At 34.6% G+C, this 277,186-nt stretch overlaps 10 protein-coding genes and 2 long non-coding RNA genes across 41 annotated transcripts in view; 8 read left to right on the top strand and 4 right to left on the bottom strand.

Annotated features, from left to right (window-relative positions):
* The window catches only part of LOC139819447 (uncharacterized), a 164,537-nt gene extending 102,720 nt beyond the window's left edge, over positions 1 to 61,817 (top strand). Inside the window, exon 3 of the long non-coding RNA XR_011733733.1 lies at positions 60,505 to 61,817. This is a non-coding gene — a long non-coding RNA (uncharacterized lncRNA). The remainder of the gene's footprint in view (positions 1 to 60,504) is intronic.
* Positions 61,818 to 70,808: 8,991 nt separating this feature from the next.
* Positions 70,809 to 72,752, top strand: LOC139819655 (lipase member H-A). Its single transcript, XM_071789172.1, has 6 exons — positions 70,809 to 70,890; positions 70,964 to 71,018; positions 71,089 to 71,237; positions 71,318 to 71,560; positions 71,934 to 72,134; positions 72,577 to 72,752. The coding sequence occupies exons 1-6, from the start codon at positions 70,809 to 70,811 to the stop codon at positions 72,750 to 72,752; spliced, it is 906 nt and encodes a 301-aa protein (XP_071645273.1).
* Positions 72,753 to 78,957: 6,205 nt separating this feature from the next.
* Positions 78,958 to 85,705, bottom strand: LOC139818825 (uncharacterized). 4 transcript variants are annotated; one of them, XM_071787810.1, is made up of 13 exons: positions 85,630 to 85,705; positions 85,301 to 85,548; positions 84,457 to 84,723; positions 84,095 to 84,328; positions 83,757 to 83,984; positions 83,553 to 83,645; positions 82,687 to 82,914; positions 82,341 to 82,574; positions 81,979 to 82,230; positions 81,663 to 81,890; positions 81,323 to 81,550; positions 80,971 to 81,210; positions 78,958 to 80,807 (listed from the first exon to the last, which is right to left on the bottom strand). In XM_071787810.1, the coding sequence occupies exons 2-13, from the start codon at positions 85,482 to 85,484 to the stop codon at positions 79,324 to 79,326; spliced, it is 3,900 nt and encodes a 1,299-aa protein (XP_071643911.1). In that variant the 5' UTR covers positions 85,485 to 85,548; positions 85,630 to 85,705; the 3' UTR covers positions 78,958 to 79,323. The 4 variants fall into 4 exon arrangements, with proteins under 4 accessions (XP_071643911.1, XP_071643910.1, XP_071643912.1 ...); XM_071787809.1 differs by having other exon boundaries at positions 85,301 to 85,551; XM_071787811.1 differs by lacking the exon at positions 83,757 to 83,984 and having other exon boundaries at positions 85,301 to 85,551.
* Positions 85,706 to 105,376: 19,671 nt separating this feature from the next.
* Positions 105,377 to 184,116, top strand: LOC139818588 (dynein axonemal heavy chain 1). The gene is made up of 58 exons (XM_071787347.1): positions 105,377 to 105,615; positions 106,603 to 106,932; positions 107,504 to 107,633; positions 107,689 to 107,865; positions 107,940 to 108,287; positions 108,757 to 108,972; positions 109,172 to 109,431; positions 109,556 to 110,024; positions 110,454 to 110,778; positions 110,890 to 111,021; positions 111,133 to 111,453; positions 112,356 to 112,533; positions 112,611 to 112,743; positions 113,215 to 113,763; positions 114,332 to 114,558; positions 116,067 to 116,309; positions 116,427 to 116,540; positions 116,879 to 117,134; positions 117,505 to 117,667; positions 118,423 to 118,533; positions 120,018 to 120,109; positions 152,109 to 152,263; positions 153,849 to 154,088; positions 154,670 to 154,748; positions 155,071 to 155,284; positions 155,786 to 155,948; positions 156,274 to 156,392; positions 156,972 to 157,177; positions 157,247 to 157,409; positions 158,632 to 158,792; positions 160,741 to 160,956; positions 161,581 to 161,805; positions 162,201 to 162,363; positions 162,566 to 162,735; positions 163,594 to 163,802; positions 165,401 to 165,503; positions 167,072 to 167,200; positions 167,268 to 167,388; positions 168,356 to 168,486; positions 169,514 to 169,619; positions 170,893 to 171,047; positions 171,379 to 171,558; positions 171,937 to 172,327; positions 173,583 to 173,854; positions 174,833 to 175,143; positions 175,729 to 175,954; positions 176,235 to 176,430; positions 176,806 to 176,999; positions 177,726 to 177,880; positions 178,762 to 179,128; positions 180,068 to 180,247; positions 180,480 to 180,731; positions 181,101 to 181,253; positions 181,849 to 182,117; positions 182,478 to 182,704; positions 182,805 to 182,986; positions 183,357 to 183,480; positions 183,657 to 184,116. The coding sequence occupies exons 1-58, from the start codon at positions 105,377 to 105,379 to the stop codon at positions 183,872 to 183,874; spliced, it is 12,138 nt and encodes a 4,045-aa protein (XP_071643448.1). The 3' UTR covers positions 183,875 to 184,116.
* On the bottom strand, positions 121,697 to 149,928 carry LOC139818590 (uncharacterized). Of its 7 annotated transcripts, none has more exons than XM_071787355.1 (7): positions 149,709 to 149,927; positions 148,953 to 149,289; positions 145,515 to 146,847; positions 127,699 to 127,900; positions 127,169 to 127,277; positions 126,189 to 126,410; positions 121,697 to 126,101 (listed from the first exon to the last, which is right to left on the bottom strand). In XM_071787355.1, exons 3-7 carry the CDS (start codon positions 146,382 to 146,384, stop codon positions 126,083 to 126,085), a joined length of 1,422 nt encoding a protein of 473 aa, XP_071643456.1. In that variant the 5' UTR covers positions 146,385 to 146,847; positions 148,953 to 149,289; positions 149,709 to 149,927; the 3' UTR covers positions 121,697 to 126,082. The 7 variants fall into 7 exon arrangements, with proteins under 7 accessions (XP_071643456.1, XP_071643454.1, XP_071643453.1 ...); XM_071787353.1 differs by having other exon boundaries at positions 148,953 to 149,369; XM_071787352.1 differs by having other exon boundaries at positions 148,953 to 149,397.
* Positions 132,411 to 135,282, top strand: LOC139818589 (cytochrome P450 9e2-like). The gene has a single exon (XM_071787349.1). The coding sequence runs from the start codon at positions 132,679 to 132,681 to the stop codon at positions 134,230 to 134,232; it is 1,554 nt and encodes a 517-aa protein (XP_071643450.1). The 5' UTR covers positions 132,411 to 132,678; the 3' UTR covers positions 134,233 to 135,282.
* Positions 184,117 to 189,216: 5,100 nt separating the features above from the next.
* LOC139819430 (rabphilin-3A) lies at positions 189,217 to 202,887 on the top strand. 7 transcript variants are annotated; one of them, XM_071788754.1, is made up of 11 exons: positions 189,217 to 189,619; positions 192,922 to 193,029; positions 193,265 to 193,422; positions 196,757 to 196,898; positions 198,006 to 198,524; positions 199,513 to 200,069; positions 200,136 to 200,323; positions 200,865 to 201,124; positions 201,202 to 201,348; positions 201,448 to 201,478; positions 201,621 to 201,903. In XM_071788754.1, exons 2-11 carry the CDS (start codon positions 192,985 to 192,987, stop codon positions 201,770 to 201,772), a joined length of 2,199 nt encoding a protein of 732 aa, XP_071644855.1. In that variant the 5' UTR covers positions 189,217 to 189,619; positions 192,922 to 192,984; the 3' UTR covers positions 201,773 to 201,903. The 7 variants fall into 7 exon arrangements, with proteins under 7 accessions (XP_071644855.1, XP_071644856.1, XP_071644849.1 ...); XM_071788748.1 differs by lacking the exon at positions 201,448 to 201,478 and adding an exon at positions 202,524 to 202,887 and having other exon boundaries at positions 189,218 to 189,619; positions 201,621 to 202,041; XM_071788749.1 differs by lacking the exon at positions 201,448 to 201,478 and adding an exon at positions 202,524 to 202,887 and having other exon boundaries at positions 189,218 to 189,619; positions 192,925 to 193,029; positions 201,621 to 202,041.
* On the bottom strand, positions 202,188 to 205,748 carry Eif2bepsilon (eukaryotic translation initiation factor 2B subunit epsilon). Its single transcript, XM_071788756.1, has 2 exons — positions 204,687 to 205,748; positions 202,188 to 204,255 (listed from the first exon to the last, which is right to left on the bottom strand). Exons 1-2 carry the CDS (start codon positions 205,374 to 205,376, stop codon positions 203,020 to 203,022), a joined length of 1,926 nt encoding a protein of 641 aa, XP_071644857.1. The 5' UTR covers positions 205,377 to 205,748; the 3' UTR covers positions 202,188 to 203,019.
* A 2,072-nt stretch (positions 205,749 to 207,820) lies between these two features.
* Positions 207,821 to 213,559, bottom strand: Egh (beta-1,4-mannosyltransferase egh). 6 transcript variants are annotated; one of them, XM_071788759.1, is made up of 3 exons: positions 213,459 to 213,559; positions 211,384 to 212,192; positions 207,821 to 210,707 (listed from the first exon to the last, which is right to left on the bottom strand). In XM_071788759.1, exons 2-3 carry the CDS (start codon positions 212,185 to 212,187, stop codon positions 210,135 to 210,137), a joined length of 1,377 nt encoding a protein of 458 aa, XP_071644860.1. In that variant the 5' UTR covers positions 212,188 to 212,192; positions 213,459 to 213,559; the 3' UTR covers positions 207,821 to 210,134. The 6 variants fall into 6 exon arrangements, with proteins under 6 accessions (XP_071644860.1, XP_071644859.1, XP_071644863.1 ...); XM_071788758.1 differs by lacking the exon at positions 213,459 to 213,559 and adding an exon at positions 213,163 to 213,452; XM_071788762.1 differs by lacking the exon at positions 213,459 to 213,559 and adding an exon at positions 212,628 to 213,148.
* Positions 213,560 to 213,799: 240 nt separating this feature from the next.
* On the top strand, positions 213,800 to 217,319 carry Riok2 (RIO kinase 2). Its single transcript, XM_071788757.1, has 6 exons — positions 213,800 to 214,002; positions 214,159 to 214,300; positions 214,661 to 215,039; positions 215,119 to 215,403; positions 215,515 to 216,200; positions 216,533 to 217,319. Exons 1-5 carry the CDS (start codon positions 213,937 to 213,939, stop codon positions 216,179 to 216,181), a joined length of 1,539 nt encoding a protein of 512 aa, XP_071644858.1. The 5' UTR covers positions 213,800 to 213,936; the 3' UTR covers positions 216,182 to 216,200; positions 216,533 to 217,319.
* Positions 217,320 to 217,634: 315 nt separating this feature from the next.
* LOC139819434 (sorbitol dehydrogenase) lies at positions 217,635 to 231,565 on the top strand. Of its 6 annotated transcripts, XM_071788765.1 has the most exons (11): positions 217,635 to 217,768; positions 218,043 to 218,104; positions 219,788 to 219,821; positions 220,500 to 220,660; positions 220,958 to 221,121; positions 221,305 to 221,489; positions 221,822 to 221,878; positions 222,637 to 222,815; positions 222,909 to 223,030; positions 223,271 to 223,458; positions 223,538 to 225,433. In XM_071788765.1, the coding sequence occupies exons 2-10, from the start codon at positions 218,051 to 218,053 to the stop codon at positions 223,422 to 223,424; spliced, it is 1,110 nt and encodes a 369-aa protein (XP_071644866.1). In that variant the 5' UTR covers positions 217,635 to 217,768; positions 218,043 to 218,050; the 3' UTR covers positions 223,425 to 223,458; positions 223,538 to 225,433. The 6 variants fall into 6 exon arrangements, with proteins under 6 accessions (XP_071644866.1, XP_071644867.1, XP_071644868.1 ...); XM_071788768.1 differs by lacking the exon at positions 217,635 to 217,768 and adding an exon at positions 217,787 to 217,962 and having other exon boundaries at positions 223,271 to 225,433; XM_071788766.1 differs by lacking the exons at positions 219,788 to 219,821; positions 220,500 to 220,660; positions 220,958 to 221,121; ... (4 more) ...; positions 223,271 to 223,458; positions 223,538 to 225,433 and adding exons at positions 227,095 to 227,128; positions 227,739 to 227,899; positions 228,183 to 228,346; ... (2 more) ...; positions 230,396 to 230,517; positions 230,758 to 231,565.
* A 744-nt stretch (positions 231,566 to 232,309) lies between these two features.
* Positions 232,310 to 239,208, top strand: LOC139818833 (uncharacterized). 5 transcript variants are annotated; one of them, XR_011733527.1, is made up of 6 exons: positions 232,931 to 233,334; positions 233,765 to 234,064; positions 234,165 to 234,279; positions 234,369 to 234,458; positions 234,662 to 234,713; positions 238,850 to 239,208. It is a non-coding gene; the product is annotated as an uncharacterized lncRNA (long non-coding RNA). The 5 variants fall into 5 exon arrangements; XR_011733524.1 differs by lacking the exons at positions 232,931 to 233,334; positions 234,662 to 234,713 and adding an exon at positions 232,310 to 232,603; XR_011733525.1 differs by lacking the exon at positions 234,662 to 234,713 and having other exon boundaries at positions 232,933 to 233,369.
* Positions 239,209 to 277,186: the final 37,978 nt, after the last annotated feature.

A 277,186-nucleotide genomic window follows, 5' to 3' on the forward strand; every position in this document is an offset into this window, starting at 1 on the left:
AATTCGTTGATTATGACACGTCTTTCTTACAATCACGCACGATGAGCGTCACGTCGCGTCGCTATGTATGGTCGCACGCTCGGCGATGTAATGGAACGTCGAGCAGTTCAAGATAAACGGACTAATTGTGCGCTGGTTTTGCTTGGCGCGCGCCGCGCTGACGTTCTCGCCGGCGATGCGTATAAAAATCACTTTACGCTTGTCGGCCACCAAAAGGGAAAGGTTGTCGCGCGCTTTCTCAGCGTGCCAACATCGAGATTAGCTCTTATCGCGGAGCACCTAATTAACAACCTGCTTGATGCATGAGATACAAAATTACCTTCATATTATTGCTAGCTCGAGTCACGCAAGTGTTCACTACATTGAGATATATTTGTATACAGTAGATTTGTATACTAAAGTTAATTCGACAATATAAAAGTGCAATGTAAATGTAAAATATAAAGGCCATTTTAATATATTTAATATATTTTGCTCAATCTTTTCCGAGAATATTTATAATAAAAAGTCTTTTAAATATGGAATAATAAAAATAGCGAGAAATTATCTTATGTTCGGAAGTTTCTTGTACATGTGATAATTATTGATTAAACATGTAAAACACTATCTGATTTTATAACGGTGAAATATCCCGGAAGCATAATCGCGAACTTATCAGACAATTAGATGCATGCTTAGGTATATAATTGAGAACGATCGTATAAAGTAAGCATGTCTAAACTGAGCATAATCATATGAAACAACCGTTAGCGGTTGATAAAATTATGATCGCTGTGGGCTGGAATATACATTATTAGACTCGATAATTAACCGTTTATGACCTTTGGGGAGGTATATGGCAAACATATCGGTAGGTAAAGGAAAACCCACGAATGAATCGTTTTGATGGGCGTTTCGACAAACACTTTGAATGCCAGATTACAAAAGATCGAATCGCACGTGATACGAAATATCATCGCCTCAGAATAACAGCAACTCAATGACGTGCAAATTACATTTACAGTTAGCCTCTCAGTACAATTCACGAAAAATTCATCTTAATTTGATCTCCGGCCGGGTGGCCACTATCTTAATTGATCTTCGATAACCAGGCCAAACGCCATGTAGATTTCGTTGTTTCTGATATCATTGCTATATGTAATTGATATTATTCGTGGGCGTGCGAATGACCAGCAACCTTACGCTTCCCGTAATAAAAATTCGATATTACCAATAACGATTCATTGAAACAAGGCAAAGAATAAATACTTTCAACATTTAAAATAATTGTTTTGACAAATAAAATTAAAAGTATTGCAAAATGCTTCTATTTGTTTTTAGTTTGTTTCTTACTAAGAAAAAATATTTCAAAAATATATGAACAATAAAAAATAAAGATTGTTTTAAAACGTTTAAAGAAAATATTTATTTTTTTAGTGTTAGATTTAAAAAATCGATAGATTTAATAATTTATATTAATAACAGATTAGTAATAATCTATATTATAATTGTATACAATACTATATAAATATATAAATACTTTAAAACAAAGCACTTATATATTTAAAACAAAGACTGTACAATAGTGAAAACTAAACATTGGTTGAGCGGGAAATGCTTGCATTTTTTTTTAGCTTGAAAAATATCTCAATTTCTGGCTGAGAAACATTTTGCTTCACTTCTATCTGTTTGACCCAATGAGTATACGCGTATTTGCTGGTCAAGCACACTCCACAGCTCGTCGCCAATTAGAGCGAGAGATTTCTCGGAGAGTTAGCGCGACGTCGGCGTAAACGGCGTCGTCTACGAATGTATTTAGATCGTGGTGAGCCTAACCCAGAGGGGCTCCCCCAGTCCAGATTTATTATTCAGCGGAACGTAGGCAGATCGCCCACCACCGCAGCCGCCGGACCCCGGCTTCCCACGCATCTCTCATTCGCCGATACCTATTTAGTCCTATCGGGGGTTGCCTCGGGTTAGACTGGCTTGCCGCGCGAGTTCGGACCCGTTGCGCCATTAAAACGGCGAGTTAAATGTAAGCAATGCGCCCGCGCGTTCGCTCGCTAACTCTCGTGGCGAGACGTTGTTGGAGTACGTCTATTATCTGGGCTCGTCTAGGCGCATATTGAAAATCAAGTTTGCTATCATATGATTTTCATAATAGCTTTTGTTCTTTTCCGAAAAAAATAATAAAAAATTCTTTATATAACTATTCAAATATATAAAAAATATAAAGGAAGAGTAGAAGTTCTAGAGAATTTTATCTTTTAATTAATTCAATCTTTGTTTTAATCAAAATTTAATTTGCGGTCTAATTTCCATATTTTATTGCGAATTAAAAATTTACGACAGTTGCCTAAGAAGAAGAAAAATTTGCAACGGCATTTCTATTTAACGAAAATTTTATTCATCAATTTGAATTTGATTCTAAACAACCTGTTGCTCTAACATAATAAGATGGTAAATTTAACATGTTCTCAGACGTGTGACAAGATTCTGTTTGGATGCCCGACGAACGCGTATGCTATGTATGTGTGTAACATACCGCTAGATGTGCTCGACAAGGATCGAAAAGCGGCGCTAACTCAGCAGGTTAACCCACACGATCGGCCGATCGCGTCATCTTCTTATATCTTCGATGACGTCACGCACGCGCCCGCGTCGCGGCGCAGACGGGTTAAAGACCTCGGTATCAGCTCGCGGACCGCCCTGCTCTCGATTAATCCGGCAACGAGAATTAATTTCACGTTGGCATGACACGCGAGGCCCTCCTTTTGGCGAAAATGGGCCGCGCGCGAACCTACCTACTTTCGCTTCGTGACCGAGCGTGTAACGAGAGAATTAAATTCCCCCCTTGCTTTTGTCAGTAAATGGCTATTTGAAATTCGTAACGTGTTATTATCCGGTGCAAATGTTACGTACGTATACATCAAAGTCACGATGTCTATACCGTGTTTAGGTAAATTATATTCATTTCGTGTAATTATTACAAAAGACGGACGCTAGTGGGTAGGGGTTGAATGCGTTATTATACCTGAAATACAACGATATATGCGTCGAGTAATAATAACACGCTCGCAATCGCAATCTGCTCTACCGCGTTCGTATTCGTATTCGCCACGTGCAATAATTCCACGTGACAAGTGTAATTTGCATATAATTTGTGGAGTCCCATCCGAAGATCGTTTACGACATGCCACCACCTTCGTTTCGCCTCTCGCGGTGATCAGAGGAAAGAGAAGTTTCCACTAGAGAGAAAGAGAGAACACTTCTGCAGATCTTTATTAGGCAAATCGCGCGGTACCGTTAAACGCGTTGCGGATTACTCACTATGTAATCTTTATCCAACGCGATTTTAAACGTTATGCGTCTTAACGGAACATTAACTTCTCGTTTCCACATGACGAACCTCCGCTGCTAACCGGACTGATACTGGCGGCAATCGCGCCCCGATAATTACGATTCAGCGCCAGTTGACGGAATAATCTGTCAGTGTCGATAATTGTAATGATTACACGTCGCCTTACGCAAACAACCCTGTCATCTTTGAATTCCTTTTTTTTTGCCGGCGTCACCGGACGTGTTACTCTTTTCTCTCGGTCCCGGTCGCGTTTCTCCGACGCGTGATTCGCGACGACGCCTCGAGCGGCGATAGAATAATTAGTAAATAAAGAGCCAAGACACGCACAAAACACAAACACACACATACATATATACGTCGTGGCAAGGCATGCAACGAGCAGGAGCATGTTGCGAGGCGAGGCTCGCATGATACATGATGTCTTCGATGAGCGGCCTCCTCGTTATCTCATCGCTGTGACACATTTCAGTGTCATTTACATAACAATTAAACCCTTGGAGATGTGCATGTCGTAAACTTGTTTCTCTGAATAATTTTCAATAACGCGTTAATCGCAATGTACGCTGATCGCGATGCACAAGGAACACGCGAGCTATAGCTCTGGAACACGAACGGGCTCGAAGACCGAGCGATTTGCACGATTGTTATGTAACATGAGCGCGTCGTGATAGATAACGGAGAAAAATTGTTAGTGCCGATCCTGCCATCGCTCCGGAGTCCGGACTACGGAACGCGGCGGTGGCGGCGTGCGAAGAGAACCGCCCGTAGGATATAAATGCAGCGCGCTGCCCGGCACCCCGAAGGGACAGGGATAAAAATCCTGGCGCGCACGAGAGCGCCGGCCGCTGCGCTTCGTCGTGCGAGCGCGATTTACGCCCACAGCGATGCGAAGCCGCGCGACCGCCCTGGCCGGCGATAATTAGCGCGTGTGACGGAACGATCCGTCATCATCGATAATTATGACGATTACGCGAGAGAGAGAGAGAGAGAGAGAGAGAGAGAGAGAGAGAGAGGGGAAGAGAGAGAGAGAGAGAGAGAGAGAGAGAGAGAGAGAGAGAGAGAGAGAGAGAGAGAGAGAGAGAGAGAGAGAGAGAGAGAGAGAGAGAGAGAGAGAGAGAGAGAGAGAGAGAGAGAGAGAGAGGAGAGAGAGAGAGAGAGAGAGAGAGAGAGAGAGAGAGAGAGAGAGAGAGAGAGAGAGAGAGAGAGAGGAGAAAGGGGAGAGAGAGAGAGAGAGAGAAAGAGAGAAAGGGGGAGAAGCATGCGGCATCATCGGCATCGCGTGCGTTAATGCGTCCGGCCGCCGTGCCGCGCCGTCCGATTGGTGCGCCCGTCGGGCTTAATTGAGGCTAAGCTACGAAACGTCGATTAACGATCGCAATAACCGGGCGCCGCGACAAGCGTCTTAAATCAACGGCGACCGACAACGGCGGCGGATACGAACGATGATAGTCCCGGCGCGGCGTTGCGCGCGCGCGAGAGCGATCCTTTATCTGTGTCGCGCTCGCTCATGCAGCTCGTCCGTCGCGACGTAGCGCTGCACATTTGCGTGCCGCGTGCATCCATTTCTGCGGCCGGCTCTCTTTTTTTCCTCCTTTTGTGTATCTCCATCTCTCTCTATCTCTTTCTCTCTCGTTCGTTCGCTCTTTCCGCCGGCGCAGAAGCGACCGAGCGCGCGACGTTATTGCTGTAATTTCGTCCGGCTGGATTTCCTATCTCGTACGTACCGAGAATTGATGTTGCATTAATCAAAGTACCCCTCCGATGATAACGCCAACTCGATTCGTCGTTGTCGTTGTCGTAGTCTTCGTTGTTGTCGTCGTTTGTGACTGTCCAAGGCGATTGGCCGGCTACGCATGCTCCGCCGAGCAACAGTGGTCACGAGATTATAGTAATTTACCCACTGTTTAAACGCGATACGAGCTATAAGTGAAAGAGACTCGTTTATTCTCGAGATAATTAAAAAGAAAATGGACAGTAATTAATCCCTGTATTTCGTTCGCCTAAGTCTTTTCCAACCTCCAGCCATTTCTCGAATTTATTAAGATCCAAATCAATTAACAAACTGTTACACTATAATCGTTGGTGTTTTTAAGTCACTGAATAAATATTGTTACGTTCGCACGGAGTCAGCTCTTAAGTTCAAGCCGAATCGAGCTGCTTTTAAGAAAGAAGTCGCGAAACTTTTTTCCGGAATTTAAACAACAGGTTCCGTTGTTTAATGGAAATGCCTTAGAGAACAAATGTGTTGACGATTGCCGCGCTATATTTCTATCTTTAATAAACCAGTTCTTTCCGAGAGCTAGTATGTTCATATTTCCGCGAGTCGGGAGTGCGCGAGCGAGCCGTGAGCGTAACACACAACATACATTAATAATAAACATATACATTAACGTATACATATATAATATATATTGTAATAACGTTAACAAATATATTAGTTAAAAATTTTTTATTCTCTTTTTTTGGGTTTGTTTAGTTAGTTATTTACCAATTTACCTTATGCTAAAACAATTTCATGCAGAATTATTAGATTGCTTAAAAAAATTATTTTATATCGTTATGTGTGTCAGCTGCATGTCAGCAAGTAAAAACCTCAGTAATGAATAGCTTCTCAATGTACTGAAAAGCTAAATAAAAAAGACTGATTGTGATTATTCTGCACATCGGCCACGCAATTTATTGCTTAAATTCTTTTTAATCTCATCGACTAATGTATGTTATAATTAATGAGTAATAACGAAGGCCACGATTGAGATATATCTCGCCTGCGCACTCTCTCGCGTTCCCTCATTCATTATTATGTAATTTCACGTTAAGACATCGCGTCCTTGCCGCTTCCCCCCGCGACGGTCTGCCACGATCATAGGCATGTTAATCTCGTTGCTCACAGCGCGTGAGTAATTAAACGTGAACGAGGGGAGAAAACATTTTCTCGATGATAACGAACGTAAATTACAAGGACGAGCGAAAATCACGGGCAATGGTCGAGGGTCGCTCTCTTCTTGTGAGAAGCGGAATCGAAGTCTATTTCGTCATTTCGCAGGGTATACTTGAATACGTTAATTGAAACGACGACGCAAAAAAAAATGTAAGCATCACTGAAATGTTCGAAAATCAATGATTGCGATATTAAGGTTACATATTTAATTTATAAAATATTTTTGTAAATAGAATGTGTGTAATCCTTTCTGTATCTTTATCAAATAAAAAACTATTATTTGTAATACTTGTGATGTTCCTTGAACAAAATAATATAATATATTATATAGAAGTATAATATTTTTTATAGTTTTTATAGTTATATAAATGTCTTCCTATATATATTTTCCATATTTGGCACTGTTAATTGTGCTGTACAGTTGCTGAATGAAATAAATCGAACTATAGAGAGACTGGTTCAGTACACATCGCATTAATATTGCCATATGTTTAAGTCACGTAATGCTCTCATAGACCACACGAAGTAAAGGCGGATACCTTTGTAGGTAGACAACAGAATGGCTCGTTCGATACACCTGCAGCGATCGAATTAATGCATTCGAGAGTACGCAGCCTATGCACACGAATATTGTGACACTAGGTTTAATCTCGTTACGCAGCTGGTGTGTACACGTGAAAACGACTCTGTGCGTTCATGCGAATCAGCGTAACGCGCTACCGTGAATTTTATAGAGCATTAATTGCGCCAAATCGTGGCGATTTATAATCGCAGTAATCAACTGAAAGAATTTGTTTTAATTAGTGATAAAGAGATACTTCCCTTCACTTTACTTCATTTATTCGTGTTTTGTTTTTTAATAAGTTAAAACCGCGATTTCCCAAGAATTTTCATCCTCGTGAAATTGGAATATTTTTAAAACTATTATTGTTGATCATATTTTATTAACTTTTTTAGACATACGCATATATTTATTTGAAATATTTGTTACACGCATCAATACTTTTAGCAACATTTTTAACTCTGACCAATAGCCAGAAAAAATTTCGTATTACTCGTCATTTTCTTTTTGGTAAAAACCAACGACAGAAGAGAGACTGACAGAATTATTTGTATGACACACAAAAGAGCGCTTTCACTCGATCGATTCGTATTATAACTGGCCCGAATTGCAAAATGCCTGTCGTGAGGAACCTTTAAGTAAAAAGGTTAATAGCACGTGTGTGGGACGTATTTTCGTTATTGAGTTATTTGTTCGAATACCCGACAACGTACAATCATGATGACCGCATTTCGCTTGTTGAAATGCGTCCAATTTAACCGATAAGTTTTTATATGGGTCTCGCGTGGGAGGTACGATTATGCACATTTGAGACAGTCGTCATTTCGCTGTTACCACAATTTCACCAGAGATTCAGTCATATGACTTTACACTTTAACTTTATACTTAGCTTTTATAGCTGTCCTAAATAAATTCTTTTTCTATAATTCTTAAGTAGCAATTTTCTAATTTTGTTACCAATTTTGTTTAAATGATAAATTAAAATTGTATATTCGTAAAATATAATTAATGAAATAAACTGCGTAAAAAATAGTTGAAAGACAGTATTAATCTGAACACACATCCATAAAATCGCGTAAATTCAAGCGGATTGGGCGCCATGGAAATTCATCGAGCGACAGGTATATTAAGCTATCTAAGCGAAATTATCAGAACACAAAAAATTTTATATGGAATTAATTTGCTAATTATTTGCTATTTTTTGCTTTTAAAAGTAATTTCTTTGCTCCAGCTATAGCTATAGCTATAGCGTTCTGATAATTTGGCTTAGATAGCTTAATATACCTTCGAGCGACGCGTTTCGCCACTTTGAGATACACGGAGTGTCACTCTGGCTCGCATAGAATACCAAGGCCGTTAGATCACGACCACGTTTGGTCTCCGATTTTATTTCGGGCTGTTTTGCGCCTTGACTGCGTTTCTCGTCCGCGTTATGCTAATTCGAACAGCCGATATAGTATTAAATCAAGACGCCAGAATCGCGCATATTCAGCGTGGCATACAAAACACATGTATATACACGCACATACACACATAAATAACGTTTCGAACAAATGGAAAGAGAGGGGAAAAAGAGCGACCGAAGAACTGTATTTATCGTTTTGCTTATTTTTTATTCGACACCGACGAGATTCCGGGAATTAGACGCACGCGGAACGATCGTTTCTTTGAGAAACCAGTTACGTATCGCGGTTACATGCGTTCTGTTCCTATTGCGAGAAAAGAGATGCGGCTATTAAGCAGCTCCGATCTCCCGCGGTTAATCTTGGACCATTTCGGGTGAACGCGTTCTTCGGTGCGTCTTTTCTCTCGATTATCGCCGATCGCTATCTAATGACTCCCGATAAAGAGAACGATATAGGTAAAGAAACGAAAAGGTAGAAGAGATCGCGGTGAGCGAAGAATCTCCTCTCACGCAGGGATTGCAAGATGGATTTTGGTTTTTATTGAATCATTAAACGGAGATCTTAGCTATTAGTATCATCGTCGTATATCCACAAACGTAAATAATAATCAGGTAATATTATTCAGAAGAACGATATTCACCTTTGTTAGAATCGTACGACCGTATTTTAGCGCAACTACTATTCTATCCATTATTTATTATCTTTAAGTCTTTAAGTCATTAAATCTTTTACTATTCACACTAAGCTAGATAAATACATGTAAATATAATATCCAACCGAGGATTAATAGCCATCTTAGGATTAATAGTCTACGAAGAATTTCGATTAATGCCAGCAGTCGAGAAATATAATTTACTTAGAGAAATATAATTTTTTAAAAATTATAATTTAGAATTTATATATATATATATATATATATATATATAGGTATTTAAGAAAACAGATAATAAAAAATGTTGTACTATTTAATGAATAAACTGAGAGAGAGAGAGAGAGAGAGAGAGAGAGAGATGTTTTTGCGTTATTTTTGAAACTGAAATTATTGCTGACGATTGAGGCTCTTAGTGTCTTTTTTAAATAAACATGTCAATCTTAATTTTGTAATTGCAGTTTTTATTAAAAGAACAATTTGATTTTTGGACTCACATTGATTCTTATTTATTTCGTGTGGGTCTGTACTCGGGGTCCTCACACCGTTATCGCATCGTGCGATCTAACGGCTGGTAATAAAACAGGGAAAGGGGTAAGAGGAATATACGGCAAGGCTAGACAGATCGCAAGAAAGAGTCTCCGCGAGAGAGGAGAGGATCTTCTTCCGAGCGAAATGTCAAGAAGCAGACGGTTAATTCTCAGCATTTACTGAGGCAGCAGTCTGACCTAACTATTCATTAGACGGGAGTGCAGGTTGTGTTCTCTTCTCCTCCGTCGCTCGACTGCAAGAGAGGACTCGAGGAAGAGAGAGAGAGGGCGGGGAGGGAGAGATTGTGCAACTCCGGCTCGATTCACTTATCACGTGCTCCACAGAAACAAGACCCCGATCGAGGTACGAACGTGTTATAGCGAACGGACGTGGCAAGGGGCATTTACTCCGATCACCTTTTCGGCAACGTGAAAGGGTCTCTGACAACCGACAAAGGTCAGTCGACTTCACTGACCGACACAGTTGTAATTTTGATCAAGATTCGATTGCTATGCAAAAGCAGTCCGAACGCGATTCGGAGGATTAACAATCTCGACGTCGTATTCAAAAGTCAGATCTTTTAGGAAATAAATTTACTACCATATCAAAGATTACGTTAAAAATTTTACAAAGTTGGTCTTAATTAATCGTAGTTCTTGAAACCACGATTATTTTATTTTCTATTTTCGAGTCATCAAGACACACTAACGTTCACTGTTGACATTAATTCAAGTTAAATAAAACTGGATACGTCCTTACTGAATTCGTAATAATATGTAGGATTAACACAGAATGGTACAGAAAATATAAAAGAGAATCTACTTCGCGAGATCTAAACGAATCTCAGTTATCCGTTTTATGATCTCGTCGTCGGTAATTTTATTCACGAAGAATGTCGACGGCTGAGAGGGAAGATGATAATGAACGATAGATTGGCGGAATCAAAGGTGGAGATACAGGTCGACTTTCACTCCACCGGCGCCGATCGTTATCGTTTATATCATCGATAATAATCTGCGCCTCGCGTAACTTCCGGCAAATTCCAGGCCTCGCTGTATTTTAACACGTTTTATGGCCTTTATCAGTGAAAATAGATATTGGATAAATAATTTTGTCTGCCTGTTTTCTTCATAAAGAATGCAAAAGAGAAAGACAGAGAGAGAACTTGCGAGTATGGTTAATTTAATTTCAGATCGTTGTTCAACGTAACGTTCAAGAAAGAGAGTTTTATGGCTCGATAAATAGACGAAGCACAATTTATGGATTTAGCAATATACCTACGCAGTAAATTTGTACACATTATAGATCTGTAGATCCAGTAATATTTGCATATGTAGACATACAAATTCATGGATTCAACAATTTACATACCTAAAAATTTATGGACCAATTGATAAGTCAGGTAATCAATTGATCAGACTTTTTCTCAGTAATAAATACGAAAATATTTAATATTGAAAAGTATAACATGACATCATGAATTATATTTCAGAACAAGTAGATAGAAAATAGAATTTCATTTCGATAGATTTGTCATTCACAATTAATTAAACGTTCAAACATTATAATGTGTATTATTCTTTTCTAGAAAAAGTCAGAAAAAGTTCAATATAATTTCTTGTATATAATATAGTTATAGTATATGAAAATGTTTTTTCATTCAATAAACTTATAGAATTAGATATGCAATTGAACTATTTCCAATTAACCCATAATAGTTGATAAAACGGTTCGTGCATTAGACAGAGATAAAAAGGTTCCTGCCGGTGTTCTTCCTGTACCGTTTGCATGACTGCTCGTCGTTTGTTCGTCCATTTTTCCGTTTCGCCGCCTGAACGAGCGAGAGAGGAGGACGAGCCATTCTGCACTTCGTTTCCTTCTCGTATCTCCTGCTTACTCGAGCGTTAATTTAATTAATAGTTGAGAGCCCTTCCACATTCCAACGAGAGTACGCGGTCGTCACGGTGCCTGAGAATACTTATCGTCTCGACGTTCGCTACTTTCCCGGTTCTCGGATTAATGTCGTGCGTAACCTTGCTAAATTATCGCTGTCGTTAACAGAAATTATGGTCGAAACAGACTATTTTTATCATTAGTACAATTGTGAATTCTGAATCGTACAATATTTCGTAATTAAAAGAGTCTTTCTTATCAAAACAAGTGGTACAAGTACATCTAAACAAATAGAAATAGGTATCCTAATCGAGAGAATAGAGTCTATTATCTATAATAAAAATCTAAAATTATAATATGTATATGCACGTATAATAAAGAAAAAATTTAATGCAGGAGCAGACCGTTACGAAAGTCTACTGCACGAGTGAACTAGTTTCGTAATTGTCGACAGAAGAATTATCGCCATCTGCGTAATCTAAAAACAGTCCTGAGAAAACTAGCGATCTACAACAGCGGAGTGTCGCATTTGTGTTTCCCGCGAGCTACTGTTGCGTGTCGATCGCGGCTGATTTTCGGATAAGTAGCCGCGGCAACGAACGGTTTACCAAAAGCGGTTCTCACACGTCACTGCGGACAGTGACGCAACTCGCCCGCTTGTTCGACTTTCATTCTTTTTTTGCACACGCTCACGTACAATCGCGATTCCGTTAACGAGGACCGCAATTAATAACTTCTTACGCGGAAGTCATCGTCGGCTTACGCGTCTCTCTTTCCGCCGTATCGCGTTCTCCGTCTTCCGTTAGCTGTTACGCGATGAAACGGCGATCTGCGCCGTGGAATTGGAGCTACGGAAGTTCCCTCCGTAGCGTGCCGGTTCCCCATTCACCCACACGTCACTCGACAATAGCGAGCGTATGTTAATAGCGGCGAGAGAGCGAAAAGGAATCAGCGAGGGCGTAGACTACAGTCCCGCTAGAATACTTCATTTTTACCGAGCTGCAGATCGTTCAGCAACGATACGATAAAGTATAATAATATACATATGATGTAGTCGAAATACTTAGGAGACGGTTACCGAGAATAACGGATATATACGTGGAAACAGATAGAAGGTAACCGAGAATAAACAACGGAACATGTTGACGAGACTCGATCAAACCGAAGAAGATGATAGCCTCCTTTCCCCGAGAGAGGTGGGTTGTAGCCGGTATAGAAATGCGAATTCGAAGACGGCAGTCGTTTCACGAGGAAAGATTAATTACATTTAAATATACATACATTTTATTCTGACATTCCTACACATGGGATAAAATAACGAAAATATATGCGCATCAGAATCATATGGTTTTCTAGCCTATTAATTTTAATTAGGTTTTTAGAATTATTTTGTTTCCTATATATATATTGCTTGAAATCAGTTTGTTTTGTAATAATATATATACCCCGAAATAAATTCTCCACGTAATCGAGCGTACGCGCAATCAAGGCGTCTTTCATTACGATCCGAATAACGCACGAATAAAACGTTTCGTGCTTTTGCGTGTCGGCTACGATCTGTTCTGGAGCAAAACAGACCCGCACTCTAATCCGCGCACTACCGTTTCCGCTTGATCTTACTTACCGCACGCGTATACGCGTACATATCCGCTCGCATTCATTTGTGAAATGCATCACGACGTTTCTTCACGCATATATCCTCACCCCCGAGGCCTGTAATTTGGCAGGCCCAAAGCGACAGATCTATAATCATTTCACGCTCTTCACATATCCGGTATACAATCGCGAATGCATAACGGGACGTTAGGACGCAGACAGTAGTAATAGCCCCCGTAGCGATGCACTAATTTCTCATTTCCAAGTCAGATATAAATAATGCTCATGAGAGAAATATTTTACGGATATTGATACTGAACGAATAAAATTATTCAATTAAATCTGCAGGTAAGAAAGCCGTAAAAGATGTATTGACGCGAAACTGCATTTGTATTCACTCACTTATTACTCATATTCGTATTTTGTACAAAAGATATTAATTGTTACGTTTTGTATCTAGTTTCAAACCTTCTTTTAGAATGATAGAAATAATAATATCTCTATTGTTGTCTGCAATTAAAATTTTATTAAATCTTAAATCTCTAATCTTATTTTTGAATAATTAGAGGTAACATTATCTCTGATATTATTCAAAAATAAGATTTTTTAAAACTAGATACTTGCCCGATTAAGTTACTTATTTTGGTATTCTCTATAATGTAAAATATTTTATTAATATGCTGTATGTTTTCTCTAATATAAACACTTTGAATAATATCGGTTTAAGACGTTCCTGCCTGTTTAAATCGGTATTCAGACGTCTCGACGAGGCATTGTCCATTGATCATATACCGGGGCGATGCCTTCAAATCTGCACTCACAGGCGCCGATTCTTTTTGCGCGATTATTCCCGCACAGCGATTCGGACTCGGAGGTATATGCGGCTTGCATCATAAACGCTTCTTGCCACCACTATTTCACCGGCATAGAATTAATGACGGTTAATCTTCGACTCGTTCTGCCACCGCGCCTGCCGTAATTATCGTGCGCCACATATACCACGTATACCGTTTTGGCTCAGCGTGCGAGCGGGTTTGGCGATCGGTATGTTAATGACGTGCGCCGGTGGTCCAGCCTTACTTTCTTTCGAATAACCCTTTCGCGTGTGCTTATACGGGCCATACGCGCAAGAGAACGCGCGTCGGTACGCACGTGTGTACATGAAAAATCGAAGCCGCTCGTAAAATTAAAGTCGCATCGGCCGCGGCCGAGATCGCGAATAAATCACATAGATTTACGGAGAAGTCAGGCTCGTATTATTTTTTTCCCAGAAAACACACCGTCCCGTGTCCTCTAGCTACCGCCCAACCCCTCCCGGCTATTATTTAGAATGATCGATGCCATCGTAATGGATGAAATAAGCAACGCTTCCTCGAACGGTCTGGCGGTCGAGATCCGATCGAAAAGAACGCGCTACGACGATAAATGTCCTCCTCTCGCGGAAATTAACCGTTTATACTGTGTGCATCGCCTACGCGTAGCACCTGTTTATGTTAGAATAGCGGTACTATCTTATAGGTGACTGCGAAAAAATCGATAGAGGAATTGAATACTATTTAAGGCAATGTAAATCGCAATTTTGCATATCGTTGTTTAAAGTAAAAGCAACGTGACGAAACTAGCGATTTGTTATTAACTGTTGCAAAATAGATTTGACATTTTACATAATTTACATATTTTGTAAAATGTCTTAGGCTACATGTAATTAAATATACTGGTAACATTGTGCTCGAAATTAAAATTCTGTTAAAATCCGCGATATATATGTAATAAAGATTCAATTTTAATTTGATATGTTATTACGTGTTGTAAAAAAAAAAATAGCAATTGCGAAGCCATGAATAATATCGCTATTACAGAAAGAAGCTGCTTAGAAAACTTGACCAAGCCACAAGAAAAGATTGCCCTTATTACGTTTGAGCAAAAGTGAGTAAAAAGAAGAATTAAAGGGAGGGAGCCGTTCCCAGTTAATAAATGGATCTAAACAGCGTACTCCTCAGCTCCCACGGCGGTGGCATGACAAATAGCGGCCACAGTCCATCTGCCACCGCGGCTAAGTTTGTTTCACGTATGCTGACCCCTCGGCTGACCCGGGGTATACCTCGCGTTGCCGTTCCACGGAGCCGTCCCCTCATGCCGCGGCGCGACGGCGCAAGGCGCGGACTATTTCACGCCAGCCACGTAGCGCAGAAGTGCATTCGTGCGCGCATGAAGGTTGTACAGTGTACAGTCCGTAGAAACGTAGTCACATGCCTGGCCGGCAGCACAGGCCGGCAGGTATGCGACATTGAGCCAAGGCCACCGTAGACTGCACCGGCAAACGGACGTTTATAAGCGCGGCGCATACAACCGAGCCGGGGGTACGCGCACATCCTCCCAGGGCACGCGTAGACACGCAGCGTTTTCTCATGTGCGTGCGTGCGTGCGTAGCTCGTATAGGTATGTACGTACGCGCGAGCGTCCGCGAGAGCGTATATGCGTGCGCCTGCGGGCGAGTCTCGTGCCCCGCAGGTGAATTCGCACATAAGTAGGTACGCGAGGGAATCGTTCCGGGTAGTTGCGTGAGCGTGCACGGATGCGTGTGAAGTCTTTTTAACACCGTTTAACTCGCTACCGAGAGTCGTGAACTCGATGAAAAACAGTTCTGATTTTCAATAGAGTTGAAGCGGCCGGGCCTCTCGACTCCCCCCTCCTATCTCTCTCTCTCTCACTCATGAGTGGCGTTACGTTTCAGAAATTACATACGTTTTGGTATGTGAAGGGGCCCGACCAGTGAACGGGTTGCGTGAGCAATGACGATTGCGCAGGATCTTTCAAATACTAGGGAACCCGATGAAAAATGTTTATTTTTTTAGTGGAATGATAATGACACATCTCGGCACTTGCTACGTTTTAAAGAACGTCTGCATATGATAAAGTATATAGACAAAGAATTATACTTTTATACTGAAATATAGAATGACGTAATAACAATATTACATATTAATATATTATATTAATAAACGTAATGTGTACAAATTTTACTGAAAACAAAGAATGCTTATTCTGGTTTTAGAGAAAGCATATTATCGCACCATGATATAAATAATTTAAACATTAATTGATTAATTATGCTAAATAAAACTAAATAATAGCAACAATAAATTAGCAATAAAATGTAGAAAATATTCTTTGATAATAACTAGTTAAGTTGTAAAATTGGTAGGCATAATTTGGATAATTATAATCAAAATGAATAATCATGAATATATTAATCGGTGATTGTTATCATCGGTTAAACGTACCATGTTATCAATATTGATATTTATAATTGCTAATCGCAATTTACAAGAATAAAAGATGATAGATTTGCAAATTACATGCCATTACATCTTACTTTTGCATATTATAGGTACGTTCATCGAGTAGTAAAATCCGATGAATGCTCTCTCTCGGCATGTCTGTGCATGTTCGGCTTTCTCTACTGCAATTTCTCCTTCCTTGCCTGCGGTAGTTCTTCTCGCTAAACGAGTTCGCCCTTCGCGGAACTAGGAACGATGCTCCTAAATTGGTCACCATAGTGATGTATAGGTTCGACCAGATTGGTCGTATCTGCCAAACTCATCTCTCTCTTTCCCCTCCTCCCTGCTTGAATTCTAATGATCGTACGTTGATGTCGGCTCGGCCAATTTAAAGAAGCCAGAGATCTTCTCTAGCTAAATCTGTTTCGGCAATTTAGACTGCACAAATCACGATTATTGCAGTACATTGCATAGAGTGTCTTTCTATTATCTGACGACCTCAATATTATGCAATATTTCTAGTTTCAGCTACATTGATGTAACCAATGCATTTTATGCCGACTAATCGTCGGCTTCTTGATCGCAGTATAAGTAACAAGAAACTTGGCACTATACGAAAAATGTTGCCGTCTCGTCTGTGCTTCGAATAAAAAAATTTACATATATTTACATATATCCAATAAATTTCTCAGTTTGTACTTTCTCAAATGGAACTGTTAGCCTTTAAAAAATTGAGTTTACGATCACGCGCAAGTATCGCGGGCGCGATTAAGCGTCATAAAGCTGCCGGTGTCTGAGAGTTCATAATTCGGCTGATAAATCAATCGTGCGCCTCGATCGGTTCGCCGAATGCAGGAGCGAAAGAGTTACGACGGCGTATCGTGGAATCTACGGGCACTCTCTCGGAATTCATGGAGAAAACTAGAATAGCCCGAAGGGCCAGACGCAGGGGCCCTATTATAGGCACCTATGCCGCCACTTAAAGCCCTGAACCATGGACCGGATGGGAGAACCACCGGTACTAACCAACGGCTGCAACCGTTTTCGAGCACTTTTTGTGTCTAGGGCTGGACCGTAACGTTCCCTCGGATGCTTCGTCCCTCGTTAGTTCGTGCGAGGTCTCGTTAGAATTCACAATAGACCGCACGGGAACGCTCTCTCCTCGGTGTCTTGCAAAAAATCTTTCCGACAACTAGGACTTTATAGTGTTTTACACATAAAACGAACCGGCGCGGCGCGCAAAACGTACTCCTGTTAAGATTAATTTCCTATCGTTATATAATTCTTTTGTGCCTGTCTATACAAATAAAAATATCTTGTTTCCTTGCTAAGTACTCGATCTCAATCATTGATTTAATCACACAATCGAGCTCGATTCAATAATTAAATTTTATTTATTTTTCCTTCTCCTGTTATTTAAAAAGGAGTACAATAGGATTTGCACGGTTTAACTAAATTACACACATACCTATGTTAGTATAAAATATTCTAATTTAATAAAAAAAGATATATGTATATAATATTTTGCAATTTATAAAGAAAGATTTTATGTATGTTTAGGTGTATAAAATAAAGAGTTCAAACTATAAAACTATTTGTAGGTTCACATTTTCTGTCACTAATGCTTGAGTAATCAAGATGCCGACGATTAGCTTTGATCATCTGATTGTTTAGTTCTTAGTTGATGATAGCCGACAATTTTTCGAGTCTACCTGATTTATAGACAGATAGGCAACGCGGCAGAGTTCGGGTATTAAATTAGTACCCCAAAACACAATCATCAATCATAGTTAACTTTTTGACTGTCTTAATCGTTCTCGAGAAATTATAAATGGCGAATTTCGCGAACTGTGTGAATCGATTGGCCGCGGCCGGAAATAATCTCACATATTTTAGGCCTTTAGCGGCGATATTCCTAAAACGGACACGTTATGTGTTCAAAGAGAAACCGTATATCATCTCAACAAGAAAAATCGAGATTCCTTATAATAGGGCGCGGCATGATAATTTAGGAAATTAACGAGGTATCCCAATAAATCCAATGATTGACGATTCCATTTAAATCCTTGGTGAGAAAGGCAAGGAAAGCCGAACGGCGGGATTAATCCTTTCCACGAGGGTCTTTTCGAGTATCAATAGCTAATAATCCCACCAACAATTCGCCATTAAGCTAAATCAAGTGCAAAAAGTAAAAAGAAAATCGGAGAAGGATATAAATTCGCGAGAATCTTTCGACTAAATTTTGCAAAGCCTAAATTTTTGTTGTTTTTTCACAAAGAGCTTTAGCGGATAAAATATTTCATTTTATTAAAAAAAAAAAACTTAATTCCCTAAAACTTATTTAAAAAATTAATGTTAAAATTATAGAATTTATATTTATATTTAAATAAATTTTTTATTCGACATAACTGTGGTCATTCTTATTAATTGTAATCGTCATGACGTTGTGACCATGCGTTTTAATCCTTCTTGATCGATTTTTGTTAAGTCGTTTTTGTTAAATAAATTCTGTTATATAAATTTTTTTCTACATAAGCAACTTAAGCCAATACTATTGTCAAGCCATTAATTCTTTCTTATAGACCTTTGTTACCGATTTCTATTTAAAAATAGCTATTTTTATAATAAAGAATATAATATAAGTCGAACAATTAATCGATAATTTTCCTCTTTTTACGTTTGCTAAATTCTATAAATCGCAGAACAACCTAAAATTGCAGGATCTTTTCGTTACAAAATAAATGCCTTCTCTCTGAACAGTTACTTATTTCCGAGAAGATTCTTCCGAATCGTGAATCGGGTCTGCGGCTTTCGCGTTTCGAGAAAGCGCGATGAACCGCACGCGGGTACAGACTTCCTCGATACAACACGGCGCGATGCACATTTCCGCGAAACCGAGAACCGACATGCGACGGCATCGGATCGAGAACCACGTTCGTGCACCGTAATCAGGGACACGCGCTCGCGAGCCAGGGACTTGCCTTTAACCCGGCGGGTTAAGTATAGTTTTGCCCAACCCCGTTCACCTCCTTCGCTCGCTGCGAGAGAGCGGCCGGCGCCCATTGAATGATAGAAACGAGACCGCGGCATGAACAAGTCGCGGCCTTTCTCGGAAGTGGCGCGACCTTGGCCGGATACGTCCGGTGAAACGGTCGCATCGGATATTACGCGCCGCGCACGTTGCACGCACATCGTGCACCGCGGTCGACCTTGACTTCCGCGAGATTTCTACTGCGGCATGCCGGGGCAGTTTTTCCAGGTCTCTAATGAGCACACTCGGGAAAAAATTACGTTCGCACCAGTCTCCGCGGTATCGAAAAGTCTCCATCGAGCTTGAGTTTTTTTTTTATACGAAAGATACGGTGCATGGCGAAATGCGCGGCAACCGGGCGACAAAAAATCATGGCAAACTTCGGCGTCGACTATTCTCCAGCAATCTTCAGCCTTCGGCTGAAATTAGTACTTGCGAATTTGTTCTTGCCACTTAAGAGCATCTATTTGATCGCGGCATTATCACCAGTATCACTGATTGAAAATACAAAGCTTTCTGCCATCTCAGTAATCATGAAAATAATTGGAAATATTATATAATCACAAATTGCGAAAAAATAAATTAAAATACATTTTAGTTAACTCAATCAGCAATATTAGTCTAAAATAAATTAATGCATTATTCCTCAGATATTTTAATATTGTTTAAGAAATTACTATCTTAAAAGTAATTTCGAAAGATTCAATATTTTAATCATTTCACTTCTTATCATTTTTGTTCACCCACGGAACGATTGTCACTTGTACTTGTCAGTACAGGATGAGCATAGTATTACGCTCTATTTGCTTTTATCTCTTTCTATGCGTACTTATAAAGCAACGAGCTTAACGACGCTCTTTTCCTAGAGACAAACCGTTCGTTCTGGAAGTACAATTCGCGCGAGACTCGAACAAGCCGGGTATCCCCATTGTTAATTGCATGGAAGCAATTAGACTGAGTAAGCTACTAATCTAAGGCATCCGTCACTCGTGCGCATTACGCTTTCAAAGGTTTAGAATTTCAACTACACATAATGATCGATCGTTAACCAACGGATGCAAAGATGTAAATACTTGCGAGCTATTCAGTGAAGATCGCATGCACGAGAATAATTACCGGTCAATTCTAAACTATGTCAGTATTTTAACGAGGTTGTACTTGATTAAATCTTTTATTATAATTAGGTAACAAATTTGTGTAAAACAATATGCGCAGAGTTATATGTGTTCAGAGTTACATATATTTTTTGACTGCATGTAACTTTTTTAACTCAATCTTCATTTTCTGTGGAAGTTGCAACAAAGTCACAAAGTTCTTTTGCGATGAAAATAAATGTGCTTTAAATAAAAATAAATAATGTTACATCCTGTTCAAATATTACTTTACATTCTATCTTTATATTCTAATTATATTTGAATATCACAATAATATAATTAGTAATATTTGGATATTATAATATTTTATGATAAAATTATATAAGAGCTTCTAGTCGAGTAGATAAGATACATTATAAAAATTAATTAATTCCCTGAAATCAAATCACTATGCTCAATAAATAATAATAATTGCGTAAGAATAGATCAATAATTAGTAAACATTTCGGTAAACATTCTCATTCAATTAATATTGTCTAACTATCGTTGAGCCGAGCGTGAGCATGCTGTGCGCGTGGGTCGAGTAAAAAGTAGGTGAAGGGTCGTTCCCCCCCAAGGAGTAGCGGGCGATTAAGCAACGCGTTTAACGAGGGTCAGGTGTGCCGGGACAATTATTATTACGGCGGCACAGTGTTTGACTGAGCAACATCAACGTGTGTATGTATATCGTTAGTCTATTATGCATCATTGTGCATAACCATGCACACGCGGGCACGCCAATACGTCCTACCCACTTGATTGGGTCCGATCGGATCGCAGGTTGCGACAGGTACTGCGCACAAAATAGTTATCCGGTCATTCCAATATAATTGTGGATTATAAATAGATCTAAGCGCCAAGTTCTCTCTCTAAATACGACTGCAAGTTCATTGACGATTCCGTACCGTTCTGATACTACCATATCGATTCAAGCCAATTACACCGATACACAAATAAAAATCATTCGTGTATCGTTGAGACGCGTACAAGCGCGCGGAATGCGCGTTTCATTACGCGTCGTTTACGTCTGTTTCCGCGCGGAATTACGCAATCGTTACGCGTCCGTGCAGGCATGCAGCACGATGTGCATGCAATCAGTTATTAATATCGGCGCAATTGCGAGCGCACAGGCCGAGATGCCGTGGTCTCCCCCGTATTTTAAGGGGGTTAATACAACTGTATCGTTTATCAACGACAACCACAAATACGCCGAATGAAATACGGTCGGAGTAATAGCCGCCGTAAAAACCCCGAATGCCCCGTGGGCCCGATCGATAACGCCCACACACACGTGAGCGTCCGGCATACGGCCCCGCAACTTTCATTCCCCCGAGAGAGAGAAAGACTGAGTGGACCGATAATTCGTGCAAAAACCTCAGACCATAATTAAATCTATCTCGCATATCGGTGACTTTAGATTTCACGTCTGTTCTCGTGGCAATATTCTTGAGCGAGTGGTTTCACTTCGCAGATGTCCTTAGTCAAAATCAATTTGACGAAAATGCAATCTAGATGCATATAATTTCACCTTGTACTTTGAGTGCATCAAGGCCGTCGAATATTTTTAAAAGTCAACATAATTATAATTAAAGGCTTAATAGATATTTATGTATCATAGTAATTTGATATAATAACAGAACCATGTTGTTATAAAAAGTTTGTAAGACAGATTCTCTTCTTTAGTTTTTACTAAATTTATGAATTATATATAATAATTTAGATTTTGATAATAAATTCTCTATTTTGAGTATTTTAATGTATTCTTTTTTATAAACTTTGTAGAATATATATTATGGAAAAAATCCGAAAATTATGCCAAGTATTTCACATAAAATATATACGCGCGATATAAGGAATGTAAAACGTAATTATATAAATATAAGCGTACATTTTCCTACCGAGCTCTTCAATTATCAAACTTCCGAAGGTAATGGCAATTGTACTTAATGCCCTCAACACTCGTCGTTAATTTTTTCGAAGCGATTCCTGCGGAATGACGTATCCGGAGTTAAAGCAAATTGACATTAAGAATCACGTGTAACGATAGCAACAAGGACATGCACCGACGTCATCCTATATTACGACACTTCCTCCGCGCGCGTATACATCAGGAACACCTTGGTCGATATCAAGTACAATGGACAAAAAAAATTATATAAGACGGGGCAGGGTAAACGAGCCATTGTCTTCTTTGTTGACCTTTCGTAGACGGAAAAAATTGCACGCAACTATTGCACTCGAGGATATGCCATCAGAGAAACCGCAATGTCATGTCACTCGCTGGACTGCGAATTCAGCAGTCCTAGTTGAAATGCTTGAAAACGTAAAATTATAATTATCTCGTTCGAAGTTGACTAATGAGAGAAAGAGAGAGAGAGAGAGAGAGAGAGAGAGAGAGAGAGAAATCAGAAAAGCGAGTTCAAAAGCTATTAAATACAACATTTAATTCTATAAACAGTATAAACCAGAAGCGTAATGGATGTTCGATATTATCATTTCACGATAAATATGCAACGATCATAATTCCAGCATGGATATTAAACGTCGATATAACTTTAGATGATCAATGCTTTTTTTCTCTTGACACGCATCATAAAATTATTAATTAAGAATAAATTGTATGATGTCGCGTAAATTTACAACTTGATAAATCCGAGACATTCTTTCTTATTTTTATCCGTGTGTCGCTTGGCCAGTTCTCGGCCGTCCTTCAAAGTGATCGTCTGAAAGTTTCGTTAATACGATTACTCCATCAAGGACAAATTCTGGAAATCAGGCACTTTGTATTCCTGTTGAGTATATCGCGCCAACGTCGAAACAAAAATGCCGAATGACCTCGGTGCGATGTGATTAAAAGTAATGGTAGTTAAAGGGCGTTTGCTGTTCATGGTTAGTATAATGGTTTCTCAATAGCTATTGTACACTATGGTGACATAATAAAAAAAATACAGACGCTAAAATACTAAAGTTTGTAGAGAAAACTTCTATACTATTAATAATTATAAAGAAAATTTGAATATATAGAGTACAATTATGCATGACATAACAAATTTAATTCTTAATAATTTATAATTTAGCTTAATAATTATATTATATGGAGTAATGAATATCTAATGTTACTTATATGTGTTACATACAAAGATAAATATCTAAGAAAATAAGAAAATATGTATAATGTTTTGGGTTTATTATCATGGGTATATTATTATTGTTTACTGATGGTAAACATTAAAATAATTTATTTCAGGCATATAAAACTCTGACCAAAATTGTGAATTACATTGACGTGACATTACTATTAAACTAAAAATAGATGGACGCTTTTCCGAAATTAAGAATCAGTTAAAGTCTTAATTAAATGTGTTCAGTGTAAAGAAAAGAAGCTTATTGCTCTGAAGTTATTCTGATAATTGAGCATTTTCCCATGAATTCTTCAAAATTCATGGGGAAAATGCGATTTTTAATTAAGATTAGATGTATAAGAATAGATTTGCGAGACTAGTTTAATTATTTTTTTGCCGTAAACTGCGAACAATGTGACGAAGTCGAATGAATGCGTCTTGTGGATGGCATTGTGCATTAAAATTCGGCCAACTTTGAGCCGTTGAAACGGTACTGTTTTAATTCACTGTGCCGGAAGTGACGACGTCAGCGAGGCATGGCATGAAGACGATCCAGGACGAGTAAAGAGCAGAATGAAACTTACGAATCTGCACGCGGTGAAACTGCTGAAAACAACCAAATGTACCGTTCGTGGGAACGCGGAACACCTCGCAATTCGTAATGAGCGGGCACGCTACGTTGATCTGACCTAATCACGAAGTGAAAAACCGCTGTAGCACAGATAAATTACAAAAGGTCATATACTTCTTACGAACAACTTTTAGAACATTCGTCAAATTAAAGTAAACTGATACATTTATAAAATTATATCCTATACATATATTAATGTCGTATTTCAGGCCTCGTTCTCAAGATTACAACATGTAGCACCTCGAAGAGGTGCAATTATACATGTTGTAATTTTTTCGAACGAGGCCCTTCATATAATTTTGATCGAACTTCACTTACAGGTAAGTTCGTTTGATCTTCAATTATTAAAGCAATTTTGTCTTTATTACGTATCATTACTTAATATTCCAGACGCTGAAATTTCACGATTGTAGTATGAAAAATAATACACAATTATTGCAATTATGCAAATATTTTCGTGCATTTACGCGGTAAATTAATTTAGTATTTTTACGAAAAAGTATTGATTTAGCGACAACTCTTGCATCTATCGATATATTAGTTATAAGCGATTCCTAAGCGATTCAACATTTCAAAAGCGACAATTTCTCGAAGCGATCACGATCTTGACCAGTGCAGAATAAACGGAACGGAACTCTCACCTGTCATCTATAAAGATTTTTGCACGCTTACGTGTATTTAGGACACGTATGTTATGTATCATGCCGCGTTCTTCTCGTGCAATATAACTTTCATAAGATAAAGAAATCCGCGTATATTTATACGTATATATAAATTGTTAAATCCCGCTACGCGCGCGGACGAAGCGAAACGGAAGCGAGATAGAACCGCAGACAAAGGCCTTACGTTATCCGCACGCGTCGCTCGGCTCCGGACTGCAGCTCGACATACATAAATGCATGAGGAATGCGCGCGTGTCGTAGACTAAGCTTCGCCACGTTACTGATTTTAATAAATCCGCTCCCATATGCCTTATTTATCCACAGACAGCTTTAGATCTCTGCTCTCTTCTTTAAATTAATAAAAAAAAAATTAAATAGTAAACCCGTTCTCTATACTTACAATTAGGTGTTCTTAAAATTTTTATAAATTTTTAATTTAATGACCCTCTAAAAAGGACTTACAATTTCCTCTTTCTCTCTCTTTACAAGAAAATAAAAATCACATGTTCTCAGGATTCAATTTGCAGGGATTAACGTTTATGAGAATGAATCATGGTGAGTAATGCTCAGTCTTCTTTTCGCTTGCATCACGCTATACATATTTCTACAGGGAGGGGCGTTTAATTCTTTAAACTTCTTTTTCCCCCGTTTTAATCCACCCATTTATTATACATATTCTCCTTCAAAGCTATATACGATAAAAATCGTGCCTGACCTAAGGCTCCTTACACGCATACTCGCCATACTTCCTACACACATCGATCGCGAGGTAATCTATCCAAGTCGAAATACCGTCGACGAAATCGAGAGGAGAAGTTCTCACGTTACTCTCGACTCGCGCGTATATACGCGTTTACCCGCCTCCGCATTTATGTGCGTGCGTGTGCCGTTTACGCGGCCCACGGCACGCATACATACCCACAAATACGTACGTGTGCACGCGTACACACGTGCACGCGCGCGCGCGCGCGCGCGCCCTTTTCCCATCTTTTCGTACATATGTACGTATCCATGAATGTTCCCAAGCGGCGCGCGCTTTTTCCGCGGTTGCGCAACGCGGCGCATCTCGCGCGAGCTCTTCCTGAATGCATCTGACGTAACTCTTATATATCCGCGCACGTTTGCCCGCTCGGTGCATCGCATGTACGTAATACACCGCACCGCCGAGAAGGATCCTCTCCACCGAAGGATCATCCGGATAACTGTGCACGCCCCGTAGACACGACGAGGACCGCGCGCGCGCTCTCTCTCTCTTTCTCCGGCATCCCCCTTCTCTCCTCCTTTCTTGTTCTCTTTTTCTCGTCAGATGCTGAACTCGAAACGATTATCAGCGGCCGCGATCTCGATAACACGTCGCTCGGAGCCGACTATCGCGGAGTAATTCGGAACGCGCTGAGGTGATCCTTGGGATTCTTCCTGGATGTACGGCGCATTTTTGCGCGGCGCGGTCTGTGTGTTTATGAATCCCCCGGGGGATGCACTTTCGCGCGTTGCGCTGTTACTCGTCGCTAAATGTATTCTTTCGCAATTATTACATATTCTTATAATAAATTTTAAAATAAATCCTTTTTATAATAGAAAACTAATTTTAATTTATAATTATTTCGTCTTAACAATTATGAATTGGAATAATCAAAATAAAAACTTTTCTATTTTAAAGTAAGTGTTGGGATATAAAAATAACTGCTCACTTTTTCTTATTATAATTTGTACAATAATTGTTAAAATAAACTCTTTCTCGCCTTTCCTTTTTTTCAAAATCCCATTTATTCACTCGAAAATTAATCCATGAATTAGGGCCATTCATCATTTATCATTTTTAACCAAAATAAGTCGCACCGGAAGTTGCTCTACAATCGCGTATCACCTACGACGTAATCTCGTATAAATGTTAGAATTATGTATCGCGAAAATCGAGGCATGTTCGACGTTGATTTGATATTCGTAGATTAGCGAGCCCGGTATACACGTACATGTACATCGCTTGGAAAAAATTGATGTACTTCCCCATTTTTTCCGCCGAGAGTGCGCGCAATAAATCGTCGGCCGCGTACCGGAACGTTAGATCTAATATTGATGATTAATCGCCGCTTGGGACCGTGCGGCTCTCTCGGAAGAGAATGTTCCGTTCCATCAAAATAGAGGAGCGCCCCGGCATCTAGTTAACGTTATCGTCGCAATCATAACGTTCGACATTGTAACGTTGATCGTTGCGCTCCGTCGCATTTTTCTCCCTTCGCGCCTCGGTTAAATAGATAAATACGAGAAGGCCAGTTGCGGATTTATCAAGCGTGGTGCAAACGCATAGACTCTCGATAGATAAAATTAACAATTTAAGAAATGCATAAATGCATCGTATAAAAGATAGTCCAACAGCGTTTTCAAGTAACTCACTTATAATAAAATAAGTATATTTACACAGAAACAGAATAAAATAATCATGAACGTCGCAGAAGTATAAAGACTAAAACAAATAAAGTAAAATGATGGGTATAATAAGTTTTTTTTTATATTCTGTAGCATTTTATTCATTTGGTGTGTTAAACGGGAAGTCCTAAAATGAGGATTTTATGGTATTATTGAGAAATCTGAAGAAGGTACTTCGACTGGAAAGAGGCAGAGAATTTATCGCAATGCTCATTCCGAATAATCTGCCAGGCATTGTCAGATCCGCGAGATCGATCATAACGAGCGCTTCCTTATTGCGGAGGGCTGTCCGTCCGCCGACATGTATAAGTCGGAGTTTGCATACCTGACCGATAGGGAAGATCGTTTCTGTCGGAAGGGCGTGGGCATACCGCGTTGCACTGTACCGCGCAGTTCGAAGACGGACTTTTTTTTCCTCTCTTATTCCTGACAGGAAATGAAAACACAGTTAGCCGTTGACGAGGCACTCGCGTGTGTACGCATCTAGGTGGTTATAGAAATTGAATCGGTCATTGCAGAAAGGGAATATGACAAACAAGATTTTACGACAAGAACGAAAAAGATATTGCAATTTTATTTGACGAAAACTTTAACAAATAAAATGCAATGTGAATATGTTTTTCTTTTATTTAACTAACAATAAATGATACCGTAGATACCGTAGATACTTTTCGAAGAAAAAATTAATCTTTCTTTCTTAAATATATATTTTTTTAAACAATGATACTTATTAATCTCTCTCTCTTTCTCTCTCTCTCTCTTAAAGAGTTATGAGATGATAAAGTAGTCTTTTTCACACGCATCTCGCTTTCTTTACCCTTCCCTGGACTTCGCAAGATTCAATTTCTCAGCTACGTCAGGCTTTTCGCTTTTCGCGGTCCGTTAGCGGTGTAATGAGAATGAGTGAGTCTATATTTACGGAACATCCTGTACGCGCATTTGCTGTCCGATACCTGCCCGCAGTGCCGAGAGTTGCGTAATCCATCATACGCGGTGCGTTATGTAACTACGTGCTAGATCAGAGCGCTGGAATGCGCACGGTGAAAATGCAAATGTGCATTAATCGTTGAGATCTCGATATCAGGATCAAGGACCGTGATGTGATCGTTTGATCCATGAACTCTAGTCGTATGGATGAACTCTGAACATTATTTAGATCCGCTTATATGCGATACGCAAGAATGTCGATTACATTACATGGTATTACTATTCTAACATATATCATCGACACCTTTCCTCTCATTAAATTCTCTTTTTTTTTCATCAAAATAATAAATGTCTCTGATATTAGAAAAGCAAATATGTTTTTAAAAATATATACGAGAATTTAAAATATTAATAATTCATAAATTAATGAGCGAGATACGTTTTCTTACATAAATTTCAGCAAGTCACAAATTCATCATTGGTCCTGCGAATTATTACTAGAAGCATTCCTATATAGCAATAATTCTATAGTGATAGATATCGTCAATATTTCACCACTTGTATCTATTCAAATTCTTCGTAAAAAAATATGTGACGTATAAATTCCTGGACCGGTAAGTTCTCACCAACTCTCTCGACGAATAGATTTCGCAAGAACCTCTGCACGGCGGAGTTCGATCGTTAACGAATCACGGGATTTGCAGAAGTTAGAAGAAGGCTTCGCCTGATCAAGAGAAATATAGCGGATTACAATCATCGAAATTACAATCACGCATGTCTTGATAATGTTCCTGAGCGAAATGAAAAAAGCCGGAGTTGACGCGGGTATAACATTAACTCAATACATCATCGTACACTGAAAGAAAAGATTTTCCAATCTTTTCTTTCAGTGTAGTCGAAATCTCTTTCTAAGAAAAGATGCAAATAGAATTGAAGACTTTCCCCGACAAAAATGATATATATCAGAAAAGTTGTTGCAGGTATACATACATTGTTTATAAATCGTATTGTATAAATATCGTATTTCCTCCTTTTGTTCTCATTGCTAAAAAAATTAAATGCAGAAAACTGTTATTACCTTGAAAGTTATTTTTTAACTTTGCTTTGACTATTGTAATTATATGATCGAATTGTTAAAGCTATTTATACCAATATATGTACATCTAACTCATGAATCAATCTTTGTCTTTGTTAGAAATCTGAAAAAGTCATTCCCCATCAGATAAGAATAGTTTAGATTTAATTGAATTTCAATATCTCCTATTTCTATGACATATTAAAAAATAAATAAACAATAAAATGCCGTACGATTAGATCATACGACATTTGCGTTATTGCACGGATGTGCTCGCACGTGCATTCAAGATGCATTCGGTGTTCGCTAAGAATACATACATGCCATCGGTATTTGCCACGTTTGGCTGACATTCGCACCTGACATTATCCGCGATGATCTGCTCGGGCAGATGATTCGGAATCGAGACCGCGCATCAATATCTGTGTCTAATGTTTCATTTAATCGTGAGTCATCTTTATTCCAGGATTCGAGCAGTTAAATTACGATCAGCGATGATGGTAGGACCGGTTTGAAGTACGGCAGTTATGATCAGCGAAAGAATGGATTTAAAAAAGACTCGGTTGAAATTTTAAAATAAGATATTTGCTATTAAAGTTGCTCTAAATTTTTTTCATGATCCTTTGTACTTTTGATAATAAAATATAACATGTTCTAGTATAAGTATCCAATCGAAATCGAGTGACTGTAAATAAGAATTTTTAATAAATATAAATCTATCGAGAAATCTATATTTTTCCTTTGTATGAAATATTGGAAGTTAAAATCGAGAGATGCAAAAGTCCATTTTTTGACACATTATGAGTTATTCAAGATAATCTTTCCAAGTTATAAAGCCTTTCAATATTATAAACAGTTTTCTTTTTATTATTACACGTGTAAAACAATTACTTTATTCACATAATGATAATAGAATGAAATATATGTAAGGAAACTTTATTTATCTTACAACTACAAAATATTCTGAGAACTATTGCAATACGCTTCAATCGTAAATTAGCTACTCGTGATATCAAGCCATTTGTATGCTACTTTGAAATGGAACTACTCTAGTTAGTCTTATTCTTCACTCGCGCGTATTGTCGCCGGCCGGAAAGGGCGAGCGAGGGAGAGCGAGAGAGACCGGTTTAGGAAAAGCTCGTTCATTGACGAAGTGCTCATAAATACGTCGAAGCGTCGAGCACAAGCCCCGGATGGTAGCTAACGTGTCTACCGCGCAATAACCGCTGTAAGCCGCGAGTATGTAGTCGACGGACGACGACGACGGGCGACGAGGAATGGTGGCAGTACGCGTGCTATTGCGCGAGCTACACGATGCAGGCTACCAAACCGGAAATGCATCGTTGAGGAATACTGTACGAGCGGCCAGAGGCCATACCACACACCGCACACGACACCAAACGCCTTAAGGCGTATTTGCACGGTTTGCTTTTGATGAGATAACAAATTTGTTTTTACACATGACTGAGCACGAAATAATAACAAGAATAGTTCTACATGTTTCGTTATATCTTTTACAAACGATACTTAATTTTTTAGAACGTTTTACACGTTATTTTATATTTTATACAGTTACTCCGGAACGCGGATAAAGTTATTCTGGATAATCGTAAAAAATTAAACGTATATATTTGCCTCTGAGCGTAAGTTGTTATGATCATATCACACCTGAACGTTTTTGTATGCAGATGCTGTTTGCACATATCAATCTTTGCTCTTGCGTTTCATGAATGATTCATCGACAGTTGTTTTCAAAATTGAATCATGTAAATTCTGTCACTCTTTCTGCCTCGTTTCTATGCACGACTCTGGCACTAGCGAGTTAGTACAATCACGTCACAGCTTAATAACGAAGCTGAAAATGTGTCTACTTCTTCGTTCTTTTGAAGAATTTCAGAGCAAAGTGTACTAAGTCTACATTCTTTTAAGATCCATTTTAAATATTAGCTGTGACACCATTGTGTGACATCAACTTGATGGTGCTAAGATGTTTATAAAGACTAATTTATGTGTTATTCATTTTCAGAAATCGTCTGTGGTGAATCATTCGAAAGAGACAAAAGAATAAGATAAATGTGTTAGAAATGTTCATTTAAAGATTATTCAAATCGACAATAATTTCTGAGCTAACATTTCTTAATCAATTAAATGATTTTAATTAATAGATAATAAATACAAAAACATATTTATGTAGGCAATATTTTTTATGGTTATTCTGGATAAATACATTTTCAAGAAGAAATTAAAAATTAACATTCAAAGAACAAAATCTCTAACTCTTACTTTTACTTTGTTCACTCGACGCAAATGACCATATTTACGGAAATCGTGTTTACACGATTTGCGTTACTTTCGCTCGGAATGATTCATCCAGGATGTTCGTCAAAAACGAACCGTAGAAATTCGCCTTTGCGATCGCGGCGCATCTCACAACCGACGAAGTCGCGTTGGTCGCGCGAACGTTATGATACACTCGCGTCTAATGCGCGCACGATGTACACCGCACCCACGTGCTACAGGATACGAGAATTGAAAGCGTCACTTCATTATGTCGCGGTGTGAACGCCTATCCACCGACCAGCCGCGTATAGTAATCGCGGGAAAGTCGACGCGCGATAATTGGTCATTCGCCAGATGACAAGAGTAATGAAGTCTCTCTCTCGTCGTCGTATCGCCGACGTTTAGCCCTAGCCGAGCAATTTGCGCGGTCTACATTCTGACCGTCGACTACCATGACGGGGTCAGATCCCAGACCAACGCGGATAGTTGAGTCACTGAACACCGCGCGCGCCGTGTGGCTGCCGCCCAACCCACAATTTGCAATATTTCATTTAAACGAGGAAAATGTGGGTTTGGCAGGTATAATCGTGTCCGGGTATAATGATATCGCTCTGGGCCCCTGAAATATTAGTTCGTAATATTAGATCGTAGATCGAGTATCGGTGGTGCCGCACCACATCTATGGTCATTTATTTCTGAAGGAACCAGAATCAGAATCATCCCCCTAATGTCTTCATAATTTTATGTATGTTATTTTCTCTCCTATCCATATACAGAGAATCAATAAAACATATGTACACAGAACCAATAAAAAATAATCTTGACGTTGCTAGTAATTAAAAATCACCCGAATATAATCCTTTAACTTCTTTTTTTCAGCGCAGATAGAATAAAATATAGTAAATCTGTCTTGGGGTCTTATATTTTTATATTTTATTTATCACGTATAAAAATGTGTGTATGCAAGCGTGTTTAAATTTATGTGTATTAGTGATGTAGCTAGGAGCTCGGGTCCATAGATTCGCTAATTGTAAGCTCAAATGACCGCGAATTAATTATATTTGTGGAGTAACTGTTGAGTGTGTGTGTTAAGAACTGTTTAACAGCATCAATTATACTGTTAACATTACGAATGAAATCGAGTCAGATTCTTTTTAAAAAACAATACCAGACTGCTAATCACCGTTCAAAGAATTAATCATAGAATATTGCGATTGAATACTAATATTTGAGAAGCGAGAGACAACAGTATAATTGCAATCGTGTTAAATCGAGTCGTAAGATATGCTCGCCTTTATTGAATTAAAATCGCAGCCGAATGGCAACTGGAGCGAAGTATATCCGTTTATTCTATTGAAAGTACGACTATATATAGTTGCTGATAGTTTCCTGGCATAGATCACTCGATTGGAAAAATCGGGTCGCAACACAGAGGCAGGGCCGAATGCGATATTAAGCGTCCAATACGCGAGCTCTCGTCAATCATAAATTCTCGTTCTAATTAAATTAAGTTTTTTTTTCCCGACGGGCCCGTCGACAACATAGCTGCAATAACTGTTTAAAATGTGGTTTATGACTCGCCATTCCTCACGAGATCCCGTATCTGCGACAATTATTATTTCAACGTTAACGAGGCGGCATATACTTCTTACGTGGCCAGCAGTAAAGTGGAACGATTAGCGAGATACGGGGAAAATCGACGAGTCCCTCCCGATAGATACTGATGCGTACCCGATAATTGCAGATCTGCCGAGGTGTAAACTACGATTTTAAAGGCATGTACGTCTAGTTCAGGGGCGTCGACGTTATCTTGAATCTCGCGAACCGTCGCCGGAAGGCAAACCGTCATCGCCGGAAATGACGCGATTTCTTCGAAACATTTTTCACAGATTTATGTAGCGATAGGTGAGATACAACAGGTAAATGGTTAGCTTCGTCTTGGCGCCGTTTGATCAGCTCAACGATTGACAGTTTAATAATAGAATGTCAACTTTTCGTATAATACCATTTACTAATCGATTTATTAAAAATTCCTTCTTTATGTTCTTAATACTTTTTTATGTTTTATGTCTATCTTTAGCTAAACATTTTTTTTAAATAATTTATAATTAACATAAAAAATTAATAAGGAGAACCATTTCTATATATATATATATAATGGAGAACAAATTTTTAAGATTTATTTCAAAATTATTGCAATATGTCGAAGAAACATTAGCGAAAATGATCTTGTCAGCGATAATATAATCGTTAGAGCGCGAGTATATCGAAGAAATATTATCAGTGATAGTCTTGTCACCGGTAATGTCACGTGGTTAATTGATATGCCGCCTATATCGAAGAAATGTTACACCGGCACGATATTGCACGGTTGTTCACCAATAAAATTTGTAGTGTACTAGTTATTGTCTTTCGATACTACTATCTATTACTACACATGTACACTCCCACGTATCATGTTAATTTCCGCGCCGTCAAACTCCACGGAACAGCCCCCTGTTCCCTTTAAGGCGATAGATCAGTCGGCAGGTCGGGGTCTCCTGCGTAGCACGCGAATTACCTGAGGCCAGATGAGCGCTTAACCTGCGGGAGATCGAGGGGGGCCTTAAAGAGCGATGGATCATTGCTACGAGCATTGCCGCTACGCTTCTATTTCAGATATCCGTCGTCGAAAATCTAACGTTTTCATAAACCGCCAAGAGAAATAATTAAGATAAATAATAGCGCAACACTTTTCAGCTAGCAATTCCAATAAATCTTTTACTAGACCTACGTCGAGTTGGACTTGATATAATGCTTCGGGGTATCGTATAATTTTTTAGATATTCGAATTAATGCGCGATTATACTCGCCAAATAATATTTTTGTAATTTTCATAAACTGCTCCAAATAATACAAATTCTTTAATTTACATTAGACCTTTCAAATAAAATTGAAAACAAAATATTTGATCTTCCCTCATGTGTAAGAAATAATTAGGATCACAAAAAGTTAATATTATCCCATAATTTGAAAGTAAGAAGACATATGCTATGTATCTGTACATCCCATATAATATTCTCTTCGTATTTCTCTACAAAATACTGCTAGTCCAGAATTTTGTAATGTCTAACATCACTTTTGGCCTTCGGAAAATGGCCTCGATTTCCACTCGAATACATCGTCGATAACATCTTCTCGGGGATACTTTGAATGGCGTTCGGCTCGATACTTAAATTGCGTTACGGAATCGATTAGCTGCCACGCAGGCCGCGTACACGATCGAAGCCGTGGAATCCCATAGGGAAGCCGGTCGGCACACGGCCATTCGGTCGCGATTACAACGAGTTTATTGCGAGCGGATGCCGATTATTTACAACACGCCGCGCGCGTTCGCGTGTAGGAAGTTACACGGATACAAGTCCCGCGAGGGATCGGGGCCCCGTGCTTTCGATCATCGACATCGTGCCGGTATGAGCGATCGAAGCTAGGGACGGGGCACGACGTAGTAGAGCGGGCCCCGTAGCCGGTAACAGGAGTCCCCGAGCCTCTGCTCCGTTCACTCTTAAGGGGGGGAGGGGAGGATAACTGGGTAAGGGCACGATACCATTAAATAAATGACTTTCTCATTTTTGTCATTAACGCTAATCGATTTTGCCCACGGAGACGGAATTGAAAGTAATCGACGGGGTTATACTTAGTAACGAGTCTCGAGGTTTATACGCAACGCACACGATCGCTAATAAAGTTATTTGCTTTTTCCATCGCCGTGCTTATCGCCGTGCTTATCGAGCTCAAATAATAGAACTCCATCAAACCTAATTCTACTGTAGCTACTAAAATCGTCTCAAAAAAATGTTTTTGCTGGCGATGATTCTTCTGATCATAGTCAATCTACCCTCGATCAACATATCAAAATTAATAATGTTTTTTTTAATCGATGCCTTTTTGGCAAAAAATTTCAGACACATAAATTAACAACGACACCTTTCTTCTCGTACAAGAATATTACAAGATTTTTAATTGTTAAAAAGTGATAAAGTGTAAGATTTATGAAGGGAGCTTGATTTACGAGAACAGTAACAACAGTGTAATATTATTGTACTCTTTGATCAGATAAGGGGGAAGAGACAAAAAGGGGGGCAAGAGAGGGGACTATTCACGACGTAAGTAACGAAATATGATAGTCGCGCGGAGAATAAATCTCTTGCTATCATAAGAAAGCGCAAGAAATCACGCATTCGTGGAGGGTCGGAAAGTGTGACGAATGGTCAGCGAGAGTAAAAAGCTAGCAGCAGAAAGAGAGGATGGGAACACGAACTTGGCAATCAAGCTATGCTCGACAATTATTGTTGTTTTCGCCATTAGGGGAGATCGTTGTAACATGCGCACCTAGTCCTGCAAATTGTACGAGTCGTTGGAATTGCCAAGAGTGAGCCTCACCGACCAATTACAATCCGCAGTTATACCGGCTAATTATGTGTAACGAGATATACCATCGCGTTATCACGCGAGTCAAATTCATCACGAAAGCTTAGCTATATAATTCCAATTTGATAAAATTATTTTTGCATTATAATTTTTAATAGAATTTTTCTCTCAAATTTTTAAGACAATGTTTTTTATATAAGTATTCCCTTCTTATGCAATTTATTTTAATTAAATAAAGTACAAATTTTGACGCATTAAAAATTATAGAATTATTTGTTTTCAGTTTATCGTTCCTGAAATAATTTAATTAAAATAAATTGGTATAAGAAAGGAACTTGCTATGATTATATAAGGAGAAACTTGAGAAAATTTTTAGACGAAGATTATATTTCTGAATTAAAAATTAAATTCTTGAGTAAATATCTTCTCATAGTCTTGCACGTATGAATGGATCGTTTTTCAAAGATAGATAATACCATCTGTTTATGAGATATACAAGTTTCCGAGAGGTACTGCGCAAACAAAATATCATGCGTTAATGCGCGTTAATTGCGATGACGAATGAGCGAGTGCATCGACGTCGCTGCCCAACGTCCAGCCGAGTGCAGCAGGAAGTGCATCGGGCAAGAGTAATGGTGGCATTGCACCTCGGCGCAACAACACCAACAACGCGGACCACAACGGGAGCGCCTCTCTGTATCGCTTTCTTCGTCTCCCGGACGCTCTCGAATCCACACGCCCGTATATTATAATGCTATAGCATCCGACGCTGGTATTCGATGCAGATGCGACGTTGCGCCGTATCTTCTGTCGAACTTGACGAATCTGACGGCACCTGCGTTCGCTTCTTGCGAGACCTCTGATAGCATAAATCCGTGCGGTATTTCGGGAGCAGTGGCGTAATGAGACGTGTACTTGGAGCGCATGATGTTTAAAATATCGCATAACACACGACGAAAGAGTACATTTCGCGACAGGAAATACGCATGTACACACATACATATCTTTTTCTTCTTTTTTTTATGAGCAATATGTATTTAAAAAAGAGCGAAAATTGTAATAAACATCTATTTTGATAGATTCGGCAAATTCCACTCTTATATCCTCCGTCATTTCTTTAAACGTTCGCATTAAACTTTCATATTTTCTATCTCCAAATGCTTCGGCAGAGAATTATTGATGAAGGAAGCTATTTACAGTTCTAATAAATCAATGAATCATGATTGGGGTTCAAGGTGGGCATTTGCACATTTGCAGATGTACTTCCAAAATTTTCTCTTCTCCTTTCGTTACGCCTCTGCTCCGCCCGAACGGCGCGGCGTATCCGGAACAGGTATCACCGGCTGGAAACCCGGCACGTCGTAAAGCGTACACGATGCGCAGGCCGTTGACTGATACGATGGAGACCCCCGTCTAAGGATCATTTTGTAAAAGCCAATAACTCATCGCGGTGAAAGCACCGTGTAAATTCTGCGGTCGCGCCTGCGATCGTTTTCGTGGGACTTTATTCCCGCCACGCGGAGCGGAGTATCGGGCGATAAGCGCGTCCGCGCTCGTTAGCATTACGACGGGCTCGCGGAAAGGGGAATATCCGCGACGATCTGACGCGCTGTCGTGGCTTTACGCGATATAAATGTCTTTTTTTTTACTCCCTTTTCGTAAATTTTCGCTGCAGCTTTGCCTCGTATAGTATCTCGCGGGAAGCGTGGGTGAGAATAAAACGTGGGGGGTTTTGGGATACTCTCGTCAGAGAGGATATATTTTACAAATGGATGTCATGAGGGTAAAAATAATTATAAATATTGGTTACATTGGTTATCTGCTTGCATAGGTTTTTTCGATTAAATAGATAATATAATAAAGAAATCGGTGGATAACGTTTAAAGTTTCTTTTATATTATATCTAGGATCTCCAATATCAATCAAAAATTAATTAAATGCCAAATCCCCTAAAAGTATAATTTTTTCTTATGATTCTTCCATTGAACGTACTCGTATAATGTTTAGAAAGCTATATTAGAATATTTAATTTTTAATGATTTGTATCTTTACGCCATCGTTTTATTCATTGAGATACACCACACAGACAACGCAATTCATCTTATTTATTAATTCTAGTCATTGACTATTAAAAAGAGATCAGAGTTCTATTTATTACAGAGATAAATTCTTATTGAATGATGAATTGATTTCTGATATTTTTTGTAAAAAAATTATCAGATTAGATTTGAGAATCAATCTTGAAGGCATAATTTTTCAATTAATAACATATCTTAGCAAGAAACATTTGTAAGTTGCAAATTCATCTCTATAGCGCGAATCAGACTTTTTCTGTGCTAGTCACGATAATCTCGTTACCTGTGAACAACCAATACCTGATAATTTCCTATAAACACGAGCCTATTCAAGTCTGTTGCGTAATGTCACAAAACAACACGTCTCTTTCTCTCTTTCTGTTGGTCAAGGTGCACAAAAAGAACATCCTTTTTAAAGGTTGAGTGGGCGTTGGCTGTAATTTCGTGGACACCCCGTAACCGCAGCGGAGGATAAGGAACTCATGTACGTAAGTACGTGTACAACAGGTAGGACCGGCCTTGGTCCAATGACCTCGCGAAAGATCGACCAGTGGCCAACCTCTCAGTTCGTACGTACGTTCGGTGCTCCCCCTCGACGTGACCGTCGAACGGGGAACATCATCGCGCGAACGAGCAAGGTCGTTGACACCGTGCGCCTTCTTCCCCGTTTCTCGATTCGCGCCACTCGTGTAACCGCGGCCCGGTATTTAACGCGTATGAGGCGCATAATAACCACGATGCGCGACCTCAGCAGAGAAAACCGCTTGCTCTCCGATAAAGATCGTCAACGGGGGGTCCTGTTCACCGGCGCCGCAAAAATCACGGGAATCTTACAGGATTTTTCGCGACGCGCATAAAAAATCGCGAGCAAACTCCAAAAGTTCTGCTCAAAATGTTCTGTACGAGTTCTGTCATCATCGTTATAATTTCCTATTATAAGCGCACGAAATATAATATGACTATAGACACTTTCTTAATACACAAAAATGTGATATTTGATTGTTTAAATAAAACAGAGATTTTGATAAGAAATAATAAATTGTATTCATATATCATTGGAATGCGTAACTTAAGTTATATAGAATATCAAAATTCTCTTATCTTTATATTCATAAAAAGTAAACAAGATTATTGCGAGTGGTTTAATTAAAAATCCAAATAGCTGGCCTTATTTTAAATGCTTCTTTCGCCTAAGATCGAACGAGTTTTTTCACGTCGATCGGGAACAGCTGCGATGATTTTTGCGGATATTCGATAATGCTCGCGCATCACTCGTACGGTTCACTCGGTGTCGATGAACGAGACGATAATGGGCACCGAAGAAGAAATATGGGTTCGAGGAAGTGTTCGGTAATGGACTCGGTAATCCGTGGATCGATCGGCCCATTGACTGCGGCTTATTTCTACGGACGGTCATTACAGAAATATTATGCCGTGTCAATAATACCTTACCGCGGCGTTTCGAGACTGTAACGGACTTGAAGAGCAGATCGGCGTGCCATTGTACACGGCCGGCAATCATTTTCGGAGGCATCGGAAACTTCACGCTCACATAATTTCACCTTAACGGCTATTCCGGGATGTACGAAAATTTAATTTAATACGTAGTCGACATAATTCGGTTGGATTTCAAGTCCGCAACTCCGCTTAACGGTAGAGTTCGCGATTTCGCTTAATTGCGAACACAATATACAATATAATAGATTTTACTAGAGAAATCGCTGTTTCTGTTTTAATAAAGCAACGATTTTATTCTAATTCACTAAACAATAATATATCTCAATTATAGAAATTTTTAAATTTTATTTCGACTTTCGATTTTTGTTTGTCAATCTTTGTTCGTCAGTGTTGATGGAAACAGGTAATTACAAAAAATACTTGAGATAAAAAGAACTAAAATACTTTATTGTGACTATATCATTTCATACTAGATTATTTATCTGCGAGTGGAATATAAGCTTAACCGGGATTTATCCAGCTTTCCATTGTAAGAATCTTTCGCTAGGCGACAGGCAAAGTATTCTCGTGCTTGAGTCACTTAAAGTTGCATCTTGTTATAAGGCTTCACTAGCGTAGAAGAAAAGAGAGGAAGTAGAAAGGCGAAAAGAAACAACGCGAGGGTATATAGAGGAAGAGATGAGGGCGAACAGCGCGTTACGCGAAACTATAATATTCTAATTAATGCCTTTATGTAAATAGAGTTAAGTCCGTACAGGACGGTACGGTGCTCGTTATCTGGAACACATATTATCCTCTGTGCCTTAGGGGTGTGTGCGTGTCAGTACACGTACACGCGTTCCTCGGCTGCACTTCCTGCAGTATTAATTGTGGCACGAGCTTCGAGACCACCGTGGCTGTGCGAGCGTTTGCACTCTGCACGGAAAATCTGATCGTCATCAACGACAAACAATTTCATTTCTCGGATTGCACGCAAATCCTTTAATATACAATTTTGAAATATTTATATGTATAAATTTTAATCAGCCAAATGAACCAAATTTATTGAATTATATTGATTTGAGTTTTATATAAATAAATAAACATTATACATGCAACATATCATTGCATTATCTTTTTTATGATACCTATACTGACATCCTAAAATTACCTTTTAACGCATCATTTTGCGTCACTTCAAATTATCGTTTGCTAAAAGACAATTAATTATCCTTAGACATAGATTGATTCAACAAGTCTACAAGCATGATGAAAAGCGGCTAACATGACATCCCCGTCAACGATTATTTGTTCTGTCGTCAACCTTGCACTTATCTGAGATCATCAGAAATCTTCGTGAGCGAGCGTTTCTTAACGCAACGTGCCTGTCATTTCCATATTAATGTCTGCGCAAACAGCGGCAAATATAAATTAATATATACCAAGTATACAATGCGGCCCACGCATTTCACAAGTTTGTGTTCATGCAACTGGCTGACCGACAAGGACTTAACCCCTTTGACTCGATGTCAAAAGACATTTCGGTCTTCAATAATCGTTTCCTGAATCCGATTTCTTCTCATATGTGACAAAAATTTCTTTTAAATGTAGGTATAAAAATTTTAAATAAATGGATAATTAACTAAAAACTCTCGAAGTCAACCTTTTCCTTGTTACTTATTAAAATTTTTAAGGATACGTTGGATGTAAAGATCGCTTTTAAAATCAAGCCATTATAAAAAATTATTAAAAATCAATATTATTAAAATTAAAAGTTCTACAAATGTTCTACAAATTGCGCGCAATATTACTATGACACATTGGTCATGATTAATTAAAATCAAATATTATATTAAAACAAATCGTAAACAATTTTCCATAAGTGAAATGTGAAAATGACCGCTAGCTTCTTGCGTTCAATTAATAGTGGATTAATCTTAATAGAGGTTTACTTTATGCTAACCAAATTTGTCATATAAAAAGATATTTTCAATTTCTAATTTAATTTCTAATTTCTAATGGCATTCCGAATAAATTACGTAAAATAATGTTCTAATGACTATACGTTCGCGATGAACCGGTTGTTGCAAGGTGGTTAAAGCAAAGCGCAAGCAGGGCGCACAACTGTGTATTGGACGGCCACGACCGCGAAGATGTCTCGTCGATCTTTTTAATGTGCCGCCGGCGGTAAGTTTGCGCGGAGGAGAAAGCTGAGCCCTCGTGGACGCGGACGGACGCTCCGGCGAACTTCGGATTCTCTGCACGACGAAGAATTACGTAACCCGTCTCGTTCCTGGCGGGCTGAAATTCTCATCGTGCCCGCCATCCTTCATTTGACGTTCGCGAGACGATAACTGCGCGTGCTCGCATAAATCAATTTAGGCTATCGAATGTCGTCGTCTAATGTTGCGCGAAAATACCTCGCGAGCGTTCAAAATGTAGCTAAAGGAATGTTATAAGATGATATTTCATGAAACGATCGTGAGAAAAGAAAGTAACTCCTGATCTATAGCCGAGATTCATGCAGTAAGTATTCTGAGAAATTAAATGAAAAGTCGATCATAAATCGTCTCTAAGCGTGATTGATAATTCGAACATTATATAATTTGAAGATGAGTATTGAAAGGTCAATCAAAATAATTTAACTGGTTTTAGAACACTATCTATTAGCATTACGATCTTTTGCGTAATTATAACCCATTACAAATTGCGACTAAAGGACTTGCTTTTCCGTCACATGATAATTATTAGCGTTAAAAAGAAGATAGAGCGTATGAATTCTCGATCTTGCGAGTTGATAAAGATTAGCGCCAATCTAGCGACAAGTCGTTACGTTATTACACGAAATATCACGATTTCTTTTACATCATTAGTCTGACCGATTGTATAACACCTCAGCGGCACTGGTCGAAACTCCTTTCCAATTTAAATAGCCTGCACGTTATAAATTCATCCGGCGATTACATCGGAGTCGCTCGATTATTTAACCGGCGCCGAAAAGTACAGCCGCCGAAATGAGAAAACTCGCAACTTTCTCGAAGTGCAAGTTTTCTCTCTCGAACGGCATAAATCAAATTACATGCGGGCACACATTAATCTGTATATTAATCTAACAATTGATATAAATAAGATGTTAAATAATAAGATCTTTTAATAATTAATAAGCTAGAAGAAAAATTTAAGCAACACAAATATTATTTTATATTATTCCAATAATAATTTTAAAAATGTGTTTGTTGAATCTTATTCTGTATATTTATATATAGATCCTACTTTAATGCATAGAGACACTTTAATACATAAGTATTATTGAAATTCAACGTGCCACTTATGAAAGCTACATTCTCTTCAGTCTGCTATATTTTATGCGAGTGATTATTATGACATTTCCGCGACGTCAAGAAATCATAGACGTTTGTTCGTCCTTCCTGGTTGTATTGTCCACATTATTAACTCTTTCGCCGTATTCGTTGTACTATGTTGACACATGTAATGACGGACATTAACGAGCATGTCACTCGTCGCAAGGCGTCTAAATAGCAGCCGAGTCAATCATGCAATATTAACCGTTGCGTATCGGGAAAAACACGATCGGTACAAAATAACGAAGACGCGAAATTTCCTCGATTGCGATTTTCTCTCGTCGCCGTGACATAATTGCACCGCGTAACGGAATGATGAATTTCTTTTTGATGGAGATTTTTAAAAGCATGCATGCATACGTGAAAGGAAAGTTACGAATAAATTGTTACGTCGCTCGCTGCCGCGTGAATCCCAACAATTTCCGGTATCTTTGGTGTCGAATATGAAAAAAAGATATAAGACGGCCGAAGTTCTTGACTCTCTCGAGTGTCTTGATGGCCTAACTGCTCTGTAACTGCTCAATTATCTCACAATGTGAAACAACTTCGAAAGTTTACACGGAGTGCTTCTTAAGGTAAAATTTCTAAAAGTCTCGTTCAATTCCGCCCGCGAAAACAGACCGCACAACCCGACTTTCCCGCGAATTTCGATTGAATTAATGTACAAAGAACCTAGGACATTCCTGGCGGGAGTCTAAAGTCGAGCGGCGATCCCTCCTAGACGACCACGGCGAACGCCGGTAGTTCCGGCGAGCCCCGGCTGGTAATTAACTTTGCTCTTAACTTTCCTGACCTTCTTCCACCGACAAGACTGCCCCTCCCCCTTCAGCCCGGCTGTATTGGGGCCTGACTTCCTCTCCTCGTTCTCAGGATCGCTCGGGTCCTGGCAGGTATATTTGCCGCATCGCGTCCCCGTGCCGCATTCCAGAGCCCTGGATACATCCCGCATTGCATCGCACGAGTGCGTCGGCCCCGTGTGTTCTCCAGAGCGCGAGCGCACACACGCGTATGGAAAGGATTTCTTCCGGGACCGCGGCCCCGGAAATCGAAGGTATCGCGCTCGCACGGGGCGTGGCCATTAATTCCATCGAATCCCGGTATATAAATAAGATTAAAGCGCGTATCGCGTTTAGCACGAGAATCGAGCATTTAACTCGCTCGATTCTGCTTAGCGTCGTCGCGCTAAAAGCATATTCACGCGGCTTAGTTTGAGAATCGATCTCAAGTAAAATTAATGATGACATGAGTAAAAATCCGTTAACTTATATGCTCGCAGACAAATAATATAACACTGGATGTGTTCTTCGCGCTTAATTACGTTGTAATTATTTTACGAAAATTCTTTTGATTGTTAACGTATTTTATGTCCGATCTTTTCGAGAAGACACAAATGTCCATGAAAGCACATTGTGCATTACATCAACAGTTATGATCTACAATCATTCATTTTTTTTAACTGTAAGTGATTCATTTCGGACGGTCATTAAAAGCGAGACGTATAAATTCGCCTTAAGACTCGTGGTGGACACATCTTTCTGGTATTTCAGATGACCCCGTCGCTGCTATTAATTACGTCGCATGAATACGAGTGACTTTGCGCTGGAAACTGGAGCCGCTATTGTAATCCGCTGCGGGGATTCTCGCGCTATGAATTGCCTACGATGTCGGGAGAGGGCAGGGTTTTGAAGAGGGTCGCGGTAAGCGTCATTTAAATTATGAAATTAATGCGATCGCGCGGCGAACGTAGTCTTCGTGCCGCGTAATCGTGCATTAAATTGTGCGCCTTTTGTTCATGACACTGCCAGAATTTCTCGCACAATGTTGCGAATGCTATAATCATTTTTAAGAGACCTATTAAAGTATTTTTATTACCCTTTTATTATTCTGGCAATCCTTTCGGGAAATGTAAAGTCAGTTTTTTTATTTATTTTACAATTTAAATATATTTACTTATTATTTGCTATTATTCTTTTTTAAAATTAATATTTATATTAAAGATAATAATCGCAAATATATAATTTTTGATTCATAATAGATATTATAATAAAGTTAATTTCCTGTTAAAGCGTAAAAACAAGAGATTACACCAATGTGCTCTATTTATGTGTCTACAAAGAAGAAGTGTGCGCAATCCGTGCGACAGACCAGGACCAAAAAATTACACGAGCAGCGTTCGTACGAAACGTTTCGTTGACCACGAGACGGAGCTTAGCAATTAAGCAAATGCGCCACGGGGACGGCATTTAATTAATTAGGCACTTCGGTCAATTAACCGAGAAGCGTTTAGTTGGTATACTTCGCCGCAGGAGCGACATTCCGGAGTACACGCAAACTTCATATGAGAGAAATGAGAAACGCGAAATCTTCCGCGTAATCATTTCCACACAATGACGACGCAAGATGCCTCTTCTCGTCTCGTAATGCCAAACAAGATCAAATATTGAAAACAGTGTAATAGAATTTATTTATATATACATATATAGTGTTTAATTTTTTCTCTCTTGATAGAGTGAGACATAGGCAAATAAAAAAATTACCCAATTTGGTTCAATTCAATACGCAGAATTTCAAGAAAGTTATTTGTAATAGTAAGTAATTTTTTAACAAGTGTCCTAACTTAACTTCTTTCACTAAAGAATCTTTATTGTAATATTTCGTAAAACACATTATGTACAAAATACAAAAGTGTTATTTCAACTTTTGCATGTTTATCATCCGCCACCATCAACATGCGGCCACATGTGACGATCCTGCACTAAAACATAAATGTGTTTTACGAAATATTGCAATAATGATTCTTTATTGAAAAAAGTTAGGACATTTGTTAAAAAATTACTTACACAATGCATGCGTTATGACATAGATTAAAAAAAATAGTTTTGTGAGCAGTTTATACTCCAGATTGTAATAATAGCGTAATTCACAGCGTTAATTATATAATATTTGTGAAATAATAACGTAAGATTATCTGACATGTATATTAATTCGACATATGTAATATTGCCCGATAACAATTAACTTCTTCATCGTAACAACCAAATCCATAATATGGCAAACGATTTATAATTAAGCCAATATATCTGCTGGTACAATAAAATAAAACAGATGGTTAAATTATATAATATATGGTGCTTTTCGCATAAATTATTTTGATAATTCTTAAAAAAAAAAAACTAAAATAAAAAATTTGGTATTTGTACATTAAAGAAATTATATAAATAAATATGTTACACTCATTCGTTAAATACATATTATGTCAGATAATTCCGTTAAGACATACATATATTGAATTTCATAGTAGAATAACTCTCGATATATATTGCAAATACCGTAGCGCAATTTATAGCGACAGTTATGTACCAGCATTTTATTTTATTACACTCGCTACATTAATCATAACAGCCGCTATTACCGTTATTATCATCGAGATAATAGATTTAACGCAAGATGTTTACAGGAAGCGTTAATTGAATATCGCAAATAAAAGATTCTCGGCGATTTACGATTGTAAGTAATAAGATATGTGTTCAGCGCAAGTAAGCGTAAGTAAGTAATGAGATTATGAGATGTGTGCTCAGAAACCGCACGCGGAACCGCAGACCACATCGAAGGTGTATCATCTTCAGCGAGGGGCCGCATTGCACGCGCGTGCCCGAGAGGGAGAGAAACGCGCGGCGTTAAACTTTCACCCTGCCGGGTTTCGCGTGGTAGTCGTGTCTCCGCGGCGTGTACACCACAATAGTTAACCTTATGACTTCGCGCGCCGAGAGGTCTCTTCCCCCTTTCTCTTTGTATACGGGAGAGGGCCCTTCTTCTCGTCGTCGCCTGCACGCGCCCGTATGGGGCGTCGCGTCGCGCCGAGGCCCGGGGCGAACACGCGCGCATCGACCTATCAATCATATAGCGATATTCACCTCCGTGACGTGCAACCTGGAAGTGGGCGTACAGTACGTAGTCGTCGCCACCTTCAACCTTCGACACGTGTTTGTGCGACCACTGCCGTTCCCGCGGGATGAAACGATCGTTTTCGCCGTGCAATTCGCGACCGACCTTTTGTTTCGACCTTAGCCACCAATGGGTATTCAATTTTCATGTTATCCGAAAGAGACGATATGTATACGCACACTTTTAGATAAAAGAAATACATAGGTAGAATATGAATAGAGTATTAGAGAATTAACTGAAAACTATATATTAATCTCTCTCTTTTGGCGACTGTAGTATCTTTTAATAACGCATCTAGTATTTACAGTAGAAAGAAACTGTTGTAAAGACCAATTTCGACAATAGGAAGATAATTTTATCGACTTTATCGACACGAGAGGCGAGACTGATCGACCAGTACGAATCGGGAATTCTGGTTTACCGTGTCACGAAGTTCGCGGATGCGAGAAACGGGCCATCGTCCTCGAGATGAAACCTCGAATATCGAAGTGGATGTGGTTTTCAACGACCACGGCGACCTTTAACCTTATCGACAGCGCTGCCGTTTCTATGTTTTTACACGGACGACGATGCATGAGGCAGCGAATGGTTCACTTTTCGTCGAGAAGAGGAAAGACCCTCGACCTTAGACTGCGCGAGATAACTCGCATACGAAATTGTTACGCCGACACGTTCCACTTCCTCAATCTTTCCTCGCTAAAGCCTGATCTACAATGTGCTCTTTGCTTCCTGTTTTTTGCTCTTAACCTGTTTGCGACTATCCCGTATTTCGCAATTGCGTCGCGTAACGCGATGTTTTTTGTTCTCTGTCGCCTAAGATAAAAATTGACGAACTTCAGAAGAGACAAGAAACATCACGTTACGCGACGGAATTGCGAAATATGAGATAGTCGCAAAGAGGTTAAGAGCAAAAAACAGAAAGCAAAGAGCACATTGTAGATCAGGCTTAAACTTCGACGGTGATCTCCGCGATACCGTGAATAAAGCTTGTTTTCCGTTTCCGCTTTCCGCGGCGATTACTAACGCGAGGAAAATTATTTTTGAGATAGCAATAACTTTTTAATTTCGAAGGTTTAGTTACTCCTAAATGTGTTGAAATATACTGAACTAAATATACAAAAAATCATGCATATAAGTCAGAATTTACTTTACTTCTTATTTAAATATATCTCGATTAAGTTGAATATAAATTTGGCACACAAATAATAAACAGAAAATCATGTTTATTAATGTATTTAAACTATTTTAATAAAATAAATTCTACTTAAGATGCTAATGTAGTATAAATCTACAAAAATATTAACGTTCTTTCATCAGCTCGTCGTAAAAGATATATAATGTACGCGGGATTATTGACGCAGCAGGACGACTGCATAAACTGTTCAAAAGGAGATATTTTACGCACGATGTAACCTTGAGCTCCGATGCTTGTCGAAATGATTGCCAATTTCAAAGAAACCAACATCATGTTAACATCAGTTATTTTAAACGGAAGCAAAAGCATTTAACCTTCAATCTTCTTGCTTCGAAATAATTTGTACAAGATTGCAAACTCTTTTCTCTCTCTTTTCTTTTTTGATGGCTTCTTTTACAATATTAAAATAATATTTCAAAAGATTTTGATTACTTTTTGGAGTAACTAAATTAGCGCAGAGTATATGGAATAAAAATAATAAAATAAAATGTAAATTGAAATCATAAGGATTGAGACATGATATTGTTTGTTCTCTCTCTCTCTCTCTCTCTCTCTCTCTCTCTCTCTCTCTCTCTCTCTCTCTCTCTCTCTCTCTCCCTCTCCCTCTCTCTCTCTCTCTCTCCCTCTCCCTCCCTCTCCCTCACCCTCTCTCTCTCTCTCTCTCTCCTTTCAACGGAGAAATCTGTTCCATGCAATAATGTATATTTCAGCTATTCGATAAACTTACAACGCGGAGACACACACATGCACAGCCTACATTCTCAGCTTTCTTTCATCGTGGTGGTCCATCTATAGCTGGCCTTTGAGGCTACGACATTTCTCGATAATTCAAGCGGTACATTCGGAGCAGTGTAATAAACACGCATCTTCGTGCTTTACTCGTCGTGGACCGCATGTTTTTCTCGTCTTTGTCGCCGGTCGCTGCGTCCCACCGCAAAAAGTCATTAGGAACTGGTTTAGAGTTTCCAGTTAAGTCATCAGGGCAACATTTTAGAGCCGTCAATAGCGCCGATGCGGCAGTCGCTCAGTAATTTACAGCCGTTTCAATACCCGCGCGCCTAGAGTAGTCAGAAGCGTATGATCGTTTTTATGCCGTTGCGATTCTAAATTACATACCGTAAGCGAGAATCGCGCGAAATGCCCGCGGAACTCGCAAAAACTCATCCCGTCTCGCTTTGCAGCGGTGTGATTACATAAGCTCACAGCGAGACACGAGATGATATGTGTCGCGATGATATGTCAATAATTAAATACATACATATACGGATTATATAATTCTTCACTCAAAATTTGAATTCCATTTCTCCTTTCATTAACTTCTTTTCATGTTTTACAAAAAAATCAAAATTATACCTAAAATCATACGTCTCAAACTGTTGTCTTGTCTCACATTTTTATCTTTTCTATTTTTCGTTTTAATCAATTAATTTTTATATCATTATTTCTATTGCTCGTAATTCTATTATATAGTAACATAATTGTTATTAGATTAATCAATATGTTACTTAACATTTAATTATATTGATTAATGCTAGTTAGGTGTTATGTACAGATTTGATTTCTACAATCATAAATTAATATTTTTAAATATCTCAAATTATTCATATGCCTGTTTTTTTCCATTTTATTTTTATCTGTTCAGTAGTCCTGTTCCAACGTCAGAAAGACCCGCCGCGCGCCGCTTTGATTTTCATTCCCAATAACGCGGCATGGTGCACTGTCGGGCGAAAGCGTAACGAGCGCACGTTGGCGCTATAAAACGTCCTCCGTGTGGGATGGTGCAAGGACGTCGTTATGGAGTAAAGCCGCGTACACACCTACGGATGACCGTGGCTAAGCTAAGTCCTAAGTAGCTTACGAGCGTCTCGATGTCACAGAAATATCCGTCGGAGGCGTCCGCCTCCTTGTCCGTTCGCTGCACTCCCTACGCGCGAATTTTCTTTCTCTTACTCTCTATCCTCCTCTCTTTTCACCTCTCTCTTTCTCTCTTTCTCGTTCTCTTTCTCTCTTTTCCTATCTATCATCTCACCGCCAACGACACACACGATCCGTTAGAGCGACAGTGCCCACGCTGAAATGCCTTCATGAAGAGCGGCTAATTGTGAGGCGGTTGATAAACTCGTTTATCGCCACGGCGACATGCGCGATGCACTTCTTCGAGATGCGATCGGCATTATAATGCACTTTGCAATTCCTCTCGATCGAATCGAATAATAATATTTGTGCACTTCATCTTCTTGTGGGCTTACATGGAAATGGCATTAAACCTGATAGGTAGATGCCAGGAAAGAAATATTACCTATTAATACTTCTTCACTGATAACATTTCACGTAAAATGTGCTTAGTATATCCTAAAGATTTTGATTTACAGTTAATAAAAAATTTCAAATATCACGCTGCTTGCGTGCAATGGTGCTATAAAATTCATAATTTATTTTTAATATTAGATTTAGCGCCTTTTCCAAGATTTAATATTTTTATGCAAATTACGAACGTCTCGTTTTAGTGTTATTAATCTTGTAAATAATTAATAGATATTACAATGTGTTATGTATATAGAACACGCATAAAACGCTCTAATTAAGGGTGATATCAAAGTTAACACTTTGAAAAATATAAAAATGACACATTGGAGATGAAAGTGATAGTAGCATCAAAAGTGGACCGTCGGCAGATAGAAATTCCTTGCTTCTACCTTGCCCGGCTGCACCTCCTTTCATCCTCCCTTTCACCTTCTCCGCATTATCGTCGCTACATGAAACGAGACCCACGCGTATGCGTTGCGAAAACGCGTCGGCGAAGGCTGCCCAGATCGATTTCGCAGGTACAATGCGCCTGTCTTTCCAATAGCCTTGCATGCATACATGCTCGTCGCTGTGCCGAATAACGCGATAATTCTTCACCGGTGAGAATGTAGCCGAAAATAATAAATCGCTTGAGCTAAAAATACTACACGATGAAGAGTATATACGTTCTCCATTACAGAAGACGGACATTTTTAGGTCATACAATAGCACCGATCGTTAACGTAAGACTATCACTTCGATATAAAATACTACTTTGATACATGTGCTTCGCTACAGTAACATTACTTCTTTTCAACCCTTTAAGGGTCAAATGTCTAAAAATCCCTTCTTAGTAAGTGCTTGCGTCATGGAAGGAATATATATTCTCCAAATTTCATGTTTCTAGGTTTAGGGGTTTGGGCTGGGCGTTGATGAGTCAGTTGGAACATTGAATTATATATACATATATATATATAGATTTCACATCCCGATAAAACGACAAATTGAGTCTACAATCGGTCCTCTGTGTCTCTTCGATTTCTTACTGTTAATTGTGATTCTTGGACAATCAAGATAATTTTCTTTTTAGGAAAATGAGCGCTCAAGCGCTTTTGCATTTAAATCTTTCAGGCGATCCTAGATCACCAGCGCGTGATTAGATGCCGGACTGAATCGGTTGAATCGTCCCGATGATTGAAATCGAGAACAAAACGTAGCGGACGCGCAAGCGCTTTGGGAATTGAGATGAATACAGCGCGAGCAAGATTGATTCCCTTCATTAAGTCGCGGGCTCCGCGCGCACAATTAAACGCGCATTACAAACGGGATGCGAAACGCACGCGAACGTCGGGGCAAGTACGCCCTAACAAGAATGAGCATTCCGCGCGCGGAGGTCCCTCTATTACTGCGTTTGAAATCGTAATGCTCGACGACGCGCATTAAAAACGCGTTATCTCCCCGTTTCTTCCTTCCCTCTCCTGCTCTCTCACTCTCGCGAGATACTCCACTGCCCTTCATCGAAGAAAATGCACTCCCGTCGCACTGTCTCAAGGACTTTTCGCCGTGTTACATATACCAAATATAGACAAATGTAGATCGAACAGACCATGATGAGTAAAGTACTAATCATATAGCACAAATCACGTTAAATTTTTAATTTTTATTCCCGCATTCAACATAATCGTATAACGATGTATTAAAGAAACAAAAGTTCAAGAATTAAGGACAAAAAATAATCTATAAACTTTCTTGTTCAGAAATTAAAAAATTAATTTAAATTTATAGATAACTAAGATTTGCTCTCTTAAATTTTCAAAATGTATGTTAGTCTTGAAATTTTTAAATACATGTTAAATTATTTTCGCAATTTTTCATGTAAAAAAGATTGAGAGACTATAATTAAAAAAATAAAAAAATTTGGTCTATAGGAATATATGATAATAATAATTTACAGCGCAGTTAGTCCGAATTCCTCGCTCTTCTAAAGATATGGTCAATTACAGAACAAAAGGGAAGAAATGAAATGGATGCAATGACTCGTCGAGTTATCACGCGACACCCCCCGCATCGCCACGAACGAACGACATATAATTTTAATCGGCCGACCGAAAGCTCCTCTCGCAAACGACTCGCCTTCGTTGGGTGGTCCTATTGTGCGCGACCGGACAGACCAAAGTGGATTTTAAACGTCCGGCCGGGCATAAAGAAGCGCAGAAATTTACGTTTGCTTGTTGCTCGCGCGCACGCGGAAAGAATGCGACGGTACAACAGTTCATAAGGTTCCGGTCACACAACGACGGAATCTTCCTTCTTCAAGAATCTCCCGGCATTAGCTCTTTTTCCGCGCGCTCTCTGTTTTTACGAGTACCTACCGATGACACTCGTTTGCGCGGGATGCACAAACGACAGCGCGGTACAACGGAGGGAGGCCGGGGAAACGTCCCTTCGCTCCGATACCGGGAAACGCGGCTAATAATTCCAACCGTCTCCCGGCCGCCGCCGCCGCCACCGACGCGGCCGTCGTCTCATTACGCGGTTATCATTATTTCAGCAAATGGACCTCCTACCTGCCCCGCTCGCTCGGATACCCGTTCCGCAGGCGATTCTTTTCACTCATCTTTCTGTCCTGAAAGCCGACGCAATGTGACGCGCGGGAGTCGCTTTTTGTCCCTTCGCGAACCGCAACCAGCGAACGTGATCTTCCCAACCGTGCGATTTACACGCACGAATTTTACGTCAAACCGAGGAGACTATTAAATTTAGAGAAGAGATGACTAAGGAGGAAAGGTGATGTCTATAATCTACCTACCCATAAATCAAAAACTCCAGATATCTAAAATATAAATATCGAATTGCAAAAACATAAATGCTGGTGCTCGAAAATAGATGTGAAATAAAAGATTTTCACGTACTTGAGTAGAATTTTTATAAATTATAAGTTTTATAAGTAAAAATATAATTCTAGAGATTTAAATTATGTTACATGTTATGTGAAAGATTACCATCTTTTCAAGATAATTTAATTCTACAATATATATTTAGCCTCACATTTATATCTACCTTTATTTTAAAGTTAATAAAATATGCTGATGCTTGTTTGGATATGCAGATCTTTATCATGCAAGATAATCTTGTCATATTTCCTATTAATGTACACTTATTACAGCATTGCGGGATTCAGTAAAGAAGCTGTCTTTAAAATTAAAATCAGATTCTTTAAAGCAACCTGTATAAAGACGTGCAATTACACTACGTCTCAACGACATTGACATGGGCGGCACTTTGATTATTAAAATGTAACAGCACGCGAGTACTCATCAAGGAAATTCCTGTCTTGACGTAGACATATAATTAATTATGATCGTTTGATGACTGCCTGTTCATATTATCGGTTTGTAGTTAAGGATGTGCAGTTCTCCAACTCGTCGCTAATCATAAATTAAAACGCAAATGGATTTTTAATTCGGCCACTATTAACATTAATTCAACATTTCGTGCTGACTCATAGTTGATCCGCATCATTCGTTTTCATAGAATTCTATATACAAAAATATTCTTAGTACACCGAGCTGGAAAAAAATATTGCAATGCATTTTTACGTTATCAGGAAAGTAAACAGACATTCTTGTTTGATGAGAAATTTTTCTGCTTAAATAACGCTGTTTCTCGAACGGAAGATCACCGTGCAAAGGAAGAAGAAAAAAAAAGAAAAAGGACGATTCTGTCCAGGTAACGTGAATAGACCTTTCCTCAACTTATTGCTTGTATTCCGAACCGGGCAGGGATTCCGGGGACCCCTCGCGTCTGAAATTCGCCTTGGTAAAAACAACGGCGGGGCGTTAATATAGACGTTGAAAGCTATATCGATTCTGAGAAGCTCGCGTGACGACTTCCGCTCCTTGGCAATTTGCGTTCGCCACCCCGTCGTCGTCGTCGTCAGCTATATAGAAATACGCACACCAGACGCTGATGACAGGTCGGGACCTTTTCGCTCGTAAATTCGCTTAGCGGTCACTTAATCTCCGCACGTTTCCGAGCTATTAAAAAGATATTGGCGCCTCGTAGAGACTCAGTGCCGAATCCGGCATCATGAGTCGTTACGACGAACCGTTGTCGGGATATTACTTTTTCAGAAGCGAGGAGGTACCATGAGCGTCGCGATGCGGGTGGCGAGAAAGCAGTGTTGCGACTCTCACCGCGAAAGAATAAAGAAAATTAAACAAGTGTAATTAGGTAAACTCTTCAAACGCGACCCATCGCACTGTTTCGTGATATCCCGCGATATAAATTGTTATGCAATGATCTTATTTTTTAATTATTCTGTTGAAATATATATCGAACAACATGAGTTCAACTTGTACTCGAAATTTCTTTTATATAGCAAAAAAATGAAAATTGCAGCATATAACATCTCAATGATAAATTTCTTAAAAAAATAATTTATTAGAATTTTTGTAAATGTCTAAGAAATATTTCCTCGAATCAATACATATCTTTAGAAATAATTTTATCAGATTCAACAAAAGTAAAATTTCACTTGCATCACGCAAGAAAACGAAAATTTAAACGGAAGGTACTATCCCCATTGTATTTTTATAAAACAATATATTGTTTATAAATTTAATAATAAAGTTAACACAACTTTATATATATAATAAAATTAATTCCCGTTGACACAATTACAGATTATACTAGCTTTTTTAGAAAAATTCTTGTCGGCGCCCATGGCGTTGACTCGTTCGAAACAGCACGCGTACGCAGAACACCGATTGTTGGAGCTTTTATGGCTCGTAAATCTATTCTGTCGCTACGCGATCTTTCGATCCCTTTCTTTGCTCCAGCAGAACTAATAGCGACCTGCGTAAGTTTGGCGCCGGATCGTCCATCATACGACCCGATCTTTATAAATACGGAAATGTTACAAAGTATTCTCAATAAAAGATTATATCTCACCTTTGGCTAATTTTGATCGGCTTAGTTTTTTACTATGAGTATAGCCACGATATATAAAGATAAAGTCAACAACACACACACAATTTGTTATATTTTCCTATACTTTATAAAACGTCTACGTCTATACTGAGACCGAAATGCATGTTATTATACGGTCGTTGAAGATTAAGTACAGAAAAAGGGAACACAAGGATAATAACTTTTTATGATACTCGATGTATGTAGGTACGGAGAAAAATATCGTGTGCGCATATACGTATACATACACGTACACACAGAGAGAAACTCAATGGTAATAGGAACCTGTCAATAACGCTCGATATAACGCTCACTGCGTGAGACTGCGCTTTTTTTCAGACACCGCAAATAACATACGCGTGCATGTCAAATTTGAAGAGCTAATAGAAAAGGCGGAAAAGGAAAGGTAATTATAGGATATTCTATGTACGTAAGCCTATAAATTATAGAATGACAAGTAGGTAACGACACCATGGAGTTGTCGGACAGCTTGTACTTTCTGTCTCTGTTAAGAAGTTATCCTTTTCCGCGCCAGTCACGTTACAATTTATAATATGATTCACTGTATCAATCACGTTAAGTGAGAAGACGTGAGAACTAATATTCTATTTTCCTCTATCTTTTTTCTAACGTTATGTAATCTTATTAAATTACTTTTTAAATTAATAATTTTACTTTTTTAATTAATAATCTTATTACTAATGTAATAAATGTATTACTAATGTAATAAAATTATAGTTTTTAGAAACTGTAATTGTAAGAAGCGATTTATAGAAGAATCAAGTTTAACTAACTTTTTTTGGCACTATTTAAATCCTTTTCTGCTTTCAAAAGAAAACAGAATATAAATTATAGAAAAGAAATATTATTACTAGAAAAAGAACAGAGATAAAAAAAAATAGAAAATGTTGAGCGCTTTTGGAAAAAAAAACTTGTCATGTCTGACCATCATGTCTGTATTCACTTAGCGACCCAGCCGCAGGAACGAAGTCTTCCGTGTCGGGCTTGTGAGCGAGACGAAAGCGACGCTTTCACGGTTAACTTCGGCGCGTCGAGACAATGTCGCTTGGCAGTAGCCGTAAGTTTAACGGTGGTCAGTCGGTCGAGAGAGAGAAAGAAAGAAAGACAGAAAAAAAGAAGAACCGGGTCATCACGTTTTCCTTGGTAGCGATGGTGGCGGCGGCGACCCCGTCCGTCCTTCTCATCTTCGAAGCTTCGAAATGTACTCGCATTTGCCGACGGTTTACACTGTTCGTCGCGGTTACACTTGCTCTCGAGGTTGCTACCAGCAACAGCGAAAGATTGGTAACGGTCACCGCCGCTCCGCTCTGCTCGGATGCTCCTTTTTCGCCGCCCGCTCCTCCATTCGTCGCCTCACGACTCCGGATAACCTTTACTTAGCGTACACTTCCACGGGGAGGCAAAAACACGGCCGGGCGGGCGATGACTCTCAAACATCAGAGGCCCGGCGCCCGCCTCGCGGGAGCGTCGTCTTCCTTTCCCGCGAGATCGTTTCTTTTTCTCTCCCTAGCAATCGCTACCCGACCGGGTCAAGAGAAAAGAGCCAAAATAAAATGTAAAAAAATGAGGGGAAAGAAAATAAATTAACTTTTATGACTTCCCCCGCAGGAACGCATTAAACAAGGAGGCATTTGCCTTATTTTACACAGTACGTATTTATAGATAAAATTAACAAATAATAACATAAATTTGAACAAATAGTTTTCCCTCTCCTTTTGTCTGTGTAATAAAATAATTTTGTAAAGTTTCTTGGAGATAAACTTTAAATTTAACTTGAGACTTAAACTGGAGTTGAAGTCTAAACCATTACTGTCCATTTCTACCATTATAGATTAACTTTAATCTCTGCTTAACTTACTTTTTATTCTTTTCTGATTTTTAAAACTAGAAAAAGATAAAAAAATCAATTAAACAGAGATTAAAGTTAATCTATATTGGTAGAGATGGACATAAGAAAGTCTTGTCAAGATAGCATCGAGAAATATCAATTTATATAATTAAAGCATATGTTAATGATGGAAAGTGCAATTATTTCTTCAAGAAACACGTACTTATAGCAATGGCTGATCAATATTTCTTAACATTTATTCGTAGGATTCAATCTAAATTTATTGAAAATCCGTTAGAAGCTTATTAAAAAATCTCTATAAAGATATTAACATATGTATGTTTCAGTAAAAGGAGTGTTGCGCTCCCCCACATCTCATGTTCGAACACGTTTAACAAAATAACATACACAAATTTGACTTTGTCGACACGTGTGTCTCGTATCTTATAAAGGATACTTTTTCGCGCTTGGGAATTCATTTAATGATGCTTCAGAGTTCAGATAATAAGTTTGTCGTTCGCACGCGAACAGTGTCCAAATGTCATAAATCAGTGTACCCTAATAAAAGTCGTTGCATATGTGTTAGATGTTAGCTCTAAACATGGCAATATATCTTATAAGAATTGTTAAATTTTGTACACTGTAAAAAAAAAGCCTAATAGTTCTTCATTTAAATGTAACATTTTAAGCCTCTCTAGCAATTACATATATATAAGCAATTTTTATATCATTAAACTCTTAAAAATTATTGCATGAATTACGTTCATATTTATCTTCACAGTCCCAGTTTTTTACATTTCCCGTCCTACAAATAACGCATTCTAAAAGAATTACGTTAAAACACATAGCTTTAAATCTTATTCATTTTCGTGAACTCTTAATCAAATATTTCACAATATTACAACATAATTTCAAATATAATCTCTTAATTTTTTGCCAATTTTAGCATTAACTGCTGATGATGTCGAAATATTGGCTCTATTTCTATCAAATATCTTTATTATTCCAATAGGGCTTATCAAGTTCGCGCATGTGTTAATGGAGATTAAAATGAGCACATATTTGCACTCGATCAACGTGCGAACAAAGAAAGGTGCGAGCGGGGATATTCGAAGGAACGTAAAATCGCGGAGGAGAATGAGCGGAAAACGGAGGCGGAGATGAAGGAGGAATAGGGTTCCTCCTTCGGGGCCTACCGTCACGAGAATCGCCGCTAATAGCCGCTTAAACGTGAAAGTAGTAAAGCCACAAGTGGTACGTGACTCCTCGTGCAGACCTAAGAGGCCTATCCTAGCTGAAGGGCTACCCGACACTCCCGACAGTCGGTAGTCGTAAAAATTCCTCAAGAACGCGGCGAAACAGAAGATCCTCAGACTTTCAGTTCTCCCGCCTCTCTCTCTCTTTCTCTCTCCCCCGTCCGTACAACCTCCGCCTATTCCGCCTCTTTGTCCCTCATTCCGTCGCTTCGTCGAGAGAACTTTTCTGCCGCGCCGCCGCTTTTCTTTCCCTCCCACAGAGCGCGGTTCTTTTTTCCAGCTCCGCTGGCCGAGAGAACGAGCCGAACGGTGCATCGTGGCGCATCGCAGTACAGAGTAAACGTACGTAAGGCGACGTAACGCCACGTAACGAACATAATTACGCGCGCCAGTCCTTCGTACACGATAACCTGTTAATCCCTACCACGGCTTTTCTCGGCCAGGAGAGCACATATCGGCCAGCTCTTTTACGCGAGTAAAAGTTCTCTCTCCCTCTCGTTTTCGTCTCCCTCTCTTCTCTCTCTCTCTCTCTCTTTCTCTCTCTTCACCAACGGATCGTGTTTAAAGTGGAGTCTGCTGGTTTTACAGGTTGTAAAATCAGTCTAACGCGTCGTTAAATTACGGGGCTGCTCCGGGACTGGGCGACTGGGAAAAAGAATGGACCGTGAGACGCCGCCGATTAAACGTTCGGCCGCGCGCTACACACTTGTCCTTAAAGCTGTTGTGAGCTGAGAGCTCGTTCATTCTTACGTTGATTTCACGTGTAGGATTGTTCGATGAGCTCTTCGTTACGCGGCCACTCGTATCTCGTGAAAGTCAAATGCAGCTCGCAAACGAATCCGCGTCTTATGCAAGTCTATAAAACTAGTCATTCTAAGTAGTTATGGTAAACAATGGTCAGACAAATTTAAAAACTTTACGCAACTCTACCTATGCTATCTTATGCTCGAACGTATTATTTATTTAAATCGCATAAGTTAAATACCAAAGAACTTATAATAGACTATGATTAATTAAATTTTTATTTGATCGGAATAATTGTTTGAGAGAAAAATAATCTAAGAAACAAAAGTAAAGACAACCGTATTGAATTTTCTTGAAGTATTTTAGTTCTGATATATATACATCAAAATCTTGTGTGTATGTGTGTAAATATAAAATTTATGACGTACGCAAAATACTACGTAAAGAAACAAATAAAATCAATTTCTAAAATTTATTATTTGGATCTAATTTTAATAATGCACGTTGCGACGTAAGGATATCCGTGTCGGATTCTGCAAAATCGTAAAACTCATAAAAATGAACAACCAAGTTTCCTATTACGACGTCCGCGGTCGACGTAGTGCCGGACACGCTTCGCTATACAGCCTAACTTTATCTCCCTGTTGGATCGTATAAGGTCAGATCTGCTTTGTATCCTTCGTTGATCACCCACGCCTATATACCCACAGCCATTGTTCGGCGTAAGAAGGTTGTTTCGAGCGAACAGGTTCGCATTAAGGCGAAGAATCCGATGTTTCCTGGAAACCACTTGACGATGTGACGCGCGGGCTTTCGAATCGCGATGCTCACGCTATTCGGTGGAGTGTCTTTTGCTGCGTACCGAGATTCGAGATTAGCCATATGGGATAAAAGCCCCGCTCGATTCGCTGATTGCCCATCTGTTGTGAGCGCAATCCAGTTAGAAATAAATACCGTCCGCGTGAATCTACGATCTCATTCAGAATTTTGCTGTCAAATTTATCGAAGGTGTTGATGTTGTTCCAATTCAGAACAACATTTTCCTCAAACAAATCCTTATGTGTGTGTGTGTGTGTGTGTGTGTGTGTGTGTGTGTGTGTATATATATATATATTTTTTTATATAGTTTAATAATTTATCTACGAGTAAAACTACATGTTGATTGTAGTGTGTTTAAAATAAATACACGTTTTACGTAATTTATTTAAAATAAATGTACCTACATAATACAATTTCTATCATAAACATTTGAAATGGAAATCTATAAAGAATGCATACGCATTAATTATAAATTTACGAAATAAAAAAATATTATGGAAAAGTAATAATTCATAATTTTAAAATATCATCAACAAAAGTATCATCCAATGCCATGTAAAAATATAACAGATATTTTTCTTCTTTTGCATTTTAAAATAAATTTTTCTTATTTCGATATAGAATATGATTTTTATATGAGAAGAAATAATATAGTTTGCTATATATTTCAGCATTTAAGCAAGAGAAAAAAAATGGAAAAACGGCAGTCAACAGAAAAAAGGTGGGAAGAGAATCCTTACGACAAGGATTGCTTTCTGCTGAACGGAGGCTACAGCGTCTGTATTCGCTCTACGACAAAATGGGATCCGCGCCAAGAATGCAAAGCGATTAGAAGGATGCACACCGGCGCTTTTTGCGGCATTACTAAACCTACACTCCTTACAACGACAACAAGCGAGGCAAAGAAATATCCGCACCGACAAAGTCGCCGAGTTTACCCAGTCGAGCGAGGAAACGCGGCGATTCTTCGTCGTCATCCTTATTACCTTCCGTTGACGATGATGGTTTTGCGGTTGCCGATTCAGACTGGCGACTCATCATCGAAAGTGAGAGCGAGCGTTGCATTTCGATGCTAATTGCGCTTCAGATTTAAATGAGCGAATAAATGATCAATGAAAGTGGTTCACAAGCACAAATTGAGCAGATTGGTTCAATAACGGGAGCTCGAGTTGAACGAAATATCCCGTAGAACTGTGGCAAAATTCTTACGAAATGTCTTTTAAAATTCTTATAGTATTTCACAATTCTCATTACGAAACATTAATACGAAAGATGTAACTTACAATAGTTTTCCAGTTTTCATTAGTTTCAGAATTTTATTATATCGCAATTATAATTTAATAAATCAAATTTTTAAATAAAATTAAAAGAAAACGATTTTCACGCACAATTATTCAAACTAATTATCAATTTTGTTTTTACAAGCAAGCCTTATCCTTGATATCATAAATTGCGTCGAATACGTATGTAATTTTGAGGTTGAGGTCATTTGCACAGATCGTGTGCGCTGAATTAGCACTGCTGCGGTAACAGTACCGCAAAGATGTCATCGGATTACTACTTGCTTAAACATACCTACAGCACGTAACATCATGACAATTATGTTATTAACTATGTCTGTTTCATCAATAGTTTATAACATGTTTCGTCAGCAACGAGCACATGCATATTTCAAACGAATACATTGTTAAATGTCTAACATATTGCAAAAGATATGCATTTTATACAATTTATATATTTCAAAGTATTCGATAATGATTTATGTATTTTTTCAGAATTAATATTTGAAATACGCGTTTGGGTATTAGATTTTAAAAAATAGAAATTGCTGATGAAATATTATACTGTAACAAATTCTTTAGTGAATTAGATGCGATAGATTTTTATAACGATAAGTTTTTAACCGATACATACATCCTCATTTTTATGCTGCACAAGATTAATTTCATTTTAATGTATATACGTTATCATTGAATCCTTTATGTAACCGACACTTTCTTACACGAAAATAAAAATACTTTATACATAATACCTATTACTCTCCTTTTTTTAGAGTAACAATTCCTACTTCGATGAAATTTTTGAAATCGTGTGTTTAATTCTCTTTCCCACAGTCTAATCGTCCTTGTTTCCATTCGAAAGTACGAACATATATTGTGCCATCCTAAAAGCAGAAAGCGTAGAAAGGTAACCGAAAAGAACAGAATTCAAAGACCGTAGGTCACTGTTGCAGGTTAACGATCCTTGGAGAGAACCGCGGCAAATCGCTACAGTAAATCGCTATCGGAGCCGTTGTAAAGGATACCCCGTGTTAACTTATCCCGATAGGCCGCGGAACGCGTTCAGTGTTAGAGCGGCTGGAATGGCACGCAGCAAGGGGCAACATGAGCTGCAGGAAGCAAGATTAGGGCCGGTGCACCTGCGCCCGGCGCTGGTATAATCGTACATTAAGTGCCTCTAATCCGATAAGAAATTGACTGACAAATCGCCCTACTCCGGCGCTCCCAGACACACGCACGTGTACGCGTACACATGTATACGCGAATGCCGCTATACGAGCCGGCTGAAAGAGAGAGTAAAACTTAATGTCAGCCGACGCTCCGTCATTCCCAAGGAACTCTCTTATACGTATTAACTGCGAACCGACTGCGCGTTATTTTCTCGACCAGATCAAACGCGTTCGTTTGTATTAGAAAACTGGAAGTAATTTCTCGACATATAATTCCGCAAATGTAAAAAAAAAAAGAATTAAGAGATATGCGCCAACGTGCGTGTATTACATGATAAAGACATTCACCGTACTTAGTTTCGTACGAAGTTATAATTACGCAAATACTTAAAGCATTTTTCGTTTAACATATTGACTTATCATAACTTTTATTTAAGAATGGTATTTGAAAGGTTCGGACGCGTCACGTTTTGTTTCCTAAAGGCCGAAACGCAATTGAGCAATAACGTCTTCCAACTGGAGAAAGGAGGTATTTGATAAATACTAGTAGTGAAATAGATAGTCTGTAGAACAGTCGTTTCACAGCTACTCGTCGGGGAATACACCGAGGATGGTATAATAGACAGTATCAATATCTTAGATTGCGTAAGGAACATATTGCCGCAATCTCGGTGGTGAAGAGTGAATCCTACCTTGTTCACCAGCGTCAGTCGGGCGACGTCAACGTGCAAATTCGTCGTGTTACCACACTCGTGTTCACACTTCCTCACTGATCAATTCGAATGGTAGCCACCCCCTCGTTTACGCGCGAAACTCCACTGTCACTCTCGCCTAATGAGATGTACTCGCCGTTGCGAGCTCTCAACTCTTTCCCCGCCGCGCCGCGCCGCTCGCTTCGACTTGCGTGACCTATTCAACCAACTCCGTTTCTTCAGATCTACTTAATTATTATTATCGAGCAGGGCGCTAATAAAGTCAAAACAAAACGCGTATTTCTTTAATAAGTCTATTGACTGTTGGTCTCTTTTATAATTATATAAATTTTTGCGTGACATCTAAGTCAACATCGAAAAAGTCCATATCTTGATAATCAAGCACTTCTCCCTCCCTGTCTCCCCCGTCTCTCTTTTTATATTTCTCTCTACTCGTTCTCAGCAGCCTTCTCGTTCCCTTCTACTCGTGGGATCCTGCGATCGCGAGGAGAGCAAACCGGGATGACAATCAAGGTGTCACCTTGACGAGGCGCTACTATGAATTGTCGTGCGGTGGGAGTTCGTCAAGAGGGAGATCTCGCGATGGCTCGAGCCTATGGTCTCGGGAGAACTGACAACGGCCTCCGCTCACCGGAGTAAGGTACACCTTACTACTACTTTACCACTACAGCCACTAGTGCTACTTCTACTACTACTACTACTACTACTAATGCTAGTCGCGCGCGCGAGATTGCTCTCCCTCTTTCTGCAGTCTCGCCGACCCGTTCGCTCTCCGGCTAGGTGTATCCCTATCGCCCTCCGTGTCTCTTTCTCTCTTTGTCTCACACCGATACGCGGATGCATACTCTCCCCTTTCCTCTCTCTTTTTCCCTCTTTTGTTCGCTTCGTTTGCGCCAATCTACCTTCGTTTTCTCTCGGCACTACTCGACCGACCGACTGAACGTCCTTACCACACGCGAACGGCGCACCCACATGAGCTCGCCTCGGCCTCGTCGCTCGTGTTCGCACGCCGGCACCGGCGACGTGTGGAAGCCGGGGCACGCGTGTACGCGCATCCCGCGCGGCGTGTAAAGAACGCCGGGGATGCTGCAGTAGAGACTACTATGTCGTCAGCGTCTACCGCCGCCGCTGCCGCGGACCGTAAAGACGGCTCTCGTGGGACCAGCAGGTTGCACCGTGCCTTTTCACACCCTTTTTTCGCGCGTCGTGATGCCGTCGGTGATATCTATTGACGGCTAAACTTATAGTTATAATAGATTTTTTTGCACTTACACTTAGCTGAAAATGCATTGTGACAAATTTAGATAAACCGTCGGAGAAGATAAAGGTACCATTAAATGTAACTAGTTCATAAAATTTTAATAAATTTGGACTTTTCTGCAATTCTTACGTAGAACGCGTGGACATTTGATTTAACGAATGTTTTTTTGAGTTTAGTGCTAAGTAATGAAATAAGTTTAAAATGGATTTATGCCTCGACAAAAACATATTCTAAGGTGGTTTTATTGTGAAACTAATAAGATACAAAAATTAAATGCAGTCCGTTATAATGCACAGATTTTATCTATACAATCAATTTGTATATCTTTATATCGACGATAAATCAATATCAATGTAGAAGTTTTGACGAAAACTTGTTCTTGGTTTCTTAAGTTCTTGTAACGTTTAACTTAATAAAAAAAAGTTTTTACGCATATAAAAATCTGAACTTATTCTTCTTTTTCCTAAATTAAGTTTTGCTTCTATTTCTGCTCAAAATTATTCACTATTAATCACAAAAGAGTGTATATAAGAGTGTATGTGTCATGTGTAAATGTGTGAATGTTCGCAGAGTATTGAGCTCTGGTCCCTAGGTTTGCTAAGTCCAAATGATTACGCGGATCAGTTATTTCTGCGGAAACAATCCATTTTTTGTATATTTTATATATCAAATTTACTACAATGCGCTTGACAATTTTGTGATCTTGGATAGCTTTAAGCTCCTTGCACAATAGGCGCTAGCGATAGCGACAGCGACAAAGGTGCCAACAAAGCTGTAGCTTTGTCGGCAACTTTGTCGCTGTCGCTATCACTATCGGCTGTTGTGCAAGGGGCTTTACTGGCTCTAGAGTTATAATGATGTCGTACCCAACGTAATCAATTAAATGCAGTAAACTAACAATAAGCTGAATCCTAATTATTTTACATTGTTTAGTTCTCACGTTTATCACGGTTTGGTTAAAAATTTTCAGAACATAATATATTCCCAGCTAATCCCTCATTAATGCCGCAGCGAAAACGAAACGTGCGCATTCAGTAGCTTCAAACTGTAATGATACTTTCAACAAAAAGAAAAAACCACAGATCGTGCCGCCCGCGCCGGCGAAACCATAGTTGCAGACACACCTTGCGGTCGCGAGAATATCAGGGTGTGACGAGGATAAACGGTAGTCAGCGTATGCCTGTGTCTATTTTGAATAGTCATTACTATGATTGTGTGCTGCAACTGGTTAAGACGCTCAGTAGAGCATTAACCTATGCTGTCAATGCTTCGAAAAGAGGAGTAGAAAGAATCGCATACTTTTGACTTGTTTTTTTTTCGACAAAACACACTCAATTTAGAAAATGTGTAAAGTAAGCCTAATTTATCTGAAATAAAATGAGAAAAAGTACAGAATGTCCGTATTTTCTTATCACAATATCAGTAAATTCAAAAATAACAAATAATAAATTAAATTACAAACTCTTAATCTGCAGGTAATTTAATCTTGCAGTTAGATTTATATTATCGAAACTTAATTTCGCTAACGAAACTACAACTATTTCTTTATTATTGTGCAAAAATATCCAAAGTTAAGAATCATGTAACGTAGATAAATAAGTTTGCAATAAAGCGACTGCAAAAAATAGTTGAATAAAATCTCATAGTTTGCCATCCAGTACAGATTTCTTAAGACACGCTTCTTTGGCGAGACGCAAGGCACTCGTGATTACGCTGCTCATTATCGCAGCATCGCATCTGAGCGTAATCTTGAATATAATTGCGGACACCTGACGAGAGCAGTTTCAGCAAGGGCGATTGCGCACTTGGTGTGCCACGCGCTAAGAAAATTAAGTAAACTATATTATCGCTTGCGACGAAATAAATCGAAATGTCTAAATTTTAATTCTTCACGTGATTTTAATCGATTATACACTTATTATTGTATTTAATTTCATAAATTAGTCGTAAACGTTATTTACCAAAGTTATTGCATAAATTTTATTTCTTTCCGCGTTATAATTTAATTTCTTCATTATGTTTTACAACATAAACTAGTAATAATTACAGAAGAATCAATGGAAGTATTTCATTATATCCAGAGTTTTATAGGGAATGTTATTTATAACGTCCAGTTGATACTCAATGGATTAGAAATTATTATCAATGATATTAGAATAATAAAGCACGATACTGAGAGACATATATCTTGAATAGCGAAAGGAACAATGATTTAGCAGTGCACTGAGATCGACAAGCTCGAGTCGCCGTAGCAGTGATTCGAGAGCCAAGTCCATTACACGGTGTCCACGCTCGTGAGTTAGATTTAGGCGAATCTTGCAAATGAGCCTCCACCGTGCATTTGCCGTTTTATTTCCTGGGTCATAAATATGCTCGCGAGGTGAACGAAACGGTTGGATGAGAGTGAGCGAGGGAAAAAGAGAGAGAAAAGCATGGCACGCGGAGAAAAGGAGTCCCGCGAGAAGGGAAGAGAAAGAGGGAAGGGTTGGTCGAGGGGGACAGTGCAACATCGTATTTTCTGTTCGTTCATGCGGAATCGGCATGTCGTAGATATCGTTCGCGACCTTACTCTCCCGGTGGCGGAGTCCGGGCTCGGCTTCGGTTAACGGTGTATCGTGTCGGTGCTGTTCGCTCTTCTCGATTCACGAGGTAAGGACGCGGCGCGGAGTCGTGGGCCTTTTACGGCGTGCACGCTAAATCGTCGGAATATGTACCAATAGGAAGGCGATGGCCGGTATAACAACGGCGAATGCCGCCGCAAACGCGCTGCAAAAGAAGCCGTTTATTACGCACCGCTGCGGCGATGGCAGCGACGATTGCATCTCGCGAATATGTGTATCGGCAAGGAGATACGCGCAACACGACGCAACGCCGGCGGGAGGGCGAGTAAGTGAGAATTGCACGCGGTGCGACTTATCATCGAGGGTGCGCTTTCGCGTTCGCCGCGACAACCCGTTAGTATTACTCTTCCAATTTTCCTCGAATTATAAGTATAATATGCGAACACAAAATATAATATGAAATATAATAAGCATACACTGTACTGTCAAAATACCTTTTGAGTAAGCTTTCTACATCAAAACTTATTTTACTATAAACAGTGTAAACTTACAGTTTCTTAAAATAGTCTAAGTATATGTTGCTTTATTTATCGCATTTGATCGATCGAGATTATTTAAAGCAAATAGCACTTCCCCTAAAATATTTATTATAGATTACTGTTTAATAATATCTGATGTATATAATAAAAATCGTACAAATTACATATCTATAAAACATATAGACTCGTTTCTCGTGACAATACCCACCGCGATCCCACCGGTGAAATTATCGATTTGCGACAACCTGAGAACGACGTGTTCACCATAATTTTCGATATTATTCCAAAGAGAGACAGAGTGAGAGAGAAAGAGAGTCGTGCCGCGTAATCTCCATAGAGAAAAGAAACCCGCGCACGATGGGAGCGCGCGGCGTTCCCTGAATGGTGCAATAAAATTAGGCTACCATACATAATGCGTCCCGAGGCGCGCCACCGACAGACGGGACTCCCATACCTTCGCATTATCCCCGCGGTAATTCTCGGGTACGCGAAACGCATTAGTCATTTTCGCGTAGGGTGGAGAACCCGCGCGGGGAGCAGGAGAATGAAGAAAAGGAGGAGAAGGAGGAGAAAGAGCAAAAAAAAGAAGAGAAGGAGGAGGGGGAGGAGTAGGGAACTGACTTATATTCATCCACCTAATCCCCCTCTGATGATCAAAGATCCCCGACTGTTGGCGGCACCGTGGACGCGGACAACAACGACCGCCGCCGCCGCCGCGTGCAGTTTCTTCTACGCTGCTGCCGCACCGCATCGCGCCGTGGGGTAATACAGAAACGATCCGTGCACTTCCGACGAGCGATTCACGTTTTCCGCGGCGCGGCTACTTGGGAGGCGAGCCGGTTGAATTAACTTAGCCTAACGCCTCGTTTGCTGTGGCTCTCCGCGTGCGCGCTTCTGCGGTTGCGTGCACGTATATGTATGCGCCTCGCATGCGTCTGGTCTGATGCGTTCCGCATATACGTGTATATACGATGCATACACGTCGCGTCGTACACACGCATACGCGCATGGAATACGCGTTGTTCGTCCCTCGCGGTGGCAGCGGCCGCGCGAGAGAAGCCCACTGGACAGGGGTAATAAAGCAACAAGACAATGACGGTGATTTACGCGGTCCTACGGCAAATGGGCTTACCCGTAAATTTTTGCACGGGCAGCACGCGCGTCGGCGCGAGAGAAAGGTGAAGAGACCCCGCGCGCGATTTATTAATCTCGTCCGTGCGACACGCACGTAGATGCGACTCAGACTCGGTTCAGCTTGACTGGACGCGGGGCGACGCGGCGAGGCCCAGGTGCTCTGGTGCTAAAGGATTATTTATTTATATAAAATACGCGGCGATATATCTATCGAGCTCTATACGAATGGAACTGGAAAATGCGATTAGAATATTTTTCATGTATAATGCTACAACAAATAATTTTCACAGGAATTTCTGTCTTATGTTTTGCGTAACGCAAATAATGCATTAATATAATGTTAGTTGAAACGGGTAGATAATTTTCTTTACTATTGATAGAAAAAGATTTTTTTGAGAGACAAAGACGTGTTAATGTCAAAGATAAAAGATTCTCGTTTGTGAGTAATAATGAAAAATAATGAAAAATCAAATATTTGCGCATATCGCAAATTCATAGAAGACTTTTTTCGCGATAATTGTGTGAGCGTAAATCATGGTAGTCACGGTTGCACGCTGTTCGCAGATGTTACTGGAAAGCCATCGATGATATAATCATAATGCAATTATAGCTTCGAAAAAATATATAGGTATCACAAAAATTGTAAACCGCATGTTAATTTAAATTTACCCACATATTGACCATGGCTTCGTAAAATATAATAAAGCACAATAAAGTGATTGTCACATGTACGCTGCATTCGTATGCAACAATTATGAATTGGCTAAATATTCATCTATCTGTGTATTCAAATATATGCATAAAAGATGTTTTATTGATATCACGTATTTTATTAAATTCGTTAACCAATTCTTAATGATTAAACAAAGAAACTTAATAAAATGATTGATATCAATAAAGTATCTTATATACATATATATGTGTATAAAAAATACCATTTAAATACGTAAGATGAATACATGATATATGATTCTATGAAAGTATAGAAGTGAGCACGTCAGTACTTAAAATATATATTCGTTACGTACTATTATTAATATACTCGGTATACCTAACATTCTAACATATAGGTCGACGATATTCGTTAAGCGTGCCAACGCCTACAGGAAGGTCGACGTACTCGTAAAGGAGACCAGATACGACAGAGTTAATTAACGTAATTGTTATAGTATATAACGGAAACACAACCAGTAATTCTTCCGTACGTCCGTGTAAGCTATTGCGAAAGATTTGTTTCAAAATTATTGTGTTGTAAAGTTGTAACAGATATCATCGCTCCTGCCAACGATTATATAGCGTGTCTGCAGGGTATTTAATTTTTTATTTTAATTCTAAACTCCAAAAATAGAATTAGATATAATCTGTTTCAATGTTAAAAATTTTAATGTTATTATAATTAACAAACTTGTATTTTTATATAATATTTTTAATGTAGATAGATTTTATTTTAATAATTTGTGTGTGTTTCTCAGGATTCTTTTAAATACAGAATACCATATTCTCTCAAAATTTTTGATTAAATATAAAATATGTAAACAATTTTAAAAATTGCAGAGGATTTAGGGGGTTAAATAATATTTTCTAATAGATAAACTGATTTATATGACTTATTTATCTATTTTTAAATCTGACATCTCTTTAGTGATTCTACTTGTTACTGCTTTAACATCACGTTAAGAGAAACTAATATTACAGGAGTAACGATCTGATAAAGTTCGTCAAACGTAACTACATGAGAAAAGGTAAAACGGAAAAAAATGATTGAAGAAAAATGAATGTCATTTGTCAGTAAATTACCGTAATGTGAGTATGGAAGCATAAATTGTTACAAAAAAAAATTGTATAATAACGAAGCCAAAGTAATATATGTTATATATATAATAAAATATATTTCTATACGTATATATTATATTAATGATAATGTCGATAAGTTAATATCGACTAAAATATATATTACATATTTGCTTCAGTTAAAAAAATTGACATTTACCTCGACATTTACTTATAATAATATTTATTGCTTATAGAATTGTATGATATTAAAAAATCCAACGTCAATATATACATATATTTATATTTTTTTATAGAAATGGAAAGTGAATTTATGCGGCACTGCAGGCGGCCATGTATACGCTTATGCAGCATAATTTGACTTATGTCGCAATTTCATTTATATGCAGGTGGCATGGATATATATTACGTTGGAATTGAGTTTCTGTGTAGAGTAGCGTATCGGCACGCCCCAGTCGAGGTCTGGATTAAAAACGTGTTTCTCTCTCACAGTTTGTAATAGAGTCTTTATTTCAGTTTCATTTAAAATGTTACCGTCAGTTGTATATCTGTATATTGCATTATTTTTTACGACAAGGATAATACACGGCCAATGTTCTTCGTGTTCTTGTAAATGTGTATTTTTCACGTATTTTTACAAACGTCGAGAGCGTATTAATACCGTGCGCATGTTATTTCTCAGGTGATCAACCGGATTTAGATTTCGCATCTGGTGTCAATTTACTCTATTACAAATGGTTTGTATCTATAGCTAAATGTCCAAATAATAATTAACAATAATAATTAGTGTAAATTCACGCTTTTCAGCAATATTGAAATTCCTGCAACAATCGTCTATCCCATCACAGTGCCACAGACGTTACTCAGTGTGTTGGATGATAATAAACGGACAATATTCTACGTTTATGGGTATTTGCAATTTCCAGAAGACTCAAATGTTCAGTTAATGATGGAAGGTATAGCGTTTATATGTTAGAACATTACAAAATCAACAAGAAGTAATGAGAATTAATGTACGTTTATAATTTTATATTAGCGCTTTGTTACGGAAGAACGGAAAACGTTGTGCTACTCGATTGGAGTAAATACTCTAATGGCACTTACGACAACGTTTTCAGAAATGCTGAAAAAGTAGGAAGTTTATTTGCACGAAGTATACAACTGCTTGTGGATAGCGGCCTGGATGTATCAAAAATTTACATCGTAGCGCACTCCTTGGGTGCTCACATTGCTGGTTTCGTCGGTAAATGCAACGTCTTCAATATATATCGAATCACAGGTATATAATTAAATTATTTTTAATGTGTGTGTTTTATTTCTATTTTTAATAAATTAATTTTTATTTCGAATTTTTATTATTTTATTACTTTAAAATTGTTTATTCTTAAATAACAATTATATCTTATGGCTGCGATATTCACTGCCAGTACTGAAAATCTGTAGTTTACGTCACATACATCTATAGATTTTTAGTACTGGCAGTGAATAACGAAACGCAGCCTGTTTTACCTTCACTTATCAATTATCACGTTAACGGGAAGTTGGCAAGAAATCTGTTAAGAAATTTATAATTTGTAGTTTCGTGTATATACGGTGCATTATAATATAATATTATTTTGAAACATTTCTAAGTATAAAATTATTGTTTGTAGCATTAGATCCAGCGAATCCTATTTTTTACCTTCCCGGATGTTACCTCACGCGTAACGATGCGGCGTGGGTCGATGTCATCCACACGGACATGGGTATATATGGCTCCCCGATATCTACGGGAACAGCGGACTATTACGTGAACGGTGGAACTCGTCCTCAACCTGATTGTAAATTGCTTGGACCCGCGTTAAGCCAAACTGGTAATAATAATGCAACTAAATATAGCATTGTCAACTTTTTGTAATATTGTAAAATAATACCAGCAAATTATTCATTGTTAAATATTCATTAATAGATATTAATAATATTTATTAATGAATATTTAACAATGAATAATTTGCTGGTATTATTTTACATTATTACACAAAGTTGACAATGCTATAATAAATAATAATATCTAGGTATTATTGGGCATGTTACAAGTAATTATTAATAGAATTAAGAAAATTGCAATTAATCTGAAAATTGGGAAAGTAGTTTATTGACTTGTATATTGAATATATTATAGTTATTTTTATTATTTCGATTGTTTGAAGAATTATATCGAACATTGTTTAAAATAATTATGTCAAATGTTTGATATAAAATTGCAAATAGGTAATTTACGTTTTATCCTAATTGATTTTGTTATATTGCTACCAGATCTCTGTAGTCATCAAAAATCAGTCGTGCTATATGCAAAATCGAAACGTCATCCTAATATCACATATGTTGCAAAGGAATGTCCCTCCTATCTTCACTACATATTAAATACTATATTAAATGATTGCAAGCAGGTTGGGCAGATCGGTATTGGATATACAGCAACAGACATGTAAGATGATACATAATATTTTATTTAATTATTTAGCATAAGTAATCGGATTAACTGTATGAATTGTTTTCATTTAGTAATAAGAAAATGTTAATTTTTAACATTTTTTTTTGCAGACGCGGGTCATTTTACCTTTCTACAAATTCAATATAATTCAGTTATGCCGTATTAGAAGGTTTGTTATAACGATATTAGCAAAGATTTGTAAAGAATGTAATAATGTGATAAATGTAATAAAATAGAGAATCTTAATTGTATGATTCTGTTGTATGTAATGAGTGTCCCAGATTTATCAGATTATTTTCCTTATTTTACAAATTATTTGATAATTATAAAGTCGCATCTTCTTAAAAAAGATTACATGTTAATTTATATTTGAATATACATATATAAAGCAACTACTATTTGCATCTGTTATTCAAATAAAGTCAATAGAAACGTATATCTTTTTATCTTGAATAGAGTTTAACATATATAAAATTTAAGAATCAGTGTTAAAAGTATTTCTGCTTGAAAATTTTTAATTGCAGCAAATGATAATTCTTTTAAATATTTTTTGAGGAGAGAGAGAGAGAGATCGACCCGAACAATTGGATAAAAAATAAGAAATAGTCAAATAGATAATAGAATAAGTAAAATATAATTTGCGAAATCTGTGACACTATGTCAATTTATAATGTTTGTTGAAAGAGTTGCAAATATAATATCGTGAGAAATTCGCACGTATGATTTGATAATTTTAATAATAAATTATTTTTCTTAATATTAATATCAATATTTTCGTCATCTTTGATGAAAGATGAACGATTTATGCAACCCATAAATCACCCCAAAGTTATCTGATTATTTTTAGAAAAAGAATGACTTTAATAATAAAAAATAAATTATTTATATATTAGACTATGTTTACACGGCGGCTTATAATCCGGTTTAATAACTACCGTATACTATCCGATCCAAAATTTTTCTTTTTTGATCATAATGATCACTTATTATAGATATGAGCCTTTTTTGATATTTAAACTACAACTTTTTTAGTACATAAATATCAAAAATTGATTCAAATGTTTAGAGTATCAAAATAGGTTCATATTTAAATGATCATTATAATCAAAAAAAGAAAAATTTTGGATCGGATAGTATACAGTAGTTATAAAACCGGATTATAAGCAGCAGTATAAACGTAGTCATATTAGAACGCATGCATGCGTCATAAAATAACATTATATCTACAAAAGAAAATGTGATTGTATTATTATCAATATGTTAAATACATTAATTTAAACAATAATTTAATTAATTCAAATAATAAATTAAATTAAACCGATTAAAATCTTGCAATTAAGTGCAAGTGCCAATCTTAGGCCAGACGCGGTCTTGCACTATATGTGTACCTTATTATATCTGTACATACTTGGTGCGAGACACTACCGTGTCGCTTGATATATACGGGACCGCGGCGCTAACTATTCTATTATCGGTGATAGCTATACTATCCCTTTTTATCACACCCACCTTCGAATTAAGCTTGAACACGATATTCTTTTCCGAGCATATATAGGTATGGCAGATTTATCGGACAATTACACGAGAATCCCATGACTTCCATTACAACCCGAACGCGTATTTCTCACATCCACGCGCTGGCTGTTATTACTTTTTTCAATATCTCGTCATTTGTTAAAGGATTATTGCCGACGCCTCGGTTCTGGATTTGTAGCTCGAGAGATCCGAATCTCAAGATTAAACGCCGATTCAAAACGCGTGAATGATTCTCCGGAATTTATTGTCCCAAATTTAGCATCGCTTATGGACAAATTTAATTGGGATTATTAATTTATTTTCCTTTCGTCTCAGAATATTCAAAGGTTTAATGTATCGCGCTTATGGGCATTTAATTTTCATTCTCGCGGATTTCTTAAAATTTCTAACATTTTCGACAATTTTTATGTTAAAAATGCTCTAGAGTTTATTTATTGTACAAAAAACGCTGGATATATATATGTATATTATACATATAAGTGTACATTTAAGTTTTAAGTTATACATATCTGCATAATACGATGTAATCGTGCTTATTATTTGTATAAATATGAAACAATAAAAAAAACTACTTTAATGTTTCACGCATCTCTATATATGCGTTATGTTTTCTATCTCTTTCTATATTCCTCCTCTTACGGTAATAATTGCATATCTGAGAAGCGAGATACTCTGGGCGGAGGACGTGCTTTCTTCTTACGATATTAATTTACGCAAATCTCGCCTTACGACGCCGTAGGTACGTCGAGAGAGATGAAAGCAACTTTAATGCTACAGCCGGCAATATAATGCATTCTAACACTTTATGTCACGTAACTCTGTTCTATAAAATGCAACGGAAATTTTCAGAACTTACTTCTCGCGTAAGAACAAGCGAGCCGAGCCGAAAGAGAGCGAAAAAGCTTTCATATATTTGCATCGACGAGCAGGGTGAAGTGGAAGTTCTATCATCGGCGGTAATCAGAAGCTGCACTTGCAGACGGCAAATATCGTAAATGTCAGACACCGGGAGGTATTAAGCGACTTATCAAAACATCAGGATTCCATACGCGTTTATATTTATTCATACATCCTACGCTTCTTTATTTCTCATGATTTTTACTTTACATAGCATTAAATTGTATCAGTTTATTATTTTCTACGTATCATAATGTACTGTCGAGTGTATTAGGTATAAAAAAAAAATTAACGTTAAAATTTTCGTAAAAATATTTCTATTTCATTCTCGATCGAATTGACGTTGTTCTTTCTTTTCTTTTTGCTAATAAATCCACAAGACACGTATGCTTTTTTATTTCTCATAACCTCTATTTTACAGAAAATTGATATATTAAATTGTGTCAGCTATGATTTTCGTATGTATCGTAACGTACTATCAAGTGTATTAATTATTAGAAAAATTTTTTATCAATATTTTTATTTCAAAGCGCCCTCGATCAAATTGATGTTCTTTCTTTGATTGCTACTAAATTCACTTACGTCTTTCTTTTTCTTTACTCCTCATAATCTGTACTTTAGAAAATTAATGTTAAATTGTATACCATTTACGATTTTGTAACGTACCGTACTGTCGAGTGTATTAGCAATCAGAAAAAATTTCGTAGCAATAATCCCACAAAGCGCTCTCGATGGAATTGACAACATTCTTTCTTTTTCTTGCTGATAAATCTGCAAGACAAGAGCGCGAAATGCGCGGCAATAAATTTGTTTATAAAAAATTTCGTAAGCAAAGCGAATAATATTCGGAGAACAAGCAACAGAGAATGTTTTATAATTTTTAAGTACGTTGGCGGCGATGGTGGCGATCATCGTTTTTTATGATATGCGCGATTATCGCGCTGCGGGAACGATCGCGAAGAAATTTTTACAATTTAACGTTAATTTTTTGTAAAGTAGAAATTATGAGAAATAAAGAAACACACGTAAGAATAAATTTGAAACATTTACGACGAATTACGTGAACGAGCGAATTATGTGCCCGTTCTTTAACGAAAGGCGGAATTTCGTGAAAGCACATTTCACATTTCAGCTTGTTCGCACTCTCGAATATTCATTCGTTTGTCGAAACAATTAAGTACGCTCTCTCGTTCGCGTTCGTTCGCGATCGCGACAAGAAGAGTGAGAACGCCAAATACGCGACCGTCGTTCTCTTCAATCAAGCAGATGATTATTAATTAATTCCCGCACTTAACGAAAGATTCACGCTATTTATTGCGAAGCGTCTTCTCGCGCAATTCACTAATTCGGAGTAATCGAAACGGAGGCAGAAGACGCGAATTCCGAGGTTATCGTCTCACAGCGACATGCGGGACAATGATTCTATTACGCGATTCGGATGTATCTCGCTTCGAATAATTTCTCATATATGTATAATTCACTCACCGATCGCGGAGCACTGCAGGAGACCCGCCAAATCACAGCCGGGAGGGTTATCCCACGAGGGTTATCGTCTGACTGCAACACGCGGGACAACGATTCTGTTAAACCAATTCGGATGTATCTCGCATCGAATAATTTCTCATATATGTATAATTCACTCACCGATCGCGGAGCACTGCAGGAGACCCGCCAAATCACAGCCGGGAGGGTGACACGTATACGACGTCCAGCACGGCACTCGATGTTTATCTCGTCCGGCGACGGCATCCCACTCGTTGCAGTCGACGCGAGAAGGAACGGAGTATTCGGCGTACATTCAGCACTTGCAACACACTGCTACCGGATCTCTTTTCGTTCACGAGAAAGAGGAATCACACGATCGACACCGTCTCGCACCGCACCGACCCGTGAACGCGTCGCGTATTATTTTCGTGCGCCTCACCGCCGCGCAGTCAGGTGAGCCGTCGTACGCGATTGGCTGCTCGCGAGTCGAGCCCCCGAGTTCCGGCCAATCACGTTCGACCGCTCTCAGCCGGCGGCGAGCGGCCGCGGCGGCGCGGCGTACCGGGTGACGTACTTGGGCACGACCCGCGCGACCGTTGTAACTTCGAAATAAACGTTCCTCCAAAGTCGACGCGCGGACGATTAATTTATCGGCGATCGACCTTGTCACTTGTTTTCGCCAACGCTCGACATACCGTCGCTTACGAAAGTTACTCCGCTATCATTTACTCGATGAATCTCGCACAGATATGAAGTGTCCGTGCGTCCGTCGCCGTGCTCCGTGCTCCGTGCTGTGTTTTTTGGTACGCGCTCGTTCCTGCGGTTGGCACACCTGCTCCTCGTTCCGCGGCAATACGCGTTCAACAAAATCCGCAAGTGTATCAATTGTGCATTAAGCGTTCGTCGGAAGGATGTGTCGTGCAAGTCGCTCGCTCGAGATGGAAATATCAAGGTGAAGGATACTTACGGCAATTGTGAGTGACGTGCAATTTCGCTGTGATATTCGCGGGCGATAATCGCTCGTCCCGTCACGTCTCGCTAGACTCGATGAATTAATGAAGCATTCATTTAATTTCGCGTCGCACTTTGAACGCTGTGCCGAAATTGTGAGAGTCGAACATGATGATGAACTTCGATTCTCTCTGAAGGAAGAAAGAGAGCCGAGCGATATTGCCAAACGTGCCATCGGAGTGATTTAAGCGAGATTTAAGTGTCGGAACGCCGCGATACATCGCCCCGTGAATACTCGACATTTTTATTCGTATATTTCGCGTCACCGTATTAATAATGCAATTTTACATTCGCGAGAGTTACGAGTTCGATATATACGTACTGCGCGTGCGACATTTAATTTTATTCGTGCATTTTTGATCAATCAACTAGCGAGTGTCTTTACTAACCGTCCACTCTTGACTCGCGTAGTATCGCGCCAAGTTGCCGGCATCGTCACATATCTTTCGTCGCCATTCACGCGGTAAACACGGAACGAATCGGGACAATCGGTGTCGCAATAACTGTCGCAACTTCTTCAAATTTGCACGATAAATCTATGGCTGGAAAGTGTTAAAATATTTTGGGTAATAATATCGGAACTGACACGCGCGGCTTCGGTTTTGCTTTCTGTGCGCGGCGCGCTCAATTTGTTCACGTGAAATCGCTGTGCGAGAACAAAAGTCATCGCGGTAGGCTGCGCAAAATCATTCCGTGCGACGCGCCGATAGGATCTCTTGACCGTTCATCGCGTGCAGTTACCTACCTCCCGCGCAATTAACTAACTTTTACTTTCAGTGATTCGCGCGGGTATCGAATATCGGGTGATAAATACTTGGTTAAGCGGGTACGTACTTGGCACGATTTTTTCTTTCGCAGGAATCGAAGCGACACGCGACCGGAGTCAATTGTTTATTTAAAATGAAGTAGAGTCTCGCGAACAGTCAACGTCGAGGGTGCATTCCGTTTCATGTACATGCATGATGCGCATAATGCATTTATTCTTGTTTAACATTTAGTAAACAACACGGATAAATGATACATTATGCGCATCATGCATACATGAAACGGAATGCACCCTTTCTCCTTAGGATGACTGTAACTTGATTAGCTTTAATTTATCGACAATTGATTGATTTATCGAACAATACCTGTGCTATATTTTGTTCACGTAAGTAGAAATTAATTTTATCATTCATTGCGTGATTTTATCATTCATTGCTAAATTATAATAATTCGAAGTCATTCCGCGGAAAAAAGTTATAAAGCTTTTTATTGCGAAGATAGTCTTATCATTAAATAAACCATTTAAGTCATTTATTTCTTAAAATTGTAAGTTTTGTAAAAAAAAAATCTTGTTATGTCACACATATATATAGATTTAAATAATTCTTCTAACTCTTAAATCTTCAATGTTTCAAAGTGACGCTTATACTTGTGTCAATTAAGATTACCGTTTCTGTGATCTTCTCTACATTTATAACTCTCTCTCTCTCTCTCTCTCTCTCTCTCTCTCTCTCTCTCTCTCTCTCTCTCCTATCTATTATTTTATTCTATTTCTTAATTTCTACATATTGATTAAAAAATACTATTATATCTTCTCATTTTACATGTATTTTATTACTTAAGCACTTACTTAAGAAAGCCTCTCAAATTTAATTTTAAATAATGTTTTCTTCAGCATTATATTCACATCTCAAAGTAACTTTTATCTGTGTCAATCTTGTTTGAAACTTAGCAAGTTCATTCATTATATCGTTATTCGACAGTTCATTCTTCTCGTAGACAACCTGCTTAGCATGTTTGACTATGTTAGGATCCATTTTCAAAGTGGACCAATCCATGGAATAGCCATCAACGTTATGCCTATCGCCATCATAAACAATCAGATTATCATCGTAAGGTTTGAAACTTATCTTACCGCATTTGAGGTAATGTGGAAAGAGAAGAACCTTTTTGGAAAAGAAATTAAAAGGATTCGACCACGTCCATTTAGAATTCCAGCAGAACGGTTTCCCGACTGTCATTTTTTCGAAACAAGCGACCAGGCGTACCCGGGAGATTAGTCCGATAATCTCGGCCTTATTCAGAATCTCGGCAATGTTGCTGATTGCCAAACCATTAAGCAAATTAAACAACACGATGACTATGTAAAAGATGAACAGCACGAACACAATGCGGCTCCAGACAGGATACACAGAAAAAGAAATGTCATTGGCGTCAAACTCGCCGGTGAACATAATGATGGTTTTGAAAAACGAAAGACCGGAATCAGAGAAACCGTCATTTCTCAAGAGTATGTTGAAAGCTATAGTGAATGCGAGGATCAGAATCAGATACGAGAAGAAAAAGCGAACGAAATTGGAGAAGACAGTTCGAAACATTTCGATACAAGACGGAAACAGATGATGGCTTATCAGAGTCATTAGCTCCCAGGTGGACAGCAGGATAACCATGACCCAGATCTGCCGTCCTGCGCCGCACAGCAGTGCAAAAGTCAGTAGAATTAGCAGAACTTGTGACCAGTTTTTCAAATCTGCCAAGTAGTGTTCGGGATGGGGGCAAAATTGCAAGATCTCTCGATAAGTGAAGAGCAGCAACATCCCCATGACAAAAAATGATAGATTGTTTTGCAATGTATTGGAACTATCTTTAGCTATTTGCTGTCTATTTCTACTTGATGTGTCGTAAGTCATGCTTAGTATGTAGGCGTTCACGAAGAAATAGAACATTGTGTAAAAAACAAAATTTGCGTAAAAAACATGCCGTATCATGTACCATTTAATGTAAAGAAAGGACGAGATTAACGGATGTCTCAACAAATGTTTCAGAGCGTCGTTATTGGCGATATACAAAATTACTCCCATTTCACAGGTCGCTCGCGAAATTTTCTGCTGTTCACCGAAATTTTCGTACGGCATCAAGCAACGATAGTCGAACTCGATCGTACAACCGTCCGTCCATTCTTTTCTCAATTGAATACAGTCATTAAAATAGCTGGACAATATGAATTCTGGAATATTCGCGATAACAATGTTGTTGAATTTGTTCACCTGACCGAGGTAACTGCCTTGCTTGAGAAGTAGAGTTGCAGCTTCGTACCAATTTCTCTCGAGAGCGTAATGCAACGGCGTATTGCCTAAACCTGCAAAATAAAAAATTTTGATACAGAATATCTGTACAAATTTTTCAAAAAGCGCCTAAAAGACGAAATCACATAATTCAAATATTTGTAAGATGTTTTCTAAGAAATGCTATTTCTTTTATTGTTTGTACTATTATACTTGTCGATATATGTATATAATCACCATCAACGGAACGAACATCCATGGTTTCCCTAAATCCCTTTCCCAGGATCAGCTTTATATACTCCAATTGATTGTCGATTTCTAGTGGCGATATTTCCAGTAGTCGGCAGACTTCCAGAATCATCTTACTTCGGGTTACTACGGTTACTTCGGGCCGTGGATTAAGTAGTTCACGAAAAATGATATCATGACCATACAAAAGGACCTCTTTTTTGATCATATTCAAATGTGCTAAAGCGCCTAAAAGACAAAATCATAATTCAGATATTTGTAAGAAATTTATGTTTCCTAAGAAATGCTATTTCTCTTATTGTTTGTACTATTATACTTGTCGATATATGTATATAATCACCATCAACGGAACGAACATCCATGGTTTTTCTAAATCCTTGTCCCAGGATTAGCTTTATATACTCCAACTGATTGTCGATTTCTAGCGGCGATATTTCCAGTAGTCGGCAAACTTCCAGAATCATCTTATCGGTTACTTCGGGTCGTGAGTTAAGTAGTTCACAAAAAATAATATCATGACCATACAAAAGGGTCTCTTCTTTGATCATTTTTAAATGTGCTAAAGCGCCTAAAAGACGAAATCATAATTCAGATATTTGTAAGAAATTTATGTTTTCTAAGAAATGCTGTTTCTTTTATTGTTTGTACTATTATACTTGTCGATATATGTATATAATCACCATCAACGGAACGAACATCCATGGTTTTCTTAAATCCCCGTCCCAGGATAAGGTTTATATACTCCAACTGATTGTCGATTTCTAGTGGTGATATTTCTAGTAGTCGACAGACTTCCAGAATCATCTTATTGGTTACTTCGGGCCATGAGTTACGTAGTTTACGAAAAATAATATCATGACCATACAAAAAAGCCTCTTTTTTGATCATATTCAAATCTGCTAAAGCGCCTAAAAGGCGAAATCATAATACAAATAGTTGTAAGAAATTTATATTTTTTAAGAAATGCTATCTTTTTTATTGTTTGTACTATTATACTTGTCGATATATGTATATAATCAACGGAACGAACATCCACGGTTTCCCTAAATTCCTGTCCCAAGATCAGCTTTATATATTCCAACTGATTGTCGATTTCTAGCGGCGATATTTCCAGTAGTCGGCAGACTTCCAGAATCATCTTACCGGTTACTTCGGGTCGTGAGTTAAGTAGTTCACAAAAAATAATATCATGACCATACAAAAAGGCCTCTTTTTTTATCATTATTAAATGATCTAAAGACGAAATGCCTAAAAGACGAAATTATAATTCAGATATTTGTAAGAAATTTGTTTTCTAAGAAATGCTATTTCTTTTATCGTTTGTACTATTATACTTGTCGATATATGTATATAATCACCATCAACGAAACAAACATCCATGTTTTTCCTAAGTCCCCGTCCCAGGATCAGCTTTATATACTCCAACTGATTGTCGATTTCTAGCGGCGATATTTCCAGTAGTCGGCAGACTTCCAGAATCATCTTACCGGTTACTTCGGGTCGTGAGTTAAGTAGTTCACGAAAAATAATATCATGACCATATAAAAGGGCCTCTTTTTTTATCATATTCAAATGTGCTAAAGACGAAATGCCTAAAAGACGAAATCGTAATTCAAATATTAATAAAAAATTTATGTTTTCTAAGAAATGCTATTTCTTTTATTGTTTGTACTATTATACTTGTCGATATATGTATATAATTACCATCAACGGAACAAACATCCATGGTTTTCCTAAATCCCCGTCCCAGGATCAGCTTTATATACTCCAACTGATTATCGATATCTAGCGGCGATATTTCCAGTAGTCGGCAGACTTCCAGAATCATCTTACCGGTTACTTCGGGTCGTGAGTTAAGTAGTTCACGAAAAATGATATCATGACCATACAAAAGGGCCTCTTTTTTAATCATTTTCAAATGTGCTAAAGCGCCTAAAAAACGACATCATAATTCAGATATTTGTAAGAAATTTATTTTAGAGTCATTAGCTCCCAGGTGAACAGCAGGATAACCATGACTCCAATTTGCAGTCCTGTGCCACACAACAGTGCAAGAGTCAGTACAATTAGCAGAACTTGCGACCAGTTTTCCAAATCTACCAAAGTAGCGTTGAGGATAGGAGATAAATTGTAAAATCTCTCGGGAGGTGAAGAGCAGCAACATCTCCATGGCAAAAATCCACGATAGATTGTTTTAAAAAGTACATGCAAAAACCGTAGAAACTATCGTTAGCTACTTGTTGTCTATTTCTACTTGTGTCGTAAGTCATGCTTAGTATGTAGGCGTTCACGAAGAAATAGAACATTGTGTAAAAAATCGAAATTTGCGTACAAAACATGCCGTATCATGTACCATTTAATGTAGAGAAAGGACGAGATTAACGGATGTCTCAACAAATGTTTGAGAGTGTCGTTATACAAAATTACTTCCATTTTACAGGTCGCTCGCGAAATTTCCTGCTGTTCAGTGAAATTTTCGTGCGGCATCAAACAACGATAGTCGAACTCGACCGTACATTCGTTCTTTAATTGAATACAGTCATTAAAATAGACTTCCAGAATCATCTTACCGGTTACTTCGGGTCGTGAGTTAAGTAGTTCACGTAAAATGATATCATGACCATGGACCTCTTTTTTGATCATATTCAAATGTGCAAAAGGGCCTAAAAGACGAAATCATAATTCAGTTATTCGTAAGAAATTTATGTTTTCTAAGAAATGCTGTTTCTTTATTGTTTGTACTATTATACTTGTCGATACATGTATATAATCACCATTAACGGAACGAACATCCATGGTTTTCCTAAATCCCCGTCCCAAAATCAGCTTTATATACTCCAACTGATTGTCGATTTCTAATGGTGATATTTCTAGTAGTCGGCAGACTTCCAGAATCATCTTATTAGTTACTTCGGGCCATGAGTTATGTAGTTTACGAAAAATGATATCATGACCATACAAAAGGGTCTTTTTTTTTATCATATTCAAATCTGCTAAAGCGCCTAAAATACGAAATCATAATTCAAATATTTGTAAGAAATTTATATTTTTTAAGAAATGCTATCTTTTATTGTTTGTACTATTATACTTGTCGATATATGTATATAATCACCATCAACGGAACGAACATCCACGGTTTCCCTAAATTCCTGTCCCAAGATCAGCTTTATATACTCCAACTGATTGTCGATTTCTAGCGGCGATATTTCCAGTAGTCGGCAGACTTCCAGAATCATCTTACCGGTTACTTCGGGTCGTGAGTTAAGTAGTTCACAAAAAATAATATCATGACCATACAAAAGGGCTTCTTTTTTGATCATTATTAAATGATCTAAAGACGAAATGCCTAGAAGACGAAATCATAATTTAAATATTTGTAAAAAATTTATGTTTTTTAAGAAATGTTATTTTTTTTATTGTTTTTACTATTATACTTGTATAATTGTATACTTGTCGATATATGTATATAATCACCATCAACGGAACAAACATCCATGGTTTTCCTAAATCCTCGTTCCAGGATCAGCTTTATATACTCCAACTGATTGTCGATTTCTAGCGGCGATATCTCCAGTAGTCGGCAGACTTCCAGAATCATCTTACCGGTTACTTCGGGTCGTGAGTTAAGTAGTTCACGAAAAATAATATCATGACCATACAAAAGGGCCTCTTCTTTGATCATATACAAACGGACTGGGCTTTCAACACACCTCCTTAGAATGTTGCAAATGCCCAAGGAACCTCATCATAATAATAAATAAATTAATTAATAATATACATGTTAAACAAAGTATACAAAATTGATTTTGTTTACGTGTTGAATACATGTTTAGAATAACAAAATATTGGATCCGTATTTATTAGCTGATTTATTAAAGAAAACGAGTGAGATTGTCATAAATTGGGACACTGTCAATATAAATGGGACATGTACGTACTAATTTTGCAATAATTACATCGCATGGCTATATTTATAGCAATTCTTCGGCGACTCTGAGATATAAACATGGAATCCTTCTTTCATAACTTTTAGGCACTTAATCTCGTCACTATTGTTCAGATAATATTAAGAGTCTGCTCTTTTATTTGCAAGTCTTTAAAGAAATTTGAATAAAGTGACAGTAAATTCTTTACAATTTAATTTTTTTTAAGAACAATTATTTATATTTTTTGTAATCTATCAGGGCCAGAACATTTTATGTATATTATACGTACTTTTTTTTTAACGAAAATACTTCCCTCTTTGCTCATGCGTGCGCGGGTGCGAGCACACACATACACCTCACGCACACACATGCATACATAGTACTGCAATTACCTTGCGTATTTCGGACCTCGCATATTCGGACCAAGTTATCGAAAAAAGAAGAAAAGGAAGATGACGAAGAAGAAGCCGTCGACTGGTGAGTCCGTACTTCCAGATCAATTATTGAGTCCACATTACTTTCACTTATATTATGTTTCTTCTTATAAAAAGTAGAATTGCTTTCGTCGGACGACATCTTTCCTCACAGTAGAATCTTCAAATTTGTCTCCTTTTATGTCTCTTAATATTGGTACTTCTTTCTGCTGAAAATTACAGTTGAGAAATCTGTTAAAATGTTTTTCCGTCTTCTATATAGTTAATGTAATATTGTATGAAATAACTTTTTATTCAGCAGTAATTTTACGCAATCCTTTCACCACTTGTGTAAGACTCTGTGCGAATGATACGCAAGTTGAGCGTGAAAGCAAACAAATAAGCGATTGATAAGCGGAGATATGTGCGTAATAAATAAGAGAAAAAATATATATCACGTGAACTGCTGCTGCAGATTCCGCCTATCTTAATCTAATTTTGTCTTAAATTAAATCTTAATTAATTCAATATTGTTATCGAATTAATTTATTTCTGAAAATTATACATTTTACAATATATTACTTATTGTCTTAATATACTCAAAATGTACTTAATATAAATAAAATCTTGATTTTTCACTGCTTTCTTGGATATTATGTATGATCTTTTCTTCTGCCTCTATTTTTTAAGTGTAGGTTTGCACAGAAACACATATATATGTAGAAGAGATATGAAGCATTCGGTTCTCCGAAAATTTCGATAAGCGCACGAGAATAAATAGGCCAGCGTTGTGCGCCGCCCGTTCTGCTACGCACACGACTAACAATTAACAATAACAAATCAGCATTAAGAGAAGCACGCGTTTAGCAGTTTTGAATGGTGTGTATAAAATGTTGGATTACCTTTCGCCGTTGAATTACATGGATTATACACGCTTATTCGTACATTTTATTAACCCTCTAGCTGTATATGTGGGTCTACGGCGTCCGTGAGTAAATTAATTCATGAATTCTCGTTGTTCGGAACTTACCCGGGGCGAAGTACCAACACGAACACAATTCAGATTCCGGGCGGCTGTAATTCAGCATTTGCCAGTTGTGGCTGCGTTTCTTTTTACGCTTTCAGTACTAAAAGGCATCGCTCCATCTTTGTTTGATATTCGATGTGCAACGAAGACAGAAAGACGCTTAAGGGTCGACAGGAGTGACGGCCGAACTCAGGTGCACTTAGGTGCACTTTATGCACTAATAAGTGCACTTTAAACTGCACTTTAACTCCGTATTTTATTTACTATAAATTTTTAAAAGCCAAAATGGAAAATCCGGCTATGTACCGGGTTACGGCTGATAAGGTATATCGTATACCAATTATTCGACTACTGAGGCATGTGGTAATATTTATCGCAATAACCGGTTAATAATAGTTTGAAACGTCTTTCTCAGGCGACGTGAAATAAAAGAAAAGAAGAAAAACCTACGACACCCTTCACGGAATGGGAAAAATTCCAGGTTCGAATCCTGACTAAGGTAATGATTTGGTCTCAAGAATATGCTGTTGTACGTAATAGTACTCCGACTTTTTCAAATACTTGTGTATTGTATACATGGAAACTCTAAGGAGATGCCTACTGTTGTGATTTTTATCCACGATTATTTATAAATAATTATAATACAACGTTGTGTTTAAGTCATATATATTGACAGGGCAGGATATTATATGAGTCGTATATATTGATTACTGACCCGTTATGTGTTATTAATATAATTACTCTCCTCGTTATGCGCAATTTCTCAGCCGGTTGCTAAATCCGCAGTCGCATAAACACACTTGATGCTCTTAGCAAGAGATATCGTCACTAATCCTGGCCTAATGAGAGCCCTAACGGGGGACTTTGATTACTGGCGAGCGATGCGTATTAGAATCAAGTAAATCCATAAAATGTGTCACGGTGGCTGAACGACGTCCTTCTCTCAAAGAAAATTTACAGAGTGGAACAAAACGTATTCTTCGCGATTTTTGCGCGATTATGTTTTTATCGTTCTGTGCTTGATGTATGGCACGACGTGAAAATGCATTTAGAATTTAAACAAGTTCTTGTTGCTGCTTCTCGATTATTTAATCGATACATATGTAGTATACATATTTTAAGATTTTATTCAAGATTTTGTTATACATTTCAAGAGTCAAACTTTGGTCTTTAATTAATGAGCATTTTTATTGTTGCTGCATATCTATAAACTAGCATGAATGACAGATTTAGCCATGATATTATTATAGAATGCTATAAATACCGTAATACTGTAGTACGTACAGCACCGAATTATCAACGCAATAAAGGCAATAAAATTAATTTATTTTTATTTTTTAATTTAATTGTCAGCGTCGAAATTAGAAATTACTAATTTAAGCTTGTAGATTTATTGGCAGGAATAAGAAAATATGTATAACAGTACATATGTATAATAATTTAAAAATAGAAGAAAACTTCAATTTATAATAACACTATTTAAACTCAATTACGACAGTTATACGTACGAAGTTATACTGTACGAGGTATATTATATCAACGCGAAAAAGAAAAAACGTATTTACGTATGTAGGGGAGCAAAAGTATCGGTTTATAGGAATATTTTCCGACGTTGAAAACAAATAGCGCGTGTACCATCCTGTTTGCCGCGATTAAATCGTTTGTTGCCTTTGTTTCGGATTCATAAATGGCACTTCCGCCCATTTTTCCGCCGTTATTGTGCGCGCGGGGATCTGAGATCTGAGGGGAGCTATGGGCCAATTTGGTCGATTGACGCACGAATGGTCGATTATAATTTCATATCGAACGCTGGCCGTCATGAATAATAGATACAGATTGTTTCCATTCTCGATACTCGTCAGCCGAACCTTTCATCGCAAATGCTCGTTCGCATTCCGCAGATTTCTTACCCCAAAAGGTATCCCGTAAATATAAATGAGCGATTACGGTTTATGCAATTGAAGGCTTTTATGGAGTGGCTTATAAAACGAAATACATACACAAGTTAAAATCGTGGAATTGAAAATGCTCAGAAGGTCTATAACATTCTTACTATTAAAATAATCGACAGCCGATATTGCCTTGATTTAATTCTCCTTAAACGATCGCGATAGTGTTGAAAGAATCTTTGACGTAAAAATTTTTCGTCTTTGCCACTCGTTCGTTTTCAATCAATAAATTATTCGCTTGATACGGAAAACAAGCAGCACATAATTCGACTCTCTCTCTCTCTCTCTCTCTCTCTTTTTTTTTCTCACTTTTTTTCACTACACTTACGAACTTTTCTTTTCATATTCGTCTGGGCTGCCGCTTCGCGCCGATTCTCGCCGACAGCGTCGCGTGCAGCGGCACGTTAACTGCATCGTTGTAAAGCAGATTTCATTTAAAGAGGCACAACGGAGGCGGAAAGGCTGTAAGAAAAAGAAGAGATACACGGAGAACGCATGTGGCTCGGCTATGTAATTTTCATTCGCACTCGTGGCTACTCTTAACCGCGACTAGGGCCAAATAATGGAATACCTATACAGGGTGATTCATGATTAAGTCAGGGAACTACACATGCAAATCCCGGGTAAAGTTAAAGAAAATATTGATGAGTGCATAATTTTAAGTTCGAAGGAATTAAGTTATTTAAATATATATAAGTTTTCTCTGATATTAATTAAGATCTCTTTTCTTTCTTACTGACATCGAAGAGAACATATTTATTATCTCACAAAGATTTAGTAAAAATAATAATTAACTTTCAGATGGTTTTTAGTAGATCTTTTAATAATGGTAAATTTATAATAACATAGTTGTTAAACATGGCTGTTTAAAACATTGAAAATTTGGAATCTCTTAATTACCTTAATTTATATTCTTTTAATCAAAATAGGAGAAGAGATTTTCATAATTAAGAATGTGTTATATTTAATAAAACATCGTAGAAGATTTAAATGTTGTTTAACATTGGTTCAATAATCAAGAGATCTGAATTTTTATTTTTCGAACGTCTACTATCTTGATTTATTTTAATCCTAAACGATTAGCAAAATTGAACCGTTTTTTTTTTGCTTGTTTCTCCCTCGGTTTGTCATTTTTGGCTATCAGTTTTAAGTAAAAGTTTTCGATCCAATTGTGTATCGTCCTGTAGGAAAGTTTGACATAGAGTACCGGTGAATGGAGGCGGGACTGTTGCAAGTTGGGAGTCGCGGCCGGATATTCTTTTCGATTTTAGTATCATTGGCGGTAAATTAAAAGCCGGCCCTCAAAGGTCGAGATTGTTAGCGAGAGCGGTACGTTGTGCACGCAAACGAATTCTAAGTCGATGTAGTGCACGAACGAATACGCGCGAGATGCCCGCGGCGTCGTTATTCTCAACCATGCAACGTTAAATGCGGCTGACCGATCCTCGTGCCTTGTTAACCTCGAACTTTCATCTCTGTTTCCGTCAAATAAAATTAGATTTAGCGTAAATGTGCGGTTAAATAGAAATGACATTATTACCCTTGAACGCTGATATAAAACGAGAGAATGTTTTAAAGATGTCTTACTTAATTTTAATTTAATACTTTTTTACCTTTTCTTTATTTCTTATCGAATTTTATATACATATATAATTATTGTAAAGAATGAAGTATATTTTGCATATATAGAACCTAAAAAATTATTTTATCTTTAATAACTTTGTTCTCATTAAAATTATTTTAAATTATAAAATAATTACTCTACCACGCACGCACGTGTAAAATCCTAAATTTTTAGATTTGTTGTTTTTAATATATAAAAGAGATTGAATAGTTTGTTGATCACAAAAACAGAAAATTATATAGCAAAAATTGTCCGTGGCCTTGAGATAGAATATGACAGAATAAAATTGGGTTTTTTTTACATTGCACTCGTCTTGTAATGAAGATCGTGTCGAACATCTGTTACAATAAGCTCGATATATCACACGTTGAACGAAGATCATCCCTTCGTGATTTATTACACATTATATCTGAGCATTATTGGACTGCGCATCGCGCGGCTTCAACGCAGCGCCTTAAATGACGTCCATCAAGAAGCGATAATTAAAAAGAAGAAAGTTTAAATCGCTTGGACGTGCACGAGATCGGCCATCTGCTTCGCGCGATTAGAATAAGATTGGCGTAAGTCATGCTTACATGAAATTTTGCTATTGAAGCAAGGTCAAATCGAATTAAAGATTGTATTCGTAACTTTGCATCCATTTAATTTCTAGCAATTGAAAAGTCTAGCAAAAAAAAAAGTCAAACAAATTTTTGAGAAATTATTCTTTGAGCCCAGCAAAATCGTCATTTATTGTGTGTGATTTCTTATAAAATCTCTTATACTATATATTATATAACGTTAAATATCTTAATAATTAAATTTTAAAAAAAATTTTTATTTAAAAATCTACCTGAATATAAATGAGTAACGCAATAGTGATCTTTTATTTAAATTTTAAGATAAATATATAATTTTGTATAGTTTTTAGTTTATAAAACTACAGCTGCTTTCATATATTAATTAAAGAAATTTCTGCTCAAATTTAGCCGAAAAACTTCTCCTAAAAATTTTAAGATTAGACGATATTTCTTACAAACAACATTACAAACTTAAAGTATTTTTCAAATTCATTTAAATCTATTTATTTTTAAAGATTTTTTTTCAAAACTACATGTGTAATTTAAAATGCCCAACGTACTCATTTTTCATTCATGCGATTGTCATTGACATAATTGACAGGCTAGGAATATGAAAGAAAGAAAAAGAAAGTTCTTCATTGCGCTGCACACAACAATACATTTTGACTTTGATGCGCCTACCATTGCGACTTGAGAATTGAACAAGAGTCCGCTGCAATCGAGAAAGAGACTTGCCTCTTCTCTCCAGAGAGCATATTTCTTTGATTTCGATTTTTGTCCCGCCTTGCCACCCCTTTCACCTCTCTTTTCCCCTTACCCGTGAAGAGCTCAAGACCGGTTAATCCAGATTAACTTTGAGCTCGAGCACATGTACGCATACACGGCAGTGCGCGTATCGTATATATTGATAGATATATGAAGTGTAAAAGTTTCATGTGTGATGTCTAGACAGATTTGCTCAGCTTCCGCTGCTCGTGAAAAATCTTTTCTTACGGTCTCATAAACCTGTTTTGCGAAAACGCTTTAATCGCGTTATTCAAAGAGATTATTGATATATGAAAATTATATTTTGTTGCCAGAATTTTGAACTTGATAGCGATAGTCTAATACCATATGTCATCTACATCTGCACTCATACGCTGTTTTGATAATAAACGAATACAATTATCAAAAGGATAATGTTAAATTAAATTACTCTAAATTTTTCATATGCGAAAAGATTGTTATAAATATTATATTAGTCAATTTTGTAATGTATAATCTATACATATACATTATATATTTACCAATGATATATAAGTATGTATAATGTTAGTATAATTGCATTATATTATATATATATTATATATGTTTACTATAAAGCAATATTTTTTTCGATCGTTTTTGTCTAATTGCGCGATAGTTAAACATGAAGCAATTTTGTCTATGATATTTTAATTTTTGATGGAAATAACTTTCTATTACATTACTATATAATAATTATTAATGTTAATAAAATAAACACAAGCTACATAAGATAAATGTACCAATGCCTGGGCACGTAACCTATGTCTGGATATTTTTATTATTTTAAATCTTAAATAAGTTTTAATGCGAATTAAAATCAAAGAATAAAAAATAAACGTATTTTTCTTGTATTATATTTTTATCTTTGATTTTGGTTTTATAGTTATTTAAAATGATAAAGGTGTCCAGACATAGGTGTTCCGGCATTGATACATGTACCTTACATTTATTTATAAACGTCTTGCTTTCTTCATTTTATATAGATGTTTTATTACATACGCGTATAAAAAAAATTAAAAATTTCCGATTATGAACGATGTCCTCGGACGCAACTCTGTACGTCGCAAATTGGTTGTAAGCGTTGCGAGTTATCCACAGACGCATCAATTTCTATATATCCCTGACCCGAGTTTTGCACCAAATGACGAACATTGTAACACTCAATGCGCTTTAACGAGAATGCGTGTGCGATGCGCGACGGTTGGCCGGGAGGGTATAGGATACTTTACGTACAGGTCCTTGGAAGCTGGTAACGCGATTACGCGAGATCCCGGCGAGATCTGATCTCGACGACGGGATTAAAAGCAATCGCGAGGCGATCGAGAACCGCCATTGGGTAATAAATGCGGCACATAATGAACCGCCTTTATCTAGCGGACTCGTTGAAAGCCGCCGCCGTTCGTGAATGTAAATTTATTCTCCGTGCGTAACACTCTTGCCCCCAAGGATAGCGCAAGTACGGCGGAATCTCGTTTACATTGGACACACTACAATGTCCAGCCGCTGAATGAAACGTATTACTACTTTAAAATTTTGCTGCTCCATACCATAAATTTTTTGCAACAAAATGCAATGAAATCTAAATGATCATCGAAATACAGTGATTCACGAAATTATTGAAATGTACTACACGACATAATTACACAAGTTTATGAAATTTTTTTTTATTATTTTGAACAGACAAGGCGCTTTTTGTACTAGATGTTTGGATCCTGAAAACGATACCGCAAGCCAAATTTTATCAGCACGTCAGATTTTCGAGACATTTTTTATGAAACTTTTAAGATAACGTTAATCTCTCTTATATTAAAATTTCAAATATCGCAAAAAGGTCATTTTTCACTCATTAAAGCTCAATTATTTCGAAAACTTAACGTGCTGAGAAAATTTAGCTCGCGACATTGTTTCAGCATTCAAAAATCTATAAGAAACACCTTGTTTAGTTTAAAATAATTGTTGGCTGTGTAAACTTGTGTTATCTATAACTAATTGATTAGAAGAAATCAATCGATAAAAATGGCCTTTTAATATCAATATAATATATACATATAAACAAACAAATATTTATGATCTTGCTACAAATATTTTCTCCCACAAAATAAAAAATATTAGTACGATTTGATTAGTTTCAGGTCACTGTATATTACGGACAGATGAAGTAATAAGTCATTATTGAAAATGAAATTAAATGAATTATGGAATAACATTTTACGTATCAATCAATTAAATTTGTTGCATTATGGTTTCTTAATTTGCTATATTTTTTATCTTCCGATGTAAACAAGATAGACGTAGTTTACAGGATGTAATTTACATCCACAATTTGCGTGCTGTTATTGTTAACATAATAATTTAAATATGCTTTTGCTTTGATGAGAAATTAAGACGTACGAGTCTAAACACCAATCTAATCGTATTTTTTAATACATAGAAAATTCGTTAAACTTTCTTTATGTATGGTATCCGTGTTATAACAAACTTGCTGTACAGAAATAACAGACATGAATGCATAAAAGGACATGTGCATCTGTCAAGTACGTACCAGCAATGTCCCGAGTTTAAACGAGCCCTAGAAGCGCGCATAATTTAGTTGCACTGATATGCATTCATTCGCGAAACACACGCTACTTCTCATGGTGAAACAACGAGCCTGTTCAGGATCACCATCTAGAGATGAACGACGGAGCTCTCTCGAGCACTCGGTGGTCACCAAAACCTGTCCGACACTCCGAGTGACTTCGACATTTTTCACGGATCGTCTTCGATAGCGACCCACGCGTTCATCCAGTTCCTGAAGTGGACCTTTTCCAAGGTCAGTGACGTGTGGGCCGCTAGAGAAAGCACTGACAAAGTGCACTTATTTGTTGCGAAAGCACTTACGAACGTCGCGCACGTCGCATGACCTTTTTGATATTACTAAGGTCCACTTAGGTTACTAAGATCCAAAGTGAACCGTAAATGACAGTTTTTATTCTAATTCTATCACATATGTATTATAACGGTTTTATTTTTCTTTATCTTAAAAAGAAACCTGTTCAAAAAATAATAATTATAAATAAATGTGAATATTTTTATTAAGTATTCACTTTTTTTACTATTAGTTCGTTCAGATAATTTTTAAAAAGTAAATTAATTTTTTATACACCTCAAAATACTAAACAATTTAAACTATTTAAATTATCAGTCGAGTGTATAGATGGACACATGCGGACATCTTTCCTTCTCTCACTTTCAGACATTCTCTCTTTCACTCTCTACTTTTTTTAATCCACTTATATATAATTACTAATCCGAATAAATGCAAATCTAAAATAATTTTAAGAGTTTCCTGTCGTGCCATAAAATTAAAAGCGCTTACTGTGATAATAGTATTGAGATTTAAAAGTTATGAAATCAAAACATTAATTTCAAATGTTGCATAAGACAATTTATTTAACTCTTTGCCGTTAATTCTGAGTCATCTTATATATTGCCATTCCGGCATCAATTGATATTCTTTCGAGGCGATTGATTTTTTTATTTTTTTTTTTTAGTATTTTTGCGTTGCATCGGCGTAATTACTTAACCGGCAATAAGCTGATCAGCTGCCGGTATTTCCAATCCTCGATTGAAGATTGAACGCGCGTGGATAAATGATGACACGTCCATTCAATGGCGCGATTAAAGTATCTCTACGGCGTTAGCGCGTATGCTGTACAACTAAATATTTTTTCCATACAGAACGAACAATGTAAGTATTATAGATACGAACGCAAATTCAATCGTTTTATAGAACTTTATAATAAATATCCCTTTTTATAGAGAAATAGAATCATGTAATTATTTTATAAGAATATGTATTTCCCCGCTTTTAGCTCAAGTTTATTAGCAAATATAGCTTCAATCATGCTTTGATTATTCATATTTCACATAATTCGATTTATAGTTTTTAATGCGTCGTTCGAGCTCGCAGACTTCGTGCCGTTGATGTACGCAACAGTCATCTATACGCCGGTAAGTCAATTACAAACGTAGTCGGTAACTAGTCGATAACCCAGCTCATAGGGTAAAACGCTGGCATAGGAAATAATAAACTTATCTTATAATATATGTATGTATATATATACAGAGTCTAGGTTAAAAGTCTGGATACAGTCGAATATCTTGCAAACAAAGCATTTTAGAAAAAAAATGTTATTGGACTCTCATTTTTTTATTGCATATTCTTGTAGCTCTTATCAAGACGTATATATTCAAAACACTGTAATAAAGTTCACTTTTTCGTTTAGAATTTTCTGAGATATTTTAAATTTTATCATACATTTAATATAAAATATAAAATATCTCGTAAAGTATTCACTTTTCTATAACTTTACCTTGATACTTTTATACACAGAGAAATGAAAAGAATCAAATGTTGTAAAAAAAAATTATTATTATTATTTAAAAAAAATTTATTGCATCTTGTAGACACATTCAATTTTACAAAATTGCAAATGTAAAAGTTAATGTTATTATTATGCGATTTCTTTCATCATTGATCTAGGTAACAAATTTATTTCTTTTCATCTTAAAGAGAAAACTGAGAGAAATAACAAAATTATAAATAAATGTGCATGAATACTTCGTTTTTATTAGGCATTAACTTCATTTACTACAACCTAGACCGCTAGATAATTATTAAAAAGTAAATGGTGCCTTATATATGTATATCCCAAATGCTAAACTATTTAAATTATTAATTAATTACAGGCCTGTATTCATAGTCGGATCTTATTTCAAGACCATCTTAATGTCTTAAGATGCTAATACAGCTCTGTGATTGATTCGTTTTACATCTATAAGATTGTACTTAAGACGGTCTTAAATTTAAACGACTATGAAGACTGGTCATAGTATCGAATATATAGACGGATACCCGCGGACATCTTTCCTTCCATTGGTTATAACCAATAATCGATAATATTACAGTGTATAAGATGTAACTCTTGCAGTTTTGGACAGTGTTTCAAAATAACGGAATACTTCTCAGGTGTATCAATTTTCACACAAAAAACTAGCAACCGTTTTAAGTTCTTACACTGCGTTAGTACTTTCAAGTAGTGATCAGTGAGGACAATACGGCCGAAAGAATCTTCTTCCAGGCGTTGACAGAAAGAGAATAATCTGTACAAGCTATCATCATGTGTAATTGGATCATATTTCGTAAATCTCTAACAAAAATTATAAAATTATTATAGCACTTTTCAAGATGCTCGAAATACATGAGAAGCAAACAAATTTTGATAAAGTAAAAACAAAATTAAAGTTAAGGTACTCGTGTTTGAAAATAAAAATTAAATTTTAACAACATATATATATCACTATAAAATAATTAAATATTTTATACACAAAAACAGTTTTTAACTTTTTTAAAACTTTTGTTTCAACAGAGAAATGTTTTTTTTCTAAATCTGAAATATGCAAGCACGTGTTTTTAATACGTGTTCTTTTATCACCACGTGAGTGGTGGTTCGCTATACTTACACTTAACTCTCTGAGTGACTGAGATTTTTCAGAATGTATTTTTTATCTTATTTAACGTATCTTTTATCTCATTTTTTGATACATGTAATAGCGACTAACAATAAAAGTCGAACAAAAGAATACAGCGAATAAAAAAAATTATCGGAAATTTGACCCTAAATTAACTAAAATAATTAATCAGAAAAACTAAATTTCTATCAATTTCTATACTCACAGTTTATCAGCGAAGCAGGTTTAATTTTTTTTCCGTATAAAATGCGAAAGAGCAAAAGAAATGTTGAAACACGTGGTTGATGAGCGCACACTTCCGGGTTTACATCATAATGCTGCTGAGACCAGTGCAAGGGTGCATTCGGGGAGACGCTATTAACACTATAAACGCAAACGCTATGAACTTTGTTCGAGGAGTCAATAGCGCGACAGCGATAGCAAGCTCCCCGAACGCAGCTTAAGCGCCAATAGTATTTCGTGCCTCACCTCGAAATAATAGCAAAAATAGCGCGAGTGATGACGTCACGCTGCCTTTACAGTGACGTCATCATCGTATATCACAGCGCCACAAAGCGTCTCCTCTGAGCTGCGTTCGAAAACGTCACCCGAGTGCACACGAGTATACTCCTTTCTCTTTCTATCTCAGCGAGTTAGAAGGAGAAAGGAGTATACCCGTGTGTACCCGGGTGACGTTTCCGAACGCAGCCCGGACAGTTTTGGACGATAATTGTGCTAATAGCGTGCTCCCCGAATGCACCCCTCGAGATAACTTCGCTTGTGGAGGGGTAAAACAAGATGGAGTGTCTCTGTGCACTGGTCAGCATGCTCAGCACCAGCAATCTAGCCCTAAATCCCTAGGCTCTATCCCACTTTCGAAAACCAACGGCCGTGGGATAAACCCCTCCACGCCTAAAAGAAGTTGATATAGTAGGGAACATCAGGTAGAAATTTCAGAGCCCTAGCTCATTTACTCTCGAAACGGCAAACAGTCACTCGTTGATCAAATGGAAAAAACGTTGAAGGGATTAGGGCTAGTATTGTAGATGCATAAACTCAGATGGAAATGTGCGCTCATCAACGGCATGTTCCAACGTTGATCTTCTCTTAATTTCGCATTTTATACGGAAAAAAGCCAACCTGCTTCGCTGATAAACTGTGAGTATAGAACTCGATAGAAATTAGTTTCTTTGATTAATTTTTTTCAGTAAATTTTGAATCAAATTTCTGGTAATTGTCTTTATTCGCTGTATTCTTTTGTTCGACTTTTATTATCAGTCGCTATTACGTGTATCGAAAAATGAGATAAAAGATACGTTAAATAAGATAAAAAATACAGTAGTTTGAAAAATCTCTGTTACTTGAGAGGTTAAGCGTCCACGTGGCGGCAGAATAAGAACACAGCACACACGTGCTCACGATATTTGAAATTTAGAAAAGGACATTTCTCCATTAAAAAAATATTGAAAATTGTTTTTTTTTTTTAATATTGAATTGCTTAATAATGATATACATATGTTGTTAAACATTAATTTTTATTTTTAAACACCGAGCACACTATTATCTAATCTCAATTTCTTTTTTTACACGACAAATAATCAAGTGTTAGAGACCCTATAATAAGAGACTGACTATAAGATGATTGATTGGTCCGCCAGTTTTGTCAAAAGCAAGAGAAACAGAAAGAAAAAGCAATATGAATGTATCTCGCAGGCTTTTGACAAAACTGGGCTTAATGGCCTTATCATTAAGGTCTCTAGTCAAGTATGATATTTTCAGATTACATTTATAAACATTACGCATACATTGTGTATGTATATGTACATACAAAAATTGGTTTTTCCGAACTTTAACCCTAAATAACTCCCGAATGAGTCAACGTATCGACCTCTAACTTGCGCCAAAATTTTTCTTATTTTATGCCCTTTCAAAGGATATACTACAATACATATTCTATTTAAATAATTGAAGTGACCTTTACGTGACCTTCAAGCAACTATTCAAAGTCAAACTAATAACACCATCTTATGTGCCCCTCGAAACCGCACAACTTTTGTCCGAAACATTTTTGCTAAAAATGCTTCGTTGAAGAATTATCGAGGTGCGTTTTTTAAAATGGGACACCCTGTATATATACACATATATAAATCACGATATTTATAATAAATATATATAAATACATATATCTATTACATAAGAAATAAAAAAATGTTATAAAGAATATAAATTTAAAATCACAAATTAAAATATATGAAATAATTATTTATTATCAATTCATTCTGTTATAAAAACTGATAGAATAGTAAAGAAATTTTTTAGTTTAACTGACATACTTTAAATTTTATGTATGTACATAATATTTTATAATAGAAGTACAATTTGTTAATAAAAAAGTTAAAAAAGTAGTTTAGGTGAAAATTAATGTTTTCAGAAATAGATACCTTGTATATTATTCTCTACAGAAATATATATTACTCTCTGAAGAGAATAATATATTGTTCTGCAGAACAAGATTTGTTTTGTTAATTGAAATCTTTCTCTACAAGGGCTACATTCTAATATTCACTGCCAGTACCAAAAATCTATAATTTACATTACTTACATATGCAAATAAAAATGACAGTACTAGTAATGTGAATGGACGCAAGTTAAACTTAGATTATATAATCTTTATGCTATAATTATAAATACATGACATTTTATTTTTTTTAACATGTGTTAAAAACAAGAATTTTTTTCTATATGTATACATTTTTTTTAGAGAGAAAATATGACATCTTATTATCAACCATTATTCCGCGAGGATTGTAACCGATATCCCTATATCGGCAGAGTATCCGTAGAAGAGAAAAATAGTGTTGACTTTATCTATCAATTTGTGAAAAACAGATATACTTATATGAACCAGAATACTAGCATATATGTTACTGCTCCTGACATAATTGGACCACCCAAATTTTCAAACTATGGAGAACTGGTTCATGTACCATTTTTCATTGGAAGAAAATTGGTATGTGTATTTCCTGACATTATTTGTTATTGTCTTGTAGAAAGTAATCGCAATTTAAACTTATAAAAGTTTATAGTACTTGACACTTTTTGACTTTTCAATTCAGAGAACTTATAAAGATGTCGATATCTCAACATCTCCATGGCAAAACAAAGAACCTATGAGAGGGCTTGATTTTATATATTGCAGCGCGTATTCGAGTGATTCGAGTGATTCGAGTGATTCGAGTGATTCGAGTGATTCGAGTTACAAAAATGATTTTTTAGGTATGTAAGATTTGAATTAATAATACAGATATTGTTAAAGAAGATATGTTTTTACATGTTGAGAAGAGAGTATAATTATATTTTTCATTTTAGATATTGAGTTCCATGAAGCTGTATATCCAATCAAAGTGTCTATTTACGAAATATATAATCCTGGTAACGTAATTCAAATTTTGGCTCAAGATCCTCTTAATAAGTGGATTCAGTTGTGGAATGGCCCGTCTAAGACTATGCACCCGACATCAAGATTATTTTCCCCACCCTTATCGCATCCGTACAAGTTCAAAACCAAAATGCTTAGACTAGTATTTAAAAACAGTATTCCTGAATCTCACACAAAGCTAGATGCTGTGATGCTTATTGGTACATCAGATTTGATCCTTCCTAGAAATCCTAACAATAGTTTAAATGAGGTGTTAACACTAATTCACTCCATGTATTCTTCATATCATGAGGATAATAATTTAACAGCAGATTTAAGAAATGTGCATCTGGATATAGTCCATCTGCAAGAGAATTTTCGTAAATATTGCACTATTTCTAAAAGGTATTAAAATTGCTGACATTAAGTAATATTCAATATGTTTTTCTGTTAATTCTGTTAATAATGGAAATGTCGCGATGTTATTTGCAGCGATATGGAAACTTTTCAAGTCAAAATCTCTGATGGTGATGTGCAACCTCTTGGACTGAGATACTCGCGTTGTCTTTTATCAAAAAGATATTCAAATAATGAACAAAATATGAAACTCTCTTTGGATGAATCCAAAGCGTTATCACGTTGCAATTTGTCTGACCTACCTGTAAAGTATTCTAAGATGTCTATTTCTCATAATAACAATTATTGCAATGTTATCTCGTGTATTACAGGTTTATATTTTATCTTTGCAGGCTGAAATACTACTAAACATATTTAAAAACTTAGATTTGAGGACGTTATACCACATGAAATGTGTAGATAATAAACGCTTTAATAATTTAATAGAAGATCCTGAACTCTATACGCGATTGAACATACGATGTGCATGTCGCATTTTTATGCGTGATCAATTTTGTTACTTTACGCATAAATGTAGGCATTTGCAACAATTGGATCTTACAGCAAGCGCATTTGATGTTAGAGATTTCGTAAAATTTCTTGGTTATTGCGGCAGGCGTTTAACACACTTAAGATTAAATGAATGTCCATCTGTCAACGGTCAAGCCTTATATAAAATTTCAAAGATATGCAAAAATTTGAAACGTATGTATAAATATATATATATTAGGTTGGGGAAAAAGTGATCCATTATTTTTTCGCTAGATGGCTAGAGTGATATATATCACGTTATGTATTAATCGCATAAGTTATTCTATAACTGTTTTGTGATTGGTCGATTCAGTTGTGAGTTATAGCGCGTAAAAGATGGACGTCAACAAAGAGAAAATTCGGTATATTTTATAATTTTGCTTCGATAAAGGCAAAAATGCAAGCCAGGCGGCTGAAATTGTGAATGGTGTTTATGATTCCGATACTGTCACAACCAATCGCGCGCAATTTTGGTTTCGTCAATTCCGTTCCGGTAATTTCGATCCCTTATAGAAATTTAATACTGTAAGTGATTATTTGGCTAGTAATTAATTACTTATTTTGAGTATTAAAATAATTAAAAACAGTACTTTTAATACTCGAAATAAGTAATTAATCACTAGTCAAATAATCACTTACAGTATTAAATTTTTGTAAGGGATGTTAAAGATGCATCTCGCACAGGTAGGGACCAGGACTTCTATGATAGAGGCATCATGAAATTACCTTTGAAATGGCAACAAATTGTAGAACAAAACGGTGCATATTGATCTAAATTGAACAATCTTAGCTATGTTAAATAAAGCCTTGAAATAAACGAAAAAATAATGGATTACTTTTTCCCCAACCTAATATTATATATATATATATATATATATATATATATATATATATATATATATATATATATGATTGTCAAGATTATAGGTAAATTGCATGTGACTAATACATATTTTTTTAGAATTGGACCTAACTGACTGTCGTATAGACGACGAAGGATTTTCGTATCTCGAGAATCTGAAGGGTTTGGAACATTTAGATCTTTGTGATACAGTTATAGAAACTCAACGTCTTTGCAAAATACTGCAAAAAAATCAACGGATGCGTGAGTTATATTTTAATGGTATAAACATGCACATATACACAGTTGCAATCGAGTTGAAAAATTCGTGTCCGGACTTGGAAGTAATATATTTACAAGACGTAGAGATAGAGAACGTTACATCGCAGACTATTAACATTTTTGCTGACTGTAAGAATTTACGAAAGGTGTATCTTCCCCTGTAAGTGTGTGTTTTTTAATTATTTTTTTTAAATATATGCGACTGTATTTCTAATCGAAATTTGTGTTTGCTTTTTTTGCATTTTAAGCATCTTGAAAAAGTTACATTAATTTTCTTTTTTGCAATAAAAGAATTATATTAATTATATAATTTTTGTTACAGCCTTTTACCGTTATGGCCAACTTTCGGTCCTCCTATCACTGATAGCTTGCTCAGATTACTTTCTTCCTGTCAACGCTTGGAAGAAGTTTCTTTCGGCCGTACTGTCCTCACTGATGACATTTTGAAAGTACTAACGCAGTGCAAAAACTTAAAACGGTTGCAACTTTCTGATGTGAGAATTGCTAAACCTGAGAGTTATTCCGTTATTTTGGAACACTGTCCAAAACTGCAAGAGTTACATCTTATATACTGTAATATTAGCAATTATTTGGTTAACCAATGGAAGGAAAAATATCCGCATGTGTCCGTCTATACATACGGTTATGTCAATACATTATTCGATAATGATTCTGATTCTGATTCTGATTCTGATTCTGATTCTGATTCTGATTCTGATTCTGATACTGATACTGATACTGATACTGATACTGATACTGATACTGATACTGATGCTGATGCTGATGCTGATGCTGATGCTGATGCTGATGCTGATGCTGATGCTGATACTGATACTGATACTGATACTAATACTGATTTTGATTCTGATTCTCGGCACGTATTATGGAACTTTTTGGACTGGTTCACTTATTTCTTACAATTAGATTTCTATTGTCTTTTCTAGGGAAAACGGAATAATTCCGATCGGAATCCATTCCGAAAAGTTCCATGATACGTGCCCTGATTCTGATTCTGATTCTGATTTATTTTGAGACGAAAATCCTAATACCAAAATGCCGAGGCTATATAATAGTTTTTAAATGAGAAGTGTTTAAAGTTGATCAATAAAATTGTACGAAATTCGCGCGCTCAGTCATGTCACCTTGCACAGCAGTGAAGGTGTTTTCAAGCGCATCAATTCTATTCTTGAAACTGATACATATGTATATGTATACATACATACATAAAAAATTCGCTTGAAAACATCTTTACTACTATGTAATGTGACATGACTAAGCGCGCAAATTTCGAACAATTTGATTGATCAACTTTAAACACTTCTCATTTAAAGACTATTATAGCTTCAACATTTTGGTATTAGAAATTTTCGTCTTAAAATAATCTTAGGAATCTACTATTAACGGGTGGCATGCCAGGTCTGGAACATTCTGTATAATCAAATTAAAATAAAAACTGCCATTTATGGTCTGAGCTTAGATCTTAATAGCCTAATACTATTTCTATTTGTACACAAATTTTTTCCGATTTAGTAAACCGCGCGTCGATTCTTTGTCGTACTTAAAACACAGTTATTGTTAGAACATTAAAATTCTCTTCCTCCTCCTAATTAAATCGATTCGATTTATCTTTGATAAAACATCTAAATAACTGTAAATTTATTATAGGGGAGAGAGAGAAGTTAAAATAAAATAATTTAGCAAAGAAGTGTACTTGGTTTATATTGTTTCTTTAACCATTCACTTCATCCATGTTCTACTTTCCTATATTTTAATTATTGGATTGCATATTACTTCGACCTATCTTTCTGTTTTAATCTCCAATCTACATATATCTTTTTTCTTATATCTGCTTCTGAAAAAGAAGAGAAGAAGTTAAGAATTTTCCTCGATAATCAAAGAGCTAATAGGTATGATAAAAATTTCGTATACTATTTCGTTATATGTATAATTTCTTTTATTTTTTGAGGTTTTTAATTATTTATTTAAAATTTATTTATTTTTCGTGAAACACAAAATTAATTTAAATATAAATTTTTTTGTACAAAGTTATTTGAAAGTCATGTTATACCGTTAAAAATTTTTTAATGTGGTGTTATTAAATGTGGTATTATTAAATAGCGATATTGCATAGCGTTGTAAATGTTGTAACGATAGTAAAAAAAGCTAAATGGCGCGCGTGTATAGTACGCGCTTGTAGTGTTCTAATAATAGCTAAATATAATCCATTCGTTACATTTTAAATATTCTCCGACGAACTGGGGGCCTAATTACGTCGTATCTTTTCACGAAGTAAAAATACGAAAAGTGAGAGAATTCACTAGAATATCTACGATTTTATTGGTCGAAATCTAGTAAATCTATTCACTTTTCGTATTTTTATCTCGTGAAAAGATATGTAATAGGCCCCCAGTCTTTATCGCCTATTTTTTGCTTTGTTTCGTAATCTCAATATAATAATTCTTTTCTTTTTTTTTTCTCGAAATATACAACAAACTTCATAGAGAACGAGTATATGCATGTTAATAATGGTTAGAATTTAAAAAGTCAAATAATAAGCGTCTTTATTATAGATCGCACATTTATATTGTAAGCATTTTAAAATGGATTTTAAAGACGTCAAGGATATAAATACTCGATTCCCTAGAAGAAATTATTATTCAGATACTATTATAGGTGAGACTTCTATAGTTATCACATTTGAGATCAAAGCGTCCTTGATTCTAAAATATATCAATCATATGAAATAATTCGATCGACAAATCGCACAGGCACAAAACCAATTGGTTTACCTACTCCCCCGAGAAGAACCAACCTGGCATCGCAAATTCTCACCGAACGGCATAGCCCGATTGTAAAAGGCATTAAAATACAAAAAATGCAAGCTGTCCTTGGCGCAGCTGAGCGATGGATGACTTTCCCCGAAGATAAATCTATCGTACGCAAGTACATAATTATGCAAAAGCATAATTACGCTATTTGAATAAGATTTATTTTATTATCAGAGCTTGATGGAACAAATGCATATAAATTCTTAGCATGCAATTCAATTTTAAATGAAACTTATATCTAATATTCAATACTTTCCGAATCTTCTGTTTCTTTACGAATGCAGACGTTTCCGGCGGAAACCTTTTTACCAAAAGTACAAATGGCATATACTGTCGACCCAAACATTCCGCCACGCAACGTTGAAATGGAAAGAAGACGAAGAATATACAAAAATCTCAAGATAGAAGACATCTTAAAAGCAGAAGGTGTCAAGTCACACGACATGTTGCCGTTTGAGAAAATTCGCCCGCTACTTTCCTATGGAGAGAAATATGATTTGTATTCCAAGACAAGTTATTTGCCATTAGAACTGTTCGACGATGAGGAATACGATTGTAGGTGAGATTTTTGCTGTTTTACAATAACTATGCTCGAGTCTCGCGTAATACCACTTTAATTACAATTAAGAAATTGATTCAAAAATATTTAAATAAAACCCATAAATTAATAAAAATGTAATATATATATCTATATAATAACAAGAACAAGAATAGAAAGATAGATATAAAGAAGATAAAAATTCTGTAACCATAAAAACGTTGAATATAACATATTGAATATAAAAATAGATACTTTCATAATATCAAGAAAATTGGAAAGAAATTTAAAACATGAAATATGTGAAAGAAACTATTTCTATATATGCTATACTTTCTTAGAAAATAGATTATTTAATGATAAAAAAGCATTGCTTTTTAATTATTGTTTTTAATTTTTTATTTGCATACATCTGTATTATAATTATTTTAAAAATATTTTTGTCGTACAAAATGGTTGAAAGCAAAATATTTATAAAATACCTACGTAGAAAGTAATAAACTTATATATGTAGAAATAAGAGAGATTTTTTCACGCTATTATAGTGGCATTATACAATGTGAAATATATTACAGTAGTTCTAGAAAAGCACAAGAGAAGATCGTAGTTTAAATATAATTTCACATTCAATACGTTTCTAAGTTTTTAGTAATAAATTTATAATAGTTTTATACCAGAGAAAAAAATTTGATATACTCCAGCAAATATTGCATATTAAAGTAAGTTGCAACTTGAGTACCATGCCAAGTAGAGCTTCTACTTTAAAGGAGCGCCGACGAAACTTTTATACATCATAGATAACTTATATTTATTAAAAAATTAGAATTAAAATTTTGTTTTAAGATTACGATGTCTACGTTCTGTCTATATGAGCAATATATTTTTTATAATCAATTTATATACATAGTTATTATTGGTCAAAAGTATTTTTTGTTAATTGAATATAAAATACTGTCTTTGTAATTGTCTACAGTCTACATATAGTTTTTTTATTTTGCAATTTGACAGAACGGCAGAAGAATGGATAAATCTGGGCATCATCAATGGTGTTCGTTATCCGTTACCGGCTACAGTATTTGTCGAAAGGATTATAGATAAGAAATGGCTATTTGATCGTGATGATAATACACTGAATGATTTGTTTGGTTGGTTTCACGCTGCCGTTATGGATTACGATAATGAAAGGAATGTGTGGACTGTTCTCACTCTAGACGGTTTTAAGCGAACATTTCTTTTGCCTAGGATATACATCCTATTTTTTGGAGAAGATCCTAGAAAATTTGCCAAGAGGATAGCTGCTGCCATCAAACAAAGACAAATCGTAGAGACTAGTATTAGGTTAATTTATTAGATCAAAATACTTCGTAATCTTAATATTTTTTATTATGCACTATATATGACGAAAAAAATTAATTTGTGGAGGTAAAGTTATAGGAGAGTTTCCATATAGAAAGCAAAATAAGCTTATAAACACTAGAAATAATAATTGTATTTTTCATCCACTAGTTTTTGCTTTAAAAATCGACAAGAAAAAGACTATTACATTTTTTTTAAATATCTTCTATCCTCTAGTAATAGTTTAAAACGTTGTAATAATTAAAATAAAACTGTTATTAGTACCTTATTTCAATATTTTATTAAAGTGTAGTAACGTAAAATATTGTTAATGCGTGTACACTTAAAGTATCTATTTCACATAGCAAAGAGAGAATATAAATTTATCAATTTATAAGTATATGTATTCAAATTTTGTTACAAGACCTATAAAAAGAAAAACGTATTATGCATGAGAATAAATAATAAATTTCAGATTTTTTTATATTCTCTTTTAATTCTTTTGTATCCTTGTAATAATTCTAACAAAAATGCTTTGAATGTTTTTCGCAATAATTAAACTACATAATTATAGGTATCACTTTTATTTGGATTGCATGCTAGTAGAAGGTATGCCGACACTGGATGAAAGTCAACAGAAAGTTATAATCCTATCGGTCACGCGAGAAGGTTTCTTAAAATGTGAATCCAAACATCTTTCGAACGTATGTATACATCTTATTTATTTTTTTCAGTTACTAATTAATTTTTAATATTTAGTTAATGGACGAAATTATTTTGGAGTATCGCCGCGTTATGTGCGACCTTATGTGGAGATCTCTCATAAGGAGACAGCCGGAAACGTTTAATTTCATTATGTGGAATGGAATTGATGACATCCACGAGCTTAAGACACCAGAAATGGGAAAGTTATGCACCGAAATGAAAGACTTCGCGGTATTTACAAAGAATTACGTATACCTATTTGCGTTGATATGATAAAGAATACATTTAATCTCAATTTCTTGCAGGCAACCAAAAATATTTTTTATCGGATAATTTTATACGTTTTGCCGGAAGTATACGAGGCTATGGGATGCGTAGTCGTCGAATGCATCAACATATCGAATATGAATCTCTTTGTCTCGAATTACGGAAAATCTATGCACCTGTCGGAGTTCGAATCGCAACAGCAACACGAGACTGGTACAGTGATAAAATATCTGAAAGAAACGTGGTTGGAGAGGATTACACAGTCGGTCAGACTGTGTTTAAGAGATGTCGGCAAAGGATGGTTTGATCTCGAGCAAAAGAACCATGATATATATGATGTAATGAAATTAAAGCGATTTATGGATCTTATTGTACATCGAATGCAGGTAGGCAAAGTATTTGATTGCATTTAATACAATTGTTTTAGCTCTAATATGTACAATAAAATATGCGCTTAAGTGCAATTGTATGTTTATTTTAAGTTGTTAATATAGATCTAATTACGAATAATGTTACGATTAATAAAAAGAAATGAAAAAGATTTTTAAAATAAGTATTACAGACTATGTTAAGGAAAGCAAAGAAAAACATTTAGATATTGTAAGATAGAAAAAATCAATTCAAGCTCATGTTTGAAATTATAAACCAAATTATAAATAAATATAAATTTTATTAAAAAATAATTTAACTGACGAATTATATTGAATATAATGTATATCTATGATTTGTCTACAAATTATTGAATCTCATATCATCTACATATATGGTATAATCTCATTATAATCCATAAAAGTTTAACATCTTTTAAGTACCATTTGATATTTATTATATGGATTATTTTATTTATTGTTACAGTATGCACTTCGGGATCTCGTAAAGAAATCGATTGTCTTATATTTAGAAATACTGGAAACTCCAGCTCTTTGTACATTAAATGTGGATGAAAATTTTGTATGGGGCGATGATCTTGTAAACACACACTTTAAGTCTCCAATGAATCCTATCTTTAATATTGATATCGCCATGAATGATGAAACTGCTTATTATTTAACGGACCTTGAATCATTTGAGGTATGAATATAATACATATATTATTTTATGTTAATTTATAAAGTAAATCATTCATTTATAGATTCTTCATAACAATTAAGAAACGTTTAAAATATATAGTATGCACACATCCAAATTAATTAAATTTTACTGTTAATTCGATAAATTAATTTTATAATAAATTGTGTTCCTAAGTTTTAATAAGTTAATTTATTTCCAGGAAATTATCATAGCCATATTAGACAATTCTTTAAGCCAGTGTCATCTAATTAGACAAGTTCATCCTTTCTTGTTACCCTTCCTGAAATTTCCCAAAGATCTCTATCTTAGCTCGGTCGGCTTACTAGAAAATCAGGTTTGCGAAGTTCGAGAACGCTTGAGGATCGCTTATCAGAAATCTATAATATCCCTAAAAGCATACGCGAGCGAGTATCAGCAATATTTAGAAATTTACAAATTGGATGTCGAGAAATACGTGGAGTGAGTTCAGATCGCTTCAGGCAATATCAGAAAACTGTTTAATTGGATTTCTAAATTAGAAGAGAATGCAATTGATTAACAAAGCGGAAAAATATCAATTACTTTTGATCATCATTTTTTGCAGGGATTTTAAACAAGCAGATCACACCGCCGCGGAAGTTCGAGATGAAGTATCCTTCCACTTTAAGATGAAATCGATCCTCGAGCTCGCACTACCGAAAGACATTGTCATAGGACCCTTTAACGTGAATGTCCGTCCTCTCAGGGAATTTCTTATACAGAAACGACAGAACTGTTGCACGCAGTTACTTATTATGTTTACCGAAAGCTTTAGAAGGAAAATCGATACTGTTCTGTCTAATTACGTGCAGATCAGAACGAGGCTAAGGGTAACGCTACGTAATATTGAGCACTTGTTCGAAGAGCGGGAATGGATGGAGATTATACCACTAACGGTGAAAAATCTGAATGAAATCGTACAAAAGCTAAAGTATGAATACGATATTCTTGATCACTTCTGGTGGAATCTATCCGATGAGGACTTCGAAGCCAAATGGCAAGCTATCGGTTTTCCTCGGCAAGTGCAATTATCTGTAAGAATTTCCAATTATTTTACATAAAAACGCATTAATATGTAATCGATAAATAATCAAATAAATTAAATAATAAAAAAAATGTTTGTGAAAGTATATTACGTTAACATTTTCACACAAGTATCTGTAAAAGATTAGATTATTAAATGTACTATTAAAATTACTAAAGTATATCAGAGCACAGAATATTATTGTAGAGTACTATATTTAAAATTAATAATAAGAAAAGATTTTCTTAAAACTGATAAACTTTTAATGAATGTTTGCGCCAGTAAATAATTAATTTGATTTACAGTTATGTAATAATTAAAAATATTTTATCATATCTGTACTTTTTAAATAATTTAATAATATATTTTTTAAATTAAAATTATTACATTTATCAATTTTTAAGATTTAATTCCTTTCTTGCTTTCTTACTGTGTACAGATGGAAGAGGCAACGAATCGCTTTGCCAGTGAATATGAAAAATTTCATAAAGTACAAGTGCAGGAAGAGATTCTTTTATCGGAGAGGATTGACACACTCGTAGGAAACGTTACAAATGTGACACTGCAAACAGATATCAACAAAGTACACGAAATGGCTGTAGAAGTGAAGAGGATATGGAAAATAATGAAAGATTATCAAGAATCGGGTTTATTGCTGAACGAACGACAAAAATTATTCGGCATGGATGTTATACCATTTGAGCAATTAAATCAATTGATGAAAGATTTCGAACCGTATCAAACCTTATGGATCACTGCATCCGGTAACAAATAAAAACAAATAAAATTTTAAATTTTAAATTATAGCAATTTCAATAATTTAATATAACAAATTAAATAAAATATATGGCATTTTTATATATTTTCAAACGCAGATTGGTTAAAATGGCAGGAAATATGGTTAGAGAATCCTCTGATAAGTCTCGACGCGAGTCAAATAGAAAGTGTGACTACCGACATACACAATGCTATGTCGCATTGCATAAAAGTATTTCAAGAGAATCCAAGTAGGTTGATATTTCGCTTAGAATGTATTGACTTTTGAATATGTTATATGTAAGTTACAAAGAAAACGGACGGTGCAGAAAATTGTCGATGTATTTTTTCACGAATTATAGAGATGGCTGCTATAGCGTTCACTATAAGGGATCAAATCGATGCGTTCAAGCCCTATGTCGGCATAATACAAGCTTTACGAAATCCAGGAATGAAAAATCGACACTTTGAGAAACTTACTAAAGAAACTGGTATACCTATGGCACTCACGCCAACCTTGAATTTTAAGAGCTTACTTGTTTTCGATGTATTAAAACATGAGGAAACTATAAAGGCCGTCGCAGATACTGCGGCAAAAGAATTTTTGATAGAAAGTACACTAGATAAAATGATGACCGATTGGAAAACAATCACAATGGATGTTTTTCCTTATAAAAATACAGGTATGTATAAAACATTTACCTAATTTTATAGACCTTTAAATACATTTCAAACAAACTCAAATATCAAATAGCTTTCACATCTGTTGTATTTTTTTATATAAATTAGAAATATAACTCTTAATGTGTGATATAAATGATAAAAAAGTATTTTTTAGAAAATAGAAATTTAACATTAAGATCTTTGTTATCTGACATTTTAATAAAGATAGATGTTCGTTCGTCTCTGCGTTAACGCGAGCAGCGAAATGCAGGCGAACTTGAATGCCGGGCCACGCGCCGAATGGCCACGTCGAGATTCCGCGAGCGGATAGATAGGCTGACGGGATAAGGTGCAGGCGCGTCGGAATAAAGCTTGCCGATTAGAATCACAGTCGCTTTTTTTATTGCGTCGTCACTACAGCTATTCGCACTGGCGAGCAGAATTCAAGCTCAGCACTACTTGAGTTTAAAGACGATCGAGGGCACAAGGCGCGGAATAATTTCCGCGGCGAAATAAACGTAGTTCAGCCAAGTTTTTGTTTTACCCGAAAGGGTATAACGCAGCGATCACTTGCGTCGTTCTTCCTTAACAGGAAACTTTGGCGTAGCGAGCTTCGCTTTTTGAGATTGTACCGAGAAGTTTTGCGTGCGCTCCTCTCAGCCTTGCTTGAGTGATTGACTGTTACGCGCGTGATAATTCCGGTAGGTAAGTCGAGATTCGAAGGGCTTTCCGCGGTGTTTACGACGAATAAGCCGGATCTCAGAATAACTTGGTCGCTTCGCGACAATATAGGATTAATTAAACTAATAAGCATTAAATAGTTTAAATATTTCTTTTATATTTAAAATATTAAAATTAATATTAATATATTAAGAAACATAACTTAATACATTAGTCAATAATTTCTAAATTTTTTATTTAGATAAATATATTATAAAGGTTTCTGACGAGGTCATTACTCTCTTGGACGACGATATGCTTAAAACTCAACATCTTAGTTTTAGTCCTTTCAAAGCTGCTTTTGAGAGTCAAATCGATGAATGGGAAGCTAAATTGAGATTAATTCAGGAAGTGATTGCGCAGTGGATGAAAGTGCAAAAGTAACAATATTATATCTCGAGTTCTGTTCGCTATTGCATTAGAATATATTGTACGTATATTAAAATTGTATACACAGGCAATGGATGTATTTGGAACCAATATTCGCTTCTGAAGATGTTAATCGGCAGTTGCCGGTGGAATCACGTAAATTCAATACAATAGAGCGCAACTTGCAGCGAATTACAAAAAACGCTCGCGATTGTCCATACGTATGTAACACATTATGCAAATTTATTTTCACGTTTTGTGTACATTTTTCCATTTCGCCAATATGTTGAAGCATCAAAAATTCTAAACAAGACATTGATTTATCTCACATCTAAAAAATATTGATTAAATCAAAATACTAAATTAATATTTTTAATATATTATATATTGTTAATTTTAATTTATTAAAGTATAAAACGTGTGCCTATATGTTGTCTATTGGCTATATTCATCTTTCGAAAATAATGATATATTTTAAAAATGTAATTGCGTTGGCCAACAATTTGTTAGTTACTTCTTAATGCAATACATTTGTTGTTTGGAACATTTTATACGTGAAACTTAAATATCAGTAAGAGAGAGAGGGGGGGAGAGAACAGATACTTATAATAGATATATATATATAGATATGGATATAATAAATATTAAATATAGAAATGTTGATTTTAGACACTTTGTCGTACATAACGCAGGTAATTACAACATGCGCGGATAAGAACCTGTTTCTAAACTTGAAGGAATGTTTATTGCTCCTAGAAACTGTTGTGAAAGGTTTATCTGATTATCTGGAGACCAAACGAATGATCTTTCCGCGTTTCTTTTTCCTGAGCGACGATGAACTTCTGGAGATAATTGTTCAATCCAAGAACGTCGAAGCGATACAACCGCATTTAAAGAAGTGTTTCGAGAACATAAGAGAATTGAGATTTGAGAATCCAAATCTTAGGATAACGAGAATGTATTCTGCCGAGTACGAGGAGGTCGTACTGCGGCCGACGATCTATCCTGAGGGAAATGTGGAGAATTGGTTGGGACAAGTCGAAGATGCGATGCGCAATACTCTGCGAGAGATCATCGGCGAGGCTCTCGAAATAATAGAAACGATACCGCGCAAGGAATGGGTGTATATGTGGCCGGGCCAGGTAGTTCTTTGCGGAGGTCAAACACATTGGACTGCCCACGTGGAGGAAAGTATCACGAACAATACTCTGCTCGACTATTATAATTTGATGTTGTTGCAGGTATGTATTATGTGCTAATATTACATTAATATCTAATTAGATAAAGAGGGCTTGAGATATCTGTTTGCGGTTAACCACGTAATATTTTCATTTGTATGGGATAAATATCTGATTATTTCGTTTTTACTTTAGAATCTCGTAAACATTAAAACCCATTAGCATTAAAGTACTTCAAAGTCCAGAGCGTAAAAGAGTTTTTCCTTTTTCTTCCTTGTTTTTTCTTCCTCGCTCGTTCTTTTATATGGTAAAGTTTGTTAAGCAAATGCATCTCTCGACTTACACGACCTTTCTGATGTAGTGACATTTTCTTATGCGATAAAATGTTCAACAATTATTTAAAGGGTCAACTCGCTTCTTTGAAATTTTACGCTGCATATCATATTGTGCATAATTTTAATGAGCGTTAAATCGAAAAATTCTCTTGAAAAATAAAGAGGTACTGCGCGCGTATATATGTTCGTTTATACTTTATTGTATACATCAAAGAAAGTTTTACATTATTGATTCTTCTAAGAAGTAAAAAAATAAATTGCAAACAATCAGTACACGCTTGAGTAATATTTTATAGCTCGAAGAATTGCAAAAATTAATATGCGGTTCGCAAACTGAGGTACAGAGATTGATGCTGGAGGCTGTAATCACAATTGAAGTTCACGCCAAAGATGTTTTATATAAATTGATCGAAGAGAAAGTAACCAATGTCAATGATTTTGAATGGATTTCTCAATTACGATATTATTGGGTTGATAACAAGGATTTGAAAATTCGTGCGATAAACGCTGAATTTTCATACGAGTAAGTCTACCATGTATTCGATAAATTGTTGCCAAAATTATTAAAAAAACGGTTACAAACTGTTATGTTCGTAACTGTATTTAATAAAAAAAAATTTAAATATGTAATTAAAGAATTCAATGGAATAGAAGTTTTTAAGAGAAATAATTTAAGTTTATTAAATTTATTAACTTTTTTACTGTGTGAATTTTATAGTTTTATAACAGTATGCAATGCACTGAATTATTACACTAAAGTAGCTAATAAAATAATAAAGTTTTTAAGCATATTAAAACTTATACGCTTGTCCGAAATTGTTTACCTCTTTTATATTAGGCAGTTAAAACTTGTTCTACAGTTTAACAGCTACTCGTTGATTCTATGAAGCTGATGACACTCTAATTGCACTCCTAAATTCAATTTTAGGATCACTTTGAAGCTTATTTCGGGTATAAAAGGAGTACTGCAGCAAGCTCTCTTAGAAGCTTTCTAGAAAATAATGTCGTGCATGTTACTAGATAAGAAATTCCGCCTTGAAGCTATTACTTATATTAAATATTAGCTGTACAAAATATGTATTAAGCATTTTTTGTTTTTAAATTTTATTATATAAAAAAAAACAAGGGTATTGCTAAAGTAAAAATCTTTCTCGACAGGAATATTGCAAACAAATTCAATCGTATAGTCTCTATTTACACCTATTTATCACTTTAAAGTCATGCAAGAACTTGTATATTTACAATATAGTCGCTTAAATTATTGATTTCAAATATGAACCAATACATCTTGCACATTTTTGCGAATTCTACTTAAGTTGCAAATTTAATCTTTTTTTTCTTATAACGTATTTTGATTTTTTAAGATCAACAAGTTTTATCAATATTTATCAAATATATTTATAAATATATATTTTTAAATAAATGATTAATTATATAACTAAAGACCCTTGATATTAAAATTAATAAGTAACAAGGAAAAATGAGATTTGAGAGTCAAACGCGGTTAGTTGTGCGTGAGTTAATGCTATGTAACATTTAATTAATAATTTAATACAAATTATAAATTATACATTTTGGCTCAGATGACTCAAAGTAGAGCCGAAACGTACGATTTATAATTGGTATTAAATTATTAATTAAATGTTACATAGTATTAACTTACGCATGACTAACCGCGTTTGATTTTTAAAGCCCATTTTTCCTTGTTACTTATTAATTTAAATATATTTTTACTGTTTAAAATATATTTAATTAAAAGACGCAAAAACGTAATTAATGTATTGTAGCAGGTGCCTGTAACCCTTTCACAGAAGTCTTCCTTTATACCTTTGCTGTAGCTATATAGCTCTTACAAAGATGTATTAGTATTAATCAATTTATAATTCTATTTATAATTTATTTTCTAATCGATTAATATTTCCATGTCACTTACAGTTACTTATTGACTTTAAGTTATAATTTTGCCTTCAATAAAAATGTATCTCTGATAAACCCCACATTGTTGTATTATATTTTCTATATCTTTTGTAGATATGAATATTTAGGTAATAATGGAAGATTGGTAATTACACCATTGACTGATCGTTGCTACCTCACTCTTATCACTGCATTGCATCTAAAACTCGGCGGTGCACCATCTGGTCCGACAGGCACCGGGAAGACGGAAACCATTAAAGATCTCGCGAAAGCATTCGCGGTTCAGTGCGTGGTTTTTAATTGTTCCGAACAACTGAATTTTCGATCTATGGGCAAGTTTTTCAAAGGACTCGCCAGGTAAGCTATGAGCAATTTCATATCAATTAGCTATAACGCAAATTACATTAAGATCTTAAATCAATTAATTTCGTAGTAATCTCTTAATTAAATTCAACACTTTGCGATATTGCACAGCACCGGTGCGTGGGCGTGTTTCGACGAACTTAATCGAATCAATATTGAGGTTTTATCCGTCGTAGCACAGCAAATCATGACCATTCAAAGAGCACAACAATTACGAGCAAACAAGTAAGTAAACCGAAATGAAAGCTCGATGATTTTGAATAATTTAGGAATTGATAGTAGAATGTGGCTTTAACAATAGCTTCTTATTTTAGAAAAACATTAAACTCTCATGTAATTTTAACGGACATTTACCAAAAGCAGTTTAAATATTATTTAATTACAGAACCGTTTGATACGAAAATAAGACAAATAATTTATTAACTTAAAAATTTTTTCTTAAAAAATAAATTCTTAAATATAATATTAAATATTAATTTTGAGAAGTTTATAACTGTGTCACGTTTATTTCAGCTATAACTTCTCTAATTAATTTTACGTGTAAAATTTGCGTGAACTTGTAGATTTCTTTTTGAAGAAGTCGAACTTACGTTAAAGCAGTCCTGTGCTGTATTCATCACTATGAATCCTGGTTATGCTGGTCGAACGGAATTACCTGACAACTTGAAAGCACTTTTTCGGCCAGTGGCTATGACGGTGCCAAATTATGCTCTTATTGCTGAAATATCTTTGTTCTCGTATGTCTTTGTGGATGCCGGAAACCTTGCCAGAAAAATTACGACAACTTTTAAGCTGAGCTCGGAGCAACTAAACACACAAGTATTCTTATTTTTTCTTTTTTTCTTCTTTTATTTTTTTTCAGGAAAGAATAATAGAAAAAAAAATATTTTTTTATAAAAAAAATTATTTATGTACCTATTATTTAAAATTCTAGAATTTCTATATACTTTCCAATAATACGAATACTATACTATATCTATTTTATAGAACTGTGCTGAACATACATACAAAACATTTGTTAAAACATTTATATTTATAGATGATGTAGTTAGTTTGTCGCAAAAAATATCTCCACATTCAAAATTAAATTTAATATCATTAAGAAATATAACAGCTATGTACTAATTATGGTCTAAAATTAACTAACTTCGCAATTTTAATTAATTGTGTTTAAAATATAATATGACAGGATCATTACGACTTTGGTATGCGTGCAGTAAAGACTGTTATTGCGGCTGCTGGCAATTTGAAAAGAGAGCAAAAAGATCTTGCAGAGGATCAAATTTGCCTGCGTGTCTTGAAAAACGTAAATGTTCCCAAATTGTTGAAGGACGATTTGAAATTGTTTAATGGTAAGTTAATTTTAATTTTCAGAATTTTAAATAATACACAAATAATTTTTTAATTAAAAATGTGTTTTCAAATTAAATAGTTCTCTTTTTTTTCAAGTACACGCGCATGTGTATATACATACATACATATTACAATTTATTAATGTTGCCATTTGATTAAATTGCTAAATAAACAAACTTCTTTCTTATGATCGATATCTTCCTCTATAGACATTCTTAGTATATTGTGCACTAATTGTAAGGGGCGAAAGTAGCGTTTTTCAGACGAGTGTGAAGTTTGTCGCCCGAGCCCGAGTAATTATTTTTTTATTTATTAAAATTAATATATAATATAATCTATAATTTTTGCGTACGTTGTACGTTTCTCTCTCGCACGATGTTGGGGACTCGATGCTCAATTCCCTTTCCATTTATGGGAGCTTTCCAGCAAGCGACACAAGTCGACACAAACGTCGTTTTATCTTTCTTTTTTGGCAATGAGTAACAAAGACAAAACGACACTTGTGTCGACTTGTGTCACTTGCTGGAAAGCTCCCTATATATGTTCTAAGATTTGCCTGTTACTTTACTTTCTGCCCGCTATACGGGGCAGAAAGTACTAATTTTCCTCCCTAGGGAGGAAAGTAACAACTTTCCTCCCAGGCGTGAAATTGGCCACTTTCGCCCCTCTCTACAGGCATGGAAAGCCGGACTTTCCGTGGAGGTGTTGTGAAAAAAAATAAACTTATTTGCTCATTATTATTCTCTTTTTCTAGGCATTATATCAGACCTCTTCCCAGGACTCATTGAAAAACCAGTGGATTATGGGATCCTAGAAGCAACCATTCATAGATCTATTAAGCAAATGGGTTTAGAAGACGTCGATGGTGAGTTTTTTACTTATAATCTGCATTTATCATGCGTTTGCGTAAAAAAATTAAATTTTTGTTGCTCTCGTTTAGCTTGCGCTTAAAAAAATGTGACAAATTGCTTGTTAAGCTACAACAGCCGTTCTCTCTTTTGCGGTTAAAGGATTATTTGTCTTCTTTTTATACATTCGCTAAAAAAGTTTAATTAAAATACCGACATATTTCAATAAGCGCATGATAATAATATTTATTCTTGTTCTTTTATTCATTATATATTTTTAATTATATGCAAAATAAAAACATTTTAATATATATAATTTTATTAAATGTAAAGTTATGTAAAATGTATTAAATATTTATACAGAAAATATTTTCTGATATGTATGTGACAGTTATATTATGTAGCGATTATATTGTAATTATGCGCACGCACGCACACAAAAAATTAAATGAACATAATAAGTAACAGAAACTAATTAGAGATTCACATGAGCCAAAAATTTAACTACAACAAAAATATATATATCTCTCTCTTTCTTTCTTTGTCTCTCGTTGCAAAATAATATAAATTAAAACAACATTTGCCAATTATAACATTACGTAATTAATATTGAAAATTTTGTACAAAACGTTTTTAATTATTTTTGTTATCTATTTATGTCACTCGCAAATAGATATTAATTTTATTAGTGTATAATATACACGATATAAAAAAATAAAATATGTTATGTTTATATCATATTAATTTTGTAATATAAATAACTTAGTCTTACTTTGCATCACACACATTAAATAAATAAAATTGTTTATCAAAGTTTTATAAAATTATCTATAAATTATATTTATTCTTCATGGCTAAATTGTATATTTATCGAATAGCAATAGTTATATATGTATAGGGTAAACTCGGGTAAGATATAGCTATAGAGGAAAGATGACCAATCCATGTTTATTTGGTACTAGATGATGAGTTAAATTGATAGAACATGGATTGACCATCTTTCCTCTATGGATCTTCTTACCCGAGTTTACCTTATATATAGGTATAACTAAATCATAAATTTTATATTAATGTATACATATTTTTAATATTGAATTAAATTATTCTTTGAACTGTTAACTTAAAAATGTGCATATAGAGGAAAAAGAAAGAGTAATAAATTTTTATTACAAAGTAAGAATATACTTTTAATGATTTCTTGTGACACACACACACACACACACACATACATACACACACCCAATATTAAACATTTGATACATCTTCTTATCGCGCAAGAGAGAGCGTGTTCGTGCTAATATCTATACTTTGTGAAATTATGGAAATCATGAAAATAAACGCAATCTGCGAAACGTGTCTTTGCACTAAAGCATCCAATTTGAAAGCGCACGCTAAATGTGACGACGTGGATTGGATCGATACCGGTATTCAGCATGCAGCTTTCGCAACTCGTCCGAGCATGCCGAGCATAGAATCTATTGAGTTGTAACTCTAATTACAGACTTCGTGAGAAAGGTAGTGCAGCTGTACGAAATTACTTTGATGCGTAACGGATTGATGCTTGTGGGTCCAACAGCGTCGGGAAAAACTACGGTGAGTGATAAGCAATTTACGCGATAGACATTTTTTTGCTTTTACATGTATCAAGTTGAAAAGCTTTCTTCCAATTTTTTAACTGAACTTGTTAGTATTCAGATCGACTCATACGATACGCCTATACGTTCCAAGAATAATTTATTTCAAGTTATAATATATCAGACGAGCAATCTGTAAATCCAATCAGGTTAAATAATGCATTATTTTAAAAAAATTTTCTGAAAATTTAAGAGTGGCTTGAAGTTTTTTGGATTGTTTAAAAAAGTAGGATTTCTTCACTGTAGTTTGAGTACATACAATTTATTTTAATATTACAAATCTGAAAATTTTAATCTAAATCTTTAAATTTAATCTAAAATTTAAACTCTTTAGATTATTCAAAATGGAAAAAAGATAGAAAGATATTCGAATAATAGATAACTAAATTTCTATAAAACCTTAAGATAACGGGACAATTCTAAAGCCCACCGTTCGGGCATTTTTAAATATAATTTTAATTTTGCATACCTATATTTTACATAATAACAATAAAAATAACATAATAATTTTTTAATAATAAATTAATAATAAGAAAAGAAAGATATTTATTAATGCACAATACCTTTAAAAAGAAATATATTATTTTTATATGTGATGAGAGATTTGCATGTAATTATATTTTAACTGAGAAACAATTTTTTTTTACAAAATATTACGACAGAATTAAAAAGATTCATGTAATGCTTTTTTGGAACATTTTAATTAATATAAAATTTTTAACTAATTATTCCTTGCATGTAATAAAATTAATGAGCTATAAATTCTCATAAATTATATTACAAGTAATATAATTCTCTACAACGCCAATTTGCATTGGATACTTTAAATTATACTGTTTATTTATTATTTCAAAATTAAAAATTTTTTTAGAATTTTAATTAAAAATTTCGCGAATTTGATTTGTTTTGTTTTACATAATAAACGAGAACAATTTTCTAGATTATTATATATATTATATAAATTATGTTAAATGTAGAAACGCGCGATAGTCTTTATTACTATTTAATATCTTTTAATCATAAAGAATTCGATTACATTATGCAGACATTATGCATTTATAACGCAAAATTCCAAATAATGTTATTAGTGGTAACCGTTGCAATGTACGGCATGCCGCAGTACCTCTTGTAGGTAGATTAATATGTTTGCCAATATCAGATATTCCTTGCATATATATACGTATTACCTCAGAATGTACAATATACTTAAAATATAAGCTCGATTTGAAAAGAGCTCTATATACATTCTTTTACTGAATAAAGAAATAAAATACTTATTATAAAAAGATAAACTATATTCCCTTAAAGAGGATAGAAAAGAAATTACCTATATATACGAACAACTTATCTTCGAAAAGAAAATGCGGTGAGATTAATTTTGAATATCTAAAGTAGGAAGTACGAATAATAATTACTATTACCTTCAAGTCTTTTCGAAAAACAACATTAATTTATTTACATAACATATAAATAAATAACATATCATTAAAAGAATAATATACACATAAATATATAATATATAGTATAAAATATTTATTATATATATATATACGTAAATGTTAAATAGTTGATCCAACACTCACTTAAATTTGCCATATTTGTTTAGATTAACATAAAGAAACCATGTGTAAGTAAGTTTAGAATCACAAAGCTAATTCAAAAAGATTTCAATAGATAAGTATGTCGATTATATATCCAAGGTATAAATACTTAAAGATGGTATACTTAAACATTTACTATACAGGAATAATTATTATTTACAGCGCTTCAACTTTTTAATAAATTTAAGTAAACAAAACAGTATACTTAAACGGATAATATAATTATTTTCGCTGACATAATCACATATAATAATAAAATGCATAGGAATTAATGAGATTCCACTTATCAACTTTAGTTGGTACTCTTTAAAATTACATACACACGCAACACACATACAAATACATACATATATACATGTATGTTTTAATACGTATTTTTTTCTTCAAAACTTATACAGTATGCTATATACAGGAATGCAGAACACGTTTACCATATATCGTGTGTATACATAGATATATATATATTGTACTTAATGGATTTTTCACTCTATATTATCTTAATTAAATTCTATTCTTATTTTTAAAATGCATACGCTCTATAAGTAACAAATATGAAGCAGGAGCACGGTCGATATATTTTTATAAAAACGATACAGAAATTTATAGAATATTTGTTTATATTTACACGTTACATATCCCGTTATAAATTATTCGATATATAATCATTTAATGATATACAGAATATTAATATACATTAGACTGTGGCATCTGTTGGTCTGTGGTTTGATATTTAGTGACTTTTAAAGTCATTTTCTTGACGGCGATGATGTAATGTTACAATTGATTTATCCACTTTGACTTTTAGAATGTCTTTCAATAGATTTTTGCAGTCTAACGCAATATACGTTATAAACGTAAATAATTATCAAATTATAAAAAATGTTTTCAAATATCACAAGAGATAATAAAATTGATTAGCAGTTTCGTGATATGTATAATATATAAATTATACTATATAATTTATTTATAAAAAAATGCATAAAATATTTTTTTGATGTATAAAACAGATTTTTAACGGAGTTGAACAATCGAATTAATTAATTTGTATACAGTATTTCATAACTACATATATTTGTGACTTTAGTTTATAAATAATGTGAAAGAAATCTGCATATTATCCATACCATTCTGTTACATTTTTCAAGAAACGACACGTGTACGCCTTTATGTGCGTAAAAAGAACGCATAAAGTATTTGCCAGACACGTGTATCGGCGCAACCATTGAAAAGTATTATAATAGCAAGTTTCCATGACAAGGCTTTCACTCGACTGAATAGCAATAAAAAATGTGTTATTAAGAAAATGAAATTTCGTATATGTATTATAATTTAAATAAGCGATTATAATACTTTTTATCAGTATCCGTCTATTCTTGAATCATTAAACATGTATCTTTCTTTGATATGCTCCCTTTGCTTTTCCATAAATGTATGTGTGTATGAGTGAAGAAAAACTGAGAAATCAAAAGTATTAAAATATTTTAATATTTCTCTTCACACACGTGATAAAAAGTAACGAAACTACCTTATATAAACGATTGTCATATAAATTTTTTAGGAAGTTTATAAAAATACTTAAAAACGGATTATTATTAACAGTCGTATATTGATAACAAGTACAGATTATTTGATATAAACAAATAGATTTTATTATACGTGAAGCAAATAGTTTTATATTTTACATGTAATAAATATATGTTATGTGCAAAGCAGATTTCTGGCTTAATAGTACTCTGTTCGTTAGTATTGCATTAGGCACAAATCCGTAAAAGAAAACTCACGGAAAACTGGTTTATCCAGCATTTTAAGTGGAATTGCATGGTCCCAAAAGAATATCCTCTTCTATACGTTACGGGTGAAATACCGAAAATTTTTTTCCCAGTGATTTCCCCAGACGAGCTTCTAGTCAATCGATCTCTGTCCTAATTGCGCAAAAAAATAAAATCTATGTGAAAGAGACGTGATAACTCGATTTCTTTTACGTCTGAGTTACATACCAATACACATGCGCAACTTATGTTCGATGGTTTTTCTCTTGGCAAAAAGTATCAGTGTTTCTGGCAGCGTTTTTGATATTTTTTTTTGTTTCTCTTTAATTACTTAATTATTCTTATAGTAAATTAATTTAATGTGTTAAATTTCATCGTATAGATTTTTTTTATAAAACATTCGAAAAAATACCAAAATCCTCCCCAATTTATTAGAGTACTACTTTTTAAAGTAGCACTTTCGGAAAGCATTGATTTTCAAACTTTTAATTTATAATTTGTCTAAAATAAATGCTGGCTTTCTGTTAATGTCTGTATTAAAGAAAATTAAATATTACTTTGTCGTCACTGAAATTTTAGTTCGTCATTTTAAATGAGACTAAATAGAAAACTTCCAAAATCATCTTTTACTCTTTTATTTACTTCGATTACCATGCACTTAGAAATTTCCAGTAGGCAGATATAATTATATAGGATTGTATTAAAAAATAACAAAATCAATTTAATTCAGTGAAGAAATGTACTAATACTTGAACATTCTGACATTTATTCACTACCTGTATTGCAAAAATAAATTATCCTATATTATTTTTTTTACTTCTTGAAAAGATAAAAAATTTAAATGATGAATTCTACGATTATCTTTAAATTAGGTCCCATAATTTGAAAATAATTGCCATATTCCTTGATTATCAGTGATAATTCTCTTATTATAATATATTAATAATTCATATATTCACGTAGAACTGGTTCCATGAATATATGAATATTTCATTCTCTCTCTCTCTCTCTCTCTCTCTCTCTTTCTCTCTCTCTCTCTCTCTCTCTATTTATTTATACATATATAGAACATATATGTATATAGGGTAAGTTAAGGTAAGATGCCAGTAGGTCGAAGATGCCATTGTTAATATTTCGTTCATTATCCGGTAGATGGTAATATTTTCTAATCGTTGACGTGAGATTGTTCATATAATACATGCAAGCTTATTTATACACAAATACTGACGTATAATTTTTGTATTTTTATATTAGATTTTAGGTTTTTAAATATCGTGAATGTTACAATATATTCGATAAATGAATGTTTAAAACAAAAATTTTTCTGAAATTGTGTTTACTAATTATTAATGGTTAAACAGTTCAGTGTTAAAAAGAAATCTATGTTTTTGTAAATGTATTACACATCATTTATTGAGTGCTACATGTCTGTCATAGTACTTGCATCTTCCTCCATTACAGGCATCTTACCCAGGCATAGGGTTTTGCAGGGATAAACATATAATCAAATTACAACACTTTTCACACATGATATCTTTTAGGGTGGCTATTTTCAGCACTGCTATATATGAAAGCTTAAGTATCATTTTGCAAAAATTCCGAAACGGTTGGACTATTAACTTGTTCATATTTCTATAATATTTCTTAACTGTGACATCTTAAATTCCCTCGACTTACCCTATATATATACATATATATACATGTATCCCTCTTTTCTTTCAAGTAGAAAGTACATGACGTGAAAACAGAACATCGATCGTTTCTGATGCGATAATCAGAGGCTGCAAATGCAATTATAATGAAATTCAAGAATGAGACTCAAATTTATCTGTTTTTTTTTTTTACATATCGCAGTGTGTTTATTAATTCGAAAAAAATTTTTTTAAATCTAATAAAATTAAAACCTTGATATTATATTTATAAATATTTCAAAGCAATTTTGCTATCTTCTTATATTTCTGAACTTTTATGTTACAAACATAAATGGAAATAAATTTTAGTAAACGTTATATCTCACCGAATCTGTTATTCACATACAGAAACTGTGAATTTACATTACTATTATAGACATCACAGACGCGCGCTACGCGCGCGCTATTTATCTTTAATATTTCACTGTTATTATTACGCTATTAACCGTACTATTAACCACACAACTGTCAAAATATGCCATGAAGTAAGCGCAGAGAGAGAACCAATCGGCATCGCGAAAAAACGACAACAATACTTTGATAGATCATACAACTACATGCAAGATTCGTGAATCCTCTACGTCAGTCCAGTATTATATCGTTCCAAGTTTTACAACAACGTTTTCTTATTTTCTGACATATATATTTTGTTAAATCTGTCGTCTAGTCGTCGACGTCGAACTTAAAGTCACAGATGCGTAAAACACGTCTGGCGAAATGGTGTGCCCTTTCGAGGCGATTCAGGCAAACAGGATCATCTGGAATTTATCCTTGGATTTACGCCCACAAAAGCCTCGACGATTTGGGTTAAAACCTCGGTTGAAACCAGACACCGATAGGGGAGAATCATCGGCCAAGGAGCGCTGATGTTTCACGGGCTTACCGATTCCCTAATGCATGGTCACCATTAACCAACGATTTAATTTGATCTCTGTCGGATCTTTAAAAAGAACGAGATGCAAGCTATACATATGTACCTTTGTGGACTGCAGTGATACCGAGTCATACTCTTTAGGATCCTGCGCAGTATCTGCTCCAAACATCGACGGAACGTGATTCCGCACATTGCGTATAGGAGGAAATTGATGCTGAAGTTTGTATAATAGAGCAGCATGAAGAACTGCTGAAGACACCAGAGTGTCTCCGGTGTATTCTTCTTTGCCAAGGCGAAGAAGAACACACATAGACGAATCACGTAGCTGAAACAGAGCGAGAACTCGACTCGTATAATGCAATTTCCGTGCAAATTCGATTTCACCAAGAAATATTAACTATGTCATTTCCACTGTAAACTGCAATTTACATCTATTTCACAATTTATCTCCTTTGAAAAAAAAAATCGTAGACTTTTACTGCTTATTATGAAAGAATATACATATATATGTATATATTGTGACAAGATTCACTTTTCCTTCAAACTTGATAAAAAAATTTTAATTTTATAAAAAGGCATAAATATTTACACGCAGAACATCATCTCTAAAACTTTATTTTCTCACATTATTACTTTGATATAGTAAATATTAAATAATAAATGACACAATGAAATTCTACTATAAATTATATAAATTTGTTTAAATAAATTAAACTAAAAGCTCGAATGTATGTATATATTCCTATCATTAAACATATAAACTATATTACTCGAGTGTAAATTATTCGAGTAATGCAACAGTCTATATATAATGTTTCCATGATAATATTGAAAATATTTTCGCGCGGCGCGGAGGACAATTATAAACCTTCTACAACATGTATTAAAGAAACAATGTGTAATCTAATCCGATTACATAAATTTAATTATTTGTATGTGTTTATAAGCTATAAAGAAAGATTCAGTTTAGCAAATATCACAAGCACATGAAATTTACAGTTAGAAGTCCGAAACACAAAGTGGAAAAACAAATAGGAAAAGCGTAAAAAATAGAAATATATATAATATAACGAAGATGCTCACCTTGGTAGATTAAGCAATATAAAGACTGTGCTAATAAGCACGAGCATTTTAGTGATGCTCTCCTGATTGAATCTGGTCGATCCGAGATTCCGACAAGATGACCTAACGTCTGCGAAGTGAAAAACAGATTCTATGTAGCTTTTGCATCTACTCAGAGGCATAAAAGAATAAGAAGCTTATTTTATAGCTTGATGAAAATGTGTCTTTTTAATTTTAAACAGAAAACTTAAAAGTTTTATGAGATCCAACCCTCTATTTTTTATTATTGTGTAACATTTGAAACTTTTATTAAGTCATGCAGTTTATGATTTTAATAATGCCAGACCGCAGTTATAAAAATCGTGCAAAAGATAATGTTTCCAGGAGAAAACCGCTTTGTGAAAGAATCCATTTTGAATTCCGTAAAGAAAATATTGACAACGATTATAATTTCTTATCGCGAGAGCGCGCGATTCTTATCTTATACGATATACTATGTGAGAGATTTGTAAGAGAGGCTCGAATCTCATGTCGCAATAGACTTAACTTACGTATACACGGAGCTTCTATTTCGGTTATCTGACAGACGTTCCGCGGTGTCGACGGCGGAGCAGATGTAGGTTGATGCCGGGAATGGTTCTTGGACGAGTGAAACGATGATTGCTGGGAGGGTGGTCTTCGCGTTCCATTCGTGCCCACGAGCGAAACCAGGTTTATATTTCCACCGCCGCCGTTATTGCTGCTATTGGCACTCTGAAATTTTTGTAAAGTACTGCCTTCACTTCACTGATATCTATAAAACCTGTCAATCTTCGCTTTATTCGCTACGCAGCTGATTCGTTCACGCATGAACGTTGGTCACGAGGATATTACTTTGGAATTGTTTTTGTGTTTGAGACAAGATTTGTCGCATAATTTTCAGAAACAGCGACATGCGTGATAAACTCGAAGCATAACAAAATAGCACATCTATGAAATATTCAATTTTATTTATTGCATTATTAATACAAATATTTTTGTATATATGTAATATATTTTGTATATGTATATACCTTACTTGTATGTTACAAATTTGTTATAGCGTAAAAATATAATTTCATAATAAGAGAAAACAAGACTGCTATATGATACACAATCGAATAAGATACAAGCCGTTTTCGGTCTAAGCTTAGATCTTAGGCAGCTCAATATTAATTTTCCGTATATATGTATTAATACATATACATATGTATATTCCAACTTTTTACTGCGCGCCAATTACAGTCGGACTTGAAACACAGCTATCGTTGGAACATTAAAAACCCTTCCCTCCCCGGAATTAAATCGACGCGATTCTAAAAACTGCAAAGAATTTATTGCGAAAAATATTACCTCAGCCAGGCTTCGAACCTGGAACTTCACTCATTCCGTGAAGGGTGTCGTAGATTTGTCTCGTTTTCTCTTATTATTTATTTCACGTCGCCTGAAAAAAAACGTTTCAAACTATTATTAAACGGTTATTGCGAAATATTACCACATGCCTCAGTGGTCGAATTGGTCACCCTTCACGGAATGAGGGAAGTTCCAGGTTCGAATCCTGGCTGAGGTAATATTTTTCGCAATAAATTCTTTACAGTTTTTAGATAATTAAATTGCGACGATTTAATTCCGGGGAGGGAAGGGTTTTTAATGTTCCAATGATAGCTGTGTTTCAACTCCGACTGTGATCGGCGCGCAGTAATAAGTTGGAATATATATATGTATATGTATTATAATAAATAATACATAAGTACGAAAAATTAATATTGAGCTGCCTAAGATCTAAGCTTAAACCGAAAACGGCTTGTATCTTATTCAAGTGAATATCATTTCAATTTAATGCAAATAAAATATAATTTAATCAAAAAATATAAATTTTATATGGAATTTGCATTATAGATTTTTCAACTTACAGAAGCTTATAAAGAGTTATGTGAGATGTTTACAGAAAATTCTAATAACGTATGCAAATTCTAATAAATGTACTCACGGATATACACTTAGTTATCAGTTGTCACAAACATTTGAATATGAATAATGTCTTTTCATTCTTTTCAATACATCATCTTCTTCAGATATGCCAGTCATGATATAATTATATAATACATTGTGACAAATATACGCCTAATATTTGTTAATATATTTTGCTCATGAGCAATGTTAATATTATTTATATTACATCTTTAAATATAATATTACCTGTTTTACCTGTTCTTAAAAGTAATAAAGTACTTTTAATTAATGTTTGACGTAAAAAGAATGTGAATGTTTTGTTAACAGCAATCTTTTCATAAAAGAACACATATGTATTAATAATACTGTAAAAGATTGCAGATTGTGCAAAATTAGGATAAAGACAACTTTTTATATTTTTTTACATAAATAGCGTTAAAAGAAAAATTTTAAAATTATATCAGCTTTTTAATAAAACACCATATAATCTCCGACGACTCTAGTTTATTTTGTCCAAAAATGTTACAGAAGTTTAGGATTTTATACTTATCTAAAACGAATAATTAAATTAAGTTTCTTGCACTACATTACACATACAAATTCACATTTTGTTTTACATTAAAATCCTAACAAACAATATTTATATGGAGTAAAATTTTATATAAACATATACTATGCTTTGAATTATACACAGCAAGCTCCATAAGATGTGAGATAGTAACTGAAATAAACATGAACGAGCAATGCACAAAGTGCAGCGTAATGCATTCACAGACACATATAGTGACTAAACTGCATGCATGTAGAATTTTTGCATAAAACGCACCTAGTGCGCCTTTTAAAACGTGCTTCATAAACATGCATTCTCTTGTAAGTTACACAGTAAAGAAGGGATACTTTTTTTCACGTTTATCCAATTAATTTATAATAAACCGCTGATGATTTTTACTTCAACTCAATATATAACTTATCAAAACATATATTATGATAAAATTATTTTACTTTGGCTCATAAAATACAAAATCTTCATAGAATATCAACAAATTAATAAACGGCGATACGAGTCAGGCGCGGTACGTGGTGCGCAAGTAAAGAAATTAATAGTTACAGAAGTAATGAATTACAATGTATATAATATACATATACATATATTCCAACTTAATAAACTGCGCGCCGATTATTTGTCGGACTTGAAACACAGCTATCGTTGGAACATTAATACCCTTCCCTCCCCGGAATTAAATTGACGCGATTTAATTATTTTCAAAAAACTGTAAAGAATTTATTGCGAATATTTCATAGAATATTTACTAGAATATTTCATAGAATATTTATTTAAAAAAAACGAATGTAATATATGGTGCACCTATGTATTCCACAATTAATCCGTAAACTTGATTTTTATAATAGTTTGGTTTAAGTTGATTTTAATTTAAATTAAAATAACATGATCAATTTCGACAACTTTATTTATGTATTTTGAAATATTTTATTATATACTTAATAAATAGACAATAATAATAAATAATATTATTTACAAGAAAATATATATTTGACACAATTGATATATAAGGAGAATAGGCCATTCATTCAGCTAATATAAGTGAAAAGATCCAACAATTTATTGATATCCCGCATTCGTACAAAGTGTTAACCGGATTATTTAGAGGAATCCTTGGGGTGCCAATCATAGTAGTACACATATAAAGTGTGTCTATCCATTTTTCAAATCATCATTTTCATCATTATCACATTCAGTTGATAGAATGCTGTGTCCTTAATTGCGAACTTCCATTCACCTTCAATCTTCATCAATTTTCTTGTCAGAATAACTATTGAATAATTCTCAAAAGCTTCGATAACATGGAAATTATTCTCATTCATAGCTTGAAATTCTATATCAGCAAATACAAAAGTTAAAATTTTATTACATTATATCGATGTATCAAACGTTCGTTGTGGAAAACTACCATGTCAATTTTATTAGAATTTTAGCCATATATTCCAATTATATAATATCCTATAGAACTCGAAACTCACTCCGATTTGTAATCAAAATAATTCTATAAATATTTATTTCATGAATCTTTTTATCTTTATTAATTTTTTTTTAATTAATAAATACATAATTATGTAAATATATTTAAAGATATCTATATAAGATATATAGATATCTAAGATATATACTTTAATTCGAATTTTTCTCAAAGATTACGCAATTGATTAATCAAAAATTATTCTACACTTTTTTCTATTTTTATACAAAAAATTATCTGCTATTTCATTCTATTATGGTTTATTGTTGACGCCTTACACATCGTAAATAAAAAATCCATACATCATCGATTAACCTTCAACTCACTTAATTCTCGCAACTCACTTACTCAAGAGAACAAGTTTTAACACGCCAATAAAAGTGAATTCATGAAAGACGTAGTAAGTCAATAATAGTATCATCGTCCTCAAATTTTTAGTTAGAAGAATTTTTGCACTCAACGTCCTTATTTTTAATTCAAATCTGATTTATTAAAGCGTGTTTTTTTAGAGTTATCTATCTTTTTCTGTATATTACAAAGCGATAAAGAAAAGCCTGACAAAACAATTTCCATGAACAGATGAGCTCTGAAATAATAAATAAGAAATATTTATAATTATGCTTTGTAATTTGTAAATTAAAGAATAAATAATAAATCTATAAAAATTGATAAAAATTGTAGACTTGTATAACTAGAAAAGAAGACTGGATGTTTATATTATATGTGTCACATTGTTAAAAGAATTAATGTATTTTGGCTTTATTTCTAGATATATTACTTTTAAAATTTTGTGACATTATTATTATAAGAATAAGTGTAGTCAAAAAGAAGTAAATTTATAATTTGTGATAAAAATAACAATTATTAAATGTTATTTATACTTGTTGGATTAGTGTTTTTTCATTTATCAGTTACGATAAATTGAAAAAGATACAAAACATAATATGATAAAGAATATTGTGCTTTTATTATTTATATATTGAATCAAGTAAAAATAGGCAATAACAATTATAAATTATTAGTAGAACATATCGTATTCTCTCTATTGTTTTATTAGAAGTTTGTTGGACAATGATATTGATAAAATAGAAAGCCAATTGACCTCTAACCCAGCTTATTTGAAAAAACGAGCTTCGTATATTGATAAGAATATGTTTGCGAAGAAGTGCACCATCATTTCAAGAAGATAGTCAAAGTCAAGTGACTTTATGACATTCATATATCTGCGCACTCACTCAACGTTATATAATTTCATCGTGGCATACGTGCAGTAGCCAGTCATAAAATCTCACGCGTGGTGCGTGCATCTTACATCGCCAGATCTATCGAGTTAACCGTTTCCGATTAGACAGAAGTTCTAACGACAATTAACGAAGCTAGTACGATAATGTAATTTGTGCTTCTTCTTCTGGTGCCATTAATATTAACGACCAAGTGTGGAAAGCGTTTCAATCCGAAACTGCCAGACAATTAGAACTTAATCAGGAAAGTTTTTTTCTCGTATAACTAATTTGGAGATTCGCGATGGAGCCATCTACTTTGCTTCTGACTATTCTGGCAGCGAGTATTTGCTTATATTATTTTGTTCTAAGCAAGTTAACTTACTTCGAGCGACGGAAGGTCCCGCATCTGCGACCGATTCCACTGTTCGGCAACATGGCACCTTTCTTTTTTCAACGTATAGCCCATATGGAGCATATACAAAAGCTATACAATCTTTTCTCGAACGCAAAATACTTCGGCCTCTACGATTTTATGACCCCAATCTACGTCATCCGTGATCCAGATCTGATTGCCACGATTGCCATCAAGCAGTTCGACAACTTCTGTGATCATAACAACTTCGTGAACGAAACTCTTGATCCGATAGCCGCTAGAAATCTGTTTGGCCTGAAAGGGGATCACTGGCGCGAGATGCGAAAGCTTCTTAGCCCTAGTTTCACGTCCAGCAAGATGAAGATGATGTTCGGACTTATGACTCAGTGCGTCGAGAACTTCGTCGATTTTGTGGCAACGGAATCCGGGAAAACCGGCAAGACATATGATATGAAAGAATTACTGGGCAGATTCGCCAACGATACAGTGGCCACGTGTGCCTTCGGCATCAGCGTGGATTCTTTTAAGCATCCGAACAACGAGTTCGTCTTGCTTGCCAAGAAAGCAATGATTTTTGACAACTGGATGTCCTTCAAGTTCTTCATGCATAGAAATTTCACGCTACTTGCAAAACTCCTCAAGCTCAGAATGTTTGGCCCAAAGATAGAGAATTTTTTCAAAAATATCCTTTCCACCACTGTTAAGACCAGGGACGAGCAGGGAATTTTTCGTCCGGACATGATTCAGTTGATGATGGAGACCAGGAACAAAGGTAGCGGACCTAAGTTCGACATTGACGAAATGACCGCCCAGGCATTCGTTTTCTTTCTCGGCGGATTCGATAGTACCTCAACAACCATGAGTTTTATAGCTCATGAAGTCGCTGTCAATCCCGATGTTCAGAGGAAATTAAGGGAAGAAATTGATGATGTTGTCAGACAGACCAACGGTAAACCTACCTACGAGGCCATCAATCGAATGAAGTACTTAGACGCCGTGGTAAACGAGACTCTCAGAATATATCCGATAGCATCTTTCATAGACAGAAAATGTGTCAAAGAGACCGAATTGCCACCAGCGACTTCAGACGGCGAACCAGTCATAATAAAGCCTGGAGAAAACATATGGTTCCCAGCTTTCTCTCTGCATCGCGATCCACAGTATTATCCGCAGCCAAACAAATTTGATCCAGAAAGATTCCTTAACGATCAGGTGGACAATTCGGTCTATATACCATTTGGTGTCGGACCCAGAGTCTGCATAGGTAATAGATTCGCCCTAATGGAAGCAAAAATTATGATGTTCTATCTGCTTTGGCGTTGCGATATCGAACTCGATGTTAAAACCAGAAATCCTATTGTATTTACAAAGAAATCATTTGTCATGATGCCAGACGTTGGCTTTTGGTTGAAATTGCGAGCGAGACAATCAAAAACTCCTGTTACACAATTATCGAACGGACATGGAATTGAGGGACAGTGATGAAGCATATTTACAATTCATCAAGCATGGAATTATATACTTATATAAAGTTGCTCTTTCAAATTGTAGCAAGAATCCACTTTTCCTCAATTATATGTATATATAAAATAATTTAAAATTTTCAGCAAATTATTTTTTTAAAATACGTATCGTGACTTTAAAAAAGTTAGGTAAAAATTTCTCAATATTTAGTATGTTCTTATCCAATACAGCAATTGTAATATTATTAATATAGATATTCAATATTTTCATTTTTTTGTTTATACATAAATCAAGTAACTTTTAGTGATAATGAAAAAAATATTATGAATAGCTTATTATTCAACTTATTACATAACTTCACAAATGGTTATGTATAAAGTATTTGAAAAGAGTGGCAATATTTTTAATTAAATCTAATTTTTGTGATAAATATAAAATGATAGCTTTATAGGGAAAAAATATAAATTTTTCTTTAAAATATTTTAAAGAAAAATCATAATTTTCAATTACAATTCGAGACGAGATTTTAAATCATTATATCGGTAAAATTGTACGATATTGCTTCGACGATCTATAAAAGAAATAAAGTCAAAAAAACAAATAAAAATTATATAGATATAGAAAAAGAAAATTACTTTTCTCTTTTAATGTTTTTATATTTTTTAATATTGCATATGTATGTTTTTAGTTATATAAGTTTAATGAAGTATAACAAATTCAATCTTTTTCTAATACAAAATCTTGTAAATCATGTTTTTATTTTTTTCAATATAATAAATGTAATAATGTAATTGTGTGTATGTGTGTGTGTGTGTGTGTGTGTGTGTGTGTGTGTGTGTGTGTGCACGCGCGCGCGTGCGTGAGGAAAAATTAAGATCAAAATTGATTATAATGTTATACGCGTACAAAAGAATTGATATATACACGAGATCATTAAATTCATATATTCTAGGACAGTAGAATGTTTATACTTATCATTATCATTAACACAGCAATAAAATTGTTAATTAATCTATAAGGTTTGTTTTTGTCTGACCAGACCGAATAAATTTTTCGCAAATAACTAAATTCTTTGGCCGTTTTATATTATTTAACTAAACTCTTATTAAAACACAAATAGAAAAATTATAGTTTTTTATTTAAAGAAAGTGATCATTTCTTGACTTGATCGTTTTTTTATACCTTGCAATTGAATATAAAAATCAATTCTGTACATGCAAAACAATATAATATTAATCTACTCAATATGTTTATAAATCAAATACATTAGTTAACGAAGTACAAGCCAAGAAATATTATTAATATGTTATTAGAAAAATCTTCAATACTTTTTCTTATTTAACTCTGTTTTAATTTTATTATGTTTGAATAAATCTTATAATATTAGACATAAATATTTCCTTATTCTGTTCAAAAATATACAACAATGATGTTGTTGAAGTGAGATACATGTATTTTTAGTTAGTCTTTAACCCAACTCAATTTGTAAATGATAAACTTCATGTGTCAATAATAATAATCTTAAAACAGTAAGATAGCACAACTTATTAAAAGACTATCAAACTCTGATGCAATTTTACGACTTTCACATCTGCGCACTTGAAGTAGAATTAATCGATACAGAGTAGAGAAGCAATTTTTATATCTTGCACATTTTTAGATAACATATCAGAACGATAAGCTATCGTTTATTGATCGTGTAAGCGATCTAAGCTTTTAGATAAAAGAATAGAGAACTAATAAAATTAATGGTATTAATACATTTACTAGATTTATTCATAGTAGAATTAATAATCTTGTATATCTTTGTGTTACGTTACTGATATTAATTTATCAATCGAATATAAAAATCATTCGCGATCTCCAATCTGACTAAAATTTGAATCTGATTAGAATTTTCATGATGTTAAATAAAAGACATTCTTCATAAAAAGTTTTTTGATTAAAATGACAAGCGGGGAAATATAAGACTATTATTATACGAGAATGCTTATTAAATGAACATAAAACTGTGAAAATGTAAATAAACTATGTTCATAATTTTATAAGGTTCACTTTAAATATAAATTATATGTAAAGTTGATCTTGTAAATTACTTTTTTCGTCACATTTAATAGCCTCTATTTAAATATTTGAGGTAGAAAAAAAAAAGAAAGAAAGAGAGAGAGAGAGAGAGAGAGAGAGAGAATGTGTCAAAAATTAAAAGCATGGAAAAAAGTAATTGATAAAAATTTTACATTTATTTTATTCACTATAAGTATTTTCATAAAGAGTATAAGTATACTGTAGCGTTAATCGTTTTGATATTAGATGCAATAATTTTCATATCAAATTTTTATTTATATTCAGGTAACATTTTGAAGTTAACGGGCCATCTAATATGATTATTAAATTAATTATTATAATCAGTTTTTTTCTTCAAGAAACATTTTGTAATAGATCGTCTTAAAATGTCTTAAATCATGTATATTATACGGAATTTATTATTAATTTTGTTATTTGTATAAATGATTATACGCAGCATCTATCGAGTATCACTATATATATTTATAAAGAAAATTATTCTCACTCAGTATCACACATTATTTAATTATTATAATATCTCATCTTTTATTAATAAATAATATCATGGAGAGATACATCGCCTCTCATACAAATGCTTTGTACGGAAATTTCGAGCAGTCAGTAAAGCACAGCGGTAATAAATTCTATTCTGATGCATTATATATCCATGCAAAATGCATAGTCTAAGAGAAGACATGTTTGATGTATAACGCCCATTTATTTTCACAAATAGGAATGCATTTCATGTTTTTTATGAATATCGTTATACGATAAATTATCATATAAATATTCAATAAACTATCATACCTTTTATCTGTGCATTCAATAACAGCGGATTTAACTAAGCCTCGTGAATTTAAATACTTTAATTTATAATATTAAAATTTAAATTTAACAACAAATTGAAATGTTAAATATAAATATAAATAATTTATATAATATATTACATTAAATTTTAAATGTTACGTGAAAGATATACATATAAAAGAGTTATATAAAATTATGTATTTCTTTATTTTTGTATATATGCGAACGCTTGGATTAATCATCCAATAGTATGCATTTAATAATTATGCAAATATTAAATCTATTATAAACGAAAAAAATCTAATTCTAATAGTAAAGAAATTGGTTCTTTTATTTAATCAAAATTTAATACAGGCTTTTTCACAACAAAACTTTAATTTTTGCATCTCTTAATATTTTAATATTAAATATTTTGACACAATCATGTTTTGAAGTAAGATTCTTCTGAAATGAAATTTATACTTTGCGATAGTTTTGATCTTATCGATACCATTATAAGAGCCCGGAAAGTTTAATTGACTTTTTAAATCTTGTGATCTTATTATCATTATGCAAACAATTCGCCTAGTTCGTATCATAGGATACAGGTATGTGATAGGATACGCTAGGTATATGATACAAAAGTGTTTTAAAGTTATTTATCTGCAGAAAGTTTGAATTTTCTAAAAATTTTTTAATTAACAATATTATATAAATAATTTATTAAACATATGTTTAGTTTAATTTGTAAAGGCAAAGTAAATTGTACAAATTTATAAGAAAATATATTTTTTTTCTGAGACGATTTAAGATATTAGTTTTTCACAATCAAACATATTGTATTAAAAATTAAAAATGTATAAAAACTAAATGTGTTGATCTTTTATCAAACATTTGTTACAAAAAATTAGTTATTTATTTAGTTGCAAAATTTTTATCTGGAGAAAATCTTATGCAATAATATTAAAATAATTTTATATAAATATAAAATGGTTATATATGCAAATTATGTGTCATATGATCTATGCCGTTAATAATTATACACTGAACAGAAACGCGTAATATTCTCACAGTTGTATCACTATTGGTGTAAAATTAAATTATCGACACTTGGAATAATCATGTTGTGGTTGACGCAAATCGAACACATTCAAATCATAACACTCGAAACCGTTTCATGTCACAAAGAACACAATAGTGGACAATGTAACTTTACTTTTGAATTAAATGTTATTCCGTAAATAAATATTCAATTATAAGAAAGATTTTATAAGATAATAAAATATAATAAAATATAATTCTTTCATTTTATAAAATAATATTATGGGAATAAATGTTATATCTTGTATAATATCATGTTAATTATGTTAAAGTTATACCACTACAATTATTATAAATCTGAGATATATTTACCATAAATATAAGATAATTTTTATTTATTAGAAAAATTGATCAAAATATTGTATATATTGTACATACAAAACAGATTTTTTGTGGTATGATTAGTATGTTTAGTATTTTTCGTTAAGAAAAAGATTAAACTTTTTTTTTAAATAATTCTAATTTTTTTTAATAATTCCTATGTATCGTATACATTAATACATATAATATTATAGTAATTTTTTACCTTTATTGTATTATTTATTAGATGCTTACAGATTTATCGTCATTTCATTGTAAATAAACTTGCAATTGATTAATGACCAAAAATGTATTCACAATCTCAAGATATTACAAATAAAATTTTTTTTTAATTTACATCTTTTTTCTTTTAAGCAGGATGGATGGCTGAATATAAAATGCAGGAATAGTCAGTGTACATGTAGATTCAATGCTTCATCGATTATACATATTGAGAAATAAGATATTACCAATTAGTCTGACTGTATGCATTCTATTATATTATATGAGGTTGTGCTATTATGCTGAAAAAGATACAACAAATAATTCTTATCTGCAAATAATTATGTGCGATGTACAGATTAGTTTAAGTTTTTAAGTAATTCCTTTGAAGGTCTGTCGTTACTGATAGTCTGATCATTAAAAGTCTATTTTGTTTTACAAATGTCGGTTAAACCTTTGTTAAACTAAGTTGAGTTAATCTTTTTTGGCTCTAGAACTAAGATTAGGAGAAAGATAAACATAGTCAGTAAATTAATCTTGAAGTTAATAAATATTTGCAAAACTGGCAATAAGTTTGAAAGCTTTACGCACAAAATCAATCTGCGGCTAAATTAAAACTAAGAAAAAAGATTGTAAGAAACGGGTGGCAATCGACTTTATTTCAAATCTAAGATATTTTTAAAATACGATTGATAAAGAATATAAAAAGTTCATTGATCGGCTTGGAATATGCAAATAAATATTAAGTTAACAAAATATATTGAATGAATAATGTATGATACAATCTCATATTATTTTATTACGAGTATTGATTTTATTCATCAATAAAATCAACAAAAATATTATTTTATTGATATTCCTTGATCCCACTTTTCCACGGTTGTTAATTTATTAAAAATAAATAAATTTTTTCATTCGATCAAAAATATATTATTTTTAATCATTATTAATTTAAATAATAGTAATAATATAATAAACATTATATATATTAAATAAATATATAAAGAGAATATTCGAATGTTTGTATTCCGAAATATTGTTGATATATTCAACGATTGAATTTATTGTACATGGCAAAGTATATGTATGGCATTGTACATGAAAAGAGGGCAATCGCCGGAATTTTGTCCCGAATACCAGGATATAAATAATACGATGGTTCCGCTCGAAGCAGACTGTGCTCTTTTCTTCAATCCTTTGTTAAAAGAGCAATATTGAAAAGGCAATGTTGAAAGTCCATATCTGTTAAAATGTATCCAATCCTGCTTTCAATTTCTCAAAAAATATAAGACCCACTCGGAAGAGCACAGATAAAAAAGAATATGAAATATGTAAATTATTCTCATTCTCTCTTCAATTTTATTCTTACAGGGTCATTACGTCTTTTAAATTTTACAATATTTCTGCGTAAAATTATCCTAACATCAATGTTTCAAATTAAATTGTTTTATGCACTATAGTATTATTAAAATGAAAAAATATAAAAAATAAGAACTAATGAAAGCATGTAAGTACTGAAAGCATTAGAAAGCAAAACGTTTTAGTATCTAATTCTAATTTCCATCTTTCAATAAATATCACCTAAGAGATATAAACCTGATTACATTTTAATATACCGAGAAAATTGAATTTTCCTAGAAATCAAATTAATATGTAGCGTTTGCGTCATTACATCTTTATATTTTCAATTCTTGTTATTGCGATAATATAACAGCAGCTAATTAATAGATAATAAACAGCAGTACTACGATTAATATGATAATTACGATCAGTATTTCGCTCGATAAAAAATACAAGTTTGCTGACGAAATCTTTCTTAATAATGTTTAGCATTTAAATATCTGTAATTTATTTTCTTGCAACGTTGCAAATAGTGATTTGTTTAGACATTCCCCCAGAACATTTTCTTTCTTATTGCGTGTAAGTATTAGAGATACGAAGAATATTATGCGCATATTCTACTACATTTTATCATCTTGCTCGATATTTAACATTCCGTTTCATAATGTAAAACACGTAATCTTACAGATTATGGAGTTATGAATAAGCAAACACTTAAAACAAGAATGGGAACTCTGTAGTAACATGCAAATGCAAATGAGATTAAACACGAAATAATTATTATATTGTTGCATCCGAACTTCGTATCGCATTTCGCAGCATTCGCGATTCACAACACGATATTAAATTTTACGTCCAAGATCAATCGTATTTCGTAGTTGTTATGTTAAATATACATTAACATTTGCTTGTATAAAGCAAACGTTCGTAATGATAACAGCATATAATAGTAAACTATAACTGTATCAAAATATAATTATGCAGCCAATCACAATGCGATCATTCGGTTTGGTCGACTTAAATTGCTTCTCTTTTCTTTCGTTGATGATTCTTCGATTTACAGATCAATATTCTTATCGTCTTTGATATTGATTTTTCTTACATTAATGTACTTTTTTCTTTGTTAGATAAGATAAATCACAGTAGTGATTTCCCCGCGTTAAAAAAAAAGAAAAGATAAGATAAATCAAACTCTTATTTTTAAGCAGAGATGTAATAATTTAATATAAAATACTTATAAGCAGAATAATTTGAAAAAATGAATTGCATAATACAAACTAAATACTCAAAATAGCATTATACAAACAAAAAAAATTATTTTGTGCTTGTGTTTTTTTAAATCAAACTTAGTACAAAATATTACATACTAAATATGATTTTTGTAAAATTTACCTAGAAAAGTCACGGTGCGGTCTCGATTCGCGTGTACTTGGGGCGAAACACTATCGTGTCTCTTGATAAGAAAAATAATATACTTAAACACAACACAAAATATGTCATTACTTCTTTTAAAACTGGCCATAGAATTATGTAGAATTTTTCCATTATGTCATTATTTTTTATTACACACACGCAGATCGCCAATTGAATTTATTTTTTAATATTTACGAATTGCGTATATGAAATATAAAAAATTAAATTGTTAAGAAACCGATTTTTATCTCTATTAAAATAAATAAAATGTCATATTTTATTTTAATAAAAACGCACAAATAAGAACACACCGAAGGGTAAGATAAGAAAAATTTTCAATCACTTACAAGAAAAATAAGATAAAAATGTAAAAATATCTTTACGTTACACTCAAAACGATATAGTAAAACAATATCATAAACTTATTTCCAAATATATAAATTTACAAACCAAGTATCCGTAATAAACATATAAATCGATCTTATAATCAAATTAAAAATTAATGTTTTCATATAGTCAATAATTAATTTGCATGTTACATTTTTTTAATAAGTATGCATTGCCATCATAATCTTTTACTCGTCTAACTCGATAAAACGACGTTTTATCTCCTTAAAACTGTGCGCACTGTAAAATGAACTTTATCCCGCTTCTAATATTAATTTCCGGTAGAAAATGGTGACTTTAAAACTTATTTACTTTTATTCGAAGTGACAAATGACTTAGAATTCAATCCTTATCTTATGAAAGATGATAGTTTCAATATCTTCTGGATTGCGTCGAGAAATTCGTAATGTGATTGAGTACCTGAAGCGTACAGGTAAACATCAAAACATGGAAATCGATATTCGCACGTGTTTATTAGCAGCAACGGAGAATCTCTAATTCCCTAATCGTTAAGTTCCTAAGTTCCGTAATAAAAGTTAGTATTAAATGTTTCAAGATATTTCTTATATTCTTCCTTTTCCTTTAAAAGAAAATCTGTTAAACAAAAATGTATATAAATGACTATCAATATGCGGAATCAAATGGAAATTTCTTTATGTTTTAGAAACAATCTAAGGATGAAACAGATTCTTACAAAATAATTTTGCAGTGTCTTTTGCAACGAAATTTATGTCTTGAATCTGAATTATATATGTATTTATTTATTACATAATATATAATTCCATATCTACTTCTTTCGTATCATATGTACACAAAACGCGCTTGAAAAATAGCAATGAATGGAAAACATAAATTCTTCAATAACACATCTACTTTTCTCTGTTTGTTGTTTTAACAGTAAAAATTCTGAAATTATGTATGCTAAAATGAGTCGAATGAGGAGCTGAGTGTTGTTATTCTTTAAACATACCGAGAATTCCAAGCTATGTTTTACATTTAACATGAACAAAAATGCAAATGTTTCTGTTAAAATTAAATTACAAGAAAAAATGTTTCTAATTATCATTTTTGAACTTTTATACATGAAATAGCTTTCATTTCTTGATGTTTCTGGATAAATTCAAACAATGGAACAACGCGTACAGATGTAATGTATATTTGCTACAACAGACTTTAATTCAATCTAAATATACAGATGGTATTAATAGCAGAGTATTAAAATCAGAATGTAAAGTCAAAAGCACGAACATACTTATCTTAGCTTTAATTATATATCATACTATAAAGTTTAACTTACGATATAATCAAAGTGAAAGAATATTCCAAAATTATTTTAAAAGAATACGATGATTGAATCAACATTGAGGCATAAATATAAATATTTTTTATAGGAAACATATTTTTTTTGTAGTAGGTAAATATTTTTCATCACGCATATTTTTACTCATGCGAAGAAAAATTCTGAATATCTCTCAAACCTATCTTTGGATAAATATTTCTCAAAATATATTTTATGAATATGTTTCTCTCGCGTCGATTATAACTTCTAATTTGTAGAGGCGATATCCCGAGATATATACGTCGCGCAATCGTTTACGCCTCTCTATACACCCACTGATAGCGGTATCAATAGCCGTGCAAAAAGCAGATTCCACGCGATTCACGATATGTCGATAACATATACCAAGTCGCGATTATAAACAGCGAGCAGCAGGAAGCGGCAATGCACGCGCACGTCGATCCGTAAAGATGAATGGTGGCGGTTGGTTATGTAAGCTGTGGGGAGTATTTATACGTCGGTCCAAAATAGTCGACAAACCGCATTCGGAGGTGGCACGTTTCTCTGATAGCATATGGTTGTCGACACACTTTTTATCGGGGCGACAATATATCAAATCCTAATATAAAAAAATCTCACGTTTGATGAATTAAAGGGCATTGACACCATGATATTTAAATGTCTATCCACTCGCTTTAAAGAGATATGCGATGATTTATTATACAGTTTTATTTTTGCATTATATACATTCCATATCATATTTATCAATTCTATAATAAAGTGATTGATATGATAGTTCTCCTCATAATTGTCAGCCAAGGCGGATCCTGTTTATTTTTATTATAAACCGATTTGTGTGAACATGTTCTTTACATGTTTTTTACTTTTTCTATAGTAGCAGTACGCCTTTAAGGAATCGCATAAACAGGTAAACTATTTCCAGATCTGTTGATGTTTCGGATTACATATGCTTGCCTTGATGCTCTACTCATACGAACAGCATACATATACATGCGGTCGATCGCGGGGAACCCAATATTTCAATGTTTACTCATCGAGATTTATGACAACACATGTGTGTGGGAAGAAACACTCTTCTTAACTGATACCGCGAGTGCTATATCCCGAATTTCAAGGCCTCACATCTTCAACAGTAATCCAGGGAAAAGATATAATAAAAAATAACATCTGCATATATCTTAATATTTTCTGACAATGTGGAAGTCACGCAAAATTTTTTCTATTTTAGTAATGTCACACGTTAAATTTTCCAAAATTATGATAAGAGCACAATAATTATATATTATTCAATTATTCTGTAAACTAATTCAATGTATGTGTGTATATATATTATATATAATGTTGTAGATGTGAATTGTGTCATAATAAATCGTGCACGGACAAACACTTAACGGTATCAGTTAAGTGAAAGATATATGCGTATATATACGGACATGTGAGCATTACTCAAGTGGATAAAAGCTTTAAAGCAAAGAAAACATTATATAACACATCCCGAAGCGCGTTTTGCTAAACTTTAAATGTCGATATACATAATTATTATTCGAAATATAAATTCCAATGGAAATCCGCACGAATATAGAAAACGGGCTAACTAAGAACCAGGCGCGGTAAATAATGCGCAAAAGTTTTATTTTTATTTCTATTTTACATATCTTCCAACCTTGATTGCGCGCCGACTAAACAGAATAAAAAATTAAGTCGAATCGATTTAATTAAGTGTAGGGGGGGAGGGGATTTTACTACTCCAACCGGAACTGTGTTTCAAGTCTGACAAATTTAGTCGGCGCGCAGTCAAGGTTGGAAATATGTAAAATAGAAATAAAAATACAACTTTTGCGCATTATTTACCGCGCCTGGTTTTTAGTTTGCCCGTTTTCTATATTCGTACATAATTATTGTTTTAATATTTATTAGATATTTTTTAATAAAGCAAAATTATTACGCATATAATCTTCCTCAAGTTATCTTTCAATTTAAAAATTAATTAATTTCTGTTCTCTTTATATTTTTTCTCTTTATAGTCTATTAATATTAACATTTAAAAAATTTAATTTATGTAAATATTGTACAGATTTGAGGGAAAAATCAGTATACACGATTTATTTTTCGACATATAATTTTCTAACATAGAAATATATATATTATACATATAAGAAAAGCAAATATTTTAATTAATGTGTCCGACGGATTAAAATTTTTTACGATACAGAGCTACAATATTATAATATACAACATGAATTCACAACAAAATAACGTGATATAAAATAAAATCTCTTTATGTAAGAAAAGCGGCATAAAGACAACCCACATCTCCAATAGCATATATACAGATTAGTTGCATGCATGAGCAACATCAAAATACAATTTAGGGGAGGAAACTTACCGGGATTTGATTGAGATTGATATCAGATTTCTCCCTGTTGGGACAATTTGCAGTGTAACCGGGCTCCTGATTGAATCGCCTGTTGAACTTTAGGAGATTCCTCATAATCATGGTGTTCATCACGATGATGAGTACGAGCGGCACGATCAGACTCGCTATACTATCGATAATGCTAATAATCTGCATGGTCTCCAGGTACTCGATCTTTAGTTCGCACACCTCGTCGCCGCCCTGGTTCTTCACTACCCCGGCGGTGACGAAGGCGTACGAATGGCTAACCAAGGCGAGAATTGTTAGCACTAGGATGATCGTCTTTGCACGCGCCACGGTGCACATGTGCGGTCGGTGCAGCGGATACTGTACGGCGATGAATCTCTCCACGGTGAAGGCGACAATTAGCCAAACGCTGAGCGAACTGCAAACTGCGCTGACGTACACCAGAGTTTCGCACCAGCCGTTATTGTTAAAGACTTTCCATCCGATTGTACTGTTAAGCCACACGAGAAGCAGGGACATGAGGAAACTAAAATCGGTGGTGGCCAACGCCGCCAAATAGTAACTGGAGCTACGTAGCTTCAGATGCGTCTTGAGGAAAACCACGCACGACAACAGGTTGCCCACCAAGCCCAGCAAGATGATAGACGGTATGTAGTATATATGGCAAAAATCTAGAAGGAAGTAGAGCGAGTTGCAGAAGCTGTCCGATTCCTCTTCTATCTCGAAAATCGTTTCGAGGCTGTGATTTTGATGATCGTAGTACGTTACGTTCGACCAGGCCGTCGATCTTCGAAATCGCGACAGGCCGCCGATCGTCGCCGGTATATGGCGACATCCCAGAGTGTTACTCGACAGTTTTTGAAACGCGAACATGATTGCTCTCGATTGTGAGATTATATTGACAGAGACAATCTTTCCTCGATGCTTGTTGCTTCAAGAAACTGTTCAATCCGCAAAATCGGTCACGATGCACAAAGTGCATCAGCGAAAATTGCACGTTGCAATATTATTGTTTATTCTCCAGATTCGTTAGTGCGACATCGTTGATCAGGCCAGTATGGGTCACGAAGTACGGAATGCTGGAATCGAGAGTGCAACAGGCGAAATGATGATCCAACTGGAATTCCCAGTTCTTTCCCGGAACGCATAGCTCACGTTGATAAGGACGCGTGTACCTACGCATTTGATGGGGACTTGTCAAAGTCATAGATAGTATAGTCGTTGAACATGAACGACAGTGTCCTACGCAGAATTACGTTAAGTATTCGAATCATGCGTGATGAACATCATAATAAATTGTTCGACAGAAATTCCCTGTGCTTTCTCCAATGTCACACTGCGAAAATCAGTTAGCGATGAGTAACAAAAGATTGATAAAGTTTCTCTAAATTTACAGGCAATGAATACAAGTAATAGATTATAATATTCTAGAAAAACTCAGACTGAGAATTAGACGTTTAATTCGCATCGAAGTTTCGTACATATTTATTCAATAAATGTTCAAAAAAATGTATAATTAAATTGATGTAGAAAGCTCTGATATAAAATATCCAACGAGTAAAAAAGGAGCAGAGCTAATTAAAAATCAGGCACGGTAAACAGCGCGCAGATCGTTCCTTTGTTTTATAAAATGTTATTCATTTTGTACATTTTGTACGTTCTTAGTTTCAGACCACACCATTAAAAAATAACAATCGTGTGAGTCATGTATACGTCTATACGGTGACCCTCTAAAATGTTTATTTCAAACAAATGTCAGTTGTACCTCGTTGCTTGTGATTCATCTGGCTCTTTCCGATGGATGAGATCCGAACAAATCCTCCCGTTACGGCTGGAATCGAATGGAGCCTCTTTAACGCTTATTCGTCGTGAATTCCAAGAGAATCGCCGATAAACGTATACACGACTAACACGATTATTATTCGCTGAGGATGGTCCGAAACTAGAACCGAAAACGTACAGAATAAATAACATTTTACAAAAACGGAAAAATAATCTGCTCGCTGTTTACCGTGCTTGATTCTTATGATTAGTCCCGTTTCTCCTTTACCAGTTGAATATTCATAATTTAACTAAGAGACTATTTGATCGGACACATTCGATTGCAACGCGAACGCATTCCGTTGTGAACGAACGCGCTGCGTAATGGTTGGAAGTTTTCCAACGTTGCTGACACCGTCGGTATTGAGCGCAGGATTGCATTGCGTTTAAATGTTCGGACATTCGTTTTCGTTCACCGAATATTTTTTTCTGTCTAAACGTCTATTTGGGTGGCATAATAGTCGTTTGCGTTTTAAGTTTCATTCAATTCAATTACATTCGCAGCGACACGCAGCTGAACAACGCAGTTTCACGCGCATGCATTTCGCTTGATAGATTCAATTTGCGTTTAACCGCATATTTGATTTTTTATTTAACTTATTTTTCGCATTTCGTATAATAATTTCGTATTCATTTTGTTTCATTAAAGCGTGCGCTACTTTATTCAATTTCGCGAAAATCGCACATCGCATTTATATTCACGCCGCTAATTAAGCTCAACATATAATACTTTAAGTTATTCAATTGTATGTTAATGATAGCGCTTTGACGGTAAAATATAATTTTAACGCATTAATCCCGCATCCGTATTAATTTCATGTTACAACTCAAAAAGATGTAAATTCATCGGATGACTCGCAATTAGAGTAAAGCACCAAAAGCGACTATTGAAATGGATCTAAGTGCAAATGAATGGCTCTTCACGCATGCAAAACGTACTTCGTATAATATATTTTTCAAATAGAACCTTTATGCAATCCTCATAATGTGCCACATTAATAGGAACAAAAGCGCGTCGTTGGTTCTTAGTCGCAGTTTAATACAATTTCTCGCGTTTTCATTAACATAGAAAAAGAGGACGCGACGCATTAACACCACGCTTAATTGCTTTCTATAATTGATTTCTTAATTGAATTATCTTCTTTTCTCTACTTCATGTGCAATTGATTGTAAATCGATAACGCTTTAACGCACTAAAAAGCTGTTCTTGCAGCTTGTAATATATTTGATCGCGGGATAAACGCGGAAATGCGGTAGAGTTGATAAACAGCGTGCACGTTTCCGCAAGAATGCGATTTTATTCCATAGCTCACTTCGTTATTCGCTCAACCTTGACTCGAATAGATTCCGAATCTCTAGTATACAGTTTGACTCAACAATTGTAATTTGGGAGAATTCAACAATTCTACCGCCTTCAGACAGATGTCACGCATATTGAAAAGATGCTGCGATATTGATTTATATTCACAATGTTATTTCTCTTAAGTTATATTTACAATTTAATGTCCAATTATTAAATATTAAAATAATTTTTATATAAAACATATATTTTTATCTTTTTGAGTTTTTCAGATTATTATTGTGTTATCAAGCTACTGTTAAGTCAGCACGTTGACTTACCGTTTAATTTAATTATATAATCATAGATTCATATGACACCACTTAACACACGAAGCACACGTATCTCAATATTTCTCGAATGAAAAATATATTCCTTTTAATTTTAAGCAAAGCAGATATAATGTTATCAGCGGCACTTTTAATGTTATGTGTCACAGGAAATAAGATCCTTTATATCATTCACTTTTTCATACGCACTTTTATTATTAATTCTGTCTTTTCTCATCTTCTCGTTCGTCACACGCGTAGAAAATTCACAGACGGAGATTATATGTCCTCTTGATGTTGCAGTGTTGCACAGCATTATCGCATATACATTTAAGGACCGTCACTTTATCTGTCGATATTTTTTCATGATTTGATTGAAATTCCACAAAAGATCGTCCCGTTCTTTTCTGTCGACTCTTAATCTAATCGCTGAAACACCGATTTCTTTTTCTTGATACTAAAATTGCACGTTCTATCAAAATCTCGTCAAAAGAAATCCGATCTTTGAATTCTCCCGTGACTTTGATCGTGACTGGAAAATGCAATATACTCTGCAATTTTTATTTAAATTGAAAGAAGATTGCAAAAAACGCTCGAAAATGTACGCGTTATTTATCACTGAGAATTTTTTATCCGTTTTATCGATGCAATAAAATCAAGTTAATTTAAAGCCTGAATAAGAGAAATCTAAATTTTCGACAACCCGATAAAAATAGTTTGCATTTTTTTTATTTAAATTTATCCTACGCAAACGGAATAGCCAGAAACCTTTCGATTACTCCGTCCCATCGGTAGTTAAGCTTTAACGTGGAATGTGCGCTTTAGTGAGATAGGCTCCGAGTTTTTAAACGCGTTCCACCGAACTCCACGCGTGTGAAAAATTTAAATTTCGCAATTTTTATAATTAATTAAAACCGTCAAAATGTAGGAAATGTACGCGTCGTGCGTTGAGAAACGTCGTCGGGTAAACTGGGGGAGCGGACCACTGTGCGAACGCGTCTGTGCCAGCCAAAAAGTTTCGCCGCATGCGCTTTGTAGAGATCCTGCCGGCGCCGGCGTCTCGACGGACGCCGCTGACATCGACGTCGCCAGCATCGTTGGGTTTTGCACCGTTGTACGTGTCTCACGGCTTCGAGAGGACGATTGCGCTGGAAGGGCATATCGTGCTCTTTAACTTTAGACAGATCAATAGGAAGTCGTCGCATCTTGATTTTAATGAGACTTCCAAATCTTCGCATTCTTCGCAAAAGCGAAAAAGTAATTATTGGGAGATTTTCGATGTGCGAAGTAGTTTTAAATTGTAGGGAAAAAATAATTTATAAGTTCTACGTGAAAAAAATGAATTTTGAGATAGATCGGATTTTTTTATAAAGTTATAAAGAATTTTGCACCACCATTTACGTGAAATGTTTTCACGTCTATTGTACAAGGGTCGAAAAGGACCTATTTGAATAAATTCTTTGCTCAATGACAAGGCAGATATTTTATTGAATATAGCTTTGCCGAAAACTTCAATAGGTCTTGTACTATAAACCAATAAAATTCCACAGAATTTTAGGAAAAAACAGTAGATAATCTCAACTTTTATTTAACAGAATTTTAATTTATAATCACGTTAAATTTAAAGCTAAAATATTTAACATTAAAAAATTAAAAGAGAGATGTCATTTTTTTGTAGAATAATTTTTCTTGCTAAAATTAGATATTGGCGGTGTAGATTTGAAATAAAATCAAACCGCTATATTTTTCGCAATTCTAGATATCTTGCTACAGTGAACTTATCTTCTGCACATCATCAAATTTCTAATCGTTTCTATATGAACATGTATCAAATTTAACATTTATTAAATGTTAAATATATCTAATAATGAATGAGTTATCATTATTGCATTAGCAAACGTCAGCAGATTTTTTACAAACTTGGTAACTGGTAATGAGAAGTGCATTGAATCCACTTCGCTGACAACGTCAAATAAACTTTGAGATTCATAAGTGACAGATATTCAATGATTATCGAATCTTCTTTTAGAAAGAAAGAGCGCACATAAATGTATGTATCATCCTGATTTTATCGACTAATCCTCACGCCGGAAATAAAATTATGGAAATGACAACCTCTTCATATTCCGATTTTTGAATTCACGAAAACATGGCAATGTCGCGTATTTATCTAATTAAAATTTTTTTATCGGTTTTAAAAATGTTTTAAGAGTCTAATATTATAATGTGTTATCATAAAAAAAAAATTTTAAAAAATATAAAAATTTCAATGTGCTATTTATTTTAATATCTCTTGGTTCTCAAGGATAATATTTTAATCAATATATTTGTTAACGTACGTCTAACGTACGTATGCAACTTTATTTATATTTAGATGGTGTGATCTCAATCATTTTTGCAATCAGCCCTTACTGCGTTACTTTTCTAATTTGATGGCTTCGTTAGTAATGTAATTTTAGTGCTACGCCGCTGTTGAGCAACAACAGTTGGCTAGCTTCTGCACGCGCCACAACTACATTTAATTAATAAATTGTATTACATGTTATACGTTTAATAAAAAGATTAATATAGAATTAAATTTATACAAATAACGTGTAAAAGAAAGAAAACATTTCCGATTTTATACCACACTAAAAATTATCTTAAATTAAAATCTGCTATATTAAAATACATGTACAGTTTATACCTGATTCGTTTTGAGAAATATAATATATTGTAATATGATATATGATATTATGTTGGTTTCTGAACTGTTTACCGTAAGCGTAATGCGGAGATAGAGATGCAAACTTTATATATAACGCAATTCATATCGAATTTGGAATAGCTATGGTATAATAAACGTAGTATAAACTATTTTGTAGTTAATGTGTTGCTGAGGCTTCCTATTTCCGGATTGCATGCATTCAACCCATTTTGATTCACGTAGACATTTGTCTCACGATAAATGCTTTCGGTTTACAAATGCTCTAGCTTGGCTTACATCAGCTTTAGTTTCAGCTGTACAAAGACAAGAATACATTAATGGAGCTTTCTCAGATATGCATTAAACAAACTGCAAATTTTTATTATGCTTTTACGTTTGTTTTATATTTCTATGGAATAAAAATACAGCTTTTGAGAGAGAGACAGAAATAGTTATTAAATAATGTCTGGACTTTTTTTCAGTGTTACAAAGTCCTAAAGCAAACGTGTACAAGTTTGAAAGGTCAATTACAACCAAATGGCAAACCGTTTACAACAGTTATCACATATGCGTTGAATCCAAAGGCTGTAACAATGGGTCAACTGTATGGCGAATATAATTCCGATACACATGAATGGTTAGTAACATATTGGCGGTTCTACGTCAAAGAGTTAAAATTGCAAAATTATAGAATTTTAATTTAAACTTATTGTTAGCTGTTGCATGCTCGGTATTACGAGCTAAACTCACAACTTTTTGCAAGCTCTTAATCTTTAAAAATTTTTAAGATGTATGACATTAAATCTACAACATTTTCTATTTAAAACAAAATCTTTTTTATTAAAATTTGAAATGCAAATTTTATAAAACTGTGATTCGGTATATTTATGATAGTAGTATACTGACGAATTTGATACCTATATTTAATATAAAAAGTTACAAAGAACTTCCTACTAAACTTAATTTTTTTATTAACTTTTATTTAAATTCACTTAACTTCTATGTTTAAAGCACTTTATATTAACGTTAATTCAAATATTGATTGAAACTTGACAAAGATTAAATATTTATTTATTGTACGTATTTGTTGAAAGTATTACTATGCATTCACATACAGCGCATATAGCTACAGCTACTGCAGCACTCACGATCGATACTTTAACACAAATATAAACTTAAAATTAAAATTTCATTTCTTGTTTTTTTTTATATTTAGAATTTTAGAACAATATCCAAATATCTTGGTTATTTTCAAATATCATTAAACGTGTATGTAAAGTAAGAATTGATTTCGACATATATAATTATGTAAATTTTAAAAATTTTGTATTTGTAAACGATGACTCTTGTATGTGTCTATTTATAATATATACATATGTAGAAAAAGTTAATATATATTTCATATATATTTATATATTTGTCATTCAAATTTACATTACAGAAATATACACACACATACACTATATTTAAATTTATATTTCAACAATTTTCTTTTATTTCAAAGTAATATTTAAAAGTAACAAAACTAAGTTAAACAACATCTCGTAAATCTCGTAAATAATCTGTTACACTTAGTAGGACTTTTCACATAAGAGATAAGAATCTTTATTGCACACACCGAAGTTTCGAGTTTATTATTATAAATCAGACAAAATTTCTTACAATTAGTAAAAATCTCATCTTATCTTTTTTTTCTTATTTGAGTCTAGTCGAAAGAAATTTATCACAATTTTCGTTTCTATTATGCTTATTTAAAATAAAGAGAAGTAATAAGAGAAAAAAGAAGAGAAAAAGAAATTACCGGAGCCATCTGTTCGTCCATCGATAACCGTTAGCACGTTTGGTTTTTGTTCGCTTTGTGTTCTAAAAAATGATTTTATCGCAATTTTTTCGCAAAAATAAAAAGGAATCGTGAAGTTCGCAGGACGTAATAAATCGACAGCAATTTTATCAGAAATTTTGTAATTTCTTTTTTTGCTAAAGTTAAGTAATAAGATATTTGCTAATATACATTTATATAATAATCGAACTCACTTTAATTATTATACTAATTTAATAAATACATGTATAGAGATATTAAATATACAACTAGCTAATATATATATTTATATAACGGCCTATTTATAGTTATTAATATGCGGGCGTATGAAAGTATAACATCGATAGAGCAAAAACTTTTTAAAATAGAGATATTGAATGCACCGCGCACGTCCGATTTGTAGGACAGACGGAATATTGCCAACTTTAATACGAGCGGATATAGCAACGGCGGATTGTGATAAACGTTGGTATATTTTTGATGGACCAGTCGATCCAGTATGGATCGAAAATTTGAACACCGTCCTGGACGACAATAAAAAGCTTTGTCTAGCGTCGGGGGAAATAATGAAATTATTGCCGTCTCAAATTATGATATTTGAAGTATCAGATCTTCGAGTAGCTTCACCAGCTACAATTTCTAGGTAATGAAAAACTTTGAATAGTTTCTATCGCTATAGTAGAGAAACAAAGTAATATCAATAACAATATATTCAGAGCATTGCTACAAACATATTTACTTTTTTTTAACTTCTTTATTCTTAAGTGCTGAAATTAATATGTATTGTTGAAAACCACACACACACACACAGACAAGGATTTTTTTCTATTCTTGAAATATTCAGATTATAACTTCTTAATAAAATATGTTTTAATTTGAATTGATGATAAAGCTTATTAATGTTTAATAATGATAATAAAAATTAGTATAGCTTTTGTGTTCCACGTGATTTGAATACATATTAATTCTGATTACTAATGAGTACTAGAGAAATTATTTGACAGAATAAAATAACCATTAGTTATGAGATTATCGATAAAATACGTTGAGTAATTATATAAATTAAAATAAATGTAGATAAATATAATGTGAAAGCTTGATTGGAGATATTGAATAAAATATCATAAAAAACACTTTTCTAACTAAAATAATTACAAGTTGTATAAATTAAGTTATTAGTTAAGATTATTAAGATTGTACTTCTTTATTTTAATATTAAAATAGATGTGGTATGGTGTATATGGAACCAGAAAATTTAGGTCTACAACCTTTAATCGATTGTTGGATACGGTCATTACCAACGGTAAATTAACATTTCTTTCACACATTATTCTTTTATAATATATTAAAACATTAAAAGTAAACAAAAAAATATTAATTTTTTTAACAGATAATAATAGTATTTAAAGTTGTATAAGTTAAATTTTAGATTTTAAACTTTAAATTAATTTTTAATAATGTTTATAGTTCTAATATTTTCCAGTTCCCGAATTAATTGTCAGTTAGCAATAAATAAATATAATTATTTATTTTGCGCATATTGTAATTAATTTATATTATTATTACAAAAATTATATGTATCTTAAATGCAGTTACGTAAAGCAAATCTGAATAACTGTTTCTAGACAATGAAGGATTACATTGAAGAAATAATTGAGTTAACAACTCAACTGGTGCTTCCCGGTCTAAAGATTGTACGTCAGAATTTACGAGAGATCGTAAGAACCGTAGATTCTGCCATTGTTCAATCTTATATAAATCTAATGAACTTCAGAATTCGACCGATGACCGGACGTGAGGGAAAAACGCCATCAAGTGTTGCTTTTCAAAGAACTATATGTAAAGCTACATGCAATTTAATTGTAATATTGTACATGAGTGTCGCTAAACATTATAAGTTTAAAATACTAAACATCAAATTCAGAATAGTATAAGTTTTAAGTCGCTTTAAGAACATGCAATTGCCGCACGTGCACGGCAAAGTCAAGTTAATAGTTATTCAATAAATCTGACTATGTACTATTACAAGTACCATCAGTTCCTATTCATGAATTCTGTCTAACAGCTTGCAATATATATCAGAATCAGAATTAGAAATCGGAATCGGAACTCGAACTTGGACATTTCTCTTTACTAACGATAAGACTTCTAAATTAATTACTAAAGACGATGTAATCAACGCATCATTAATAGTGTTACTCAAACTATTATTATTATAAAGAATGAGGTTAATCAGCTAATTTTTACTATTTTTAAAAATTCAATTTTTAAAAATTCTATTGATTGCACACAGTCACAAAATTTCTGTTTGAGAATGGCATTACATACCTTATATTACAGCGGATTTGATATCACCATGGGCAGCTTTCGCCATTGTTTGGGGATTAGGTGCAACTTGCGATTACAAAAGCCGTTGCATATTCAGTGATTGGTTGAAAAAGGTACAAAAGGATGCAAAACATAAAATACCATTTCCAGAAGAAGGTCTTGTGTTCGATTATAGGTACAAATATAAAATGAGATAAGAAATATATAAGTAGATTGAGAGAAACAGAATTTATTTTTAAGCTGATATACTTTTCCTAAATATTATTTAAAATAATTATTGACGTATTCGATTGTCATAAATATAACAGAAAACTTATATTTTTGTTAACAAAAATGTTTTTCTTTTATACAAGAATATAGAACGCTTTTATTCACATGTAGTTTCTTGAATAATGCGAATTAGCAAAATATATAATCCTTTATGTCTTACGAAAAAAATTAAATGTTGTATATATACATGTACATATATACACATAAAAGTAATAGAACGTACTATTCAGATTACACGATGGTGGGTTCATTGATCAAATCGAGGGTCAGGAGCCAATTCTACCGAAGTGGTATAAATGGTTGGACGGAATTTCATCTATCAGAATAAAGCCAGAAACAAAATACATGGGTATGTTACAGATATTTCATTAGGTAAAGTTAAGTATTTAATTTTTGCAATATTATAGATGAAAAATTATATTTATTTCTTTATGCAAAATATAATTAACTAGCTCATTAATTACCTCATGTAATAACAAACAGTAATGCTGTTTTTAGTCATGTAAATAGATAATAAAGTTTTATTTTAATTCTTTAAAAGAATTTTTAATTTTAAATTTAGTCATAAAAGTATTTCAATAATAAAAAATAATGCCAAAATATATTTTTTAAAAATTTTTATTTAAAAACAATCAACTTGAAATTAATCACGAATATTTTATCGATAAAAGAAAATAAATAGCGGAAAATAATTTAGCGGTTGATAAAAAAAACGGTTATTAAAGCGGAAGCATTATAATAAGCATGAAGTATGGTTGTACAGATAGCAAAAAGAATAAATTAATTAATAAGTTTTACCTATAAATCTTGCCTTATAATTATTGTATTTATAATATTTTGTCTCATATATAACTTGTCAAAATATAAGTAGATATCATATTTATGTAATTCGAAATGTATTAATTCTTGAAAAATAATGTTTTTTCAGATATCATAATTCCAACTATGGACAACGTACGAAGCGCAACGTTAATCGAATATCTCCTCATTAATGAGACAAATGTACTTTGCGTGGGTGCAACCGGAAGCGGCAAGACTTCGACGGTGTCAGCAAAACTGTCACGTAACATGCCGAAGAAATACATTTGCGATTTTATGACGTTCTCAGCGCGAACCACGGCGGATGAGACACAGGTATAGCAGAAGATCCGAATTACGTATATTCTCGAACAGGAAATGAGATTAATATCTAATTTCGCACAGGATTTAATTGATGCAAAATTGGACAAGCGACGTAGAGGTATCTACGGGCCGCCGATCCTGAAAAAGCAAATTTTCTTCATCGACGACTTGAATATGCCTGTACTGGATACATATGGCGCTCAACCACCGATTGAATTAATTCGCCAATTTATGGATTTTAGCGGTGAGTGAAATTAACAAGATTTAATAACGGATAATAACTTACTCAATTAACTGAGTCAATACGCGAATCACTTAAAAAGTAATGAACTAAATGAACATGTCTCAATTATGAGGAAGTAGCACAAAAATTAAAAATAAAATACAGAAAGATGATTGCAAATATATTTACTTGCAATAAATTAATATGCGATCAATCTTTTAGATTATGTGTAACTGCCAATACATCTACAAAAAATACATAGAAAGCACTCACACTTTTCCAGCTTTTGACAAAAAGAGGAATTAACAATATTTTATATCCTACATTTTACAAATAATTTCAATATTTACAAATATTCCATAAATTGTACATTGGGGGAATAAAGATCAATGAAAAAGCTTTTCATGTCCATGTCGTAACATACGCAACTAAATATTTTTAATAGGTACTCGAGAGATTCGTGAATTTTGTATTTCCTATTTCATTATAAACTCTTTGTTTAAATATATAGACTCTTCGTAGTTAGATTGTTATGGATATAAGACAAATAAAATTAGCACTTCAATTAATGAGAACTTCACTCTTGATCTTGTGAAGGTACTCTCTTGAAAAGGCTTCACTTAAAAAGAAATCATCGTTAAAATGATCGTTAAAATATTATATACGACAGTCGGAGACGTAATGGCGTTTTAATGACGTAGTAATAACTGTTTTTGTAGAATACACATCCAAGAAAATAGAGAATACCCGCGTATAAAAATTTAACAGCACACGAAATAATAATTCCTGACGTTATGAAATGCTCCAATGCATTCTGAATTCGACGAATTTTAATAGCCTGTTTCTGCGAACATAATAGTCCCCAAGGCAATCATGCCATTGGAATTGAGCTCTTATGTGGGCGGAATTCAATATTGTGGATTCCAAATATACACATGGGAAGAAGTGTTAACATATTTTAGTCATAAAATATGAAACAAATTACATAAACATAATATTCTCCACAATAAAACTCTAGTAATATGTATTATCTAATTACCTCAATGATTATAATATTATCATCTGTTTATTTTACTAAAAGTTAAGCTTCAATAAATCAAAAAAATCCTCAAAATCCTTATTTCTCATTAATGTTTCCCTTGAGAGTTAAACGCTAATTACGAAAAATTACATCCTGCTTCTCTGAAAGGGTAAAATATAGCATGTGATTAACAATAAAAATTCAAGTCAAAATTTTTCCCAGGGTGGTATGACAAGACGGAAATCGGGTCCTTCAGACTGATCAAGGACGTGACTTTCGTCGCAGCTATGGGACCTCCTGGTGGGGGAAGGAACCCAATAACTGCCAGACTTTTACGGCATTTCCATATTATTGCATTCCCAGAAATGGAGAACGATGCACAAGTGAGTTTGCACGGTATTTGTAAAAAAAAACTGCACGTTAAATATGTTAACGCTAATTGCTCACATATATCGGTCTCTCAAGAGAGATCAGTTATTTTTGCCTGGAAATAAAAATGTGAAATTTACGCTAAAATCATAATTTTAGCGAAAATTTTACATTTTCAGCTTGACGAGTAGAGAAAAGTCTTGTTTGATTAGATAAAATTTTTACGCAAAATTTCAAACTGTAGATGTCAAAGAAAAAGTAAAAAAGTTCTCAGTGTTGGTTACGTAATCTTTTAAAATTTCGTGATTTTATATTACATTCGCTTTGAGCATAAAAAATATGAATGAAAGAGAGAGAGAGAGAGAGAGAGAGAGAGAGAGAAGATAAAAACTCTCTGAATTCTAAATGTCCACTTTAGATATATGTCGAATATATATCTAAAATCTAATATATCTAATATATCGAACATACATATACATATAAAATTTAATAGCGAATTCGATTGGATGCACTCAGCGCGCACTGGTGCATGCACATTAAAGCCGTTATACACAAATCAACGTAAAATGTATGTTTAATATAAACGGATTAAATCACAAAATCCTCAGTATTCTTTATTGTGCTATAAAATATGTATTGGGCATTTTGTCAGTCGAGATATTTGCATTTTAGTTTAAAAATTAAATCAATATACAACAGCTTTAATATGCACCAGTGCGCACTGAATGCATCCAATTGAATTCACTATAAGGTTTAAGTATTTTACAACATTAAAGGATAATATAACGATTGATATTAAAAAAAGTTACATTCTTAACGAAGAAGTATTTTACTCAAGAGTAAAAAAAGTAACTGAAAATTATCAGTATAGAATCAATTGTTAAAGACATCTTGTATACGTGGAAAAGCACAAGAGCAGTAAGACAATTTTACAAAGAAATTTCAGAGTCAGAAATTTCGTTGAGTAATATATAACGGAATTCGATGAAAGAAAGTTTCCGACGACGCAACATCTTTGTTACGCCCGGAACTGCACATACTTGACGCGTACGTTTCCTTCCACTACGTCGTCAGGTTTTCTTCCATCGAATTGACATCCACGCCCAGCCGCGTATAATCGTGAGTCGTAGGCAAGACAGAACACCGTGCGGCACCGTAGCTCACACTGTTTGCCCTGTTCCTCCATACCAGCCGTAATTAGACGTCGTAAATCGTGACCGTACCGACCATAATTTATCATAATCACCTCCTCGGTTAATATAATGGGGATCGTAATCAACCTCACCGACTCCACGCACCCGCGAGACCTTCTGGGCACGTTTCGACCAAGGTCGACAAGGCGGGTCTCGGTTTAAGTGCCACTGATTAAATATTCATGCCAAACACATTTATACCTCCTGCGAAGGATTTTCTCAATTATGATATATTCAGACGTGTTATCTAACATTAGATATTAATTAAAAATTATTATTAATGTTATATGCAATAAATTGGAACGGTGCGTAAATTTTAATTAAAATAGAATGCAATCATATTTTAATATAAGGGTATGGTTGGCACATTGGTTAGTATTATAGGCTGTCTCTCTTCCATGTTTTTTTTCTTTACTTTGAATTAAACTTCGGTATTAAAGTTAATTATTTTTTAGAGAAACTCTATACCTTCGCAAGTCTCTCTTTAACTTTCAAAATCAAAAATATTCTTATATCCTTAAATCACAATTTTGTTAAAGTAAATTTCAATTAAATTGCGTTATTATTAAAAAAGAACATATAAACACCAAAAGCCAGTTTTAATTACTTAAAAAATTTATTTAAACATTTAAACTTTAAATGCTACGCATTTAAGATTATTCTATGTATTTATGAAAGCTAAATATTAAATGTGTATATGTAAGATATTCTTGTATTTGAAATTAAAGATGAATTTATGGATCTAACTGATTTTACATATAATTTACAGTATCATATCTTTAAAACGATTCTTGATTCGTGGCTGTCAAACACACCAGAACTTTACAATCTGCTGGATGATGTAGTGAACTCCACTTTAAAAGTGTTTACAATTATACGCAGCGAAATGTTACCAATCCCCGATAAATCGCACTACACCTTCAATCTTCGAGATCTGAGCAAAGTGTTCCAAGGCATCCTTATGGCAGACGCAAGAAAAATACTAGTTAGTATAATTTTTTTATATTTCTAAGTTAAAAATTAGTTGTACTATGCTTAAATAAAAAATAATAACGCGCTTGTCGAGATAATAATGGACTTTTGGTACAATTGGAAAGAACGGTGCGAAAACTGAACATGTGTAAGTGATTAAAGTACGTGTATGGTCAGACAAACCTTCGACACACTGGCTCGTGCATGCGTGGCGCTTTTGGCATTGCACGAGCAGTTACATATCGTTATTATAAAATTGATGTAGGATGGAAAAGGATAAATCTGCTTGACAAAGCGAAAAAAAAAATATTATTCAAGTGGCTTCATGCGTGACAAAGCAGGTCTTTCTATATTTTATGTAAAATAAAACGATGGATGTTGCTTCCAATTCTATTGCTTTAAAAGAGAGATTATTTTAATCCGATTTAGTACTTTATTATTCATACGCTGTCGTGAAATTGAATGCTTTGTGCGCTTTATTGTGAAGCAAAAATACATGTTTACCGCGATTATATATACAGGAAATCAACATGTCTTTCGCATTTTCATACATTTTGTCAATAGAATTCTGTGGAAATTGCTTTATATACATATTATGTAAGACTTATATCACATTTGATTGATTTTTTTTACATAGATTCGCAAAAAGTTGTTATTACTTTGGTATCATGAGAATATTCGAGTCTTCAGCGATCGCTTAATTAATGACGAAGACAAAAAATGGTTTGATCAGCTCTTACGCAGTATGTTGAAGAATAAATTCAATTGTGACGCTGACGATATTATCGGAGAAAAACCGTTGTTTTATGGTGACTTCTGTGATCCTGCGGGAGAATATGAGCAGATAATAGATATCGAAAAAGTAATTTACTATTCTTCAAAATAAATAACATAATATTATTAATTTAATAACTAGTATTTAATATAACTGATAACATATAAATAATTTGTAAGTAAAACTTTTAGTAACAAGTAATAGTTAACAATTTGCAATAGTATCTAGTAATTGATAAGTCTATAGCAATAAATATTAATTCATAATTATATAAGAATTAATATAAAATTTAATAATTAATATTCTTAAATTTGTGTATGACCATTCCAACTGGATATTATAATACTTATAAATATTATATAGTTTAAAATGCAATCTTAATTTAGAAGTTAGATTTTTTTGAATATTTAACAGTTCTTTTGTAACAATAATTATAAATAAAGATATATCGCTTTATGTTAGTCTTTCTTATGTGTTTATAGATGAGGCGTATTCTACTCGATGTTTTAAACGATTATAATGATTTAACGACATCGCCGATGCAAATAGTACTTTTTGAAGATGCAATAAGTCATATTTGTAGAATCACACGGATACTTCGACAACCTGGAGGAAATGCCTTATTGCTTGGAATGAGTGGATCAGGCACGCTATAATTATTAGATCTTTAAAATGAAATAATAAAATAAAAAAATAATAAAATATTAAAATGTTTTATAATTAATAATATTTTTACATTATATATATCTCTTTTTTCTTATATATACATTTTTTTCTGTATAAGAACTTATATCGCATCTGATAAAAAACCGGAATACAAAGCAGAATACATTTTTATTCCTATTAGGACGTCGAAGTCTGACAAGGCTTTCATCGTACATCAAGGAATACAATTGTTACCAAATTGAAATCAGCAAAACTTATACGATTCGCGACTGGCGAGATGACATCAAGAACATAATACTGAAAGCGGGATTGCAGGATCAACCTATTGTCTTTTTGTTCTCTGACATGCAGGTAAAATACAGATCAGGAAACTTGGAGTATGCTTAAATAAAACATTTATAACTTTCTGAAAGTTCTATATTCACATTTGCGTTTATTTGTATTTTCTAAACAAATAACACTATAACTTTTAAAAGAACTAATAGTATTAACACGGATCTTGAAAAAAAGTTTTGTAATTTTAACGAAAAATTTCTTAAAGCAGATAATAGAGAAGCTGAATTTAGAAATAACAAATATTATTAACAAATTATATTATTATTACAATATTGATTATTTAATATTATTTAACGCTATCACGTATCATAATTATTTACTCTTGTAATTATAATATAATTTTTTTATTTTGACATCTTTTTCTAATTAAATTATAATATTAAACGTATTGAAATCTTGTCACGATTGATTATTATAGCTTATTACAATACAATATTATACGTTATTATATCACATATATAGAGAACTGCGCAATAAGTTAATCCCTCAGCCGTCAGCCTGAAATAAATTCGATTAGTGAAACCTTCTAGAGGCCTTATTACGTACTCCACACGGGAGTAACAGGAACATAAATTATAACTTATAGTAATATAATAAGCTTATTTATTTACATTAATTTTGGAAAATAAACGCTTTAAATATAAAAATATTTTATGCTTCGTATAGTTAAACCAAAGTTAGGATATTGATAATTATATGGTTTTGAAAGTGATATATTGAAGAGATAAATTATTATTTATAGTATGCTTATATTACACTAATTATAACTTAACAGCGCCTTTATAATAACTGTTTTTCAAACTGACATAAAATTCTGTTTTCATATATAAATCATGTCTCTAAGGTATTCCATGAAATTATATGTTCTTGTAGATAAAGAATGACTCTATGCTGGGGGATTTAAACAACATCCTAAATAGCGGAGATGTTCCCAACATGTATCAACCTGATGAAATAGATAAAATATATCAAGCAATGCGAACGCCAGCACGAGAGACGGGACTACAGATCAATAGAAGCAACCTTTTCTCCATTTATTTGAAGGCAGTCAGAAGCAACTTACACACTATCATTACAATGAGGTACTTTCATTGAAAAATTTAAAGCTTAATGTCATTTTAATTGTCATCGCTTGAAAATATTTGAAATAATCCTTTCGGACTTTCCATTATAAATTTCACAAATCGCACTTTTATAATCTATAAATAATTATATCAATTAGCAAGTTGAAAGAAATCGTTAATCGTGATATATAAGTGCTTCTAAAAAAATAACGAGATTAATGCGATAGGAAGTTTTTTGCAGAAGTAGAAAAACGTGACTTTTGTCCCTTATAGCTTCAGTAAAATGTTAGATATGTAATAACATCAAGTCACGCAAAACTGAATTATTATTTGTCACGATATAATAATAAACCCATGATAAAAAATTCTCCCACGAGATTTGCACGAATATGACGAGACGATTCTGATATGTTCAAATGTCACATAGTTTTTATTAATCTTATATCGCATCTCATCTATATATACATATACATATCAGTTATTTAAAATATATTTAAAATATATTGATTTATAAATTATAAACGTTAAAAGTAATTATTTTAAATATAATAATTTGTTAATTTATATTGCTGCTTAACTCAAAAGTAACGTTAATTTCTTGACGATAATATGATATATGAGAAATTATTTATATTCTCTCTAGCAAAACAACGGAGAAATAACTACATATAAAGTCATTTAATATTAATAGGTAAAATATGAAAATGACAGAACACTCAATAAGAAAATAATAGATTATTGATTGACAAACTTAATTTGTTTGCATAGACAGTACTTTATTTAATATCCATTGATTTCTCACGGGATACGCAAATAGCTCATGACTGACAGATTGATTAATATCAACATTGTCAATTTCATAAAAATTTTGTTTCACCCCCTTCTATGATCTTTCTATCAAAAATATCAAAATTATTTACTTTTTAAACTATATTTTTTATAATTTTGTGTTTGTTTTTATGTTTTAAAATAAAGGGAATTGCACAAAAATTTATATTATTCGTTATTCATCAATTCGAAAAGAAATAAATCTAAATAAACTTCTCGTTTGTTTATTTCATTTTATTTAATAAGCTTAATGAGGAGTAATGGAGTAATACCATATGTATAATTCTATATACATATGTATATTACATGTACGAAACTGTAATAATTAAACAGTATGTACCTATAAGAAGATTTACTAAACTAACATCTAGTCTAAGCATCTAGAATATAGGATTTAACAGTTAAAGGATTTAACAAGTTTTTCAACAAACTGTTTAAAGAGATTTGCTGAACTGTATATTTAGAATTTATTAGCAAAATTAAGAGACTTGCTAAACTCTGTATCTAGAATATATTAGCAAAATTAAATTTAAAATAAACATACTAAGTAAATAATTTATTATAAGAATGTTTATGGGAAAGTTCTAAAGCATTATATATGAGCTTATGTATTATATATATAAGCACAGAAACGGTTTAATTTACAAATTGATATAGAACATCTAATTTACTCTTTTATGTTGCTATTTGCATTACAAAATTTAATTATAAAAAACATCTACGAGTTAATCTATATCTCTAATCATAAATTTATATAATTAACCTAATATCACATTTCCAATATCCAGCCCGATTGGAGACACATTTCGCGCTCGTATCAGACAATTCCCGGCGCTAGTAAATTGCTGTACTATCGATTGGTTTTGCCCCTGGCCGGATGCTGCGCTTCAGGTTTGTATAATACAATAAAGTGTGACACAACTAAAAATATAATCTATCTCCGCAGTTCTTTATTACAAGTCTCTTTTAAGTAAAAATATAAAAATCAATATTATATCTGTCTCTAATATCAATTACATAACATGCATATTTTTTAGAAATATTATTTATATATTTAATGTAATTCTTATAAGTTTTAACATGTCGACATTCAGAAATTTTTAAAAAGTTTTATAATGTGAGAAACATACTACGTTGGTATTTTTTTTAATGTTCCGGTATTGCACATACTTGCATGTGAAAAATGCAGTGTACTAGTATGTTATTTATTTAACTTGCGCTTTCGTATTAGCAAAAGGCATTTTATAAATAAAATAACAGATGTACAAAACAATGAAACATAAAAATGTGAAACATCGCAAATATGCGTTATTTGAAGCTTTATTTCATCGGTAACATATATTTTCCATGAGATATATTAACTAATAAATTAAATAATAAACATGATTGTACTTAAATTATCATATTTATCCTACTATAATTACAACTTATGCTACGAGCATTTAGTTGTTTAATACAGAATAATAAGTAAAATAAACACCAATTCGCAATAAATACAGCTTTGTAAGCAATTTTAACTCAATCTAGTGATCGTTATCATAATCTTACAGACACTTGATCTTGATAGACACTTAATTAGCAACTTCAGATTTTAATAAGTTTGATAAGTCTAAAATAATTAAAATTTTTAATGGATAGATAACAAATGATTAAAAATGTCATTAAAAAGATACCATTATAGCTATTTGAATACAAAATCTAATGAATTTTTATTAATTTTGGCATAATCCATCAAATAATTTTCTTCTTAAATCTAATTAATAAAGATAAATTAAATATTTTATCAGATAAGCCTTAATATTAACTTGAATTTTTAAATATTATTAGAAAATTATTTCACAAAAAATATGCAATTTAATTTCAGCTGTTGTTTTTTCAATAATTTATAATTTTACATATAATTATTAATACTATATTGATTATGAAAACAAAAATAAATAAATAAGTAAATTGAATCTATTATAAACGTAAGCGATATTAATTATTAAAAATTATTTTAAAATTAAGAAATATTATTTCTTTAAAGAATTGTATGGAGAAAATTTGTTTACACATTTAGATACATATTCAGCATTTAACACTAAATGCTAACATTTAAATTCTGGAATTTACTTGTCTTGTATGCAAATCGTACCTCTTGTTGGACTGGAAGATGGCAATGCACATTTAATGCTGCAAATATGGTAAAAATTGATCTTAGCGTGCAACATTTAGTAACTTTGCAACATCACGAATTCGAAGCTCCGCTTCCGATCTGCTCCGGAAATCTTACAGTAAATTAAATTTTCAAATGTGAGCACGAGTTTAACATAAATTAATGTAGCGCAGAATCGTTCTATTAATCTTTCAAAACTTGTTAATGCTTTCGCAAGTTAATACAAATATTATACGAACGCCCAATGCGTTTAAACAACTGCACAAATAAGATTTGTTGAAAATTGCAATATATTTTTGCTTAGAGCATAGCAACGCATCTTCTGTCGGATATAAAAGACGAGTTGACCTCGGATAAAACATTGCAGTCTGTCGTAAAGATATGCCGGTACATGCACTCCAGTGTGATTGACGCTAGTGATCGCTTTTTGAAGGTAAATATGCAGTAATATTTTGCTAACATCTAAAATTGCAATTGTTGTATCAAATAATTTATTTCAGGAACTGGACCGTCATAATTATGTTACACCTACGTCATATATGGAGTTGCTGTCCAATTATCGCAACCTTCTGAAAAAAAAGAAAGATGAGCTAAGTTCTTCAATGATACGTTTTTCCACTGGTGAGTAAAGATAAAATTGATATGTATAAAATAATGTAATATAAAATTCACGGTTACATAATATTTTATAATATACTTTCTAATTCTTTTACAATTAAGGAAAATATTATAAACTATAAAGAAAAGTTGATAAAAAGAATATAGAAAAGATTCGATTGCCTTTATCCTAAAAATTTCTTTACATAATATGGCTTTAGTTAAAATATTTTGATTGAGATGTTAATGTGAAAATCCTTATTTTATTTATAATATACTCCTTATTTTCTCAGTATCTTATTGTTAGTACAACGAAGAACGGATTTCATAGGTCAAAGGTAAATGACCGCCGATAGTTTTCTAGTCTATAAATTTAACGCCGACTGTCTGACGGTAGCTCGTAATTCGTGGTAAATTTGGAATATCGATTTTGCCCTGTGTGCAGGTAGTATTATTCGTGTGCTTGAAGGCAGGAAATGAAATGTCTCAATTCTTAACGCTCTTGCAATATATATGTTTCAGTAACATTTTCAATGTATGTAATACCGATTCTGAATATACAATATATCCAAAAAATCATTCAGTCATTATTAATTCAATTAAACATATACTCATATATATTCGATTTTCCGTTAATATTTTGCGTTAATTTGTATTTATTGTATATGGGAGACAGATATAAATATCTTTTATCGTACATTTATTCGCCAATTATTTAAACATTTTATTTACAATGCTATTATAAAAAATATACAAGAAAATATCAAATTACTATAAACGGAAAAATTGCGCTCCTTTAAAAACTTAGTATTTTCTTCTCTTGATTAACATCCCGATGAAACGAGAACGCATCTATTTAAACTATACGAGCCCGTAATGAAAATTCACTGCCTCCAATTCATTTACAACAAGACGATGCAAATTAATTACTTCATCTGATCTACATAAATTAGCATACTCAGTCTTTGTAACGCATACCTTTCTCGAGCAGGATTAAATAAATTGGCGAACACAGAAGCAGAAGTGAAAAATATACAGAAAATACTGAAACACATGAAACCTGAATTAGAGAAAGCAGCAGAGGCTGTAGCAGGAACGATTCATGAGATTACTCGAGACACAGTAAGCACGTTTTAATCTCTGTCAAATAGTGCATCCTCATCATTCAAAAAAACGTTTTATTTCATATCTTTTACAAAAGATGTAACTTAGAAATTAGCAGACATTAGAGAATATTTAATTTGTTTTAATAACTAAAATGAATCTTTAATCCTAGGAGAGATTTAATCTTTTCGACGCATATTTGTGTTTTATAATTTTCTTTGATATCTTATAAATCTCTTAACAAAATATTTTACAGAAGATTTATAATAAGGACATGACTAATTGCCTTATAACGAGAGATTAATAAAATTATTATTGTTCAAAGCTTTTGTACGTTTTTATAGAATAATTATTTCTTTAGAACTTCATTAATTTAATTAATTAAAAGAGCTTTAAATAAAATCTTGTAACGTTTTAATAAAATGTAGGTGAGAGATTTCTTTGTAAGTTTCATATTTTGAGGCTAGACGTGTCTACAAAATATGATACGCAAATTAAAAATAAGAATAATTAAACGGAAATGTTGTGACGCTCTTCTATCTTTGAGAAGAAAAATATTATTGTAATAAAACAATTTTTTGTGCATTAAAATTTTTTTTTATTAAAATGTATAACTTAAATAAAAATCTAATTTTTTGAACAAGAGAAAGAGAGAGAAAGAGAGAGAGAGAGAGAGAGAGAGAGAAATAGAGATATATTATAATTTATTTTTATCTGAATCAGACAAAATACATATTAATTAAATCGTTTTTCTATATGTCAATCTGAATTAAAAGTTATCATTTCTGATTGCTAAAAATGGACAGACCTGAAATATTTATAATAATAAATTAATAATTTCAGGTTAATTTGCGGGAAAAACAATTTAATTAATCATGTACTCCTGCTCTTAGGCTTCTATTAGCTTAACATTATTATTTAATGATTGTGCTTCTAAAGACCCTTTACTGTTTTCATGTAAAAGATTTGATATAGCTGTTTTATGTTTTTCACAAAATACGTATTATGTAGTCAACATACAAAGCTTATAATCTGCTTCTTGTAGATTGAAGCAGAAAAGACCAAAACAGTGGCTATGCAACAAGAAGCGGCGGCATCAAAAATGAAGGAAGAGAATAAAGCGATCAGGGATGAAGCAGAGGCCGATTTGAGTACGTTTTATCCTTACAAAGAATAGTACAAGCCCTACTGCGCGAGAGCAGTATATAAATTGTGTTGTTTAAAGCTTTAGCAGTTTAGCAACACACGTGCATGCACATGCGGTAACAGAAATTTGTTACAAAATTAAGAAGAATAATGCAACAAGAGAATATTTATGTTAACTAATATTTCTGGAAAATTGAAGTCACAACTACATGTAGTCACATACATATATACCTAAATACCTCGTCCTAATTAGTAACTACTCAATACTTATTATACATTTGTATAATATAGGTAAATATTGCGTATGTCAAGTAAACCGCACTATTTTACTCGATACATATTGATCAGTTCTCTCATCATATTTTAGCACCTGTAGTAAGTTTGAATCTATTGAGAACGCAAATATATATCTATATATATATATATATATATATATATATATATATATATATATATATATATATTGAAAACAACATTCTTGTGGCAGAATATCACGAAAGTACTACGTGTTATTTAATTTGACGTTCCGCTTTCGGGAAAATATGGCGCTTTGTATACACGGGTTCAAATGTCAGAATTTTTCAACGGAGAATTTTACAATTAAAACAACACGGAGTTTATAAAACTCACGTTTACAATGTACAAATTTGTTCGTGTATGTACATCGTGTATCTGATTTCTACATGGCTTGTTTTATAAACGCAATAAACAAATAGAGTTATATATTCTCAAAAAATAAATTAATAAAACATTAATAAATATATATATATTAATATTGATAAATTATATATATTATATGTATATATATATAATAAATTATATATTATATATATATATATTATATATATATATATATATATATATATATATATTAATTTACATAATTACGAGAAGACTTTATTGGTTTTTAATATAAAAAATAAAACATTAGTAAAGCAGTACTTGTGAAAATATCAGCCAAGCTATTACTAAATTTAGTATTTTTTTTTTGCATTTTATATTACATCACATAAAATATAAATATGTTTAAAAACCACCAGATCTTTCTTAACAATTTAAAAATAAATATATTTTATTTTAGAAAAATATTATAAATTCTAAAATATTTAAATTATTTATTAGACAAATTAAATATATGTATTCTAAAAAAAAGTTTTCCTTACATAGAATACACTATAATATCTTACTCATGAAAGGATGTATTTTACACATAATATTTAAGAAAGGATTTTAAGCAAAACTTAATTACGTATGTCTATATTACATATGTACACACAGGTGAGGTAAAACCAATGCTCGAGGCTGCTGAAGCTAGTTTAAAGGCATTAAATAGGAACGACATTACGGAGATAAAAGCAATGAAGAGACCGCCAGTAGGAGTGCTGTTAGTGATTGAAGCAATGTGTATTGCGAATAACATAAAACCAAACAAGGTTTGCTCAGGCATATACACAATTATGTAAATTTTATAAAATAACAACTTTAATTCTAACAGAGCATTTTTTATATTGTAATATTTACGCAATTGTAATCATAAAATTTAAATCCAATAATTGTTGTTTTTTATTTATTTTTACAATTTATTTATACATATTTCACACAGCAACATATTATTTTAATATTTTTGTACTTTTTTATGCTTTCAATAAAATATCTCAATTTCAGATATAGTTTCAATTAATCTTTCATGAAAAAGTACAATACAGTTCTCAATTAGTTTTTAATAATAAACAAAAGTTTTATAAAGTGTATGATTGTTTTCAGCTTCCTGGGAAACTTCCCGGTGAAAAGATATTAGACTATTGGACTCCTGGAAGTCAAATGTTGGCAGATCCAATTTATTTTCTACACACAATCTCTCATTTCAAAAAGGAAGATATCACAGAGGAAATTATCAATAAATTAAAAGATTATATAGAAAATCCCAATTTTCAACCAGATAAAGTAAACATTTCTATAGTAATAAATTATATTTGTCTCACTATTTTTGCATCAATATATTTGTTTTATAAAGTTTAGATATAATATTTAAATAGATATATATGTACATATATATGTATATACACATTTATTTTATCAACATATATTAATTATTATTTTTAAATATTAATATTAATATTAATAATTAATAAACTCGAAACTAATATATATGTTTCAAAAATATTATAACATATTTAATTTAAAGTAAACTTTTAATATTATTATCTGTTAAAAATTTACTTTAATCAGAAAATATAATTTAATATAAGGTAAATTACATATAATTTTTTTAGTATTTGAAATTATAATAATAATATAATTATTAACTAACAATATCGAAAGGTACTTCAAGTTTCGAAGGCTTGCCATGCTCTGTGCTTATGGATCCACGCAATGTACAACTATTACTTCGTAAATAAAAAAGTTGCACCTAAAATGGCAGCTTTGGCAAAAGCAGAGGAAATTCTGACTGAAAACGAAATATTACTCGCAAGTGTTATGACGAGACTACAGGAGATACAAGAAGACATTGAAAATTTACAGGATCAGTTGAAGGCAGAGGAAGCAAAGAAAGCTGAATTAGAAAGACAGAAGAAACTTTGTGAGGAACAAATAACACGAGCCTTAAAACTGATTGTAGGCCTGTCAGATGAACAGAAACGATGGACCATAATGGTGAACAATATAAAAATATCTTTAAAGAATGCTGTTGGTGATATCCTTCTGTCATCAGGTACGTGTGCAACATTGAACAATTGCTTCACCTTTGCTTGCAAAAAATGAAAAAATGTCACTTTTTCATATATTTTAAAAGATAATTTTTTGCATTAATACGTTATTGTATAAATAAAATAACATTGTATAAAATAAGTTATACACTTACAATTTCTATACAATTAAGAAAAAACAGTTTAATAGTTTGGATACATAGTGCGCAACGATACAACCTTTTAATTTAATTTTTAATTGTCTGTCTAAAAAAGTAGATCAGTAAATTATTATATTTTAATTCATACAAAACAACAAACGAAATATATTACAGATAATTGAAGCAGTCGTCTGTTCATAATTTGCATTAACAGATTAACAGAATAATGATAAATTAAAAATAAATAGATTTCTGTCGAAGAAATAAAATTATGACATTAAACCATGTCAATATCAATGCAATAACTGCTTATTTAGAGATGTATGAAACATATCTGTCACTATAATTTGTAAACCAGTACATTAACAGAATGGACTTTTCAAATTCTGTATGATCCACTTTAATAGAATTGATACGACATTTATTATATAAGAAAGTCGCAGCCATTCTGGTAAATTCAATTTTCTTACCTTGGGAGGTGCCGTTCTTACAAAGAATAGTGACACTAATCTGATTCCGCTTGCAACGTTCACCTACCAGTGCGATATCAGATCGACCACCTTATAAAAATCATTAAAGAAAAAATTAAAGTATTATTTTAGCAAATTTATATGTAATTATTTGTCTTACTTTATATATGTAGCATGCTTTATATGTAATTATATTCTTATATTTTTTATCTTATATCAAAAATATATCAATAATATATGTATAGTAAACAAAGATAAACAAAAAAAATTGCAAAACAGAGATATTAGAAGCATATTTAGAAAACATTTTTAATATTTATTTCTGTTTGTAGCAATTCTTTTTATTACAAGTAATAATTTCATTTTTTATACACTTGTTATATATACTCTAAAAATTATTTTATAGTGTTGTCAAATATTAAAAAATATTTCTCACAAATTTTCTCCAATCTTAGTCCGATTCGAAATAACACAATATCTTCGTATGGTTCATTAGTGACAATTGTTTACTGTTCCATTCATATGAGATTGACAAAGCTTCACATGCAGCAGCTTAATCGAGTGTCCGCATAGCTTTGTCTATTCTAACAACAGAACAGGGTTGATTTCACACGATTCCTTTGTATCAGAAGCTTCCATCTTGCTTGTAGGTGCGATTGCATACCTAACGCCCTTCACGGATATTTATCGCCAAAATCTCCTGGAGACCTGGTACGACGCTCTTGGTGAAGATGTTCCTCACACTCCAGGCTGCAATCCAATACTAACTCTTGGCAATCAAATAGAGATAAGAAATTGGCACATAAGTGGTTTGCCCAGGGATGCCTTGTCTGTCGAGAATGCAGTTCTCGTGATGAATTCTAAGCGGTGGCCCCTTTTCATTGATCCTCAAGCACAGGCGAATAAGTGGGTACGCAATATGGTAAGTATCACAGAGAGAAAAGTAAGAATTCTTTCTCTCTCTCTCTCTCTCTCTCTCTCTCTCTCTCTCTCTCTTCTTTCTCTTCTCTCTTTTTTTAACCTATTCCTGGGAAATTTATATCCCATAAATTTTCTACAGCTGTTGACAAAAGACTTTTGAAATGTAAAGAGTAGATAAAGAATAAAAAAGAAAGCGAAAGAAAGAGAAAGAGAAAGAGAGAGAGAGAGAAAAACAGAAAGGAAAAGAGAGAAAAAGAGAGAGAGAGAGAGAGAGAGAGAGAGAGAGAGAGAGAAATTAAATTTCATATTCATGAGATAGACTTAACACTGCATAAAATATATGGACACCACATAAAAGCACAAGAATTTATGACGATTATTATTATAACAAGAATTCATTATTGGAATATTTTTAATTTTATTCATATGAAACTCCATAAATTTATCAGTTATTACTTATTTGATACAGATAATTTAATCAGAATATTTGTTATTTATAATATATAATAATTCTATCGGAAATAAATAAATATATATATATTACAAAAAAATTTAGAATTAATTGCATTTAATTTTTAAGAAATGTTAAAATACTTATTGGAGAAAAATAAACCTTTAAGAAATATCCAAAATGAAAAACTTTGAATTTTAAAATAATTCCTAAATATGTTTTAAATATCAAATTTTTGTATTGTTTATATAGCATTTTATATATATTTCTCTTATATATAACAGCCTAGATATAATTACTATTCATAATATGAATGTTATGCTAGTATTAAAGAGTTCAATGTAACAATAATTTAACTTGATTTTTAAAGATTTATGAAAATTACTTTAAAAATTAAAAATTTGAATTTATTCTCCAAGTGTTAAAAAATTTAACTATACAATTGTTATACTGATTTTTTAGTGTTTTTATTATAGCCATTAATTAAAGTTCTCCTATTCTTTCAGTTAATTGAAGTTTTAATTTCAGTGCAAACCAATCGGACTTTTTATTGCAAAAATGTCGGATAAAGATCTATTAAGTACCATTGAAAATTGTGTGCAATTCGGAAAGCCATGCTTAATTGAAAATATCAGTACTGAACTAGAAGCTTCCCTAGATCCTATTCTGACTCGTGCATTATTCAAACACGCCGGACAGCCGAGTATTAAAATTGGCGAGAATATCGTACCCTACAATTTCGATTTTCGTCTTTATTTAACCACAAGGCTGCCTAATCCCCATTATGTACCAGATATAGCGGTAAAAGTGCTCATAGTCAATTCCGCGCTGACTGTTGGGTAAGATTTTAAATTTTTTGAAAAAATCTATATGTGAATTATTTCGTATATTTTATAGATTCCATAATTTTTGCTTTATATTTAATGAGGTTTTGTAATGAGCCGTTTTAAAATAATTGAATTTTTGTTACTCCATTTCATGGAATTATTGAGGGCTCTTGGTGAACTGGTGTTTTACGATCATATCTTTGGTATTGTAAAGTAACTATCAAACTAAATCTAACAATAATTAGGAGAATTTTAATCAGAAATATTTTTGAGGTATCAAAAAACTGGATATACTTTTCTGAACATTTGACTGTCTTTTCTTGAATTTTTATCCTACATACTATACTATTTTTCAGATATTAATATATCTATTCACGAAAAACTGTATTGACATCAAAGAATTGATGTTGAATTATTAACATACAAAAAAATCTGTAATTTTAAAAATATATATATAACAAAATTAATCAGACTTGATCTCTTCTTTCATTCTGATTTAATAAAACAGAAAATTCATCTTATTCAATATCATTACTGGGTAACATGATGTTTGATCTGTGTTGCATTTGATTCTAATTTTATATATAACCCATATAGCGGCCTTGTCGATCAGATGCTATCTCTGGTCACTATACAAGAACGTCCTGATCTTGAACAAGAAAGAAACGCGATTATTGTGTCATGTGCTGAAATGAAACAAAAGCTGGAGGCGATAGAGGACAAAATTCTTTACAGACTCACGGTATCCGAAGGATCAATAATTGATGATATTGATCTGATTTATACCTTGGAGGCTTCGAAAGCCAAGAGTGAGGAAATCAAGGTAGAAAAATATATAAAATATTCTATTATTATAGGAATAAAATTTAGTGATAAAAAATTATCTTCTTTTTTCCTTATATTTCAAATGTATATGTGTATATGTGTAATATTAATTTAGTAAAAGTAAAATATCATTTTTTAATAGAATGTAAAATAAATTACGTGTACATAAATTATATATTTATTAGTTTAGTTAAAAAGAATAAAAAGAAATTGCTTAATACAAAAAATAGATTTTTCTTTTTTTATTATATAAAACAGTAGTTGATCTTTCACTATAGATGAAAATGGAGACCGCTGAATTTACACAAGCAGACATTGATTTAACGAGATCATTATACATGCCAGTAGCAAATCGGGCACAAATATTATTCTTTTGTATCACCGATCTCCAGCGTATCGATATCATGTATCAATATTCCCTAGAATGGTTCGTCGTTATGCTCAATAACAGCATATCAAATACCGAAAAAAGCAGTAAGTAAAGCTTTTGTATTCTACTATTGTGTCATTGATTCAAACGTACCTAATGAATAATGTAAAGAAACTACATAGATTTAACAAACTTTGCTGAATAGACTTTTTATTAACAGTATTTTGTTTTATTATAAAAAGCTTATGACCAGCAAATAGAAACATTTATATAGTATTTCTTGTAGACTAGATATAAATTAAAACTTAAAATTAAAAATTGATCAGCATATTAATATTAATTTTTTTTCAGCAAAAGTAATATTAATTTTTTAATTTAAACAATTTATCAAAACTTATATTGGTACATATTCAAATATCTGAATATTAATTTAATTACTTACAGTTAAAGTTTGTTAGTTTAATCATTTAATTTCGCAGATAACATTAATAAACGGATAATGGACATCAGCAAAAACTTCACATTCGCTCTCTTCACGAATATCTGTCGCAGTTTATTCGAAAAACACAAACTGCACTTCGGTTTTCTCGTCTGCTCACGTATTCTTTTGGACAATGGTACAATCGATCCGATGGAATGGCAACACTTTCTTACAACAACTACACCTATACAGGTAAAACATAAATCAAATTTAAATTAATCGCTTTTTATAGTTACTGAGAACTTATTTTATTAAAGAAGAATTAATAACTTTATTCGTTTTAAAAATATACAAATATAACGGCACAATTCGTACATAGATATTATTTAATCTAATATGTCAATTAATTTTTTCCGTCCAACAAAAACTTTATGAATAATCACGTATTAATTTAATCTAATATATTAATATATTGGAGTTATATGTGTGAAAAAACTCTTGTAATCCTCAAAGTTAAGAATTATTTAAACTTAAGACTATTTTATATAACATTATTCTACTTTCGAAATATATATTTAACAATACTTAAACATATAACCAAATATAAAATATAATTATATTTATTTTAATATGTCTCTATTTAAAGTAAGGAGCTTTAAAGAAATAAAATATATTTTAATTTCCAATTTTTTTCTAATAAAAATGAAATAAATAGCTGTTAATAGGAATTAAAATTAAAAATTTAATTTATATTGTGATTTAAAAAATCAGTAATTTACAATTCCATAAAATAAATCTCCATGACACAAATATATACAAGTCCTTTTATCTAATTTTTTTTGCAAGCTATTATGCATAATATGCTTTCTTATACGGATGCTTTCACGTGCTCAGAAAACATGTGAGTAGGGGTGAAAAGGTATAATTTATTATCTCTGTCACATATTATCGATATATATCCGAAGATTCCCCTTTTAGGGATTACCAAATCCCGCATCCGACTGGATTACCGCGCGATGCTGGCAGGAAATTCAAGCTTTAGAGCGGCTCCCAAAGTTCGACAAATTCATCACATCTTTCCAGTTATCGTTATCCCAATTTAAAAATATATTTGATACTCAGGAAGCACATTTGTAAGTAGATTAACTTTCTTCACATTAGAGCTTATGTCCACATAAATAATTACCATGACATTTAATTAATTAGCAAGAAGTAGGTATATAAATAAAAGAGCAGATTAAATTAAATTAATACAAATTGATCTAATCTAATAAGATCAATTTAATTTCATTTCAATTTATTATTAATAATTAATAATAATAATATTGTATTTGGTTCGGCCTTCCAGCCTAAAACCCGGGACTTGGTTTACAATTTCGTTACTTAACATTCATTCCTTCATCCATTCCCTTTTCCCTTCTCCTATTCTGTCTCATTTTTCCTAATTCTTTCATGCATTTTACATTCGCTAACTTTCCTTCCTCTCCTAAAAAATCCCTCACTCTAATCCTCTCTCCATCTATATGTGTCAGTATATGCTCAATCGTTCCTTCTTCTTCTTCACAAATCTGACATTTTCTTCTTTTCGCCGCCGCCCAGAATCTGTTTCTTTCCTCTTCGTTTCTACATCTCCATCACGCAATCAACTTTTGGCTCCCTTTATGCCCTTTTTCTCTCAAATATTTTGGTCCCTCCTGCGCCATTATGTCCTTATATCTCTAATATCGTTGTATCTCGTGCTTCCTATCTTACTATCTATCAGTCTCTCTCTCTCTCTCTCTCTCTCTCTCTCTCTCTCTCTCTCTCTCTCTCTCTCTCTCTCTCTCTCTCTCTCTTTCTCTCTCTCTCCCTCCCCCTCTCCTTACCGCAAGAACTTTTCTATTAAAAGTTTGCACAACATAGTTCGTATTGTATTAAGTATTAAAAAGTTTTAAGATCTCTCTCCTTTCTTTTCCATTTGTAAGACGATTTTAAATTAAAATTCTGCGTAAAAATAAAATTTTAACCCATTTAGAGCACCATTTCCTCAACCATGGAAGACGAAACTCGATGATTTTGAGAAGTTACTGGTACTCAAATGCTTACGACCCGACAAGGTCACCAACGCTATGCAAATCTATATGACAAAATATCTTGGTCAGCAATTCGTCGAGCCTCAAACCACAAAATTATTAGCAATTTATAAGGAATCATCTAACACCACACCGATTATTTTTATTTTATCGCCTGGTAGTGATCCGGCCGCAGAGTTGTATAAGTTTGCCGACAAGTTAAAAATGGAAGGAAAGTTACATTCGATATCTCTTGGTCAGGGTCAGGAACTCAGGGCACAAGCCATGCTAAAGAAATCAGCGGAAATGGGCACTTGGCTCTTCTTTCAAGTTAGAAGCTATCTTTCTTCCTTTAATTTTTTTTCTAGATAGCTAAATTTATTTATTCTAGGACATAAACTTTATACATGTTTATATATAATTATCACTCTAACGTTATAATAAATGACTTAAGCGTCTGTTGATTGAATGATCTTTGATTGAATAATAACGTCAAAGCAACTTAAGTGTCCATATATTTTCAAAAAATACTAAATGCAGCCAGAAATCTAATTATGTTAGAGTAATAGTTTAAATAAATTTAAATAATTTCTGACAAAAAAACTAATATCGCTTTTATTATATAAAAAAATGTTTTTTTTTAATTTTCATTTATTTAAAGAAAAATGCAAAGGTAACGGTAAATCAATTTTTTTTGCAAAAACGATTATGGAATGTTCAAACATTAAAATTAAATAAAATTGTAACCTGTTTTATATATTAGTTATCACAAAAGATAAGTTTGAAAATTAATGGAAAAAATTCGCAAAAATTTATAATAAATATTAATTTATATCTATAGCAAAAATATATGTGCTATTCAATAAAATATCCATTCAAGTCTATAACAAAATAGAACCTACAAGAAAACCATTTAATTTCATGTGTTATACATTAAAATCAGTACCAGACACCACAAAAATATAAAAACTATTTTTTAAAACCATTTATTTTGCAACAGAAACAGAAATTTAAATATTCTTTTCTGTTTAGTAAAAGCATATTGATAAAAAAAGGAACGTTCATTTTATTTCGATAATATATAAAGCAAAAAAGTATAAGAGATATAATTTATTGAGCTGCGTAGAGGTGTCCTTAATAGCGTAGCAGTAAAAAGAAGCTAAATCTGTGTATATATATATATGTTAAATCATTGAAAAATTAAAATATATTTGATATATACGTTTACTGTATAAAATACATGTCATTTTAATACTTTTAATTTTGCAGAATTGCCATTTGGTATCAAGTTGGATGCCGAAACTCGAATTTCTCATCGAAACGTTGTCATCTGAAAATACTCATCAAAACTTTCGATTGTGGTTGACATCTGCACCGTCGCCCGACTTTCCCATCAGTATCCTTCAAAATAGCAGCAAAATGACGGTTGAACCACCGCGGGGCATAAAGGTCCAATTGTGTATCATATCATTTCAATATAATCAATATAAATTTTTGCAGTAAAATATCACTTTATTTATACGCTTTATTAAATCAATTTTCATAAATGTTTGTAACGTTTACAGAAAAACATTTCCGTTATAAAATACATCACGGTATAAATACGCAAATGACAAAAATAAATAAAAATTCGTTTACGTTATTATAATTTCTTTCTTCTTGTTTCTCGTTCTTAACACAGGCCAACATGTTACGTGCATATCTGACGCAAGTCATGGAAATGCAAGAATTTCTACAACCTGATCACCTGAAAGCTCTGTCATTCAAACGGCTTATATTCTCACTTTGCATGTTTCACTCAATCCTGATCGAGAGACGGAAATTTGGTCCCCTGGGTTTCAATATATCCTACGATTTCACAAACGGGGATTTAGCTATATGTTTGTCGCAATTGTACATGTTTCTCATGGAATACGATACTTTGCCATTCAAGGTAAACTGTTGATCATGCGCAAAGAAGATAGCTTTAGCAAAACGTTTCTATAATTTCTAAATTGACATTACTTTCAAAAAAGAAAAACAACGATATTTTTATATTTTCCCTGACGAATATAAAGTCAATATTAAATACGCGATTCTGTTTTTATATTCTTTATTTGGGAAATTTTAGTTTAACTTATGAGCATTTCTTATATAATATAATTTTGCTAAGGAAAATATCTACGTTTGTAATAACATGAGAATCTCAGAATGTGTTTTATTCAATCCTTAAACTTACGGTTTTTGAGATCAATTTATACATTAATTAAAATAATTAAAATATTAATTCTTAAATAAGTATTATTATTTGTATATAACAAAGATTCTCACATATACGGCCGGGCATATTAACTACGGTGGACGAATAACAGATGATTGGGATCGCCGATGTGTCCTGACACTTCTCGAAGACTATTACAATGTAAATGTCGTCTCCCAAGATTACCAATTTGACGAACAAGGGATTTATCATCAGGTATACATATTCAAATAAAATAACAAACATTTTCTAAAAATATCTCTAATGTAAATTAAAAAACAACTTCTAAGCCATGGCAATTCCAATAAAGTTGAAAATATATTAAACATTTATTTGACCTAAAATCAAGAAACGGCATATTATATAAATTAAAACTTATGTTTTAATATTAATGATATAATAAAAACAGTTTAAAAGAGAGAGAGAGAGAGAGAGAGAAAAAGAGAGAGAGAGAATAAAAAATAAAAATTATGTTTTTCTTTTCCTAAAAATTTATAATTGTAAAGTTAGTATTATTTGGGATTTAATTTTAATTAGCCAAAGCTATATTTTTCCTTTATACAACGTATTTTTATGATTATTCACTTATAAAACTGTAACTTTTTCATACGTCTTGTGTGAGCGTTAACTTAAAATATATAGATATGCAAACATTTTTTAAATTTATATAATTATGTATATATAGTTTCAATATGTATATAGTTCTATTAATATAAGGACATTTATATATAAGCATTCTTTTCATAAACAAATTGTTACTAAGTACGCTTTTATCTTAAATCTAAAACACGCTACGTTTTCATGTACAAAGTTACCGGCTGCAGCATCGTTCAACGATTATCTAGAATACATAAAAGGTTTCCCTTTAAACGACGATCCATCACTATTTGGCATGCATTCAAACGCTGATATAAGCTACGCTCAAGCAGAAGCATATGCTTGCCTCGCAACTTTATTAAACATGCAACCCAGAGAACTTGGCGTTGTTACCGCAAGTGTCGAGGAAGTAACAAGTCAAATAACTAAGGATATGTTGTCCACGATATCTGAACCATTTGATTTAACCGCAATGCAAGCGAGGTACTGCTGGATATCTTTATATAAAAAAGCAAAAACATTTTTGTTTTTGAATTTATTTTTTAATATGTTCTTACCATTGCTATTTTGTAATCTGAAATAAAAAGCATCTTACAATTTTATCATAAAATTTGAAATTTGATAAAAGTATCTCTTCAAAATTTCTAAGATATAATAGTTATTTCATGACATGAATCCGATTTCTTAAAATTGCATTCTTATGTACAATACGTAAAAAATCAAAAAATTTTTACTTTTCAAACAAAGTTTAATATTTTCAAAACAAGTATAACACCTGCGAAGGAAAGAGAGGACGATAGAACTCCTCTATTAAATCTGTAAATAAACTAAATTGAATTTCAGGTATCCTATATTGTACGAGGAATCCTTTAATACCGTGTTACTACAAGAGGCCAAACGATATAACAGTTTACTCGAAATCGTGCAATCAACGTTGCAAGATCTTTTGAAAGCTTTAAGAGGCTTCGTCGTCATGTCGGAACAGCTCGAAATGATGGCTACCAGTCTTTATAATAATAAAATCCCCGCAAATTGGGAAAGCAAAAGTTATCCTTCTTTAAAATCTTTAGGTAGGAAGATCTCGATCACAAATCAATCAATATAATATAATCTTTCTTTAATTCTCAAGGCCAGGTTATTATAACAAATATTTTTTATCATTTTGATTAGCCGGATGGTTCATCGATTTAAAAGAAAGGATTAGATTTATAAGGGAATGGCAAGATCAAGGTATACCGCCTGCATTTTGGCTATCAGGGTTTTATTGTCCTCAAGCCTTTCTAGCTGGCACGTTACAAAACTTCGCGCGGAAACACGTAGTATGCGTTGACACAATCGATTTTAGCTTCAAGGTACGCTTTCAGCTTTTAATTAAGATGGATCAACATGATTGACGCGTATCATATAAATAACCACAGGAGAATAGAATGTGAGAATAATTGATAGGCATTTTTAGTTATTTGAGAGATTTATTTGGTTGTAAAAATTGAATAAAACATTATATGTAGATTCTAATTTATAATATTATACAGAAAATAAGATAAAATTATTATTTTACTCAACTGATAATAAGTATAAATCTAAATTAATATTAATCCTCGTTAAATGGTAAAAAATCGTCGTTGCAAAAATTTGAAATTATACTAGTCTTGGCGAAGATCGATAAATAAAGAATATATGTATACTCCGAGCAAAGTCATGCGCAAATGTTGTATGTCACAGGTTTTGTCTTCCAAACCAACGCAGAGACCATTGGATGGCTGTATCATTTACGGTCTTTTTCTGAAAGGCTGCCGATGGGACGGAAACTATCTCGTAGAGTCTCTACCAAAGGAATTATTCGCCGGTTAAGTATTAATATAAACGTTTCTATTACATTAGAATTAATTTCACGCTAAATTATTAAAAGCAATATTATTAAACTAATGAGATACAAATAGCTGTGCTTCGCTAAGCAAATTACATTGTTTAGTCACTTTGAATCTCGTTTACATGACACAGTATTGTTCACTTGTTGTCCAGGCATGCCGCCGATTCTCTTGTTACCGGAAGTTCATCACGTAATTCCGCTTCATGGAACTTATATATGCCCTGTATACAAAACCATCGAGCGGTCTGGAACTTTAAGTACAATGGGATATTCCACAAACTTTGTTTTAGCGATGGAGATTCCAATTAATGAGCCACAATCACACTGGATAAAAAGAGGAGTGGCGTTGATATGTACTTTGGATTATTAACATTTCTCTGTTACATCTATCACAACATTTATGACTTACAATTGACAATTGTTAAAGTTAGTAACTTTATATACATATACATATATATATATATATGCATTATGGATATTATAATCTTAATAATAATGATTATAATACATTAACAATTGTACCAAATAAATTATTTGTTGTGAAATAGCATTTTTCACGTAAAAATTACAGAATCTTTTAAACATGTTATTATTATCTTGTTTATAAGCATAATTTGCACAAAAAGATATATGTTCTCTACTTATATTTTATACATATATCATAGAATTATAATTAATACTATTATAGTAATTAGTAATTATGTAGAGACGTAATTAAATATACGAATCAAGTTTTTATTTTGTTAATCTCCTATAAAATAAATTATACATGTATCATGTGTAAACATAGATATAACATAAATGCATAAACAATTTAAGGAGATATTTCATTTCCGTTATATCTTATTAAACTTTAGAAACAATTTCAAACAGATATCGAATAGACATTTTATTCATGATGCAAAAATTGTTTGTTGAACTTAAAAATAGCTCGATCAATGCTTGAATTTATTTGTCGTTTTCGTATAATTTGGGATCCTTGCGACTATATCGATCATGCGCTGCAGTCGACCATTTATATATCACAGCTGACATTATAAAACCTGAAATTAAAAATATTAAAAACACAATTGAAGACAATCGTGAAAAGGAAGAAAATATTTTTTAAAATAGAAATTTAAAAAAGTTGTGTTTCACATAAAATTGTCGGCCGGAATGATAAATGGTTCCTAAAAATGATATTCTACACTTATATGAGTTTTCAATAAATATAATTCTTATATCAATAAGGTGAAATTTTACATCTTTCTTTTTGTAGTTCAATAAGAAATTATCAAAATAAAATAATTGAATTTTAGGCTGTTCTTCCGAAAACGTCCATATGCTCCGATTTAGGTCAAACTTTGTAAATATGTTCCTTTTACATAAAAAAAGACATATACTAAAAGAATTTTTAGCGACTCAAAAGTTAAGTAATTTTTTTAACATTTTTAACCTACTGCCTCCATGCATACACTTTCCACGCAAGACGAGTTGCCACATGATGGGTTTACAACTTTCTACACGTGGAAAGTCCACGCATGTACTTCGCAAGGCACAATATGTGTTTAGTTTGACGGTAGTGGAGCCCCCGCAGGGAGGTGGAACCTACTGCCTCCACGCATACACTTTCCACGCGAGACGAGTTGCCACATGGGTTTACAATTTTCCACATGTGGAAAGTTTACGCAATCAAATCACGCATGTACTTTTCCATCCACACAACAATTGGATTGGGTTAAATTAGTTTTTTTTAGGTGAAGCCCCACTGCCTCCACGCATACACTTTTCACGCGAGACGAGTGCCACATGGGTTTACAACGTTTCTGATTTTCTGAAGTTTCGCCAATGATGTTTATGTTATAACTTTGACGGATATGACTTTACGGTTGTTTTCATTACTTGCGAGCTGTTTTGATTTGTAATATACTGAGTTAGAAAGTTCCAAGTGTATGCGTGGAGGCAGTAGGTTAAAAATGTTAAAAAAGTTACTTATATATATAACTTTTGAGTCCTTTTGGTAAAAGTCCTTTTGGTATATGTCTTTCTTATCTAAAAGGAACCTATTTTCAAAGTTTGACCTAAATCTGAGCACAGACGTTTTCGGAAGTTTCGCTCACGAATGTTGTTAAATGTATGAATGTGAAACTTGGTTCTTGTTTATGTAGATAGAGATTGAATACGATATATATTTAAAATTAATCAATCCTTTATATAGCGGTAATTTTCAGGTTTTTATAACAAAATAAAATACACGTAAAGACAGAAATCGATTGTGCTACGAATAGTGGTATAACGTTAATTCAACATTTAACGAAGTCTTGACGTCATTGAACAAATATGTACATAGGATGTTTAATAACGTTACATTACTGTTTCAAAGAGCTCAAAGATTAACTTTTATTTCGGTTAAAAGATTAAAAAATATCAACATAGACATGATGATTTTTTTATACCGATTAAGGATTTCTAACATTACAAATTTATAAAAAATAAAAATATGTGCATTAATACAAAATTGTAAGCGGCAATATCTCAATATCTGATCTTTCTTTGTCTAAAAATTAATTTTTATAAAATTGAAACATTGCTGCATTTTGAGTTCATACATGCTTATAGTACCATTATTATTGTGGTAATCTACTTTATAAGCGCAGAGGCTCATATTAATGAAATCGTGTGTATTAATATAAGGTTTACTTATTTATCTTACATTTTTTTAATATTGGTATAATCAAATATATTCAGATTATTTTGAGAGAGGAAAAACAGAATTATAGAAAAGTGCACTAGGCATAAAACGAATTTCATGGTTCAATACAATCAGCAAATGCATCTGGATGTAAAAAGATTGTAGTCATGTAAAACAAGTTGCTTCATAAAGTTAAAATTTTTCGCCTCTCTGACTGAGTTGGATCTGCGTTGTTATTCATGTCTTATAAAATATTATAGCTTATAAAATAAACAATTATTTTAGAAAAGAATTGTAATATCAAAAACTGATGGTTTGAAAATAAAAATCTGCATAAATTTATAATTATAAAAAATTTTTAATATGCAAAAAGAAATATAATTAGTAAATCGATAAAAATTAGTTAAATAAGTAAACATGTTAATAATAAAACAATATAATTTAGTTATCAAAAACTGCTAAATTACAGAAATAATAAAAAATATAATTATATCTTTATTTGTTTTTTATGCAGTTTGTCGCTATGTATTCTTCATATTTATCATTTTTAAACTTTACAATCAATGCAATTCTAAAAATGAAGTATATTATTAAATGTCTTTTTGTGTATTAACTTTTGTATTAATGTATACGTGAAGTGAACACTATAAGAATAAAATATTTAAATCTTGATACGAATGTACACCTGGGAGCACCGTTGGGAGCGCACGCATTGCTCTACTCAACAAATTGGGCATTCCGTGCGTTATTGATTTTGCCCAAGCTCGTTGCTCCAACGGCGATAAACCGTAGTACACAATTCTACGAATTCGAACCGGTAAATTGCCAAATTCCAAACCCATTTTGCACAAAACGCAACAGAACGGATTGATTCCCGACGTATCGCTGTCACTGCTTTATTCTCTGTAAAAATTTTTTTATTTATAAAAAAAAAGAAAGAGGAAAAAGACAATTGCAAATTAAACATGACGTAAAGCGCACTCTAAATTTGAAAATTAAAACTTTAGCGTTAAAGATCCCAGCTACTTCAAATGATAAGAGCAATGACTATCGGTAAAGCTAACTCCGAGTGTGATGATATGGAAGAGAGCTCTCCTGCCATAGGACGATGAAGCATTACATCCCGAATCCTAGATTTTCAACAAAGGATCATGTACATTAGTTTATATGTATGTACGTGTTCATTTTACAAATAAACCACGCAGGCTAAAATTACGCTATATCCTCGTAAGATTAAAGATTGGTCAATCGATCGATCTTCTTTATCAATTCTAAAGTTAGATGCATCTATAATTTTATTTAAATAATTTTAGTCATCCAACTTATGTAGACAAAAATTCTGACTCTATAGATTCTAATGGATAAATGATTTTAACATATATAGTAATTACTTGTCATAGAAATATGTGTATGTCACATTTAATATTAGCTCTATTATATAGCTCTAAAATTTTTAAATAGATAAAATTAATATCTTGGTATTTCTGGTTTTTTTTTTATTCCTAAAAATATTTAAAAATAATCAAATTTTATGAAAAATATTAACGCGTCATTTTTAAGTACCATAATATTACAATATTATTATTATTATTACATTTAGCCTTTATTTTTGCTCCATAAAGTTTCATACTACCTAATGATTAAATTAATTATATAATTCTTATTATAAAAAAATATTCCACAGTATATTATATTATCTTGCTCATTTTATATGCATCATGTTGAATATATTAATATAAAATAAGAAGAAATGGAGCAGTTTACAAACATATATATATACCATTTCCCGAACTTAATTTATTACCAGGGCCATTGTCTTTTAAAATAAATACGCGGTCCCGGCTAGACTTCTTTGCCTCCGGCCAGCAGGGTGAGAAGAGGGCACGTGGCAAAATCGGCGCATGCTTACGCGGCGGCGCGTAAAATTTTCGCTGCGTGACCTAGAATCTTGTGAGCCCGTGAGAATCGGACTTTCCCTGATCATCGACCCTCCGTCCTCCGTGCTGCGTCCAGACTATCGCGGCGACTGCGAGGTGCGACACGTCAATAAGTACGATATAGCACAAGGACACCTGTTTGCCTCGATCAGCGTGCACGCCGGCAAACGTACCATTTGCAAACGCGTTACGAACAACACACACATACACACTCACACACGCAATGATGTGATTACGAAGTTTACATCTAGTCCGGCGTGACGTATGAGAAATCCGCTTTATATTTCATTCCATTATTCAATGCAATTACGTCAGTTCCTAGAACGAGCGAGAGAGAGAGAGAGAGAGATCTTTAAATTAAAAAAAAGATTTAAATCAACAGACTAGACTCTAACAGCAATTAAAAATAGTTGATATTGTGTAATCAGTTATGTATTTTCCCGATGATTAAGTACATCTCGTTTATAATTAGAAATATTAATGACTTTAACAATACAAATAAATGAATAGGATAAAGAGAGCCATCTGAGTAACAAATTGTACCATTTTTCTCGCAAGCGTATTCCTTTGCGCGGTGAGATGCTCGTACCGTAACATTTTAACAAAATTACTACCCGGCACGATAGCGCTTTGTATGGAGAACGCCGTCGTATTCATCGCAGAATGGCCTACTTCTTGGCCGCCACGCGCCGTTCAATTTGCACGATTATCTAGCTGCGGCTGATACGCTGAAAAGTCAGTACACGCGCGGGATAGTTTCAATTATGGCAGAGCGTCGACGACAACGACGATGACGACGAGGCAGCATATGCCTCCGCTCTCTCCGTTTTATCTATATCCGCGCCTGTTGCGCCTGACTACCCCTCTCTTTATATTAGCCCTCTCTCCTGTCCACCCTTCGCCGCCCTGTATGCCTTTCACCCGCGATCACCCTCTTTCACCGCCTCTCTTCCGCCTATCCCTCCTTTCTCTCTACGCTATGACGGTTTGATACATCCCTGCGGGCCGTGCGGGGAGCGAGGGGAGAGCCCTCGCACCCTTCCACCCAAGCCGACCTTCCACCCTCCGATGCTCTTCCCCCGCATCCCATCACTCCCGATGCCGAGTGGAGTCGTGCGCGCGAGTCAGTTGCTGAGGTAGTGGCGACCATATACCACAGACCAGCAGCATCAGCAGCAGCAGCAGCAGCAGCAGCAGCGGGGCAGCGGCGGCGGCAGCAGCAGCAGCAGTAACAATATAGTAGCAGCAACTGGCCAGGTCAGCACTCAACACCCACTTGTCGGCTGACCGACACCGCGGCAACTCGGCACGATCCCAAGCGACTACCTGTGCGATTGTCGAGTGCCACCTGAGGGGAATTAGGAAAGCGGCGCCGGCAGCGTGCACTAATTAGCACGACGGTTAATTGCCGAAGAACACGAACTGCGAAGAGCAACTGGCCGCACGCGTGCGCGCCCCGTGTGGCGAAGTGACCAGCTGCAGCCTGTTGCAAGCGGCGGATTATGACGTGAGTCCACGGTCCTTATTCTTTTCTTCCCCCTCTCCCGTTTTTCGTCGCATCTTCCGTCTACTAAAAGTACTGAGAACGACCAGGTTCTTCTATACATATAACGTTTAATCATGCTAATATTGATTATATATTAATTACGAACGTCACGCTAAGTACATAGTCATGCCAAATATTCCATCCAAATTAACGTAATCTAGAGAATCTTGAGCTTTATTTCTGATGATCTGATGATCTTGAAGAACCTGTGATTTTCCCATCGGCCTCAATAACATTCCAATATTTAAATGTAGACGAACGCTATACGCTGATACGTTGGACATATGGAATATTGGCACTCGTTATTCTTACGGTCCAACAAGCATTGATACGTTATCGATAAACATCCAAAACGTATTTATCTACGCTCTTCATCGATAAACGCCAAACACGCATTTATCTGAATACCGAATCAGCCTTCGATCGATTTTACGCGCGCGGTATGTCCAAAAAAGTTCACAAAATACCGGCATAATTTATTCGCACAACGACGTAATCGAGCGGATTAAATTACTTAATTACGAAGCTTATGACGGGTGGGAAGTTACGAGGAAAGCTGCGGTTGTTTTCGTTATTAATAATAAGCCGGCCGTAATAACGCGCGTTCGATGCGAGCGGCGCACACACATACACACACACACACACACACACACACACACAATGTCGAGACGAGCGTCATCGATTGATTGTCGACATCAACATAACGCAATCGCACACAATTTGGCTCTTTTTTTTCACCGGGGGGTGCCGCCTGCCACGCGGCAGACAGTCGCTAAGGAAAATCGAGCGTTCGAAGAAAAGTTTCGTCAACGAACTTCAACATATGTACCTATATGTATATCTCTGTCTTCTTTCTTTTTGCACCACGTGCCGATGCGCTCTTTAGGCTGCATTTTCCAGCGGGCTTTATTCCTTTTTCAACTTTCAACGCGGCACGCGCTCGTGGCGCAGCGCATACACGTCACTGTAATAAGAAAAATGTAAAAGACTTGGAGAGAGAGAGAGAGAGAGAGAGAGAGAGAGAGAGAGCTGCGAGGTATGCACCATGAGAGTATCGATTCTGCAAGGCAAATATAGCCACTTTCGTTGAAAGTTCCTTTGTTCTCTTTACCGCAGTGAACCATATGATAGCGCGAGTAACGCGCGATGAACAATGGCAGCAGATAGCAAGACGGCGCGGCGAGTTTATTGAATTTTCTGCGGGAAACTTGCATATCCCGCAGAATTGCATTTGTAAATGCGTGCATGCATTCTAATCCATGTACAGACGAAAAGGCAAGACGTTCTAATCCGTATATAGCATGAGAAATCTCGGATCCTCGTTTTCTTTTCAACACAATTAGCGTTTTCAATTTCTAATTAGCACACTTTTAAGGAACAAGTGCTCCATACATAAAGCTCTATATTTATATTTCTAGTGCTATATTGTTTAAAATATCACGCTTTGAAATGATAATAGCTTTGAAATTACCCAGCAACATAATGAAAGTAATTTGACACACACATATAGCAGATACGTTCAAACTATACTCAAGTCAAGGATGCTGACGTGTATCTTTGAAATTTATTAATGATAGATGAACAGTTTGCATAGTCTATAATGTAAATGTGAAAAAATTCGAACGACATAAAACCAACTTTATATTCGCCCAAGTTACAGTATCATAAAATAATGCACTATCATAAAATGATTAACGCTGTGGTAAAAGCTGTTTTGGAAGTTTGTACGAGTACTATAATATATATGTATAATCGAAATATGCCACTATGGCTGGGGCTGAGGAGCAACCATTGATTTATACAACTTTGCAAGTTGTAGAAACAAAGTTCGCAACCTCATTTTTCATGTTACATTCGCGTTACCTTGAGAAATGTGATGCTACGCTTTATTCGCTTCATTCTCACGTATATTTCTCACACGTCGTAACTCGTCTAAAAGCCAATATTATATGTCGAGATGCGTCAACACATGTTGCAACGAGCTATTAAATGAATAAATCGGACAAACTAATAAAAATATAATTTTATATTGCGTAATAAATATTTTGCATATTTTGAAATTTATATTCTTTTATAGAAATATTAAAGAGTAAAAAAAAAATAAAACAGCTGGCCTCTTTATGAGCCTCTTTGTTCTGACTCTCACTCTCACACACAATCAGTAATTCCTCTTTCTCAAAATGAGAATTTCCGTGAAAATGAGAATTTCCATATAATCATATCAAGCTACTGTTCCACCGAGCGGCTCGTATGAATACCATACATCGTTTCCTTCATTTTACACGTCAAATATGCGACAATTCAAGCAGCTCGCTTGTAAAAGCTATCACCGAGGTGCGATAATATCGCTGCACGGAAACACATTTCGAAACCACGTTTGTGATAGGCGATACCAGATTTCCTGTGAGACTCGAAGCGCGCATCTCTCGTCGTACATTCCCGTTGTCGTTCCTCGAATACTTCTAATTTCCCGAGTCCCAATAGAGGACACAGGGATTACGTCGTATGCCGAACAGGAAAATAAACGAGAGAACGTGGGCGTTACGGCATCCCACGCCCGAAGAAAAATCCTTTAGAACTGCCATGGGTATCGCCAGCCGGGAGGGGAGAAAGATAATAATTCACGTGATATATGTCGATATGCTCGCATACGCTGGACGCATTAATATTCGGAAATTACGAGATTAGACGGAATTGCTGAGCTGGGTTGTGGGTTGCGTTACAGTACGACTGTGTTAAAAATTTTTTTTAATTTCAAGAAAATCCATAGGGAAGTGACATATATAAGTACCATTATTAAATTTATTTCCGTACGAACTGCGTTCTTATTAATAAATTAATATATTTACAAGAGACGTGAAAGTATTGTTATAGCCGATAAAGAGGAAAAAGTTTAAATCTGAATTAAAAAATTGTTTTCTGTTTTGCAAACTTTTCTTGTGTTTTACACCTATTTTTCTTAAATATTTTTATCAAATTCTTTTAACAAATACAAACTGCGTGATAAAATAAAAAAATAGATTAAAATTCAATTAAATAATATGTTGAATTTACGTATCAAATATTTTTTACAATTATAATAAAAACATATATACATTATATATTAGCAAATATGTAACTTTTATATATTATTGGTAATGTAAAATGTAAATAAAAATACTGGTACGAAATCTACACGTGCAAGTTACTTTTTGTTCTTCATGTGCTCTAGCTCTTATTCGAGATCTAAATTGAGTTTATAGAAGAAACAATTAATCTTACAGCAGAACCCGCTAAGTGCTAGTTCAATTTGCCTCGGGGAAAAACGGTTTTCATGTGGCTTCCGGATGCTGTGGTACTTTTCTACAAACAGTATATTTATCAAATTAAAGGTTAGTGATTTTAACGTTCTCCCCAATTCTACTTAAATTTTTCGATTGTGTGAGTTTTATATATTCCCTCTGTAGTGTAGAGAGCATCAGGCACAAATATTATAACCCCAAACTTTATATGTGTATAACTATTAAATGTAAATAGCGAATATAATTTTTACGAACAATAAAACAAATAAATAATATTTAAACTTACATATATGATAGATTGTACATGGTTTATTGTTACAGATAGACTGATTCTACGCGAAGAGAAGGGAGAAAGAAAAACAGGAGAAAAAAGAAGAGCAAACGGTCCGTTGCAGATAAAATAACTCACATCAGCGAAATGGATGAACCAACACGAGGCAGATGGGTTTGCCCGAATGATCGGCAATTAGCGTTGCGAGCAAAGTGAGTTTTAACATTAATTAGCAGCTAAACACAACACGAACTAAAACCATTTCACTACGTTTAATAAAGAAACATATAGAAGTATCTCCTTTTTTGAGAGAGTTTGATGGATTTCAAATACATTACAAAAATAATTAAAAATTAAAAACATATTCTGTTATATAAGTGCTTTTTTTTCCTTCAATTAAAATAATGTTTTGAAGTTGGTATATTTGGCATATTTGATTTTTAACGAATATCGTTTTGAGATTATGAAGCACGTGAAAAAACATTTAGATAAAAATCTTATGATATTTAATGCACTTCAATGTTATGCTTTTTGGTATATCCGTATTCTCATTACTATTTATGCAAATTTCAAAAATTTTGTAGACAAAAAGTAAAAAGTACCTTGCTTTAGGAGATCATACATATATATAACAAGCTGTAAATATCGTGCAATATGCGCACGGCATGTATTCACGTAGTGCCTGACACAGCAACTTTTTCAGCATTATATACTACAATATAATTGCATATATACGATAAGGTAACAATAAAAATAAATATTCGAGAATAAATAGTTGCATACATAGTATGCAATATACCTACTACACAATATAAGAACAATTTTTTTGTATATGACAGAATGTATTTTATTAAAAAATATTCGGTATATATGATTTCTTCGAAAAAGAAATGTCGAACTTTTCGACATAATATATGTTACAAATAATTGAATATGTGTGTGAGTTTAAAATCAGTTAAAATTAAAATATACAAAATAAATAAACGTAAATAGATTTTTCTGTTTTTTTGCCTTCGGTAAAAATCCAAGCATACCTGAGCATCCATATAATATGACTGTCTTGTTTTTCTGACCTACATTGAATATTGTAGAAGTGCCATAAAGAATGCATTTTTCTTTTTTTGTCTTCTTTTAATAAATATCTATTTATATCCGAATAAAATGTGCCAAAAATAAATTTTAAAGGTTTACCTTTTCAAGTTCACTTTTACAAGTTTAATATTATTCGGATATCATTCGATAGGTATTTTCTACATTTCTGCGTAGGAGTGAAATAACGCAAATACGTGATTTTATCTGTCCACAAAGTGATGTATCACAAAGCTCTTTTTGAAGAGGATTCTTCAAAACTTAATTTGCCTTTATTTAATTTAAATTTTTTAAATAAGCGATCAAGGTTTTTGAATTAATTTGCTATGCACCTAAATCAGTTAAATACTTCCAGTTTGTGAAACTTTTAATCTCAATTTAATCATTTGTTATTTATAGATTTAAACTTTCTATGTTAAGGCTACATTTTTGTCACCGCCTTTTAATGCTTTTATACATATAATATCTCTTTAAAAAATTTTTATTTATATTCGGCATGATCAATTCTGTAAAATTGGAAGAAATAATTCTGCAAATAATTCTCTTCAAATTCTTAAAAATAATATTATACACAATTTTAGAAATAAAATAAAAATCAATTACAAATTGTCATCATGTTGCGCAATACGTTGTATATTGTGCACGCATCCAATTACGAATATCTATCCTTATTATTATCTCGCAATGTGACATCCAGTGCACAGAGTGTAAATTTATCGCTTTTGCTTTTTAACAAAAAAAAATAATTCTGCAAAATAATATTTTTATACACTGCTCAAAAAAATTATGGCATAGAAAAAATTTTGCCAAAAATTGACCAATTTTGACTGCCGGTCACTTCGCAAAAAATTATCGTAGACGAATGATTGTTTTTTTTAATTGAAGCTTGAAGTCTCTACTTTAAGAATGTACCTCCATTTTTTGCATGCGATGCACCCCTATCCCTGTAATCCCTGAAATCTGAGGGCATGTTTGGCATACTAAAAATTGCAAAGTTTGACGGAATGCACGGACGTGGAAAAATTTCTTTCGGAGACGCTGTGTGTTTGCATCGTCATAAAATTCAAATCTTCCACTTCAATTTAAAGAAAAAGCGAAGTCGCTACGATTTTTTTTCGCAAAGTTACATATAAAACATTTATTATATATATTTATGCTTATAATATCACATACATTGGTTATAAAATATTATAAAATTAATATTTATTATAAAACAGGCAATTATATATAGACTGCGAATATAATAAAAATAAAATCTACCTCGGTTACAACTCTTCAAAATTACAGTTGTTTTTTGGCTTTTGGACCAAGTATCGGCCGACGGGTTTAATGATTAAAAACCGTACGTGTTTTTCATTGCCCCAACCTGGAGACCCTCTCTAAATATAGAGAGCTATAGGCAAGCAATATATTCTCGGTGGGTTGCCATCCGAGAGGTGGCGATCGAAATCTGACAAAACTCTAAACAAAACCGTCTTGGTCGGATTTGAACTCGGTTCTCCGGCTCATTAGACCAGCGCACATCTCTCTGCGCCACGATCGCTACTGTTATATGTGGCCGCATGACCACATCTCCTCCCCACGTCTTTTGACAATAGCTCGTACTTCCAAAAAATGGAAGTACATTCTTAAAGTAGAGACTTCAAGCTTCAATTAAACAAAAAAAATTATTCGTCTACGATAATTGTGACCGGCAGTCAAAATTAGCCACTTTATTCGGCAAATTTGTTTCTATGCCATAATTTTTTTAGCAGTGTATATATATGCATGAATTTATTGTAAAATGCTTTTCAATCTTTTTATTTAAATTCACAAAAATAAAAATATGTCATATACATATGTAAAAGTAAAAGTATAGAAATATGTTGAAAAGAGTATATTATTTTGAACAATCCTGCATGAAGAGTTATAAAACATATTAAATTAAAGCTTTTATTTAAAATATTTCTTTATATAGAATTTTGACATTCTGTTTTTGATATTCTCCCAAAATGAAATATCTGTATCCAGTCCCTGCTTCAACGGATTATTTCAATCCCCACTAAACGAGAAAGCACTTGTAACAAAATAACGAATATTTTGTTTTTTGTCTATTCTACAACTTTCCTAAAGCTCATTTAAATTAAAGAGGATATTTTTTTATTTAATTCCTTGTAAATTTTACCAAAATTTAGTAAAAGTTGAAACTTTAAATCTCAGTATCTCGGTTTTTATACCGCAAGAAATACTGAAATTTATACCACGCATAAAGCACACCTAAATTAACGTATATATATTCACTGCAGTTTCAAGTTTATAAAATTTCGATTTTCTCTAATATAAGGGCCGGTGAACGTCCTTAAAGAATACGTTCATATAGAAACGTAATATCTTTATCACTATTTTTTCGCAAATAAATCGTTAAGTGTTTATGAGTAAAATACACCATAATAAATTGTACTTAAATCTGGCACACAGATTGCGGACAGGATGGTCTGTGAAAACGGGATCTTTCGAATCCCATGGTTGGGGACAATATCCAAATTCCTGCACGAGCAGTTCCAATCGTTGCGGACAATCTTACTTGCTCAGTGACGATGAACGGCAAGCCATTATCCAGGTAAACCTCACAGTAAAGCAATACACATTTTATGACACATTTCAGCCTTCCTTCCGATTTTTCGATTAGTATTATTTTAATACAAAAATAAAATCAGAATTCTCTCTAGTGAAAACTAACTACATGTTATTTTATTTTACAATAGAAATATCATATATTATTTTAAAAAAGATGGTTATATTTATTACTTGTGAGATTAAAACATCACAATATTTGAAACAACTGGTAATGAAACCATATATGACTCATATCCATATTTAACGACTAAAAATGTAATACGCAATACATTTATAATTCAAGAACGCTCATCCTAAGTTATTTATATATTAGTTACTGAATAATTTCAGAGCTCTTTTCCCTGTAGACAAGAGTATCCCTAACAATATAACCACACTCTACTTGACCCACTTAATTATGCATCAATAAAGATGGAAGGGTTTAAAATTGCATATTTTAAATCCTTCCAGCTTTACCGAGAAACTGCATGGTTAAATAGAGTTTCAAACAAAGATTGAAATTTATTTATTAAAAAAACATTGTCTCAATATATTTAGGTTTTCAGATTACAGACACAGAAAAATAAATTTAAATGAGCTTATTCGTGACAATAAAAATATAATTGACATATTTTACCGTATTTACGGTGAAGAGAAAATTCAAGAATTTAATTAGCTATTCTTTTCCCTGTAAACAAAAATTATCCCTAGCAATATAACCACATTCTATTTGACTCATTTAATTATGCAACTTATCCTTCTATTGTCTTTACCGAGAAACTACTTGGGTGGTTGTAGTTTCCAACAGGGATTGAAAAATTCATTTATTAAAAAATATCATCTTGATAGGTTCTCATATTACGGAAACATAAGTTTAGAGTTTATTCGTGATAATAGAAATATAATCAACGTATTTTATTGCATTTACAAGAGAAAATTCAAGAACTTAATTTAATGATACAATGCATTTTTTTAACTTGAATATAAATAAATAAAATTAATTTTCAAGTTCTCAAGAAAGTGGGTATTTGTTGCGCAATATCTTCTAATCAACTTTGTCAGAATTAGGTCGATATCAATCTTTGGTCCCAAGTATAAGATATTTTCACAGGTGATACAAAGAGCCGAGGCTCTGGATCTGTCGGAGCAGGAGCGAGTCGGTAGACTCGTTGAGAGATTAGAGAACATGAAACGAAACGTATGCGTCGTGACATCGACCAGGTCGAACGAAAGACGCGGTTGCGGAAGGCGGTGCTCCGGTGGAGCTCGTTGCGTCTGTTCGTGTGCGCTTTGCGGCGAAAAGTTCGGCGCCGTACTGGGGGCGAGCGCGAATCTCTGCAAAGACTGCCGCAAATATATATGTCAGAAGTGCGGCATCGAGGCCACTAGACTTAATCCACCGAGAGGAAGCGGCGACGAAAATGACGCAACTACTTCATCGCGCAGCTCGTTACGCGTCGTGAGATTCGCTCAGGAACGAGCAGGCGTTCAAAGAATCGTTCCAAGATCCCATGGTAATGCACAAAAGCAGTTTCTCTGCCGAATTTGCGCCGAGACCAGAGAGATGTGGAAGAAAAGCGGCGCTTGGTTCTTCAAAGGCATGCCAAAATATATTCTACCGGAGAAGAAGGTACGTGGAAGAGTGCAAACATAAAGTTCGAAAGAAGACAAAAAAATTTCCACATCGCTATATTAAGTTCGACAACGCGTTTAAACCATTTAATACAGCACCCGGAAAAGATTGATATATTAATTATTTTTCTACCTTTGCGCTAATTGAAAGTTGCTTTCTATATAAAAAAAAAGAATATATAATTTATTTGGAATGAGAGAAAAATCCTGCATTCAAATTAAATTCGTAAAACTAAAATTCCACGAATAACACGCTTTGTAAAAAGCTGAAAACTATATAATTAAATCGGCGATGTAATTAAATAACGTCAATTTTTTCTATTATGTCTGGTTGTCTATGTTTTGAAGATTCTTCGTTAGGAATTCTACGTTAAAAAATATTATTTTAACTTTTCTTGTCCAAAACAGTTTAAAAATTACTAATCTAAATAGCACAATTAAAATGTCTTTACAAATTACTTTATAATATCCTTTAAAACTATATGTTCTGCTTTAAGATGACCATCAAATCTAGTCTAAAAATAATAGAAACAAATAGAATTGATCTAGATTTAATTTCTATCTACACATCAAATGAAATCAAATCATCGCGTATGCTTCCAATGCAGATACAATTGAGGTATTGAAGCACACTACAATGGCAATCACATTTTTTCTAAAGCGTGTTTTACACATGACAAAATTCGAGTTTCAACGATTTCCTATTGATTTATATCTCGATATTTATCTATTTCTTTTTCAGTACACTATATATGCTAACATATTCTGTCCAATTTCTAATTCTCTATCAATACAAATAAATGTAACAAACTTGGTTTCGCTGCCAGTTTTCTTTTTTAAATACATAGCACAAAAGATATTTTTTTAAAAACGCCTATTATTAATGTACACAAGTAGCAAGATCACTGATGAACATTCAATTTCTTTAGATCTCTCTCTCTTTCTTATATTCTTATTTCTTATATATAGTACAAATTTTTACATAGGAGCGGGGATGGTCTCGACCTGGTCACAGGACGTCGACATGGACGATAGGCGGCCCATGCAAGTCCTTGGACTCAACCGACGCTCAGGATTCCTCGTCCGACGACGATGCAACACGACGACTCGCGGTAACCCGCGGTCACTCGCCTACAAATCTATCAAGCAATCGTGACAGCACTCCTACCAAGTTGACAATTTCGAGTCCTGCAACCAGTACCTCATCGCCGAGAAGTCCTCGAGGAAGGCCGAATGGTCTGTCGCCTTCGGGCTATCGCGAGGACGCCAGCTCCGATAGGCTGGACAAGTCCTGTCTGTCGATCGCGTCTCAATGCAGCCGACTTTCGCCCACCGGCTCAATCAGTACCCCTCGCTCGAGGGCAAGCGGCAAGAGCCCGAACGAACCGCAAGTGGAGCAACGCGTGTCCTTCGAAAATATTTTCGTAGATGACGAGAAGGCTAATGAGGCGGATGAAGATGAGGAGGAAGACACCGAGGAGACTCGCAAGGACGCTTCCACATCTCTGGACCGATCGAAGGGCTCTCAGGTACAATCTCTCAGGTAAGGTAAGAACAATGATGTGCGGAGTCGAGGTTCAAACTTACGCGAGGTATCACCGTTCCGTAGACTAAAGGCACCAACGATAGCGACGACGCCGACCACGCCAGTCGAAACGCGATTCCAGACTATGGGCAAGATTTTCCAAGAGAAGAACGCAGAACGGAACGCGAGCAGGTCCTCGGATCAGGAGAGCTCATCCAGCACTCGCAGCAACAGCCAAGTGAAGATGTCAAGAACCCCGGAATATCCACGAGGTCAATAAAAATGTCTTAGCAGCAATAAGAAAACTACACAGTTATTGGTCAGAGAATTGTTCGTCATTTAAACACATAAATTACTGATTAATGTAACTTTTTTTTGCATAAAGCTTTTACTACTAAATAATTAATTTTATCTTGTCTTAAATAAAATGTTATATAATCTCATGAAAAAAGACCACTCTGGAATAACATTTCTTGTTAAACATTGAAATTTGAATAAGAATCTACAGACATAAATACAATTTTAAAATAATAATTATGAATAATTAAAAAGGCATTTTAGCAAACTAAAAAATGACAAAAAATTTTGTGTAAATTAATTTCATACTTTCATACAAAATCAAAGATGTTCTTATTTAACAAGATATCATTAGAACTTGAGACATTAAAAATGATAAGATCCAAAATTTTAGTGAGAAAGAAACTAAGGACATAACTTGTACAACAATAGAAAATCAATAATCGTGTGTAGTTTAATCTAATTTGAAAAAAATTAAACATATTAAAACCGAAATTTTGAAACGGGACGAAACAGAAACGGGACAAGATTATGGAAATCTCGAAGTCTCCTTGCGATACGACCCGGCAGATCAGTGCCTCCAGTGCAAGGTGGAACGTGCGCGTCGTCTAAGGCCCATGGATATCCAAGGCCTCGCCGACCCTTTTTGCAAGCTGAACATACTGCCCGTCGGGAAGGCATCGACGAGCAGACGACTGCGAACGAAGACGGTGCACAAGACGCGCGATCCCGAGTTCAACGAGACGGTGAACTTTTACGGAACAACAGAAACCGACGTAAAGATCAATATTATAACACATAAATGTCAATCCGTTTGCGATGATAAGTACATGCTAGAATTTTCTCATACTAGATCTCGACCGGCAAGGCATTGCATATCCTAATCATCCAGGACGATCCCTCGGGCCAGGATTTCCTGGGAGAGGCGAGATTTCCCCTACAAGAATTGCTACCATATCAAACAAAGCATTACAAAGTTTCTCTGCAAGCTCATTATCCAGTATGTTACATACAAAATTATCTCCACATATATATAATTAAACCTGTCAAATGTTTAATCTAATTTAAATATTATTCGTAATAAAACTTTTATATTCAGTATGACGAGCACAGCGAACGAAGGCAAGCTGGTAACTCTTTCTTCATTTAAGATAAACATTAATTATTCATAGAATAAGTTTGTGTAATTTTTGTACGACAAAATATATGATAAAATATAGGAAATAAACATTTCTTATCGACATGTGTACAGTGTCGATTATTTTGATGCAGGTGGACAACGAAGAGGAAACCTGGGGCATGTGTTCAAGCGGTCGCGGGCAGATCCAGCTAAGCCTGAGCTATTGCACGCGTCGACGTGCGCTATTAGTCACGGTACATTGTGCCACGAATCTCCTGCCCATGGACAGCAACGGGTTTTCTGACCCATTCGTCAAACTGGCACTCGTCGAGGATGCGACCGACAATCATCGGCAGCAACGGTTCCTAGATTACTCGGCCGCTCGCGTTACTGCCAAAAAGGGGAAGAAGACGGCCGGCCGCGGCTCGCAGAGCACGAGCATCAAGCGAAAGACGCTGAATCCAAAGTGGAACGAAGAGTTCGTTTTCGCGACTCGCTTGACGGAGCTGATGAAGCTGACGCTATGCCTGTCCGTGTGGGACAAGGACTTCGGCAAGAGTAACGATTATCTGGGTACTGCGAGCTATCATTAATCACGTTGTTCCACTTCCCTTTTTCTTCTAACAATAAGTTCTGAGCATATGTTAAAAGTGTACGGTCTTAAAAAACAGAATTCAAGATCTCGTATCCCACTTGAACGAAATAAATTAGCTATGACATAACAGCAAAATTTAATTAATATATATTATAATCATAATCAGAAATTAAGATTTAAAAATATCACAAGACTCGTCGTTATTAAATTTCTATCTTATCGATCATTTTATATGACTGGTTTGCCTGAAGATATAGACATTACTTATCATTTATCTTTAAAAAAAAAATTACGTTATCTACCCTATTTTAAATGCGGTTTTCCTCCATTATCATAGTTATGATTACTGACCCAGAATTAAAATTCCGAAGTTACCGGTTCCCATAATTAAAGTTTAAATACCTATTATCCGATCTGTATAAAATGCTTATATTTTATCGTACATTTTGACAATTTACAGGCGGCCTTATGTTAGGTTGCGGTAGTAAAGGGGCGCGTTTGCGACACTGGCTAGACGCAATCAAGTTCCCGGATCATCGACATTTGGCGTGGCACAATCTGGCGGAGATGGATGTACCCATGGAATGATAGCTCTGTTTCGGTGATCGGAAAGCAGGTCAAGATTAAATACACGAAGTATGCGGGCTTTATCGACATACGTACATAACGTGTTGTATACGTTTACACGGATATACGCGTACGCATACGCTACAGTATATTTGGCGCGCGTGTTATCAATCTGTGCGTGATTTATCGTTGCTCAAAAATTAAGTATTATAAAACATTAAGAGGTTGATACGAAAATAAAGCAGTTGAGAACAGAGTGTCATTCTGTCAGAATTTTTTAACAATGTATTCACATATCACGCGCATTATATACATATATACATATAATCTCTTCTTAAATTTATATATAGATAGTTATATTTTATGTCAAGATTTTTTAATAAAAAATATTAATCGTCACTCTCATCAGAGGAATCTTCCTCTGCCTCTCGCAGCCACTTAATGAACGGCTGAACGGCATTTTTTACTTTTGTATGAAGCGCATCCGCGTCTTCGCCAGTAGACTCATACCACTCTAAAATCTTTTCCTCCGATAGTATATCGCGATCGTAAAATTGATGCAACAGGTGTTGCGTATACGGCAGTAATTCGTTGGTTGTACTAGCAACGTCTTCTATAGCACGCAAACAATCCTCCTGCCCGTCTTCGTTCTTAATATAATTCGAAATAATAGTATTAAAATAGATCATCATAATTTTCAAATTCTTTTGATAATTCTGATTATTAACGGCAGTCTTTGTTTCGGAAAGATAGTGTAGCGGCAGACTGAGAATCGCTTTGATGACATTGTACGTCACCTCGCGGATGGTGACGTTGTACGCGTACCTCGAAGAGTTTATCTCTAGAATTAAATTCTCGCAATTCAGCTTATCCTGATAACCGCGTAACAGACTGTCGATAACTTCGGACAAGAACATATTCGTGTCGTCCGGAATTGGAGAATCATACTCCAGATTCTCTTCGTTGCTAGACGACTCTGTGAGCGAGCAGTCATCGCAGTTGGTTACCTCAGTGTTCTTAAAGTACAAAAATCCGTCACTAGCCTCGAGATCTGACATCTTAGTCTTAGACACACCGGAAGGTGTAGATTCGATAACAGTATCGACATATTGACTGCGAGCGGTAATGTCAGTTTCCGGATACAATATACATCCATCTATTTGGCTACGGTACCTAACGATGCAACACGAAAACAAGATACTGTTTGTAATAGTGCAATTATCTTTGATTCTAACGTTTGGAAAGATATAAGAATTATATATATTAACGTTACTACCTATGGTGCAATTGTCCGAGATCACAGATCTCGCGACTTTAGTATTATTTCCTAACGAACTGTTAAATCCAAGAATACAATCTTTTTCTAGTAAACAACCTTTAGCAAAAGTAGCAGTTTTGTGTTTATACGTACTCCGCGGCATGCATATAAAGTTCTTTAATAAGGGGAAAGCACTTGGTGCAAGGGGAAAACTATGTCTACGCAAAATGTCCTGGGTAAGCATATGATAAGCTTTCCACGATGTAATTGGCAAGGCATAATCCTCTGTGTTTAACTGCTGCCAGTAGATCCTCGAGTCCAAAATCTCCTCGTTCATCAATACTCCTCGAATAAAATCATCCATAGTCTAAAAACATAAAAATATTTTGCACGGTGAATTATATTTGTTTCATTATTACATATTTCAATTGTGGCGATCGTGGCGCAGAGTGATGTGCGCTGTTCTAGTAATCCAAAATTTGAGTTTAAATCTGACTATAAATTCATTGGTCTTTATTCAATCACCACGATCACCACCTCTCGGAAGGTGATGGCAAACCCACCGAGAGTATCTTGACAGGAGAAACCTCTCTGTAATCAGAGAGGGAACCGAGGAAACCGACCGTCAAGATTGAGAATTGGGGAGTTGGGCAGTAGGCTGACAACCTACTCCCGACAAACACAAAATCTTGTCTCAAAACCTCCTCCTCAAAAATTCTGAGGAGGCATTGATTAATTGATTGATTACATATTATAATTAAAGATAATTGTGATAAAGTAACTCAGCTTGTTACTTACCTGAAAGTCAAAGTTATCAGCAAAGAGGGGCAAGACAGACGGCGAGCACAAGTAAATATGAGTATCCAAGTGACAAGAATTAATTTCAACCTCGCTATGATCGAGGAACCAGTTTAACTCAAGCTTCACTTTCTTCTCGCTGTCCTTCAGCTTGGTGTAATACAGAATTTTATTGCTGCTCTTATCAGATACAACTAGAGGCGCTTCCTCGTTGAGATAAGAGCCTTTCGTCGAGCCAAAATTCCGTAACACCATAGTCATGGTTGCCCCCTTATCCTTCTCGACTTTCGCACGATGAACGCTAAGCAAGGTTTTAAGATCCGTATTGGTAAACGCGTTTCCGCGAATCAGTACGAAGTATCCCCTGATCCATCCTTTCGTATCAATATCCCGCAGAGCATCTCCGAGGGATCTGCAGCCGTCGGAAATGATCAGGGATATCGTGATGCCTCTGTAAACTCTCTCCTTTGTATACTTTTTCAGTAGATCCACGTGACTGCTGCAGTAAAGGAATACCTCCTGTATCCTCGACTTTATCAACGTCTCGATCATGTAATCGAAAAGCGGTATGTTTATCACCGGCATTAGGACGCTCGGGTATATACTTTGCGCCGGACTTAATCCCGTTGTGAAATCATCCGCGAGAATAACCGCTTGCAGAACGTCCTTCTTACACACTTTCGTATTCATCGTATCTCGGACGATCGTATCGATAATTTATTCACCGGCGTACAAATCGACAAATTGTCAAGATTTAGATAGTCGCGTTACGAACACGTGGAGAATTCATATGGTTCCACGAGGTAATTGTGGTTAGTCAGGATACTTGAAGTTTGTAAGTCACTTTTTCAAGGTTTACATTACGCGCAATTGATGCGCACCGCTACACTTCTTTGAATAACTCTTCGTAGGAATATATGGAGGGAGTATATTATAAAATATATTTTTAAAATGATCAATCAACACATATCTGACGCAACTTCAAACTTTCGTTTCGAGAACGAACTCACCAGAACTCATTTAATTCGAAAATAACCTAAAAACCAGATCTGACGGTGCGCTAGGCGCGCTGCCGCGTATGTAGCGACATCTGACCCTCGTTTTCGGAAACTTCAAGCAATTGAAAACGCGTACTTTTGATCTACCGTGTCACACTTGCCGATAATATAGAACTCTATACTTTTCATTCGTATAATAATGCGTTTGTCGATCATCACGAGAACTTGACACTCATTAAATTACGTACAAAATCATAAACGATGACACGAATGAAATTATTAGCTCGTAAAATGTAAAGCATAAACTGGCGCAGTTAATTATACGGAGCGATCACATACCTGGCACTTTCGCTGCATCTACGACGAGAGAAAAACAGCGAAGAAAACCTGCACGGGATCTCCGTCAATGCCGGGAACGTAGAAGTTGATCCCCAATACCGAAATCATGCGATGTTTAACGTGCCACGAACATCCAACAAGACACACACACACTCGCGATAATTTCTCGCCCGCAAGATTTGTATTTAATTTATACACCAGAAACAATCGCGTGAAATCGCGGAACGATTCGAGTGCGACCGTCACACATCACGATGCGTCTCATTACTGAAGTCTGAAAGTCTGAATGCAATTCGAAATTTAAGTGCGACGCTGTGATTCGCGGATTATCGAATCAAAATAGCGAACGAATCATATTGCAGCAATTAGATTCGCTTCAATATTATTATTCTGTTTTGATGTAAAATAAATGAATATACCTATTTAATCGTATAACAAGAGATCTTCGTATATTCTATAAATTATGTTTAATTAAACTTGGTCGGCATGCGGGTTTCGGAGCTATCTCATTCACCGCTCAAATAAGAAAGAAAATTAATTCATTAAACCCTACTTCATTCAGCTGTAGCGTCTCATTCCCTTTCTTTCTATTAGAAATGTTTCCAAGAGATATGAATGGAAATCTCGAAAGTCCGTGGATGAAAAAAGTCTCATCTAGTCTATTTCTTGTAATTCGATGTAAATTATTCCACACTATCGTGCATCAAATGATGATTAAATTTCGAATCTAACTTAATTGGCAATTAACTTGCCAATTGATATCTCTAATATTCTGTTGGATAGAATAATCTTTTATTTAGTATACATGGAAAAGAAAATTAGAAACAACGAATTATAATTAGAAATGTTTGTAAGAAATTATCAGTTGAATTAATTGCTTATTAAGTTGATCTTTATAGGTGTGTTGTCGAAAGTCGGCGATCCAACGAATAATCTCTATGCAATTTTGCCGAAATGATGAAAAAGAATACAATAACTCCTCACAAATCGTATCCCATACCATTGTTACTATCGTTTAGTGATAATAAAAATCGTAAAATTAAAAAAAAAGAAGAAAAGATTATAAGCTTGGAGATAAAAAATACAGATATTTTGAAGCAATTTTTACTTCCAATTTTATTATTCTTTTTTTTCAATATAATGTATCATCCAATATTCTTAATGTTATTCTTATTATAGTCAGTTGCAATTGTTATAACAATTCGGAATTTTACAGTAGTTATGATCATGATAACACTATAAATTTCTTTGCTAATAATATAATACGCTACATGATGAGAAATTTTGTGTAATATAATTTAGTACATATGTGTGATAAAAATCAAATCGTGTCTGATAAAAGATAAGATAAAAGATAAAAGGTTAACGTTACATAAAATTATATAAAATAATACTAAAGAATTATACAAAATTGTTCACATTATGCAAATGTTCCTATTATTGTTCATTATACAATTGTATTATACAATTGTTGTTATTATTCTTCGCGTTACAAAAAAAGCTATATTGGTGTTTCATTTAATTTCATTCACTTAATACGTGATTCAGAAATTCCCGAACTCGTAATCGCTAGGTGGAAAATAGATATAAATTTTACATCAAAATAATAAGACGTTAAATTAAACATTTTTAACCAATTTCAAGATAGCTTTGTAGATTACTGTAGTTTTACATTTACCTCTTGGAAAAATATTTGGGAAAGAAGTAATATCGACAAAAAAATAATAATAAATAAAATAAATTTAATCCAAACGAGTTTGAGAAATCCTGATTACATTTATCTCTCAAATTAATATATATTTCATATTTTTTGTGCATTTATTCATATTTATTAGTTTGATATATTAAATTAACTGATATTGCTGTTAGGACAATGAAATAAATGGTTATTATACGAGACTAGTGCGTATAAATGGGCTTGTTCATTTTTCACTGACACAACAAAATAAAATACCTAAAAAAACATACTTAAAATACTTAAAAAACATATTAATATACATATGTGAATATCTTATAGAGAGAATAACGTATAGAGCGCAATGCAATGCACGAATCTATGATTGTATAATAATATGCAACAGTAAATTGCTATACTATGAAATGATCCGATTATAACAGAAAATAATTACGTGAAGAATGTAGTGACGCTGTGTAAAGTTATATAAGTTATTGTGACCTTTGTAATATCAATGTTAACTCTGCATTAGCACAAATACATTTCTAAGTGTCAAACATAGCACTTAAAATTTACTTTAAAGTCGCACTAATCATTTATACACGTTAATTTACATGTGTAAAATTTTATTATTAAAATTTAATTATTAAAGAGTCAAAATACTTTCAGAGATATCTGCAGAAGTATAAATTTTTTTTTATTTGAACACAAAATATTTGGAAATAATATCTCATCGCAGTAATATAGTGCTAATAACAGCTTATATTAATTATTATACGTGCATTATGACGCAAATTTCATGTGCTTTATTCCTTCTTGACTAGATATTATAAGTCTTGCTAAATATATTGCTTTGTTATTTCTAAAACCATTCCATTATTTTGTCATAAATCATAAAATATTTACGGAGTTCTGAAAATGTACATTACACAAAATTCATATTAATATATAAAGCTCTAGAAAGCCCTATTTTTTTTAGTAAGTTAAAAAGCCATTGAAAAAATTATTTAAAAGATGGATTATTGTGAATGTCGATACCAAAAAAATGTTGATACAAAATATTTCATAAAAATGTATAATTGTAACAAAATGACAATTTATATTTTTTATATATCTTTTCATGAGTGATTCTTTTTATATGAATAATATAATGAGTAAAATTTCATGCAGTGCATAACAAAATCACACTATCTAAAAAATTTACCATTAGACTCACATTTTTTTTATATAAACATGCGAGTATCGACTTAACATGCCTTTTTTTAAAAAAAGATGGTTATCAAATTTTAAGAATACGGCAATCCAAAATTTAACGTTTAATTCAATAGATTTCATAAAATTAATTTAGATTTTTACATTTGTTCTTTCTATTAAAATTTATAACTCCTCCACATATGTATATCTTCATAATTTGTTCATAATTTTTACTAATTAAGTTAATTACAAGAAATATATGATTTTTCGATTTTTATCAAGAAGTAACATATAATACATGTTTTTATATTTAAGAATTTTCATATCTCGTTAAACAATTAATTAACCTTAAGTACAGTATACATATATCAATTATATTGATGTTTTAAATGTACTATTATAATTTGTAATTAATTAAAAGTTTGTAAAGTACAAATTATGAAAACTACTTTAGTATCAAGACAATGATATATTTTGTGACTCATCTTATATATCATTTTTTAAATTTCTGTTTGTATTAGGTAATAGAAGCTTTTATATTTTTTAAATAAGGATATTGTTATTATGTTATTATGTAAGAAAGATTTATCACAGTTTTTCGAATTAATGATGCATTTAAATGACCTATTACTATTTAAAAAACTGATAAATGCCTAAATAAAAATTTAGACATCTCAGACATTGTTATTAATATGAAATTATGGTGATATGCATAACACTTCGTAAAACAATATTAAGAAGAGAATACTGTGATATGGCAAAAATAAGATATTTCTGAACACGGTAAAAATAGATGCAAGGAACATGTAAAATGATATGTAACTTAAAGAATGCTAAACATTTACACGACATTTACATGAGATCAAAGTATATATATATATGACATGTATAATTTGCACTATGAGAATATGATATTGGCATAAATATATTTTTGACATATTAATACTTTTAACAAATTTGGCAATGTTTTAATGCCAATGTAGAATACGCTTCTAATACTGCCGCCTACCTATTGCTGCATACATTACACCTTTCATTTTTGCCTGTTTTAAAATTGATCGATCAATCTATCTTAGGAATTTTGTAATTCCTACGTAATACTAGTTATAAATATTTCATTTGTGACAGTGATATATTTTCCTATATAAATTTACAGGTACTAATTATGCACATGCACAATGGAAATATTACGCTGTTGCTAAGTTTGCACCAGTTAGATAATAGCTCTAAACTGATGACGCATCACACAGTCACTGGCGGCCTGTATTCCTTGTTAACGACATAGAACTTGTGCTTCTTACCGAACAAGCCCCATATCACGGCAACATTCTCGATGATTATATTGAACGGAATAGTGGATAATGCACCGCATATACATAGTATAAATCGAGCAACACCGAAACGATATAGAGAGAACGATTTAACTACTCCGAACACATACATGTAAATATTTACCGCGCCGATAAACGCGCAAAGAAAGTCAATCAACGGCGGGCAATTAATCGGACATAATCCGGCCAAAACAATGTTAGAAGTAGAGAGAGGCATCGTCACCCACGAGTAACACGAAATACCCAGTAACAATTTTTTTCTCAATGGAATCGCTTTGGAATGCACGACAAGTAATATACCTTGCAACCATCTTTTTCTCTGCTGTACAAAGTCCCACAGAGTAAACGGTGATTTTTCCCACATTTCGCCGTCTACAAAGTTGAACGTATATCCCTGGGAAAATGCCTTCATCGCAAAGAAACAATCTTCTGCAACGGATCCGTCTAATCCATTATTAAACGAAACTTGTTTTTCCGCTGCCATCTGTAATACATATTCAAAAAAACCTGTCGTAAAAATAGTAAAAGTAAAACAGATATATATGTGTAAATGTCACTGCTTTAATAAGTGTTAAAATAGATATATTTATATTTTTATTGTATAGCAGTTAACAAGTTTATTTCCAATTTTTTTACATGCCCTGTGACGCTATCAAATTATAAGTAAAGGTTAAATATTCGTAAAAAAAATAGTAAGCCATAAGTATTGATAATAGAATAAACTATATCATTTTATTTTAATTTTTATGTACGTAATTAGATAATGTTATTGGATACTACATTAGAGTATTTTAATAATTTATCTATAATTTTTCGTTTAATTGTTTCAATTACTGCGACATATAAAATATATTTTATTAGTTTTATATTAAATATTTAAATTTTTTGCTTTAAAAAAAATTTATATTATATAATCAATATTATTTTTCCAAATTAAAATGTTCTCTTATTATCTACGTGTTAAAATTCAATCTCATAATAGCTCATAATAAATTGTTAATTAAAAGTTATATTTCAACAATTCAATTCGATATAAAAAATCCTTGATTCGCGCATCTCTAGTATATATGTATATAAAAAAGTGACACATCTTTAAAAAAAATTTATATAAAGCTATTATAAGATTATACAAATTTGATGAATTAATTATCAGTAATTACCTGCGTGACAACATACGATCCTTTCATGCTAAAAAATGGCTTGTGAAACATAGTGAACTGTAATCTCAGCTTTCCCATATCGTCCGCTACTCTGAAGCTATCAGCCAGAGTCGTAATCCAGTTAACAACATCTTCATTAGCGTACGTGATTAACCCTTGACCAAATTGATGTTTGCCATCCAGTACAAAGTTCAATATCCCGCGAACGGAATTTTCAGTCAACAGAGTCTCTTCATCAAGGTGGACAATCCAGTCGTGATCAGCCAATTCGTTTACCGAGCTTTCGAGGCAGTATTGTAAAGCACGAGCCTTAAATAAGGCACCACTACTTGTGCGATAATTCGGTGGGACAACAACTTCTCTCACCCTGCGATGAGGCGTCAAACCTATCGGCTTGTCGCTCACCACTTCTATTTGGAAGTTCTCGAGACCAGCCTCTATGCATTTGTTTAAGTTTCTCTTCACATTTGACTTCACTAATTGTGGATAATCTCCACGGGTCACTATTCTTATACAGATAAATGGTGCGAGCAGGGGCGAGCCTTTCAAGATAACTTTGTCAGGGAATGCATTGTATATCGTTAATCCTATGAAATTGAATAGAACTTGAGGCAATGAGAGAAACGTCACTGTGCGCAGCAGGTACAACGTGATTGAACCGATAATGCCATATCTTGTCCATGGATCAATCTCTTCCTTCTCGTCCGTGTTCCATCGAAGGCCTCCGGATACAAATTCGAACACTAATATGACCACGAGCAGCAGGCAGCAGTGCAAAATATGTTTTGCTATACTGTTCAACATTATTCCTGCAAATTACAATTATACATTTAACAATAACGCATTTTGCAAGTTCTAAGTACAATAATCTACGACCACGCGCTATTCAAAGCACAACAGTTTATTCTACGTATATATGTAAATATCACTTGCTATACAACTGCCGTGGAATTTCGATCGCGTTTCGTAATCGTGACAGTTCTCATTAACCTAAATTATGGCAGTCGTGCCCGGTAAACGAGAGTAACTATTTTCAAACTTCGCAGCGAAGATTGATCCGGCCTTCAATTCCTGTCGCATAACACGCCCGTATACGTACACAGCGTATCGACGTACACACAGTTAACACATCAGCAACATTGGCGCACGTACGTGTCACGAATCACGATCGGGCTGAATTGCCAATAGAGGCTCGTGACTCGAGGAATTACAAAATTAAAATTAGTTCACGCAACATGACTCACAGAATTCCCTCGAAGAGATAGCTGATAACCGAAACTGATAACCGAAGCGTGACGAATGGAGACGGTCGCGAGTTCTCGCGTGTGATCACGCGGACGAACGCGGCAACTTTTCTACGTGATCATGACTTAAAAAGCACCGATGGCAAAGTCCGAACTTCGCTGCCGTTGCGTTTTTAGCGCGATCGAGCGAGCGTCGCAACTCCCGCGAATCCCCCGTGAAGTTTCAACCAAGTTTATAATGAGCTTCGACGGGCGGGCGGGCGGGCGGAAACGCGCGCGCGCGCACGACGCGTCTCTCTCCCGACTATCGGCGATAACGCGGTATTCTCGTATAACCTTGCCGTTATCGCATCCTTGTCTCGCGGACGAATGATTTGTAGGGGTGTTGCGTGGGCGAACGCGGGACGCCCGGCGTGCCAGCCGACCGTTGTTGGTCGTAAACAAGCGTAGCCTTGAAATCTTGAATCGAGTCGAGACGGGACTCAGCCGTTTTGCGTTCATCGTGTTCGGAGCTTCGGGCTCCGGACGCACGTACCTGCGGTGGTCGACGGTGGTCAACGAATTTTCAGACGTGCTTGACAGTCGGGAACGCGCCGGCTCTGCCCATTGCCCACAACGCCCACGGCGACGGTCGAATTGGGCGGATTCAGCGCCTTGTCGTTTCGGCGCGCGGACGCGTTTTCATAATTTTAACGCGACCGTCTCAACCGTCTGACTCACGCTCACGCATGCACGCACAGCCGTCGCAGTTCACCACTTTACGCGCGATTGAGGGTTCAATGCACCGGTTTGCGTGTTTTTTTATTTATTTATTTATTTTTTTTTTTTTACCGTTGTCGAGTGATCTCGAGGAAGAGCGACCGATCGACTCTTTCGAGCGGCTGAGCGGCTCCGTCCACACTTGCGGGATTCATCGTGCGATTGCATGTTGCATGCAGCATGCAGCGTTGAATGCATAAAGCTGCATCCCCATGGAGAAAGAAATAGCGGAACGTAATTACTCTGATTGGCTAATCTTCAGGTGGGGGCTCTCTAGGTGGAATATTAGCCAATCAGAGTAAAGGCTCTTACTAGATTTTCAGCCTATCAGAAGCTGTGTATCAATTATGGTATCAATTGCTGCAGGCTGCAGGAGGGCCTTTAGCCTTTACATTTCATGGGCATCACTGATGGTAGCACTGGTAGCTTCTAGCTTCTAGTCGCATGTCGCACGTGTGCATGAAATTTCCAATTGGAATGTTTAACATTTTGAGATAAAGCCGTCTGAATTATATGAATCGTTCATAACTTTATCTGCAATCTAATAAACATGGGAAAGCTGGACGTAAAGATATTGCGGTATTTAACCGCGGAATACTTTCGTGTTTTGACAGCGGTATGCATTTTTTAACCTATATTCGTTTGTGAATTACCAGATCCTTAATAAGCTTTTGTTGGATCTGTATATTCCATTGCTTTTCTTTTTTCTAATTATAATTATTCTTTAAATAATTATTTTCTAATTATTCTACATCCATTTCTCATATTTCAGATTGAAATGGGTATGAAAAATCATGAACTTGTACCTGCTCTACTTGCCGCACAAATAGCGAATCTGCGTTACGGTGGAGTTCATAAATTGCTCAAAGAAATGTGCAAATACAAATTGCTTAGTTACGAACGAGGCAAGCGATGTAAGGCATTAAAATTTACATGTGACCATAGGGCCAGTTTCACCAATGTCGATTAACTGTAATTTTTTATTAAATTCATTCTTTATCTCTTTCTAATGTTTATGTCTGTCAATGTAGATTAACTTTAATCTCGGTTTAACTTACGTCTTACCTCTTTCTAATTCTTAGAACTAACGAGGGATAAAAAGTAAATTAAACCGAGATTAAAGTTCATTTGATAGAACTAAACATAACTGTCCTTTAGAAAGAGGAAGAGTGAGTTTAATCGAAGGTTACAGCTAATCGGAGATAGCGAAACCGTCCCATAGATTCTATTAATAATACGTGTAAAACATCTGATAATAAATAAAAAATTTTCAGATGATGGTTATCGCTTGACGAACAGAGGTTATGATTATTTAGCCTTAAAGGTCTTAACACAAAGAGGAACAATATGTTCCTTTGGTAATCAGATCGGCGTTGGCAAGGAATCTAATATTTATGTTGTCGCTAACGAGGACGAGACATCGCTTTGTCTAAAGTTACACAGACTGGGTAGAACGTGCTTTCGAAACATCAAAGAAAAAAGAGATTATCATCAGCACAGACATTCCGCATCTTGGTTGTACTTGTCAAGAATCGCTGCAACCAGAGAATTTGCATATATGAAAGCACTTCTGGATAGAGGTTTCCCTGTACCAAAACCAATTGACTTCAACAGGCATTGTGTTGTTATGGAGCTGGTTGAAGGTGGACCTTTGTAAGTTTATCAATGATATTTCTGTTACTAATTAAATACCACTTAATTATATATAATATTTTAATTGTATTATCTTTAGGTGTAATGTAAATGAAGTAAACAATGTGGAAGCATTGTACGACGAGCTCATGGATTTGATTGTTAGACTGGCGAATCATGGTGTTATACATGGAGATTTCAATGAATTTAACATAATGATCAAAGATGATGGCAAGCCTGTTATCATTGATTTTCCGCAGATGGTTTCTACAGAGCATGAAAACGCAGAAGCCTACTTCGAAAGAGATGTGAACTGTATCCGTGATTTCTTTAAGAGACGTTTTGGATATGAGAGCGAACTATATCCAACTTTTCAAGATATATCGTAAGTAGTGAAAAAATATATCTTTATTCCTATTATTGTGTATATATATATAATATATATTTATATTTATTTATATATCGATCTAACAAGTTAATATTTTATCTATTTTAGACGTGAGGACAACGTAGATGCAGAAGTTAAAGCCAGTGGTTTTGCAAGGCAAATAGAAAAAGAAATTGACATTTTCTTAACAGAAATTGATTTTGAATATAAAGAAGAAAAGGACAATGAAGATGTTGAGTCTGATAAGGGCAGTGAGGATGAAACGTATGAAAATTGTGTTGATAATATCGAAGATTTGGAATATCAGTTAAATGATGTACAAGTTCAAGATCGAACTGCAAAAGAAAAATTTGATGTTCCAACAAGAGAGACAGTACTAAATAACGATAATGAACATTTAAAGGAGATATCTACTGTACCATGTTCTGACAAGCAAAGCAACATGGAAAATGAATGTAAACGAAATAATGGAGATGTAGAAAATGTAATGGCCAATGAAGAACACAATGATTGTACATCGTATGGTTTATCATCAAACCCGGAAGACGAAGCAGCACAGGTTTATGATGACACACGAAGTATACGGAGTATTTCAACAGCTGCTACGATTGCACCAGACGTGATAAAAAAGAGAACAAAATTAGCACTTGACAAACGTGAGAGGAGCCAGGCAAAGAGAGCACTTGTTAAAGGAGAAGCAAGCGCGGTGACGAGAATACGAAGAGATAATAGAGCTACAATTAAAGAATCGACGGGAATTTGGGGCTGGGAATAAAGTACAAGTTATATTTATTGTAAGTTATTTATTACATACAATTTAACAAATACACGATTAACGATATAAAAGATTTTTTTGTAATTAGTTTATCTCAATACATTGATCATGAATACAATTATTTCTTTCTTGATATTTCCATTACTTATTTCCATTTACGTTGCTTGCATGTAAGTTACATAACAAAATGCAAGCAGTTTTAGGTGTTACCTTGTTTAGTATTCTGATCTCGTAAAACTTCAATAAAGATAAGATAGTGGAGACATATCTGAGAGAAATAAGTGTTTTCAAAATTGAATATTTCTTATCTTATAGAAAAAAAATAAAAAATATAATACTGTATTTTTATAGATACTATCCAGAAAAATAAAGAAGAAAATATGGAAAGTAGTTCTGTCTGAAGAACTAAACATTCAATCCGTTTAGGATTGGTTCAACTGCATAATTTTGTAATATTCATATAATTATCGTGTAATTGCAGAACAGATACTATCAAAGATATGTACAGCTAAACTAATACAAGCGGTTTGCCCATATTATATGCAAACTTGATATCCAAACGTATTATATATAAAATTAGACGTGCATAAAATTTATGCATTATTAATGAATAATTTTATCTTGAGTATTATTGTATATTAATATAATTAAATACTAATGAGGAACTTTTTGCATCTTGCAACATAAAGCATTAAGATGATGGCTTAATCTATTGTAAACCAAACTAGAAATTCTAAAGATTCATATTTTTCTCACATGTTAAGCAGATACTCGTCACAGATGGACAATCAAAACAAAAATTATTAGATTCTAAATAAACCTTTCACATAAGATAAAATTTATCAAACATTTGTAGACCATATGTCAGATTTTCTGATTTTCTCAATTTTGTCCTTTAATCCTTTCCAATCGGAGAGTCTAATAACATCCCTTCTCTTAAAACGTCGAACCAATTAAGAAGAATTTTAAGAAATACCTCTTCTAAATATAGATCGTACACTAAGGATCCGATCTTTAGAGACAAGTCGTCGTTCCCAAGAAGCTCTAGTCCAAGCCGTCCAAGCTCAAGTTCAGCTTCAAGTGTATAAGTACAGAAGGAGAAGTTTTCTAGAGAGGCGCACAATCAAGAGGAGAATAGGTATTTTGTTTTATTTATTTATTTTGTCGCATCTATCCTATGTTACGTCACATTGCTTCGGGGTCTTCTTCTATTTTTTGGCTCTTGCCGCCTATCAGCGGTCAATACGGCCAGATTTGCCCTTGTTTGTTAACAAAGTCTGAATCACCGTTAGCGTGGCAAAGTCTAAATGGAAATCCACTGAAAGTCTGAGTGGGGATCAATGCAGACAGTAACAGTCGCAATACTTAAAATTTATTTTTCTTCCAGACAAAACACGTCCGAACGGTCCGCGCACGTTGAGCGAATTTTTTTGCTTCGGGGTCATAACGCAACGCACGAGCTACGGACGCAGGGTCGAGTGATAGCAGAGAGGAAAAGTGGAACTACATGCATATACAGTACAAATCGATTTAATAGTTCCCGCAAAAACAGCGTGTTTCCGCGATGGCATTGCGCAACGGTTGAAGGTGCGATTGCGAAATGTGCACAAATTGGACTATTCGATAAATTTGCGCCGCGAAGGATGATCGCTGATAGCGGTGGTAGTGAAAGTAAACGACGATAATAAGGTCGCAGTGATAGCTTAATACCTATATACAATATAATTGCGAGGCGTGTATATATAGCAGCGAGTTCTCTCTTGGACGCTTAGTCCCATCCCGTGCGTTCTGTGTTTATCAAAATATCCGAAAGCAACTTGACGAAGGCGGATCACTACTTATCTGTTGCAAATTTTCGCAGGAAAAACCATGGCTAAGAACAATCTCTCCGCTGTACTGTATGGCATCAACGATTTACGCCTGGTTAGTACACGATACGGAAGCATGATGAACTTGCACGGCTGCGTTTGCACATGCTCGAATCGAACGCGCCACTTTCATGATCTTATTTCAATCACGCTGCAAACTTTCATTGGCTAATTTATATTTATATAGACGATGGAAAGATTGAACGAGGCTCTTAATTATATTTTACCTTTTGCTATAAAAATGAAACATTTGTAGTTATTTCCGTTCCGTATAATCAGTTAGTGCGTTTATGTGTATAATTTTTGTAATATTATAATAACAAATAACAAATATATATATATATATATATATATATATATATATATATATATATATATACAATTGTTATTTAATTAAAGTTTATTAAATTAAATATGCGATTTAAATTTATATATGCGGCTGTGTAAAATTTCTAAAAGAAGTTTATAATATTCTTTTTTTTTAGTTAACATTCTCTAAATAGTTTATACATTTCGTGAACTTCTTACAATTTTACTTTCTTCTTTTTTTCCTTTGCATTTGAATACACAATTATTTTATTTTAAATATAGGAAACACAAGATAATGCATCTCTAAATAAATTATCAAAGATAGAGTCAATCTTTTGTCGCCCTTTTTGTAGAAAGTGAAAGTGAGTTTGTTGATGTTGTACGGTATTATTGATAGCTTAATGCTATCAATAACTGTCGAACTGCTACTGTAAACTAACGTTAAATTATTCCTGTATATTCGGTTATTTGTATATTTACCCTTTAAATCACTAGATTGTAAACCACTCTGATATTACGTTTTTTTTTTGTTTTAAATATTTACGTCTAATTTTATGGATTGACGTTATTAACATACTTGTGAAAACTTGAAAAATGTAAAATATTTCTTTAACATTTATTTGTTAAATCATACAGTGCTAATTAATATTCACGATATGTTTTTATATTGCAATATTACGAGTATTTTAAACTCTTATATCTATTTTTGTAAAAGATACATAATTTTGCGAAACTAAATTTATAATCTTATATCAAATTTAAATTTGTTTTTTTTGCAGGCAAATAATAAAGAATCGCGTTTTCTTAAATAGATAAATTTTGATCTTATCTGTTTCTAATATAGTTTTATGCAAGCAACATTTTTCTAAAAACATTTCGTATTTCATAAATAAAGAATTTATAACTTTACAAAAATAAATTCTTATCAATTCTTTTTAATTCAACAATTTCTTATGTAAGAATAATATAGGATATAGAGAATGAAACAAATCATACTTGTTTTGAGAGAATAAAAGCTATAAATAATTCTTTAATGTTATTTAATATGGTAAATACTGTACAGATTAGTATGTTTACAATTACAATTACATTACAATTACTGATTCTTATTGCACGTGCGCCTCGATATTAACGGATTGATCTTTAAATTTATATCATTCGAGCATCTGTGTTAAGCAACAATTTCCTTTTGCTGCATTATGACAATTTTTGTTAGTTATTTTTTGCCATTTGATATATCTTACAAAAAAATAAGTAAAAAGTTTTAAACTGATAATAATTATTCCATACAGTTTATTTTCTGGAATGTCAAGCTTTGTAATTGTTTTATTATTATTACGTGCGCAGATTTTAGAATGTTGTGAATAAGTATATGTTTCCTGTAATTTAATTTAGTGATTAGATTCACGGGTTATTTTTTCTGTTTCAGGAAAATACGAGTATTGAAGAACCAGGGGAAAATGGTAAGACATGCCTTTTATTTAATATTTACATGGTAAGACATGCCTTTTATTTAATATTTACTAGTTTTTTTTATTGATTATAATAAATATTTGGCAAAAATATCAGTAATATGTACTATTGACAATAAGAAATGCATTAGAATTGTATAATTGGTATTAATAATATTGTTATCATAAAAAGTATATTATTAAATTAATCAGCGTTTGCTGGTGATATTATTTTTATTAGAGGAAAATCGTAGAAAAACCTAGTTTATATTTGAAACGCGAAAGAAGAATTCTTTATTCGATTGCATAACACTTTTGTATGAATCAATTTACATTGAGTGCCATTAATACGTACGATAACGCGCTCGTTGAAGTAATATATGTAGGTAATGCTGTTCCAGATACGTAGTGATAAATTAAGAAGATTAATTTCAATCTAAAGCTGTTGAATCTTCGCACGTATATTTGGATCTTAATAAGTTAAAGACTCTTTGTTTTAAGTTGTATTCATCTATTGATGAATAAAAGAAGTCGCACTAAGATTAGAAAGATATGAGAAGAAAAATAAAAGTTTTGAGATTAGAATTAAGTTCATCATACTATGGGAGAATTTGGATGGAGAAGATTTTAGAAGCTACATTCTTGCACTGTTTTTATTTAATAAGCTGGAAATATCATGTTCTTTTATAGAAGTGCTCGTAGAAATGGGATGCGTAGGAATCTGTGGGTCGGATGTTCATTATCTTGTTAATGGCAGAATCGGCGATTTTATAGTGAAGAAACCCATGATCATCGGTCACGAGTCTTCCGGAACCGTTTCCAAGCTTGGGAAAAATGTCAAGAATTTAAAAGTACGTATCTATATGTCATGCACGTACATTTACTTACAATTAATTACTTTCTCTTGTGAGTTAATATAGCATGCTTTCCATTTATTGATACAAGTCGACACAAATGTCATTCTATCTTTCTTTGCATTCAATGAATAACAAAGACAGAACAACACTTGTGTCAACTTGTGTCAGTAAATAGAAAGCATCTATAGGTAGATAATATTAAAGAATTTATTCGCGTTATTCTCCCATATAAAATATATAATATGATATGTTTTTGATATTATCTTGTTATTTTTTTTTATTTTTTTATAGGTCGGTGATCGTGTTGCCATTGAGCCTGGTGTGCCTTGCAGGATATGCACGTATTGTAAAGAAGGACGTTATAATCTGTGCAAGGATATGGTGTTTTGCGCAACTCCACCCGTGCACGGCAGCTTAAGACGTTTTTACAAGCATGCAGCCGATTTCTGTTTCAAGTACGCATCGTTAATTACGTATTTCGCTTACACATAATTACGGTAAAACCGATAATATGCAAACAATGATGCAAGGCAGCTGGATAGAGCTCTTTTTTTGAATACAATAAAATAATTTGATAAAACATATCGTCGCAGATGGAAAAAAAATTCAACTTCTGCATTTATGATCTTTTGTAACAGATTGCCCGATCATGTGAGTTTAGAGGAAGGAGCGCTTTTAGAGCCATTGTCAGTGGCAGTACACACTTGCAAACGGGCGGAAATCGGAATCAATTCCAAAGTATTAATTCTGGGTGCTGGCCCGATCGGTTTAATGACGTTGCTCGTAGCCAAAGCCATGGGCGCGAACAAAATAGTTATCACGGGTATGTGTTTAAAGGATAAAATTTGAGGCGAAAGAAAAATATATTTCAGCCTATGTTTCAACAATCAAGAAACGCGGTAGCGTCTTACGCCAAGTATATAATAATTTATTAATAAGATCCACCTAAAAAAAAGACATTAAAAATGTAAAAATAAAACGCCAAGTATATTTTAAACAAAATTTTATAAATAATATTAGACAAACACAAAAAAATAAATATAATGGCATAAAAATGAAGTGAAATCAAAGTATTATTCCAATTATATTTATTAGAGTAAGTAATATTTCGCAAGATGTATATTTTGTGCGTGAAATTGAATGTCTTTTTTTTAGGTGGATTTTCTTCATTATCAATCAATACTTCAAGTAATCTTTACAAACAACGTAAAGGTGTGTATGACATAATACGTTAATAAATAACAATTATGATGGAAAATAAATGAAAAACTATACCTCGTCTATAGTCTTACGAAACTAACTGTGGTATCGAAATTTAGTTATTTTCTCAAAAATTCTCTGCATTTTATTAAATATTGGGTTTTTATTATTAATGTTAAAATAGTATTTCAGTATTTTTTTATTGAAGTAAAGTAAACGCGATACAGGACGACATGTTGTCACTTAACGGAAAATTCTGCAGTGACTACGTTTGTATATCGCGCTGCGATAACAAAAGTTTTAATTAACGATATATTACAAATCTATTTGCGAAACGATAAGATATCAAGTTATAGTAATTTTCAATTCATGTAATAGCAAATGAGAGAAAAACATTCACATTATACATTCAAGATGTGGAGTAGTGGAGTAGTGGTGTTGCAATCGATCGCGAGATAAGCCTCATCGAGGCTGCATTTAGCATGATAGATACTACTTGTGGAACAGGAATGTGTATCACGGAGGTCACGCAGTCACAAAGTGTCGCGTCTAGGAGTCATTTTTCTATTGTAAATTTGAACTACGCATTGAAGACATAGAGCGCTGTCTTTTCAAGGAGGCCATCTTTCTTCCTAAATAATGCATATTTCCTTTTTTGTAGGTAGCACAATGCGTTTCACAAGTAGCACATGTCCTCCCTCGAAGAATTCTAAATGCAAGCCTATACAACTTATAAATAAGATGTAAATAGACGCGATTTATGTTTATAGACATGGTGCAAAGTAGACTGAACGTAGCGAAGAAACTCGGCGCCGACGGCACGTATCTGGTGCAAAACAATAGATCGGAGGAGGATACAGTGGCTGACATTCATGCAATCTTCGAGGGTGAACCTAACAGGACGATAGACGCTTGCGGTGCACAAGCCACCATTCGTTTAGCGATTCTCGTAAGTTACGAAATACATCTTTTTTAAAATTAGATTATTTAAAATTAGTTGGCTAGTAGAGAAATTAGATTAATCATATTTGTATTATATCAGGCGACCGAAACCGGTGGAGTCATGGTGTTAGTGGGATTGGGTACTCCAGAGGTGCAAATTCCATTGATAAATGCCCTGACGAGAGAAGTCGACATCAGGGGTGTCTTCCGATACGCAAATGAGTAAGTTTCAATTAGTTAAGAGTTGTACGTTAAATAGAAAAGATATAACCAACTCCGATACTTCGTGACAAATTAAATGCCAAGATGATTGCCGTGCCAAATTAATTATTACGGCGGAAAATAATCTAAGAAAATTGCAATCAAGAGTCCTGTAGTTTTTAATCTATTGAATTTTCACAGATGAATTATTTTAACACTTGATAGGAAATTATTTTATATGATCTTTTTCTCGATTCGTAGCTACAACGACGCATTGAATCTCGTCGCGTCTGGGAAGATAAACGTGAACCCGTTGATCACTCATAATTACAAGATAGAGGAGGCCAAGCAAGCCTTTGAGACCAGTAGGACTGGAGCAGGCGGAGCTATTAAAGTTATGATCCATTGTAAATAGACGAATCGCGGGATTCTAAGTACCAAATGCAACCGTAAGCTTCTATGAGAAATGAGCTACATGTAAAGCTTTTATATTGCGACATGTTAACTAAATTTTACCATTTTTATCAGTTATTTTAATTTGGCGTTTAACTTAATCGAGATATGGAAATGGAGAGACGTCTGGATATATTTATAATTTATATCAACGTGGATATATCGCATTTCGACAGAATGTTTTAACGTTGAATCTTTCATCACGTTATCTCGTGTAACATTGCATTGTGCGAAATGTTAATGGGATGTATATGGGATGCATAAAAGCATTTTTAAATACCATTGTATAGAGCTTACGTGCATACGTACACGTGGATGCGACAATGGCTCAAAAGAATAGCGGTGTCCGTATGGAAGGAACTACTGTAATTGCGAAAAAAACATGCACACAAAACTATAGCAATTACTGTAATATTTGACTAGTGAATTTTAGTTAACAATACAAATAATGTACATGTTTGGTGAATATTTTCCCAACAGAACAATATCTCTTATATGATCAATAAAGTCTTATCTCTGAATTTTTGTACAAAAAGAAGGATATATCTGCCGACGTAATTTTTGTTTTCTTTATATTTCTAAAATTTATTTCCTCCAAAAATAATATTCTGATATCCTATCACATTTAATATTTATAGACTTAAAGATAATATCTGTCGTTTCAAGAATATTTTTTTTTGCGGTGAAAGACAGGCCATTGCATGCCGATCGTAATTCGCGAGAATCTAGAAAATGCAACGAATTATGCAAAATACAAAGAGAGTATTATCTAATGCAGAAATTAAATTTAAGATGTTTCTTAGCGATTGTTGAAATATTGGATATCGAAATATTCAACAATCGTTAAGAAACATCTTAAATTTTTGCATTAAATAATACTCTTGTTGCATTTTGCATAATTCGTTGCATTTTCTGCATTCATCCCCCTTCGTTATAACACTCAATTTGCACATATCGACGAGACAATTTATTATACAAAGACATACGTGTAACAATAAAATATTTTTTGTGTAACATAAAATAAGAAATAATTCAAATTAAAAGAGGTAGCTTACATATTTAACAGTACTGCTCTCAAAAGCTTTATGTTTATTTAAAAAAATAATTCTGAAGACTTAGAAGTCTTTTATATTATTTAAATACTATATTTTACTGGTAATAGACATGTGGTAATAGACTGGTAATAGAATATTTTATCACTTAAAGTAAAGGATTCATAAATGTACTTTCTGACATACATCGGGTTTATTCTTCAATATATAACTAAATACTATCTAGTCGATATTCTTTGTGATAAAATACTTTGGTTTGCTATCAGCTGGTAATTCACACTATCAGTCGACGTACAAAAGAACGTTAAGTATTTAGTTAAGTAATTTATATATTAATAAACCTTTCACATAAGATGAGATTTCTCCAACATTTGTAGACCATGTGTCAGATTTTCTGATTTTCTCAACTTTCTCTTTTAGTCCTTTCCAATCGGAGAGTCTAATAACATCCCTTCGCTTAAAACGTTGAACCAATTAGAAGAATTTTAAGAAATACCTCTTCTAAATATAGATCGTACACTAAGGATTTCCAATCTTTCGAGACAATTCGTCGTTCCCAAGAAGCGATTGTCCAAGCTCAAGTTCAGCTTTAAGTGTATAAGTACAGAAGGAGAAGTTTTCTAGAGAGGCCGCCGCGAAGAATGATCGCTGATAGTGGTGGTAGTGAAGAAAACGATAATAAGGTCGCGGTGATAGCTTCATACGTATATATACGTATAATTGCGGGGCGTGTATATATAGCAGCGAGTTCTCTCTTGGACGCTTAGTCCCGTCCCGTGCGTCCTGTGTTTATCAAAATATCCGGAAGCAACTTGACGCAGGCGGATCACTACTTATCTGTTTCAAATTTTCGCAGGAAAAACCATGGCTAAGAACAATCTCTCCGCTGTACTGTATGGCATCAACGATTTGCGCCTGGTTAGTAACACGATACAGAAGCATGATGAAATTGCACGGTTGCGTTTGCTCAAACTCGAATCGAACTTGCCACTTTCATGATCTTATTTCAATCACGCTGCAAACTTTCATTGGCTAATTTATATTTAATAGACGATGGAAATTAAACGAGGCTTTAAATTTCTTAATTATATTTTAACTTTTGCTATAAAAGTAAAAAATTTGTACTTATTTCCGTTTCGTATAATCAGTTAGTGCGTTTATGTGTATAATTTTATAATAACATATACAATTTTTATTTAATTAAAGTTTATTAAATTAAATATGCGATTTAAATTTATATTTGCGCCTGTGTAAAATTTTTGAAAGAAGTTTATAATATTTTTTTTTTTAGTTAACATTCTCTAAATATTTTATACGTTTTGTGAACTTCTTACAATTTTACTTTCTTTTTTTTTCCTTTGCATTTGAATACACGATTATTTTATTTTAAATATAGGAAACACAAGATAATGCATCTCTAAATTATCAATGATAGAGTCAATCTTTTGTCGCTCTTTTTGTAGAAAGTGAAAGTGAGTTTGTTAATTTCGTAACGCGGTATTATTGATAGCTTAATGCTATCAATAACTGTCGAACTGCTACTGTAAACTAACGTTAAATTATTCACGTATATTCGATTATTTGTATATTTACCCTTTAAATCGCTAGATTGTAACCACTCTGATATTACGTTTATTTTTTTGTTTTAAATATTTACGTCTTATTTTATGGATTGACGTTATTAACATACTTGTGAAAACTTGAAAAATGTAAAATATTTTTATGATTGCAATATTACGATTTAAACTTTTATATCTATTTTTTTAAAAGATACACAATTTTGCGAAACTAAATAATCTCAAATATCAAATTTAAATTTGTTTATTTTTTTGCAGGCAAATAATAAAGAATCGCATTTTTTTAAATAAATGACTTTTGAAAATCAGGAATTAACTAATACGGTTTTCTTATCATCTGTTTCTAATATAGTTTTATGCAAGCAAAAAGATGAGAAATTCTATTTCTCTAAAAACACTTTGTATTTCATAAATAAAGAATTTATAATTTTACAAAAATAAATTCTTATCAATTCTTTTTAATTTAACAATTTCTTATGTAAGAATAATATAGCATATAGAGAATGAAACAAATCATACTTATTTTGAGAGAATAAAAGCTATAAATAATTCTTTAATGTTATTTAATATGGTGAATACTGTTCAGATTTGTATGTTTACAATTACATGTGTTGATCCTGATTCTTGAATATAACTACTTAAGGCAATTGCGCACGATACTGCAGTTGGTTTAAGTAAATCGATTGCACGTGCGCCACGATATTAATGGATTGATCTTTAAATTTATGTCATTCGAGCGTCTGTGTTAAGCAACAATTTCCTTTTGCTGCATTATGACAATTTTTGTTAGTTATTTTTTGCCATTTGACATATCCTACAAAAAAATAAGTAAAAAGTTTTAAACTGATAATAATTATTCCATACAGTTTATTTTCTGGAATGTCAAGCTTTGTAATTGTTTTATTATTATTACGTGCGCAGATTTTAGAATGTTGTGAATAAGTATATGTTTCCTGTAATTTAATTTAGTGATTAGATTCACGGGTTATTTTTTCTGCTTCAGGAAAATACGAGTATCGAAGAACCAGGGGAAAATGGTAAGACATGCCTTTTATTAATATTTACTAGTTTTTTTATCGATTATAAAAATTTTTTATAGAAATGCATTAGAACCGTATAATTGGTATTAATAATATTGTTCTTATAAAAAGCATATTATTAAATTAATCAGCGAGTGCTGGTGATATTATTTTTATTAGAGGAAAATTATAGAAAAACCTAGTTTATATTTGAAACGCGAAAGAAGAATTCTTTATTCGATTGCATAACACTTTTGTATGAATCAATGTACATTGAGTGCTATTAATACATACGATAACGCTCATTGAAATAATATATGTAGGTAATGCTGTTCCAGATACGTAGTGATAAATCGAGAAGATTAATTTCAATCTAAAGCTGTTGAATCTTCGCACGTATATTCGGATCTTAATTAGTTAAAGACTCTTTGTTTTAAGTTGTATTCATCTATTGATGAATTAATAAAGAAGTCGCACTAAGATTAGAAAGATATGAGAAGAAGAATAAAGTTTTGAGATTAGAATTTAAGTTTATCGTACTATGGGAGAATTTGGATGGAGAAGATTTTAGAAGCTACATTTTTGCACTGTTTTGTTAATAAGCTGGAAATATAATGTTCTTTTATAGAAGTGCTCTTGGAAATGGGATGCGTAGGAATCTGTGGGTCGGATGTTCATTATCTTGTTAATGGCAGAATCGGCGATTTTATAGTAAAGAAACCCATGATCATCGGTCACGAGTCTTCCGGAACCGTTTCCAAGCTTGGGAAAAATGTCAAGAATTTAAAAGTACGTCATGCACGTATATTTACTTACAATTAATTACTTTCTCTTGTGAGCTAATATAGCATGCTTTCCATTTATTGACAAACTCGACACAAATGTCATTCTATCTTTCTTTGCATTCAATGAGTAACAAAGACAAAACAACACTTTGTGTCAACTTGTGTCAGTAAATAGAAAGCACCTATAGGTAATATTAAAGAATTTATTTGCATTATTCTCTCATAAAAATATATAATATGATATGTTTTTGATATTATCTTGTTATTTTTTTTTTATTTTTTTATAGGTCGGTGATCGTGTTGCCATTGAGCCTGGTGTGCCTTGCAGGATATGCACGTATTGTAAAGAAGGACGTTATAATCTGTGCAAGAATATTGTGTTTTGCGCAACTCCACCCGTGCACGGCAGCTTAAGACGTTTTTACAAGCATGCAGCCGATTTCTGTTTCAAGTACGCATCGTTAATTACGTATTTTGCTTACACATAATTACGACCGATTAAAACCGATAGTATGCAAACAATGATGCAAGGCAGCTGGATAGAGCTCTTTTTTTGAATACAATAAAATAATTTGATAAAACATATCGTCGCAGATGGAAAGAAAATTAACTTTCGCATTTGTGATCTTTTCTAACAGATTGCCCGATCATGTGAGTTTAGAGGAAGGAGCGCTTTTAGAGCCATTGTCAGTGGCAGTACACACTTGCAAACGGGCTGAAATCGGAATCAATTCCAAAGTATTAATTCTGGGTGCTGGCCCGATCGGTTTGGTGACGTTGCTGGTAGCCAAAGCCATGGGCGCGAACAAAATAATTATTACGGGTATGTGTTTAAAGGATAAAATTTGAGGCGAAAGAAAAATATATTTTAACCTATGTTTTAACAATTTTCTTTATGATCAATCAATACTTCAAGTAATCATTACAAACAACTAAAAGGTATGACATAATATGTTAAGAAATAACAATTATGATGGAAAATAAATGAAAAATTATACCTCGTCTACAGTCTTATGAAACTAACTGTGATATCCAAAATTCAGTTATTTTCTCAAAAATTCTCTGCATTTTATTAAATATTGAGTTCTTATTATTAATGTTAAAATAGTATTTCAGTATTTTTTTTATTGAAGTAAAGTAAACGCGTTACAGAACGACATGTTGTCACTTAATGGAAAGTTCTGCAGTCACTACGTTTGTATATCGCACTGCGATAACAGAAGTTTTAACGATATATTAAAAATCCGTTTGCGAAACGATTAGTAGATATCAAGTTATGTAACTGTCAATTTACGTAATGACGAATGACGAGAGAAAAACGTCCACGTTGCTGATAGCTAAAGCCATTATGGGCACGAACACAGTAGTTATCACGGGTATGTGTTTAAAAGATAAAATTTGAGGCAAAAGAAAAAAAATTGTCAATCTATGTTTCAACAATTTTCTTTATCATCAATCAATACTTTAAGTAATTATAACAAACAACTAAAAGATATGAGATAATACGTTAATAAATAACAATTACGATGGAAAATAAAAGAAAAATTAAACCTTGTCTTATATTCTTACATATAACTAACTGCGGTATCGAAATTCTGTTATTTTCTCAAAAATTCTCTGCATTTTATTAAATATTTTATTTTATTTTATTATGAGTTAAAATAGTATTTCAGTATTTTCTTATTGAAGTTAACTTGCGATATAGAGCGACATGTGGTCACTTAACGGAAAATTCTGTAGTGATTGCGTTTGTATATCGCGCTGCGATAACAGAAGTTTTAACGATATATCACAAATCTGTTTACGAAACGATAAGATATTAAGTTATAGTAATTGTCAATTCATGTAACAGCAAATGAGAGAAAAACATTCACATTGTACATTCAAGATGTGAAGTAGTGGAGTAGTGGTGTTGCAATCGATCGCGAGATAAAGCCTCCTGAGGTTGCATTTAGCATGATATAGATACTACTTGTGGAACCGAGGTCACGCAGTCACAAAGTGTTGCGTCTAGCAGTCATTTTTCTATTGCAAATTTGAACTACGCATTGAAGACATAGAGCGCTGTCTTTTCAAAGAGGCCATCTTTCTTCCTAAATAATGCATATTTCCTCTTTTGTAGGTAGCACAAAGCGTTTCACAAGTAGCACATGTCCTCCCTCGAAGAATTCTAAATGCAAGCCTATACAACTTATAAATAAGATGTAAAACGCGATTTATGTTTATAGATATGTTGGAAAGTAGACTGAACGTAGCGAAGAAGCTCGGCGCCGACGGCACGTATCTGGTGCAAAAGAATAGATCGGAGGAGGATACAGTGGCTGACATTCATGCAATCTTCGAGGGTGAACCTAACAGGACGATAGACGCTTGCGGTGCACAAGCCACCATTCGTTTAGCGATTCTCGTAAGTTACGAAATACATTTTTTTTTAAATTAGATTATTTAAAATTAGTTGGCTAGTAGAGAAATTAGATTAATCATATTTGTATTATATCAGGCGACCGAAACCGGTGGAGTCGTGGTATTAGTGGGATTGGGTGCTTCAGAGGTGCAAATTCCACTGATAAATGCTCTGACGAGAGAAGTCAACATCAGGGGTGTCTTCCGATACGCAAATGAGTAAGTTTTAATTAGTTAAGAGTTGTACGTTAAATAGAAAAGATATAACCAACTCCGATACTTTGTGACAAATTAAATTCCAAGATGATTGCCGTGCCAAATTAATTATTACGGCGGAAAATAGCCTCAGAAAATTGCAATCAAGAGTTCTGTAGTTTTTAAATTATTAAATTTTTACAGATGAATTATTTTAACGCTTGATAGGAGATTATTCTATATGATCTTTTTCCCGATTCGTAGCTACAACGACGCATTGAATCTCGTCGCGTCTGGCAAGGTAGACGTGAAGCCGTTGATCACTCATAATTACAAGATAGAAGAGACCAAGCAAGCCTTTGAAACCAGTAGGACTGGAGCAGGCGGAGCTATTAAAGTTATGATCCATTGTAAATAGACGAATCGCAAGATTCTGAGTACCAAATGCAACCGTAAGCTTTTGTGAGAAATGAGCTACATGTAAAGCTTTTATATTGCGACATGTTAACTGAATTTTGCTATTTTTATTAATTATTTTAATTTGGCGTTTAACTTAATCGAGATATGGAAATGGAGAGACGTCTGCATATATTTATATCAACGTGGATATATCGCATTTTGACAGAATGTTTTAACACCGAATCTTTCACCACATTATCTCGTGTAACATTGCATTGTGCGAAATGTTAATTTATATGGGATGCATAAAAGCATTTTTAAATACCATTGTATAGAGCTCGCGTACATATACGTACACGTGGATGCGACAATGGCTCAAAAGAATAGTGGTATCCTTATGGAAGAAACTACTGTAATTGCGAAAAAAAACATGCACACAAAACTATAGTAATTACTGTAATATTTACTACAGTTTCGTGTACTTTTTGTGTACCGCAACTACAGTAGTTTTTCTGTAGTATTTTTTCGTAAGGGTGTAAGGGTCAAAGCGATTAGTGAATTTTAGTTAACAATACAAATAATGTACATGTTTGGTGAATATTTTCCCAACAGAACAACGATATCTCTTATATGATCAATAAAGTCTTATCTCTGAATTTTTGTACAAAAAGAAGGATATCTGCTGACATAATATTTTTTTATATTCCTAAAATTGATTTCCTACAAAAATTATATTCTAATATCCTATCACATTTAATATTTATAGACTTAAAGATAATATATGTCGTTTCAAAAATATTTCATTTTTTTCACGATGAGAGGCAGCCGATTGCATACCAATCGTAATTCGCGAGCTAACATATTTCGGTATTTATATATATCCTTCATATCCCCAAAATTTATTTCCTACAAAAGTTATATTTTCTCTTTTAATATATCTTATAACATTTAATTGAAGATACTATCTGTCGCTTCAAGAATATTTCATTTCTTTCACGGTGGAAGGCAGCCATTGCATGCCGATCGTAATTCACGAGAGTGTAGAAAATGCAACGAATTATGCAAAATGCAACGAGAGTATTATCTAATGCAGAAATTAAATTTAAGATGTTTCTTAACGATTGTTGAAATATTGTATATCGAATTACTCAACAATCGCTAAGAAACATCTCAAATTTCTGCAGTAAATAATACTCTTGTGTTGGATTTTGCATAATTCGTTGCATTTTTTACACTCATCCCCCTGCCTCCCTTCCTCTCTTTGAAAACCGATCGATAGCTTTCATCTCTCGCGAAACGCAAAAGGCGCGAAGTGAAACGAAAAAGTTTAAAGCTAATTACCGCGACACGATTGGTCCGCCGTTTCGGAGCCCGCCAATCGCAGGCGTCGCTGCTCGGTGGGCTCCGAATCGTGAATCATTCACGGCTGCGTCGCGACGACTCGAGGTACAGTGTTCGTCTCGCTCCGTGTTTCTCGCGTCCGTTACCGTCCAAAATTGAATCTCGTGCGTCAGAAACGATCGCGAACGTCTTCCGCGCCGCGTCAGACGTTCGTCGCGATGCAGGCGTCGCGCGCAGTCGCTGGCGGACGCCGATATCGCGAATATTCCGAACTCTCGGAGCCGCGCTGTTCGGAAGCTCGCTCGCGCACCTCGCTCCGCTCCACCTTCGAGGTGCCGCGAAGATGCGGCTGGTGCGCAATCATTGTCAGGTATGTGCATGTGAATCATCATGCGTGATCATATATGGTCATAATTAATCTCGTTACTTCGTCATATTCGAACTGGAGTAGTGTCTTTGGCAGCGTCTCGTCGACGCTGGCTGCGTTCGCTTTGGGCGCTTTCGTGCCGAAAGCGTCAGTCTATCTTTATTGCTGATTACTTCAATTACTTGTTAATTGAAAAAAGATGGAGTGATGCTTTCAGCACGAATGTGTCCAAAGCGAACGCAGCCGCTATCATTCAAAATGTACGGAAGCGTTTCATTGGTGCTGTCGTGTCGGCACTGTGATTCGCGTGAAGAAGCCGCCATTTGGAAATGGCGGACGGCGGACCGGGCGGACTTCGCGGGAAGGCGGAAATGTTCGTGTTTATGCTCGTGCCGGTTCGTGCTTCGTGCGGCGTTTTAACATCGTTCGGTACGATCGTTCGTTCGATATACGAATGTGAATGTTTAAACGACAAAATATATTTTATAATTGTTACACGAAGCGTGTAACAATTTACTTTGACTGCCGAGTTTGCAATTCGTGTCGATTTGTGCGGTGTCGAGTATGCGCGATTTGGAGGTTAGGAGTCGTCGAGTCGCGAAACTGGACAACACGTATTTCGCTCGTATGAATTATGGATACGCATTCGCGGACGAAACTTGTGTAGGAGAGACGGGAAAAATTAACGGAACCGAAGGAGATTCGAACTCGGGATCTTTCGTTCTCACGCCTAGGTTAGGTTGCTACTCCACTCCACTACTAACAATAAGTTTACCTCTCCGATCTGCTATTATATTAATACCTAATTAGTTTTATGTGATCCTAAATTCTTACACTTGCTTTAAAAATTTTTGACTGCGGATTTGACGAAGGTTTGTGTAACGATGTATTTCATTTGTGTGAAATTCGTATCGGAAGCTCAAAGTTTCAATTGAGATTTGCACCTTTGCATTAAGAAAGATTGTACATTAAATGGTAAAAAGATGTTTACTATATTATTATACTTAACGTAATAAACATGCACAGTACTTCGTACATGTGCAAATAAATGTGAAATGTATAATTTTAATTCAAAGTTATGTCTTATTAAGCTATAGAACCATTCGATTATAAACGAAACAAATTCTCTTGACTAATAAATGTAAATTTTGAAAATTGTTACAGATTGGAGCTTTCGAAAACCTGATGTCATTGTTTTTGTTGAAAATTACGAGTCGTGACTTCGTTATATGCTCAATTCGACTCTTGCTTGGTGAGAGCGTCGACTGACAGTTATGAAGATTATGAATTTGAAAAGATTAGATGAGAGCCTGAAGTTCAATATATAAAAACTTTTTAACATGCAAATTCTGTATGTTACAAATGTTGAGATCTTCCTCAAGGAAAGCTCGATTACACTTCAGTGTTTAATACCAATGATAACCAAAGGGAAAAGATGGCTGGAAAATCATATCTATAATCCAGGTAAATTAATAATCTGATGTGTTTCATAATTGACGATATTTTATAATGCGAAAGATTTGTTTTTAATAATCTAATTTATTCTTATTTATTCTTGTTGCAGGATAATGAAAAGAAAATCCGTCATCAGCATTTAGAAACAGCCTGGAACAATGGTGTTCAAAGTTATATAAAGCATCATTATGATGTGCACGGTTACAATAGGAGATATATAGCTTGTAAGTTATTTGTACATTTCATTTTAGACATATATTTTCATATATTAATGTTCTCATTATAATTACATGTCATCTATGTGTTGTTACAGATAACAAAGTACATGGAGAAACTTAAGAATAAAATCTTTGCTGTGAACTTTCTTCTGTCATTTTGGAAAGGACTGGAACTTGTAATAAAGGTAAGTTAAAAATCAAATTAACTTTATCATTACCAAGAAGAAATATATTTTATGTGTATCCATGACTAATATTTAACATTTTATTACCTTACCTGAAAAATAAATAAAATGTCGAAGAAAATGAATTAATTTACAAAAAAATGTGATTTTATATATTTTATTAGAAGCATTTATTCATATCATTGATACTTATATTTTTATAGAATATGTGGAGCTACTAAAAATATATATAGAGAATATCTTGGTATTGCTGATGTTAATAAATATTTTTTGCATGATCTTTTTTTGCATTTATGCATGTTGTTTGGCATTATGTACAATTTCCTCAAAATGCTGTGTTACACTAATATGAGTGCTATAACACTCAATCTGCACATATCGACGAGACAATTTATTATACGAAGACATACGTGTAACAATAAAATGTTTTCTGTGTAACATAAAATAAGAATTAGTCAAAATTAAAAGAGATAGTTTACATATTTAACAGTACTGCTCTCAAAAGCTTTATGTTCATTTAAGAAAATATTTCCAGCATTTTAGATCGAGTAAAACCTTAAAAATCTAAAAATTGTCATGCATTTTGTTGAAGACTTAGAAGTCTTTTATATTATTTAAATACTATATTTTACTGGTAATAGACATGTGAAATATTTTATCACTTAAAGTAAAGGATTCATAAATGTACTTTCCGACATACATCGGGTTTATTCTTCAATATATAACTAAATATTATCTAGTCGATGTTTTTTGTGATAAAATACTTTGGTTTGCTATCAACCGGTAATTCACACTGATATCAGTCGACGTACAAAAGAACGTTAAGTAGCTTCACGCACTAGCACTGAATAGCGAGCATAGGGCGATGAAAATCGTTTTAACCATCTGCAGTATTGTCCACTAACAATAGCACTGCGTGACTTCTTCTATTAGCCTTCTACATTACCAAGTGCATACTTCAGACCTACATTTATTCCACCCTATTCATTCCAAGGTTCTTTAGTTATACCCCAGTAAACTGCCGAGTATGTATCGTTAGTCTTTGTTTAAGGTCACTTTAATTAATAACAAATTGGTTTAAAGATTAATCACATATGATAGACAACAATGAATGATTGGTTAAGGGATATTATTAGCTATCCTTGAAAATCTTTTTGTTAAATAAAAATAAAAGTCAAAATTTTGAATATTGAAAAATGTATATTATTTAAAATTAGGCACAACATCGAAAAACAAATGACGAAATTGTTATTAAATAATCACTAACTTTAGTGAATAATTGCTTTAATTTGTTGATAATCTGTCACTATTGGTGTAAGAAGAAGGGCTTCGCGAAGTCTCGCGTCCATTTAATACACACAAGCGGTTAGCTGCGTGCTCTTAGCTTTGATAATGGAACAGCGCGACTCCTTTTATTAGCTCTCCGCGTTACCGAGTGGTACTTGACGAATATTTGTCCATCCGGTGGGTGAGCGCCAACATATAACTTTCATATGTTCCATTTGCACGTACCGTTCGTCGTTGGAAATTAAGAACGACAAGAAGTTACCGAATAGATTTTGTTCCTTTCCGATTTTATCTTTTTGACAATAATAAATCTTGCTTCAAGACAGTTTTGTTTAAATTAAAATACACACTATTTACTTGGCTATTAGACAAATAAGTGTATCCGAATGTAAATGGCCTTAATAGCAAGTTATTCAATAAATTCGTAATCAATGAAATTGTACCGAAGGATCACTCTTTCGATAGAAATCATATCTCGCAAATTTTCAATTTCTATGATCATATATCGGCGAATCGAAATTGAAATTAAAGTTAAGTCTTCTGTTAATGGATCGAAAAACAAATTTTTATGTATTAAGAACTTATGCATTAAGAAATTTTCTTCTAGCTTAATTAACTCTTTATGTTTTATGTGATGGTAATCTTATTTTTTTATATTAAATATTTTTATATATATGATTAGATCTCTTTAAATTTTTTACTCGAAAAAACATTGAATCTATTTGTATATTTGATAAAAAAATCTGACATTAAAATTTTATCCGACGATAAATAATTTATATATTAATTTAATATCGTTTATTAATTAGTGCCTTGGACAAATTTCTTATGTACTTTAACGCTATAATTGCAAGTTGCTGATATATTTAGCTTCGAGATCGTTTTTTTAAATGGAAGTGTCCGTCATTTGCAAATGCAGGATCGCGGAAAATTTTTCCTCGTTACAAAAGTTGCTCGTTACGCGAATGTAAAATTTTTTCGCTCTCGCTAAACGGAACGGTCATAATCTCCGGATATTCGTAGTGCGAGAGCGCACCTCGCGCTGCGTGTTACATTATCGGAGACGGCGGATAATTAATTAGAGTGTCGGCGCAAACAGCAGGCAGGTTCGGCAGGAGGACGACGGACCTACCATTCCCGTTCGTCCGGGAACTTCGGCGTACCTTGCGCGTCCATGGCGCTCGCTATGGTGCAAATATAATCGACAGCATTTCCCACGAGAGCACCGACAGTGCCGGTTGTGCACACGAACGTTCACCGCGCGGACCACGTCGACGTGGTGGTTGATGTTTCCTTGTTGGAAGCGTGGCTTCCGAGTTTGCCCGCGCATATTTGCATGGCTGGGATAGAGAGACACGACGGTATATACATTTAATCGCTTCGATAACCGATCGCCCGTGTTTGCCTGTCGCTGTTCGCTTTTGAGTCTATCCAATTGGATTGACTTGCGAATGGTCCCGTTGTTCGTTATTAAGCCTGGTCTACATAGGCCGCAGTTCGCAAAATGCAAGACACGCACAGTCTACATGTGAGTTTTGCGAACTGCGACCTATGTAGACCGGGCTTTAAGGAGCTTCTAAATCAGTCACCAACATCTGCGCGGCGTTCACGTGCTTTATCCTAATTATTGTGTACTTTTTGTTCGGTCGAAGATTTGGTAGCGTTACAAAAATTTTATTAAAAATGATATATTTTTACGTTATACGATTTTCTGTTCAGCTAATTTGATTCTGCTCGAGTTTACACTGAAAAAAAAAAAATTTAGATAAAAAAAATATTTATTTAGACGGCTCCTAAGAGCTTATTTACTTAATGTAATACACATATTTATTTAGAATTAGATATTTTTATTTAAGATAAGTAGAAATATTTAATTCTAAATAAATATGTGTATTATATTACGTAAATAATACCTAATAAATATTTTTTCGGATTTAAATATTTTTTTCTCAGTGTATCTATGCCAGCTGTGTGTTAAACTCATTTATCGTTATATTACAATCTTGCTGCCTTTTCAGAATTATACTTCAAAGGTTGCATGGCGAGTTTGGAACTAATTATATAATTATAAATATATTATCTTTTTTACAATTTCTTTACTTTCTACATGAAATATTTTTATTGCTCAGAATTCGTCTTATAAATTATAATTGTTTATTAAAATAATTAACGACATTCCAAGAATTGTCATTTTTCTTATTTTAGTCTCTATAGCTTGGATAGACAGTATACGTCTTTCAGGATATCATTAGGTATACGTAACGCCGATCGATGTCTTCTCCGTATAGAAGTTAATACATGCAGTTTAAATTTACTTTGCGGTTTTCTTGCACGTGCACGTGCGCCTTATGATATTTTACGTAGGGCTGCATTTTGGCATAAGCGGAAACTGTGGTGTTCTCGTATCAATCTTGCGGTCTGGCAGTTGTGAGTCGCCCGAGTATGAAGAGATCCTAGCCAGAAACCTTAAAACTGAAAGGAATACGCGGATAATCGTCACCTAATACTTTACCCGTAAATGTATCCTTGTAGAACGCACGTTATGATGCCCTTGTAGGACGCATGCAATATCCTGAAATATATTTGCTGCAATAGCAAAAAGTTATTTTATTTCATGCTTTTTGATTGTGGTTGTCTATAATTTATACTTTTAAAATTGCGAGATTAAACATCTTAAAATATCGTAGAAATTAAAAAATTATATAAAGAAAATTGATTTCGAGCGAGGAGAAAAAGATAATTAAATCGAACCAACTTTTCTTTTAAGATAAAATTCTTCATTATATGGAATTCATGGATTATATTATATTATATTGGCATAGAAAGAATATATACTTTAAAACACTACATACTTTTTGTCTTTACGATAAAATATTACGAACTTGGATGATGTGTTAATCTCGGAATTTAAATTGGAATTTTTATATTCATATTCTTATTTTGATATAGTCTGAGATTCTGATAGCTGAAAATTTCAGAATAAATTATTTTCGATCTTATTCTATTTCTTTGCAATATGGTGAATGATGTGTTTACAATTAAATGTTTTAAGTGTGATGCATAGGAATAGTCATATCAATGGATCTTGTAATTTTCATTTGCAGATTTCCAGAAACTGGGCCTGTTCAGACAGATCTGTAGACATTTGTAATATTTATGCAAATAAATGTTTCTCAAGATGATAATAAACATATACATTTTACAAATATATTTTATTCTTATTTATTATAGATATGTATATTATTATACATGTATTATTTTGTAACATGTAGAAACAATTATAAAACATTCTGCTATTTGAATTCGCAATTAGAAGTATTAAATAATTTTACGAAGAAATGAGTATCGAGAGTAGTTTTCTGCGTAATATTTTCATAATATACGTGAGTAGCACAAATATCAGGAATGTTTTATAAATGCAAAATTGTATTTTTTATATATTAATAAATCGTCTGTATTTCAATCTGTCTTTTGATCAGTAATCATCATTACACACGGAATTTAATAATCGCGGTTGATAGCGGTATCGATTTTTGGTTTGACGCCTAGCCCATAATATTCGTTAATCCAATCTCTGTGTCGAGAGAGCGGCCCGTTTTCAGAGACAAGAAGCAGACCAATGTGCGGCACTTCTAATTGCGTTAGAGTAATTACGTTATACACGTTTCAGGCAATAACACCCTACCGAACAATAATACTGTACAGATACCGGCGTTATTACGCGCCGGAACAATTACTAAATCGTAATGAGCGACGTATTTGCAAAGGGCCATTGTAATTAGCCTCCACGCTTCAGATTTAATTACACGGTTCGAATATCGCATAGCCGCGGAGAATGCCAATTGTTATGTGTTATATATGCTAATAAAAAATTTGACATTACGTGATCTAGCGCGGTAATTACAATATTAATTAATTCAATACACAATGCTCGATAAAAAGCTGTATTTTTTAATGAATTTTTCAGGCTTCACACACCAACATATCACGTATATTGTATATCTTGATATTATTTTTTATGAATTTTTCAGGCTTTGCACCAACATATCTCATATAATGTATATCTCGATATTTCTGTTTATTGTTTCTTAGTTATTATTATATCATGATCAATTTTTATGACATGTATGTAAGATATGATTTTTATATAATATACATAAAATTTATTTTATCACATCTCGATGAAGGATACTTTGACTAGCTTAGACTCAAACTTTCGTAATTAAATTAATTGGGGGGCGTGCAAATTTTAGCAAACTTTAACTTTAAGTTAAAACTTGATTCAATAAAATCTGCATCTTTTGACTATGATCGTTTATGATGATATGAATGTAATGCGATTACCTCCAGTTCCACGCCTCATTTCGGTCGTAACTTCATTCGCCTCTCGTAATATTCTGTCATGGATCACAGAGACAATAAAAAAAAATCGAGCAATCGCTCTAATCTGCTGTATTTATATCGCACTAAATTTAGATTACCGCATCTGCGCGACACGACATTTTCACCCTCGTGTTCGCCGAGGGTTGACCGCTTGTCTAATAATACTGTGGCATGATAAAAAAGCCCTCGGTGGAAGTTAATTGCCGCGGTTTGCCGGTTGTCCTCCGTCTGATGAATGGCATTATGACTTTACGCTCGTTTTAGTCCATCCTTCTTTCCTACCTTTCCTATCTCGGATACGCGCAACTGTATCGCGAGGCAAGGATATGTCATTCGACCCTCGAGTACACTATTAAGTAAAGGGATAAGTTGGAAACAAGAAAATATAGCAGATGGTTGTTCTCATTATCTTTTAATTTTACTGATTCTCTATGTAGTATAAATTTCAATTGAGAGTTAAATAGCAATTTGGGGGAGTTAGAAAGTGGCAATTGGGAGTTGGAAGGTGGGGAATTCGAGTTCGTTTGTCGAGTCTGTGCAGAGTTTACATAAGATATTCGAAATTATATTTTAAGGTCGCTAAATAGTGTTTCATCCTTATTTATTGTTAGAAAGAATTGTGTTCTTTCTTCGAACGGTTTAATAGAAGAAGCACAATGTGCTCGCTTCCTTTTGAATATGCCGCAGTTAATCTCTTTGGTATCAGATGCACTAAACAGAATAACTCCCTCCCCTCCCCCCCGTGTTCGGCTGGATTTTTGCACAATTGGCTCGATATGCTGGAACGTTCGAGCCAGCGCAACCCCCAACGCCAAATCTGGAGAAGGGTGGCAGTTACTACCTCGCGAGTTCGCGTGGGAGGTCACGTTGGATTGGGGGTAGGTGAGGCGACCCACGACCTTCGACCAATCGTGAACCTTGCTTGGCATTGGCCTGCCAATAGGAGTCTGCTTGGCGTAACCCCGCGGCGTGACCTTATGCGCGATTCTCTTCTTGCACTTTGCGCGAATACTACCCCCGTCACTCACCTCGGCGAAATCACTTGCGTCAGCCAAAGCCACCCCCATCACTCGTTTGATTCATTGCTCATTGCTCGTTTTAGTTGAACGATCACAAATTCATATAGAGTGGTTTCGTAATAGAATCGTAATAGAATATCATTGTACCTATTTATAGTATCATATGTCCAATTGTCGCTTATTGAGGCTATTTTAATTGATAATATTATTTATGATAATATTGTATGCAATTGTTTAAAATAATTATAGCGATGACGGGGTTTTTAAATTTTTATAGTTCTTAGTAAAATATAAAAAAAACATATATTAGTATTTAACGGTGAATCAATTAGTGTTGATTAAACATAAAATAATGTGAATATGAATAGCATTTAATGTATATGTCTTTATTTTGAATTAAAATTTTCATTTTTGAAATTACTTTAAAGGTTATAGACAATAGAGTAAAGCTATGTTTAATCAATGTTCACTAACGGAGAACTTACTCTAAATGTACCTTGGCTAGGCTATGATAATGTTAACGCGAAGATGAAAGGATCGATTATATGAAACTCACGATTATTTACGTATTAACGAGTGCGTGTTTATTTATACACACCAAAGGATGTATTCGCCACCATCCCATTATCTCATCTCTCTGTCGAGGTAGAAGCATCGTTAATTTTGTCCGTTAAAGACCGTAAGAAAGTTAGATTGTACCAGCAGAGGTAACTTTACGTCAAGCTGAATGAAAGGTTGTGGCTTAATTTAATACCCAAGAAAATAATTTCTATCAAGCTGATTAAATTTTCCAATCCATATAGGAGTTGCCAGACGATCGCTCTTTAATAATTTCATTTATTAATCTGTCCTCCGATGATTTTACGGTTTTTCGATTCGTTGTACAGTCTAGGTTACTGTACATCTAATCATACTCTAAGACGTCTTCGGTTTTGACATATATGTATCGTCGAGGGCGCGTGCTCGTGAACACCCGGCCGACCCGGCCGCGTCATCCGGCCGTCAGAACGGAGCATCCGATAGCGTCGGTTATCGAGCGCGGGTGGCAAGGTAATTACTTCCTTGGGGTTGGAGACGTGCGCGCGCCCCACGGGGGTGGGGTCAGAGGTCACGCAGTCGGCTCCAACCGCCTCCGGACAGCCAATCAACGCTCTACGCTTCCTGTCTTCGGGGCGATACGATGCATGTGGATATCAACGCGTGCGCGGCCGTGCCCGGACACGCGTGTAGATGCGACATGCCGCCAATTGCACGACTGGCCAACTAACTCCAGGTGCGGTAATCGCGACGACACATTAGCTAATACGTCGACCTGGACCTAGACTTCCCGTGGTAGTTACTGAGCTCGCTACTCCCAACGCGGCTGCCATTAATATCTCCCTCGCGCACATAAATACGTATTGCTTATCAAGATGCGGAGATGTTGCTTATCGTGACGCGTTGCTTATCCAGATTTACTACGACATTTATCAAACTTAGGGTTTCCAATAAACTTGAAGACGATTTTCTTTTGGAAAAACTTATAAAATTATTATTCGCGATTTTTCAGCTCGTAATTTCAAATGACTTGGAGATTAAATTATAATTAATAGTTTTAATTTTCAACTTTGATCGTGATAATTGAGAATTAAGGAATGGATAAGTATTACATCTCTCGTTAGATTTTTTGATGACGTTAATTTTCTCTGAAAACGATATTGTTTTTAATCTTTTATCGTTTTTAGCTTAATTATGAATATTTTTTCCAAACGTTTATAATTTATATTATACTCCTTTAAATTATTCATATTTTATTTTACCATTCTCTTCGAGCTGAGAGATATGCCTATTCGCATCAATCGCTATACGCCTAATTAAAAATTTGGAGCATCGAATGATTAAGGCACAAAATACAACTCGCATTAATTCAAGATAGCGATCTCTTTCTCTTGTTGCTCCTTTCCTTTTGCTTTACATCATTCTCGCATCGTCTTCTCTCTTTTCCGTTCATCGCGCTCGGTGTTCGCTCCGTTCTTCCCGTGCCAACCGTAGTTTCATTAGCCGTCTAATCTTTCTTACAACCTTGGAAGGAGGATGGGAACTTAGGCTTCTCTCGCTTAGGTCCGAGCAAGATCTTCTTTCCCTCGACCGTCGGGGGATCTGGTCGAGTGACTGATGAACTGGCCACTAATTACCTTCTCTGTGCCGTACAATACCAGCGTATTAATAACTCGCATTTATATGCCTGTGAAAAATGGACGTTCGCTTCCTTTCGCTCTCGTTCGTTCCTTCGTTCTCTCTTTATTCGATGATCAAAGCGTGCAAAGCACTCATGCGATTGTGTGGACAGATAGATGCATACGCGTAGATATGAAAGCGCGAATGAAAGAGATAGCGTCCGACCGGATTGCACCACCAACTTGTTGTTTTACAATACTATATTGTCATTTTGCAACAGTATATAAATTCAAAATGAAGGACGGATAATGCTGCTATTAAACGAAACGAGATAGATTACTGATATAATCGACTTTGCTACGTTATGAAACATGAAGTTACGTTCATCGTTAAAACGCGTCTATTTGGGATTAATAATTAAAATTTAATTTGTTTGAATGAAAAAGTCAAATATAAAATCTTGTAAGATATAATGTGCAATTAAAGCAGTGTGTTATTAAAGAGATTCAAGTTTTCAGTATAAAAATAGATTATTGTTAAAACCACAATTTCTCTATGGATTATTTAATAAGAAATTCTTAAGATACAAATAAAGTATTAACGATTTTGAATATATCTTACATTTATATGTGTGTGTATAACTACACTTAATTTATCTTGAAATATATGCGCGGAAAAGATATCTCGCGATTATTTATATTATTGTCTTTCACTCTCGGATATGACGCATCTCGCCTCTTGGACATTTCGCTTAAGGTTCAGTTTGCTACGCTTATTTATCATCACCGGATATTAAATGCTGTTCTGTCAACTTGAAGCTAAGAGAACGTGTACGTCGATCGATGACTGGGCGCGTTGAGGACTACTCACGTGGGCGACCTGCGCGAGTTATATACGAACGATCGAAGAGAGGAAAAGGTCTTGACATTTCCTCCGCGCCTCGACAGAACTAAAGCGAACCCTTCCTGACATTAGATAGACTCTTTTAGCCTTTTTCGACATTTATGAAGTAATAGACGGCGAACAATCATCGCGTCGATCTCCATCTTCATTCTCGACAATAATTCGCGAATGGCATTTTTAGAGTAGGGATACTATACGGAAGTACGACTGTAATACTATTGGTGTTTTTGACGAGAGAGTGGTGTCTGTAACACCGTCCACTACTTAGGAAATGAAGAACGGTATTTTTTTTTAAACGGCGCAACGTGTGCCGAGCCAGACATCTAGATCAAAGCACCTCGTGACGAGAAGTGTCATAACTCGAACAGTGATTTTTTTTAATAGATGATGTTTTAAAGAGTGAATATATAAACGAAATCGTATGTATTATTTAACAGCAATTTAAGGAAAATTATATCTAATATTATAATAATATCATATTTATGTACTTTTTTATATTTATGTATATTATATTGTAATTGTGCTTTAATTTATTGTGTGTGAACATATAAATCGTGTTCATATAATTGAATACAGAGATTCAGATTTCGAGTTACGGCAGCTTTCTGTTATGATACTGTAATTATTGCCTCGATTCGAATTACGGCATCTTTCCATGATGAAAAGGATCATATGAAGAAAATACAACATTTAAAACTGATTTTTTAAATAACTTTCTTTTTCTCCAGGTATAATATTCTTATTATTCAAATTTATTTTTATTGAAAAGTATTATTACTATATTCTTTTTTATTCTCTATAATGATTCTATGATGAATAAATGAGTTGTAGAGATATGATTATTTCTCTAAGTAAGTCGAGACAAAAAATTCCAAACAGCATTTTGATGAAATTGTACCATGAGTAATGTGAAATCGATTTTTGTTTATATAAAATTATATTGCCCTGCAATATGATGTAATATGACCGTAATATGTAAACTAATTTGACAGATGCAACTTGAAATGTCAGTTATTTTATAACTGCAACATATTTCTTTATAATATTGTATAAACTTTTATTTTTTCAAAACACATTATTAAAATTAATGTGTTTTGAAAAAAAAAGTTAGATATTAATGCAAAAGATTTAAAACAAGAATAACACAAAATTTTATTCTGTAACAGTTAAGGATTTGTAATTAATATTTATCCTAATATAATTTTATTATACAACTCGATTTTAATAGATATATTTAGATTTTTCTAAATATCTATTAAAAAATCGTCGTCTATTATTCCACTGTTTTTAATTGATGAAAAGCGGTCATTGTTTGTGATTGATACAAATTCGTGATTTGTAACTGGACAATCGCGTGCACGATGTCTCGAGATTCGTTTCTGGGATAATTCATAATTCAGTCGGTTTTTGCCCGAGCACTTTGGCAATATTAAACGCAGACGCGGAACCCACAAGGGGCATCCACAAAGCCGCGGTAAGCTCAAAGCGTCCCTAACCACCGTTCTACCCTTTGCCCACTCCTCTCTTGTGTATGATAGTATGTACTCGGCAACGGTCTCATTTCACTGAGTTTACAACAAAAGCGATGTAGAAAATAAATTAAAAAATCGCAGCTTGTGTATCACAATTTACACTTACCGTCATATCCATTAACATTACGATACTCGAAACGATGAAAAGAGAATAATATAAATCTTGTCATCTTGTTCTATCTATCAATTAATAATTAAAGCGATTATGTCCTTAAAAGTACCTTACGTACAGGCTTATCATATTTTATATATGTATGTACATCTCGTGTAAAATGCGTGAAGCGCAAAGAGATTTGCGAGGGATTATTTTCTGTTTTCGTCGCGACAAACGTAATATAGAACTTAAACTTCATGTGCAAAGCATTTTATTCGCCACCGGAATGGCGAGCAGAAGTGTTTGTTAACGTTAACCTTTCGTGTAAATGTAAAATATAATTAGGCTTCGCATTGACGCGAATCGTGGCTGCGATCTGGGAATATGCAAGGTTTCGCTTGCTCGCTCACTCGCTCGCGCTGACGATTTATTCGCGCAATAACGTCACGTACTTTACGGACGTACGTAACGTTTACTGCATCTTCTATTCAGCGGATAAGTTACAGCTACCGTTACCATCGCGCGCGAGCGTTCGCAGTCGCCGCACGAATATTCATCGCGGGCATTCACCGTGTACCTATCTACCGGCGTACACAACCGCCACTATTTTTTCCAAGAGCAATATTTATCGACGCCCGACGGATTACGAGCGCAGCCCGACGCCGGCTACTAGATTCTGCGAGCAAGTTAATTCTTAGCTCGTAACATAAATATCTGACCGCGTCTCGTTTCGTGGACTGTAGGAATCTTGGAAATACTTGGCAAGCGAATCTTCCGACGGTTTTTGTAGTACCTTTATGATGATTGTTAATTATTACACAATTCTCTGAAAAAAGTCAAATATAAAATGCTTACTACGGTTTATCTGAATATTTTATTGATCATCATTTTGTGAGATTATAATGATAATATTAGAAGTATATATATGAGAGTTAAGTATTTTTTATGTATGAAACAGGGAGGAAGAGAAAATTATAATCATATTACAATAAGAGTTTATAGATGATTAGATTGAAATCTTTTTTGGGCATCAAGAAATTTGTTTCTATTAGAGAAATTTATAACTTTTTCTTTCCTTTTTTATTTTATTTTATCTATTGGACCTATCTTAATAGAAATAAATTTTGTCATTTCTGTACACAATGTGATATGATACTTTATAAGTTTTTAAATTGTTACTAAAATTGCGTACTTCTGTAATCTTTATTTATACTAACATTTTCTTGAATCCATCCGGTGATATTTGCGCTATTGAGTGAAAAATCTTAAATAAATGATTGCGAGAGCCGATCAGTTGTCTGGTTAAAAAAGTGCATGGCTCGCGCGACCTACGTTTTCATGCACGTGATATCAAGCACGCCCCCGAAGTCTGCGAAGGTGACTTCGGTCAGAAATCCGGCTTCCACCTTCAAGATAGGGGTTGCAATCGATATCTAGTGTTCCCTTCAACCAATATACCCCGCGTTAGTATCGATTGTGTGCAATGGTCTATTCACTTTTACTCGCTTTTGATGTTTAAACACTTTTGGAATTGTAATTGTGTCAATTAAATTTGCGAATATATCAATTAAAATCGCACATATGATGACTAAGATAAAATTACGTTTATGAGATTTATTATTAACAATAAGATACAAAGCACAAATTTTCGTTCGAATTATTTAAGCCACTCGCTTCTTGCTGCGTGCCCTTTGCAATCATGACATGCGATGGGGTCGTCGATTGTAATCTTCCGCGAAGTTCGCCGAAGTTCTACCATGCATGTGTGCACGTATACTTCGATCGTGCCAGCATTGCACCTGGCGATGCGCGGAATTGAAACGACACGATAATCCAGAGGCCGGAAACAATAGTTCGCGACGACTTTCGTGGCGACCACCTGGATCTATAGGTCTCGTAATGCTCCGGATATTAAGCGCGGTGAACAAAACGGACGGAAGTAATTATTGCTTTTAAAACTCACCCCGGAAGCGACGAAACAAGGGAGGGGAAGACGAGGCGCTTCCTGATTTTGTACTGTGATTCGGTTAAATCATTGCGCGTGAAAAGTCGCGTACGTATCGCAATCGACCGTGACGTGACGGTTGTCTATTTCTCATATTTTTTTAAACAGAGGTAGAGATTTTTAATTACTTTAATGAAATTATGATTTTTTTTAACATTATACTGGTGTATTGGATATAAATTTTTTAAAAATATTTTTTTATATGTCTCATACAAATTAGAATTTGAAATTATCTTTTTCGTATCTTTTTATACATATATATTTTTTAACTCAATTATGACACACATATAAATTATTTTTTTAATTCTTTGTGAGCTATTGTGAGCAAGAAAAGAAATATTTCTTATCTCAATGTAATGAAAAATGTAAGAAAATGGATTTTTGTGGAATTTTATGTTCCAGATCGTATTAGCGAAGGTTTAGAATTTTAGCTTTCTTTTATTATAACGTGAATGGTACTTGAAAAACTATTTATGTCACTGTAGTTAATTTATTTGCGAATTAGGAATGTGCTCATGAATTTTAATTTTGCACCGAAAAAATCTAATTTTGAGATATAATGCGCGCACACAACAATAACGAATGCCGGTGAGAATACGCGGCCGCAAGAGAAACAGGCTTAACGGTTTCCGCGAAGAACTCTTCAATTAAGAAGATCCCCGGCATTATCGCGACCATGGCAGCTACGTGCGCCTCGAGGAACTCTCGGTTGTGGTTTAACGACCGTGGTCGTGCTGGTGCCTTCCGTATACGTCGCCGCGTCGGTGTGGCAAAACGTATACAAGGAGAGCCGCAGAAATCTCCGCGCCAATAACTTTTTATCGCGAGCGACTCTTGCGCAAGAAATATGAATTGTTAATAGAAGGTAAAAGCAATTTTATGTACTCTACATAAAGGCGTGTCGATATATTCTAAGGAGCGGCTCTCTCCGTTATACGTCGCCGGCGCCCCGCTATGTAAATCGCGCCGCGCGCCGGAGAGAACCACCCCTGCCACAACCACCCGCATACATTAGTTTTTATCTGTTTTACTTTTTTATTTGAAGATAATTTTCATAAAATGCTTCTTACTCGCTCGAGCTCCTCTCTTCCGCCGCCCTCTCGAACTTCCTTTCCCTTGGCGGGACTCTCTCCGTGAAATCTGATTCTGCTTGATAACTCCGTCACTTTTGCTGTGAGCCTCGGATTTTCTCTTTTTTTTTTTTTTGTTACTTTTTTTCGAATATTTGAATTCTTATACCGTGGTCACTCGAGAAGTATTAGGAAGATATTTTATTTTCGCTGCTCGCATTGAAGAGGAAGTATACCTATATTGTCTGTTTTAACTGATTAAATTATAATATCATTAAACTTCCTTATTTCTTTCTAATTAATTACAGATCTTCTATTTAGCATGAATTATTTAAAAATATAAAGTGCAGTTTCTTGAATTGATTATAATATTTTATTGATTGTATGAATATAGAATGCAATTTAGGTTTGAAATTGAATTTGTTACGATTATGAGCTGCTTTTGTTATAGGTCTAGATTAACCGATAGTTAGTATTTCGAAACTATAACCCATCAGGTGCGATGTTTCAATTTCTGGTAGTTACAAGACCACATACTCAAAAGTTAGTAGGTTTGCGTAATAACTCTATGGAACTATCTTGTATAATATATTCATACGTAGGTCGTGCGCGATCGAACGCTATGAAAGTACAAAGTTCGAAAATTACTCGCGTTAATTGGGTTTAGACTGCAGAAATTGATCTAATGAATCAACAGTTATCTTGTCTCTTACTTGACAAGATAAAAAAACCTTAATATCTCCCGTTTGAGATTATAAGCGAGCAATTATTTATTTATTAATTTTTTACTTTACTTTTTATGTTGATATTACTTTCCAAATTTTCATCGTCCCTTTCAAGGGATTGTAACGAATAAAAAAATTAGATTAAATCTTCGTAGAACATTTTACATCGAATTCCTTTCATATTCTGTTTGTTTCTATCATTGATATATCAGATCTCTGCGGAATATCTCGCGCATATTTCTCTATTTCTCATATTTCTCTTACGTGCTGCTCTTCTATTCGGATCTATTTGCGTCGTGTCCAATCGTTCAGGGTGACGCATATAGGGATGATCGTGGCCGCGGAAGCCCACCTCTTCGAGGTCGCGTGGTATATTGCGAGGCCAATGAAAAATTTAATAGAACCCGCCGGATGATCGATGTAAGATAGTCGGTGGAGAATAGCGAAGATTATAAGGGGGGTTGGGCCGCTGCCGCGGCGAACAACCGCTATTCCGAGATGAGTGATCGACCCCCGGAGACACGGAGTCTGATCTCGTCGTCGCGCCACCCCATATACCGGAGACTCGTCACTCGCCTTATCTCTCGACGGGCCTGTCGCCCGATATAACGGAACGTCGAGTCCTTACGTTAAGCCGTTATAGGATGACGTGCCTGAAGAGTGACCACGTCGGCGTCGTAGTCCATGCCGCGCGATTACATGACTTTGGCGTGGTGTCGATGATTGCGTTGCTATATGTTAGACAGGCTATGGTTGCAGAAATCACGACTTTAACTTAATTTAATTCCAGATTATTTAATCAAGTTAAGCATGCACTCCACTTTTCTTAATTAAAGCACTACATTTTAAAACATTTTACGATTGATAACGAAATTTTAATTTAAAAAAATAAGGCCCATATTTATAGTTGCGTTTTCGTTGATGAACTTAATTAAAATTTGGGGATACGGTACAGTTTAATAAAATTTTAAAAGTTAATATATTTGTAATCATTACTTAGGGCCGATTGTTCCAACCTATTGGTAAACTACGTAATAGTTAAATCATATATATGTCTTTGTTTATCCATTACATTAGACAAAGATGGACATATGATTTAACTATTAGTTAGCTGACCAACAAGTTGGAACAATCGGCCCTTATACATACAATTGCAACTGCACCGGCGAAAACCGCAGTGTGTATTATTCTTCAAGATGCTAGTATAAGTACTAGAAATAACGCAGTCCATTCCGTGTGAAAAAGTAAGACTTATCAAATTGTGTTATTAATCAATTCCTATAATTCGTAACAAGAAACAATTCGTAAACGATGACTCTTTAATGAAGCGCATATTTTGCACGATAGATGATAGGAATCATAACTTATTTCTATTTAATTTATGGATGATATGTACAATTATTTCGATAAAGTTTAATTTCGAACATTTCATGCTTTTTTGATTAAAAAAAGACTAAATGTAGTTTGTCTATTGTCATTTCCAGATCGAGAGTGCGTGGTACCTAACACATGAATCGCCGGTTCAAGTAACGGAAAATCGTGTCGTTCGTTTATTAATATTTCGCGTACGGGAGTGCCTTGGAAAGTATCGCGCGATCGTTGTATTCTAATGATACACATGTGATAGTAATTAATTTCGCGAGTGAGTATTGTGTGAGTGCAATGAAGAAAAAGGAGAAGGAGGCCTGGGAGGCATCGGGCGATGGCGGAGGAACTACTGGGTGAGTAAATTATTTTTTATTTTATTTCTCATTTGCAGAAACTTTTTCAACAACAAGAAATACACAAATAGTTTTTAAAATCAGAAATTATAACTAAAAGTACTGAAACTGAAAAGTTTTAGTACTGAATTTCATCATCTATAATAGTTACATAAACAAAATACCATTGTAATATTGCATTATAACGTGTAAAAAATAATTGTCTCTTTTGCTGTTTTTTCGGAGAAAAATCTTGTTTTTGTCGAAAAAGATTTCTCTTTATCGCAAAGTTAAGTACCTTGTGCATGTAGAATATATGCAGACATCGTCACGTTATCTTCTCGCGTGGAGGGAGTTTGACAACCTGAAGGTTTTCAACTCGTTCTGTCATCTGCGATGATTACGTACGCATGGCAGCTCGCGCGTGTGTACGTGTATACGCGGATTCGTTTGAGGGGTTCTACTGCCGAAGAATCGCGCTGTCGTTGGTGAATTCACCTCTCGCGCCAAAGGGAATAGCGTCGGCTGTGTCGACCACGTGAAACGTCGGGATTTCGGTGGAAATGCTGCGCGACACGGTGTGTCTTTCGCGCGCGAGGACACCCTTCTCGCGCTCGCTCTCTGTAGCACCCTCAAAAGAATCACTGGCGTATGCACACGGCTCTCCGGCTCGGTCCCGAAGTTAACTTTATTAAACCGCGCGACCGCGCATAAGCCGGAATTATGAAATAATCACCAGCGTTGTCATTATCGTCGGTGGTTTGCCGTTTAAGAGGGGTTCGTGAAGTTATTTATGCATCGTCGGTTCACGCGCGCATTCCTGCGCTCGTTCGAGCGATTGCACATGCGAGCTTGTAAAAACGCGCTTAAGAACCCGATTAAGCAATATTTCGATGAAAGTTGTCAATCGTTTCTAATCAGAGAAATAACATTCTCATTTTCTTCCGGATGTCTCTTGTATAGGCAAATTACTTTATAAAGAAATCAACAAAACAAAGTAGTTATTATTAGACTATTCTCTCGTGAACATTATCCTTAAGATAATAAATCAGATACCAGCTAAATATAATAGGTAATGTTTTTGATTTTAGCTTTGTACATTAAAAAATATTAATAAATTTTTATATCGTTACGTAATATATATTGCACATACCCGTTTTTTGTATATTAAGTATAAAAGACATAATACCTACTGAGATAAAAATTTATGAAAAATTTTATGTTATATATAATTTAATTTTGCTATAATTTTTTTTATTAGCGGATAATTTTTCTCCTGTTACTTAAAAGCCTTTCATTGTAAACACGTTAATAGCAAACTTTTGAGAGATCCGATTCCACGAGTTAAATACATCGTCGTTTAATTCTCGTTCGATCAGTTCCTTCACATTCACGATTATGTCGCGTATTCGGGAAGGAAAAGAAGAAAATGAAAGTTAAAGGGATTCGGACGCACGTAACGCGCCAATAGTCCTATTCTAAATGGTGCTTGTGGAGCCAGCTACCACGGCCGTTAATCTCGTTTCCCGCGAAGAGTATCGAAAAAGAGAGAGGTAGAGAGAGAGGGAGTTTCGGATTCGAGTCAGGGGTAGACCGCACAAGAATCGCGGCGGTAACTTAGGTATCAGAATGTTCGCGGTTGGTCACCCTCGAGACTGGAATCAGAGAGCGATCTAGAGCAAACGGGGGTGACAAAAGTGTCTATACATGTATACGTATGTATGTATGTGACGCAATCGTATATGAGAGGGCGAGCAAGACGGGTTTGCGTGACGAGAGAAAGAGAAAGTGAGAGAAAGAATAACGATCGTGGAAGGGATGAAAAGTAGGGGTGGAAAGAAGAGAGAGAAAGAGAGAGGCACGGGGAAGACGGGAGGGAGGAAGGGCGAAAAGGGGTGAGAGAGGACCCGGGGAGCGAATGTGGCGCGAGATTTACCCTAAAGCCCCGGGCAACCGCAACCCCCGAGCGATTTCGATTATCGATAGCACTCGTTTTAAAACACCCAGTGTCGATTTGCCGCTCGTCCCGCTGGTACGCTGGGTGGTTGGTGGTCGCCCACCCCCGCGCGGCGCGCGTTCCGGACCCTCCTGTGTGCTGTGCGGTTCTTTTTATTCCCGCTCGTTGACGGACGCGACGATTGTCACGTTGGGAATTTGTGGTCCCCGCAGATGCCATTCGAGATTCGTCCGATTGGATGGGCAACTGTAGACACCTGCCATGCTTCTTTCGCGACGTTCACCTCGGCGTGCACGGCCGCTTGATTATTCGGCCGATAATATTCTACATGGCGAGATAAATCGTGCCAACGAAATTACGCGATTTCCAAAAAATTGGGAGGAATGTTATAGGAGGATGAAACTTTTTAGATCAATACTAATTGGATCAATTATTGTAATAAAAGTTTATTTATTTATGCATTAAAAAGAGGCATTTTTTCAATTTATCGATTCTTATAAAAATATATCTTTCTTATTCTTATCTACATACTTTTGTGATTAGAATGAAGGCAATGAAACTTGAGAGCAATGAAACAATGAGAGGCAATGAGAATAATAGTTTATTAATATATTAATTTTTTTATATTTTAATTATTTTATTAATATGTTAGATAATGTAGATATTAAAATAATTTTGAAGCAAATTTGAATATCTAAATCGAATTTAGTAAAACCGCATTTGATATAGCGGAAGAAATTTGATTGGGATGAATTCGTTGCTCATTAGCAGGAACTTTGCGGAGCAACCGTATCGTTTCTCATGCGTGAACTCCTCGCATGTGCTTTACACATGTTAGTCGAATCTCGACCCCCCTCGTATTGAATGAATGCTAGTCCACCCTCTGACAAAATCAGGCTAGCGAAGTCAGGTAACCGGCATAATCACGCAACGTGATTTTTGACCATCTGGCTGGACGAGTTGCATCGTGATTTTACACCTGCTCGTCGCCCGTTCCGAAAACGTTAACTCTATTGTCGCGTGAACGAACGTCGATGTTTCCGGAAATACCGGGCAAAAAGTTATCCTCGATCGTTCGTCGGTCCTTTTGTTTCCCGATGCACTCGCTCCGATATCGATCGCGTGGGAACGCTAATGAAGAAGTTATCGTACGAAATGCGTCACGCTCGAAATTAGGGAGACCGCGTTGTCCCCCGCGCGTTGCGACTTCACAATGCACACGCGGTCACCCTATGTGCATTAATACGTTCGAATTGCTAGTATGTCATTATACGATTGATACGCACAACAAAAGAACAGAAAAATTATCGTTTGATCGTGATGTACGCGTTATCGCGTGCGAATCAAAATATTCTCTGCGCAAGATAGAATTCGATTTACAGAAATAAATTCGAAAATTCACATAAGGTAAATTATAAATATTCTTATATGTGAGTTTTGCAACTTTATATATAGATAAGAATTATTATAAACTTTTTATAATGGATCTCAAGTGTGAAAATAAATTGACAGCATTTATGCTATATTATAACAATTAAAGAATTATAATTACTTATTAAAATAACTATATCGAATAGTATTCGATCGGGGTGAAAGCAACAATTTCTATATCTTCGTGTACGCCAGCTTTGAGCGTTATTTGTCGAGGTATTTTTTTTTATTTTCTCCCTACGGTGAAACTTCTTTCTACGATCGCGATGACAAACGACGCGGGGACGTACGAAAGAGTCCGTGAGAGGTTTGGGAGACACACAGGGGCAACTTTCGTCCATCGTAAGTTGAAATTTCAGCGGCCGGAAATTCCGCGACATTATTCGTCTCGGAGATCTCGGAGTGCTGCTCCGGCATTGTGCGTCGCGGGAGGAAATGATGCAGGTTAAATGTACCGAGCGGTAGATAATAAACAACAATAATACACACTCGAGATAAATAACGCGCGACAGATATCGCGCGCAGAAAACATAAAATATTTGTCCCCGGGAGTCGCGCCGGGTCATCCGTCATTCCTGGTGAAATCGATAAAGCAGCTAAAGGATATTTATCGTGTTGAGAACGCTGTAAAGCTTTCTCCCCTTATAGTTTCTAGCTTGATACAAAAGTATATCTGGATCTATGGCATGCCTATCGTGCGGTGCCTATCATGTTTTGAGCATCGATTGCAGTACACAGTAATCCTTTTTATGCGGATTTTGTCATGTCATGACAGTCTTTTTACGTTTAATATTTAACAGTTTGTTTTATTATTTTTACAACAGCCGTTGTATCTTATAATTAATTCGTGAATGTCGATATGAAAATAAGTCTGACTATAATACTAATGACCTAATGACATATTTCTCCGTTATGCTTATTGGCGTTACATTATATGTATATGAAAATGAGACATATGAAAAATTAGCGTCAGAAATAAGTTTATTGATTTGGATCTTTAAAGACAAGACGTTCCTTCATCTATTTAATTTACAATCACAGGTGTTTTGCAGTAGTATGTCATTTCTTTACGTAATTTGTTTTCCTCGACTAACTAACGCGCAAAACTTGGATATATCCTTATCAGGTTAATGTTATGCGACACGCAAGAATAATCTGCGAAAGCGAACGATTAAATAAATGCTGTTAGTTTGCTATTCGCTGTTGTAAAAGTCTCTAAAAGTCTTTTAAAACCTTTTCTGATGATATATAGCGTGTGCGCTTTCGCGACCTTTTTATGTAATAGACACAGCAAGCCGAACAGTTAGTTGGCCAAGGAAAAGCAGGTAGATAATTCCTGGAGTAGAACCGAGCGTTGTAAAAAATGACATATAACAGTATAATTACATGAATATTAATGCTTTTGCGTGATTGAAACTGCTGGAGTGCATGATTTCTCGATTCCACCGTATGTCGTGACCGGGTAAACTCTCTCGATGTCGTAACATCGACCTGAAAGTATGCAGTCTCATCAATAGATATTTATCAAATGGTCAATGATAACTATACATGTTACCGTGATTGATGAGCTGACGCGTACTTTTTTGACGTAACTTTAAGACTTGCTGCCGAAATAATGAAGAAATACGACAATATTAGTAGGCATATGTATATAATTAAGCTACTTTTAACATGTATTTAATTATTGTCTTTAATGTCTTTCTTTTACGAAGAAAGTTAAATATGTGAAAAGTGTACAAAGAAATTATTATTCGAAGAAATATGTTGATCTGTAGATTAGATATACTAGAGACGTAACAGCTTTAGCTTTTTCCATAACAAAGACTTTTGTTTACTCTCTTAGCCTTTGAACTATTTAGAATTCGATTTTTCTTTATTCTTTAGAATCAATGCAGATTTTTGTTTGCGATGCGGCAGATTCGAGCGAAAAAGCAGAACGACAGGGAAGACGTTCATCATCGATGAACGACGCGTGTGCGTGCGCGCGCGATTGTGGATGTGCGTGGATGTAGGGGTTCAATTTGTCGCGGTGTAAGCAAATAACGTTCTCCGGAGTTTGCTCGGAGTAGAGCCAACGACGCGACGTCCTTTAATTTAAAGTCCTCCTTCGATATCGGGCGACGTGAGCTACCTACCCCGACTTCAGTTACCGCCGTTGTCGATATCACCGTCGGAGCGTGCTTCATTTTCAACCACCTCGTCGTACTTGCGCGCAGCCTGCGCAAACAGAAGGGGTGGCCTCGTGCAAACAATTATTGTTTGGCACAGGCGCTTATGCACACCAGTATCGACGCAGAGATCTCAATTAGTATGGCACTCACTTAACGCGATCAATCGTCGTCGACAACGCGACTGCGACATCCGGCATCCGGCAGTCAATTAATAGAGTACTCGTTCTTTCGCGGCTTAGAAAGATCGTTCTCTCGACGGCATTTCTTGGCTTCTTTCTTTGACTTTCTTTGAGCAAGACTGATAACTGTGACTAAGTCATAATATTTAACTTTAAAGTTTACAAATGGATACTACAGGCACTTGAATCGTTATAATATATTAGAATAAATAAAATGATTTTATATTAGAAAATTTTCTTAAAAGAAACTTTTCCAGATTTTTTTAATATTTAGAAATTAACAACATTTCATATACTTGGGATAAGTACTTTAAAATATCTTTGTCTGCAAGTACTATATTTCATTGTCTTCAAATATATTTTTAAATGTAAATATACAATTTATAATTATATATTGATAATTGTAGTATCATTTAAAATTGTATTTCAGTCTTTTCTGAATTCTAGGTACTTCCAGACGTAGAATTTAGATGAGACAAAGAGTATATTTGTTAGAATTTAAATCAACAAAGAAAAATTTTTTGTTTTTACTGGATTGTATTTATTCATATATTAGTCCTCACGAGTTGATTATTGCTTAATTATGTAAAATTAAATGAAAATTTATCAAGACTATTTTATTGTAAAAAATTTAAAATACGTTAGGTTGCGACGATCGAGATATTTCTTCCTGTTCGGCACTCTGGTGCTCGCTCGTAGATTAATATCGTTCCGGGTTGGCAGCCGTTTAAAAAACCACCGGGGCGATGTCTTCTGATATCAATAGCGGGAAAATCTTACCCATAAACAAGAAGGCTTAAGCGCGGAATCCTCGAAATGACCAAAGACTGTTCTCACAAAGGGAAGCTCGAGAGACTCGCGTGCGGGGTTGGCTGGTGAAATTCTGGTTGCCCTCGGATGGGGTAAGATTACGCGTGTATGCGAGGATGAGCGATAAAGAGAGAAAGAGAAAAAGAGAATCTTACATTCAAAATAGCTGGGATAAGGCTGAGCTTTCGGATTTGGCAGTCGCGATGGGGCATACGAACGGTCGCGAAAGTCTACGTCGGGGAAAGAGGATCAGGAAGGTGGGGTACAGGTTGTAACATGCAAATTTGAACCTTAAAGGTTTTATGTCGGCGATATCTCGGAATCATCTTCCCTTCTCCCTCACGTCGGCGGCGCGAGGGAAGATTTCGCCCCGATCTTATCTAAGAACAAAATTGTCTCACGTGTTGAAAAGAAATAGACATTCTCTCATTGTCCTCCTTTAGGATATGAAGGCATTGTGAATGGAATCGTGTTGGTCTTTCACCACGTGAATTTCGATTTCCGGATCAATAGTGATTCGTGGTCAGCAATTTCCTAATAATGCATGATTTGAACATCTATTGAGAAGTCTTTATTTTAATTTGATACAAAATGTTGTATATGTAAAGTGTTTATAATAAGCATCCGGTAATGTTACAGAGAAATTTTCTTTTCGTTAAAAATTAACTACATAATCGCAGGAGTTTTGTATGCTTTTTTTTTTACTTTTGTTGACTGAATACGAACTTCTATCATTTATGATCACTGCAATAAGGCAATTATAGTATGATACGTTATCGATATCCGAAATTTCGTGCATTATATATGCATACGCAATTTTCATTCTTTTCCTGGCTAATTATTGTTTTACCAATGACCGTTTTTGGATCGAATGATAATCTCCCCGGAAAAAAATTTATTATGCGTGCAGAACGAAACGCGAATGGCTTATACAGCGTGTCGCGCACCGCGCAATCAGATACAAAATTGCAAACGATTTTAATACGGCGCCTCCATAATTCACGGGTACGGTCGAGCCGCGTATTTTTATTGCGCGTGCGGCGATCGAGATTGTTATCTAAATTGAATCGGATACCGGAGTTCTGGCATGCCGCTTCTATAAACACTGGCGTAAACCAGACATGCCGCGATTTTTTTAAGCTGTTTTCTATGAAAATCACTGAAAACTCGCGATATAATGATCGAAACTGCTAGCGTAAATAATTGGTAACCGATTGCAGACACCGGAATAAAAAGGCTTGAAAAAATTTTGTTTGCCGTATTTTGTATCTTGTAAGTAGATTATATACAAACTATTGAATTGTAGTTTTTTAGATGATTAAATGGAAGTAAATTGTAATTTTCGATTAGATTGTATTCTTATATATATATTATTCGTCAAATTTCTTTTCTTCTTATATTCTATATAATTCTTTCACATCTGCTATTTAATTGTAATTACTGTAACTATCATCATACTGAATATTTTCAAATAATTGGGATGTCCTCCGTACACAAAGAGAAAATTGATAAGATACTTCATACGGTGCACCAAGTCTCTCGCATGATTACGCTTGGGCGCATTTGGCACTTTCAAAGTTGTACGAATTGCAGATCAATCATGCAGATATTAATATCGCGGACCACATTGGCCGCACATTCGGTAGTCATGGTGCATTCCGGCCATTCATCATAGCGCCGTAGTAGGTTACGGTACACCGAGGGCGTGTGATTAGAATCAGTTACCCTTTACTTGCGCGCGCGTTGCCACTGTCCCCGTGGTGGCAGCGGGTAACCCTTGATATCCCGGGCAAGGATATCCCCTCGGGTACCATCTGCCAAGAGCCGCTCCTTCTATCTCTATAGTGTCGCCCGCTCCGATGGGAGAGGCTGCACGGTGGTCCTCTCTCGAAAAATTAATAAGCCACGATCTCTCACGGCTGCGTCATTAAGGCGAGCTTGACTTTTCGCTCGAGTAGTGCCTGATAGTTGCGCGATTATAGCGGTTCTTGATGAATTAATCCCAAGACGAAGTGACGTTATTTTTATTATTTATATAGTTAATTAAATTAATATCTTAATATTACTGCTCGCTAAAGTCCGTTTAACATTGCCAAAAATTTTTGAGGTTTTACGTAATATATTTTTGTTACTCTTATTTTCTTAATTACTACAGGTAGTCAGTTATTTTAATTTTCGGATGTATTAGTTTTTATTTTATAATGGATAAATTTCGTTTCGTTGGTACGAATTTAACTTAGAGTTACTATAATACAATATAGATACAATTTAGAAACTTTATGCAAGTGGATTATCAAGAGGTTTATAATCTATTAAATAAAAAATGGATACAATTACTAAATTTTAAAGAGATGATAGACCTCGTTATACGCGTTTCTTTGTTATACGCGAGGCAGATAAAAAATCCATTGCCTTAAAAGTATCTTAATTCACTTTAATAACGGAAGTGATAATGGTACATAACATAGTATCTCGGCACTTGTAGGCCTTGATCGGCACTGATAACGTCACTTACGTTACTCCAATTACGTGCTCCCGTATAATGACTTACACACGATATGCTCTTGTGAGAGAATGTAAAGCACGGTCCGAAATTACGTGAACTTCGGCGACGCGTACTCGCGCACAATTTACAGCAACCCTCCAAGTTATATTACGTGGCCATTTTGGTCACGACGTCGTAAAATCTATTATTTAAGCGGCTACCGAGCTGGGGCCAAGAAGATTGCATCTAAAAGCGGTAGACTACGAACGAAGTACGCCTACGTCTGTATATGTGCGTTCACTTTTACTTTGTGCGCCAATATGCGAGATAAAAAAAAGAACGAAAAAAAAGACAACGAGAGCGAACGGACTGCTAGAACTTTGAGACATTTTTCTCGCGGAATAGTGATGGTAATGACTGCGTTGACGAAGTTTGTCGTAAAATTTGGAAAAATTGCATTAATCTTTTCTGTTCTGCGAGGTGCATAATACGCGTAGGTATTTCGGACAAGAATATGAACATATACAGGAATTAGAACAATTAAAACATTTTTTATTTATATATAACAGAGATGGCTATCTCTCTTCGATAAGTTTTTACATAAACTTAGCAAAGATATAATCAAGGTTTATTTTTAAAATACACAATGTTTATCATAATTGAAAAAAGAATAAGAAACATGGGGAAAATATTCGTAATAATTATTGATGCGAATAATCGTGTCAGCCTGATGGCGCAGTTTGATTTGTGGGTGAAAGGGCACGAAGGAGAAGGTACTGTCTCCCTTTTGTACGCATCCGATGCGTCACTTTGCAGAAAACAGTCTTTTGTTCCTTATTTATTGCGACATGAATAAAACACGGAGGAGGAGCGGCGGCCAGCGGCGGTATTAAATGCGGTATAATTTTCAAATTTTAGGAAATAAATAACGGGTAAACGATACGCAGACACGCGTGGGGCGTTTCGCCCTCTTCGCTCTGCCTCCGATCTCTCTCCTTCTCTTCGTCTCCCCTGAGCATACATAAATCGTCGGGTACATGTGGGTTTAGATTCCACGAGGAGCGATGAGAGGGACTCCTTTAAAAAGGTATTGAATCATAGCCGCGCGTATCTAATATGTTATCCAAGTGGCACAGGAAGGTTATAACGGATTTGGAGTACCAACAATTAATTTTAAGCGAATGAGAGATAAGACTGTCATATATATAACAGAATCTCTCTAGATTTAGATTATAAACTCTAGATTTAGAAAGAATTTTTAAAATATGTAGACCCCTAAGTTAATTTATAATTTATTTTTGAGATACTCCTCCCGTAAATATTACTACCAAAAATAAAGATCTAGGAATTTTTTAGGAGTCTTAGATGATATTATTTGTAATAGTTGAAGAGACAGAAAGGGAGAGAGAAATCACAGAAAATCTAAAACAGAAGATAATCTAACATAATAAGAAGAATGAGAATAACGATAAAACTCATACAATGTTTGATAAAAATCTTCAATTAAAACTATCCTGCACTCTTCTAAAATGAGATTTAGGAAAGAAGATAACGAGCAGGTTTTGAAACAGCGATTTGACGATTACACGCGAGCGGAACGACGCTCATATCGTTACGCGGTTTCTCACCGCGTTTCTTTAATTGCCGGCATTAATCACGCGTAAGTACCGAGCATCTTGCAACGGTGCTAATGTTTGGCCGGTGAGCGTTTCCTCGTGCGATTTTAGTCTAACCCTTTGACGCCAAGGGCGCGAGGGCGATGGGAAATGGGCCCACGGACAGCCCATCGCGTCGCGCGATTTCCGCGCTTACGCCACTGGGAATTAACCCCGAGGAGCAGTAACCGCCATCCGCGGCCGCAATTAGTGCGATACTGCATGGAGTGGTTACGAAGGGTCCCACCAAACCCCGTTTTGATCGTCGTGACTAACGAACGGTTAACCGTCCTTAAGTGGCGCCCGAGCGATGCGTACGTTACTATCGAAATTGCGCTAATATCTATGTTAATATCGATCGGCGACTATTGACAATAACCCGGCTAGAATGCGGTTTCCTCGCGAGGAGTCTCGTCGGCAATTTGCTCGTGCAGTAATATCAATTCTGAACGTAATAGTAGCGTAATCTCGTAATTTCGGTCCACTGTGTCGACGGATGCCATAAAAGGTGCATTTACTACGGTGAACATAGCTTGAAAAATTTCTAGTCGATGAATGATATTATGAGGACAAAAGGAGAAAGTATAATATTGCGAGAAAATGTATAAAATTTTTAAATAGGATAAATGTTTTATTAAAATATTTTCCACCCTTTAAAGCAACATATGATTACTAAGTTTATATTATACTGCAATGTTCAGATATTAATTCACAATAATAATTTAACATTTTTAATTAGAAATTTAAAAATTAATCTGAAATTAGTATATTAAAATATCCACTCTGAACAAAAAGTAATAGCTAAAAACAAGAAGAATATATTTAAAATAAATATGAAATTAAAACAAATCATTAATTTACTTATTATAGGTTTAATTATTATAATATTGTTTAGATAATTATTTAAATGGAAGCAACTAACGGCTTTCTTTGTGTAAAATTATCATTACGCTATTAATGCTATTAATTTCTAAACTCGTTTTGTCCCAAGTCAAGTTTAATTTCTGCAAAAATTGTCTGAATCAATTTCCTTTAGCGCTTAAAAGACTAGGTACTTGATTTATTTCGAGGAGTGATAAAGCGTAAAAATTCAGATTTTCGCGCAGCGCTCGTGAAATTTGCCTCGTTACCAGGTATTAATCCGGCCGATTAACGAGCGACGCGATGTTGTTATTTTAACATTGGGCTTCGTGGTCGGTCGGCCTCGTTGTCGGGAGAGAGCCGTGCATTAGTTCGTCTCGTGCAACATTAAATACGGCGCGAGCGTTTTACAGCGGGCGCGTACACGGCCATCTTGGTTATTGATTGCACCCTAGTTACAGGCACACGGACGACGACGAAGCCGGCTGTCTCGTTTGCTTTGGTTGCTCGTTACTTTCTATGCGGCCACGCATTAGCTCTCGCCAAGTCGACACGCAGTCCCCGATATATGCGTGCGCGAGAAAGAGAGAACGCTCATCGCGAAATTACCTTCTCTCGGACGCGAGAGGAGTGCTTTCAAGTGGAAACAAAATGTACAAATAATCGATTTTCGATTTAAAAACACTCTGCGACATGCAAAGCAAAAGATACAAGGAATATATATATATGTATATATATGTATATATATATATATATATATATACATATATATATAACTCTCGGATTACATATCACTTTGTAACGGAAGGATAAAGTCAAGTTCCCCGCACGACTTTCTTATATTATTACATATAAATCTTTTATATAGGAAAACATTCAAATATTTGAGTAATATTTAATATTGCTAATTCTTAACATTGCTTCTCTTTTTGGATAGTGACTTTCTTATAATTAATAAACCAAGAATTACACACACACACACGTTGCATAAAAATATTTTCAATAAGGAAATATTAATGATTTTAAGTTTAACATTTTATATATTAATTTTCTTTTACAAACGATTACTTCGTACATATTGTAATTTATAGTATAAATAAAGTATGGTATCACAGTAATAAATTATGTAATATGAGCATGTACGTTAAGGTGAATGTCGAAATTTTCTCTACGTTGGTCAGAACGTATGAAATTTTCTCCGCGTCGAACATAGAACGCGTTCGGTCGGGTCCCCGCAGGCTGCTGGATTAAATATTTAAGCACTTTCCATTAGCGTACCGGTTTATACTTATCAGGGATAAAGTCAAAGGGGTCTTCCGCAAAGTCACGCCTCGAACAGGGAATAAAGGGTAGCTGCTATGTTCCGAGTCTTTTGTTCAAGCTTCCGAATGCCAAATTGAGCAATAACACGTAAATAAATGGCGCACTTTGAAAATATAATCGATTTAATTGAGCGTATCGCGTTAATTTTATTCAATTCCGAAAAAGGATTGTATATATCTTTGTGTATGTGCGCGTATTTTGTTTCTAATATATTATTATAAAAATTAGTAAAAATTTCGTTTCGTTTACAATATAAATTCATATATTCACAAAATCTAGAATGTTAATTATTTTACGACTTGTAACAATATATTCAATTCGTTATATATGTAGCAAAAGTGAAAGACATATAATTTCTCGCAGGTAAAAATGTTTAAAAAACGAGTTCTCAATTATATATAAAGTAATGTCAAATTGAGCCTTTTAATTCGACGATTCTCTATTTAAAAACCGGGTATACAACAATATTCTGTTTTGTGATTCTTTAGTCGATTTCGTCTACCATTACTATCGTTAAATTATAAATTGAACGTATAGAGGCGCGCACTTTAATAGAAATTTAGAGAGCTGTGATTTGTATTTTGTAATTCTTGTACGCGAATAATACCTATATCTTTTTTATTGATTGTCTATAAAGGTGAAGTTCTCTTCGCTCATATTATTACAGAATATTCGTGTATCATCAGTACGTACACTTAATCACATGCATCAGCTCTTGGTATCACGAAATCACAAAGTCTTTGCAGTAGCCGTTATCCACGTCCAGAATTATTATGCATTCGATAAAAATTCCATAATTTTACGGTGGAAAGCTTCGCGGTTGTCTGGCCGTTAAGCAAACGCTTACCTCGCGGTGCTTGATTTAGCTTTGAAAGCGATTCGACGTGAGACATCAATAATATGGTATGTCAAAAATTGACCTGTCCATAACCCAACGAGGAGGAGGTGGAGGAGGAGAGGGAGGAGGGGGAGGAGGAGGAAGGAGTTCCGCATGATTTAAACCGTTTTCCCCGTTAGACAATTTATCGCAGATTATTCTCTCGTTATTCAATGGACACCTCGCGAGGTTCACGGCTGCCACGCAGTCCGTCGGGAATTGTGTGTAATAGTTTAATTCATATGTAAATGCTATGGCGAATCGTGGTAGGCAAAGTGGCGGTACCTACGTGCGAAGAGGACACACGCAGGAGAGAGAAAGAGTGAGTGAGAGAGAGAGAGAGAGAGAAAGGGAGGCAACCGCTCGTGCACTTGTGCGAGCGGCCTCATAAATCTGCAATGGGATACTCCACATAATTAGAATTAGCCTTTCTGCTTCACCGAGCCACCGCCACGTCGCGATAGATCATCCACGTGCATTTTCCACTTTACGGGGCTCTAAACGGAAGTCTGTCCATTCACGTTTTGCGGAGTATATCGCGTATTAATCCGTTAATTAATTACAGCTGTTGGCGAGAAGAATGGCAGAGTTACATTTTCTGAAACGTTTCGATGTCTTTTATCTCGGCGTGGGAGATATCGCGCTGATTGTGAGAACGAGATAGTGCGGGATTGTGAAATCGAAACGTATATTAAAATACATTGTTGTACCTGACAATGAGAATTACGATTTTTTCTCGACACTCGCGAATATTTTTTAAAAATATCATAGGCGTTAAAAATTCTATTAAACATCGTACTAATGGACTTAAACAGTTACTATTCCTGATTAGAGGGCGATCAGCACTTTTACTTAATTACTAAACGAACTATAGATGTAAAAAACGTACAGACGTATTGGCGGACTGAATTACTAGGCGAGAACCGGCGATTCGACGAACATCGATGCCACCCGTACGCTTTTAATTGAAACAAATAGAGTGATCAGCGAATGCTAGCACGACAGAACGAAAGCGGAGGGGTTGTAGGGCATCGCGAGCGGAGTGAGAGTGGCGATAGAGGGTAGAGCGAGAGCGCGCGAGGGGTTGCCGGGTATACCCTTTCGTGGGATTATTCGGCCGGGTAATGTATGGCAAACATAAATCACAGAGCGCAGGACTGTCGCTTGAACCTACACGAAACTCTCTGTCGGAGATGATCCACTCGCTGCGCGCCACGGTTAGACTAATTGGTGGGCAGAACCGCCCCACACGCTGCGGCTTCGAGGGGGTGGAAGATGGTCGACCCTGTCGTCCGAAGTCGCGCAAAACGCGAGTAAAACGACGGTCGGCGACCAGTTGACACGCGAGAAGAAACCTTAGATTGACTTATTCGAGGTGAAGGAAACTAATTGCACGCGATATGATAGCATAAATTAGAAAGTACTCTATATGTGCGCGCTTTGTGCCACGTACTGTAATGTAGTTGAAAAGGGTTAAAAAATGTTACAGTGATAATGGCACTTTAAAATATGATTAATCTCAGTCATATGAAACGAACTATACGGTACAGAGAGATATAGATACTCGACTGTCAAGATTGCTGAGTCAGAATTACTTAAATGTCTTGCCAGTGTAACTCAGCATATAACGCCTTTCGTTACGCCTTTCATACCCATGCAAAGGCTTTCGCTGTCGGTTTATCATTCTCGCGTTTTCACAAACGTTCTGTTTGTAATCCGCGACAGTGGTCTAGTCGTAGTAGTCCATCGCGGAACCATGCGTCGTTACGCTAAGTTCTAATGATGGTAGCGATCGGCAGAGCACAGGCACGGGCGAGCGGGAGAATATTGTTAACAAGAGTATCGGTGAATCGGCAGTACGTTGAGTTCGATGTCATAGGAACCAGTTGTTTTGTATTATCGATGCAGAATCTGAAACCGCGGAAGTTACGGGTATCGAGTCGCCCGCGATGCCGCTGGGTTAGGGTTGGGCGAGCGGCCGCGCCGGCGGCTGCGAGGGTTAGCGGAGGGTGAGAGAGAGAGAGAGAGAGAGAGAGAGAGAGAGAGAGAGAGAGAGAGAGAGAGAGAGAGAGAGAGAGAGAGAGAGAGAGAGAGAGAGAGAGAGAGGAAGCCCCAGGCACGTACCAACGCAGAGTCGATGTAACGGGTAGACAGTTGTGCCCGCTGGATACACTCTAGCGAACTCGTACGCGCGAACTCCTCTGTAAGCCTTGTAAGCGATACCGTTGTAGCAGACACGTTACGGGTCTCTGTTGGTACCGGCCGATGGATGCGGCATACTCACGCTGCGCGTGATAAATTACGTTGTTCTGGTTCGTCAGTGATTTTCGAATTTGTTAGTACGTAAAAATTGGCGCAGAAAAATTGATTGTTGGTTGATCATGACAAACGTGATCATTAATTTTCCTCATTTTCTCAGGAATTTAATCGACCTTTTAACTGACGCTATAAGAGTTTAGTATCTTTCTTTTATTTTCGTTTTATCTCAATTATTTGATCGATGTAGAAGCGAACATTTTATCGATTTCTTAATAGATATTTTCTACGATCTTTCAACATTCTCTTATATTTTATGTTAATTGATTGATATATTTTTAATATATTTTTTTACATTTTTATCTTTATTTTACTCACGTAACTTAACGATAAAAGGATTCTATCAATTTCTTATTAAAATTGCATTCCATGACTCCGATGTATTCTCACGTTGTATAATAGTTACTTAGGTATAAATGTACAAACATTCCAAGTCGAGAAAGCATCGTCATCGCCGAAATCCGTCTATCGCGAATAGCTGAATAATGAGATGTTTCTAATCAAGGGAAAGCTTAACGTCTACCATCGTTATAACAAATTCTATGGTAGATAAATCCGCGTCATCGTCCACTCGACTGAGCCGAGACGAATTACTAGGCACGAGCATCGCGGATCAGTCAAGAGCGGCGCATCGTGGAAGCGCCGCTATGGGAATTGCGACGCGTCATGATGTTTAATCGAACGACGATCGTAATAATCGTTAGCGAAGACCGATGCGATATGAACGAAGCTCGACGATGACCCCTTCGCGAGAGAAGAAACGAGCGCCGGAGAACACGGCTCTTCGACTCTGCCGTCTGGTTGCTTCCTGCTTCTCGTTTTATTATCCTCCACGTTAGACACTGTCCCATAGCATCGCGGCAAAGCGTAACGCCGTTAGAGTTTCTAAATGGCTTTGTGCTCGACGGAAACAGTCATTTGCGATAAGGGCTTATCCGCATCTTCGGCAGCGCTGTATTCGAGGGGGAGGAATTTCAGAGAGAAAGAATGCGTGAGGGGGTGAAACATCGAGAACAGCGACCGTGATCGTTAAAGCGCGACGAAAAGAAACAAGGAGAGAAAGTGAGAGGGAACGAAGGGGGTTGGAAAGTCTGAAGAAGACGGTTTGAGAGCGAAAGAAAGGTGAAGGAGGAAGAGCAGGGGAATCTTATGATGCGAAAGAGAAGAACATGCGACATTACAATCAAAGTTACATGTTTTATAAAGCGAGCCAGACGTTCGAGGAAACTCTTGCATCGTCTTAGGAATTTATTTTGATAAGGAATAGAATTCTTCTTAGTTATATAAACAAATATGTGTATTATTGAGTTGTTTAGAATTTAAATCGCTTACATTATTTCTAAAATTGATACACAAGCTTACATTAATATTTCATTGAAATTTATAATACTTGAAAATTAGATATATCTGTAAAATAAATAGCTTACGTTCATTAATATTTCATGGATTAGAACTAGGATGGAAAAGATTAAATACAACGCAATATGATGTAATATATTGCTGATTATTAGTAAGGTTCGTCGACAACCTTTTACGTATTCCAATAAATTATATGATAATAGGCGGAGCATTATCGGCGGAAGTTTAAAATGTTTAAGACCGATGGTTTTTTTACGGATAAGACATTCAAGTGGATCGGCGACCCCGACGGGATTATTATCCAGTTAGTGTTGGGGCTGGTGGCGCACATGGGTTCTAAAATCGCATAAATAACTCAACGGGGATAAACCTCCCGCGTCGAAGGAGAGACTAAGGATAAGGGGAACGAGGTGGCATCGGCAGAGAGCGATCCAGACGGAACGGAAGAGACGTATTAGGGGGGTGTACACCGTTACTCAGGGTTAAAAGATACGAGTTTGGGTAGTGATTTGTCGAGCCGGATGTACGGAAAATTGCGTGTACCGCAAATTTTATGTAATATGTTGATGATAGAACAGTCGATAAAACAATTTGACTCTATCTGAAGATTCGGATATAATATATCAATGGAATGTTTTCTCAACTGGGGTAAAAAATATTTCGGCGCATAGAAATGAGATTTATTTAAAGCGAGAATATGTTTTCAATGTCGCATATGAAATTTTATGTTAAGTTTCATATTTTTCATTTTGTTTCCTCCTCCTTAACATAAATAACGAAAACTGTAGGTTAAATTCACACATGTTACACGTCTTGTTGATATATTGTATTTAATAACTTTGATTATGTTTATCGTGTAATTATATTTATATCTTTTTATCTTAAAATCACTATCTTTCTCATTCTATTAAAATGTCATACATCGTAAGTATAATACTTAAATGCAACAGATTGATGAGAAAAACGACATATCAACAGAAGATTGAGTTTTTCTTTTACAATTTTCATGAATTGCAGTTCAATTTTTTTTTAAGTATAATCTCTTCAAGATTTTCATAAAATATTAGAAATCCGTACTAGAAGAGAATGTCGTTAGCTTAATGGCGCGTAAAATCGATACACGGGAATGCGATTTTACGCATTCGGCGCTAAAACGACGTGGACGTCCGGCGTCCGCCCTCGGCACAAGGGGCAGCGAGAGCCGAGTTAAGGCGCTAGGGAGCAATTCCCTTAAATGCCCTGTCGCCCGCAAAAAGCCACTTCGTCTAAAAAACACCTCGGTCCGTGTGCGTGCCGCGTGTATGTACTCGTCGACACCCGCCACTCAGTCTATTGCGTTTCACGTTCTCTTTCTCTTCGACCTCGGGATTATATTAGTGTTTATGGCGCCGATAAAAGTGCACTATCGACCTTTTTCGTTTTCTCGCTCGCTCCTCCGTTTCACGCCGGTCATTTCCTATCTTCGTCGTGTCTGTCGTAATGTCTGGATTTGACATTCGGCACTATCGGCCGTTTCTTATAGATCTTATAGATTTCTCTCACTCCGTTTCTTTTCGATATTTATTTCTGATTATTTAATTCGCCCTAGATACACGACACAAAAGTTTAAAATGAGCGAAATAGATGAAATTATATTTATGATAGCTACAGAGAGTCAATACCATAAAACGTCAGGATTATTTAAGTTTTAAAGAATAATATACATAAAATTAGATTGTCGTATTCAAGCACCAAAGTATCAATAATCTCGCATCTCGATAACAATCGTCTTAAAAATGACAACACGGTTTTGTCGGAAATAACGTGTTCGATTACTATTTAGGCACACTCAGCGAGGAGAAAAATTTTCCGGTTCATCGCTGTCCTGAAAAGGGATAGGAGAGAATGACGTTCTTTCGACAGAAAGATCCCGAGGATAAGCGCCCAACATCGTCGTCGTCGTTGTCGTCATCGTCACGGCGGACGTCAGCGTGTATATTTGCGGGCGCTTTTTCTGCGCTTATAAAACCCGATTGGATCGCGCGGTAAATTGAACGCTGCCGCGCGATATTTCCAATATTTGAAGCCACGACGGAAATCGCAGTCGCTCCAGGAAATGAAACGTGTGTCTAATTTCCAACGCCCGTTGGTGCCCGTTTCTCGCGTCGCGTCCCCTCGCGTTCTTCGTCCTGCCAGAAGTGACATGGGCACTGCCGAAAGGACGATTTTTATTTTTAGGTCGCACATCCGAAGAAAAACGCGGACACGCGCGCGATTCGAAAGGCCGATTCTCCCGTCTAACGTTTTTTTACCGTTTTCCAGCTGATTGGATTCGTCATTGCTTGAGATTATTAACTTTACAAAGAAACATTGTGTGCAATTTTTCTTGATTCTATTTTACTAAGTTTTTCTGTATCTTTGTCTTAGTCTTTTTTCACAAATGTATCATGTGTTTCGTAATTATATTTATAATTTTTATTATTTATATATAAATATAACGATTTAGAAAGATCAAGGTAATGTTGATGATTAAATTTGCTATTGCTATTTTAAAAATGTTTCCTTTATTGCAAACATTTTATGTATTTTTACAATTGAGAGTGAAATTTAGTTCGTATTTGTCTTATTTTATATTATTTGATTTTGATTTCTTTCTTTCTAATCAAATTCTTAGATGCAAGTAAACTAATATATTGAAAAAAAATTTTTGCTTATTACTAGTATTATTATAGTATTATTAATAACGGAGTCCTCTTCATTGATATCTCTAATAATAATAATATTTTCTAAATCTGAATCAGTGAATAGTCACTGGATATCAGTGTAAAGTATGCCACTGATTCATGAAAAGTAGCATACTTTACACTGATATTCACTGACTATTCACTGATTCAGATTTAGAAATTAAAATATTAAAGTAAATCTACGTTCGCGCACTAAAACGCGATCTCAGTTCGCGATCGATCGCAAGTAGTCGGGTAATCATACGCGCGCGTACACTTTTTCGATCACGTCCCAGTGCAGGGCGGAGAAATTGAAAAAGCTCGTTTTATAAAATACATATATTCGTACGGATATATAATATATGTACGTGATGGCTGCTTTCGAGAAATGAAACGCATGAATGGCGAGTTGCTCTCCCTCTCTCTCTTGCCGCTCTCGCGGCATCATCCCCGGGCTTGCATTTACCAGCGCAATCCGCCGCCGCGCGTTTCTCCTGTTCCACCCCTCGATCACCCCTGCATCCTGCACCCTTGCGGCATTCGCCACCTTTCCTCATCCCTTGGCGGGCAGAGGCGGAGGCAGAGGGTTGCGCTTCTCGCGTTAGGCATGCGAAATGAAAGTACGGCCGCGATCCGCGATATCGCGCACTGCCGAGCGCGCGCGTGCGTGTATCGAAAAAATATGAATAAGCTTTCCAATTTCCGACATTCCGTGACATTTTTCTATTAGGGCGGCTCTGAATAGGGCGCGTCACGGAACGTACAGCGAAATGCCATCTGATATATTTCGATGTGTTCGTGCGTGCGTGCAAGCATGCGAGGATACATATAATACAGATAATTCATATGTTATAAAGCGTGGCAAAAGACGACGTGACTTTGAATGAGATTGGTGGAAGATTTAGAAATACTAATCGCGTCATGAACATATTTCCTTTCAGTTCAATTAACGGGAATGCAAAAGAAGTTTGCTTTCTAATCTTTCTATATAAAGTTTGCGACAAATCCTGTTGTTGATTTCTTTGTGCGACTACTTTTAACCGTTTCAACTCCGATCAGTTTTATACAGATACCGCCGCAGTCGAGTCGGCGAATATTTTTGTTAGTTCTAGTCTCTTCTATTTGGCAGGGTAGAGTCTGCAAATCCGATGTAAATTTGTGATCTACGCCAACACGGCAAATTCGAAAAATAATCCGCGCGCGATGTCATTACGGTGGCTCGCTGCGAGAGCAAACGAAATGTACGGTGACAACGAAATGCTGGCCGAAACGAATTCACGATACGTTTGTGTAAATACGTCGTGGTACTCGCATCTTCGAAGATTAAAAGTCTGCGACGAAGCGAGAGAGACCGATGCACAATTGCGAGCGAGAACGTGTCACATCAAAGTCGAAGATTCTCCCGTTTCAATTCGATGTATTCGGAGTGCACCGTGCTTGCCAACGTTGCAAACGGAGTTTCTCGGTATTGAATCGCGCTCTTTTAGCTTTCGCGTCGGATCTCTTCCAACTTCGTTTGATCATTTGAAAGTGATAATATGAACGTTTATAGAGAGACTGGATTAATATTTACCGCTGAAGGTTTACGTTTATTTTTACATAATAGTAACATATATAATTTTATTTATACTTATAGCTAATACAATTTTTTTTATGTGTTACAGAGAGAAGATGCATCGAGGGTGCATGCATGAAACTGCTGCAATTCTCTGAGCAGCAAAGTTCTAAACGCAATGACGGCCAGGAGAGAAGGGTGAGTTAAGTTTATTAAGATATTAGAGAGTTAAGCAGTGTTTCCCATGATATACGCCGTAAAATCTCGAGCGGAGAAATGAAGATGCGAAATTGGTTCGTTATCAAATAAATCTTTGATATACAATAAGTATATCAAAAAAGTACATATATATTAAATGAGTTTTTTAATATAGGGTCAGAAAAGCATAGATATGCGTTATTAAATCTTTTATCATAATTTTTAAATGTCAAATATGTAATATCCAAATTATAATATATGTATAACAGAAGAGTTATAAAAGCTATTACATATTACGTATATAAATATTATAAAGAGAGTAAAGAAAAATTTCTTTTTTACTCCCCGGGGCCAAATTTGATTCAGTTATAGTAGCCTCCGTTATCGGGATATTATAATAGTCTGAGGGTTAATGCTGAATATATCACTCCGGAAAAATGATCGATGCCGCTTACTCGCGCCCGCGATGGATACGGATCCATTTGGCGCATAATCCGTTGCCGGGGATGAGAAATCGAAGTCGAATACTGCGTACGACGGGACCGAGGGAGCCGCGATCCATCAAGGGGACGTAAGGGGTCTGAGGTGATGTATCCGAGGCCAGGTTGACCTCTGCGCCGGACACTATAAAACCGCCCTTAAACATTGCCGACCTAAAACGGCGCCGGTCCGACCGGTCGCCGAATTACTCGAGTTCGAACCCGAAAGAGCGTATTCGATCGAAGCGTTTACTTCAACGTCAGTCGCGGCCCTTCGCGATAGAGTGGGCCAGTGACTTCGCATTTTTTTTCCTTGCGCGATGACGTTCGCATACGAGAAGAATTTTTGAACTATGAAATCTTTTATAGATTCTGACATTCTTAGAAATTGATAATTTTAGTTATTTATCGTGACACTATTTTATATTATAAATTTCACATTTCGAAATCTGAATATTGAATAATTGTTAAGTTTCTTAAAATCTGAGATTATAGAATTCTGAAATTCATGAATATTCAATTATTTTTTTATTTGAGGAAGGACTTACGCTTTAAAAGTCTATTCTAGCTAAATCTTTAATATTTTCAATTAAAACATTAAAATAATTAACTTAGTATTTTATAATTATTATTTTAATTAATTTATATACGATATATAATATCGTAATTGTAAATATCGAGTCTCGATGTAAACGATAATGTTAACGACGCGCGGTAAGTCGGATAAAAAGCCATCCGCGGAGGAGCGAGGTTGGAAGCAGAAGAGAGGAAAACGTCTGGAGATGCGAGTTTCCTCTCAGGTTCCGAGTCCGTAACTTCTTACTTTGGAATTCCGTCGATACATCACGGTTCTGGAACCTCACTCGCTCCGCCCTCGCCACCTCCACGCTCCGCCTCGAAACGCAGTTAAGACTTTACTTCTCTCTTCCCTCTGCATCGGGCCTCGTCTCTTCTTCTGTCCTCCTGGGGGTCCTCTCCTCTGCCATGTCCTTCTGCGCCAGGAACCACGGTATTTTCCTGCAGAATCCCCACAATGCCGTGATATATCTCAGTACACTCGGTACAGTGTTAGAGAAAAAGAGTTCTAAGTTTTACATCTCAGGTTACTAAAATTGAGTTAGTCGCAAAGTAGCGAATAAAAGATAATTTAATTGAGTTCTTATATCTTGACGTAGTATCTGTCAACTCTAAAACGAAAGTCATCAATCTAGTCTCAGGTACTAAATATTATCAGTATGGATATATCTATTAGATTGTGATACTATGAACATTACAGATTGGAAGGTATTAACATATTGATATACTACATTACAGTACGATAATTATATTCGCTATTAATCCATATGAATCATGTGAGAACATATAATTTTTGTCACAGCGTGTCTTAATTCGTACTTTACGAATACAATCCAATTCTAATATATATGTATTTTTTACGCTTTTATAATTCGGATCTTTCTCTACTTACCCGAGTGGAAATTTGTCATTTTTCACCTCCGCTTAGTGTTTCGTTTCCTTAAAAAAACGGGAATATTTTTCTTCTCCATATTTATTACTTTACCGTCTTCAAATCGATGGGAAACAAACCCTGTGAGTTATATGTTGCGAGCCGCTACTGATGCCGTTAGATATTTTTGCGAATAAACTCACATATGATATGTACGCTGCGGGTCGCGAAGGAGGCTTAAGCGGAAGTCGAAGGTGCAGTCGAGAGAGAATGCAATCCGGCGCTGCACCATGGCGTAGCAGGCTGTAAAGGCGCCATGGCGTCGCGAGGAACGGCATGAAATATCTATCTACGATGCGGCAGAAGCAACACGTTTGCTAGTTTAGTTGGGGTACAATATTCAAGCTTTTTCGTTCGCTTGTCGATTCACAAGAAGAAGAAAGAACCAACTTCGTCCCGAAGAAGTTTCTTTAACACGCGAGCTTTATCTCCCGTTTATAGTTTGAAAGGGTCTTTTTTGCGCGTCGAGATTCTTCTTGCTAATCAAAGTAAAACGAGCTGGACATGTAGGACGAGTCTTTAATCCTCATTGTCAAACATGAAACGATATGGTTCTCATGAAATGGTCAGATTTAATACGATTTGGTAACGTAAAAAATATATAAGACCTGATGCATTTATTTCAATAGTAGAAAACAATCGATATATCCTGGAAATATTAAGGCCGGTATTCATAATCAGATCTTATTTCAAGACCGTCTTGAGTAACATCTTAAGATGCTAATACGGTTCTGTGATTGGTTAATGACATCTTAAGATTGTACTTAAGATGATCTTAAATACAAGAACCGACTATGAATCCCGGCTTAAATGTCTGCAAATTAAAATAGTGATTTTATAAGTAACAATATAATATTAAGCATAAGACAGTCGAAAAATATTTTCATATTTTATCGCCTCGAAGATATTGTTTCTTGATTTTAATGGTTTCTTATTACGAAATAAGAATCAATAAAAAAAAATAAAAAAATAGGGTAATCGTTTTAGTAATTATAATCATAAAAAGATACTGCATTGAATTTATTTATACCTGCCGTAAATAACACGCTGTCAGTCTGCCAAACATAGGCAGTAATAAAAGTGTGTATATAAAATAAGTTATATTTTAAAAACCTCAATACATATTTTAAGTATACAACCTAAAAATTACTTGTTAAAGTTCGCAGCAGTGTTCAAATAGGTCCTTTTCACTCTCTTAGGAAAATATCGAACTTTGTGTACAACACATTTTGTATAGATTAATAATTTGCCTGAGGCAACCAACAACACGTCAGTGTTAAAGATCAGAAGACAATCTTCTACGACATATATCGTATCTTTAAGTTTTACTGACATCACTACAACTGATCAAGAGACACGGTAGTGTCTCGCGCCAAGTACACGCGGAGCGAGACCGACCGTGACTCTTTTACGCGACGCGACGGGTTGCGAGTACCCGAGATGTTGAGATCTCGATAACGAGTGAACGGATCAAGTTCTAAGTAGGCTTGATCGATAGCTTGGGGTCCAATTAGGGGGGGGTTTCTCTCATAATATTCCGCTACGTGCCCTACGAGCGGAGATATTGCGACGCAAAGTCCAAATGTGAAAATTTATTTTTAAGATACGTATTCTACTTCTAACGCCGACGTCTTGTATGATGACGTCATAATCAGAAACGTTACTTTCACTTTTTCGACGCTGGCGGCGCAGGTATCGCCAGTTTCGATATCGCGCGCGTATTTCGAAATTAGGTCGATAGACTTATCGGTCAGGAGTAAGATTTCTATTTAGGTATTTTAGGTAAATTAGGTATATACTTATATAATATATATTAGTCAATTCCTTCATGTTTATCTGGAGAGATTTCGTATCCTTACATCGTATTACCACCGCTGCCGGAAAAGAAGGTTCTCTACGCTTGGCAGAAAGTGCCGCTAGGGAATTTTTAAGTCGATTCTTATGAATCAAGCTTGAATTCGATGTCTAAGTATCCTAGGTTGCCGATG

This window comes from Temnothorax longispinosus, chromosome 9 (assembly GCF_030848805.1).
Source record: "Temnothorax longispinosus isolate EJ_2023e chromosome 9, Tlon_JGU_v1, whole genome shotgun sequence".
Lineage (NCBI taxonomy): Eukaryota > Metazoa > Arthropoda > Insecta > Hymenoptera > Formicidae > Temnothorax > Temnothorax longispinosus.

What these genes read in the sequence shown, in the direction of transcription:
- LOC139819655 (XM_071789172.1), top strand. Translation starts at nt 70,809, where the DNA reads ATGTTACCGTCAGTTGTATATCTGTATATTGCATTATTTTTTACGACA. An exon ending in CCAATGTTCTTCGTGTTCTT is followed by an intron (nt 70,891 to 70,963) that starts GTAAATGTGTAT and finishes GTTATTTCTCAG; the next exon opens with GTGATCAACCGGATTTAGAT. An exon ending in ACCCGCGTTAAGCCAAACTG is followed by an intron (nt 72,135 to 72,576) that starts GTAATAATAATG and finishes TATTGCTACCAG; the next exon opens with ATCTCTGTAGTCATCAAAAA.
- LOC139818825 (XM_071787810.1), bottom strand. Translation starts at nt 85,484, where the DNA reads ATGTCGTCCGACGAAAGCAATTCTACTTTTTATAAGAAGAAACATAAT. An exon ending in GGATGTTCGTTCCGTTAATG is followed by an intron (nt 83,646 to 83,756) that starts GTGATTATATAC and finishes TTCGTCTTTTAG; the next exon opens with GCCCTTTTGCACATTTGAAT. An exon ending in GGATGTTCGTTCCGTTGATG is followed by an intron (nt 81,211 to 81,322) that starts GTGATTATATAC and finishes TTTGTCTTTTAG; the next exon opens with GCGCTTTAGCACATTTGAAT.
- LOC139818588 (XM_071787347.1), top strand. Translation starts at nt 105,377, where the DNA reads ATGGCATATACTGTCGACCCAAACATTCCGCCACGCAACGTTGAAATG. An exon ending in AATTCCGATACACATGAATG is followed by an intron (nt 152,264 to 153,848) that starts GTTAGTAACATA and finishes TCCGATTTGTAG; the next exon opens with GACAGACGGAATATTGCCAA. An exon ending in AATTCCGCGCTGACTGTTGG is followed by an intron (nt 175,144 to 175,728) that starts GTAAGATTTTAA and finishes TAACCCATATAG; the next exon opens with CGGCCTTGTCGATCAGATGC.
- LOC139818589 (XM_071787349.1), top strand. Translation starts at nt 132,679, where the DNA reads ATGGAGCCATCTACTTTGCTTCTGACTATTCTGGCAGCGAGTATTTGC.
- LOC139818590 (XM_071787355.1), bottom strand. Translation starts at nt 146,384, where the DNA reads ATGTTCGCGTTTCAAAAACTGTCGAGTAACACTCTGGGATGTCGCCAT. An exon ending in TCAATCTCAATCAAATCCCG is followed by an intron (nt 127,901 to 145,514) that starts GTAAGTTTCCTC and finishes CAAAAATTTCAG; the next exon opens with AGTGCCAATAGCAGCAATAA. An exon ending in AATAGAAGCTCCGTGTATAC is followed by an intron (nt 127,278 to 127,698) that starts GTAAGTTAAGTC and finishes TTCACTTCGCAG; the next exon opens with ACGTTAGGTCATCTTGTCGG.
- LOC139819430 (XM_071788748.1), top strand. Translation starts at nt 192,985, where the DNA reads ATGCTGTGGTACTTTTCTACAAACAGTATATTTATCAAATTAAAG. An exon ending in CAATTAGCGTTGCGAGCAAA is followed by an intron (nt 193,423 to 196,756) that starts GTGAGTTTTAAC and finishes TCTGGCACACAG; the next exon opens with ATTGCGGACAGGATGGTCTG. An exon ending in ATATTCTACCGGAGAAGAAG is followed by an intron (nt 198,525 to 199,512) that starts GTACGTGGAAGA and finishes ATTTTTACATAG; the next exon opens with GAGCGGGGATGGTCTCGACC.
- Eif2bepsilon (XM_071788756.1), bottom strand. Translation starts at nt 205,376, where the DNA reads ATGAATACGAAAGTGTGTAAGAAGGACGTTCTGCAAGCGGTTATTCTC. An exon ending in CTGATAACTTTGACTTTCAG is followed by an intron (nt 204,256 to 204,686) that starts GTAAGTAACAAG and finishes TTATGTTTTTAG; the next exon opens with ACTATGGATGATTTTATTCG.
- Egh (XM_071788759.1), bottom strand. Translation starts at nt 212,187, where the DNA reads ATGTTGAACAGTATAGCAAAACATATTTTGCACTGCTGCCTGCTGCTC. An exon ending in GATCGTATGTTGTCACGCAG is followed by an intron (nt 210,708 to 211,383) that starts GTAATTACTGAT and finishes TATGTATTACAG; the next exon opens with ATGGCAGCGGAAAAACAAGT.
- Riok2 (XM_071788757.1), top strand. Translation starts at nt 213,937, where the DNA reads ATGGGAAAGCTGGACGTAAAGATATTGCGGTATTTAACCGCGGAATAC. An exon ending in ACTTTCGTGTTTTGACAGCG is followed by an intron (nt 214,003 to 214,158) that starts GTATGCATTTTT and finishes CTCATATTTCAG; the next exon opens with ATTGAAATGGGTATGAAAAA. An exon ending in TTACGAACGAGGCAAGCGAT is followed by an intron (nt 214,301 to 214,660) that starts GTAAGGCATTAA and finishes AAAAATTTTCAG; the next exon opens with ATGATGGTTATCGCTTGACG.
- LOC139819434 (XM_071788765.1), top strand. Translation starts at nt 218,051, where the DNA reads ATGGCTAAGAACAATCTCTCCGCTGTACTGTATGGCATCAACGATTTA. An exon ending in TCTTTACAAACAACGTAAAG is followed by an intron (nt 221,879 to 222,636) that starts GTGTGTATGACA and finishes TTATGTTTATAG; the next exon opens with ACATGGTGCAAAGTAGACTG. An exon ending in CCATTCGTTTAGCGATTCTC is followed by an intron (nt 222,816 to 222,908) that starts GTAAGTTACGAA and finishes GTATTATATCAG; the next exon opens with GCGACCGAAACCGGTGGAGT.